This window comes from Vigna umbellata, chromosome 2 (genome assembly GCF_029865625.1).
Source record: "Vigna umbellata cultivar VRB3 chromosome 2, Vumbellata_1.0, whole genome shotgun sequence".
Lineage (NCBI taxonomy): Eukaryota > Viridiplantae > Streptophyta > Magnoliopsida > Fabales > Fabaceae > Vigna > Vigna umbellata.
Genome location: NC_142166.1, coordinates 49815537 through 50075219, shown reverse-complemented (window position 1 = coordinate 50075219; position 259683 = coordinate 49815537). Strand labels below are relative to the sequence as shown.

The 259683-nt window shown below is 31.7% G+C and overlaps 26 protein-coding genes, 2 long non-coding RNA genes and 6 pseudogenes across 40 annotated transcripts; 15 read left to right on the top strand and 19 right to left on the bottom strand.

The window, feature by feature from the left end:
- Positions 1-8363: 8363 nt before the first annotated feature.
- LOC148204213 (uncharacterized) lies at positions 8364-16925 on the top strand. The gene is made up of 17 exons (XM_088107319.1): positions 8364-8833; positions 9333-9683; positions 9801-9941; positions 10115-10247; positions 10340-10453; positions 10550-10623; positions 10706-10780; positions 11232-11324; positions 11427-11487; positions 11606-11938; positions 12223-12349; positions 12448-12547; positions 14222-14291; positions 14406-14558; positions 14719-14814; positions 15540-15859; positions 16387-16925. The coding sequence occupies exons 1-17, from the start codon at positions 8762-8764 to the stop codon at positions 16642-16644; spliced, it is 2571 nt and encodes an 856-aa protein (XP_087963445.1). The 5' UTR covers positions 8364-8761; the 3' UTR covers positions 16645-16925.
- A 2305-nt stretch (positions 16926-19230) lies between these two features.
- Positions 19231-20278, bottom strand: LOC148204212 (fatty acid elongase 3-like pseudogene; annotated as a pseudogene).
- A 3508-nt stretch (positions 20279-23786) lies between these two features.
- LOC124824496 (RING/U-box superfamily protein) lies at positions 23787-25509 on the top strand. Its single transcript, XM_047296922.2, has 2 exons — positions 23787-23938; positions 24407-25509. The coding sequence occupies exon 2, from the start codon at positions 24407-24409 to the stop codon at positions 25100-25102; it is 696 nt and encodes a 231-aa protein (XP_047152878.1). The 5' UTR covers positions 23787-23938; the 3' UTR covers positions 25103-25509.
- An 8407-nt stretch (positions 25510-33916) lies between these two features.
- On the top strand, positions 33917-35725 carry LOC124824497 (putative galacturonosyltransferase-like 1 pseudogene; annotated as a pseudogene).
- Positions 35726-45101: 9376 nt separating this feature from the next.
- Positions 45102-46055, top strand: LOC124824488 (putative calcium-binding protein CML41 pseudogene; annotated as a pseudogene).
- Positions 46056-47706: 1651 nt separating this feature from the next.
- Positions 47707-65819, top strand: LOC124824498 (exocyst complex component SEC3A-like). The gene is made up of 25 exons (XM_047296925.2): positions 47707-48078; positions 48852-48922; positions 49874-49954; positions 50134-50201; positions 50308-50410; positions 50752-50900; positions 52173-52290; positions 52649-52753; positions 54006-54107; positions 54194-54331; positions 54645-54773; positions 54862-54942; positions 55053-55127; positions 56672-56845; positions 56932-57031; positions 57144-57208; positions 57856-58026; positions 58117-58196; positions 62222-62303; positions 63628-63725; positions 63809-63917; positions 64016-64087; positions 64865-64930; positions 65010-65099; positions 65516-65819. Exons 1-25 carry the CDS (start codon positions 47907-47909, stop codon positions 65624-65626), a joined length of 2610 nt encoding a protein of 869 aa, XP_047152881.1. The 5' UTR covers positions 47707-47906; the 3' UTR covers positions 65627-65819.
- Positions 58613-60116, bottom strand: LOC148204211 (indole-3-acetic acid-induced protein ARG2 pseudogene; annotated as a pseudogene).
- Positions 65820-67193: 1374 nt separating the features above from the next.
- On the bottom strand, positions 67194-69534 carry LOC124824500 (tRNA-processing ribonuclease BN). The gene is made up of 5 exons (XM_047296927.2): positions 69375-69534; positions 69229-69301; positions 68699-69064; positions 67592-67932; positions 67194-67504 (listed from the first exon to the last, which is right to left on the bottom strand). Exons 1-5 carry the CDS (start codon positions 69441-69443, stop codon positions 67286-67288), a joined length of 1068 nt encoding a protein of 355 aa, XP_047152883.1. The 5' UTR covers positions 69444-69534; the 3' UTR covers positions 67194-67285.
- Positions 69535-76210: 6676 nt separating this feature from the next.
- Positions 76211-78052, top strand: LOC124824501 (allene oxide synthase 2, chloroplastic-like). The gene has a single exon (XM_047296928.2). The coding sequence runs from the start codon at positions 76350-76352 to the stop codon at positions 77895-77897; it is 1548 nt and encodes a 515-aa protein (XP_047152884.1). The 5' UTR covers positions 76211-76349; the 3' UTR covers positions 77898-78052.
- A 4910-nt stretch (positions 78053-82962) lies between these two features.
- LOC124824502 (wall-associated receptor kinase-like 14) lies at positions 82963-88065 on the bottom strand. The gene is made up of 4 exons (XM_047296929.2): positions 87077-88065; positions 84831-84905; positions 84109-84694; positions 82963-83890 (listed from the first exon to the last, which is right to left on the bottom strand). The coding sequence occupies exons 1-4, from the start codon at positions 87828-87830 to the stop codon at positions 83182-83184; spliced, it is 2124 nt and encodes a 707-aa protein (XP_047152885.2). The 5' UTR covers positions 87831-88065; the 3' UTR covers positions 82963-83181.
- Positions 88066-88233: 168 nt separating this feature from the next.
- LOC148204210 (uncharacterized) lies at positions 88234-89263 on the top strand. Its single transcript, XR_015784457.1, has 3 exons — positions 88234-88349; positions 88812-88987; positions 89132-89263. It is a non-coding gene; the product is annotated as an uncharacterized LOC148204210 (long non-coding RNA).
- Positions 89264-91421: 2158 nt separating this feature from the next.
- Positions 91422-93555, bottom strand: LOC124824504 (cytochrome P450 CYP82D47-like). The gene is made up of 2 exons (XM_088107317.1): positions 92511-93555; positions 91422-92193 (listed from the first exon to the last, which is right to left on the bottom strand). Exons 1-2 carry the CDS (start codon positions 93486-93488, stop codon positions 91588-91590), a joined length of 1584 nt encoding a protein of 527 aa, XP_087963443.1. The 5' UTR covers positions 93489-93555; the 3' UTR covers positions 91422-91587.
- An 8652-nt stretch (positions 93556-102207) lies between these two features.
- On the bottom strand, positions 102208-104391 carry LOC124824489 (strychnine-10-hydroxylase-like). The gene is made up of 2 exons (XM_047296915.2): positions 103325-104391; positions 102208-102932 (listed from the first exon to the last, which is right to left on the bottom strand). The coding sequence occupies exons 1-2, from the start codon at positions 104279-104281 to the stop codon at positions 102303-102305; spliced, it is 1587 nt and encodes a 528-aa protein (XP_047152871.2). The 5' UTR covers positions 104282-104391; the 3' UTR covers positions 102208-102302.
- A 1217-nt stretch (positions 104392-105608) lies between these two features.
- On the top strand, positions 105609-106536 carry LOC148204209 (uncharacterized). The gene is made up of 2 exons (XR_015784456.1): positions 105609-106012; positions 106119-106536. It is a non-coding gene; the product is annotated as an uncharacterized LOC148204209 (long non-coding RNA).
- A 256-nt stretch (positions 106537-106792) lies between these two features.
- LOC124824506 (cytochrome P450 CYP82D47-like) lies at positions 106793-109019 on the bottom strand. The gene is made up of 2 exons (XM_047296934.2): positions 107805-109019; positions 106793-107622 (listed from the first exon to the last, which is right to left on the bottom strand). The coding sequence occupies exons 1-2, from the start codon at positions 108756-108758 to the stop codon at positions 106993-106995; spliced, it is 1584 nt and encodes a 527-aa protein (XP_047152890.1). The 5' UTR covers positions 108759-109019; the 3' UTR covers positions 106793-106992.
- Positions 109020-120484: 11465 nt separating this feature from the next.
- On the bottom strand, positions 120485-123041 carry LOC124824505 (strychnine-10-hydroxylase-like). The gene is made up of 2 exons (XM_088107316.1): positions 121940-123041; positions 120485-121203 (listed from the first exon to the last, which is right to left on the bottom strand). Exons 1-2 carry the CDS (start codon positions 122903-122905, stop codon positions 120577-120579), a joined length of 1593 nt encoding a protein of 530 aa, XP_087963442.1. The 5' UTR covers positions 122906-123041; the 3' UTR covers positions 120485-120576.
- A 10441-nt stretch (positions 123042-133482) lies between these two features.
- Positions 133483-135789, bottom strand: LOC124824507 (cytochrome P450 CYP82D47-like). Its single transcript, XM_088107315.1, has 2 exons — positions 134404-135789; positions 133483-134256 (listed from the first exon to the last, which is right to left on the bottom strand). The coding sequence occupies exons 1-2, from the start codon at positions 135331-135333 to the stop codon at positions 133621-133623; spliced, it is 1566 nt and encodes a 521-aa protein (XP_087963441.1). The 5' UTR covers positions 135334-135789; the 3' UTR covers positions 133483-133620.
- A 1291-nt stretch (positions 135790-137080) lies between these two features.
- On the bottom strand, positions 137081-139006 carry LOC124824508 (cytochrome P450 CYP82D47-like). The gene is made up of 2 exons (XM_047296936.2): positions 138031-139006; positions 137081-137850 (listed from the first exon to the last, which is right to left on the bottom strand). Exons 1-2 carry the CDS (start codon positions 138943-138945, stop codon positions 137215-137217), a joined length of 1551 nt encoding a protein of 516 aa, XP_047152892.2. The 5' UTR covers positions 138946-139006; the 3' UTR covers positions 137081-137214.
- Positions 139007-141599: 2593 nt separating this feature from the next.
- LOC124824491 (xanthotoxin 5-hydroxylase CYP82C4-like) lies at positions 141600-143366 on the bottom strand. Its single transcript, XM_047296916.1, has 2 exons — positions 142404-143366; positions 141600-142223 (listed from the first exon to the last, which is right to left on the bottom strand). The coding sequence occupies exons 1-2, from the start codon at positions 143364-143366 to the stop codon at positions 141600-141602; spliced, it is 1587 nt and encodes a 528-aa protein (XP_047152872.1).
- A 4342-nt stretch (positions 143367-147708) lies between these two features.
- Positions 147709-152041, bottom strand: LOC124824509 (uncharacterized). The gene is made up of 6 exons (XM_088108050.1): positions 150988-152041; positions 150612-150688; positions 150338-150377; positions 149775-149880; positions 148381-148480; positions 147709-148263 (listed from the first exon to the last, which is right to left on the bottom strand). The coding sequence occupies exons 1-6, from the start codon at positions 151772-151774 to the stop codon at positions 148111-148113; spliced, it is 1263 nt and encodes a 420-aa protein (XP_087964176.1). The 5' UTR covers positions 151775-152041; the 3' UTR covers positions 147709-148110.
- A 12585-nt stretch (positions 152042-164626) lies between these two features.
- Positions 164627-168554, top strand: LOC124824511 (seven transmembrane domain protein). The gene is made up of 7 exons (XM_047296937.2): positions 164627-164847; positions 165228-165297; positions 165395-165454; positions 166952-167066; positions 167213-167328; positions 167571-167695; positions 168215-168554. Exons 1-7 carry the CDS (start codon positions 164771-164773, stop codon positions 168336-168338), a joined length of 687 nt encoding a protein of 228 aa, XP_047152893.1. The 5' UTR covers positions 164627-164770; the 3' UTR covers positions 168339-168554.
- Positions 168555-169473: 919 nt separating this feature from the next.
- Positions 169474-170153, bottom strand: LOC124824512 (uncharacterized). The gene has a single exon (XM_088107314.1). It carries the CDS (start codon positions 170038-170040, stop codon positions 169651-169653), a length of 390 nt encoding a protein of 129 aa, XP_087963440.1. The 5' UTR covers positions 170041-170153; the 3' UTR covers positions 169474-169650.
- Positions 170154-172518: 2365 nt separating this feature from the next.
- Positions 172519-174935, top strand: LOC124824492 (pollen-specific leucine-rich repeat extensin-like protein 1). The gene has a single exon (XM_047296917.2). It carries the CDS (start codon positions 172723-172725, stop codon positions 174763-174765), a length of 2043 nt encoding a protein of 680 aa, XP_047152873.2. The 5' UTR covers positions 172519-172722; the 3' UTR covers positions 174766-174935.
- A 4799-nt stretch (positions 174936-179734) lies between these two features.
- On the top strand, positions 179735-182276 carry LOC124824513 (putative thylakoidal processing peptidase 2, chloroplastic). Its single transcript, XM_047296939.2, has 6 exons — positions 179735-180687; positions 180790-180858; positions 180957-181025; positions 181120-181206; positions 181301-181368; positions 181600-182276. Exons 1-6 carry the CDS (start codon positions 180028-180030, stop codon positions 181724-181726), a joined length of 1080 nt encoding a protein of 359 aa, XP_047152895.1. The 5' UTR covers positions 179735-180027; the 3' UTR covers positions 181727-182276.
- Positions 182277-183624: 1348 nt separating this feature from the next.
- LOC124824514 (protein NRT1/ PTR FAMILY 4.5-like) lies at positions 183625-187455 on the bottom strand. Its single transcript, XM_047296941.2, has 6 exons — positions 187285-187455; positions 187047-187116; positions 186618-186835; positions 185012-185458; positions 184722-184846; positions 183625-184596 (listed from the first exon to the last, which is right to left on the bottom strand). Exons 1-6 carry the CDS (start codon positions 187285-187287, stop codon positions 183747-183749), a joined length of 1713 nt encoding a protein of 570 aa, XP_047152897.1. The 5' UTR covers positions 187288-187455; the 3' UTR covers positions 183625-183746.
- Positions 187456-194814: 7359 nt separating this feature from the next.
- On the top strand, positions 194815-197444 carry SERPIN1 (Serine protease inhibitor (SERPIN) family protein). Its single transcript, XM_047296942.2, has 2 exons — positions 194815-195293; positions 196516-197444. The coding sequence occupies exons 1-2, from the start codon at positions 194904-194906 to the stop codon at positions 197293-197295; spliced, it is 1170 nt and encodes a 389-aa protein (XP_047152898.1). The 5' UTR covers positions 194815-194903; the 3' UTR covers positions 197296-197444.
- A 6952-nt stretch (positions 197445-204396) lies between these two features.
- LOC124824517 (mitogen-activated protein kinase kinase kinase 5-like) lies at positions 204397-209731 on the top strand. 2 transcript variants are annotated; one of them, XM_088107312.1, is made up of 12 exons: positions 204397-204920; positions 205014-205144; positions 205619-206141; positions 206391-206478; positions 206561-206623; positions 206708-206871; positions 207299-207374; positions 207576-207635; positions 207722-207847; positions 208435-208656; positions 209008-209114; positions 209231-209731. In XM_088107312.1, the coding sequence occupies exons 1-12, from the start codon at positions 204625-204627 to the stop codon at positions 209400-209402; spliced, it is 2028 nt and encodes a 675-aa protein (XP_087963438.1). In that variant the 5' UTR covers positions 204397-204624; the 3' UTR covers positions 209403-209731. The 2 variants fall into 2 exon arrangements, with proteins under 2 accessions (XP_087963438.1, XP_047152902.1); XM_047296946.2 differs by having other exon boundaries at positions 205011-205144.
- Positions 209732-210341: 610 nt separating this feature from the next.
- On the top strand, positions 210342-217552 carry LOC124824518 (uncharacterized). Of its 2 annotated transcripts, XM_047296948.2 has the most exons (16): positions 210342-210678; positions 210804-211067; positions 211173-211270; positions 211506-211668; positions 211762-211872; positions 212235-213257; positions 213341-213490; positions 213569-213668; positions 213812-213906; positions 214693-214884; positions 214993-215049; positions 215199-215270; positions 215425-215523; positions 215823-215954; positions 216077-216250; positions 217043-217552. In XM_047296948.2, the coding sequence occupies exons 1-16, from the start codon at positions 210562-210564 to the stop codon at positions 217199-217201; spliced, it is 3006 nt and encodes a 1001-aa protein (XP_047152904.1). In that variant the 5' UTR covers positions 210342-210561; the 3' UTR covers positions 217202-217552. The 2 variants fall into 2 exon arrangements, with proteins under 2 accessions (XP_047152904.1, XP_047152906.1); XM_047296950.2 differs by lacking the exons at positions 210342-210678; positions 210804-211067 and having other exon boundaries at positions 211169-211270; positions 211506-211660.
- Positions 217553-219922: 2370 nt separating this feature from the next.
- Positions 219923-220666, top strand: LOC124824495 (early nodulin-like protein 4). The gene is made up of 2 exons (XM_047296921.2): positions 219923-220108; positions 220217-220666. Exons 1-2 carry the CDS (start codon positions 219925-219927, stop codon positions 220477-220479), a joined length of 447 nt encoding a protein of 148 aa, XP_047152877.1. The 5' UTR covers positions 219923-219924; the 3' UTR covers positions 220480-220666.
- Positions 220667-223974: 3308 nt separating this feature from the next.
- On the bottom strand, positions 223975-225054 carry LOC124824493 (transcription factor MYB77 pseudogene; annotated as a pseudogene).
- A 9392-nt stretch (positions 225055-234446) lies between these two features.
- On the bottom strand, positions 234447-235602 carry LOC124824521 (MIZU-KUSSEI-like protein (Protein of unknown function, DUF617)). The gene has a single exon (XM_047296952.2). The coding sequence runs from the start codon at positions 235396-235398 to the stop codon at positions 234703-234705; it is 696 nt and encodes a 231-aa protein (XP_047152908.1). The 5' UTR covers positions 235399-235602; the 3' UTR covers positions 234447-234702.
- A 4774-nt stretch (positions 235603-240376) lies between these two features.
- LOC124824522 (uncharacterized) lies at positions 240377-244303 on the bottom strand. 11 transcript variants are annotated; one of them, XM_088107308.1, is made up of 12 exons: positions 244174-244301; positions 243970-244063; positions 243399-243490; positions 243195-243303; positions 242476-242731; positions 242224-242378; positions 241761-242122; positions 241561-241660; positions 241372-241431; positions 241179-241262; positions 240962-241081; positions 240377-240785 (listed from the first exon to the last, which is right to left on the bottom strand). In XM_088107308.1, the coding sequence occupies exons 2-12, from the start codon at positions 244033-244035 to the stop codon at positions 240486-240488; spliced, it is 1704 nt and encodes a 567-aa protein (XP_087963434.1). In that variant the 5' UTR covers positions 244036-244063; positions 244174-244301; the 3' UTR covers positions 240377-240485. The 11 variants fall into 11 exon arrangements, with proteins under 11 accessions (XP_087963434.1, XP_087963432.1, XP_087963435.1 ...); XM_088107306.1 differs by having other exon boundaries at positions 243195-243311; positions 243399-243494; positions 244174-244299; XM_088107309.1 differs by having other exon boundaries at positions 243399-243494; positions 243970-244303.
- A 6972-nt stretch (positions 244304-251275) lies between these two features.
- On the bottom strand, positions 251276-252386 carry LOC148204208 (serpin-ZXA pseudogene; annotated as a pseudogene).
- Positions 252387-257372: 4986 nt separating this feature from the next.
- LOC124821310 (uncharacterized) lies at positions 257373-258879 on the bottom strand. Its single transcript, XM_047293178.2, has one exon. The coding sequence runs from the start codon at positions 258536-258538 to the stop codon at positions 257621-257623; it is 918 nt and encodes a 305-aa protein (XP_047149134.2). The 5' UTR covers positions 258539-258879; the 3' UTR covers positions 257373-257620.
- Between the last annotated feature and the right edge of the window lie 804 nt (positions 258880-259683).

The window sequence follows — 259683 nt, the reverse complement described above, 5'->3', positions numbered from 1 at the left end:
GTAAGTTGTGGTTTTAATGGACATATTATTTTAAGTTTGTACTATGAAAATATATAATTAACTTGAATAGTCCGAAATATTCTTTTGTTGTTGTTTGTTTTGTTTTGCTGGTATAAATAGCGATTGGTTGTAGTAGTTAGCTACTGGCACAATAGTCACTTTCTAGTATACATACGAACACGTGTATAGAGAACAAAAAATTGATCAACTTGTAGCTAAGCCATGACCCGCCATTTTTTATAGGTTTATATTTACAGATCTTTATCTATATGAATATATCATGCATTGTTCATGTTGTGACGTGCATTGAAAATGACAGCAGTGTAGCTTAGTCTGTAATCAAACAAATAGATGAAAACGGTGAGAGTTCAAAAACCCATGCAGCTCTACGGTATAACCGAGGCACTAACTCGTGTGATAAATATTTGTAAAATAAAATATGTAATGACTTCTTTTAGAAATTAAAATATTTTTTTAATCATTTCAGCTATTATAAAATAATCTAATATATATTTATAATTAAACTGATTATTTTGTTATTTTTTATATTTTTGTTGGGAATGAGTTTGTTTAAACAGAAGTGGTATGGACATTAGTGTCTGGCTGGAGGCCCACCAGCACGTGCCCTACCACCGAAAGGTCCACAGAGTGTAAAAAAGTAGTAACCTGATGCAACACTTGTAATTGGGTTGTTTTGAGAAGTTCCGATTATCAAAGGTCATGCAGCATTAAATTCGTTCACACTTACATTCTTTCTCTAGGAGAATGGATGAAAACATGTGCAAAGGATTTTATTGCTTGAATAGGAAGAGAATTTTAGGAACAAGTGGATAGATTTCAGAAAATAAAGAAAGAATTGTAGTTTTGTTTGAATTAAGAGGTGAATGAAAGAATTTGAAAGAAAAATTTATATTTTTTTTAAAAACCAAATAATTTTTTTAAAAAAATAAAATAAAAATCATATAAAAGAAAACATATTTATCAAATATTCAGTATTAGTATTTTTTACTTCTGTCAATTATTTAAAATTTATAATTATATAAATTTTAAATAAAAATAATAATTGACTAATAATAAAAGAATTGTATAAAATATTTCATAATTACACATAAATAAAATTTCATGACAACTAAAACATTTATTAATTTTTCAAACCATTAATAAAACCAAATTTATAAAGTTAAAAAGTATTTTTAAAAACTTATAAAAAATTATTTAAATCTAAACATATTTCATATTTTTTTACTTTTTCTTTAGGTTCTAAAAAACTTTTTGATAGAACAAATATTAAAGTAATAATAATTCAATTTTAAATATGTATTTCATTTTTGAAATTCAATATCTTTGAAGGGTGGATAAAATTTATGAAAAATATATTAAATTGTTATATTATAATAAATGAAACATTTTTATATAATTATAGCGATAAAATTACAATCACAAAAATAAATTATAAAATAAAAATAACTGTATAAAAATTTATCAAAAATAATATTTTATATGATAAAAATATATAATAAAATAAAATGGTAGAATGATCAAACATATGTTCCATAAATGATTTGATATATCTTTAAATAAAATCGCTTAAAGAAAAGAAAATGTATAATTGAATGCATAATAAGTTATAAAATAATATGAAAATGTGAGAAAACTTTTCAAATATCAAATATTCGAATAATTGAAAAGTAATTAAAATTGTTACAGTAGCTTTTTAAATAAAACAAAAGTTAATGATAGAAAAAAGAGAAAAAGGTTTATATTATCTATTAAATTAAATATTTATGCATACACTCGAAATTGAAATTAAATTATTACCGTATAAAAAAAGATAATCAATAAATAAAATATTAATAAGAAATATAAATAAATAAATTGAGACACGGAATTTATCATACTTAATTTTAAACAATGACTTGTTTAATACTGTATTTGGATTAGAAAAATTGTAAAAGTATAATTTATTTTTATAGAAATTTTAAAATTTTAAATATCACCAAAAAGAAATAAAATAGTTTTTCTTTTTTTACATTGATTGTTTTTCCTTTAGACTCGTTTAATGAGTTTGATAGGATCTATTTTAGTTGGATTAAGATTAAGATATTACTGGCTTGCTTTAAATTGGAATATAGTTGAATTTAATTAATGTAAGTTGTTAAACACTTTGTTTTTCTTTCATTTTAGTCTGACAAAAAACATTACATACTAAACTTGATTATAGTTATTTTTCAACAATATTGTTATAATTATTTTTTTCACCAATATAGTAATTATTTATTTATTATGTTATTTAATAGTGTTGTTTTTTATATCAATATATATTAAAAAAGTAAATGAAAATTAACCCTTATGAAGAATATTGAAAAAGTAATTTTACGTGATTTCAACCAAAACTATAATAACAAATATCAATCAAAACTAACTGAGTTTTACAAAATCATGATAAGGCTAAATAAATTTTTAGCAACCTTTGCTTGAAAAATAACTCATTTTTGTGTTTAGTAGTTATTTTAGCATGAAAAGTAAAATTTAATAATTATTTATTTTTATCCAAATAGAGAAAACTATTTGAACAGGAACCTAGATAAAATTTAATATATTTTAATTTATTGAAATCTGTCAAACTCTTATTGAAATATACCATAATAATACTGTAATCCCTCAATTTCACATTCGTGACGCTTTTATGACTAAAAATATCAAATTAAACGATTTTCTCACACTTTAATGACATAGGAAGGAAAAGGAGAGGTTTCTCAAATTTAAATGCAACCACTTCTTACCTTTAAACTACTAATTTCATTTCAAAACAAGTGTGTTTTTAATCTTTGAAAGACTTATGGTATATCATAAAATATAAATTACACTGATATTTTCAAAATAAAAAATAATATATTTAATAAAGAAAATAAAATTTATTTCCAAAATATTATTTACTTTTGTTTCTAACATTAATATACATAATCTGATAATCCAACATAGGGAATATAAATTATCGATCATAACATTAATGTCTTCTGAAGTGGAGAGCTGAAATTAGAGCATACAAATACTCTCAAAAGCTTGCAATTCCCAAAAGTTACCAGATCATACGTTATACCTATAGAAGACAACAACTTCCCTAACTATTAAAAATAGTTGGTATATCTATTCATTCACGTGTTTATTTAAGTATACGTGTATAAATCAATCACACGATACTTACTAAAAGATATTATATATTTTTCTTTCAACAAAAAAATTATTTTTTATAAGTTAGTATACAAAAATTACACATCGAATCAATTAAATCCATCATCAACGACTTTTTAGACTATTAATGTAAAAACAATAGTTTTGGTCATAAACAGACATTTATAATTAAATGAGGTCATAACAATCTATTATGAACAGAAAAAAAGAAGGTACTTGATTGAACTAAGAAATCCACAATAATATTAATTGTAATTTAATTCGAAACATTTCACAGATTATAATTCAAACTCAGTTATAATTATGTAGTAGAATGTATAAATGTTATATTTCTAATTAAATTTGACGTTAGATTAAGTAAAGCACCCATGTTATATAAAATTCGATTTATGAATATTGCATGTTAGATATTTCGAACGTCTAAAATAAAATAAAAACTGAAAATTTATGTGTGAATTTAAATGAAAATTCATCAATTGGTTATTTTAAAAAGTTATATGATTGGAATTTATTTTTTGGGTTTTAAGTTATGATTACGCATTCCCCAGTAGGCACCACTGCATGTGCCAGTTCGTCTTTTTCTGATATTAATAATGAAAAAGAAAGCATTTTATCTATTAGGATTTCTGGTGAAGGAAATGAAAGGTTTATGATAAGTGGCGTATATGGAGCTACCTAGGAGGAAGTTGTTACTGACATAAACACGAACAGTGTTGCAGTTGAAAACACATAAACTGCATTAGTGGTAGGCAACCTACTTGTTTATTCAATAGTTTCGTATATAAAACTTGAGATTCTTTTGCACCATTACGAGGATTTGTTGCCACCGAAGAAGCAGTACTCATGGATTAGTTGCAACCTTAAAATAATAATGATATTTTAATAATATTTTTTTAAGGATATTTTAACATTATTTACGTGTCCATGATGTTTATGATTATTATTATTGATTGTATAATAATTTTGGATCAATCATACACATAAATAATATTAAAATGTTATCAAGATTTGTCAAAATATTATTATCTTAAAAAATATCTGGTACACGCCAACAAACGAATAAAAAATAAAAAAATGGTGAAACCAAAAAGTTGTATCTCTTTGATTTCATGGAAGGACTCCTATGCTACTTTGAGGTCCACCTTCCATGCTATTATAATTGACGTAACGTATGAAGTTGTGATTGTGCTAGGAACAAGTTTTGTTTAACTTTTCCTCTTGCAAAATTTTAAAATTGTGATAGGTTGATTTGTAATTTACAAAAATTAGATTTTTTTTAGATTTAAAATAAGTGGTTATAATGATTTTTCATAAAAAAAAATTAAAAAAATAAGTCATCAAGACTTATATAACAATTTATCTTAAATATGTAAAAAAAAAATCAAACTATTTCATTTTTAAAAAGTATATATCAAATTATCCTAATTTTAAAAGTTTACCTTTTTCTTTTCTCTAAAGAAGATGTACAAAAAATTTACTTCTTATTTACAAATTGGATTCTGCTTAAACCTGGTTCTTCATTTATGTTATTGTAGTTAAAATGGAGAGTTAACCTTTAAGTTAAAAAATCTTGCGGTTTTGCATAATATTTGTGATTTAAATTGAATGCATGATCATGACATGATAAATTTGTTAGGATTGTTGAATGAAAATGTAAAATCATTAGAATTATCAAAACAAATAATAAATTATATATATTCTACGTATTTACTTTTTCAGATGAATGAACTTAGTTCAAATAAAAACTAAACATGATTATAAGTTAATGTATTTAAAAATTTAACACGAGATACCATTTCATTAAAGTTTATTTTTTCAACTGGAGAGCTACTACTCATTAAAAGGATATTTTCTGTTGTATGCTTCACTTTTTTTTTTAATAAAACTTATTATTCATGACACAATTTCATAATTTACGATTTTGTGAAATCTTTAATGTTCTAATCATAATCTCAAATTTAACCATCTTGTTTCGTATATTAATTAATGTTTCTTTATGACAAGTAACCTAATGAAGTGAGTGTTTGACCATCTACCCATAAGTTATGTGAAAGGAAAACTACACAAGTCTCAGAAAATATTATAGATGCATTGGTAAAACACTACTTTTATGACAGTATAACTTATAATTTTACATGAAATTAATTATATAAGAAGTGTGCAAAACTAAAACACGAAAATCATAGGAATTTTGATTTTGAACTATTGAAATTATGATGAAGAATTAGAGTGTAATTTTGATTTAATGACATTATTGGGATGGGAGAAATAAGAATGAAATGGGTGAGCTGTACTACAGTTCATAGTCAACTGTGGTTTAGCCAATGCATTAGATTTGCCAACTGTGATTAAACTCTACCGTTACCAAAATACCTAACCTCGTATGGTGAGGTCAAAAGCTGTTAAAAAGAAATAAATAAATAACTTATTTGATAACTTGTGTCTGTATCATTCAAATATCAGTAATATTTGAGGATCAAAATTGTAAAAAATGATTAAATTTTGTTGTGAGTAGGTGGGTAGTTAATAACTTTTTTTTTAACTAACATTTTGACAACTGGATATGTATCGTGATTTTATTAATCTACTTGAATTTAATTTTAAAAAAAATTTGAAACGGACCCACAATGTTAAAAAAATTTTAAAACAGATTTTGTTAAAAAAACTTTTTCTTTTTATTATATTATTATCACACAAAAACAAAGGAACAATAAACCTACTTCACATGACCCAATTCCATTGCCTCATCATTTATTTATTTAAAGATCCCAATTCCTATCTTTTAAAATGACAAAATGCATATATATATATATATATATATATATATATATATATATATATATATATATAATGCAAAGAATTTTACCTATTACTAACAAAAACGTTTTTTAAATAAAAAAATTGGTGTATTGACAACTAAAAACTTTTATTTGATAGAATTTTATTTTGGTAAAACACTTAGTTTTAGCTGTATAGCCATTGTCAAATAGAAAACTATAATTTATCAGTGTAAATATTATATTTTATGGAATGTATTATACTAATAACTAATTTTATTAACGAATAAATAATATATATACTACCAGTATTTTACACTGTGTTGAACTTGTTAGAATACATTTTCTGTCCCTCTCGATGTATTAAACTCTTAGGAATGGAACAAGTTTTTCTATAATTTTTTAAAATTATTTTATAATTTTTTTTTATAAACTCATGTAAAAGAAACTTTTTACATGGTTCTAGAAAAAATAATTAATGTTGAAAAATTATAATTGTTTTACATTCACTTTTAATGTGAATATATTATTTACCAAGGAGATTATTCTAATTTTATTATTAGTTATATTTAGATAGAAAAAAAATATCATATAGCGAATCCTGTAGAAAAAATTAGGTTTAATAAGTAATTAAAATAACGTTTGCCAAGTGTATAAGAGATAATAGTGTGACAAGTATTTATAAGGTGTAAATTCAAAATACTTGTGTATTGTTTTAGAAAGTATCTGAGAGGAGTATTAGTATTTTTAATATACACCTAATGATATTTGTAAATTTGAGTATTCTAGCATTAAATAATTACACACTTTAGTTAATATACATGTTATTTATTATATTATGTTAATATATGTATATTTTATTATGTGAACGTGGTATTAAAGTTTTTAAATTATTAATCTTTTCTTAAGACAAGATCATGATAAATACCATTATCAATTTTAAGTTAATATTTCAAAATGAATTGATCATTTATAGATTTTTTATAAAATCATATATAATATGGAAATTACACTAAACTTATATATAATAAATAAATATTATATATATAATTTTTCGATAGAGGTTAGAAGATTGGTTATCTTTCACATAAAACAACAATTTTTCTTTTCAAATTTATAATAATTACTTTGAAATTGATAAACTGAGTGACCATATAATTTTAGTTTATAAAAATGATATATTATCAATCCATTTATCATATTTGTTTAAAATTTTTAAGTTACTCAATTAATAACCTCAAATTTGAATATTTTCTAATGCACAATAAACTATTACTATAGCAGAATATGTGCACTCAATGCTCTCACGGTATTACCATTGTGTTTAATAATTAATAGGTTGTACAGGATATTATCCTCAAAAAATAAAAAATAGTAAACTACCTGATATTTAACATATGAATTAATTAATGCGAAACTCCTCTGTAAGTGTTTTTTTTTTAACTTAAGTTTTATATTTTGACCCTGAAGAGAAAAAAATGAAGGGTTAAACTATTGTAGTATCTTATAAATATTTTGAAATTTTAATTATACTTCTTGAACAAAATTGCTACCTCAATTGTGACCTATGTTTTCTATTTTTCCCCTTTGAGGTAGCATGTAGTTTTCTGATTGAATCTAATGTGGTAGGCCATTTTTCTGGGACGAAGGAATCACACCTTTTTATATTGCAATTTTTCTTGGATTAAGCAGCGTCATTCAGGATTTATGAGTAGCAGTTCCCATTACAAAAATATCATTACTTTAAGTGTCAGATTAATTTATAGTAAGCATGCAAGTTGAGGATTTTAAACTTTTATTATTTTATTTTTTATGAGATCCGATGGGACAAATAAGGAGAATAGAAAAAACACAATAACACTTTCGAAGTTGCAAATGGTATGAAATCCATCCAATTTCAAAGCAAGACACAGCACACACACTTTTTCCTTTTTTATTTTTTTAATGTAGCTGAATTTTATCCCAAACCCCCCAAAATGGTTAGAATAAAAGCTAATTAAATTAAACACTCATTTCATCATAATTATCAGAAAATAAGTAATTAATAAGTTAATATAATTAAAAATAAAAAATACATTAAAAATAAAACACATGAAAAACAATTAATTGAGGCAATAAAAAAAGATCACATTTACACACGTATTTAACTTAGCTATCTTGATAATTTACTACTTTTATTTCTTAAATAGGCTATCTTGATAATTACTACTTTTATTTCTTAAATAGGCGAACATGACTTGTAAGGTTGGGATACATGTGAAAACCATTGAAATAAAAATAAGACACAGTATTGGTTTTTTTTTTTTAGTTTTAATTTAATTTAATTTTCCATTTAACAGTATTTTAATTATTGGAAAAGCCAAAAATGGTTAAAAAAAAGGAAGATGTTCTCCACCCACTCCTCCACCCAATCTATTTGATTTCTTCTTCTTCTTTGTTCACTGTCAGTGTCTGTTCTCTCTTCGCCCATTTGCAGAGATCAGAAAGAGGAACCTATCAACGCCACTCAGAAGCTCTTCTTTCTTTTTTTCTCTGTCTCTCTCAATCTCCCCACGCGCCACTACCACGTGCCAATTCCACTGTCTTAGTTATCCTTATTAACTTCCAACATTGTTCCTTCGTTTCTCTCAAATCGGAGTCGTTGTTCGTCTTTCCTTTCTTCGAGCAGTTGGATGTCCAAAATGCATAGCAGACGGAGATTCTCCCGCGTTCCGAAGCCGATCGAAGATTTGAGGCCGATTTGATGGAATCTGGGAGGAATTTGTTTCAGTGCTCGCCTTATCATAGAGCTGATGGCTCGGTGCACCTCATGCGCGCTTTCCAGATTTCATTGCAAGCTTAGATTTGCTGTGGTTGTTTTCGTGGTAAAACTCTGCTAGTTTGCGAGTTTTTGTTCTTATTGTTACATTTCTTTTAATTCAAATTTGCTCTGTCGTGTAAGATGTATGACTTCGTGGAATAAATGTTCAACTGTGATTGGGCTCTAATTGGTCGGTGTAAGCAGTGAGAAAGTGAATATTTGAAATTGATGTGTTTTTAGTATTTTTCTTATTCTTGTCCTGAAACTGAACTGTGGAGGTTAGGGTTTTGTTGTCAGAGCAATGATTCATCTAGAGGTGCTGGATTAGTTCTTTTCCTAGTTTTTTTCTTTCTTTCAAAACTATATATTTTTCTGAATTAGAATTTTAAGGGAAGCTGGTCAACTAGCCTCTTTGGCGGCTGATTTCTTACAGGTTATTCATTGGTCTTTTTCGGTGATTCTTTGTCTGTGGTTTCACATTATTAGTTTTGAAATTCTACTGATCTGAGATTTGGCTCTCGTAAGAGAGGGAAGATTTCATAAGATTCTTCTTCGTGTTGCAGATTATATTGATATTGGCGTGGGTGGAGGCCCGCAACGCAAATCTCCACGAACACCAACTTCAGGGAGACTGGGAGAGGAATACTGAGAACATTGCCACCCATTCTTGCATACATGATCAGATTCTTGAACAGAGGAAGCGGCCTGGGCGAAAGGTGTATTTAGTTACCCCACAGGTTTATGAGCCCAGTCGCTTAAAACATCTTCAGCACAAAGGTAGGGCATTACTTGATGTGTCAACTTCTTCAGGTTCTCAAGAGGATGCAAAGAAGCCTATTAGGATATATCTAAATTATGATGCTGTTGGCCACTCCCCTGACAGGGATTGTCGAGCAGTTGGCGATATTGTTAAAGTGAGTGCTCAATATAAATGCAAAAGAAATATTTCGGATGGATTTTATCTACCTATAACTTTGGTATTATATTTCATGTATTTTATTGAAATTAAATCTTAAATTTTATGTTAACAGCTCGGGGAGCCTCCCATGACTTATCCTCCCGGTTTTCCTTCTTGTGATCCCCATGGCAATCCTCCAATATTTGGTGATTGTTGGTATAACTGCACTTCTGAAGATATCTCAGGAGAGGACAAAAAACGTCGCCTTCGTAAGGTCAATTATTTTATCCTTTTTAGTTTGCCTTAATTCATCTGGGTGGTAATCTTTTTTCTTGAGAAAATTACTTGGTGATATGTTAGTTATGTTGTTATGTCTCTTTGAGAAGTGTTGTTCTGAGGAACTATCATAAATGGATAGAGATATTTATCCTTCATAACCAATTTCAGGCATTAGGTCAGACAGCTGACTGGTTTAGGAGAGCATTGGCGGTTGAACCTGTCAAGGGGAACTTGCGTTTGAGTGGGTATTCTGCATGTGGACAAGATGGAGGCGTGCAGCTTCCTCGTGGATATATTGAGGGTAAATTTATTAAATTGCATTTCTTGTAAAAATTAGATGTCAGATTTGTACTTCTGAATTTAAGATATTACCTTTTTGTTCAACTTCTCCAGAGGGTGTCTCTGATGCTGACTTGGTTCTTTTGGTGACTACAAGACCTACAACTGGAAATACACTTGCCTGGGCAGTGGCATGTGAGCGAGATCAATGGGGTCGTGCGATAGCTGGTATATTATCCCATAAACATGTTGGTTTCAGTGGATTTTTTTGTCATCCCACATTTGGAATGCCTCAGAACTGAAAGTACTTCTGTTCTTCTGCAGGACATGTTAATGTTGCGCCTCGCCATTTGACTGCCGAGGCAGAGACTTTACTTTCCGCTACTCTTATACACGAGGTTTGTTGTATATTATCTCTGTGTGGATGCATGAGAAGCGTTATGCGTGGCATTGTTCGTCAAACTTGATTTTTTTTTTCAGGTTATGCATGTTCTTGGTTTTGATCCACATGCCTTTGCTCATTTTAGAGATGAAAGGAAAAGACGGCGTAATCAGGTATAAACTGCCTTTTTATGCTGCAAGTTCAACTCTGGTTTACTTTTATAATGTTGTACGTCTCACCAAGTATGTTTGAGTCATGATTCTTTATTGGTCATTTCTTATAAATGAGGCTTGATAGATGAAAGTCGAGTAAAATGTCTGCCTGTATTGTTAGAGACAAAAACATTCCTGCAACTGGTAATTGTATGCAATTTCTATGATTTGTCTTTAAAATAAATTTTATAATTGTATTGAATTTGAAAACATTTTAGGGGAAAAATAATGAATTAATGTACTTTTTTATCCCTTAATTGAGCACATATTTGTGTTTCTGATTTAATTTTTGGGCATATTTCTTTTTCTCCCAATAGGTGTATTAAAAAATTTCAGTTTCATAATTAATTTAGATTCCAGGTATTTTAATGACACATTTTATAATCTAATCAATACACTTTGATTTTTTAAGGTTACCAAACAAGTTATGGATGAAAAGCTTGGACGAGTGGTAACACGTGTGGTGCTTCCTCGCGTTGTCATGCATTCTCGATATCATTATGCGGTATTTTCTTGGGAGCTACCTATCCAGAATACTTCCATTTTCTTGTTTACTGTTTTCAGTTGTAAAAGGATCCAGCATATGACTGAAGTGACTTGTTGGCAGGCGTTCTCAGGGAATTTTTCTGGTTTGGAGCTGGAAGATGGTGGAGGACGTGGCACATCAGGTTTGTATCCCCTGATTGAGCATTAAAATTCAACTAAATTAAATTAATTTGATCCACTTTCCTCCGGGTAAGATTAATGAGATATACTATTAATCCAAGATTTGTGAATGACTTGCAGGATCTCACTGGGAAAAACGGCTTCTGATGAATGAAATTATGACTGGTTCTGTGGATACAAGATCTGTTGTTTCAAAAATGACATTAGCTCTATTAGAAGATAGTGGATGGTACAAAGCCAACTATAGTATGGCAGACCGTCTTGATTGGGGTCTCAACCAAGGTACCGAGTTTGTTACATCCCCTTGCAATCTTTGGAAGGGAGCCTATCGTTGCAACACAACACAGTTTTCCGGCTGTACATATAACAGGGAGGCAGAGGGATACTGCCCTATCCTAACTTATAGTGGAGATCTCCCCCAGTGGGCTCGGTATTTTCCGCAACCTAATAAGGGTATGTAGAATCATCTCTTCATTTTCAACATGCATGTCGATGCATATATATTTAATGTGTTAATGCCTCTTCTAGTTTCTTTTTTGCCATATCCTTTAGTATTATTCTGGATTGTCAAGACATTGTTAAACCTTTTATGCTATTGCATCGTGATTGATATGTAGTTTCTGATTTTATTTTTCTGTTTCTGTTACACATGATAGATTTTCTTGGCACTATTCATGGGTGGCTGACTTGTAAATATTTTGAACTCTGAATATTTGGCTGTTCACTGGTTGTTGCAGGCGGACAATCCTCATTGGCTGATTATTGCACTTATTTTGTTGCTTACTCTGATGGATCATGTACAGACACTAATAGTGCTCGAGCACCTGATAGAATGCTAGGTGAAGTCAGAGGAAGTAACTCTAGGTAAGATTTGTAACTTAATATTTATGCCCTGAGTCTTCTTTACATTTTGATTACACAGACTTGTGGAGTTGCTGACTATTTTTACCTTTCTGGTACAGGTGTATGGCTTCATCACTAGTACGGACTGGCTTTGTACGAGGTTCTATGACCCAGGGAAATGGTTGTTATCAGCACAGATGTATTAATAATTCTTTGGAGGTATGGTTTTGAGTATCAGTAGAGGTGAAATGATTACCCTTCTTATAGTGGTTTATTTTGTTAGATTTTGACCTGGAATGCTGATACTGCTTGATTCTCCAGACTTTTTAATGAAAAAATGAAAAATGATATTTGGCACCCTTTGTTTTGGATACAACTACTCGACAACCTTGTTAGAATAGTATTAATAATATAGCATTTAAACGTTACCTTGTTAATTCAAACATTCATATTATTAAATTATTATAACAAATTGTCAAGTAGTTCTATCCAAAATAAAGGGGGTCAAAATATCATCTTTCTAAAATATTTTAAGTGATTTCAGACGGACAAAACTTATATCTAGTTCCTTGTATTTTTGCCATCAAATTCTTCATTCTAATGATGACAAGTAGATGCTCTTTCTTATAATAAATAACTTCATTAAATATTTGTGTTAGAATATGTCTTATATAGGCTTTATTGAAAAGCTGTTTGTGCTGTACCTGTCTCTATACCTAGGACTCCAGATATGACTTTTCTTGTTTTTTTAACTCTTCCCTCTCTTCATTGTATGTGAGAACAGCCGCTGTTGATATAAATATGAGAACCTAAGAGAGGACAATTAAGCTCTCTAAATAATATTGTATCTTTTTATTTCTCCCAAGTATTTGTCAGAGTTTGAATAATGTATCCATCTGTTATCATTTAATTGGAAAATTTGATGGCCGGAAAAGTGTGTAAGAAAGTAAGGAACTTATATCGAAGTTGTGTTCTTCTTTCTTATATTTGCCATAAAGTTCTTCGTTCTAATGATTGCACATGAATGCTCTTTCCAATAATAAATAACTTCCATTTAATATCTGTTACAGCCTTTTAAATAATGTCTGTGTTATCATTTAGTTGGAGAACGTGATGTCTAGAAAAGAATGTAAGGAACTTGATCTTAGTTTTGTCCTTTGACCTCTTAGCACTGTTTACATACATTGTGTTAGGTTAAGTTGAGAGAAAGGCTTATAATCTGTTAAAATAGGTAGTTAATCTGTTTGCATAGAGGCTGAAAATGGCAAGGTAGTTTGGTTGAATCAGTTTTGGGCAGCAAAGCCCAGGTTCTCGAGTTTTTGGACTTCGATCAGTCATTCTTGTTTTGTTCTCTTGCCCCTCTACTAACGTACTGATACTAGTTGGGAATTAGGGATTTGATCATTAAAATGTCATTTTATTCTAGTCCAGTTTATTGCATTGCATCATTTGTTTCCTCCTCGAATTAATGCAATACATTTTTTAGTCCCTAGAATTAATCAATGTACATACATACATCGCATTAAATCCTGGAACTGGAAGGAAAGTTTTTTCGAAAGGTGTCCTAAATTTGTATTGGCAATTTGACATGGATTTGTGGGAATGATATTATAATTTTTTTCTTTCTTGTAATAGGGTGAACAGGGCATTGTTATTGATCTCATCTCTTTATTTATGTTGATAGATAACTTACATTTTGAAGAAATAATTATACATCTGATTGAGCAATCATATAGTGTTTGAGTTGTGCAATTTCTTCGTATAGGTTTGGGTAGCAATTCCTACTTTTTTGTTAGGTCTGGGTATATACATTGTATGTTTACCTCTCCTTTCCTTTTCCTTTATTACCAAATTCACTGAATGAAATTCTCTTTTCTTTCCACTTTTGTACAGGTTGCAGTGGATGGCATCTGGAAAGTGTGTCCTCAAACTGGTGGACCCATTCAGTTCCCGGGCTTTAATGGTTGATATTACTGCTTTTTTTTTTTTTACTTGTCTATGTTTAGTTGTTTACGCTGGGGTGTTAATTTGTCATTTATTGCAAAGACAATTTACTCTTTATTATATTTTTGTATAGGTGAATTAATCTGCCCTGCCTACCATGAGCTCTGTAACACTGACCCAATAGCTGTGTCTGGTCAATGCCCTAATTCATGTAATTTCAATGGAGATTGTGTTGATGGAAAGTGCCGATGCTTTCTTGGATTTCACGGGAATGATTGCAGTAGACGTGAGCTCTCATTTTTCACTTTTATTTTTATGTGATGATTTGTGCAATATTTGTACTTATACTGTTGTCAGTGTCAGTTAACTCGTGCTTCTACTCTAAGTTACCTTCAGCCTAGCAGCAGCGGGTTTTTCTCATTGTGCTTACTCTTAACTTCTTCCAGGTTCTTGCCCCAGCAAATGCAATGGCAATGGAATGTGCCTTTCCGATGGGATTTGTGAATGTAAACCTGGCTATACTGGCATTGATTGCTCCACTGGTACGTACCAAGATTTTAGACTAGATATTTGCTACAAGAGTATATCTTTGTATTAGAGATCTACATTTATGAGCCGTGGCAAGTTCTTTTTCACAGCTTGTGTATTTCCTTTTATTTTATTGGTTGAGGGTGGACAACATTATCCCTCGCTTATTTTAGGGGCTAAGTTCTCACCATCCTGTCTAAAAGAGTATACTATTTTGTTTCATACACTGTAAAATACATTCTTGAATATCACCAACCTCATGTTCGATTAATGAAAGCTTTACTCCCAAACAAACTCCAAAGCAATAAGATGTCCTAGGGATGAGCTTTTGAAAAGTGTACTATTCTATAGAAGATCAAGCAGCGATTATTGGTTATTTCCATGGCTCCTTTTGGATAATTAAGCTCACTCCCTTATATATAATTGAGGCTTTCAAGCATTTGTTTCATTAGAACAGATATAGACACTGGTAAGGTGGTTGAGTGTACTGATAAATGAACTGTGATACTGGAAGACAAATGAAGGTTTGAGACCTCAAGACATACTTCGTTGGATAAACTGAAGGTTAATTGTACCAATCGATTCCTAAAAGAATCTCAAGATACTCTAGGAAACCTGGAAAAGGGGAAAACAAGATTCAGTCAATCTTTTCCAACAATTGTTCGAGTGTGAAAAACATATATATAGATCTTAAAGAAACATGATTTGGTTATTAACCTTTTCCTCATACTTTGTGCAGCTGTGTGTGACGAGCAATGCAGCCTTCACGGCGGGGTTTGTGATAATGGAGTTTGTGAATTCCGCTGTTCAGACTATGCGGGTTATACATGCCAGAACAGCTCCATGCTCCTCTCTAGTCTTTCTGTGTGCAAAAATGTGCTGGGAAATGATGTTTCTGGGCAGCATTGTGCCCCCAGTGAGCCTAGCATTCTTCAACAGCTGGAAGAAGTAGTTGTCTTACCCAACTACCATCGATTATTCCCTGGAGGTGCTAGGAAACTATTTAATATATTTGGCAGCACCTACTGTGATGAGACTGCTAAACGTCTTGCCTGCTGGGTATGCCGTCTTTTTATACTAAAGTTATTCTTAAGCTTTTCCTGTTTCAGAATTGAAATATGGTTGGGTTTTTAGTTATTCGTAAATTTTTGTTTCGCAAGCTGATTTCTGTTGTTTTCATTCCTTCGTTCCTTTCCTAGTCAGTTCATATATAATTTAAGTTGCCGCATGTGACACTCATTCTGACAAAACCATGGTATAAGTTGAACGTAAGTTGTTCGATAGGTGTTTAATTACTTTCCAAGTTTCAATATCCCAATTCAAACACGAGTGATTTACTTTTTTAGAACGGTGAGAACGTGTGACTCTCTGGTTTTTATCCAATTGTACTAGAGATCAATATTTATCAGTCGTGACAATTTCTTTTTCTCAGTTGGTGTCTTCCATTTTGTTGTGGTTCGAAGGTGGGCTTTTGAAAAGCATAAAATTGTATAAAATATCAAGTACTGGTTATTTTAGATATTAGAGCATATGCATGGTTGGTTGTGTTACTTATCTGTCTGAAATGGTTGGCATTTAATTTTCAGATCTCGATCCAGAAGTGTGAGAAGGATGGAGATAATAGGCTTCGGGTATGCCATTCTGCATGCGAATCTTATAATCTGGCTTGTGGAGCTTCACTTGACTGCTCTGATCAGACCCTTTTCAGCCGTGACGGGGAAGGGGAGGGTCAATGCACTGGCTCTGGTGAGATGAAAATGTCATGGTTTAATCGTCTACGAAGCACATTTTCTTTGAGAAATAGTTCCTTGAAAGGAATATCTGTAAGATATAGGCAGCTTTAAGTCTTTTTTCTTCCTTTTCTTTATCTTTTTGGGATTTTGGGTTGTAATTTTTTAATCCTCAGAATTAGGGTTGCTTACTCATCCAAAATGTTTAGGAAAAATTGGATGAGGTTGCAGCATTGGCTTTCAAAGAGGAGAGCCTTTTGTAGAGAAAATTGGGAATTTAGGAATATAGATAATGTAGAGGGTAAAGGATAAAAAACGAAATGGTAATTGAAATGTTTGTCAGAGGTTGGGCCGAAGGCCTTGAAATGAAAAAAAAGAAGAAAATTCTACTCGTTCATGTCTGTGTTTGTGTGTGTGTGTATATATATATATATATATATATATATATATATATATATATATATATATATATATATATATATATATATATATATCACTTGTTCACTGAAAGTGTTACTTCCTTTTTGCCATTTATTTTATTACATTCTGATTTTCAATTTTACGCATTTCTTGTTACGCACCGTCTATTCACATATAATAGGAAAATCGAAAAATTCATATGTGCGGATTATCTCTAAAATGCTCCTGATTGGAAATAAATCTTCTCCAAGGATAACTGTAAATGCTGCGTGCAACCACCATTTACATTTAATGATATAAGAATGAGTGTGCTGGTTGTACATGTCAAAGTATTGCCTGTATCCTTTTCGTTTGGGTTCATGGGAATTAAGGTAAACTTGAGGAACGTAGAAGAGTGATAACGGAATTATATCTTCTCCTTATTACTAATATTAGATGTCGTGTTTAATAAACCTTAATTATTTATCATGTTCTATTACTTAATTTAGTGTTGAATATAAACATGGAAACTATAATAGAGGAAAGAAAAAGTAACTACTCAGAATCTGTACTCTCTTTGCATATTCAGAAGCGCAAGGTAGAAGCGGGGTTTAACGGGTTTTGCTAAATTATAAGTCGGTTTACATAGTCATTAGGTTCGTGTCGATTTTGGTTTGGGACAATGAAATTAGTGCAACTATTTCCCAATTAATTGAGGGGTTGAACCAACTGGACTGGTTTTATTTTTTCTTGCAGTTTCTCACCTTGTCAGTTCTTACAAACAAAATTAACCACATTTCTTCGTACTCTGAATTTGTATATAAAGACATAACCCTTATTTATTATTTAAAAGAATAAAAAGGATAGTAATATTTATATTTTAAAACATTTATATGTTTATATATTAAAATTAAAATTTTATATTTATTATTAAATTAAATATATTTGTAGTCTTTAAATTTTGATACAAAATTAAAATTTGTATTTTAAATTTTGATACATTTTAACTTTTAACTTAAAAATTAAATAAATATAGTCATTTTTAATCAAACCGTAACTTTTACTTACGTGTTAAATAGTGTTATAAACTGTAACTTCAATTGTCAGTCTAAAAGGATTTTTAACACATTACAAAACTTACATATTTAAATTAAAATCATTATATTTATTTATAAAGTTTAAAATCTAAATTATATTAAAATTTAAAAAATAGATGAATTTCAATTTTGCATCCAAATTAAACGTCTTCTCTTTCGTACGTTTAACATAGAAACCTAAAAAATCAATATTTATTAGGAGAGCACTTAGATGTAATTTTCCCTTGAAGATCAAATTTAGAGTTTTGTTTTAATAATTTATTAATTGATTTCTTATAAGATATTAACGATATTATTATAATAAAATTCAAAATTTGGTTGACAACAACGCCAACGCCAACGCCGACAATGGTAATACATCTAACTTTTATCCTATTTTTAATAAATGTGTGACGTTGGGTCCATTCTGATGTTAGCACTCACCTGACCATAAAATTAAGAAGACATATATCCAGAAAGTAATGCTTTTCACATGTCTATTCGCAGTTGCATGAATTTCAAAGCAAAAAAAACACAAGAAAAATGTTGAGGAAAACAAAGAAAAGTGAGAATGTTTGGTAATTTTTGACGAGTCAAGTGGAAACATCTCGTTCTGGAAGCCGATGCCAGTATTGATTGATATGTCTATCAAATTCATAAATGATTTCCAACCACAAGTTTGCGAAAGATTTTGATATGTATATGCTACCTTTACTAGATTAATGTAGTGTGCGTAAGTACATAGGCACACTTAATTCACGAAAAATAAGGTTAGAACTTGGCATGTTGACCATTTCTTGAATTGTATAAAAATGGTTAGGTTAGCAGCCCCTCAATTAATTTATTAACCCCATTAACTGTTTCTAGAATCCTCAAATCCAAGTAAGTCAAATAAATCTAATGTTTAAATATATTTACGAAACAATATTTGAGTTTTATATATCTGATAGATAACCGACATTTCAATCCACACCACTGGTATGTAATTTATTCTTGAAGGTTTTGCGTAGTATTCACCCATGAATCACTTGCTAATTATATTTAACTTGGAACATGACAACATAATGGTATATAAATAAAATCATCATCTTTATTTCCATCAAAATCCTTATTTTTTTTTATATTAATTATAACTCAACTCAAATACTGTATCACTCTTCACTCTACAAACACGAGTATGTGTATATTTAGAGTACTAGAGTGATGATACACAAATTACTTAATTTATTTTTATTTAGATTTTTGGTATTTTCTTAATACCAAAAATACATGAGTATATGTATTTCTTTAACTGTACAACTTGAATTCAAAAGTGGTGAATGAAAACTTTAGGAGTCATTAGATTTGATGACAAATCACAAAAACTTGAATAACCGCAGCGTTAGATTAAGCTATATTATGCAGAAGAAGAGGAAGCACTTTTCCTTTGCGAATGCGTTTTCACGTAGGATTTCAAGAACTGAACGAGAAAACCAGCGTTTAAGAGAGAGTTGAAAACCCAAGCTCCGATTCCGTTACACCCTCCTCTCAAGTAATGCAGCGAGACCACGCCAACGTGGCACGCCAAATTACAACCCAACAGTGCCAGCTGGCAATTCGCGGTGAGCCACAACGGCGTTTTGCTGGCCAACCCGAGTTCCGTCCAGAACCGGAACGCGCAAACCACGGAATAAGCCGACGTGTAAAACAGAATGGCCAGCACCTGAAGCGACTGCGAAAACTCCAGCCACAGAAACGACATCACCAGGAGTACGGAGTTGTTAAACAGTCGCAAAAACGACAACCTTCGCTCACGCAAAACCACGAAGAAGGTGCGCAGAAGGTGAAGAAAGCGTGACAAGGTAGAAAACGTACGACCAGAAGAAAACACGACCGGACGGACGAGTACCTAGAGGAAAACAGAGGAGCCACTCGAAAGAGGTGGTTCTGCTGCGCCGCCACAGCCAACGCGTGTCGCGGGCTTCCGCTTCGGCGGAGAAGAGCGTGCCGGTGAATATCGCGACGGAGATTAACGACATGATGAGGCTGTGGAGGGCGGGGATAGGTCCTAACGGAAACGATCGACGGCGACGGGAGAGTTTGAGGAGGAGGTGGAGGACGACGGCGGCGGTGATGTAAAATGAAATGGCGAAGACGAGGAAGGACCAGGTGGCGCTGTATAATTGGGTTGGAGTCCAGCGGAAGGAGACAACAGAAGGATGTTGTATTAGCCAATATTTGATGCTCTCCATGTGAACTTTGTCTTTGTTTGTGAGTCAAGTAATTCTAAATTTCTTGCAATGCAAACCTTAACGGAGAATTCTTTTAGTTGCTAATATGAAAATATGAATAAATATAATAAGAGAGTGGAATTTAGGATAGAATTTGGAACACCAAAGTTGAATCACTCCTAGGATTTGTTTATTCAGACTTTTGTGTTTATGTTTTTTCTTTGTTATTGAACCCTTGACCTTGACTAACGGTTTTCAGTGCGTGGTATTGTCGTCATCTAGAAGGATTCAGGTAAGGGTTTTTCTTAAAATTTTAATATGCACTTCAGAGTGTAATTACAACACATTCGAAACTTTTATCACACTTTGTTATTTTTTCTTTTGTTAGATAAGTTTAATTTGGAGGAAAATAACAAATTTAATAGTGATTTCGTCTATAAACCGAGGATTGAACTCTAAAAGTGTCAAACTACGAGTTGCACAAGTATCTCGGTTAAACAAGGTAGCCAATTTTTTATTGAATATTTGATAGATTTCAATACTAAAAAAATAGGTTGCTGATAATCTAACGATTTACAGTGATAATTTTCTAACATCATCGTTACTTAACCCAAAGGCAGAAAATGTTGTTATAGGTTCTTTTAAGAATGGAAAAATATTACATGCACTGTGTGTTTACATTTTTTTATTGATATTGTGTATGAAACATTTAAAACTAATAATTCAATTTTATTATGTGTTTAAACTTATTAACTTCAATTTTTGTGTGATGTATACGATTTGTACGAATACTTGAAATGTTCTTTGGGCTTTAGGATTGAGCTTATAAACTTGACCTAAAAAATTGGATAGGCTTTTCTTTCCTGCACCGCATGATTTTTAATAGCACCCCTTTAATTTTCAAAATGATATTTTACCTTTTATAAAAGTGACTTCCGAATTATTCATTTTGAGAAAAGGATTTTCAGAATAAATATTTCAAAGTATGATTTTCGGAAGACATGAAATGCGTTCTGAAACAAGTTTTTTGAAACATAATTTTCGTAATTAAGTTTTTCAGAACATATATATTTCTTTCTGGAATGATATTTTATAAAAGTAGTTTTTGGAACCCACATATGAAAAAAAAACTTTCCATGCAATGCGTTTTAGAAAGAATTTTCTATAATGAGTTTTTTTTTTTATCAAAATAAGTTCTCTTTCTCCTTTTCTCTCTTTTTCTTCTTACGTTGTGATGAAAAACAGAGGTGCAAATTGCAATGGTGATAATGTTATCAACAGCAATAACAGCAACAATGACATAGAGCAGTCAGAAGGTTTTTTGTTCTCCTATTCTTAAAAAGTAGATGCAGTTAGTAATACTAAAGGTGCAGAAAGAAAAGTTCCACGGGCTTTATGACTGGGCTATAGAAAGTTGAGTTTAAAAAATTAGATAAAAGCATGCGGATGTTACTCCCTTCACCACCACCACATTTTCTCCCTCCACCTCCCTAATTTTATTACATATTTTTTGAATTACAAAACTAACCTTTTATAATTACAAAAATAACCTTTTTACTCTTTAATCCTAATTATTTACTTTAATCCTAAAATATATCTTTCTACCCCTTCTCACCCACCTCCCAACCCTCTCAGATTCTCACCCAAACTCCATCACATCCTTTTCTCATCTTCCATCTTTCCTCCATATCCATTATTCAAAAATAATATATCAAAAAATAAAAATTATATTATTTAAATATCTTCAAAATTAATATAAAAAAAACTGTAAAATATAAACCGTATAATCTTTAAACGGATGTTGACATCCGTTGACGGATGCTCACGTCCGTTTAAAGATTATACGGTTTATATTTTAGGGTTTTATTACGCACCTTCACACCTCTGAACCTCTCACGCCTCTGAACCAGCACCTTGAAGCACCACCACACTCACGGCTGAAGATGAATTGCTTTCTCCACTTTCAATCTTACTAAACACAAAGTCCACCATACTCTCACGTCACAATTCTGTAAAAGAGAAGAAGAAGTGGAACATGAGAGACAATCCAAAGGTAGTAAAACGTAAGAGACAACCTGAAAAAATAATAAAGAGAAAGAGGAAAGAATGATAAAGAGAATGAATGTTCACGTGAGATTTTAAATAATATTAACCATAAAATTTTAATAAGGATAAAATAGGAATGAAAAAGTAAAAAAAAGGGTAAAAGGGGAATGGGGTAGTGGAGGAAGCAAGTGGTGGTGGAGGAAGTAATACCAAAGCATGCGTGTGAACTATGTGGTATAACCCTATGAACTAAAAATAACCTTTGGCAAAGGTGAAATACAAAATTTAATTTAATTTTAATATATTTTTAATGTAAATCTTTACATTCAATAATATTAAGCATTAATTTATAATCTATAAAGTGTGAGAACATATTCATTATGAAATAATTAAGAATTTGTAATTAAAAATTAAAGGTAATTGAGGTAGATAATTGGAAAGAAAATCATATGATACCGCCAGACTTGACGATAACGTTTTCTTCAAAGTTCTCGATTCTACAACTTTCATTTTTCCAATAAGAAATTAGGTGGGAAGTACTAGTGTAATAAATTAGTTATTTTTTACCAACTACCTTAAAAATTTCAATTAATTTTTTTAAAGTACATTATTATAAACTATTTAAAATGTATTTACAATTTAAAAATATTTTTTTTTAATTTTATAAATATTATTCTCATCTTGTCTTATTATATTGTTTTTAATGACATATCAGTTAATTGATTATTATCCATGTATTAAACTCATCAAATACTAAAATTTAAATATGCTTTAAATTTTGTAATTTGAGTTTAATGATGGAAATCAAATTGTATTATCTACTTTTATTTTCACAGTTAAAATAAAGGTAAATTAAATAAATAATTTAGTTTATTAAAATAGTATAAGAAGGTTGCATGTTTAATCCTTTATTTTAATTGAAAAACATTAAATGTTTAACATTCTTTTGAAAATAAAGCATTAATTGTCTGCTATATTTATACAAATAAAATATTTTTAATTTCGACTTTATGAATTTAACTTGTTCAAGTTTCCATTCTAAAATGCCTTTCGCGTACATTTAACAACCAGTCATCTTAATCAGTATGAATGAACGGTAGAATGACATAACACAAAAATTAATTGTTAAATTTCCTTATAAATATTTTATTACAATAGTACGTTTATTTATCAATAGGAGTTTACTTTAGATTTCATTACGTAAGAAATTAAGTTCAATGATTAAACTTTCAGTAATAAGATACGTATGATCAATAATAAGGAAATAATCTCAATCATATTAAAATTATCTTTCTTTTATTTCTATCTCTAAATTATACATTCATTAAAAAAATCTTATATTGCATTTAAAATTAGAGTATGAATGAAAAAAAAGTACTATTACGAATAAAAAAATGGTTGGAAAATTGTAAAAAAGAAAAAATGACAATTAGAAAAGAGATTGTAAACAATAGTAATAAGGTGATTAACATTGGGTTGAATAGTTAATCGTTGATTTGCAGGAACAGTAAAAGAAAAGAAGGTTACTGATTGGTTTGGATCTGTTGTCTGCAGATAAACCAAAATTGGAAGCAAAGAAGCACACGATATGAATATGATACTGCCCCATTTCTGCCCTTTTCACCATTGACTTCCACATTTCATCAATTCTTCTCTCAATTTTTTCCCTTTCTCCAGGTTTGTCATTTTCTATTGCGCTCTTCTTTCCTTTATCGTTTCGATTTATTCTTCTTCGCGCTGTCAATTCCCCCAATCTGTAAACCCTTCTAATATTCTTTGCAGCACTTCCCAATTTTGCATGTAAGAAAGACTTCAAAATTGACTAGTTTTTCTTTTTCTTCATCAATCGATATCTGGCTATTTTGTGACCTTCACGCATTCCTGTTTGTTTGATTTCCTCTGATTACCACATCTTTATCCCTTTCTTCGGATTTTCTTTGTTTTTGCATGTGACCTATTTTCTTTCAGTTCCTTTCAACAATTGGGCTTTGTGGTTTTTGCGTTGGTCTGCGTTTGAGAGCGTGTTTGCGATAGCTTTTTGGTTCACAGAAACCACATATAAAATACTGATTATTTTGGCCGTTGTTATATGTATTAGGGAGAACTGTTAAGTTGTGTTGGAATCTGAATGTTTGGATTTTGTAGATGGCAAGTGGGTTTGGGGAATCAACTGGGAGGTCACCCCCAAGCCCTTCTTACTTCAACAATAATAATAGCAATGATGCTGGCAATTTTGAGTGCAACATTTGCTTTGAATTAGCGCAAGACCCCATAATTACTTTGTGTGGTCATCTTTTCTGCTGGCCTTGTCTTTACAAATGGCTTCACTTTCACTCACAGTCACGAGAATGCCCGGTTTGCAAGGCCCTTGTGGAGGAGGAGAAGCTGGTTCCCTTGTATGGGAGAGGAAAGACCTCCACTGATCCGAGATCCAAGTCTATTCCGGGCATGAATATCCCACATCGTCCGGCCGGTCAGAGACCTGAAACTGCTCCTCTACCGGAAACAAATAATTTTCCTCCTCCTGGGTTTGGATTTATGGGTGGCCTGGGAGGATTTGCGCCACCGCCAATGGCATCAACGAGATTTGGGAATTTCGGATTGCCTGCAGCTTTTGGTGGCTTTATACCGTCCTTTTTCAACTTTCAGTTGCATGGGTTTCACGATGGGGCCTTGTATGGGGGAGCGTCTGGTTTTCCTCATGGGTTTTCTAATACATTTCATGGTGTCCATGCTCATGGATATCCTCTTCGCACTCATCAAGGTCAACAAGATTATTATTTGAAGAAGCTGCTTCTAGTTGTTGTTTTCTGTGTTCTTCTTGCTTTTATTTGGCAATAGATTGGGTACCATCTCAGGTTGCTAGCAGAACAAGACTTCTGCTATGATAGGTCTTCTGGTGCGCTTTGTTTTGTAACTGAGGAGTAAGGATAATGTTCATAGAATAATACTGTCTAATTACTCTTGTAGTCCTGTTCTTTCTGGCACCCAACTTCCATGGTATCCATGTTTTAAATTTAAAGCATGAAAGCAGAACACCCATTCTTAGTAATAAAGATACCAGTTGTATCACGCATAGATATTAATCTCATGGTCATTAAGTGTTTGAGACAACAAGACACCTGAAATAGTGAGGTTGTGCTCTTTGTTTTCTTGTGTTCTCATTTTTTCTAGTACATGTTAACAATACTAGCTGGTGTTATATCTAGAATATGTTGATGCATAGTACTTTTTGTACTTTTAACATTCTTGATTTAGGGGTTATACTTACTTTGTTATTATCAATTTCAACAGTCTTAGGCGTGGGTCTGTACATATTCTGTGATGTTTACACTCAGCTTGTTTTTGTGCTCTATGTTTTTGCTGTATGACAAGGGATGGTTTTTATATTACTTGGACAAGTAAGTACATAGAAATCTAAGTCTTTGATTGGAATGGTGGAAGGAGGTGGAATAAAATGGGATGGACTTAAATTCCGTTGTTTGGATATATAAAAAGAGGATGGAATAAGGTGCACTGGTATGGAACATATACCATTCTTTTGTTTCATTTTTCTTGCCTTTCCAATTGGGAGGAATGAGAGGGAAGAAAGATATTTTGTAATATTATAAATTACTTTTTCTCTCTTTTCCTTAATTCCTCTTGTTCAATATCTCTCACGACACAAAATGCAGCAGCCCCACAACATGGAGAGTTCCTTCATAGTTTCAATGTTCACAAAGAAAATCACCGCACCGCCCGAGGTAATTTCCCCCCTTCCTCTAGTTCTACACGGGCATTGTTGCTTTCTGTCACTTGTTGATTTTTGTTTTTAATCTTTTAATGGGAACGAACAGACTTTACTACATAACCTGAGGTTTGACTATTCTTGAATGAGAATGTTAGCAGCGCACTCTTTAATACACTTTTTTTATCACATTTTATACTATTTGTTGAAATTTATGGAAAATCATTAATTTTGGTGGGTTGTACTTCTCGTTTAGCAAGCCTTTTGTATTTTTCGGTAAATTTTAACCAATACTGTATACATGTCAGAAAGAGTGTGGTGGAGATAGTTTAGTCAACGCTTCTATTCAACTGTAATTTACACCTTGCATGTGCTACACAACGTGGGCATTCCTTGAATTTAGGAAAATTTAGTGAGAACAAAGTATATTTACCAAACGTCACACCAATGGTAATTCTCATTGATTGATAGTGTAGAATCTGTTGACTTCCTAGTATATCCATTAAACTCAGATTAATTGGCCAACATTTTTTACGTTTGGCAAACTCAATTCAAACTTTTAAAGTTTGAAGTGTTGTTGCCATGTACAAACCACGTAGCAAAGGAGTTTGATATCTAGTGATGACTTTCATGAAGTGGTACATGCGAACAACGTTCTTTTGATTACATTTTCTCCTACACACATTATGAAGTTACAAGCATTTTCTGGTTTTCTACTACTAAAGGAGGATGATTTGGGTGTGATATGCATATTCCCCTGAGATGTTAAGAACACGATCTATGTATTATTGAGTTACGAGAATTCATAGATCTAGTTTTTAACATCGAATTGATTTTGTGCCTTTGTCAAGTTCTGGTCAAAGGGATTGAAAGGAAATTCTTATGATGGTTAAATCCGATTTGTGGTATGAATGTGGGAGAAAGTGAAGCTTGCTTTTAATTTTTTTTCCACCTCGTGTTGAGTTGAATGGTATCGTTAGATGTTTTAAGCAACCCTGCTGTTCTATGCAAGTGTGTATGTTTATCTAACTATGGATTGGCACTTGTGTATGTTTCCAATTGCACCTTTTATCTTGCTAACAAAGAAAGTGATATTTTTCAGTAAGTCACAGATCCTTTTCTATCGAAATCATATATTACAGATAATATTTTCTTAGTAAAGGATAGAACATAAATTTATTTATTAATTTTGTTCTGCTTTTTCCTAACCCAAACAATGGAATGAGGATTTTGTTTCTCATCCCGTCGTAGTAATAATATATGCAAACAATGTAAAGAAAGTTTTATCTAGTTATGTTCTAGTCCAACCCATTCCATCTTCTCTTAACTCTTTCCATCAATCCATTCTGCTCATTACATCGAGCAAGTCCCTTATATAATGAACGGTGTTTGAATAAGAAATGTTCTTATTCTATGCTAAATGTTCTTATGACAAGGTTTTTAGGCCTTGTTCACTTGAGTGGATTTGAGCGAGAGTAATTGAGGGGATTTGGAAATAATTTTTGTTGTTGTTTATTTGAGTCAATTTGGAGGTAAGTGAGAATGAATTTGGAAGTAAAGTTTGTGAGAATTAATGTAGAATTTGATTGACGTGACAGATTAAAAAAATTTACTTCCAAATCCAATCTCATTTACCTCCAAATTCACTCAAATAATAAACAAAAAAATTTATTTTCAAATCTTCTCAAATCCCCTTAATTACTCTCCCTCAAATCCACTCAAGTGAACAAGGCGTTAAGACGCATCTTAGCTTTTACTAACATGCATAGCTGGATTTATTGATGGAGGGCAGTTTTAAATGAAAAAGAACATGATCATACTGAGACGCGTACAAAAGTTTTAAGCAGAATATTTATTTTTTGCATTCCCTTGCCTCCTAATTTTGTTTATACAAAAGTTTTTGTTTCCTTACCATTTATAGTATGTTTCTTCTTCCAACTCTTACCATCACGAACTGTTCCGTATCTTTTCTTGTACTTAGATTCATAGAATAAGACGTTTCTTTAGTCTCTATAATGCTAAAAATCTAGAGTATTTTTTGTAGAAGTGTATAAAATATTTCATATTTTCTCAATTTTCTAATGATAATATGAAATTGATTTCTTCGTTTACCTTATGTTAAATCAATTTTTATTAAAAGTCAATAAAGTTAATTTATAATATATATTTGAGTGTAAATCTCACTTTATAAATTAATTTTGTGAAATTGAATTAATAGATTTAAAAGTCTATTCAATAAAAAAATCAAAGATTTAAAAAATAAAAACATTTTTAAAAATTCAAAGTCAAGTGAATCTTTAATAAATTAAAAAATTTATCAAAGTTAATTTTTGTTTATAAAAAAAATCTTCTTTTTTCTTTTCTACCCAGCACGCTTAATTAAATTTCAACGAACAACTAATTATGAGGCAAGAACCGTGGTGAGGGAAGATGTCTTTTCACTTTTTATAGAACTGCATGTTACACGTGACAAAATTATTTAAGGAACAATCATACAAAATTAATTAATATATGTCCCCGCTCAATTTAATTTTTCCAGTGATGTTGTAGTAGTACTAGAATCTAATTGAAATGTATTCTCGTAACTATATTATAAAATTTGACGGCAGTGATAAAAATTTGTTTTTCTCTCAAATCCATTAAAAACATCCTAAACTTTTTTAAAATTTTATTCTTATAAAACATCCTAATATATTCATAGAAAAAAACATATTTAAACTATTTTTAATTTTAACTTATAAACAATATAAAAGTAATAAATATAATATATATAATCTCGTTCTTATATGATTATCTAAAATTTCTAGATCCAAATCCTATCCTTTGTTCTAAATTTACTCTATCTTTTGGTCGAAGAATTGTGTATGTTTGGATAGAGCATGTGTTAACTCTGAGGGGAGGGACAAACCCATACTTTTGTGTTTTGTAGCACGTGTCCATGTTTTGTCTCTATGGCTAATCAATGCAAAGAGCCCTAGACACTCTCATTATGGTGTAAATTCCTCTGTCACTTCTTAAAATTTGGACTTTACTTACAAATAAATAAATAATGATTTTAACTTCAATTATTTATTTAATGGAATCCAATTAAAATCTTCAATTCATTTGATAAAAAAAAGTTAAACTTAAACTTTATTATAATTAATTCATTTATAACTCTCTTTTTTTTCGTAAAATTCTCTTAAATTATTTTTTAAAATTGTGAATATACCGACTTATTATTTACCAAACTCTTATTTTCATCTAACCCAGGAAATATTATAAAAACAAATAAATAATAAATATTTTTCATAGAAAATTACAAGTAAAATATACGTAAAACTAGTTGCATGTAATATATGTATGCATATAAAAGTTATTTATGAACTCTTAATATAATTTTTTTACATTTAGACCGAATTCATTTAAATAATCAAATCCAATAGAAAAAATTGAGTGAAATTAAGTTTGTTTATTTAGCAAGAACAAATACATTAAAACAAATAGCAAATCAAACTTTAAATAGTTAAAAAATAACTTTGCTCATGTCCATCCCAACTGTCATATATTGCACATTCGTTTGCATTAAGGGTCACAATGCCATAAGGGAGCACATGACAAGAGTGTCTACTAAAAATATAAGCCATGCAATAGATAAATTCTTCTATGTCCACAAAAAATAATATTCTTAATATTGTAATACAAAAGTAAGCAAATTATATTGACATTTTAGATATGCTTTAATAATATTCTCCTTCTCTTGGTTTAAAATAAAAACAGTCATCGTCTTCAAAGTGAATATGAGTTATATTTCTACAGCTTCCAATTCATCGATTAATTTATAATATCGTATTATTATAGTTTAATAATAGAAGAATTATAAATACCTGTATTACATTCTTTAATTTTTCAATTAAATATTTATTTCATCTTTCATGATCAAACTCACCTTCCATAGTCAAAGAGCATATAATAAATAATTCATTATCGTAACTACGGGACGAGTTTTCATTATTTCATTTGTATATCTGAAATAAAAATTATATTCATTTTTATCTTCATACCTGATGAAACTTTTATTTCATATTCATTAATCGGATAACGGATATATCCTTATAATTTTTTTCTTATCGTTTTTAATATTAATTAATTATTTTTTATAAAACATTATGAAAATTTAAAATATAATATTATTAAATATTTAAGTTTAATAATATTTCAAATGTTTTTTATTTCCTTTCTTTAAATTATAATAATTTTATATACATTAATAAAGAGTATAATACACTACTTAAATGAAATCACACATAAAAAATATATTAAATTAATAATAATTTAAATTTAAACATAGATCTTGATCATATTAGTTTAATAATAATTTAAATTTAAATATGGATTTTTTGAATTTCATAACATAATATTAAATTATTATATTATAGTAAATGAGATTTTTATATAATTGTAACGATAAAATTACATTTATGAAAATCAGTTAAAAAATAATTATATTAAAATATCATTGAAACAATATTTTAGATGATAAAAACACAAAAAAAAAGTAAAAGTAATGAAGTGCATGTCATATAAACAATTTGATATACTATCAAACAAAATTAAATAAAAAAATAAAACAATAGAAAAAAATACTAAAATACTAAAAATAACCATTTGTGATACTTAAAACTACTTGATTTATTAACATTGATAATACATTATTTGAATATAAATACACAATAAAATATATGTAATGATCGTGATAAAAATTAAAATACGTTAGAGATATTTGTATTTTGTGGATATAGAATAAATCTAACAATTAGAGAAAAAAATATATAATAAAATAAAAATTACGAAAAAAAAAAAAGACAAGGATGAGTGTTTGGACATATATGAAAAGAAAGGCGAGATAAATATACACATACTCGTTCTCTCCTCAAACTCAATTAAAAAATTGGGATATTTATCATGTTGAGTCAATACATAAACTTTTAATCAAAATAAAAACCAATTCAAAAAATACACACTAAAACGTGTACGTTAAAAGTGAAACATTTTAAGAATGTATATGATATTGAATTAAAGAATCGTCTTTATCATTATAAAAAACAGATAATAAATATTTAAAATTTATCATCAATTAAAATAACTTGTATATATTATTTTAACGTTTTTGAGGAAAGAAAATATATGTAATTTTCTTTGTACTATATTCTTATAAAAAATGATATGGATGCTTTAACTAATATTCTATTACTGTCCTTTATTATAAAATAATTGAATCTCCTTCACAAAATTACAACCCTTTATATATATATATATATATATATATATATATATATATATATATATATATATATATATATATATATATATATATATATATATATAAAACAGATTTATATTTACCAACGACTAATTTATCTTATATTCGATACATCACCACTTAATAGAGTTCATTTTTAACGTTGAAACGCATTTTACTTAGGAAAACTCTAAGTTTAATACCATTCAAATTAACAACTTGATGAGTCATAAAACACATTATTGTTATCATAGAGTGTGATGAACATTTTAATATAAAGAAAATAAAATTGCATTGGCGATATTGAAAGAAAATAATTTAAAAAATCGTTTTGTGTTTTATAACAAACAAGTGTGAAGCAACATTAAATAACAGGAGAGTTTTGTCATTCGATAATATTACTGGTAGGATTCGCTTTCAAGAGAATGTATATGTGCTCTTTACCAATAATAGCGGTCCTAATTCAATTTCTTATGAAAATAATTATAAATTTTTGAGGAAAAAAGTTATTATTTCTTACCATTTTTTGAGGAAAATATTTAAAGTATCGTGTCTTATATGTCATTAGTTATTAAAAAAAATACTATATGCTATTAAAAGAGTATTTTATATTTGATTTTTTTTAATTAATTTTTGACAACTTAATACAGTTTTATATATAAGGTCAGAAGTTAATTATAAATGTTTTACCCAGTTCATATAACTAATACCAAGTGATTTGTTTTTCATTCCTTTCTTCTATGTGGATTTGTTAATTGCTTTTCTTATCTTTTTATCAGAGAACAACACCAGCAGCCGGCGAACCCCTCATTACCGTAGACTATAATATTAAACATTAATCATAATCTGATAATAATTAGGTAATAATAAGTAATAGGATAAATCTAACAAATGACATTACAATCATTTTTAAATGAAAATAATATTAATTTAAAAAATAAACTTTGAACTTAATAGTCTAGTAAAAATGAAAGGTTTGTATCCAATTTAAATGATGTATCATTATTAATTTACTTTGTGAGTTAATTATTATAAATCAGTTTAGCATAAATGGTGGTTTGTGTTATGATGAGAGTGTAAAACCATGTTATAGAATTGACGAACATTCCACGTGTGAAATGTGATGAATATTACGTAAAAGTAAGACGAGAGACATGAATATGAAATTGATTATTGAGAAATAAATGGGACATTCGTACGTCTGACATTTTGTAGCATGACTCTAACCAGTTTCTAAGTGGGCCCATTAACAGTGCAACCTCACCTAAACCCTTAATTCAATCATTCTTCACCGAATCTCTCTTAATTACTTAATTAACAATCCTTGATGAGAATGAAAATGGCTGTGGAAGATTCGGTTGCTGAGATATAGTTTTCCGATGAAGGTGTGATAGTTCAACATATGTACTGCAAGAAGAAAACAAAAAGGAGCAAAAATGGCTTGCTTGACCACAAACATCAACAACATTAATTCAGTATGTGTTGCTTAATTAGATGAATACATAGAAAGTCGTAAGAACAACGTTTGCTGCAACGAAGAACACAGCGAATACGAAGAAACACCACACACTCTTTACAAGTCCTCTGTCTTTGTCACTTTACCATCAAGTACTCTCCACCATTTTCAATTTCTCATCCAACTGTCAGGGATATTTCTATGTAATCTTTTTAGTCATAAATTTCACTATATTTCCTTCTTCTCTATCAAATTGTTATCATTAAAAACAATCTTATTCCATTCCAAATAAATATAAAATGTAAAACTTTGTCTAGGAAGAACAACCAAAAATCGCTAAACATATATATATATATATATATATATATATATATATATATATATATATATATATATATATATATATATATGTAGACTTTAATGCGGAAGGCATGTGAAATCATATCATGTCATGACAATTATTTAGGGTAAGGCCATAGAGAATTTTGTCGTGAACCCTAAAATTCAACGTGGATGGCCTGTTTTATGACAGACTAGCAAAATTAATTAATTTGGATAAGATGAATCAGTAATCACTTCAATATAATACTGGGGAAAGAAACTTAAAGTCAGTATTTGTATAGTTGTGAGTTCATACTCAATAAAATATTGGTTTAAACGTTAACATTACAAGAAAAAAGTAAACGAAAAAACTAAAACAAGTTTTATAATTTTTATATTTGGAAAGAAAGTAATTCCTACTTTTCTGTCAAAAGTTTTCTTGATAGTAAAAATTCAAGGATGCTTACAAAATGTTTAGTAAATAGAGTGAATCATGAATATAAATAAAAGGGCACACGCGGTTTAATTATTTTTTGATGAACACCACGTTCCTATCATATTTAATCAAAACAAAGTTAACGTTTGTAGAGTAGTTAATTACTTTATTTAATGAAATAAAATTTAAAAACATGAAGATCTGTTGTTGAAGTGTAAAGAATAGAATTTCATGAAGAAAGTATAGAGAATAATGAAATAAATAAAAAAGTATGCGAAGAATAAAACTTTATGACAAACATTGTACGTGGTAACGCGGGGAACTAGTTCTAAATTTAAAATAAAATAAAAAAATAAAATGAGAAGTAAAGATGATAAAGAAGGTATTTATTTATTTATTACTGGAAAAGTAAGTGGAGCCCGCCCTAGTTTTTTGTCTAGGAAATGGTTGAGTTCCTGAATGGGTTAAATTTGCGTGGAAGAAGAGAAGTAACTGAGACACGAAGGAAGTTCAGACTTTAAGAAAGAGGGACCCAATATCCTAAGCCTGAAAATGCTACAAAACCATCCACGACGTATGTGAACTCACCCACTATACCAAATTCCTCTCCTTATATTCTTCATTCGTTCTTCAACAATATTCATTCATCCCTTTCTCCAAACACAACTATGAAATTAAAGCCCAGAAGACCAAAATCAAATCAATCACCACTCCTATTCTTTCTCATTCTCTCCCTCTTCTCACTACCCAATGACGCCAAATCAACCACCACCCTCATCCATCAATTCAAAGAAGCCCCCGAATTCTACAACTCCCCAGACTGCGCCTCCATCACCGACACCCAAGACAACCTTAACAACCATCAAAACGCCGACACCTACATATGTTCCGAGGAAGCAGTCCACGTGGCAATGACACTCGACACAACATACATCCGGGGATCCATGGCGGCGATCCTTTCCGTCCTCCAACACTCCTCCTGCCCGCAAAACATTTTCTTCCACTTCGTCTGCTCCTCCAGCGCGTCCCTCCTACGCGCCGCCATATCCAACTCCTTCCCCTACCTCAACTTCCACCTCTACACCTTCGACGACTCCCAAGTCTCCGGACTCATCTCCACCTCCATTCGCTCAGCGCTCGATTGCCCCTTGAATTACGCACGCTCCTACTTGCCCAACCTCCTTCCGCTCTGCGTGCGGCGCGTGGTGTACTTGGACTCCGACCTTATTCTCGTCGACGACATTGCCAAACTGGCAGACACCCCGTTGGGGGACAAGGCGGTCCTTGCTGCCCCCGAATACTGCAACGCCAACTTCACCGCGTATTTCACCCCGACGTTCTGGTCCAACCCATCGCTCTCGCTCACCTTCGCTGATAGGAAGCCCTGCTACTTCAACACGGGGGTGATGGTCATCGATTTGGAGCGATGGCGAGAGGGAGATTACACCACCAAAATCGAGGAATGGATGGAGCTGCAGAAGAGGATGAGAATCTACGACTTGGGTTCTCTCCCTCCCTTCTTGCTTGTCTTTGCTGGCAACATCGCTTCCGTCGATCACAGGTGGAACCAGCACGGTCTCGGCGGTGATAACTTCCGTGGACTCTGCAGAGATCTCCACCCTGGCCCTGTTAGTCTCCTGCATTGGAGTGGCAAAGGTAAACCCTGGGTTCGATTGGACGCTAACAGACCCTGCCCTTTGGACGCGCTTTGGGCACCCTATGATCTGTTGAACACTCCCTTTTCTTTGGATTCTTGAACACCATTCTTCAGATTCATTCCTTCATACATAGGATCCAACGATCCATCATATATATATATATACACACAACTATACATACATATATTAATGTTAGAGTATATAGTTATATACAATACATACGGAGCTTAATTTCCGATTGGTTTAATGCAAGGGTGACAAGATTTTTGATGTAGATTGGTACAGATTTGAAGCGAACATAAATAAGGCGATGCTGATTCAAACTAGGAGGAGGAAAGGGTGAATTTTGAAGTGACAGGCAGTTGTCCTTGTAATTGTGCCTTTATTACTGTATCAACGATCGAATAACTGTGCATAGAAAGAGTTTCCATATGTTGGGTGGTGAATTCCTCAACTTTTTATTTCAACTTGATAATAAATTTCTGTGTATATGAAGTACCATTCATTGTTCTTCATTGGGATCCTCTTCTTTTTCCTTTTTCTGCCCCACTGTAATAATTCGAGGTCATTTTGGTTTTGATCCTATGTTCATGTGTTCATGCACGTGGAGGTTTACTTTAGTTTAATCTACAAGACTGAATCACTGGGTTGATATGATTTGATACCGTATTGATTCCTTACTGACATTATTATGCAGATCTAACCATGAAATGCTTTTAAGGTGAATAATAATAAAAAAAATTCATTAATTAAATACACATATATTTATTTTCCTTGCACGCAAAAAATGTATAATCTTTCATTGACTAATTATGATAACTTATCAAAAAGACTGAAACAGAAATAAATATCGAGTATTGATTATACGAGAAAATTTGTTTAACAATGGTAATTTGTTGCCTTAAAAAAATACACCACTGATTCTTTTGTTCTTTGACACTAGTTTAACCTTTTGACTGCACTTGAGTTGAAAAAGCATTTTATTATTTTACATTACAAAAAAAATCCATTTTCTTTACTCTTTTTTCAATTTTTAAATCTAACACGGGAAACAATAAAAAATATTCAAGGGTCGTAATATATATTTTACTTATTCTTATTAGTTCACAACACATAACAGCTATAGCTTCATTTTTTGCATAGAATCATGCAAGCCTTGTGATTCGTATGTTAACGTTAATTGATCTTATGTTTATTTTCTTTATTTCGCAACGGAAAGCAAAGTATTTTGTTTACTCATGTATTTAACTGAAAAATAAAGTATTATAACATCAATTTGAAAGAAAAAAAAAGAACCAGAGTGATGGAAATCGACAGAAGGTCAAAGTCAAATTTGCAATGAATAAATGATATAAATACTTGCCAACCATCATATAGAAACAAGTCTTGTATATATAAATATAAAAAAATTATGCAATTAATGACAAGTTTCTTTGAAAAATATCGTTATTTTGCATTTATAAATTCTGTTTTCTCTCAACTGTAGATTGCATGAAAAGGATAGTAGGTCAATGTCTGGTTACTAATACTATTATTAATTTATTGGTTAACCTGCGAATATTTTGTTAATATTCTTAATTTCCGTTTCAGCGTTTCTCATCCAATAATCCCGTTGTGATGACGAAAAAGCCCGTTTGAACCATAAACATAAAACAATTATCGTTGATCCTTTAACCTTAAAATTTAATTGAAAAAAAGAAAAAGAAAAAGGTGTGTCGGTAGACGAAGGAAAGAAACGTGCGAGAACGTCAAGATATCTGTAAAGATGAATGAACCTTTCCATAGTAACGCGTGGTTGCCAATAAGTGGTTCAAGATGATGTATGTCAGCATGACCAATATATTAATATTAAGTTTAATATTTCATTTTATCCTTAAGGGTTTGGTTTAAAGTAATCCTATTTTTTTTAAAAAGTTTAGTAAAATCTTATATTTTGTTAAAAAATATTTAATTCGGTATTTTTCGTTCACACCATGTCACTGTAGCATTTCATAAACACGTGGCACACATTAATAGGTGAACTTAAATAATTTTTTAATTTAAAAAAAATCTCTGTCGCATCATCACCATCTCCAGACAAACCCTAATTTCTCTCCAAGAAACCCTAACCGCCGTACCATCCAGCGCCGTCATTGCCATCCTCGCCGGTAGCCGTCCTCTCCAACGCATCACACGCCACCACCAAAGCTATGCGACGAGAACGCGAGAAATCCTAGGTCTCCACAGTTTGCTTGCAGGTCTGATTGTGGTTGCAAGTGGAGGCAAGCAGTGGCGCGATTAGTGGTGGAGAAGAGTGGCGATTCGCGATCTGCAGCAGTTGGAGATTTGGCTGGTGGTTAGTGGTGGAAGATTCTGTGGTGGAGATTGAACGGTAGTGCTGCTGGCGCGACGACGATTTGGCTGGTGCAAAGGTGAAAATTGTGAAGATTGGTGGTTGCGGCATAGCAAGGGATCGCGTTGGGTGCAACAGAAGGGAGAAGATGCTTTGGTGGTGGTGCGAGAACGAAGGTGAGATGCGAAGGTGATGAAGGTGCAACAGAAGGGAGAAGATGCTTTGGTGGTGGCGCGTGATGTGTTGGAGAGAACGGCTGCAGGCGAGGATGGCAGGTGACGACGCTGGATTATGCGGCGGCTAGGATTTCTTAAAGAGAAATTAGGGTTTGTCTGGAGATGGTAATGATGACGTGGCAGAGACTTTTTTAAAAATCATTTAAGTCTACCTATTAACATGTGCTACATGCTTATGAGATATCAGAATGACATTTGCATCATTATGTTTTTAAAGCTTTGAGTGGAAAGGATCGGATTGAATATTTTTTAAAAGGTATGATTACTTTGAATCAAATCCCTAAAATAGGGACCAAATGATGTATTAAACCTAATATTTAAAAATTGATATTACTTGTAATATTTATTATATGCAGTTACTTTTGTCTTTTATTTTGTATATCTCAAAATTAAAGAAAATATCTTTTTAGTGTTTATTTGAAGGAAAATAGAATAAAATTTCGAAATATAATATAGCTATTTATGAACTGTTGTCTTTTCACAAATCTGTATCCTTTTGATACATTCTTCCTTCCAATTAATACTTACACTCACTGCAAACGTCTCACTAGACATTTTAAATATAGTTGATCGGAATATTCAAAATTATATAAAATAAAAATACAAGATAAAAATGTGGATATGTAGTTGTGTTTGTTTCCTAAACTCAAATAACTTATATTATTTATATTTGTGTACGGTGAAGGTATATATGTTATTATTTGTTGTAATATACAAGTGTGATGGTATTCCATTTCCAATTTTTGTCTAATTTTATAAGGTTTTTTTACTAACATGTTATATTTGATTAGATGAGAACATTAAATAAATAATAATGAGATTTCAATATTTATCTCAAAATAATTAAATCATTTAATTAAGCGAATTAATATCATTTATAAATAACATTTTATGAATAAAGTATAATTTTAATGATTGCTTGGATTACATAATAATATTAATATATATAAAAACTTAGAATATTCATACTTATAGCGTATAATGATTTAAGAGGTGAGTGATTCGTAATCTATTTTCCGATTGCTTAAACTATTATTCTATCTAACTAAACTTGGTCTTAGTGGTAGATATTAGCCGAATTAGTTGCACTGTCTCACAGGGAAGAATTTTAGTGATGAATGACCCAACAATATTTAATTATTTTCATGCATTTATCCCTTAGACAAATTAATTGGCTTTACCCAACAAAGTCGTAGCTTTTTCAAACTAATGCATTAATTGTTTATTTTTATTTCACCATGATAAATGCATTTTAATTAAATTCATTGTATTTTTTATCACTCAGTTCATCATCTACTGCTTTCTCATTACTCGAAACACTGGTACAAGTTGTACATAGAATTACAATTTTATACAATGCCAATCTATTTAACATAATATACATTATCTTTTTTTTTCTAATGATCATTTTTTTATTTTAATATTTATTTTCAAATTTTAAGAACATAAAATGTTTTTTATCATTTAGAATTTTACTTTTTACCTGACATTTTATTAATTTATATACGGGTTTATTTATTGTGACAATATTTCATAAATTCTATCGAGATCATATACAAATTATTGTATTTTCTTTATTTTTCAAAAACAATATTAAAAAGACAGAAAGGGTGATAAAGGATTAAAAATTGAGTTAGGGGAGAATTGTAGCTTAAACAAAATTGTGACGTCAATTTGTAACTGAGACTATTTACATTGATTTAGTGGTTTAAACGTCCAGATAAACTTTTTTAAAATTAAGTTTGAATTAAAATGTAACTTTTATGAGACTTGAGCATAACTCTTGAACTTTTTTTTTACCTCTAGGTGACTTTCTTTGTTTACTCTATCAATTTTTTTTCAGCACCTCATTGTTTTGGAATTTATTTTCTGAAATACATTAAATTCTTCTTAAAATATTTTTTCGGAAAACACTCGCTCACTTTTCTGAGAAACATTCACTCACTCTTAATTAATGAAAAAGTAATCGAAAAGCTATGATGGTTGAAGAAAATTTATAGGATGCAAGAAGGAGTGTTTCTTCGTGTACTTCCAATTGTTTCTCTATACATCTCCAAATTTTCAAATAGTACCACACTGATTTTGGATTGAAATTTTGAAACCCTAGTCATGCCTGCACCCCTTGTCCTCTCCATGCTTTTTAGTGTAGAAGATAACATTTAAATGAATACAGTGTCAATGACATTCATCAAACTCAGTTCTATATCGTATTAACAATAGTTTGTGCATTACTCTTATATATCATAAATAATCTTCTAAGTCTTTTCAATGTCTAAGTAAAATTATTTTTCCATTCACTTGATAAAAATGCAAAAGTAGCTGAGAATGTCAACTTTGTAGATGTCACCCAAGTATCTAAAGCAATGGGAGCCAATATTTGTTGATTTTGTACGTCATATCTATTAAGAAAACGATATTAAATGCATTCAACGATTTCATTTCATTATATATGTGTCCAAAATAGGTCATTTACCATCTCATATTCGTCGACACATTTACTCTAATAGATGTATTTATCATGATCCAACATCATCATCAATTGAAAAGTAATCACTCGAACTAATTCAACTAAGTATCACGTGTGAGAAATATTTGATCATTTGTAAAATTATTTATATAATTTGCTTGACACACTTCATTGACGAAAGAAGAAAAACCTGATAAGAAACTCAAATTTACTTGTAAATCCTTCAAACCAAAAAGAGATCTTTTATCGTATAATATAAACATCTATAACATAATATATCCATCACTCAATACCTTACTTCATTTGGAATAAAACTACTAATAATAATACATCAACAAATTACCACAAAAAACAAATTATAAATAAAATTAAAAGCAAAAAACTTTAAAAAAAATTATAAAAACTGAAAATAGTAACCAGAATGACAAATTTGGTGAGAGCTTATCCGAATTTCTAAATCTAACAAAAATCTTAACTAGATTTTAAAATCTTATCCATAATCGAAATTCAAAATTTGGTGATTTTTTAACCGAATTTGAAATTCGATTAGTTATAAAATTCGTTGACTTTCTAATCGAATTTCACAATTCGACAAATTTTTTAATTGAAATAAACTTATATTTAAGAAGAAGATTAACAACACTGCAAACAATAAGACCATCCACAAAAACTCAATACCAGAGGACCACCAATAACACAAAAAGTGAACCATGAGAGCAAAGGGAAAGGAAACACCAAACAAGAGAGAAAGAATAATTAAAAAGAAAGAAATAAACGATAACAGAGAAACCGAACTTCGTCTTGCGGATGCAAGACTTCAGGAAATATAACTAAGAATTAAATTACATTTGGTAAACAGTAATTACTTTTTACTTATTTTTTCTTCATTTAATGAAGGATAAAAATGTCTACTTGGAGATGCATGGAAAAGTGTTGGAGATGCATAAAGAAACACTCTTCAAGAAGTAACAATTCCTCAAGGTTCAATAAGCTGGCCTGCCCTCTCTAGGTTGACAGTTACTTCTGCGCTCCTCCAATTTTTATGTACATCTATGAGGTATAGGTAGAAAATAATAGAGGTTCTCTTAGTTCCTAGACTTGAGGGAACAGTGTGAGGCCGGTTTCACAAAGGAAAATATCTTTTTAATAATTTTTTTTTGATAATTTTTGTATAATAATTTATGTAATAGTATGTGATCGGTCCATTTTAAATATATAGATTAATAAAATAATAACAGATAATCTATTATTAAAAAATTATTAAAAAAAGTGATTAAAATAGAATGGTCCTTCACAAAACCAACGATAACCTAGGCTTGCATAATATAAAATTTCCGGTCTAGCTTTAGCTGGAACATTTTTTTCCAATCTATTTAACTTTGAGGTACAAATGAATTTACACTGGACTGGTAGGTTTTTAAAACCAATTTCTCTGATTCAAAAATAAATTTAGCTTTAAAACAATTTAGAATAGTATTATTTTATTAAAAGTATATACTTTTTGGAATGTGAATGTTTCATTTTACTTTAATTTTAAATTATGTATTTCAATTTTCAATAGTTGACCAAACATAGTATTTTTAAGATCTAAACAATTTAGTAAAAATATAGATTATATCGTATATAGGTTCATTTGATTTATTTCGTCTGCCTAAATTGAGTCATTTATTTATGTCAATATGGCTTATAGGAATAATTTTTTTTAAAGTTTCTCTACGAACTTTACAAAAAAAAATAAAAATTGTGATGACAGTTATTTTAAGAAAGTTGGAACTGATGAGAGAGTAACAACTAAATTTTGCGAAAATTAGGTATCCACATACCAATAGATAATATTAAAACCAAAAATCACATAATACACGAGTTAATGGGTTTATATTGGTTTCATAATGATTTTTTAACATCCTAAAAGTACGCTATAAAACCATATACCAGAATCATCACATGTTAACAATATTACAGACCAGTTCTACGCTGAACGAGATACGACTATGGCCGAACGACCTTACACAATAACAGAGAATTTAAAAACATACACTAGCTACTACTAGACCGAACTGTGTACAAAATAAATTATACCGAACGGTCTTACAAAAGGTAAAGCTAACACCAGACCGAACACTCTCAAGGTTCGGCCTTCACTTCCGTTGCCTCTTCCAATACTTCTTCAAGCAGCTCTTCTCCTTCTGCTCACATCCACACGGATGATCATTGTAACAGGACAACGACCGGACGCACAACACAAACAAAAATTGATAAACAGGGTAAGCTTATGTAATTTAATTTATTCAATCACAACATACGACATTCATAACGAAACCAACAACGACCACATCATAATTCATACATTCAAAGCATGCAAAAACGACCACTTGACTCTAACTATCCGGACTGTATGAATCCTATGTAGCTACGACGTTCGTGCACCCGGGTGATGTAGTAACTGGGATACCCTCAACAGCTGCCACCCGAGGTTGATCCGTTCCGTCCAAGTTAATCTTATGGACTAGGACCTCCTGCCATTCCCACACGTGACTTACTCCTCCCTACATGAGAACGAGTAATCATGGAATATCAGGATGAACGCCCGCTAAGCTTTACCCATATTCATACTTTACCAATCAATAACCACTTTTTGAGATATTCCTCCCTGGAATACTCGTTCATAATCAACTATTTCATACACATCACATCTCAATTCTTCTCATACTTAATCATCCATACATTCAAATGAAAAGAGATCATACGCTCTTATCATAGACTAAGTTCGACTGGAATAACGCTTATTAGAAACTAACGAGACTGAGCGCTACTCATCTACTTCAATAAACAAACTCTTAAGAGTTCAATCGGACGTCACGAAGACTAGGCCGAGTACTAAGACTCTAGGCCGAACACCTTTTAAAGACCAACACTAATTTACACTAAATACTAATACTAATGAGAAACTATGGAGTAACGAACGCTATCTAGTTTGAATGAAGACTCTAATTCGAAGCACAATAATAATATATTAAAGAAAACAAGACCCAACGCTTGGTTTAAGACCGAGCCCTGTAGGAACCGAACACTATTGGACGAGCGCTGGTCCAAGACCAAATACTTATCAGGAACGAGCGCTACTGAGACTGAACGTTTGATCCAAGACCGATCACTAATAAACTCACATAAAGCTATTTAGGAAGTCTAAAGAAGGACTACACTTAAGCCGAACACTCATTATACATATCTATTATTATAACACGAACTCTACTAACGAAATTCCTTGTAGAAGAAGAACTTAATGTAGATGGACACTTAAAGAGGAACAAAATGGTTAATACGAACTCTCGGTAAAGTTTAACTAATCATATATAGTATTACAGGAAGACTCTTATACTCTATCCCCAAAACATGAGAACTCAGGTACGACCATGTACTCCCAAGAAAAACCGAATGCTCGCTAATGACGCTCGACCATACTATCACCTTTACTCAGACTACCACAGTTTGAATATCAATTCCTATCTCAACTCAATTCACAACATGCATCATTCATCCATCCACACGTTCAAACAAGCAGTACACACATATCTCATATTCATCAAATAATCAAATAATGTATCATGCAAACATGCCAACATTCAGACAAGAATTTAATCAAATTATATAAGTTTCCCTTACCTCGACACGTAACCGAATGCTCAACTATGCAGAATTAGAGCTCCCTACTACCAAAGATTAACGTCCGACGACCACGTTTTAGGAACACTGGACCACATAGAAAACCATAAACGCTCAGAATACTACTACCCACTCAGGCGACCAGAACTAGAGAGTTGCATGCGAGTCTAAACAAACGTGCTTAAAGAGAAAGAACTCACCAACTCAGAATCACAAACCGATCGGTTTAACTGGAAGCTCTTGAAGCCGGGAGTGTTCCAGCGGTGCCTGAGAGGTGATCGAAAGAAGAAATGGTAAGGTTTTCTTAGAGAGAAGGAGGAGATTTTCGAGAGAAGGAGGAGAAAAGAGCTTCAGCAGTTTGGAGAAGAAGAAAAACATGCAAAAAAGTGACACGTTATTTGAAATTTGGCCTTAAATACTGTCGTCACCCAAAACAAATGATCACTCTCATGCAGCCATCTGTTTTTCACTAACTGAAACGCTCACTCCCCTTCTTAACACTTGGATTCCACTTGGGGTTTTTGGATGCGTTTTAATGAGTTCTGAGAATTTTCTAAGCATATCTATAAAGGAACATAAGATCATTGTATAATACAGTAAATATGTGATGACAATCCATTTTTGGCATGTACAATATTTCATATATATATATATATATATATATATATATATATATATATATATATATATATATATATGTTTGTGTGAAGAGATAAATAATCTACAATTAAACTAAAATAGAACCGATATGTTTTTAGATTTTTAGTCAAAGATAAAAGAAAGAAATACACCATATTCTATGTTTTGCAATCAATAATTTGACCACAAGCAGGGTTTTAGATATTGTATTGTTAGTACCTGTGTAATACTTTGTAAGATATGTTAACTTTAAAATAGTCTAAATTAACCCATTTTATTCCAGTGAAATTTGGATAGTTTTTTTATCCTATATTTTAAATTCAAGTTTCTATTTATTTACATAATACTTTGTCCGAGGTTCAATATTTCTTTTAAAGAAATCAAGAAGTATAATTATTTTTTTTTTACTTTAGCAAAATATTTATAACTTTTTTACATTAGGTAAAAAGTAAAAGTCTAAACGATAAAAAATAATTAAATAAAAATAAAAATCTTCCAAAAGTAAGAGACAGTGAATTAAAAAAAGAAGATTTATAGTCAGCAGTTTGACATTTCAGTGAATCGACTTTCGTTCCCACTTTCTTGAACCCTTTCTTGGGTTCAGTTGGAAAATGCAAAGAAGTTAGAATTAATTAAAGAAGTTGCAGTGCAAGAAAGAAGTAAAGTGTCGTGGGCATAGCCAAAGGTCAGTCTCTTAGGCAATTTCCTTGCAATTACATCACCATTGTTCATTCCTTCGTACACTTCAAACTTCAAACTTCTTTTCCAATTTCACACCAGTTGCATCACCCAACTTGGGAGCCAATGCTCTTCGTATATAATCAATCAAACACCTCACAAACTCAACAAAACAAAACCCTTTGTAATCCTAATTCCAATAGCAAGAATCAAGAAGCTCAACGATCATGGCATCTCCCAAAGGGCTATTATTCTTCTACAAAAACTTGTTCAAGATGATAACCTTTCCATGTCTGACTACTCCCAGGCCCAAACCATTACCGGCACCTGCACCTCTTATTGGGCCTTCCGGCCCAAAAGACGATAAAGGGCTGAAAGACGTTTTCGATCACTTGGACGTTGACAAAGATGGGAAGATCTCCAGCAATGAACTAACGGATTACTTTGCGTCGGTTGGCGAGTCCGTGAGTCATAAAGTGGCGGAGAGAGTGATAAACGAGTTTGACTCGGACGGTGACGAGTTGCTGGATTTCGGTGACTTTGAAAAACTGATGAAGCAAGATGAGAGTAAGGAGGTGGAGGATGTTCTACGAAGCGCGTTCGAGATGTTCGAGGTTGAGAAAGGGTGTGGCTGCATAACGCCAAAGGGGTTGCAACAAATGTTGCGGCAACTGGGAGATGTCAAGTCGCATGATGAGTGCGTGGCCATGATTCGACCCTTCGATCTTGACGGCAATGGCTTCCTTGATTTTCACGAATTTCAGCAGATGATGTCCCCAACTTGATTCTCTTAGGATTGTTTTTACTCTCTCTCTTCAAACAATGTGTAAAATGAAAGTGAATGCTTTCTTGACGGAAGATAAAGAAAGAAACGCCGTTTCCTGTGTCGTTGTGCTACCACTTTGGTTGTTACGTTACTTCAACGACGATAATTTATTCCGTCCCAAATTAAATATAATATACTTATAATTAATTTATAACTTTTAATAAAATTAGGTAAGCCAATATACTTTGCTAATTAGTAGTGTCCTGAAGGATACAAATTAGCAGAACAAAACGTCGATAGAAACTTAGTTTATTGGAAATAATGATTTTTAATTTTATGCAAAAATGTTTTGCTAGGACACTTATTAACCGTTTGACTCATGAATTTGTAAGTTTATAATTTCATACTAAATTGAAATGACCGATATAATTTAGTGTCAAATTAGTTTCTAAATCTATAATTTAATATTTTTTTATAAATTTAAATTGTCTCCGATTTACATATTTAGATTCGTAATATTATTCATTCATAGTTATTTTTACTAAAAAGTATTTGCAAAATGAGTTCCAAAATATTGCTTTAGACATCTTGATAGAAAAACTAATTTTTAATTCTAAATATAATGATTAACATTTTTTATGTTTCTCTCACTATTAGATATTGAGAATTAGGCTACATAACTATAAATGACGATTGTATTTAAATATTTAAATTAATGGATATAAATTACGTGTCTCAAGTAATTTTCGTAATTCCTACCTATTAATTAACCTGTTTATATCTAATAATAGAGTAATTATTTTGAACAAATATATTTTTGTTACACTTTTTTAAGAACACTCGATTTTATACTTGTAATAACAATTCATTGTTTTGAGTGAAAAACAAAAAACAATACATTTTTATTCCTGTACATGTATGTTTAAGAATAAATAATCAGAACATGGTTTAACTTAACCTAATATATGTTTTTCCAACTTACTCGTTTTAACTTCTTTATACATAATCAGAAAAATAACATCTCTTCACTAACATGTATTAATTACAACCACGTAATTGTCATTACTTTTTCTATACGGTGTGGCTGTTTTCTTATTACGCAATATAAATGTGTACACACCACCTAACCAAAGTTGATGTTAGACAATTTGGATCATACATGCATTTTGCGAACGTATTTAATTTGTTTTCTTATACTATTTTCAATTAGCATCTACTATGATCAACAATTATAATTATAATTAAAAATACCATATTACTTTACTTTGTTTTTTGTTTTCAACCTTCTGCGAAGGATTTTAAAATAAATAAATGTTTCCATAATTAATTTCAAAATATTAAAAGAAACATAGTTAAAAAATTATTATATTTATAACTAAAAAGAAAATATAAAATTAATAATCAGACATAAAAGAAACTAAACATGTTGGTGTTTGGATTTTATCATTTTGTAACTAGGGATTACATCAGCAAAACGTCTTTGTCATTTTCAGTTCATTTATTTCAACACATATCCTTCTTTATATTTTACTAGTTTCAATGACTTATGTGTAAAGACTTATATAACCTACACTTCTTAAGTATTTAGATGCGAAATAACAATTCCTTTAATATTCTCTCTTCATAATTTGTACCCTCTAATTTAAAATAATAGGTTGTTTAACTTTATGAACATGTTTATTAAAATTATAGTTATGTTTATCTATTTATTTTTTTAACCTCAATTGTTGTATAAGGTGATGATCCCACGAGTAATTGAAAACGTGCAGAATTTTTAGGGAATGGACCACCACGAGTCGCATCGCCACGAATCGTTCGTAGCGCTTAAAAAGTGAAGCGACACGAGTCGCCACGGACGCAAGGAGAAAGCGCCAACGGAAAACCGTTTATGACATTTTGTTAGACTCAAAGCTAAAAATAATAACAGGCACACTCCCTCTTCGCACAAAGTTCTCACACGCTCCTGGTTTCAGATCGGAGAAGAAATGGCGAAATCGAGCGCCGACGATGCCGAGCTTCGGCGAGCGTGCCAGCTCGCAGTTGAGGGCACCAAGCACAAGGTCGTTCTCTGCATTCGGACCGTCAAGACTCACGGCACGTGGGCAAAATCTGCTAAGGTTCGCCAAATGGCTAAGCCTAGGGTTCTCGTTCTATGCAGTACGCGCTATTTCTCTCTCACTCTCTTCGCACTCTCTCTCTCTTTTCACATTTTTCGATCAACGCTGGAATAACTTTTCACACTCCTAGAACCTTCCTCACAACAAATACGTGAATCATTGAATCATGACGTGTGTTGCCAAGCGTGGTGTGTTTATGTTTCAAATTTAGCAGTTCTGCATTACGTGGCTGTCGCCAAAAACATTTAAAATGTAGTAGCTGGGCATTACGTGCTCGTTTCGTCTCGTTGATGATACCTCTCTAGATGTTTTTTTTTGGTTCTTATGTCTTATTGGCTGTTGTATTACAAGCCACTGAATATACTTTTTTACAAGTAACTATAAGAAAAAAAAAAAAAGGTTAAAATGAGTTGAGTTTGAAGGCTAAAATTAATTTATAGACTTAATTTTTGTAGAAACCTTTTCACCTAATTGTGTTAACTTATGGAGTACAGAATAATTTACTTCATAGGACTTCTTGTTTTGAATCCAGTTAGTTTGGCGGTTTCAGTTTCATGTTGACAGCAGGTGTGGATGTGATTAGAAACTAAAACTATGTATCCCTTTAGCAGGTGATTACTGACATTTTTACTTTTATAATGGCATAACTGGGAGGATTTAGCATTTTGAATACTTTAGCTCGTAGTGTATTCGTAACTGGTGATGTTATGGATAGGTGATTAATGTGGTCACTTCATCGTGTGTTACTGTGGTGATGGTTTGTTGAATTCTGTATTTGTTGCACTGTTGGTGACAAAATGTTAATTTTTTTAGCAAAAGCGAAAGGTCAGCGGACAAAAGCTTTTCTTCGAGTTTTAAAGTATTCAACAGGAGGGGTGCTTGAGGTAACGTCCTTTTCTCCCCAATTCTCTCCTTCACTGGTAGCTCAATAAGGTAAAAAGTCCTGCGTGTGGCTGACATTTTTGTTTTGGCCAAAATTTTATTTTTTTATGACCTAACTGAAATGATTTTTCCATCTTTTGCCATTTCTTCTACTTTCAACTGTAATGTATAAATCGTACCCTTGTTTAGTTTCATTCACCCTTGCTGCATCGGTTAGTTATCCCTTTCTTTATGTGTCAAATAATTGCACAACCTTAGTATAAACTAGTATGCCTCTTCAATCAGAAAAAGGTTGACGCTAACAGACCAACTACTTAGTATAGTCAGGACTTTTTGTTGGATATAGGGTGTGAACCTCATCTTATTAATCAGCTTTGTTAGGTTGAGACTGAAAGTTCACTTCTTAAGATGGTATGAGAGCCATTTGAAGCTTATCCTGACAAGATTTGTTGTTTGTTGAACCTATTGTTCCATCTACTATATGAAGATTTGTTGTTTGTTGAACCTATTGTTCCATCTACTATATGAAGATTTGTTGTTTGTTAGGCCTACAATGTGATTCTCTATAGGACCGTTATTGGATCAGTCATTAAAATTATAATTCCACGCTCGAGATGTATATGTTTTGGTATGAGGAGGATGTATTAAGATAAGATAGATTCACCGTATATACCATCTCATGATATTAGTACAAAAACATGATTTTATCTCTGTTCCCTAATGCATAAAAAACAATGTGATGTAGCATATTTATATTTAGCTACTCTTAAAATATAATCATTATTAATATGTGGAAAATTTCCACCTTTCCTTTGTTGGTAGAAAAAATAGATAAACTGAAGCCGACTAACTGCACAGTAAATGTTAGCACAGTCTCTTTCTTCCACCTTGAATTTGCCTTAACTGGAGGTTTAAACATATTTCTATTGACTACGAAACTTCTCGTGTTGCAGCCTGCTAAGTTATACAAGCTGAAGCACCTCTCAAAAATGGAAGTTGTAACAAATGACCCCAGTGGATGTACATTTACACTGGTAATATCCCATTCTTTCTTGCGGTCGTATCTTTCTGGTTCTGAATACAATGTTCCCAGTTTGTGGAACATAACCAAATCGGGATGCAGCCAGTTTGTATTATGAAGCTTCTTTCTAAATGCCTTTTGTATCTCTCTGTTATGTCTCTTTTTATTTGCTAATGCATATATTTCTTATAGGGGTTTGATAACCTTAGAAGCCAGAGCGTTGCTCCTGCACAGTGGACAATGCGCAATACGGATGACAGGTTATACCGTTAAATGTATAATTTAGGCATGTAGAGTTTGATCCTTTATCATTTTTCTGTCAGGAGAGTGATTTTTGGCTCACTACATCTGTTGCTCGTCTTATAGAAATCGCCTCCTCCTTTGTATCTTAAATATCTGCAAAGATGTCCTAGGTCGCTTACCGAAGGTTGTTGGTATTGATGTTGTGGAGATGGCTCTTTGGGCTAAGGTGAATAATGGTCTTCTATTCACTTAGTTCAAAGTTGATTTACTGCCTATACTGTCACGCTGCAATCATTATTTTGTATTAGATTATTCTTTACTTTATTTTGTATTAGATAATTACGTTACTTTATTTTGTATTAGATAATTACTTTACTTTTTAAACTAGTATAATTACTCTGTATTTATATTTACGGATAGAGTGCCCTGTCTCATCGGTGATCTATAAGTCCTTGATTTTAAGCTGATGGTGTAAACTTCGAAAAATAGTTACTCGGTGACTGATTTCTGTTAATTGTTACACACTATTGGTTTATCCGTTTATTTATTTCAAAAAATGTGAAATAGGAAAATACACCTGCAGTTTCCGCTCAAAGTAACCAACTCGATGGTGCTTCTATTGCATCTTCTGTGACTGAATCAGAATTGAAAGTCTATGTTGAAAAGGAACTTGTCTCCCAGGCAGAGGAAGAGGACATAGAGGCTCTTCTGGGAACGTAGGTGCTATCATTTTCTGTCTTAATTTGTATACGAGGTTAAATATCTTTGATGAATAACGATATAGTTCATGTCTTCTCTCTGCAAAGGGCTATTGCAATGTCATAGAAAGTATCTCTCTCTCTCTCTCTCTCTCTCTCTCTCTCTCTCTCTCTCTCTCTCTCTCTCTTCCCTTGCAAACTTATGTCCATATTTTGTGATTAATATTGATACAGGGAATTAATGTACTAGTAACAGCAAGATGAGACTTAGTTGGAAAACTTAGCTCTATGTATCTCACTTTACCTGCAGTGCAGGGTTTCAAAACCCACTAGAAGCACATTTTTGGCTAGGGCAAATTCAACACCCTGGCGGGATTAGTTTTCATAAAAGTTTAGGACAATCCTTGTGATGTTTACCCCCCAAGAAAATACCAAAGTACTAACATGATTGTTACATGTTAAAAAGTTCAAATGAAAGTATTTATTATGTTAGTGGGTACAAAGATACTTAGGTTATTCTTTTAGGAAAAGTGCTTTTGTTGGATGATATTTTCTTTTTTTATAAAAAGAAAAAAAAAAGAAAATTTCTTAAAATGCCAAGTACGTAACTCTCACCATACCAAAATATAAAAAGAGTTAAAAGGAGGCCTGTATGAAATTTGTACAAAAAAGGTAAGATATGATATTTGTCTTGCATAAAATGCCAAAATTTAGAGAGATAAAAGAAAACTAACACAAATACAATTTTTATTATTAAGCAGATTGCACCACATTACTTTGCACAAGAGATCCCTTGTTGTGAGGGAAGCCAAGAAAGGAGAAGGGCAAAACAAATCAAATTAAAGTGAGAAAAATACATATTGATCATTTATTAAAAAACAAAGATCACAGTAGTTTTTCAAAAAAGTTTTATAACTTTTAAGTGCTCAAATATTCACCATCTATATATAAATGCAACTTATTGTCAAATAAAAAGGATTCTCACAATATATCCTCAGACATATATATGCAATTTTGAAAAAGTTGGAGGAGAGGCATCGGTCTCCTTTGTCAAGATCTGCCCCTGGATGGACAGACCTACTTGTGTCAAAATGGGGGGCACGTGCCCCTACTTATTTCATTCTTTTAATATTATCAGTGTTAAGTTTTTATTTTAGCCTCATCAGTCACATTGCCCCTGTCATGTTAATCTGTATCAAACTTCTTTTGTTGAGTAAAATATGATATGTTTATCTTGTCTTCGCTATCCAAAATTTCTTGGTACGCAACATGTAGTCTTTGAATGTGCAGTTATATCATGGGTGTTGGTGAAGCAGAGGCATTTTCTGAAAGGTTAAAAAGAGAGCTCCAGGCTCTGGAAGCAGCAAATGTGCATGCCATTTTAGAAAGTGAACCTTTGATAGATGAGGTATAACTGTTCTTTAAGTTTATTTTTTTTTTTGCTGGTATAACCTTTAAATTATAGACTAAATAAACCATTTGTGTTACATCGAGCTATGATTACAATTATTTGAGACACCATACACTTTTGTTGTCTTCTTTATCGGGTAAATTAATTTGCTTAATTTTATCGCCCTCTTCGAACTTTAAAAACCTCGTTTTGATATTTTAAGCTCTTGTATTGTCACTTCAATCATTATAGTTGTTGTGATACACGGAAACGTCTGCTTAGTTCTACAAATCTTCATGTTGCTTAACATTATGAAGTAAAGATTATTTTAATATTTTTTATGAAGTTGTTCGCACTGATAATCTATGCTTTGCAGGTATTGCACGGGCTTGAGTCAGCAACAAATAGTCTGGAAGACATGAATGAATGGTTAGCCATGTTCAACGTAAAACTTCGACACATGAGGGAAGATATTGAATCAGTAAGTGCTCGTTCAAGCTGGGAGAATAATTTGCTTTGCAATTTACTTTGTGGTATTTATGTCAGTGTATTTACTGGAAACCATGTTTATCAAGCTATGTAACACAAATAGTGACATGGACATCGGACACAACATGAACAGAGACATTTTGACACGTGTAGTTTCCAGAACATAGGACATGAGAACACAAATCTATATACTAGATCATTATGAATTATTTAATTTAATAACCAATATTTATATATTCAAAATTATCTATAAACTGTCAAATATAATTATCTAAACATATTGTTACCTTATACAAAAATGAATATTCGACTACATTTTTCTCTATCTTGTTCTTTAACCTTCGAGGAGGCACGTAACATCTTCCCTGTAGTTAGGTCATGAAAGGTACAATGAGAAAAATGTTGGTGAACAATTCAAATCTTTTCTAAGCATGTGAATAGAAATAAGGATATTAGCCAAGCTATAGCATAGCTCAAGGAGTTACTGAAATATTATGAATGAAAATAATACTTTGACAACCCCATAATTAATTATGAAGATTCTATTAAGCTATTTGTGACAGCCCTTAAGGCATTGCCTACAATGACAGGAAAAAACACAAAAAAAAATGCCGCTTTATTGAGGAAAAGTTGGAGAGTGGACTCAAAACTACAATACGTGCCCCTTCAAAATCCTAGTCGAATCAAAGGGACTTCTTCCCACATAATGCTTTCAATATATTTCGAGCAAGTGGGACATGATACATCATTTGCCAGCTTAGTGCTCATAACTTAATAATGTGACTAGGATTACTTTCTAATTACTGTCTTACTATTATTATGTACAAATTTGTGGCCTAAAATCTCTTTGCTAGCATTTATTTTTCATATGCGTATTGTATCTACTGGCGTAAGTTAATAGAAAATAGAAAATAATATACAATTTCAGTTCTCTGTTCAAGTCAATGAAGTCCAACCTTTGGTGTGGTTGGAGCATCATTCTCACTTCTTTATGGAGATGTCTTTGAATGTGAAACTTATTTGGGATAAACACTAGGCATTTGGCTTCTGTTTGGTGTTAAATTTGTGGTTTTTTTAGGGTTTCTCTTAGAAATAGGCCGAGATTGGGCAACTTTGCTTCATTGATATTTCTGTTTGTATGAAGGGTCTCTTATCCACCCAACCTTTAGTAGCATCTCCATTTTGACTTAAAGAATTTCAATGAGCTTTTCTTATTTTGTCTCAATCCTTTTATGGTATCCCAGATTGAAACCCGCAATAACAAGTTGGAAATGCAAAATGTAAATAACAGATCTCTTATTGAAGAGCTTGATAAGCTTCTTGAGCAATTGAGTATCCCTTCAGAGGTATGGCTTACAGTGGTGAATTCCCATATTTTGAGTTTGATGAACTTTTAATGGCTTGGTAATCAATGATGTTTCGTTGGTTGTAGTATTCAGCATGTTTGACAGGAGATTCATTTGATGAAGCACAAATGCAGCAAAACATAGAAGCATGTGAGTGGTTGACAACTGCCATGCGTGGTCTAGAAGTGCCTAACATAGATCCTACTTATGCAAAAATGAGAGGAGTATGTTCCTTGCCTTACTTTTAATAATATTAAAGCAAGTTTTAATTATTTAGAAATAGGAAGTTCAGGCCCATGCCTTCATATTGTTTTGTTAATGTTAAATTAAATGAAGAAAATATATTGAAGGTGACAATTTTTATTTGCATTCATTAGTTGCTTCCATTTTGATTGGTATGGAAATTGTTTATTTTCAATGGTATGAGTTTTGGGCCTCAGTGAGAAAATAGGTATTTGCCATGGCCTGTTTGGAAAACATGTATAAGATCTAAAACTCATTTGGTTTAATGATTGTTTCTTTCTGCTATTTGTACAGGTTAAAGAGAAGCGAGGAGAACTTCAAATAATAAAGTCTACTTTTGTTGGGAAAGCTTCTGAGTACATGAGAAATTACTTTGCTACTTTTGTGGACTTTATGTTGAATGATAAAAATTACTTCTCTCAGGTATTTTCTGCATAAATTCATGATAAACTTTTGAAGTATTAGAAATTAGAATCATTCATTTGTCACTTTATTTGCATACTCTAATCAGCGAGGGCAGTTGAAAAGGCCAGATCATGCTGACTTGAGGTTCAAGTGTAGGACATATGCGCGCCTTCTTAAGCATTTAAAGGTTTAATAATGAATGATTTACACTTTCTGCTTGAAGTTCTCTTTTGTGTGTATATATTTACCAAGTTAATTTCTTTGTTTCTTCCTTATTAGTTTCCTGTAAACCTGCAGATTCTTGATAAGAATTGTTTGGGACCACTGAGAAAAGCCTATTGCAGTTCTCTAAACTTGCTTCTTCGAAAGGAGGTTTGAGATAACAACCTATTCACACTATATTGGTGTTATTTTTTTTTATTTCTTGGTCATCTGGTGGTAATATTATTGCCGTTACCAGGTCTTTTTGAATTGGGAAACAGTCATTATAGTTGAAATAAGGGAAAAACTGAAATGTATTTCTTGATAAAAATATATAAGTGCTGCTGTCATTATACAGGCTGAACCTAATAAAATCATGATTTTAAAATACTGGCAATAAGTGTCTCTCAACAATTGAAGGGGTCACTGCAAATATTGTTATATTTTGGAATAGTGCTGGTTGTATATTTACTCAAAGAATCTCAATCATTCTTGTTTTTTCAAGATCTGAAAACCACTATGTGGGAAGCTCCTTGATGAATACTTCAGCCAATTGAATTCTTGAAGGGAATCATGTAGGCAGTAGTTATAGGACCACTGTTTAGTTTCTCCTTGATGAAGTGTTGGTTTATCTTTATGTGTCTGGTTTTATTATCAATTGGCTTGTCTGTTTCCTCTTTAAGTTATATGTTGTTTTCCAGTACCTCATTTTTTCTTTCATGGCTCAATTCCAATTCTCATATTTTCTAAGGTTTCTCAACTTAAGAATTGTAGTAAATGTCAAAACCATGATTGTTCCATATGAACTTTAGGAAGTTTTATATTAACCTTGCTATATTTTTGTTCTGTATGCTTACACTATCTTGATATTAATACAAGGATTGTATATGTAGAAACAATCACATAATCAATGGAATTGGTCCCCTAGAATAAGTTTTATCTATTTTCTAAAATTGTCAACAGGTTGTTCACATATAAATCTTATGTATTTCATAAAATAATATATCATATATTATTCCTACACTTGAGAATAAAATCTATCAAATTTGACTGAATATTTCACATCATCCAGAGAAACCCATTTAATACGTAATATTAGGAAGCTTTCCCTATAGCTATACAAGGAAACTGTCTAATACACGAACATTCATTTAATATATTAGAACTATTCAAATCTGTCAATTAATGAAATAAAACACTTATTAATGGTTTTTCAGGTTGAAATAAAAGTCCTAACACAAAATTGTAAGACTTTTATTGCATCAATCGGAGGTATTAATGGTTATATTTTTTGGGTCCATCTCAGCAACTGTCTCAAAAACATATGCAAAGGACATGGTGGTTTTACCTTTATCATTACTTAACCTGATGCAGAGACGTGATGTCTTGGAATTATTCTGCAAATAATTGAACAGAACATCCTTAATTTTGATGTTGCTTCATCTTTGTTGTGACTCTTTTGGCCTTCACTTAAAGGAATTTTATGATCTGCAACAATTGTAAAATAAAATTGTTAAACTATGATTTGAATAGCATATCCTTGAACTTGAAGTGGCTTCATCTTTATCATGACTCTTTTGGATGTTCATGACCTGCTACAATTGACAAACTTTTGTTATAATTATTTTTTGATTTTTGGTTTATATATTCTGGTTTGTTATGCTTTGGTAAAATAGTGGGCATATGGAGCCTGAAGTTTTAAGATTCTTCTATAGGCCCGGGAATTTGCTAATGAACTTCGTGCTGGTGTGAAAACTTCTAAAACCCCCTCTGTTTGGCTTGAAGTCTTCACGGGATCCGGTCAAAATGTAAATCCTGCTGACACTGCAACAGTTTCTGAAGCATATGCAAAGATGCTCACGATTTTTATCCCACTCTTGGTGGATGAGGTGAAAGTTCTTAGGATTCTCCCTTCCACCGAACTTGTTAATATTTCATGTTTCAGATGTATAAATATTCATGGCCTGTGTTTTAGAGCTTGTTTTTTGCACACTTTATGTGCTTTGAAGTTCCTTCAGCTGTTGATGGTAATAAAACTACACACAATGATGAGGATGATGATGGTATTGCATCTGGTACATGTCTCACCTTTTTGAAGCATCCTTTCTGTTTTTCATAAACTACTATGATTTATTTTACTACGAGGTGATCAATTGTTCCATAATTTGGACATTTCTTCTGCCTCAGGTAAAATTGCTGTGGATCTTGCAGCTTTAAATGAATCACTTCAGGATTTGCTTGATGGAATTCAAGTACGTATGTAATAGAAAGAAATTCTTTCTTTGTTTTTTGTAATGAAAATTTAATTGTCTTGTTTTGTATCTTGTTTCTCTCTTAGTATAACTGTTAACTCATGTCAGAGGATCCAAATTCAAGAGAAAGTGGTGCAGCTTTTATGAAGTGGTAGACATTTTAGTCCCTATGCTAATCAAGGGTTAGTAAATTTAGTCTTGAAAGAAAGAAATTGTTCTCAAGGTTATTGAATATTCAACCGTCCTTATGCAACATGAGTTAGCTCTATTCGAAATGTTGATTGTGGCACAAGAAATACTACATAAGATGTATGGATGAGAATAGATGGTAGAAGAAGAGGACTATCTTTCTAGAACCTAAAAGAAGCTGCGTCTGCATCTTGTGAGACATCAATTAATAACCCATGGATTGAAAACTAAACTTCAGGAGCAATTTCTTTCAGGACAAAAGTGGTTGATGGCTAATTTTTCAGAGACCAAAACAATTACTCACAGTTGCAGCATTTGATATTTTATCTCTTATAAGCTGAACATTGCATATATCATATTATGTCTATAATTGATAAATATATGGTTCCATATAATTGAACAATTTGTAAAGAGTTTCCAGAATTGCTCTAAAGATGCTATAATTTCTCTGATTTTAGGAAGACTTCGGTTCTGTTGTGGACTGGGCATACAAGATTGATCCTTTGTGCTGCATATCAATGCATGGAACTACAGAGCGCTATCTCTCGGGTCAGAAAGCTGATGCAGCAGGATATGTACGGGTTTTGCTTGATGACTTAGAGGCTCGCATATCCTTTCAGTTCGGTCGAGTATGTGACTAGATTAATAAAGAGTTGCCACTGCATTTAGACGATTGAGATGCTAACCCAATTCATACAATTGGATTTTTTTTTTTCCAGTTTGTGGACGATGCTTGCCATCAAATTGAAAGAAATGAGCGCAATGCTCGCCAAACAGGTGTCCTACCATACATTCCTAGGTGAGAGGACCTTTGGTGTTAACTTTTTCTCTCATCTCTTAAGACAATCGAAATTTTTCTTTTTCTAGAATAAAGCCTGCATATTTTGTCCTTTATCACTTTTTTTTCCTCACTTTTTCTGCATTGGGCCTGACTACAATTACTTTTACAAAATTGGTAGTCATCATTTTCTTTAGAAAAATGTTTGGGAGTTACTCTCTCCACCACCACACACTACTCCCTGCACCTCTCCATTCCTATTTTGCCCTTTAATAAACGGATGTCAACATCCATGAACGGATAACGACATCCGCCGTTTTTCCTTCTATGAATGTTGACATCCGTTATATTAACACTTATATTGAAAAGAAATAATTCTTGAGGGCTTAATTGATCCTCTCATAATCTTCTATTTATAAAAATAAATTGATACAAGAGTACATGATAATTAGGGTAACTTAGACACAATATAATCATGATAAATAGGGTAACCTAGACACAATATAATCATGATAAATAGGGTAACCTAGACACAATATAATCATGATATATAGGGTAACCCTAGACACAATATAATTATGATAAATAGGATAAATATTCTAATATTAACATCCGTGTAACCACATGTAGTGCCGCAGCCCATACGTGCCCCAGCCCACGGACATACGCCGCTTGAAAGAGAAAGCAGTCTGAAAAATATAAAATGATATAAGATTACAAAATATTTCAATTCTAATAAACTCCTGTTATTAGTGATTATGAGGATTTCTAAAACTAAAACTAACAAAAACACTTGATCGAACTGAAAATCTACGTAGAAGAAAAAAAACATAAAAAATTTAGAGATTACGCAGATGGTTTGTTGGACTTTTTTGGCAAAAACTTAGCACGCAATTCAGCAGCGTCAATGTCATTGATGTTAAGGGGTATGTAGAAGCCAGTTAGAGGATCTGGAATCCACTAGTTGTTCTCATTCGACACTTTCTCTTCTTCCTCTGACTTTGGTCGCATTTTGCTGTTACTCATGGAATCTGCAACTTTTGATACAATAGCGTAACCATGTCTGATGGTGATGTAGTTTGAAATTTCTGCCATAGCAAAAGAAGAGAAAAGTTTAACAGTGGTGAAAGATGGAGCCATTGATGGTGTTGAAAAATCTTCAACGTGAAAGTAAATCTCCCACGATATATTATCGCAACAGAGGAACAAGGAACAAAAAGCTCTCTCTCTAATTTGTACACAAGAAGATTTCAAAAGTTTACCAGTTGATAACAGATCTATTAAGGGAATGGTGAAAAATTCTAGTTAACAATATCACAAGCTATTTGTCAACAAAGAAGAACAACAATCTTTCATTACACTCGTAGTTGTGTACATGATCCAAACTTTCGGTGCCAATAAAATTGTTTTCCAAAACAAGGTCATATAATTACAATGATGGTTGCAAAGCAGAGAAGCAAATCAAGTACCCAACTCTGGCATTCAACTCAAACGGGTCAAATTTCAAGTTCTGTTCCCATCATCAACCGACGCCGTAAACAACTCGTTTTAAAGACTCAATTTTTTCACCATGTACTCAGAAAATTCTTCAACCCAACCTTAATCACGCACAGAGAGAACTCGTTTCGTTCTTGAACCAGACCCTCCACTTTCCCACACCCCTTCTTGTGATTCCTCCTGTGCTCGAGTGTGGTAAAAGCCATAACGTGATGCCGAGGTGCCCACAAGGGAAAATTCGAAATTTTGATACCTGCATAGCTTAAAGTGAAGCATCTAATCGGAGATAGCATGGTCGTGCCAGAGGAGCATGGCTATGCAGCGTCCGGTCGCGGCGGTGAACGTTCATGTGGCCACCGAGAGCTTGGGCGGAGCGGAACTTCCCTCTGCAATATGTGCATATGTAGGAACGTGGAGGTGTAGGGGTAGGGGTGTAGAGAGATTTATGGTTTTAAACGAGTGAACAAAATTAAATTGACGTAGGGTATTTTTGGAATAAAAAAATAATGGAAAGGTGTAGAGAGCATTTGGAGTGGTGAAGGGAGCAACTCTCAAAATGTTTTTAGATTGTAGAATTTACAAGAATGAAAAGTTTTTTTATATAAGAGTACAATAAGTAATTATGGAGGTGCAGGAAGAAATTGTTTTGTCCAACTTATTTGTATATGGTGAGAGTTGCTCCCTCCACCACCCCAAGTACTTCCTACACCTTCCTATAATTTCTTTTATTCAAAAAATATCCTTTGTTAATTTAACTTTATTTATCTTTTTTAAAACCTTAAATCTCTCTGAATCCCTGCACCTCCACACGCTCTTACATCTGCACATACTACATGAAGTTCTGCTACCCCTTGTTGGACGGATGTCAACATCCGTGACGACATCCATGACGGATGTCAACATCCATGACGGATGTCAACATCCATGACGGATGTCAACATCCATGACGGATGTCAACATCCATGACGGATGTCAACATCCGTGGGCTGCAAAACTACCCATCCAATCGTGTGTAATAATCATAGACTTTCATTTGTATGATAGGTGGGGAAGTGCTACCTAAAGTTGTGTGTGTGTTTGCAAAAGGTTCATATGGCTGTAAATGTGTCTACAGATTAGAAACACTGTTTCACAGTGCTTAGGCCATTCAAACTTTAAGATGGAGAGATTTTTAATTTCAAAATTTAATTACTAAATTTTAGTTTTTTGATTCAAAAAGCTTATTAAGAAGCTCTGGAAATTTGAGATTTAATAATATGTTAAGACATATTATTATTAACCATAGAATTGCATCATTAGAGTTCTATGTGGACTGCAGACTATACTACAACAAAATTTCTCTTCCTTTGTTGCATTACACGTACAAACCTTAATTACTTTCTTTTCTATATGCTAATCATATTCCTGTTTCTTTTCTATGTCCCATCAATCTAATCTAGCTCTATAATTAAACTTTTATGCTCCTGTACAAATTAACTACTTAATTATTTGTTAGTAGTTATCTACACACATGCATATGCTTCACCAGAAAAGCACAAAATGGGTGGCTTCTCACTCTCATACCTGTAATTCTGTCATCAGAGAAAAGCAAGAACTCCCTTCAACTTTGAGATGGGTAGTTTTGCAGCCTATAGATGTTAACATCCGTCCAACAAGCGAAAGTGTAGGGATGAAGGGAGATTTAGATTTTAAAAAAAAAAAAAATTAATATAGGATAATTTTGAAATAAAAAAATTTGTGGAGAGGTGTAGGGAACATTTGAGGTGGTGGAGGAAGCAACTCTCGTATATGGTGGCCATGATAAAGTTGGTGAAAGTAGACACATCAGCTTTAGGAGTCGCCATCGGTTAGCCACGAAGTGAAAAACAGTCAAACAATGTGGAAAATAGTCAAACAGAGGGCAACCAGCCAAACAGTGTAAGAATGGAAGAAGGTCCAAAAGTCCAAAACCAACTCAACAGGCCGAGTCTGGTTGCAAAGACATTTGCTGGAAAGCTCATTAGAAGTCATCGACAATGAAGAGTATTATCGGAGGTGAACAATAGTGACGACGAGCAAAGAAACAAACAGAAAAAAAAGTACAGTTTCTGAAAAATTTACACCTATTAGCAGTGGGTCCACCGGGAAAAGCATGGATTGGGGTTCCCTTCTCGTAGGCTCTTGATACCATGTTCAAAAGAGAGAAATCGAGAAGACATGACGAATTCCGTATGTTTAGACCACAACGTAGCTATTCAATTTATACAGGGGAGAAAACAAATTATAGAATATTCAGTTACCCTATTTAAGACTAATAACATAATTGGAGAATCAATCTAATTGATCCCGATATCATAAGTTTATATACATAGAATTCTAACATGTCTTCAAGATTCTAACAAGGTTCTCTAAATTGCATGATGTTTCAAAAGAATGTTTTTGAAATTTTTAAGGTGACTCCGATTCTAGTTTGGTGTATGGCCTCACTGTTTACTTTTCAGTCTGTGTTTAAAATATCATGTCTATCTTCATGTCTAGTGTTTAGTAATGTGTCGCTTGTTTGCATATAGATTTGCAGCCCTTGCAACACGGATGGAACAGTTTGTTGCAGGACAGTCGAGGGATTTGGTTGACCAAGCATACACAAAATTTGTAAGTGATTCTTTTTCAGAACTGTTTTGTTTTGTGTTGTCTCATCCCATATTTGGTTGGCTGTCTCCAAATTCATAATACTTGTAAAAAACATGATTTGTCAAGGCTGAGTGTAGCAAGTAACAACTTTCTCCTTCAAAGGTCTCTTCTTCATGTTGCTTCATCTGAGTTAGAGTAGGAGTAACTCTTAAAGGTGGACTTTCTGGTCATGATCCAGAAAACTCCCATTTCATTTCTTTTATGGTAGGATTAACTCAATGTGGAACTTTCTGGTCTTGATCCAGATTCACTCATAAGCCATTGAGTTCACACATGATCTGATTTAAACGATCATACACAACAAATTTCCCAGAAAAATTAGGTATAGAATAGGCATTGCTTCTTGAAGCCATCTGATCACTGACTAGGGTTTACATTCAATTTTTTTCAAACCTACAGCTTATAAGGACACAACTCTAGACACCAATGTTAAAGGAACACAACCTAAATCAGTGTTATCAAAATCGGACAGGTCATACACTCAGTTGGGTTATTAGATCGATGGTTTAGTGGTTGAACAAGTGGATCACTGTTTGAATCAAATGAACATATTTATATTTAGATATTAAATTATGTAAAAATGTATATTTAAGTTAAAATTTTCAATATAAACTAAAATCTTGCTTTAGTCTAGTGGTTTTTCTTCCTATATCTTCTTCGAAACGGTAGCTGGTAGTGTCAGATGTCCAACAACATCAAATAAAACCTAGTTTATTTGATCCAATTAACTTTGATTTACGTCAGTTGATGTTATTACTGGTTAAGCATAGTTTAATAACATTTGCCTAAACCATTAACAATTACAACAATTTTTATTTCTGCTGCAAAATCCATACTGTACATTATACTTCTCATTTATATGCATGTGAAATATAAAGGGAATCACAGCCATACATGCTATCAGAAAAAAGGACATGTACACGTTGATTTCAGATGTACAAATTACCAATTAAAATAAGCAAACATATTACATCAGTAAAGAAGTATTTTAGAAAAGTTTTACAGGTTTAACATTACCTTGCCTAGACAGCCAATAATTTTGTTTTTCTGTGCATATATTCATGATTTTCTTTAAACAATGATGCATCCCAGTGAATGGAGAATTGATAGTCTTAGGTCATCTGCCTATGTTGATGGATACTACTGTGATTTCAATTGTCTACTGCTTAGCCCTTTTGTTTGCTATCCAAGTATTAAATCATAATTTTTTTGTATTTCATCTTGTCTTTTTTTTTCAACATGTGACCAATATTGTCATGTTTACTGGGGAATTGTTGCTTGACAGGTCAGCATAATGTTTGTAACTTTAGAAAAAAATGCACAAGCAGATCCGAAGTATGCAGATATTTTTCTCATAGAAAACTATGCCGCATTTCAGAATAGGTAACGTTTATGCATCACCCTGCTAAATAGAGGCTGTTTCAATCGTCCATATTTCGACTTATGATTTTGTTCCTTTTTCTCAGTTTGTATGACCTTGCAAATGTTGTGCCCACTTTAGCGAAGTTTTATCATCAAGCTAGTGAAGCCTACGAGCAAGCTTGTACACGCCATATTAGTGTGATTATCTACTATGTAAGTATTTTATTCTCTATTTGTCTTTTTTATCAACCGTACTTGAACTAATAGGCTATATAAGATCTTTACTCATTATGCTTTTCTGCCTTGGACAGCAATTTGAACGCCTTTTCCAGTTTGCTCGAAAGATCGAGGACTTAATATTGAATAATGTTGCACCTGAAGAGGTCTGTTTCGGTATAATTAAGTTTGTTAATGTTCATACACTCTTGCCTTACAGAAATTCGTATAATTCGATTTATTTTACTGAACTATTGATTGCAACATATCTCCACATTGATTGAACTAAACACTGCAGATCTAGTCTAAAATTCTTTTCTTGGCATCATATGTTATAAGCTATAACCAACACAAGATGTATAGATTTTTATTTTGGATTTCCTTACAGTTTTAATGGCATGAAATAGTTTTTGTGAGAGCACAAGAAAGTAATATTCTATATTCTCCCTCATTCATTCTCTCTCATCTCTTCCTACACATCTGGGTTCTTCAAAACCTGATCGTTTGTAACACTTCTCACGGAAATATTATACAAAATAGCATTGTTGATCTTACAACTTATATCAGTCTAAAATTGTGATAGAGTCAGCAGTACAGACACATTTATAGAGCTATTAATGACACGATAATTCTAATTTCTAATTTGTTCAACCAAAATTAGGTACTCTAATTATATACAATGACTGGCTATGATCTCTATTCCTAATATATATACAGTAGACAATTAAGAAACAATATAGCAATGAATGCCATTTAATCCTAGTTCTTGTATGTGCAATTTTTTTATGGAAAGAAAAATACACGATGAGACTTTCTAATAAATACATTTTGTGTAATAAATAGAATTAACTTTGTGAGAATTGTTGTCATTGTAAGCATAATGTTTGGGACATTTGAATTTGGTTTTCAAAGAGCATTTCTAACATTAAGAATTTGGCTGTCAGATTCCTTTCCAAGTTGGGCTGTCAAAAGCGGATCTACGGAAGACGTTAAAGTCTAGTTTATCCGGGGTAAGGGTGTGTGCCTTTTTTTTCTTTGAATACTTTCGTAAGCGACATAATTACATCATGGATTGTGTTGGGTTTATAGGTGGACAAGTCCATTGCTGCCATGTATAAGAAATTGCAGAAAAACTTGACTTCCGAGGAACTCTTACCTTCCTTATGGGATAAATGCAAGGTACGCTGTACTCAACCTTTGAAAATGAGCATAAGGATTACAGAATCTTTTTTGTATTGAATGTTCAGACCTTTAACTGCTTCAGCTCCAACATACTCTGTCTTTAGTAAAATAGTCTTTAACGATGTCTTTAGTAAGTTTTGGCATTATGCTATAGTAACGGTATAGTCTTAAAATTTCACTAACGCGGCTTATAAGTTTTTAAGAATGATTTTTATGTTATTTACTTCTGCAGTGGATAAACTGTTAAAAATTAGTTAAAATAGATAGTGGCTGACTTTGTATAACAGTATGTTGCATTATTATTTTTTATAAGCTGTATTTTATTAGTCCAAACTATTGTGGAAGGGAGGTCGGAGTAGTAACGCAAATGCTTAGGACAAATTCTGATTATTGTTTCCCCAAAACTATGACAGAAGGACTTTCTTGATAAGTACGAAACTTTTGTCCAACTTGTTGCCAAGATATACCCAGCTGAGTCAGTCCCTTCTGTGGGGGAGTTGCGAGACCTTCTAGCTTCCATGTAAATCTTTATTTATACACATTCTATCATTTTTCCATTTTTTTTTTGGCCTGTAATCACATAATTGGATTTACTTGACCATAATGCATCCTGAAAGGAATGCGGTCAATATTTAGCTCATGTTTAATTTTCATATTTTTATTACTGTTGTTATGTCATGAACTGCATAATTTTAAAATGTTTATAATAAGTTTTTACAATAACCATTTCCAAAATTATACTATTTAAGATTATTTCAGAGAATTCACAGTAGGTAAACAAGTGACCTAGAAACACTGTTTAAGAAATTTAAAAGGATATTTTATGCATAAAAGTACATTTTTTTATATTTTTTTAAGATGCTTAAATAAAAAATATAGCTTGTGGAACTTTTCAATGAATTATATTTAGTCATGTTCTTCATTAATGTGTTCCAAGTTGCCACATCAATTCGGCGCCATGAAAATCCAAAACCACCTTTTGATGCTTACAATAGCAGTGTCTTCTCGAGTTTAAATAGTTGAGCGGTGCACTGAAATGCTCTTCTACTAATTTAGGTTTTTTTAGTCGTTCAATTTTTATTTCAGTTCGTGAAAATTGAGTTTTTTTTTTTCATAGATCTTAAGAATACTTGTAAACAAGACCCAACAGATTAACAAAACCCATTATAGTATATTAAAATTGATTTAATTCATTATGGTCAGTTGTTGAAAGTATGATTCTTTCCAATCATGTCTTGGATAGTTGAGTACCAAATTCTGTGAGAAACCAATCACCATGAACTAGTATGTTTTCATTAAATAGCATTTATTACATGAGGTTGAAACGTTTTATTTGAAATTTATATTTAAATAAATTTCTCTATAGGCAATTTTACAAACAATAATTACAATAAAATTAGCTTATAAATAAAATTAAAAATTGTTTTTTAATTAAGTTACATCAAATAATCTCTACATTATATATAAATTAATTTTAGTTTATTCAGAAACTGATTTCTTTTAAAAATACTCATACAAAATTTATCAAATTTCCAAACTTATCTTTTTGTTAAAAACCTGTGAACTTGTACCTTTAAATAGATTTAAGAATTCTGCAAAAAAAATAATTAAAAGTAGTATCCTTAACAAATTGAAAAAATAATTCTATAATTTAGTATTATTAAAATGAATTTTTAACATGTGAGTAAAAAATGGAAAAGATGTTGAACAATCAAGTGGATAAATTTGATTGAAAAAAGAAAACAGTTAATTCGATGGAGATTTATTATTCGAATTTTGTGGATTAGTAATCACAGGATGAAAAGCTGGATCATAATCAATTAATAACTTTGAGACTATTGTTGAGGATCTGTCTCAAACTTGCAAGAAAAGTCGTAATTGTTGGATGGAGTACAACTTTTTATCCTTACTAATATCAGATGAACTCTTTTCGTTTCTTCTCTTTTCAAATTCTTTTTTAAGCCAATTCAGGCCTTTTGTCTTGAAAGTGCTAAATTTGATTCGGTAATTTTCGAGTTCTTATTGATAGGAAAACCTGAGAAATAAAAAATGAAAGATTAAGCGAGAAGATTTTCTTAATGAAGAGCCTCCTGCACTAAAAGTTCATCAAATAATAATGTAGCCGAGTCTTTCAAATACATTACGCAAATATATACAACACTCTTCCATTATCCAAGCTAAACTCAGTAATGATCTGCTACAGGTCTAGAGGGAAATAGCCTCAAAAGAAACGTCATCAATGACCAAAGGCACACAAGCCCCAGTAATTGAAAAGAGATCATCAATGCGAACAAACCTCCAGTTTGTTCTATCAATTCTGGGCTCGCAGGAAGCTCCTTCAAAGATAACAACAACTTCTCAGCAAAATTAGCAGCTTTTGTAAGCTGATGCAGTCTGTATACCTGGCAAAACCATTCAGAATGTCATAAAACTAATTAGAAGTAAAGCAGCATTAAGATCTTAAATAATCTGAAAGAAAGAAGAAAAACCTCAAATATAGCAGGAACTAGTGGCCAGCAAGCTGACCCACGATTGTCCAAAACTTTCTCAAATGCAAATTGTACAACAGAGCCAAATAAAAAAGGAGTTACAGCAACAATTCCTGCCATGCGAAGTGATGACCAGGTTGCAAACAGAAGAACAACAGGAACAATAATCCTCAAACCCATTGTTAAAAAGGCGGAGAATAAGTATCCTCTGAGGCCGGTGATAAGACCCCATCTTTTGGAGCTGTACTGCAAATAAGGCCTCTGGACACGATCAGTCACATACAAAAATGTCGCTAGTCCAACGTAGAACAGGGCATCGTGGGTGAACAAACTCACAGCATCTGCATTTTATTGGTAATAGAAATGTTGATAAGAGATGCATCTCCTCCGCATTTACAAGGTTCTTACAAACAATATTATGAGAATTACAAAATTCCATCCAGACTTTTTAATAGTAAATCCAACTTCGTAGTCCAAAGATAATGCTCAGCAGTACACCGTTCATTAGAACTGAATTTGTTGACCTTTTGAAAGAAGATGTTTAAACAGATCTTGACAAAGTTAATGAGATTTTGAAGTTTGGACATAATAAAGCAAGAAACCTTAGCAATGCAACATAATGCAGCAAGAAACCTTAGCAATGCAACATAATGCAGCAAGAAACCTTAGCAATGCAACATAATGCAGCAAGAAACCTTAGCAATGCAACATAATGCACCGAGAAACCTTAGCAATGCAACATAATGCACCGAGAAACCTTAGCAATGCAACATAATGCAGCAAGAAACCTTAGCAATGCAACATAATGCAGCAAGAAACCTTAGCAATGCAACATAATGCAGCAAGAAACCTTACAATGCAACATAATGCAGCAAGAAACCTTAGCAATGCAACATAATGAAGCAAGAAACCTTAGCAATGCAACATAATGCAGGCAAAGTAGACGGGTCGTATAGCAAGTATAAACAACAACAGCCATCCTATTTTTTGGTAGTTTTCAAGCAGTTTGGCTAATATGGTGCAAAGAACACATCCCATTTCAAAAAACAAGCGGTAAAAGGTCAAAATCCAAAGACAGTGAGAGAAAGCACAAAGTTCTACCAATACCTATTAAAATCGTATCATTAAGAAAAGCCTCCACCACATTGTCAACGAAGAACTGTGGCATAATCAAAGATGCTATGAACGCCGCAGGAGCTAAGACCCATAAGTAAGAGCCACCCTTTTCTTCGAAGGGGGCAGATTCCGATTTCCCTTCTTCTACCGATTGGTGTGTCAACCCACAAAAAGAGACAGAACCTGGTTTACCATGAAACGGTTCTACCCCGTTAAACGTACTAACGGGCACACTAGAACTTTTGTTTGGATGAACTTCCAAGCCTCCATTTAAACTGGAATCAGAAGCATGAACAAGAAGTCTCTGGAATTTGTTCAATCCCAATGCTGGAGGTTCCCTAATCACCCATTTCAAACCTGAAATAAAAATTTGAAATTGTTCATATGTTTTGGTGTCAAAAGAGACCCAATATACTACAACCAACAAATTCAATCTTTTTTTTTTCTTTTCTAATTTCTAGTGTTATTCAGAACCCACAGACACAGTACACACACAATGAGTGGGGGCAGAAAAAACGTACATTTTGAACCATTTCCAAACCGAAATGTTTGCCTTTGATTAGAGAATGAAGCGTGGGTTGCGAACGGTGGTGACTGCGAGTGACATAGAAGAATTAGAACGGTAACATAGAAATTGATTGGGATGAATAGGTTTAGGTTTACTCACAGATAGTGTCCGATGATTGGAATGAATGGGTTGATAAGGAAGAGCGCAACAAAGGGTTTGAAGTTCCATTCTTAGGGTTTTAGAGCAGTGGGCTAACCATGTTATCCTCTGTTTCCAAAACCCGTTATCATTCTATTCCCTCAGCTACACACTTTTTTTGTATATACCAAACAGCACTCACATTTTAATTTTAGAAATGTAAATATAATCATGTTTTTAAATTTCAAATAATCTATACAAATATTTTATATTTGTACAGACTTATTGAAAAAATATATCTTTGTAATTTTAAAAACACTTAAGAAGTGTTAATGAAATTTACTCAATTTTAAACCAGTAGGATGCGCACTTTCTTCTTCTTCTTCTATCTGACGTATTAAGGAAATTTATTTAATATCACATTAATCATTTCTCATTTGGAGAATTTATTCAGAATAAAACAATATACACGTAAACTGAAATTGAAAATCTAACTTACAAATTTTAAATACGAAATCACTTTTCTTAAGAAATAAATAATTTATGCTAACCACTTAAATTAAATTAATTGTAACTAAGATAAAAGAAATTTGTATTTTTTTTATTTTGAATCCTTATTAGACTTTATAATTGGTTTTTTAACACATTGGATTGAAATTTATATTTGTTTTGTATAATTTTTTTAACACATTTGGATTCCACTTTATATTTATATTTATTAATATTTGAACACACAAGAATTAATCATTTCGAAATCTAAATATTTTGTTCAATGAGAATTCTTCTCCCATTATTCGTTAGAATTTTTATATTTTGTATTTGAATTTTCAATACAAAAAGGTAAATTTTCTCCTCTTGATCGATCTTATTTAAATGCCATCAAGATAAATTGAAGCTTTTTCTAGTGTTTTTTTTCTCTCTTTTGCATATCTTCTTATTATCATTTTTGTGATAGAAATTATGGGAATTATCATATACAATGTTTCATTATTTAGTAATGAGTTAATTTTATTCTTATTCTTTTGTATAATTTGATTCCAAAACTTTAAAAATAAATAGATATAGTTTTTTTAATCTAATTGAGTTAAATTTTTAACGTATCAAATATTGTTTTAGATTATCATTTAAGTTATTTACCTTCTTATTTGAGTTATTTACGTTATTTAACATGTAAAAATAATTTATATTATTTGGTTAAACGAACTATATTCATTAATTTGTTTATGTGTCAAACATTATTTTATACTGCTATTTACAGTATTTAATATGTTTAAGCTTAAATATAACATAATTTAACATGTTACATCAATTTATTTTTAAAGTTTGGAAACTAAAATATATCAAATTTTGACAAAATATAGATTAAAAAACATATTTAACATTTAGTAATTAAAGTTTAGATTTCAACATTTTAACCGTTAGTTTTGGATTTTTCACAGTATTAAAAAAGGTTGTACCAGCACTATTAAAAAAACGATATTAATAACTATTAAAATTTGTTACTAATGTTTGAAATTCGTTAAAAAGAAAAAATCAAAATTACCGATAAACCGATCAATAGTGAAATTTTAATTGATATATTTTATCGATAAATAAATTTTTTCTAAGTAATTACCAACAACCTTAAACATATCAGTAATAATCAGACGGTAATTACTAATGGTAAAAATCCAATGATAAACATTTATAATTTATCAATGAATACTTTTGTCAAAAAATATTATTGTGATTTGTTTATTTTTCATTATCTTTCTTTTATTATTCTTTCATTTATTTTTCATTTTCTTATTCATCTTCTTCGTCCTTTATTCCTCTTCGTCCTCTAACTCAATTATCACAGTCACGGGCTCCTTTTCCTCCTCCCATTGTTTCTTTTTCTTTTTGTTGTTATCACCGCAATTATTACTGTCATTATTTTGCTGCTAGATTGCTGCTAGATTGCTCACTCATATTCTTCTTTTCTTCCTCCTCGTTCTTCTCATAGTCTTTTATTTCTCACTCGCTACTAATTAATTTATAAATACATTTCTTTATATTTGATAGAAAATTTAACCCCAAATTTACCAACAAATTTAATAATATATATATATATATAATAAAAAATTTAGATTACCAAGATGTTAAATCAGTTACTAAATTTTTTTACCACGAAAAGGTAAAGCTAAAAGCGAATATTTTAGTATAATTTTATCAGTGCAATTTATTAATATAAATTTCGTTGTCGATAAAAAATTAAATTATCAACAGTATTTACTTACGAATGTTGACTGACAAATATTTTCGTTTGTTGCTCAAATTCTAATTTATTGATGAACTTTACTTATATTTATTTTTAATTGTAAAATTTGTTAATAGATTATGTTTTATCGATAATTATTTTTTATCGATGTCGATAATTAGAGAATTTTTTGTAGTGCATTGTAATTAGAATTTTTTATTTTTCTATTCTCTCTAACTTGAATGATGATTTTTGTTTAATATTTATTGAAAATGTTTCATTTGCATAAGAAAATGCCATATCACGGATGAAATTTTTTAACAAAAATAAATTTATCTGTAAAGTATAATTTAGTAATGAATTTTACGGATTTTAGTGACTAATAAAATTATTTCAGTAAAATTCATAGCAACTCATAATTTTAATTATCAGCAAATATTTTTGTCAATATATTTCATATTGCATTTTGTAGCTTCCTTTCTTATTTTCAACATAAAAATTTCCCCCTCAAAATAATATTTTATAGATTGATCACTTTGATACATATTTTATAAAAGATATTTTTCACCATTTCTAACATAATCTTGAGATCTTATGTTTGCGGTTTTTGTTTTCCTTGTATATTACTAAATTGTTTTATTTTTTATTCAGTGGGTAACTTTCAACATATATTTGAATTCTTAATCTAATTCCTCACAAGTGAGTTAATTTATCACAAATTTCTACAACAAAATCAGAAATTTGTTTCATTCATTTACCTCAACAAACAATAAGACATTTATTTTATCAATTCATCTCAACACATTTTTCATTAATTTTAACTCCAGTTAAATCTTACCACAACAGAACATTGTCTAAGTTGAAAACCAAGATAAATAATTTGATGTTGTTGAATTTTTTCTTATTAAAATAGGATATCACCCTTAAAATAAAGATCACTTCTAAAATAAAACTTTATATTTATAAGTTTTATTTTTCTTGTATAGCATTCTTTATATTTATAAAACTTTTTCATTCTTACTTAAGTCTTTTATGTCATACTTATATTCTTACCATAAGCTTTTAAAATTCTGCATAATCCTACCTTCTTCCACTTCCGTCGGTTCTTCCACCACACTCTAAAATATATCTTTTGGAGCCCATTCACCTATATAAGTATGACTGACACGTGGCTTAAACAGTGACTGACACGTGGCTACAAATATCTTCCTTACCGGGGCCCAGCAATAGATTTGAACCTGCTACAAAGGACATCTGAGTTAGCTATGCATAAATTTGTCTCAGTCCACGTACACCATATTAATACATATATATTTGTTTTTCAAAATCCCCTCTCCACCCTTTAAAACTATATTTAATGAATATGTTAATCGTATCTCATTTTAATTAATCAAAACTCTTCGGAAATGCTACTTAATAAAAGAAAGAAGCATGCAAGTAAAAATGTAATAGGTATCACTTTTACATTACATTGGAAAGAAAAAGTAGCATTTTTACTTCTTTTTTTTCATAACACTGTCGAAAATATATAAACACATTTTACTGTATTACGCCAAATAATTGATTTTATAACAAATATTTAATTAACGTTTATTTATATTTATATTACATTATACAAATTTTACTAATACTTTTATATCTTTTATATAATAATAAATACATTTGAAATATTAAAATAATCACAATAGATAAAATGATTAATATTAAATAAATCTATTTTACTTTTATTTAATTTCATTTTTCCTTTTCTGTAATATTTTTATTATCTCAACTTCTATAATTCCAACCAAGCAATGGCATAACGATAAAAGGCACGACAAGTTGAAATATGACTAGATTTAAAATAGAACTGTCAACGCGGGACCACCGCCTGCATTATTTAAAGGTGGGACCACTACCTCCATTATTTTACGATTTATTTTGCTTTTTTACTATTTTCTTAATTATTTTTATTTCCTTAAGGAGAAAAATAGCTCTTTTATTTTCAGAATTTAGCTTCTGTTTTAATTAGAGAATGAATTTGAAGGGTGAAAAGTGAACGAATTTAAGATAAAAAAAAGAGAAATAAAATTTTTTTGATCAAGAAAAAAATAGAGAAAGGTAAAAGAAGTGAAAATTAATTATTATTATTTATATAATAATTCTAATTTTATTATTATTTGATTTATTATATTTTATTTTGATTTTATCAAATAGATTTGTTTGTTTGATCAATTATGAAAATAATTTTTAAGTATAAGTTATTATAAAAGTTTAAAAAAACACTTTTCTTTGCTTACTATTTTTCACATACATACGGGAAAATTGAATGAAGAAATTTGTGTCGATTCCATAATTTATTGTCTCTTTTTTAAATTTCATTACATTTATCTGCTTGGAAGATTTGGACATATGGGAAAGAAGCACAACATTAGGGTTTTGACATTTATCAATGAATAAGGAAATGTTCTAGAAACTTACTCGATTGCATTTTCAATGAACTGAGACACTAGGGTTTTGGAACGAGACACTAGCCGCATTCACATTTTTTAATAGTTGGGATTATAGTAGTCGGTCAACATTTATATCTAATAAAATTAAAAAGAATGTAATGACAAAAATTGAAAAAATGTAATTATTGAAGACGGAACAGCCTACAACCCATTTCTCTTGCAAATTATATTGAATTTATTTCAACCTCATTTATATTGTAATAATTTTGTAAAATACTGTTTTAATTATCAAGTATCAACTAATTTACGATTATTTTAGGTATCTAATTTTTAAAAAATGATTTTTTAAGAATTGAAACTCATATTTAAATATTTTATAATATGTAGTTTCTATTTAATTTTTAATAAAAGAGCACTTTTATCATTATTGTGAATAGACTTATTACTCTTAATTTATGTTTTATATTAATGAAATAAATAGTTAAGATAAAAAATGAAAAGTAATTTAAATAAAAACTTATTTTAAATTTTGTGACGAATTATCATTATTTTCTACTAAAATTTTATGATTCTTTTTTCAATTTAATTTATAATATATTTTAACTTTATTTTATACTTCTAATCATTATTTTTTTATATGGGACCTGTACTAAATAATCAATGATTATTTTATAAATAGGTATTTGAGTTGTAACTAAAGAGATTAATTAACTATGATGAATATATTTAAATATTTGTTAACATTTAATTATATAAAATAATAATTTAATTAGTTTTTAAATGTATTAATTTTAAAAGATAGCACGTCAACCCAACTCCAACCAAATGTATTAATTTGAAAAAGAAAAATATTCTTTATACACCAACTTATATATAAACCAATAAAAACACCTTTACTGTCAAAATGTTTGTTAAAAAAAGTTAGGTTTAATTGCTTCCTTTGTCCCCAGTTTGGTTGAATTGTGTCAAATTCATCCTCATTTTTAAAAAAGTTTCATTGTCGTCCTCACGTGGTGTAAAAGTTTCATTGTCGTCCTCACGTGGTGTAAAAGTGTCAATTGAATCCAAACATAGAAAAAATTTGTGTCAAAGTAGTCATTTTTCCTATATCTCTGTGTCTTCCTTTCATACAATCAAGTACAGATATTCATTTTACCTTATCCAATTTAAGGCTTTTCATAGCTCCAGAGAAGTGACATATGAAAGGAAGACACAGATATATACGAAAAATGACTACTTTGACACAAATTTTTTCTATGTTTGGATTCAATTGACACTTTTATACCACGTGAGGACGACAATGAAACTTTTTTAAAAATGAGGATGAATTTGACACAATTCAACCAAACTGGGGACAAAGGAAGCAATTAAACCAAAAAGTTATTAACCTGTCTTAATGCCTTCATTTCTCTTTTAACTTCTAGTCGTTCACCCAACTCCAACCACCTTATTGTCCACCAGCTTTTTCTTTTATCCTTTTCTTCTTCCATTCCCTATCCTTCCAGATTGTAATTATACACAAAGAAGATTACTGCTATTCTGCATGAAGCATGACACCAGCAAACACACGAATACATTGATATGAACTAAAAATTTATATATAGATTATAAAAAATTTACGTGAATATTGAGTAGATAATGAAACGGTAACAAAATAATTTTTTTTAGACAAAATTATTATTGACTTTTATCACTAGCTTTAACACGTAGCCTGCATGAAACGAACAGTCATTATCCTCAAAATCCAGCTCATCTCTTTGTACTCCTGCCTTCGTGCCAAGTTAGTGCATTCCAGACAAACTAAAATTCCTCTTTTCTACAACTCTTTAACATCACCATTTATCTCCACAAACTATTTTCTCACGTTTTCATGCGTTTATGTTTTTGTACATAGGTCAGTCGGCTGTGGATAAGTATGTTTAAATACAAAATAGATTCAATTTCGTTTAACATAGCTGAATAATTTTACATATAACTTTTTATTTAAGTATTAATTACTTTGCGACTTAAGGTTGTAAAATTCATTAATTATTCAATCATAATGTTTTAGAATTAAAATCTTAAAATCATTTTTAGATTAATTAAATTATAATACATAAATAATATAATATAATATAATAGTGTATATAATTATATAGTAACCCGTTTTGACACGAATTATTAAAAGATTCCAAGAAAAGAAAAAAGAGTGTCAAACATTAACACATTGAAAATGCAGGGAAGTACCTCACGTATCATTTAACGTCCATAAATATGAGGCCAAAAAGTTGATAGTAGTCATTCCCAGCACTACAATTCTCATATTAAAACCCTTCTTAACAAGTTTTCTGCATTTTGAAGTGTAAAATGGCATCAAGTTTAACGGTATCTCCTCTATTGGTGCACCTACGATCCTCCTCATGCAAGTGGAAGACCTCTTCCTCCGTGCGTCCTTTTACAACCAAAGCTTCAGTCTCTGAAACGACGTCGTTACCAGCGTCGGAAACGGCCAAGCTCCCGCTGCGCGAAATCCCGGGAGACTACGGTCTCCCTTTCATAGGACCCATCAGCGACCGCCTCGATTTTTTCTACAACCAAGGCCGTGACGTTTTCTTCCAATCCCGCGTCCAGAAGTACAACTCCACCGTCTTTCGCGTCAACATGCCACCTGGCCCCTTCATCAGCTCCGACCCAAAAGTCATCGTTTTGCTTGATGCCAAAAGCTTCCCCGTCCTCTTCGACGTGACAAAAGTAGAAAAACGTGACCTCTTCACCGGCACCTACATGCCTTCCCTCGAACTAACCGGCGGTTACCGAATCCTCTCCTACCTCGACCCCTCCGAACCTAAACACGACAAACTAAAACGCCTCCTCTTCTTCCTTCTCAAACACCGAAGCAGTCACGTCATTCCCGAGTTCCATTCAACCTACACAACCCTCTTCGAAACCCTCGAGAAAGAGCTGGCAGACAAAGGAAAAGCTGCTTTTCAAGACCCCAGTGACCAAGCAGCGTTTAACTTCCTGGCTCGCGCGCTTTTTGGCGCCAACCCCTCCGACACAAAACTCGGAAGCGACGGCCCAGGTATAATCCAAATATGGGTTCTGCTCCAGCTTGGCCCTATTTTGACATTGGGCCTTCCCAAATTCATTGAAGATCCCATCCTCCACACCTTCCCCATCCCTCCTTTTCTGATAAAGAGCGACTACCAGAGGCTCTACGATTTCTTCTACGAGTCCGCTGGGGCTGTATTTGACGAAGCGTCGCGTCTTGGTATCTCCAAAGAAGAAGCGTGCCACAACCTGTTATTCGCCACGTGCTTTAACTCGTTTGGCGGAATGAAAATTTTATTCCCCAGCATGCTGAAGTGGATTGCAGGTGCGGGCTTGAAACTTCAAGCTCAGCTGGCGGAGGAGGTGAGGGCCGCCGTTAAGGCTAACGGCGGGAAGGTGACGATGGCGGCGTTGGAAGCGATGCCGCTGGTGAAGTCGGTGGTGTACGAGGCGTTTCGCATTGAACCGCCGGTGCCACTGCAGTACGGGAGGGCGAAGAGGGACTTGGTGATCGAGAGTCACGACAATTCGTTTTCGGTGAAGAAAGGGGAGATGCTGTTTGGGTTTCAGCCGTTTGCGACTAAGGATCCGAAGATATTTGAGAATGCAGAGAAGTACGTGGCTGATAGGTTCGTGGGGGAGGGAGAGAAGCTGCTGAAATACGTGCTCTGGTCGAACGGTCCTGAGACCGAAAACCCCAGCCTTGGAAACAAACAGTGTGCTGGGAAGGATTTTGTGGTACTGTTTTCTCGGCTTCTGGTTGTGGAGCTATTTCTTCGTTATGATTCTTTTGAAGTTGGGGTTGGAACCTCGCCGTTGGGTGCTTCCCTTAACATAACCTCCCTCAAGAAAGCAACCTCTTAGGGCTCTTCATTTCTAGACACTATTCATCTGTTCATTTCGTTATCCCTCTCCTTTTTCACATTACTTAATAAAAGCAGGATTGTACTTGTCATCTGAAGTTATTTAGTATCATTGTAACATGTTTTAACAAATTACACACTTGTTTTTCATCGATCTTTCCTTTTTTGGATTGCACTGGTGAATGGTGTTATTTTAAAACACTTTGACCAATGAGGGTTGTCTAGCCTTATCTTAACTATCATCTGAAGTTAAATACTTGTAAGTACATGGATTTATTTCTTAGGAAATAAGGCTAAAAAATATCAAAATTATATTCTAGAGTACTTATGTAAATTTTTTAAATAATGTAGGATGATAATGAATATGAATCTCTTTTACTATCTTTGAATATTTCGTTATGCGAATAATGTTTGGAGGACGTTATTTACACGAGGTGAGAAGATTTGACATGTAAGTAGGATTTCTTTAAAGTTTAATAGCGGGGTATAAAAATATTTCTAAATTATTTAGTGAGAAAGTAATATTTTGAATGTTGTACGGATATGATTAAATAAGTTTTTGAAATATTGTGGAAATATCTATAAGAAGAGTGATGCACCAATGAAAATGCATGGAAGGAGGAAGTCCATAACCTGGTGACACGTGTCTGATAGTGTAATTGTGATAAGGTATGGACGACTTAATGAAAAAAATTATTTTAAGACAATTTTTTAAATAATATTTTAAAATAATATATGTCATTTTCTTATTAATTTATTTATTACTATATTACTGTATTGTAATTCTAATAAAAAAATGAGTGCCAATCATAAAAGTGGGTAGAGAGAATCTCATGTGACAAGTCGTGCCTGCCAATGAGGCGCTGATATTTCAGTACTTAAAAAAAGCACATGTACTTAACCACTGATTTGATTTGACACTTTGCTTGTTCTTTTGATTGGAGTTGAGAAAGTGGATTCGAGGGATTTAAGATGAATTTGAAAATAATTTTTTTTGTTATTTTTTTGAGCGAATTTGGAGGTAAATAAGAGTGAATTTGAAAATAATTTTTTTTAATTTATCACGTCAATACAATTCTATACTAATTCTCACAAATTTTATTTTTAAATTCACTCTTATTTTAAATTTCCTCAAATCCACTCTCTTAAATCCACTCAAAACAACGCCTTTATGATAAACCAAAATCCAGCATTAATAATATATATATATATATATATGAAAGTTTTAAATTCAAAATTAAAATATTATTATTTTAATATAAAAAACATATTTTTTATGTTAAAATAGTAACACCCATTTATTTTGTTGAAAATAAATTGAAACTTTAAAAAAGAAAAATAAGGACATTCTAACGTAATTTAAAAGCTTTTAAAAACGACATTCTAGCATTGGAAATATGTTATAGTTATAAAAGTAACAAACCCAAACTAGCAGACAATAACATTTTTTTAGTCTAAATTATCGTAAGAAATAATCTAAAACTCGTTTATTTTAGATTGAGGAAACAATAAAGAAAAGGGAAAAAAGAAGAAGAAAGAAGTTGAAAAATAGAATTATTTTCTGAGGTAAAGAGAGTTTAATGTAAAAAAAATAATGAAAAGTTTGTACTTGAGTGATGTATTAAATAATATTCTTTTATGTAATAATGCATTTAAAAAATATCTTTAAAATGAAATTGTAAAATAATTTGATATAAAATATAGCTGTTAAAATATTAATTAATTTTAAAATAAATTCTAAATGAAAATAAAAGAAATATTCTAAAATATATCAAATAAAAACCTATATTTAAAAATAAAAAATTAAAATAAATGAACTAACAAAATATAAATATTTAAATTAATTAATTTTATTTATTATTTCAATTTTTTATTTTAATTATTTATCTTATTATAATATAAATTGTTACTATTGATTAAATATTAAAATATTTTATTGTATTACGTATTTTTATTTTTCTATAGTGTAAAAATGAATAGGCTTAATACCCTATTTTGTCCCCAGTTTCGCTCGAAAATGTCAAATTAGTCCATCCTTTAAAAAATGCGTTACGTCCTCACTTAATAAAATTTGCATCAATGAAATTACTTTCGTTAAATCCGTACAAACGACGTTAATTGAGGAAGTAGAAGAAAGAGAAAAATAATTAATGCCGTTTGTACGGATTTAAGGGAAGAGATTTCATTCATGCAAATTTTATTAAATGAGAACGTAATTGACGCATTTTTTAAAAGATGGACTAATTTGACATTTTCGAGCGAAACTGGACACAAAATAAGGTATTAATCCAAATGAATATAAATAAAATATCGATCCAATTTATTTACTCTTTTTTTTCGTTTTAATTCATTATACTATTATAATATTAAAAAATTAATATTAATAAAATACTAATAATATAGTTACTACAAATTACTAATGTTTATGTACCGATTCTGTAAACGTAAATATAAATAAAATATTTACAAATTATCATTTATAAATGTACTTTTTTATTTATATTATTATAAGAATTAATACCATTTGTCTTAAGGAAATTAAAATTGAATTACATATAAAAAGGAAATTAATGTGAGGAACAATTGGATTTTAATAAAGTATAAATATGAGGGATAGTTTAAGGGATAGGGGTTATCCAAAGTGATAATGCAGAGAATATTTTGACCACATATGTCTTTTTAACTTACACGAGATTTCCTAATATTATGGGAAGCTTAGTTATTTTTGTAATTTCTCCTTGTAACGTCTTCTAATTGGTATTGCATTAATCCAACTTTTTAAATTCATGACTACACGTACTGGTTATACGAAATTCACAAGCATATCTAATCGAGTCACATAACCTCATCTTTGACTGATCTCATGTAATGTTTTGTTATAATCAAACTATAATATATTAATTTAATCCTCAAGTATTTTCCAGAAATTCGTGAATAAAAAAATAAAGGTTATTTTAGCCGAGATATTCTGAATTTAATTTATTTATTTTCTGAAAGTTTAGAGGTTCAAATTTCCAATTTCTTAGCATGAAATCAGTTAACATCAAAATAGCTTGCAATTAGCTTATATCATATTGTATTAACGATTTTATCGTGGAATATATTTTCTTAAACAAAATTATTTGCATATTATTTACCTTTTCTTTTATAATCTATTATTGTTGTTTTTTAATATTATAGATATTTTATATTTTTGCAAAACACGGAGACAGTAAAGATATATAGTACAAAATAAATAGTTTTAAGACAATTATTTCGATTTATGTATTTTTCTTTTATTTTATTGTGTTAAGTAATTATCAAGATATATACAAAAATATAAATAAATAAATTAAATATAAATAAATAGTGATAAATTATAAATATAATTTCAAACATTTTGAAAATCTCGTCAATAAAAAAAATAACAAATAATATTTTCAATATTGATTTCAACAACACTTTTATTGATTTCTTTTACTAATATTTATTTTACGATTAATAATTTCTAGCAAAATGATTATAACAATTCTGATTAGCTAAAACACTCAATTTTCGATGTTGCTTAGACTCCCTTTTCTTTCTTACCTTCAAATCACCAAAATCCTACGCACACGAGATTTCAAAAATCCCCAATTAACTATTTTTTATTGTTTTAAATGTTTTTCCTTTATTACTCGACTATTAATGTTTTATCATTACAAACTCTGAACAGATATTACCACCAAAACCATTACTAATTTAATAAACCTTAATACTACTTAATTTACTTAATTAACATTAAATCTAACATTATATAACCCCTTTAACCTTAAATTGTAAAACGTAAGACTAAAATTCTTCAAATAAAACAAATAACACGTTCAACACTTGAATTTGGTACTTGTTGACCCAATCGACACCACAATTATACTTAATATCAAAACTACTTCATGCATGAAGATACAAAAATTATAATCAACAAAATATTCTTATTCTACAATAGCTAGTATTCTTGGGATATATGTGGTTGGACCTTGTCAAAAGCTTTACTTTTATACCGTCGACAAGCATTTCTTCAGGTTACGCAACTTCCAAAACGTGTTCATTACCATCTCTTGCACTTTAAAAGTGATTCCAATTTTAGTGACGACTGATATCCCAAGCAAAAAAGTCTTATTCCGCCATTGGATGCACACGGCTATTTTGTGTTTGGTTTTTAGTCGGGATATTTGTAAGAAGAGTTGACGCTAATAAATAATAACTATTTTTTATTTAAATATTATTTATTTTACTCTTTTTATCCAATATAATAATTTTAATTCATCTTTAATTTCTAAGCTTTCGAAACTTGTAACAGGAAAAACCAATGTTACTCAGGCTTGATAAGCATAATAGGTTTACGGTACAGAGAAGGCGAAATGATAAATGGCTATCTCAAAATATTTTAAAAATTACTATCACACAAAGAACATATAAAGCACAAAATTCTCCCTCAAGATTTTGTATTAAGTGAGTCTATGAGTCTTAAGTAAATTTAAATTTTTAAAACTTGGTTATCCGAGAACTTTTGGTTGAACTGAAGGAATTTAAAACTAAATGAAAATTATCAACCAGTTTTAATTTATTTTTGAAGTGTCTATTCTGAATTTTAATTTTTAACTACCTTTTAAGTGAAGAAAAGAGAGATTTAGATCAATCCTAACCTTATTTTATGTTGCTTCCCATTCTTCATGCAAGTTAAACTAATAATTTGAAAATAAGTTATTTCCTATTCTTAAAAATTAAACATTTGCAACAAGAAACTAAAAATTAATTTTTACTTGTTAATTTCTTGCCAATTTTTTGAGGCAGTTTTTACGCCAAAAAAACTGAAAAGGAGGAAAAAAAATATTAAAAGAATTTTTATTTTATTTGCATTTCTTTAAAAAAAATCCTTTTTAATACTCACAATTAAAAGGTCACCACCGATGCTTTCTAAACACAAGGCTTGTATCTCCTGCACCCAATGAAATTCAGGGCTAGATAGAAGTCTAACTTCGATTAGGCTACATTTTGGGTTATAGGTTGTGCTACTTCCAAGTTGGGACTCAAGTAGAGATTGGAGGTGTAAAAAATAGGATTTGATTAATTTCTTGCATAAACTATACTTATCCTAAAACATCGTTTCATAACGCAAAGATTTTATCCCTGGAAAAAAACATGTCCTTCCCACCTTAGTGAGACATGAATTCATCATTGTTTAACTTTGTTTGCATCATTTGAGGTAATTCTAAAATGATATACAAGCAAACTATTGGATGAAATAAAGAACCATAGATCTTGTCTCAATCAAATGACTTGCTTGGAAAACTATTTGATGAAGGAGAACTCTGTTCACTCAACCATAACTCTTGGTCTTGCACCGAGACTGGTGAATTAATATTAGGCCTTTGTAATGATTTCAAAGTAATAGGCCTAGTTTGAATATTAAGGTACCCTTTACCCTTTTCTCCAACGTTCTTCGTTGTGGTACTCAGTGGTTTCTCACTTTCATTGGATGAGGAAGAGCAAGAGGACAACTCCGTTGAGGTTGCACAATTGTTGTCTCCCAATGTTGTCCATTGACTCAACCTAAGTTGCTCCAACTCACAAGCCACTTCCGTCATCGAAGGCCTCATGTCCCTGTGGAACGCTAGGCATCTAAATGCCAACTCAGCCACCTTGTGTATGGAGGAAAGGGTCCGAGCGTCACTTCTTGTTTCGGGTTCAAGGAATGGGTCTATAATCTCATCCAAAAGCCCTTTTCCAATCCTATCTGCAGCAAGAGAAGCCAAGTTCACTTCATTAGGACAACGTGAAAAGTCTACCACTTTTAGTCCCGTTATGATCTCAACTAGAACAACACCAAAACTATAAACATCGCTCTTGTCAGAGAGGTGAAAATCTTGATGATATTGTGGATCCACATAGCCAGGAGTTCCCTGTGGGGCAGTTGAAATGTGAGATATTTCAGTCATTCCAAGTCTAGAAAGACCAAAGTCTGCCACTTTTGACCTGAGACAAAAATATCAATGAACTTGAGCTAATATAATTAAGCACTTCAGTGATCTGAAAGACTGAAATCAAACGTTTTATTTATGAACAAAAATTAGTAACAACCCATCATTATATGCATAGATTACTTGGGATGTTGGTGGTCGAGAATTATGCATATGATGTAACAAGAAAAGAGAGACAGAAAAAAATAGGGGGTGTTAGCATGGTGTTAGTACCTGAAATTGTGGTCTAAAAGTATATTGCTGGATTTGATGTCTCGGTGGTAAATGGGGGGATTAATGGCTGAATGAAGATGCGCGATGGCTTGTGCCGTTTCAGTGGCAATGGTGAGTCGAACGGACCAAGGAAGACCTTGTCCTCTCTCCTTCTGCAAGTGCTGACTTAGTGTTCCATTGGGCATGAACTCGTACACCAGGATTTGTTCTCCGTATTCAATGGAGCAACCCAACAAGCGAACTAAATTGGTGTGGCTCACAGAGGACAGGAGCTTGATCTCGTTCATTACCTGTTCAATACTGTCAGTGTCTCTGTGTTTTATTCTTTTGATGGCAACCCATTCATCGCTGTACAATTTCCCTGCATAAACTGTGCCGTACGCCCCAGTTCCCAACCGTTGGTTCTCTGAGAAACTATTCGTGGCTCTCTCAATGTCTTTGTAGGGATAGATAGGAACACCATTGTTTCCGGTGGCTTCGGTTAATCGTCTTTTTGTGCTCTTTGTGACTCTCAGTTTGGTGCGCCGGCGGAAGAAACAGCATAGTGAAGCCGCAGTGATAATCAGTGAAACGGCGATAACAAACCCTGCAAAATAAGCTCCGTGCAATGTTTCGGTCAATGATTAAGTATAAGTTAATTTGCTTCTGAAGCTAATACGTGCGTGGTTGATCATAGTTCCTGATCCTAAACATTTTCGAAACGTGGAATAAGGTGAGGTTACCTCCGATTAAGACAATGAATCTGGTTGTTCCTCCACATCGGCCAGATAAGTACTTCGCTGGGTTGCATGACGAGGCTGTTCAAATACCCAAATTCACATGAACGAATGCCAGCTAGGTAAATGCGAAATGCTAAGAAAATAGAATTAAATAGAATAAAATGAATGCCATTCAAAGGGAATGCAAAGAAAATTATGAATTATTAGGATTTGCAGCAATAAATTTATCTTGATGGCGTAAAATCTGGATTTTCGGCTCAATAATTGGCAAGTCTATGTCTGCCGTGCTAATGTCAAACTTCAAACTTCCTATTTATTTTTTATTTATAATTTTTGAAAGAGAAACATCGGAGTAATATAAAAAGTTAAAAAGTTTAATCGTAAGTATTTCTTGCTGCGCTTTTTTTAATTACTTTTGACAACTATATTTTATTGCAATCATTAATTCATGACTTGTTCGACTACGGTCACGCGGCGAGATTATCGGAAAGTTTTATCAATCATAGTTGGAACGATTCGTGCCCGCTGAGTGAAAGCAATGTATGATTTCAAAATATTTTTATCTACAAAGAAAGCACTCAATATTTTCCATTTCTTTTAACATTTTCTGTTTACTTCTTTACTTATTAGATTAAAATATAAAATATTTGTTAATATTTTAATGCATTAAATTAAATATGTTTACCTTTTTATATATTCTGTATGAAATATACAGAAAATTTAGTATTACTGTAAAATTAAGCCTCTTTCCTTCTAGAAGAAAGAATATTAGTCCGCAATAAGTTAGTGTATAAAATAAAACTATAGCATATTCAAAGAAGCTATTTTCCTTTATTAAAATATACTACTACTATTTAGGCGAATAATTGAAAAGTACAAATAATCTATCTGAAAAGACAGATTTTAGGAGAAATTTCCTTTTCTTGCACCACGGGACTCTTCCAATTTTCATATAAAGATAAAAATGAAATATAAAAGGTATGAAAATCTCATAAAATAGAAGTAATTTACATAATTTATAATTTCTGTCGTGTTATATTTTAATAAAAAAATTGAAAATCTAAATAACTTACGACTCTATATTCTTAATTTAATATAATAACCTTTATTATTTTCTCAGATGAAACAATGTTTTTATATTATTAAAACTCTTCAAAATTTGACCATGGCCTCCTTGATTAGTCTAGTTGACTTAAATTTCCCGTAATCATAGCTGCTCCAATAAATTAAGTGACACGCATGTTTCAGCTCCACTATTTATTTCCCTCTTTTCTTTATCAAAAATTGGGTCCTACTTCCTTTATGTCTATCTTTTCCAGGGGTAATCTCGTCATTAGCAGTTTACAGTTATTGTCTTAATTCATGTCATCTTTTCGCACTTTCTTTTTGTATTTACTAATATCGTATATTTTGATGTTTATATACGCAACCGGACTTCAAATTCTTCCCTTATCACCATGTGACATTATACCAACTCAGAAAATAACGTGACAATCATAGTTTTATTTTAGTATTTCTATACAATAAAGTAGTATAAAATAATATTTTTGTTAGAAAAATGAATTTATCATTGACAACTACTTGATGATTAATATATATTTCAAAATTTGCAAATATGGCCCCGCAAAATCGTAATTTTAAGATACGACGCTATATTCCTGGTCAATATTTTTTACTCTCAATAAAATTCCCTAAGTATGTTTATTTAAAAAAGAAATTATTAAACCTCATGCAAAGTATTCATAATAAAGTATTAGTGAGATAGAGAAAGAGCGAGACACACAGCATAGAATAAAATTACAAAACAGGTCATTTTCATCACGGAGTTATTTCCAGCAAACAGAAACGAGAGTCCGTGATCGCTTTATGTCAGCGTAAGAGTAAAGAGCAGAAAAGAATTTAAATATTAAAGCTTGAGTGAAAATTCAAAGGACAAAAATAAAAAGTTAGCTTAAATTAAACCTCTGTTCTAAGCATTGTTTTTTTTTTTGTTTTATTGGAGGTGAAGCATTAACTTACTAATCACGATTATTATTCTAGTCCGAAAAAGAATGTTGTTATTATTTGGTGAGTGCCACGCTATATTTGTTTTCAATTTTGATCATGACGCCATCTTATACGAAGAGGATGAGTACAGAGCAAGTTTGAATCATAAATACCTAATCTAACGGATTAATCTATAGTAGAAGCTGAAACAGGCTAACGGGGAATTATGGATGTAAAACAAAAATAAGGAAAACAGAACTAACCTTTCTGGCAACCTGTTCCGGCCAAAAACCCGTCACCGACGAAGCCGTCGCGGCAGGCACAGCGGAAACCGGGCTTTCCGTCCACCGGGGATTGAAGCTTGGTACAATTGGCGTGATCGGAACACAGACATCGATCTCCCTGGACCCACCATCCAAGTTCGATTGTATTTACTTCCAAAGACAGAGGCTCACCGGAGACGTCTGTAACATCTGGGAATGAAAGAGATGACATGAAGTACTTGCACCCGGAAGACTCCAATTCTCGGCGATTCACGAAACCGCTTGTTTTGTTCTCGAAGTAGCAAGTCAAATTGTCCGATACTGTGCCGTTGCATCCCACGGATTCGAAGCGGGTCCGAACCAGATTCCCCGAAATGGAGCAGGGAAAGGGCAAGGGAGTTCCGGTACAGTTCTCCAACAGAATCACGTTTCGCAAAGTGGGCGCGTATTTGTGGCTGAAGAGTTGGCCAAAACTATCGAACGGACGACTGCACTGAGCTTCGATGTTGACGATTATGCTGTATGTGCTCACCTTTTCGAGGGGGAATTCTCCGACGGAGGCTCTTCCGGCGGTGCAATTCAAACGGATTATGCATCCGGAGGAGAATCCGAAAGGGTAAGGGAAAGGATCGGAGGAACCGCATGTTTGGCGGCACTCGTGATGCTGCAATTGGGTACTGGTTAATGGAATGAAAAATATGAATTCAGCCGCTAAGTAGAACCAGAAAAGCGGGTATTTTTGTGTAGTGATCATAGCAAAATAAATATAAAGGTAGGGTATTTTTCACTTGGGAAAAGTGGAAAAAAGATAGAAAATAGACATGGTTTTGTGTTTGATGAGTGAGTGGTGAGTTTTGTGGACGATTGGGAAGGGAAAAAGATGAGATTTTGTAGATAGGAGTGGGTGTATTTTGATTGAAAAATGGTAAGAAATGGCTAAAGAGACTTGACTTAAGAGGGTGGTGGGGGAGTTTGTTGTTTCCACGCCTAGGTTTCTCTCTCTGTTGTAGTGTCTTCTGTTCACATTCCTAAGGTGGCATAGTTAGTTTATTGGAAGGCGTAAAATAATGGCGATAGATGGAAAAAGAAGGAACGCGATAATGACACAAGAATATTTTAACGAACCGTTTCCAACAACATGTTTTGAATAATGCGGGTGGGAGCTGAACTGCTGGTGCAGCTTCCTCACGGGTGGTCAAGTCAACGTTCCAGATAGGACAAGGGATCAAGCACACCAAGGAAGGATTTAGTAGAAATTCCGCCACATTAATTGGTTCGTTGCCTCTTACACTAACTATACAACTCAATTTCCTATCAATTATTTTATATCGTTTATTTATGCAGTTTATACTCTATGAGGATGTATTTTATTCAGACTTTAAAAGCTTATTCTACTATTTATTTTCATTATGATATTCAGCTCAGATTTTTAAAAGTTAAACAAATTATATTCTCCAATATAAATTTTGAGAATTTCTTTGAGAAAACAATAAAATCTGATATTCAATTTGGGATTTCGGAATATTAATACAAACCATATATCATTAGATTGTTTTATTGATTAAAATTTTACGAATTTTGTGTAACTTTTTACTTAAATGTATAATTACTATTTTAGTTAAAAATTTCAACTATGATTTTTCATTTTTTCAATCTCAACAAAAATAAAGTTTGATACGGTTAATTTATGTGTTATGCTATTATATTAAACTAATATGTGGTTATTGTACCGTAGGGCCGGACGGTCCTGGAGAATAATGTGTATCATAGGAGCCGAACGATCCTGAAAGATAAGTAACAACTAAACAACTTAAAGACAAATAGACACTAGGACTCCAACAAACAAGACGAACGACCCCGACTATATTGGACGACCTTACTCAACAAATAGTCTTCTCCACAAAGATTAAGGTAAATAGTGATTAAGAGCAATGGACCAAAATTAAGGTGTCACTAATCTCATGTTCATCTCAAAAACTATAAATAAAGGTCAAATGTAAGAGGTGGGGATCACTTTACTGTGCATTTAATACCATTGTTTTGACTCTCGTACAGATTATTTGCTGACTTTGGCAAGTATCCCTCTAGATGGTTGAGGTGAAGGTGAAGGTGCAGGTGAAGGCAGTACGAGGACTTAATACCTGAAAGACTTTGAAGAGAAAATTGTGAAAGTGTTAGAAGTTACTTGACTCAATATCCGAAATAGATATGAAGTTACTTTATTGGTTATCTAAAGTAGTTTTACATTGTAGATTGTAGAATCAAGAGTATATAATATATTTGGATTCATAATATTTTCTCTCGTAAGAGTAATTACTTATGAGACATAAATTACCTATTTCAGACTACTTTTTACATAAAATTTTATAGTTTTTATAGGTTTAAATACTATTTTAGTTCATATTTTCATTTAATTTATTTAATATGGTTTTAATTTTTAAATTTAATTAGGTTTTTATTTTGGTTAATTTGATCATTTTCTCATGACGACGTTTAAATAGTTAATGAAGTAGTGTCTAAAGTAAAAACATTTGCATGACTTGTGTTCTTTTTGCTTAAGTGAATCGTTATGTACTGTGTGAGTTGTAATTTCTTTTTAATTGAAGCTTAGTTGAACTCATCCTTACCAAACCATAATATAAATAATTAATCGTTGGATTTAGTTCAATAGGTTTCATTTCAAAGTATTTAAGAGACTAACATCTCCTTCCTAAACATTCATACTAGTTATGACTCGTATCGATGTCCGTTTTTCTTTTGCCTACAATTTATTTAGTGATTTTGATCACCACCAAAAATCCACTCACTTCTAGCCTCACAGTTTTGTCATCAATTCTACTGTAGAAGGAAAATTACTTCAATTGAATACAATAGCATATATAAAAAAACTCCAAAAAATTGAGTACCTTATAATATCAAAATTTTCGCTCAACAAACGCAATGTAACAGTAAATACACAAAAACACAACATCCTCAACAGTTGTAAATTAAGATTCGAAACTTATCTGGAATCGATCAGAAAAACACCACGAATAGCAACACACCACACCATGACAACTTTAGAAGTATTAAAATCCATCACACCACGCAAGGAAGCTTCAACGTAATCCACTAGACCACGAGTGCGACCCACCACACCACTACAACACAAAAACACAACCAAGAAACCTTCTCAAGGAAGGAGCAAAGGCAAGGAGAAAACTAGGTGCAACAATAACCAACCAACGAGAAAACACCAACAACTATCCACCACAAAAATTGGCATAGTTGCTCCAACCAGTAACGACAATAAATACAAACCATAGTGACACTAACCACAATAACGAAAAAGACGAACCACAACGATACTAACCACCACAACGACAAAGACGATAATAACCAATGACGACACTAGTGCAAAGAAAACAAATGGAAGCGCAGAGAACGAGAACGATTGACAGCTCAACACAAAGAGAACGAGAAGGAATGGAAGCATAGAGAGAATAAGGAAACAACATAAGCTCATAGATTTCGTGAAAGTGAAGCACAAAAGGAAGGAGGAGATGAATATTAAATATTCTATACAAGTTATACTCATTAAACGACATAGAAAACAACTTTATGTACCAATTCTAAGAATTATAACTGATTTCTAAAACTCCGTTATCAATAATAGGTTTTGAACTTATTTACAAGTTTGCCACCACTTTTCATATTATAACTGATTTTCAAAACTACGTTATGTCTTAAACCTATTTACAAGTTTGCCACCGTGTTTCATATTATAACTGATTTTCAAAACTATGTTATAATATGTCTTAAACTTATTTACAAGTTTGCCACCGCATTTCATATTATAACTGATTTACAAAACTATGTTATAATATCTCCCTATGATGGATAATTTTTATCCATTATAATAGGTTCGTTATAAAATGTCATTTTTCCACTAGTGAATTGACATAGAGAAGTTAGTCCAATATTATAATTTTTCCAAAAAAACTTCAATTTCTATACTGATTCTAAGTCTAACCGGTATAGAAAAACAACTTTCTATATCAATTATATATGCAACTAGTGTAAAAAAGTTTATAATTTATTAGAATTTTGGTCAGTGTCACTCTCTATGCCGATTCTAAGTCTATCCAGTATAATTGGTATAGGAAAACAATTTTCTATACTAATTATGTGCTCAATGGATATAAAATAGTTGGTAATTTATTGGAGTTTTGGCTCCATGCCATTTTTTATACTGATTCTCGATTTAATGGTATAGAAACTTTATAAATTTACGATACTGGCACGTGACTTTCTATATTTTGGATTTCAATCCATATAAAAATCACTGTTTCTACATTAGTGAAAGTTAATAAAGAAAACTCAAAAACCAATTATATTAAAGTTTTGATTATACACGCTTTGCACGATTAAAATCAACCCCTTTCACACTTTTACTATCATAATATGCTTGTAAAGCTTATTATTCTTACATGACATATTATATTCTACCAATCTCCAACATCATTTAGCGTTTATATTTGATCATAAATATGAGAACTTAGACGCGGAGAAAGAATGACTTGGAGGGGAGAGTCTCCAACCATATCAACAGGTCCTCCATCATTAGTTTCAACATCAAACCCATGCAATAAGGTAGCAAGTGTGAGTTGCATCGCTTGGAGACCGAAAGATATCCCAGGACACATTCTTCTACCTGCACCGAATGGAATCAACTCAAAATGTTGACCCTTCACGTCCACTTCCTTGTGTGTTGTTAAGAATCTTTCTGGACAAAATTCAAGGGGATTTGGATATAAAGATGGATCTCTCTGAAGTTTTGAAAGATTAGTCAAAAGACGTGTGCCGGATGCTACATCATACCCACCCACTGTGCAATTTTCCATGGACTCGTGTGGCAAATTAAGCGGTGCAGGTGGATATAAACGTAGTGTTTCCTTGATAATAGATTCAAGATACTTCAGTTTCTTCAAATCTGATACCTCTACCATCCTTCTACTTCCAATTTCTGTATCTAATTCTTTAATGGCTTCTTGTAGAATTTCACGATTATTGAGAAGTAAAGACAGAGCCCATGCCAATGTTCTTGTTGTGGTATCTGAACCAGCCATAATTAAAGACTGCAAAATACAAAAGTGAGAAAACCTTTTACATTTATCTACGTTGATAAACCAATAATGAGAAAAGAAAGAAACTGTTTGTAACTTTAATAGAAAAAAAAATGTTCATTTAAAATTTTAATATATTTAATGTTATATTGCTATCATAGTTGTATACGATATTAATTTTTAAATAATCTAAATATGTATGTATTATGTTGGATGACGAAAACGGAAAACTAGACAACCATCCTATTCTGTCGGTATCAAAGATTTATTATAATTTTTCGTGACAAATAAGGAAGAGAGATTGTAACAATGTAAAAGTTGAGACGTACCAGGCACATAGCTTTGATTGTGGTGTCAGAGTCATTACCATCAAACTCTTCACCCTCTTCAACAAGTCCAAGAAGCACGTCCATCAGGTCCTGGCTCTGTTTCCGTTCACCTGAACCACAATCTCGGTTGCGTTTGTGTTCTTCAAGCCAAATCTGGATAAACCCATCTATCTCTTTCGCCGTTCTCTTCATTTTTTTCTCTTTACCATCCAAATCCAACCATCTCAAATAGGGCAGACAATCAGACACAGCGAGTGAACTGCTCAGATCAAACAACTCCCTGAATGCTTTTCGGAGCCCTTCGTTCTCTTCGTTCACGTCGCCGTCACTAAAAAAACGTTTTCCTACCACAGTTTGGAACATAATGTCCAAGGCTATGTTCCCAAACCACCTATTCATTTCGGAAAAGCCGTTTTTCTTCTTCAACCACAAATTATAACTCTCTCTCATCGCTGCTTTCACTTCGGCTTCCATCACGGGCTTCAGCGTGTCTATGCGGCGAGAACAGAGGAGCTCCAGCATGGAGATTTTACGCATCTGACGCCAGTAAGAACCGTAAGGGATGAACCCAATCAAGGAGGAGTTGTAGCCCAACACTTCAAAACTCATAGACTTTGGACGGTTAGCGAACACTCTGTCGTTGACGGTAAAGCACTGTTTGGCCATTTCCCAATCGCTCACAACCAGCGTTTTGTGAGCTCCCAGACGCAAGGAGAAGATGGGACCGTATTTGTCCGCCATGCTGCCCAACGTATCTTGTGGCGGTTTGGACCCCCGTAAGAGGTGGAGGTGACCAATCAAAGGCCATGCGCCACTTACTTCTGGCGGTGCTTTTCTTGTTGCAGCTATCTGGTTTTTGAGCTTTCTAGAAATGGACGAAAGAATAAAGAGAAATAACAACAGGCAGAATAATGAGATGGTAAGTGGTATTGTGTTCTTGGCGAGAGAGTTTTCGTGGTACAACATGTTGTTGAACATTTTATGGGTTAATGTCTGATTATGGGACTATGGTGTGGGCTTAACGTCAGTGTATGAATACTGAAACCATAAAAAGGAAATTAAATTAAATTATAAATCAAAGTATCACTTTTAAAATCATGTGGTTGAGTGCGTTCAATTGCCAAAATATCTTTCTGACATCCTATGTCATTTATCTTTTTAATTACTACGATATTAGAACCAAGTATCTACACATTTAATTGCAGTAAAAGAACTGATGAACAACTTCTTCTAAAATAAATGGCATTCAAAGGGAAAGTAAAGAAAATTATTAGTCATTAGGATTTGCAGCTATAAATTTATCTTGTGGCGCACTATCAGGATTTCAGTCCGTCTCAATTTTCAGTAAGGCAGGGATAATAAACTTAATTACACTAAATTATAGATTATTTATGTTATATTATATTTGTACCATTTTAAAAATTAAACCTTGGTTTAATGTCTCGGTAGGTCCCTATTTTCGGCGTGAATCTCAAATAGGTCCCTTTTCTTTTCGGCGTCTCAATTGGGTCCCCATTTTTGTAAAATTGTAACAATTAGGGGTCTGCCGTCAAATTGGACGAACGACCGTTTAATTGTTTCTTACGTGTCAGATGGGAATCATGCCACGTGTCATTACTGAAAACACTGTTCATGCCACGTAAGAAACAATTAAACGGCCGTTTGTCCAATTTGACGGCAGACCCCTAATTGTTACAATTTTACAAAAATGGGGACCCAATTGAGACGCCGAAAAGAAAAGGGACCTATTTGAGATTCACGCCGAAAATAGGGACCTACCGAGACATTAAACCTTAAACCTTTTGTATTAGTAGCCAGTTAACTGTTTGAAGTGTGTTTTATTTTATGTTTTTATTAACCGTGCTTTACTACTCATCACATTTATTTTTCAAGATTAATTCATCCATTGATAAATGTCTTTAAAGATCACGAGACTCTGGAGTATTTTTGGACTAATTACGTAATGACACGTAAATGATGTTAAAATGTTGTTAAAAAGATGTTGTCAAAGTATCGTTATCTTTTTTAATTGTCATCGTGGAAGGCCTTCCCCAATCGTGAGGTGATCTCTATATCTTGTTTGGAACGTCCAAACCCAAAATGTGAAACATTTTTGGACTAATCACATAATGACACGTAAATGGTGTTAAAATATTGTTAAAAAATATTGTCAAAGTATCGTTATCTTTTTCAATTGTCATCGTAGAAGGCCTTCCCCAATTGAGAGGTGATCTCTATGTCTTGTTCGGAACGTCCAAACCAAAAATGTGGATATGGAAAAGCGAGAAACAAGCTGCAACCATGAACCAACCAAGTTCTGTATTTCTTTAACACAGCACCCTCGTTTTCTTTGTGCAAAAGGGTCACAACCAACCCTTTGTGTTTTGCCTTTTGCTTTGGAAAGATAATGTCGGTAGAAAGAGAGAGAGAAAAATCAAAGGATTCTTCAACAGAACCAATGGATCACTAGGGAACCACCTCTTGCATTTGCTCGAGGATGTACGAAATGATGGGTTACTGGTAAGTTATACAAACATCAATAACATCTGAGTTAAGGATCAATATCATTTTTTATCCAAAATTTTAAGACAATGAATTAATGGATTTTTTCCCTTTATATATTATTATATTTTCTTATTTTTATCCAACGTGAGAGTTAGACTCACGCTTCTGATTCCCTCCATAAAATGCTGGCCAAGAGGCATAATTGAGCTGTACCCAACAATTCAGTACCTTTATAATGAGTGTCAGCAACCTCTTCAAGCCTCATCCATTCAACTAACTCATTGATCAATCTGCATCAATGCTTCTTTCACGATCAATGCCTATGAAGCACTGCTGAATGGCTAGTTGAAGAAATCATCTTTTATGAAAATCACTCTCTGATGATTAACAACTGTTCTGTTACTGCTCATGCTCTCATCACATTCAAAAACACTTCTTTTTAGTCATTAGAAAGGTGTCACTTTGACATTCAGAAAATTTTCTAAGTGAAAGTATCAGAGACAAGACTCCAATTTACAATTGACATCTTCAAATGTTCAATTTGACTGTAAACTTCAGCAGTCAAATTTAGATATTTGTCCTGAGAGATGAGTATTGATGTACTGTGTGAATTGTACAAGAGAGTGACTTGAGGGAGGGTTGAACAACTTTTTCTCAAGATGCTTCTCTACAATCAGAAGTTGATTAGCAGCAAGAAACCCTTTCTTACACTTGAATGAAAATTAATACAAGCAAATACAGTAATTCTAAATGTTGATACACAACTTAGAGGAGTGGTTTGAAAAAGGTTAGTTTCTGGTACACATCAGAAACTGATGCTTCTCTTATAATAGTTCTACTCTGCATCTGAATTATGAGAAAAGTTTTTTCAATTATTAGTAGTTAGTACAATTTCAAAGTAATGTTTTTAAAACAGAGAATTTGTAATGAGCAACAAATCAGACCAGTGCGTTAATTGATTGTAATTGTAACGGGCTCCTTAAAAAAATGGATTATGTAATATGGTATTCCTTAGTTATATTTATCTGAACTTTGGTTTATTGCTCAATTTGTGTTGTAACATATTGTTGCCCTATTTTTACTTTCATTTTAGAAAATACATTATGTCAAAATTCATTTTCATATAAAAAGGGACATTGCATGGTTAGATTTAAAGTTATAATCTAACTTTTTTAGTTTATTAATTAAAAAAGTTCGATTGAAAATTAGTATACTTCAGTTAAATAGTGTTTAATTCAAAAATTAGTATACTTCAGTTGAAAAATAGTACAGTTCAATTTAAAAATAGTGTTTAATTCAAAATTAGTACAAAATAAGTTAAAATATATAAAAATTCAGTTGATATTATAATTTGATAAAAATAAATAATTCAATTCAAGACAAATTGTTTTTTGATATAAGTTTTCAAGGTTCAACACACTTTAGTTAATTTTGTTTATCATTAATTAACGAGTTTTTCTTCATTGTCCTTGAAACTTCTATCTCATTTTTTATTTATAACTTTTGAAAAAGAAACATGGGAGAAATAAAAAGTTAAAACGTTTAATTGTGAGTCACTTAATTGCAATGGTTTTTTCCTATTACTTTTTGACAACTGAATGCCACCGGAGATGGTAACAATACACAACTGCAGGTTACTCCAAATCTCTTTCTTGTAGTCTTTTCTTTATCTGGTCCCAATCGTGATATCATGGAGTATAGTCAAATAAGCTTTTTTTAATTTTTTTTATTATAAAGTGGTCTACATTTATATCTATTTGGTACTATGATTATTATTTATCATTATATTATTATTTATTATATATCTCAATTAATTCCAATAAAAATATAGATTTATGGTTTATATTGATCATATAAATACTTTCAAGAAATACTTACTTAAAAAATTATTTATACTCACTATAAATATCTTAATTTTCTTATTAATTTAAACGTAAGAAAGTTTTTATAGGTAGATTTCCCCCACCCACAAATCCATGTTTAAGACCTTCACTGTTGATGAAAAAAAAGTATAAATTTTTTGAGAGTACAAGAAGAAAAAATGGTGGTGCAGAAACAATGACCTCCGGTTCGAATCATAAAAGCCCATTCCGGTTTTGCTTTGAGTTTTATGTACTTCTGGGTCGGTATTATTTGTCCAGTGAGGTTTTTTTTTTAACTTTTCTTGTTTTCTACTATTGACACCCTGCTTTTACTAAATGTACTCCTATACACTGTATTTTTTTATCTACAATGTCTTTTTTTTTTTCTTTTCAAAACACTCTTCAAAATATCATGTGGATATCACATACTACCTTTTATGTTTCTTTAGAAATACTTTTCGAAACACATTTTTGTGTTTATTATCAGTCTGTACGAAACATCGTCAATTTTCATGTTTTTGGAAAGTATTATTCAAAGTACTAGGAAAACAAAATTATGCTTTTGAAAATACATTAAAAGATGTAAAAATAAAAAAAAAGAAGACTTTGAAATATATATTATTTAAGTGGGTTGTCTAGTAGAAATATATATGTGGAAGTATTTTTTTTAACGGGTGTGAATACAATATGTTTCTTAGTAAAATTGGGAGTATAAATAATTGGAACGATCTTTCTGTATCATAAGTATTTATGTTCATCAATTCAAGGCCATTCAATGAAGAAGAGGGTACATAAAAAATATTCTCCCGGTGAAGATAAAAAGGCTAGGCCCATTAGACATTAGTGCCGAACGAAGTTATATACAATGAAGACCTTCTAACAGAAATAGAAGAATCTAAGAAAGCTGCTTAAGGTTGCTACAATTTCCCAGTAAAACACACATGTATACGAAGCCCCAAAGAAAGAATAACCAAGAACTGAATCCATGGGACATTAAGCTATTGTGAAGTAAGAAACTTTGGTACAGAAAATAAAGACAAGGTTAAGATTAATTTACAAGGCAGCAAAAGCATCATCCACCCACTTCTTTCCCTGAGCAGCTGCATCGCTTGTGGTGGTGGAGAACAGGAACCCTCCCACCGCGGATCTGATCTTATTCATCCGCTTCCGGTGACGAATCCGCCGCAGAACCACTTCCTTATCGAGTTTCTCTGAGTTGTGAGTCGGTTTTATGCACAACTGTCTCGTCACAGACAAAGAGTCTTTTTTCTCCAACCCTCCCAATAACTCGTCTTCCTCGGTGCCCCTCTCGCTGCTTACAGTTTCCATTTCCTTGCCGTTTGACACTGGGATTTGCCGTTTCTGCGTCGTGGAGGTGGAAGACATATTTTGATCGTCAACTGCTTCCGACTGTAGTGTTGTGGTGGAGTTGGAATGGAGTATATAATATGAGAGCTGATGGCATGGCAGAATATCTCGTTTTAGACACCATTCCTTTATTTAAGATTTTATTATTGAAACAGAAAAAAGACGGTGGGGGTGCGATATTCGAGGTGTGGCTGACACCGACAATGGAGAATCAGACATTAGTAATATTCTGTCTTTAGTGGCTGGTGCTATGGCGGTTGGTCGGTTTTTTTGGCCTTCTTACGGTGTTTTCCACTGTACGAAGTTTTTGCACACTTAACGTTCACGCGTCATAAGAATCAGATTTCACACACTTTCTCATTTATTCTCAGGTATCTGGGTCTTATCCGACATGAATAATCTACCAAGTTATAATAAAGTTATCACCACCTATCAGTTTAAGATTAATTTACGACATAAATTATTTTCCTTACTTTTTTTTTGTATTTTATTTTATTTAAGTTATTTTTCAACGATTTATATTTTATTTCATTGGCTATTTTATATTTCGTACTTATAAAACAAAATATTTTTCCATTATTAGTTATCAAACTCGCGATTCAACTCCCGTCCGAATTTACTTTTCCACACCCATCTCTCGAGTTAACTCGGTAGTAATTGGGGCAAACTCGTTGTAAACTCGACTAAACTCGCGATTCGGCAAATAAATTGGTGAGTTCATCTGATTTTTCTTCAAATCCAAAAAACAATAGAAATTATAAACTTCCGATGTGAATCAGCTCGACATTCTTCTCCTCCTTTGTTTCGCGATAAGGGTTCTAAGCTCTCGACGTTGTTACTCTTGCGACTCATCATGTGATTATTGATGGAGTATAATTTTATCCTCGTTGTTCTAAGCTCTTTTGTTGGTAGCATGCTATCACGGTCAATGTTGTGCCGTTATCTTACTCATGCTGCTTAGATATGGATAGGATTAGAGTTTGGTGAGACTTAGGGTTTTTTTTTTTTGTGAGATTTAGGGTTTCTTTTTTCTGTAATGAGCTTTTGGACCTCACTCCAGTACCATCTCATATAAAGTATAATATATGTTATATAAAATGTTGTAACTAATTAAACTTATTACAAAATAAAATTATATTAGAAAAATATAAAAAATACTAAAATATAATATAATAATCTAATAATAATAGTAATATTTTATTAAAAAAAAATTTAAAAATCATTTATAAAACCATATAACAATAAAAATAGGTTTAATGTCTCAATAGGTCCCTATTTTTGTTCATAATTTGAAATAGGTCCCTTTATTTTTTGGCGTCTCAATTGGGTCCTTATTTTTGTTAATTTGATGCAAATAAATCCTTTCCGTCAAAAAATAAAGGGACCTATTTCAAATTTTGAACAAAAATAGAGACCTATTGAGACATTAAACCATAAAAATATTATGTTAATTATAAACATTTTAATATTCTTAAGTAAATTTTACTATCAAGTCTACTGAATTTACTATATACTTTCACGACTTTAAGTAAATTCTCGAGTTTAACAACCTTATTTTAACCATATCACATATTATACTTTTTAATTCAACTTTTTACGAGAAAGAAAAAAACTGTGAGATGTTTCATTTCTTATATCATTATAAGAAAAAGTATAATCTTTTCTTAATTTTGTTATGTTTATTTTTTGAACTTGAATTAATTTTGGCGTCAAACTTCTACGTGATGTAAGAATATTTTATATATCTGAACAGGTATAACTGAGGGTTAAAGAAAATGGGAAAATAAGGATTTGTTTTTTGACCCTCATTTTCGCCCCTACATATATGATGGTTCAAACTTTATATCCGATGATTAAATTATATTCAAAATATTATTTACTTAACTTTATTTTCAAAAGGTATCCCATAAGAAGAAAAATATATTTAAATTTTCATTGACACGAACTCATAAACAATAGATTAAATGTATCACAACAATTGTAATCCTCTTGATGAACTGGTAAACAATAGATTAAAACAATTGTACACCTTCTTGATGAATTTTTTTTAGTTGTGATACTAATTTAATCATGATTATGGATAATTTGTCAAGAACAAATATGTTATTATTAGTTACGAAAATAATAGTTAAATAAATATTTTAAAAACTCCTTTTGAAAGTTTTATTTAATATATTATTGTCTGTTTTTTGTCATTGTTTTTAGATACCTATATACATTAATGCAACAGAGATATAACTATAACTATTCTCGGCAGTTAATGAACTATAATATATCTAGGTATAATAAATAATAGTAAATTATATAGGTTACGGTTTAGTACATAATAGATTACAATTTATGAAAAAAATTCACAATTTATTAATAATTATAGGTCATGGTTTTGAAAGGAATCATAATCCATATATAATTATATGCTACGGTTATTAAAGAAATCGTAATATATAATAATGAATAAGTTATATATTTTACATCTAGCCATTGTCTATTATAGATTTTTTCAAAAAAAAAATGTTTATTATAGTAAATACATAATTTTCACTTGTCAGACTTATTGCTTGGCTCTATCCACAGTTTGAATATGTTTAAGAAAATTATTTTATGAAGAATTAAATCTTCTGCAGGAATAATACTTTTAGAAAAATCATATCTAATACTTTTCTTAAATAACTAAATGATAATCTCTTTCTAATAATAGAATATTAAATCAGAAATATAAAGTGGTTGCATATAATGGGTATGATTGTCGAGATATCCTTTTTCATGTTATACTTGAAAGTCGTCACTGTATATCTCCTTCAACGATGAAATTCACCCTCAAAAAGTAGACTTTAATTTCCGCTCAAGAAAACGCTCCATAATTTAACCTTTTTTTTCAAGGTCAAAAGCTCATTGCAAACGCACCAATAGACTTTTCTACACGGAAGTGTTGAATATCGTAACTGACACATGCAATTATTAATGAATATGGACGGAATTATTTATTGAGTGATTATGACAGAGGGGACCATAAATTAAATATTTTATAGATTTTTCTCAGACAAGTAGATTTCGCGATGACGATGAAAGAGATATTATTAAGACTTTTGATAGGTAGGAGTATGGACCATTCGAAGATAAAAGAAGAAATCAAAAGCTGTTATTGGCTTATGCTGAACCTTCACTGTGGCATGACATGCTGTTCTTGTTTGCATATGTTGTTTTCCTGTACCGCATGGTGTGGTGTTGAAAACATCCCTACCACTAAAACTTTGAATTCAGATATAAGCAGAGATAAAAACACCATGTTTTGTTTATATTTCTGTGTGTCCATCTTTCACCGCTCTTCTTGCTTCTTCTCAATGATAAAATAAAAGCACGATCATATGTATTTATTTTTCTTCTCATTTAAACATGGTTCATGGTTATTCTTTTCGGGAGAGTACAAACATAATAAGAGAAAAGAGAAATTAATTATAAGGTAGAAACTTCACCATACGTTATAAAGTGGGTTGGTCATTAATAAATACTCTCAATTATCTATTATTTCAAGCGTTAGACTAATTAAATGCAATTATTTATTTATTTTTATCTCAAATTTATATTTATAATCTTTGAAATGAATATAAATTTTTGAAATGAATTTTAGATTAACTGTAGTCTAAATATGATTCTGATAATTATATTTTACCATAAACTAATTAGTGTTATAATAATAATTTTGGGATATTCGAACGGTTAGTAATAAATGATTATCTAATTTATTATATAAATTTTACGTATGATCATACGATTCACCTATAATGATTATCTAATTTATTATATAAATTTTACTGTATGATCATACGATACACCTATAGTATAAATGTTAAGAGATTAATATTAATAGTATTTGAAAAAAAGAATTCATTAAAAATAACATAAATTTTGGTAAAATATGATTCTATATTAAGAAAAGAATTTCAAACTTAACTCCATGTAAGTAAGACTTGGGAGATAAAGTTCATATTCAATAATTATATATTTTAAATTCACTTTATTTCTTTGATGTTAATACAGGATTCCTATAAATAAGTTTTTAAATTTGATGATAAATATGGGAGGAGAGACGTGGTGTAAGAATGAGTTGAAGAGGAGAAGCCTTGATGTTGGTTAGTCCAACTCGTTCGAGCATGTCGACAGGTTTTCCATCAGGAGTTGCGATGTGAAATACATGCAACAGAGTTGCAAGTGTTAACTGCATTACCTGAAAACCGAAATACAAACCAGGACACATTCTTCTACCGGCACCAAATGGAATGAGTTCAAAATGTTGACCCTTCATGTCGACGTCCTTGTGTGTTGTTAAGAATCTCTCTGGACGAAACTCCGATGGATGAGGATATATGAAGGGATCTCGTTGAAGTTTTGAAATATTAGTCAACAGACGTGTGCCTTTTGCCACGTGATATCCACCCACGCTGCACTCTTCCATGGACTCGTGTATCAAATTAAGGGGTGCAGGTGGATACAAACGCAGGCTTTCCGTTATGATACACTGCATGTACTCTAACTTCTTCAAATCTGATATATCTACCATTTTCCCCATTCCAATTTCTCTGTCCAATTCTTCAGTTGCCTTGTTTAAGATTTCAGGGTTGTTCACGAGTAACGCCAGAGCCCAAGTCAATGTTCCCGTACTAGTGTCTGTCGCAGCCAATATTAAGCCCTACAAATTACATAATTGAATGCTTCTCATGTTTCTATACTACGTAAGTGGTCATTTTATTTTTATTTTTTATCTTTTATTTTAAAAATTTTAATTTTAAATTCATTATTAACAACTTTCCAAAAAACCATCCCTTATCTATAGTTTATTAACCAAATAATCTTTGGTCTATCATTTTTTATTAAATTTTAAGAAGTATTTCAAATAGATTAGAAATAATCATATTTATGTTTCTATATTTGTTTAAAAAAATCAACTGCACATATATAATGTTGAAAATAAAGAAAGAAAAGAAGGAAAAGCTAAAACACGAACGACAAAAAATATATTCTTAGGTACGAGGTTAAAATGAAGGCCCAGATACGAAAGAGATGAAGGCAGATTATGCATACCAGGACTGTCGCTTTGATTGTGATGTCGGCGTCACGACCTTCAAACTCTTCACCCTCCTCAACAAGCCTAAGAAGCACGTCCATGAAATCCCCGTTACCCGAATCACTTTTCCTGTTGCTTTTGTGTTGTTCCAGCCAAACTTGAGCCAACCCATCTAACTCTTTTATCGTCTTCTTCATTTTCTGTTCTTCTCCATCCAAATCCAACCATCTCAAATATGGCAAGGCATCAGACACGGTGAATGACCCAGCCAGATGAATGTAGTCATTCAGTATCTTTTGGATCCGTTCGTTCTCACTATCATTTTCACCAACAAAACGTTTTCCTACCATCGCTCTGAACACGATGTTTAACGTTATGTCCCCGAACCATCTCTTCATCTCAGTTGTTGCTTTTTCGGAACCATTAATTTTCCTCTTTTGCCAAATATCGTAATTTTCTTTCATAGTTACCTTCAGCTCTGATTCCATCACGTGCTTGAGCTCGTCAACCCTTTGCGTGGAGAGGAGCTCCTGCGTGAGAATCTTTCGTATGTGACGCCAATAAGAACAGTAGGGGCTGAACCCCACCATGGAAAAGTTGTAGCCCAATACTTCAAAGGCTAAAGTTTTAGGACGGTTAGCAAACGCTTTGTCGTTAACGGTAAAACACTGTTGGGCCATTTCCCAATTGCTCACAATAAGGTTTCTGTGAACACCAAGGCGCAAGGTGAAGATGGGTCCATATTTGTCTGCCATGTTTCCCAACGTGATGTGAGGTGCTTTTGACCCACTTAGAAGGTGAAGATGCCCAATCAATGGCCAGGCACCACTTACTTCTGGCGGTGCTTCTCTAGTTTCACCTGTGCCGGTTCTGCGCCTTCTCAACATGGATGAAAGAAGAAACAGAAATAAGAGGAGGCCGAGGTAGATGGTAAATAACCCTGTTAACACGGAGAATGGATTTTCCATGTCCATGGTATGAAGGATGTTCTTGTTTTCAATGGTGGATTATGAGGGATATAACAGGAACCGATGTTCCTGTTTTCTTGATTTGATAAAAAAAATAATGATATTTTAACCATTTTTTTAAGAACTTTTATACAACTTTTTTACAATACAGTATCTATTACTATGATACTATTTTACTTATATGTATATTATTTGAAACACATTAATCAGAAACTATCGTATAGATTGGTGTAAAAAAGTTATAAAAAAATTGATAAAAAAATATTTTCTTAAAAAGAAATACAATTCAAAATATTGAAGAGAGACGAGTTAGTGAAGTAATTTGACAAATTTATTAGTGAAAAGATAGTTAGATAACTTTTGAGATGTTTTTTTCTGAAGTATATACTTAGAAGTTTTGTTTCCAACTTTGATTTTATTTAAACTCATTAATAAATTGTATAGTTAGATGTATTTATTCTTTAACAAAGAATAAGAGATTTCAATTACATAATAAAATTAAAATACATGTTAAAAGAAAGTTTGTGAAATTAATTTTTTTATATTATAATTTTTTTTCTTTTCTTTTATTGAAATGATAATTTTTTTGTTACATTTTAAAAAAAAATTATTTATATTTATTATTATTGTTTGAGTCTAATGTTTTACTAAAATTAGTTGTCATATAATTGTTTAAGAAAATATGGCTTTCAAAAATTTAACTTGTCTACTAACAATTAATTAAAAATTATTTTTTTAGTATTTTATTTTAATATTTATAAAATTATCAAATATTTTTAAATTTGATATTTAAAAAAATTTAGTGTATACTCTTTTGTGTTAACAATTTTGATAATATCAAATAAAACAAAAAAATTATATCTAATAAATATAAAAATTTAGTAAATATAAATTTTTATTTAAAAATATAGATAATTTTAAGCAATCCAGTTCCGACAGCACAGGTCAGTGCTTTGACTCGTTCCTATCATGCGGATAGGGAAAATTGGGTCCTGCGTGTCCTATTGGCAGGTCTTCACGTGATTAGTCATGGAGTTATAGATGGCCCCACAATAGACACACACAACAATAATTGTGTTATTTCGACTACTTCAGGAAAATATCTTTTTGGGAAATATTTTTTTAATAAATTTTTTTATAATTTTTTTACAACAAACTCAAGTTTGTAATTGATTTATTTCAAATATATCGTTATAGAAACAAAAACAATGATACATAAATATTGTTAAAAAAATTATTAAAATATTATTATCCTTTCTTAATACAACTTATGAAAAATAACTTTAAAATAAATTTCTTCTAAATTAAACTTTATTTTGAGACCAGAGAAAATATCAGTTATATATATTATATGTTAGGGTCACATTTTTAAAATGTACTTGATTTATTTGTTCTTATAATTATTAGTCACTTTATTGTATGTTCGATTACCAACGCAACAAAAAATAAACCAATAATAGAAACAAGTTTATCTTGCACCTTTTAATTTTGTTTTAATTTCAACTGTACTTCTATTCCTAACTCTACTTCTGTTATGTGCATTGATTTTCTAAAAATGTTGACTCATTCACTCATAAAATTAAAACTTTTCCTTAGCTCCATCTCGCTTTAAACCGTACACCCCGTGCTTCTTTCTCCTCTTTGCTGCATCTCATGTGAAACCCTACCTTTGAGTCTTTCTTCTTTCTCCTCTCTACTTTTCTGCCCTCTTCCCTCCTTTTTCACAATTTTTTGAACGTGAGTGCTCTTCCTTTCCTCTGTTCAGTTTTTTGTTCACTGTTTTTCGTGTTGGTGCCTTAGTTCTCGTCCCTCGTTTCTTCAATCATTGGTGCCATGGTTGCAGGATGTCTTCTTCTCGTACATCAACGTCCATTATTTTATCTTGATTTGTGGTTGTTCTTTAGTATATGCGGTGGGGAAAAATGATAGAATGTTTGTGCTTATATCTGCTTTGATCTGGGCGGGAGTTGCAGGCCAAACCGCACATGGAACTGCGGTTAATGGCGGCCGCACTTAGAAGTGCGGATATGGTTGCGCCGCGGTTGGATCTGCGTGAGACAGTAACTGCAGGTGGATTTGCGGTTAGTCTCTGGAGGTGCATGGCTGCTGGAGCACTTGGAAGTGCGGATCTGGGTTTTCCGCAGTTCGAACTACAGCTAAGGCCAACCATAGTTCGATTTGCGGCTGTATTTTTCGATTTAGGGTCTCTAGTCCTGGACTGTGTTATTTTGTTATTAAGTTATTATATTTTATTTTAAGAATTTTTTGTTTTGTTTGTAAAATTTGATTTTTTTTGTTAGGTTTTAATCTTAAATGAAGAAGAGAAGAAAACAATATAACAAAGCATGAAGAACTGAAGGAGTGAAAAATGAAAGTCAGAGAAATAAAAGTGAAGGGGGTGCATGTAGAATAATAATGATATTTAGGGTTTATACCATTTAGGCTGTTGAAGGTTAGAAAGATTGCTTGTGATTGAGAAATATTAAGTAAATGAGAACACAAGTGTAAAATGGCATATGCAGGAAGGAAAGGAGGTGAGGTTTCAAAATAAAACTCAAACAAACTTACAAATAAACTCCCTAAATTTAAGTTTGTACAACATGCTCTGTACGACTAAAATTAACCCTTTTCACACTTTTACTAGCATGATGTGCTTGTAAAGCTTATTATTCTTACATGCATATTATATTCTACCACTCTCCAACATCATTTAGCGTTTAGATTTGATCATAAATATGAGAAGTAAGACGCGGAGAAAGAATGACTTGGAGGGGAGAAGCTCTAATGCTGGTAAAGCCAATCTGTTCAGCCATATCAACAGGTCCTCCATCAATAGTTACAATATCAAACCCATGCAATAAGGTAGCAAGTGTGAGTTGCGTCGCTTGGAGACTGAAAGATATCCCAGGACACATTCTTCTACCTGCACCGAATGGAATCAGCTCAAAATGTTGACCCTTCACGTCCACTTCCTTGTGTGTTGTTAAGAATCTTTCTGGACAAAATTCAAGGGGATTTGGATATAAAGATGGATCTCTCTGAAGTTTTGAAAGATTAGTCAAAAGACGTGTGCCGGATGCTACATCATATCCACCCACTGTGCAATTTTCCATGGACTCGTGTACCAGACTAAGTGGTCCAGCTGGGTATAAACGTAGTGTTTCCTTGATAATAGATTCAAGATACTTTAGTTTCTTCAAATCTGAAACATCTACCATCCTTTTACTCCCAATTTCTGCATCTAATTCGTCAGTGGCCTTTTTTAGAATTTCACGATTATTGAGAAGTAAAGACAGAGCCCATGCCAATGTTCCTGCTGTGCTATCTGAACCAGCCATAATTAAAGTCTACAAAATACAAAAGTGAAAAAACCTTTTATATTTGTCTACCAATAATGAGAAAAGAAAGATATTGTTTCTAACTTTAATAGACAACCATCGTATTCTGTTTGAATCAAAGATTAATTATCATTTTTCTTGTGAGAAATAAGGAAGAGAGGAAGTAACAAATTAAAAGTTGAGACGTATACCATGCACAGAGCTTTGATTGAGGTGTCAGAGTCATGACCATCAAACTCTTCACCCTTTTCAACAAGTCCAAGAAGCACGTCCATCAGGTCATGGCTATGTTTCCGTTCACCTGAACTACAATCCCGGTTGCGTTTGTGTTCTTCAAGCCAAATCTGAGCAAACCCATCTATCTCTTTCGCCGTTCTCTTCATTTTCTTCTCTATACCATCCAAATCTAACCATCTCAAATAGGGCATACAGTCAGACACAGCGAATGAACCGCCCAGATCAAAGAAATCCCTGAATACCTTTCGGAGTCGTTCGTTCTCTTCGTTCACGCCGCCGTTACTTACAAAACGTTTTCCTACCACCGTTTGGAACATAATGTTCAACGCTATGTTTCCAAACCACCTCTTCATTTCGGAAAAGCCGTTTTTCTTCTTCAACCACAAATTATAACTCTCTCTCATCGCTGCTTTCACTTCGGCTTTCATCACATGCTTCAGCGTGTCTATGCGGTGAGAAGAGAGGAGCTCAAGCGTGGCGATTTTGCGCATCTGGCGCCAGTAAGATCCGTAGGGGATGAACCCAATCATGGAGGAGTTGTAGCCCAACACTTCAAAGGTCATGGATTTTGGACGGTTAGCGAACGTTCTGTCGTTGACGGTAAAGCACTCTTTGGCCATTTCCCAATCGCTCACAACCAGCGTTTTGTGAGCTCCCAGGCGTAAGGAGAAGATGGGGCCGTATTTGTCCGCCATGTGGCCCAACGTAACGTGTGGCGGTTTGGACCCCCCTAAGAGGTGGAGGTGACCAATTAAAGGCCATGCGCCACTTGCTTCTGGCGGTGCTTTTCTTGTTGCAGCACTGTGGTTTTTGAGCTTTCTGGAAATGGACAAAAGAATAAAGAGAAATAACAACAGGCAGATTGTAAGTGGAACTGTGTAGTTGGAGAGAGGGTTTTCGTGGTACATGTTAACAATTTTTTGGTTGATGTCTGATTATGGGACTATGGTGTCCACTTCACTTTCAAAATCATTTGGTTGAGTGCTTCAATTCTCTTATAGTTGGGGAGATGTTCTTCTTGATCCGATTGATTCTGATAAAAACAGATGAGCACGAAAACTGGAAATAACATCTTGATAACGACACCTGTGGACGAGGATGCTTCTTTACACAACCCATATATGTATCTCCTTTTTTGCTATTCTCCTTCGAAGTAAACCTAATATCCGAACTCCTCTTCTAGACCCATTGAGTCGACAACTTATTCCGGCGAGAAGATTTTTAGAAAAATTATTAAAATAGGTCAACTTTTTATAAACAATACGATTAGAAAACTATACGTTTCGAAATGTGGTTTTATTTTCATTATAAACCATATTTTAATTATTAATTTCAACTTTAAAAAATGTGAACTGAAACATGTTGAAATTGTAAATTAAAATACGACTTTTTAATTTATTTTGGAAGTCTATTTTCGTATGCTTTTTGATTAAATTCTAAATATTGTTAAAAATATTGACCTAAATCTGTTGGTATTTGACTCATCGTTTTAAACTTTGATCTTTTAAGTTTTTTGAGAAAAAATATTTTAAGAATAAACAAAAAATATTTAATTCAGGAGATTTTATAAAAAGAAATTATATTATATTCTATTACAATTATAAAAAGATTGTGTACATAATTTCAGCTTTTGCTTAGAATTGATTAAAGGAAAATTTCCTTTTTAACAATTTTTTTCACAACTTTTTTATAACAATATGTAATTGATCGATCTCAAATATACATATCAATAAAATAGTGACACGTAATTTATTGTCAAAAAATTGTTAAAAGAAGTTATTAAAATATCATCAGTGTAATGAAAAAATTTTTATTTTTATATTATATTTTCAAATTTTTAGACACACTATAATATTCAAATGAAATATCATTTTCCAAATGAAAGTACTTCTAATAATAATAAAAATGTTGAAATGAAAGAATATTCTATTTGTGATTTTATAATTTTAATCTTCCAACCTACTCACCTTATTTAGTACTTTTTTATTTTTATTTAATTTAATATTCAAATTCAATTTGAAATTCTTAAAAATGTTTTTCTCAAGTGTTAGTCTGGTACATTCTATTTTTTCTGTTTTTAACAGATGCATTGGTGATCTACTTATTCTTAGAAGTTATAAAGGAATATATACAATGAGTACTTTTAACAACAATAAAAATGTTGAAATGAACTAATCTTGTATTTATGATTACATAATCTTAATTTTCCAACCTACCCACCCATCTTATTTATTATGGGATAGTTGAATTCCAAGTTTTTTTAATTTCCACATTATTTTAACAATATCACAAAATTCTACTTTTCTAATTAATTATTTAATGAAAAAGGTAAAAAAAACTTGAGCAGTAACATAATGCTGTTTCATTTCTTGTAATTTAGTATCATTATAAAATAGAGATAACTTTTTGTAATTTCTTTTATGTTTTTTTTTCTAAGTCGAAATTAATTTTGATAATAACTTCTAATCAATGTAATAATATTTAATATTTTCGAATAAGTTTATCAAATTGGAGTTAAGAAAACTTCTAGAATTAGAGTTAAAAAACTTCTAGAAGATCATTTTTCTTTGAAATTTTATTTTATTTCCATAAGTCAATGTTCAAACCTTAAGTTTGATAAAATAATGTTATTAATAATTTATTTAAGAATAAACAAAATTTATTTAATTATAGAGATTTTGTAAAAAGAAATTGTACTATATAGACCGACTAGTCTACAACTCACCGGTCGATCGATTACAAAAAATCAACTTCATGAATAAATCGTAGTTGAGTCGATCGGTTAAACATAAATATTGAAACCATTTGATCCGATGAAACTAAAAGTTTGATTAATAAGATTTGGGTCAGTTCTAATTAAAAGTCCACTTAAAAATCTATAAATACATAGGTAAGATGGAGAGGTAGTTGTTTGTTTTATTGGACATTTAAGACTTAAATGTAATAATATCAATCGGTAATCAAAAACTAACTTCACTCTTTTAGCATATACCCCACTCATATTTGAAAGGTTTAATACCCTATTTTGTCCCCAGTTTCACTAGAAAATGTCAAATTAGTCCATCATTTAAAAAGTGCGTCAATTACGTCCTTACTTAATAAAATTTATATCAATGAAATCCCTTCCAGCAAATTTTTTTCTCTCTTTTACTATACTATTCTTCTTATCTCTCTTCTACCAATTTTCTTAGTGATTTAATTTTATATAAAATCATTGACCTGGTTCCTCTCACAAATAAAATTGGTCTTTTATTCCTTTAATTTTCAATTGTTAATCTGTTAATATAACACACGGTATACATTGGTACGTAGATTAAATTATTTATTATGTCAATAAAATAATTTGCAAAGAAAAAGAAATGAGCAAAAAAACAAAACTAAAATAAACCTGACATAATTGATGGCATTGAAATTACTAAACACGGTACATTAATAATTGGTAGCAAAATGACACACCAAACACAACATAAAAAAGAGAACTAGGTTGCTCTTAATTAAGCAACAAGACAAAGAGATCATGATACAACAAAGCTAAAAAAAGGTACAAATGAAAAAAAAAAACATAAACAGCAAACAAGGAAAGATGAAAGAGTTATTGAGCAGGTATTGGGTTCTAACGCTTATATACTTCCCAGATAGAGCAAAGTGTTTGAACAAAAGAGAGAACAAGAAGAACAATTGCAGCAATTGTAGCAGCGGTTTGCCATGGACCTTTACAATAATCACGTTTCAAAGTTGACATCAATTTATGACAGGGATTTCTACAGAAAGCATTCAAGTCTTCGTAGAGATGAAAGTAATGGCAACTAAAATTTTTCCGCAGTACATTTTTACAAAGACCATTAATCATTTTAGCCGCAGAATCGTTGTCTCCTTAAAAGTTCACCAGTATTCCCTTACGAACCAGTAGATCCACGTCATGGCTTGTGTTTACTAGAACGTCCAGAACTACAATATAATCAGTAATGTAGGATTTATAAGGATAATGACACTGCTCTAAAGCTACCATGTTGCGAAACACAAGTTCAGAAGTATCCTGTACAAGCAATTGCGAGATTTCAAGAACCGATTTTGTAAATTTGAAATCCAGTAAACATTTACCTGATGGTGAATGTGCATGTTCAAGCTCATGGTGCAGTATTTGGTATTGTGACCTGATAATGCCATTGCTGGTTTGGTCTGGAGGTGTAGCTTGAGATAATTATTTGATTTTGTTATAAAATTAAATCACTAACAAAATTGGTAGAAGAGAGAGAAAAAGAATAATAGAAGTGTGAAAAAAAGCGGCTGCATTGCACAGAAAAAGTAGAAGATAGAAAAATAATTAACTATTTATACGGATTTAACGGAAGAGATTTCATTGATATAAATTTTATTAAGTAAAAACGTAATTGACAGACTCTTTAAAAGATGGACTAATTTGACATTTTCGAACGAAACTGAAGACAAAATAAGGTATTAAACCTATTTGAAATATACAAAAGGAAAGTCGTCAAACTCAAAGAAGAGAAAATACCAAATTAAAACAAAATACAAGATTAAATTGTGGAAGTGTGATTCTCTACCATAAAAAAAACACAAATTATATTATATTCTATTACAATTGTATAAAAAAAATTGTATTCTATTCTATTACAATTATAAAAAGATTGTGTTGAAAGACAAACAAATTTCAGCTTCTGCTAAGAGTTAACTGAAGCGGTCTGTCAGTGTAATAAAAAAATCTTATTTTTATATTATATTTTCTAAAAGTTTAGACACCCTATAATATTTAAAGAAATACCATTTCCCAAATGAAAGTACTTTTAACAATAATAAAAAAGTTGAAAAGAACAACCTATCTATTTATGATTGCATAATCTTAATTTTCAAACCTACTCACCTTTTTACTATTTTTTCTAATTTTTATTTAATGTAATATTCAAACTCAATTTGAGATTCTTAGGAATTTTTATCTTTAGTGTGACTCTCTTGGTACATGCTATTTTTAACATATGCATTCATCTACTTATTTTTAGAAATTATATAGGGATATGTTAAATGAAAACAATAATAAAAATGTTGAAATGAATGAAGTTTATTTTTATGATTACATAATCTTAATTTTCCAACCTATTCCAACTTATTTACTATTGTTAGCATAAAGATAAAAAGCTGCAATTTTCTATATTAAGACTTTTATAGTTTAGTAGATTTATGTATAGGATATAGTTTATATTTGATTCTATGTATTATTTGCTTTAGGTTGTATTAAAATTTATTTTGAATCAGAAAACATCATTTTATTTTCAAGATAATTTATTATTAATTTATAATAATTGATTATGAGTAATCAATTAATTGATTATAATTTACCATTGTGGATTCATTAAATGCATAACTAATTATCATAATTGGATAATTGATTATCACACATTAATTAGTTCACAATGGATTTTTGGGGTGTATCTTTGACTGAGATCTCTATAAATCAGATTTGAAACTCTCATTCTAAAATAAGAAAATACAAAATACGACAAAATAAGTGTATTTTGAAAAATCTTATCTGCACTGTGCGGTGATAACTGTTTATCTTGATTTGAGATAAGCAACTGGATATAAGACGAACTATGATAAAATTATTTGTGCAAATTTCTCTCAACCTTACTTTCTTTATTTGTTATTATTGTTTGTTTGGTAAGTTTAATTGAGTAGAAATTAAAAAACACACGTTTGTATTAAAAACTCTCTTAGTTTGTTATTCCACGCTAATCATTCTGCTGCAGCTACTCTGACAACTATTAGATAGTTGAATTCCCAATTTTTTTATTTTTATTTAATGAAATATTTAAACTCAATTTGAGGTATTTAGGAATTTTTATTTTAAGTACAAGTCTTTCTATGTTGATACTTATATCATCCTTTATAAATTATAAAGAAATATGTTAATCTAAAACTTTTAAGGAAGACTTTTGATAAAAGATTACTCTTTAACATATTCACTTTGATTGGTCTCATGAAGATAAATTATCCTTTGATACTATTATTATTAAGTCATTTTAGGAAGGATTAGTTGGGGATATTAAAAAACATTGAGTTTCGAGTAGAACTTATATAAGAGATATATATACGTGATACTACCACTTAAAAAAACTTTTTGTGAGTTTGTGAATTTTCTTTCTTTCAATTTTCTTATGTTTAGAGATATTGGATATTGTCAATTTTCAGGTTATTTGTTTGCACTTTTTTTTTAACCCTCACATTGTGTTTCTATCATTAATAAAAAAGAAGAGAAAGAAAGTAGAAAAAAAGTAAGAGGTTTTGTTTAATTGAAATGGAGGGGTATGTTAAGAAAGTGAAACGAGGAATTTGAATCTTTTGCTGAAATTTTTATGTGTTATCTCCATGTGTTTTCAAAATATTTTGATGTTTTAAAATATATTAAAAAAATTAATATATGTTTGAATTTTTTAATTATATTAATCAAACTTGTTTTCTATTTCTTTGGAGTTGGGTTAACATTTAGTTGAATTTTGTTGTTCTGTGATGCTTTTATTCCTTAAGTTTTGCATTGTGTATGTATGGGGTATTACTTTTAAATAGAACAATTCCATTCTGGTAAATGATTATATATTTAAATGTGCTTTGTATGTTTCTTTACTTGGCAACTTTGTCTCTGTGTTTCCTATACTTTTAATCAGAGTAGGCTCCTTCGAGATCAACAATTATAAAATTATATATTTTATGGTTAAATATGTTTTTCATCCCTTAACTTTTAGTGGAATTTGGAATTAGTCCCACTTTCAAATTTTGGCCTAATTTAGTCTCCAAATTTTAAAAATGTGTGAATTTAGTCCTTTGAACTAAATTTTGTTAGGTTTATTTGATGTTTCAAGTGCGTTTCATGATATCATTTGAGTTATTTATACCATTTGACACATTTTTGCTTCAATGTTAACTGAGAAATGTGTTTGAAACATAAAATTAACAAAATTTGGTTAAAAGGACTAAATTCACACATTTCTAAAGTTTGGAGGGAGTTCAAAGTTTTGAAGAGGGACTAATTTTAATTTTCACTAAAAATTAAGGGATCAAAAACATATTTAACCCTATATTTTACTATTTGTCACCTATTATCACCAATAAAGATTTAAGAAACTATCCCAGTATTATATGTACACTTCTTATCTCTGGTGCAGATGGGTAACTATAATTAGTTAAAATATTTCCTTCATTTTTCTGCTTGTTAACATTTTTTAACTTAAATATTAACTTAAAACATTATTTTATATATAAAAATAATATTAATAATATTGATTTAGTAAAATTATATTAGTTTATTTTCAAAACTTGAAGACTAATATATTTAAATTTGAAATATAAATAAATTCGAATTTTGTGTTTAAATTTAAATATTACAAAAATATTTTTTAAAAAGAATATTCTCTGTAATGATAAGTAACTCTTCTCCCATGACAGTGTTTTCAAGGACCGTGCTGATAGAGAAATGACATTTTAAGATTTTTCCTGATAATTAAATGATAATAACTCTGAAATATTAAATTAAGATAAGTTATTTTTATTTGAAATAAAATAAATAGCTCTACATGTATTCATAAATATTCATTAAATTTTAAAATATTCACAAATATTTGTTAAATAAATATGTAACATCCCAAAATTATACAGTCATCAACTATATACTTAGAATAATCACATTAATTAATATGGCAAAACAGTCTTAATAATAATGAAGCAGAAAATTCATAAATGGCCGAACGGCCTTTCATGTATAAAATAACGAGCGTTTACAAAATGAATGAGGACGAACGGTTTACAAAACATGACCGAACGTCCAAATATGTACAGCAACAAAAGAGCGCTCGCTCACAGCCGCTCGCTATTCTAACTACACTAAACCGAACGCCTCTACTGTTTTGCCTTCACTTCAACTTCAACTAAGTTTTCTTCAGCAATGATTTCCTCCTCAAGTGTTTGCTCCAAAGATGCATCTCCCTCTGCTCACATCCACACGGATGATCATTGCATTTGACAAGACGGATATACATAGACAAGACAACACAATGGAAATGCAAGGGTAAGCTTATTGAATTTAATTCAAGTCAAACATACAGTTCATACTTATTAATTTCAGCAAGTACTTTCACAACATACACATACAATTCATACATTAATTCCATCCAAAATCCTGATACTAGACCGACCGTCCGGACTGTATGAAACCTGTGTAGCTAAGGCGTCCGTGCACCCAGGTGGGGTAACTGGAATGCTCATCAGTAGCCACCTGAGGTTAGTCTTTTTGTCCAAGTTACAGTTATGGACTAGACCTCCTGCCATTCCCACACATGACATACTCATCTCTACCTGAGAATGAGCACTCACGGAATATCAGGATGAACCACCATCTAAGCTTACCACGTTCATACTAACAAATCTCAATTTCCATTCAAGAGTCGTTCCTCCCTGGAACGCTCGTTCAAAAACCATAATCACAATTTCAACTCTTATAGTGTTCGCACATATTAATTCTTCCTCTTAAATACATTTTCATTCTATGTTCCACTTGCATAAAAAGACGAACGTTCACTCCCCTTCATAACGAGGACGAACGTTCAGAGTGAGACCGAGAAAAGACTCCTTTGAATCAGTTAGATTGACTAACTCTAGTACGATCCAAATAATACTTATAAAAATTTTAGTTCAATAACTCTGAACCGAATCCAATGGATAGACATATCTCAAACTTGTTTAGATAAATAAATCGAACACGAGTTAATTCATAAGACAAATCGCTAGTCAATGACCGAGCGCAAAATCAGGTATTTAAAGGAAGTTTGGACGAACGTCACTGAAGTCTTGGACGAACATCAATAGAACTATTGGACGAACGCTAATTAAATTTATGGACGAACGCTATTTCAATTTGGTACGAACGCTATTACCGCTTGTTGATAATTACAGAAGGAACGAACGTTCGGTAAAGGACCGAACGCTACTTATCATTTACACTGTTGGGACGAGCGTTCGGTATAAGACCGAGCGCCACTTAGGACGTACGTTCTTAGGTTAAGGCTCTTAGCTGAATTCAAATTCATAGAAAATTGGGATTTATATAAGATGAGATATTTAAAGTTTATGTTTTAATAATTTGACTAAGAGTTCAAAGGATTATTATCAGGCTTCTCAATTCTCTACCAACACTCGTGATGTTTACGTCTGGCCGAACGCACAACGTAAAGCTATATAAGAGGGCGTTCGTCCTCGAGGATAATCCTTTCCAAATGAAAGGGTTCGACCCATTAAAAGAATTTACTACGAATACCGAACGGTCAAAGACCATTTCGATAACGAACGTGCATTTTCATAGGATTCTCATATTTAAATTCCACATACAGTAATCATATTTTCCAGCAAAACTTTCATGCATTAATTCACTCCTATCATAGTACAATCAAACATTTTCATTGCATCATCTCCTCATGCAGTTCATATTTCCAATAAATCAACCATAGCATATTTCCTCATCAAAATCATATAGTACAATCTGATATCATAATTCATACTCAATACTATTTACAGACATACATTTAACACAGTGCAACATCACGGATCGTTCATACAACACAGCATAACGCAAGAATTAAATTTCATAAGCTCCCCTTACCCGGATTCAGTAGTGAACGTTCTAAGATGAGTGGTTTCTACTCGTCCAAGGTGACTTCTATTCTCAACGTTCCTCTTAAACTCTTCAACTAAAATTTACAAAAGAAAACGAAAGAACTGAGTTCACGCCCATGCATGCAGATGAGTACGGTTTGCAGAAATTCCAGAGACGAGCGTTCAAGTGAAACTTACCAGAACTGGAAATGGTTCGGTTCAAGGTGAAGCTCACGATGCAGGGAACGTTTCTGTGGTCTCTGAAACGTAATCGGAGAAGAAGAAAGTGAGTTATGGTAGAGAGAAGGTGGAGGTTCTAGAGAGAAGGCAGAGAATCTGGAAATCAAAAGTTTGAGGAAGAAGATGAAGCGTGCAGAGAAATGTGAAGAGTGTTTTTCAGAAAATCAAATCTTTCCCCACACAGGACGATCGTCCAACCGCCTGCTGCCACTTGGAGTCCATTAACGTTTTAGAACGTTCCAAAGTAACACTTGTCAGCATGCATGCAGTGTGAGGGTGAGTGCGTTTTAATGGGATGGTGTGTGTGTCACGGTGCATTTATGGGAGCACAGTGGTGACTCAGCGGAGTAATTATTGGGGCGTGACAAAATATCAATAAATAAAAAATAATAATAAATAATTTTTTTATTATATATTATATATGAGTTAGACACTATCCTTGATGTATCCTGGCCATCCTAGGAGGGAATGTTATACTCTCCTTGAACGATGGAATTCAGCCTCCCAAGTAGACTTCATCTTCCGTGCAAGAAAATGCTCCATAATTTAAGCATTTTTATTGGAGTATGAATCATTTTACTATAAAAGATGAAAGATAATGATACTTTGATAACATTTTAATATCATCTATGTATTATTCTGTAATTAATTCAAAATTACTCTACAATCAATAATAATAATCATAAATATCAATACAGATCAATCACACAATAATACATAAACGATATTAAAATGTTATAAAAAATATTTAATAAAAATTTAAAAAGCCGTCCTTTCTGAACTTTCATATGGCGTCACATGATGCTGTTCTTGTTCGCATGTGTCGTTTTCTAATACCGCATGGTGTGGTGGTGAAAACACCCGTACAACACAAACTTTCATTCCAAATAATAATAGGTACAGAAAGATTAATTGTTCTTTTCATATAAATTCACAATATTATATAAGTTCATTTTTAAGGATTAAACCAGATTTAAAGTTCATATATGTATTAAACTTTATTTTATTATTAAATTATTTATTAATATTTAATTTTACACACATAATATATATATATATATATATATATATATATATATATATATATAAGTATATATTGATGTTAAAAATTTCACATCAGTTAATAAAATCTCTTAATTTTATAAAATTAAATTAAATTTAAAATTTGATATTAGACTAATAAGAAATAATTAATAAAATTTTCAGGTATTAATCCTGATAATAAAGACATCATCTAAATTGAGGTTCTGGTAATACTTAATTGCATAATAAATTTGTTCTAAAATTGTGGAATTTTCAGTTTATTATCCTTCGTATTTCCTTTAATTATATATTGTTTTTGTCTAAACGCCCGTTAGAAAGTCATCCATCAACTACTCACTAATTATCTATTCAATTCCAAATGGGAAGTGGTGTAGCTAACTATACTTCCAATATCTAATTAAAATTCTGTTAAGCACCAAACAGTATAATATCTATTTAACAAAATAAAGTACTTATTATGATCTTTGCTTAACAAAAAGAAAAAATCTATTATAGATCACATTTTGGTCCAACTTAGATTTAGTTGAAGATAAGTCACAGGGGTTTGGTCAAAAAAGTGAAAAATAAATTATTCCGAACACTAAATTCAGCAAGACCATCCGCTCAAACATGAGTTTTTTTTAATGTGAGTCAATTTTCAATCCAACTCATTAAAACACGACTCACTGGGTTAAACCTATGGCCAGTTGGATTGACTCATCAATCCACTTTAATTTAATTATTTATTATTTTATGTTTTAATATTATTAGTTAACATTTTTTTATTGTATTATAAATGAAAACAATGAAAAAGATGTTTCAAAGAGAGCAAAATATTATAAATTTATTCATCCAAGACTCTAATGTTATAAATAGATAAGTAACCTAAAAATTATCAATATTATAAACTTATTTATTCGTTTTTTGAGTTTGCTTTTGGATTATATTTGAGTTGTATGTTAATTTTTTTTTATTTTAAATTGTCTTTGAAAGTGATAAGTGAGTCGGGTTGGATTGACTCATTAAGTGACCTGTTTTGACATGACTAGCTATATGAAAGTCATCAACTAAATAAGTTGAATCAAAAAAATATTTAATAAAATTATTCAATGTATCATACTTTTTTATTTTTCAAAAGTCAAACTAAATTATTCCTATATAAAAATGTCATTATTAATTTTAAACTATATTATAAAAATTTAATTTTAAGTGCCATGGACATATGTTATTTTAATTTTTATATATTTTTACTTTTAATTATCAAAAATATTTTATTAAACGATCAAAGTCGAATTATTTAACATTTAATAAAAAATATTTTTAAGATATAATTTATATTCCATTTATATATTATAATTTAATAAAATTGAAATCTCTATCATACATTTTCACATTTAGAAAATCAAAGATAAAAATAGAAAGAATTCTAATAATAGATCCAATAATCTCACTAAAATAGGATAAATGAAACAATGAAAAACAAACACTTTATTAATTATATTTTATGATTGAATTTTGATTGAAAAAGAAATCAACTAAAATATTTGAAGCGAATGAGAATTCATATAAAATATGTGACCATGTCACCACTAATTTTTTTCTTATTTATTTTCACTCAAGGAGAAACTCTCTACTCTATAATTAATTTGTTCACATTTATAATTATAAACTTCTTACTGATGTAAATACTGAGGATACTGATGGGAGAAGAACATGAAAAGATCTAAAACGTAAGTAAATAATTAAATATCAAAGTAGTTAAAACAGTGATGATTATTTAAATATATAGATAGATATGGTAAAAGCTTATTGTTCATAAATATGAGAAGATAGACGGGGAGTAAGAATGACTTGGAGGGGAGAAGCTTTGACGTTGGTTAAGCCAATCTGTTCAACCATATCAACAAGCCCTCCATCAATGGTTGCAATATCAAACCCATGCAATAAGGTAGCAAGTGCGAGTGGCAGCACTTGGAGACCAAAAGATATCCCAGGACACATTCTTCTACCTGCGCCGAACGGAATCAACTCAAAATGTTGACCCCTCACATCCACTTCCTTATGGCTTGTCAGGAATCTCTCTGGAAGAAATTCAGAGGGATTTCGATATACAGAGGGATCTCTCTGAAGTTTTGAAAGATTAGTCAAAAGACGTGTTCCAGATGCTACATCATATCCACCCACTGTGCAATTTTCCATAGACTCGTGTGGCAAACTAAGAGGGGCTGGTGGGTATAAACGCAGTGTTTCTTTGATGATAGCATCAAGATACTTTAGCTTCTTCAAATCTGAGATCTCTACCATCCTTTCTCTCCCAACTTCTGTATCTAATTCATGGATCGCTTTTTTCAGAATTTCAGGATTATTCAGAAGTAACGAGAGACCCCATACCAATGTTCCTGTTGTAGTATCTGAACCAGCCAAAATTAAAGCCTACAAAGTACAAAAGTGAGAAAAAGGAAAAAAATATTGTTTTTCAATTTGTTTATTTAAAATTTTAAGAAAATATCTATTGCTATTTTCTTTTATCATACTTGTATATGTTATTAACGTTTAAATAATTTAAATATGTATGTATTATATTAGATAAAATAATGGAAAATTACACGACCATACACTCTTCTACCTTTACCGTGCAAAACAGATTATAAATGTATATTATAAATATTTTTGAAGCAACGGTGGGATGATTCATTTACATGTGACACACAGAGTAAAATATTATAAAAAAGTAATTTTTTATATTTTTAAGAACAGAAATAATACTTTAATACATAAAGTTTATATATTCAGTTGATATTATTATTTTTCTTTATTCTTTTTCTTTTTACAAGTATTAAAATTTATTTTTTAATGACTATTTTAATTTTATAATGTGTAATAAATAAATATAAACATGTATCGGTCTATTATAATTTTTTTAAAGAAAAAAGTAAAAAGAAAAAATTATATCAAATTAATATAAAAAACAATAATATGTTAATTCAAAAATTTTAACAATATTTTAACATAACACATTTATTAAATTTAAAATATAAATAATAAATCAATAAATAATTAATATATTAAAATATCGTAAAAATTTTGTTTCAAAATATTTTATCATTGAAAAAATTTGTGAGCCATGTACGAAATAAAGAAGAACACGTAATAACAAGTTGACACGTACCAGACACGTGGCTTTAATTGTGGTGTCAGGGTCATGACCGTCAAACTCTTCACCCTGTTCGGCAAGCCCAAGAAGCACGTGCATGAGGTCCTGGTTATGTTTCCATTCACCTAAATCACAACCTCTGTTGCGTTTGTGTTCTTCAAGCCAATTCTGAACAAACCCATCTAACTCTTTTGCCGTTCTCTTCATTTTCTTCTCGATACCATCCAAATCCAACCATCTCAGATACGGCAGAGAGTCAGAAACTTCGAAGGAACCGCTCAGATCAAACCACTCCCTCAATGCCTTTCGGAGTCGTTCGTTCTCTTCATTCACACCGCCGTCACTAGCAAAACGTTTTCCTACCACCGTTCGGAACATAATGTTCAATGTTATGTCCCCAAACCACCTCTTCATTTCGGAACCTCCGTCTTTCTTCTTCAACCACAAATTGTAACTGTCCTTCATTGCTGCTTTCACTTCGGCATCCATCACGTGCTTCAGAGTGTCTATGCGATGCGAAGAGAGGAGCTCCAGCGTGGCGATTTTGCGCACATGGCGCCAGTAAGAACCATAGGGGCTGAACCCAACCATGGAAAAGTTGTAGCCCAACAACTCAAAAGCCATGGATTTGGGACGGCTAGCGAAAGCTCTGTCGTTGACGGTAAAGCACTCTTTAGCCATTTTCCAATCGCTCACAACCAGCGTTTTGTGAGCTCCCAAACGCAAGGTGAAGATGGGACCGTATTTGTCGGCCATGTGGCCCAAAGTAACGTGTGGCGGTTTGGACCCCCCTAAGAGGTGGAGGTGGCCAATCAAAGGCCACGTGCCACTTGCTTCTGGTGGTGCTTTTCTCGTTGCTGCGCTGTGGTTTTTTGGCTTTCTGGACAGAGATGAAAAAACGAAGAGAAATAAGAACAGGCAGAAGAATGAGATGGTAAGTGGTACTGTGTACTGCGTGAGAGGGTTTTCGTGGAAAGCCATCGTATTCAAGAATGTTTTCTATTAGATGGTTGATTCTGGGACTCTATGGTGTGGGCTTCTCGTTTGTGTATAAATACTGAAACCAAAAGGAATTTGGTTGGGTGCGTTCAATTGACTTATTGTAGCTGGGCAAACTTTTTATCTTGATTGTAAAAATATCATATGAACAGGCACTACGAAATAATATCACATCAGGATGCTTCTTTCACACAAACCAATTTTTTTTAAAAGATAACGATATTTGACAATATTTTTTTATAGGCTTAAATGCTTACTTTGTTTCCAAGGGGTGAATTTCTGTTTAGTACCCGATTTTAAAAATGAAGATATTGGATCTCTATGTTATGAAAAATATATGAATAAGGTCCACAAAGAAAGAACAAGTTCAACAAATCATCAAAGAAAAAACTGAACAAGAGAGAGAAAAAGTTGGACAGCAGAAGAGAAAAGAGAAAAAGTACGACCACATCAACATGAACTTAACGCTGTTGCTGTCAACTTAACGAACATGACCTTATTCATACACTTTTCATAACATAGGGACCCAATGTCTTCATTTTTAAAATCGGGTACTAAACATAAATTCACCTCTTACCATGAGGACGAAGTGTCATATGTGATTGGTCATGTTGTGTTTTTGTCAAAAAATATCGTGAAAATATCATTATTTTTTTAAATACCTTAATGAAAAATTGAGATATTTAATTAAATTATATAGTAAATTATTCAATAAAAAATAATAAATAAATGAGAAAACTCTTACCTCTGACTCCTCCAAGCAAACCTAATATCCAAACTCATGTCCTTGCCAGATTTAAGTTAAAAACAATAAGGACTTTTTACCTGACTGATTATTTAAAAAAATATATTAAAATTGATCAATTTTAGAAACAAAAATATACTAATTGATATAGCTTATTTCTCAAAGACAACTTCAAACATGAAAAGTTCATTTCAAAATGTGTTTTTATTTTCATTAAAATCATATTTTAATTATTGTTAACTGAACCATGTTGAAATTATGAAGTAAAATACGACTTTTATACTATTTGTTGGAAGTCAGATCTTGATATTTTATTAATTAAATTATATATATTGTTAAATATAATGGGCTAAATCTGTCGGCATTTTGATTACTCGTGTTATACTTTGATCTTTTAATTTTTTTTAATAAAGATTACTCTGTGAAGAAGCAAAGATGTTTTAATTCTAGAAATTTTATAAAAATAAATTATATTTTATTTTATTACAATCATAAATAATAGCGTTGAGAGTAAAATATAATTGCATCTTTTATAAAAAAATTACATTATATTTTAAAAAAAAATTAGATATATTATTTTAAAAGTAAAACTATTAATTTTTAATGATTATAAAAAAATTGAATAAATGAACCTTCTATGTATTTAATAACATTATTTTAATTTCCATCCAACCCAGCTTATCTATATATTATGTCCATTGTGTTTTCTTCAAATCATTCACAATCTCCACCCATTTCTTTGGAAAAAGTTAGTTTGACACCGATTAAAAAAACATTGACACTACTTTTAATAATATAAGAAAATATATTATATTTTAATTTAAAAAATAATATAATTATAATGAAAATATTATTGTTTGACTGTGTGAATTGGACGTAATTTGTGGTTTTGCTGTGTCAAGAAGGAATCACTGTTCCATTTCTTTTGTTCTTTTATTATTTAAAATCTTCCCCCTTGGGAAAGTTTAAACACTCTAAAACTTAGAGGACAAATTGTTTAATATAAGTTGAAGAGGCGTGTCAAAGTACAACTTGACCTAAACTAATTAATTGAGCAGGCACATGGGTTGTAATATCGTCATTCCCATGTGTAAAAAGATGTGTATGTCTTCCTGTTGTGGCAATTGTTGTACATTCTTAGTTTTATTATTAGAATGGGTAACATTTGAAAAAATTCAAGGATATGTGCAAGTCAAAAAATAAGTCATGTCGACTAAAATCTTGCAAGAAGAAAGCAATTTTAATTTTCCTGTCTGATTAACACACACGCACGCACACACAACACGTGTATATATATATATATATATATATATATATCAACTCTAATAAGATGTATTGGATAACTAATAGCTGGTTAAGAAGTAATTTGATTTCAAATATCGAAATAATAAAAATAGTAACAAAATAATTTTATAAAATAAAGTTTTTACTCCAATACTCTCCTATAGTGCATATTCTTAATTTTTTGTATATTTAAAATTAACGTTACCTTTATTATCAAATAAGTTATATACTCAATAATATTAAAAATAATACTTTTTAAATTAAAAATAACTATAAAATAAATTTGAATTTGAACATAAAATAAATAATTTTCAAAATCAGAAAAATCTAATTATCAAATAAATTCAAACTCGGTATAATAATTCATAATTTAAATGTTTTATATAAACAATAAGATAACCAAATTATTCAATGAGACTAAACTTTTAAAGAACAATTTTTTTCATATTTTTATTCATTCATGTGTCTATTTTTTGTATTCATTGATCGTAATGGCAATTAAGGTTGCATGTTTACTCTAATTTTTAAATGTTTATCCACTTTAACACACTCTATTTTTGTAAGTCATAAATAGAGAAATAGGTATTAAATTTAAAAGGTACACTTATTTATGGAAATTGGAGAATAAATAGTCAATTTTATTATGTAAAGAATATATGGATTAAGGAAAAACTACTGAAAATATCAACATTGTAATTGTTACATTAGAAGACCTTATTTATAACTTAGCCAAACTTACAAGTGAAAATATTTCTTTTTTTCTTATAAATCTCCAAACTTTCTGTAAGAACATTCCGATATGTTTTATATACTTCTTATAAAAATTTTAGAGCATGTAAATAATCTAATAAAACCATAAGTTTGAACATAGCGAGTGTTTCTTATAAATAAAAGTTAGATTTTTTATTTTTTTTTCAAATAATACTTTAAAAAAATTTAAATATACTTTTAATCTTGAATTCACATTTGGGTTATTAAGAAATTTAACTTCACTTGTTATTTATGTTAATAACCAGTGTAGTTAAAATAGATTAAAATTTGTTATTCAATCCGACCTATTATAACTTCTACACTTAGTTCAAAATTAAATTTAGTCTAAAAATCATTTAGTCAACACATTTAATCTATATTTATTAATAAATAAATCGGATTGAATTAATTAACTAAGTGATTAATCTATATATTCAATCAGTAAGATCAAATCAAATTATATGATTTGACAACACTATTAATAACCACCACAATTATTAATAAACGTGCGTCTAAAATAGGTCATATATAATACCAAACTTTTTATTTATAAATTTTTATAGAATTTCTGATGTCAACGTAGGAAAAGGAAATACAAATTTGTTTCCTCTTATTAATAAAAAAATAGGAGAAAGAGGGCGGAATTCCTCGTTAGGTGGTTTATGAAGAAAATTGATTTGACGAGAGAGGAAGTAATAAGGTTATATGTTTTCGTCAACACTGCGCCTCCGTCAGGGAAAGGGAATTCTAGGTTTGAAAAAAGAGACCAACATAGTTTTTATTTTTATTTAACTTTTTTGTCATGTATCTCTCTCCAATTTCGCAACAGTAGACAATTGTGAGTTTAACTTTTGAAAAATATTATTGTCTTACTCCAGTTTAAATATCAACGTGAAAACGAGATTTCCCCTTGTCTCATTTTTTTTCAAATCTTGTTCTCTTTTTCTCCCATGTATCTCTCTCCAATTTCTTATCTTACTCTATTCCTCGGATTTCTTTTTACTGTTTTCCTCTTTCCAATATATTGCTTTGTCGGCTCTAGACAACAACAGCAGCCATGTTGATCATAACTACGAAAATGACTTCTGTGACAACGTATGGTTATAACTCTACTACAACATTCAAGGACACTTTCCTTCACACCCTCACCTCAAACAACAGCTGTCAACAAATAAAATAAAATCAAATAAAAAATAAAGATAAACCGAGACAAAATTTCAACCACAAACCATCACTTCAAACAACAACTGTCAAAATTATAAATCAAAGTATCACTTTTAAATTCATGTGGTTGAGTGCGTTCAATTGCCAAAATATCTTTCTGACATCCTATGCCATTTATCTTTTTAATTACTACGATATTAGAACCAAGTATCTACACATTTAATTGCAGTAAAAGAACTGATGAACAAGTACTTCTTCTAAAATAAATGGCATTCAAAGGGAAAGTAAAGAAAATTATTAGTCATTAGGATTTGCAGCTACAAATTTATCTTGTGGCGCACTATCAGGATTTCAGTCCGTCTCAATTTTCAGTAAGGCAGGGATAATAAACTTAATTACACTAAGTTATAGATTATTTATGTTATATTATATTTGTACCATTTTAAAAATTAAACCTTTTGTATTAGTAGCCAGTTAACTGTTTGAAGTGTGTTTTATTTTATGTTTTTATTAACCGTGCTTTACTACTCATCACATTTATTTTTCAAGATTAATTCATCCATTGAAAAATGTCTTTAAAGATAACGAGACTCTGAAATATTTTTGGACTAATCACATAATGATATGTTAAAATGTTGTTAAAATAATGTTGTCAAAGTATCACTATCTTTTTCAATTTCATCGTGGAAGGCCTTCCCCAATCGTGAGGTGATCTCTATATCTTGTTCGGAACGTCCAAATCCAAAATGTGAAGTATTTTTGGACTAATCACATAATGATATGTAAATAGTGTTAAAATGTTTTTATAAAATGTTATGAAAATATCGTTATCTTTTTCAATTGTCATCGTGAAAGGTCTTCCCCAATTGTGAGGTGATCTCTATGTCTTGTTCGTGACGTCCAAACCAAAAATGTGGATATGGAAAAGCGAGAAACAAGCTGCAACCATGAACCAACCAAGTTCTGTATTTCTTTAACACAGCACCCTCGTTTTTTTTGTGCAAAAGGGTCACAACCAACCCTTTGTGTTTTGCCTTTTGCTTTGGAAAGATAATGTCGGTAGAAAGAGAGAGAGAAAAATCAAAGGATTCTTCAACAGAACCAATGGATCACTAGGGAACCACCTCTTGCATCTCAGTCAAGGATTAATACATTTTTTATTCAAAATTTTAAGATAATGAATTAGTAAATTTTTCACTTTTATATATTATTCTACTTTTTCATTTTTATCCAACGTGAGAGTTAGACTCACGGTTTCGATTCCCTCCATAAAATGCTGGCCAAGAGGCATAATTGAGCTCTACCCAACAATTCAGTACCTTTATAATGAGTGTCAGCAACCTCTTCAAGCCTCATCCATTCAACTAACTCATTGATCAATCTGCATCAATGCTTCTTTCACGATGCTACGTACCAATTAACTGATGAATATATTTACTAGCCAAAATATTTTGATGCTCAATAAAAGAAATATAAGACACACTTTTATGATATATTTAACAAAATATAAGCTATTGTGTATCATTATTATTTAATTTGGGACACTAAATGTTATATTTTCCTTAAGTATTTATTGAGAGACTTGTTTCGGTTAGTACATTTATCTCGTTTATAAGAAGCTATTTTAATTAATTTAGAAACAAAACATAATTTAATTCTAAATCTTTTTTAAGAACAAAACTGTTATAGGAATTTCATACTCAAAGTGGACAGTATGATTAACTCAATGCTATCTCAATGTCCTGACACAAAAACTTTCATAGTCCTCCATTAAAAGATAAACTCTCAATTTTCTTAAACATCGATGGGGAGACTTTTTTAAGTACATCCAATAAACGCATCTTACTTATTCAATACTATCTTAATCAACTTGAAAACAAAACACAATTGAATTTTTTTCCATTAATATAATACATAAATAAATGTAATAATTATTTAAAAAAAGAAGTATATTTAGTATAATATATATTAAAATTAAAATATAAATAAATTTAACAATCATTTAGCAAATAATGAAACGTTATTTATTTAAATGTAATAAATATTAGAAATAAAAATGTAAAAAGAATGTAATAATTAGTCTAAAAAATAATAATTAGTAATGCGAAAGTAAATGAAATAATTTTGATTTCTTTTACTTCTGGGAATTCATCCTAATTGAATTTTATAATAATTTAAATAAGTTGCAGTGAATTATAATTCAGTAAATTAAACTAATTTGAAACGGGTATAAATTGAATTAGTATGTTAATATAAAATTATTTTATTTGTTGATTAAATTATACGTTTGTTAATCATATAATATATCATATAATAAAAATTTCTTAATTTATTATGAGTAAAATATTATACAAATTTACTATCTGTATATAACAATATATTAATGAAAAATCATATAATGAATTCGATTTTTTAATTTGATATCAAAACTTTGAATTATATTTTTTATGAATCATTACTTTTAAAATCAATTGTAGTAGTAGTTCAATTTGAAGGTGTATTTAATATGGACATTATTTTATATGAATCTAATAATGATGTGTATAGTTACAATAGTGAAACATAGTATATATGTGAAAAAGTGAAATCTCCAATAAAAGAAGATAGAAATAAAAATAATGATACCTGAAAACCAAATAGTAAAAGGATGATTATTGATGTTCATTTAGTCCGGAATCATGAAAATGTATTTTCGTTCGTCTACTGTCCTTATATTTGGAATGCTATGTTAAAAGCATTCTATGATAAAAATAATGACTTACAAAACAAAAACAGCGTTAAATATGTTTTTCGTCTCGTAAGTATCACACGATTTTGGGTTTAGTCCCTACTCGAAACTTTGATGGTTTTTAGTCATCGTAGTTTTAAAACTCTTACTATTAGTCCTTAAAATTGGACGACGTTAACTTTTAGTAGATGTGGCAAACGGCGAGACCATATCTTATGCCAGCTTGTTTCTTCACTCTCTGCCACATTGCTTGTGTCGTTCGTCTTCTCCGGCAGAGCAGAGCCTCTATCGGACCAGCCGCCGTGTCGGACCTTCCGCTCAGTCCAAGCCGTCGTCGGCACACAATCGCCACCGGGACCATTGTCGACCGCGGTGTCGATTTCTCCCTCTTTGCCTTTTCTCTGCGCGCAAGAGAGAAACTCTCTTGTTCCTCCACCAATCGCCGCCTGAGAGAGCCCAACCTCCGCGAGCCACAAACCAGGATGAAAGTAAACTGCTACTAATCTGAAAACAAGAAACTGAATAGCCACATTAGAATTAAAAGCAGTAACAAACTTGCTACTTACTCATGTTCTACATTCCTAAAAACAGTAAATAAAATGAAAAACAATCAAAGCAGAGAAATCCTTAATCTATGCAGCAAAAAAAAAGGTTGAACACAGAAATTTAAAATTGCAAACACTGAGAAAATAGGCAGAAAAGCAAAAATTTGAACCCTCCCCCTACACTTGAATTACACATTGTCCTCAATGTGCAAAGGGAGTAAACCACAAGTGAAAAACAGAACTAAAACTAGTGCTAAATTTGAGATCAAAATTTAAAAACAGTAAAGAAAAGCTACAGATGAAAACAATTTATGAAATGGAATGTATATATGAACTAGTGCAAACTGGTGGTAGAACTAGACAACTAAAGCTAAATCTAAAACACAATTGAAAAGAAAAGAATCTCAGCAATAAAACCAGCAACCATAAAATGAAAATGAACAGTGGTTAGCAAAAGAAATAAAAAATGTAATGCATGTAAACTGAACAGCAGTGACAGCAAAAAAGGAAAGAAATTATGAATGGTTATTGAAATTAAAATGCAATAGAAATGCAAAACTGAAACTGGCTTTAACTAAAAACAGTGATATATAAAACATAAAATGGAGTGAAAGATGCAATGACTGAAACTGTGAAATGCAAAAGTAAACTTGAAGATGCTAAGCTAAACTAAACTAATGCAAAAGGAAAATAATCAATGCAGTGACTTACCTAAAACTAAAAACAGCTTGGCCTAACTCAAATTGACCACAAGCCAGTTTATTCTCTTTATTTTGATATAATATATAACTCACCTTTTATACTGTTCATGGTGTTATTCTCTGCCAGGCAGCCAAGCCAGCATGGTAATACACTGTTTTGATCTTGCATTTCTCATTTAAAAATTTAGAGACCTCAACACATTCACTTTTTGAAAGGGAGTAAACAATTTCACACTGATTCTAGAAGCGATCAATTAGTAGCTGTCTGAGCTTCTTTAGTGGTTCCTTTGTCTTGCCAATTACTTCATACTTCAAATTTGGTCTGTCAAAGCTTCTTTCAAGAACGAGTGCACGGGGAATTCTTAGAGCATTTAATATGTCCTGAAAAATAAAAATTATTTAAAGGTGAAAAAGGGGCGAAAAAACTCAATAGAAATGCTCATCATAGTGACTTGATACTCTGACCGGTTGTCGAGGACGGCGTCGGCGGTGACCATCCTCGTTTGTGGCTCGCGGACGCTGGGCTCTCTCAGGCGGCGATTGGCGGAGGAACGAGAGAACTTCTCTCTCGCGCGCGGAGAATAGGCAAGGAGGGAGAAATCGACGCCGCGACCGGCAATGGTCCCGGTGGTGATTGGTGTCGTCGGTGACGGCTTGGACTTAGCGGAAGGTCCGACACGGCGGCTGGTCCGATGGAGGCTCTACTCTGCCGGAGAAGACGAACGACACAAGCAACGTGACAGAGAGTGAAGAGGCAAGCTAGCATAAGACGTGGGATCGCCGTTTGCCACATCTACTAAAAGTTAACGCCATCCAATTTCAAGGACTATAGTAAAAGTTTTAAAACTACGAGGATTAAAAACCATTAAAGTTTCGAGTAGGGACTAAACCCAAAATCATGTGATACTTAAGAGACGAAAAACATATTTAACCCAAATAAATAATAAAACTTTAACTAAATATCATGAAAAAATTGACTAATATTTTTAGAAAATTGTAAGATCGTAAAAATTTAAATAAAATTTTAATTTTGTTTTTTAAACATAAATTAAATCAACATTAGTATTCAATGCTTTAATTAATCACAAAACTAGTTAATTATTTTCTAAGATAATTATTACATTACTTTTATATTATTTGTAACATTTATTTAAATAAATAAATTTCAATTATTTTTTAAATATATTATATTACAATCAATATGTTTATTCTTTTAAATAATTATTGTATCCATTATAGTGTTTATTATATTTCATATGCAGTATAAGAAAATTTTTAAATATTAATTTATTCTAGTGACCAAAAATATGTTTAGTGACTAATTTAGATTAATTTTCTAATATGAGACTATTTTATTCTGTAGTCAAAACTTTTGGTAACTAATATTAATAATCAATTTAAACACTAATTTATAATATAATTCACTTTAATTATCAATTTTAAAACTAATTATAATTTTTTATTTATAATAAAAATTATTTTTTTATTAATAATTTTTAGTTTGTATAAATTAAGATTTAACTTAGTTACTATAATGATGAATTATTCTTAATCATTAAAATTGATTACTATTTATTCCTTATGGTAATATAAATGAAAAAAAAATATAAAAATTACCATTCCGACTAGTTTATAGTACTAAAAAGTAAATTTAACAGTTAAAATTCTATTTCCAAGAAACTAAACTAACAATAAATAAACCACGTTAATTCTTTAATTAAAAGGCACTGTTAGATACTATTAAAAATAAAAAATAAAACCGTAGCAGCAGCGGCGTTCGTAATATGTATCTATACTTTAAAGTTAAGTTTATTGTACATATGTTTGCTGAATAGTATTGAATTTATTTTAGACTTATATGTTTACTTAACTTTATTTTAATATTTTTAGACTTTTTTTCCTTCGAATATCTTTATCATATACTCAATCTCTATATAATATATCATTGATAATTTTTTATTAGTCTACATTTGTATTGACTAAAGTTAGATTCCCAAAAATGGTCGGACATTAATATATTTTACTTTTATTAAATTTAAAGAATACATTCATAATTTGAGCTATTTTTAAAAATAATAATCGACACAAGATATTTTAAATTGGTTTCTTACAAAATGACTATATAGCAATCTTGTGACAGAGAATTCAATTTTCCTAAACAAAATTTTAGTATAGAAAGATATGTAAGGTTTTTTTATCAACAATAACAAATATGAATTAAAAGAGGGACAACAAGTTGTCCAACCCTTATCTAAAAAATAAGAAGAGAAGAAAGAATAAGAATTTAGAGAATAATACCTTCATTTATAAGAGCAAATCTAGACAACTATTCTTACATCTTTTACAGACCCAAATAGATTTTTGACAATCACGAAAGAAACCAAAACGAATAGCTTAACGAAGTAATCAGGAATTTCACATCGACATTTCTAATGTATGAACCTTCAAGGCTGAACCATTGAGAACATGATTGCTAGATAAATGTTTCATTTTCTGGGTTAAAGTATACTCAAAGTTTTAAGAAATATAACAAGAGAGCAACTCCCTCCACCACCCCAATTGTTAGATTTGAAAAAATATTATATATATTTATTTATTTACCGATAAGATGAGACTCATTTGATTCACTTTTCTCGTCATAGTTATAGAAAGGAATTTGTATAAGGAATAAAATTGAAGTAAGATGTAGTTACATACACGATCTTTAATCATACAATCAACTAAACAGTTTCAGAATAGATGAATAACGTTGTAGACGTTGGTTAATACAATGGATTTTGCTAAACATGATCACCAAAGAGTAGGTGATGTGATAAAGCGGGTCTGACTAAAACCTGCAGAGGGGTGGTTTTCATATTTGTGAGTCCAAACGTGGCACTCATATCAACTTGAGCATTGGATGGTGTGGTGATTTCAAATGCCTGCAAAAGAGAAGCTAATGCCAAGTGTGTCATTTGAAGGCCAAATGATATGCCAGGGCACAACCTCCTTCCACCACCAAAGGGAAGCAGTTCAAAATGCTGACCCTTCAGATCGACACTTTTGTGGCTGCTCAAGAACCTTTCTGGTTCAAACTCCAATGGATTTGACCATATTCGTGGATCTCTGTGTAATTTCCAAATGTTCAATATAAATCGGGTACCCGCTTTGATGTTGAAGCCACCCAGTGTACAATTTTCTGTGAATTCGCGTGGACCAGAGAATGGCCCAGATGGATACAATCGCAGTGTCTCTTTAACCACAGCTTGAAGATAAACTAATTTGTTTATATCCGATTCATTCACTAATCTTTCTTTTCCCACGTGCTCATCCAATTCATCTTGTACTTTCTTCAATGCGTCCCGATTATTTAGCAACAACGACAGCGCCCATGTCATGGTAACTGCTGTGGTATCAGTTGCTCCGGCAATCAGCATCTGCAAGATTCAACAATAAAGCCACCAACCATTTCAATTTTTGAATGTAAACCAACACAAAAGGAAAAACATTTTTAGTTTTTAATCAATAACGCATAAATGAAAGAGAAGAAATGAGATGGCAATCAATAACGCAGTGGTGCGTACCGTGCAGGTGGCTTTTATGACAGTGTCGACATCGTAACCGGCAAGGTCGACTCCTTTAAGGACCGACAACAAAACATCAACGAAGTCCTGCTCTGTTTTGCTCTCATCAATGTCTCTTTTCTGGCGATGTTCTTCTAACCATTCAGAAACTATGGTATCCATTTCCATGGCCGTTTTTTTCATCTCCTTTACTTCACCTCCCAAATCAAGCCACCCCAGAAACGGAATGGCGTCTCCAACCACAAACAACCCTGTCAAACGGAAGAACTCTCTGAAAACCTTCCGAATCCGCCGCACCTGTTGCTCGTCTTCACTTCTGGTAGAGTATTGCTTTCCCGAAATCATCCGCAGAATGACGTTGAGATTGACGTCTCCGAACCACTGCTTCATCTCCACCGACAAATAATGTGACCCATCTCCTTTGTCCGCCCATGATCTGTACAATTCTTTGAAGGAGCTCTTCACCTCGGAGTGTCTAATATCCTTAAGAAGTTCGAAGCGGGTGGTGGAGAGCAATTCTGAAGCCGTAATCTTGCGCATCTCACGCCAGAATTCTCCGTAAGGGGAAAACCCAAAGTTAGCATAGTTGTAGCCCAAGAGTTTAGCGGCGGTGTATTTTGGGCGAGAAGAGACAACGACGTCGAGAGTGGTGAAACACTCCTTGGCTAACTCCCAAGAGCTCACCACCACAGCTGGATGCACACCAATTCGGATGCTGAATATTGGGCCATACTTGTCTGCTAAGGATCCTAAGGTTACGTGAGGAGGCTCAGTGGAACCACCCAAGAGGTGAAGATGACCGATCAAAGGCCACCCACCGGCTGCTTCCGGTGGCTTGCGGGTGGAACCTGGTGTACCCCTTTTGATGAGGAAAGAAATGAAGAGTACGGCTGTAACTGCTGCGACCAGATATTGAATCGTAAGATCCATCGGATTCAGCTACTATATCAGAATTTCTATTTCACAAGAACCACATCTTACACAGGCACAATTCTCTTACTCTCACCCAATCAAATTCTGAATGTATACTAACAAATGTGTAAAATAATCGGAATGATTTCAAAGTCCCAATGCATAATACAACAGAATGACAATGTCTTCATTGGTCCCCCGAATGCAAACTGATAGTCAACAGTGTAATCCAGAAGTTGAAGTCATCGTGCCTCATCTTCTTTAATTTTTTACATTTTTTGGTTGACTAACGCCATAGCTTTCTTCTTCACGCCACTGATTTTTTGGCCTTATCCTAACTTTTTCTTACCCTCAACCTTTGATCAGCATGAAATAAAAAAGCACTCAGCCGCATCTTTTGACTCGTAGAAGTAGATAGCTCCCATTTCCTTTTCATCAAGAAATACGGTTGCGAAACTGAAGTTGTTTTCAGTTCTAATAATCTCACATCGGTAAGTCAAGAATAAGGATAATGTGGTGATAGACTCGTCATTTGTGTGGTACGATTGGTTTTTATTAGATCAAATATCTAGGAGTATGATAGATTTTTTCCCATCAGAAGTCATGTTAAGGAACTAGAATACAATGAAATGACAAAAAGACACTACTAGGAAAAGAGAATTAAATAACTTTAACAAGAATTAAAAGAGGAAGAAAGTTGGAAAAACGTGAACACAAAAGGGTCTAAGCAAAAATATAAAAGAGAACCAATAAAAAAAGGAAAAAAGACAAACAATATTAATAGTGTTTTGATCAAAAAATATACTTTCTTGTTAATCATACTTAATTATAAATACACCCATAATGTGTTCAAAACACTTGTTTTAGTAGGTGCATTCACCCATCTTGTTTTATTTTTTTTAAGAAAATTGTTTTCAGTGAGAATGAATGGGTAATGCATTAAAAAAATGTTTAATTCACTTCATAATAATTTTAATATCTAATTATTCCTTAATATCTTTTGTTTGACGTATTTAATGTATATAGAGAGAGAAGGGTTCATGAAAAAAAATACATCTATGTATTTGTTATAATATTTTTCATGCTAAAAAAATAGTGTCTAAAATATTTTTAAAGGGTAATAGGCATTCATTTATTTTTAATTGTATTCTATTTTATTTTATGGTAAGTTAACCTTTATTTTATACATTAAAATGTATAGATGAATGAATTAATATGAAAATTGCATATAGACGAATCATGATTAATAATTTTGGAGGGACAAAAATAATACCCTCAAAATTTATACACTTAATCAAGGTCATTAATACAATAAAAAAAAGTATATAACAGATACTTATATACTTACAAAGAAATGAAATGTGAGAATTAATAGATTGTACATTTGAAAATAAACTTGTAAACTTGTAGAATTAATAGATTGTACATTTGAAAAGAAACTAGTAGAATGTTAATTGATTTATACAGTGAAATTTGACGTAGATGGTAAAATTGGGATATTCAAAGTTAGATCTGTGACAAATAGATATATAAAAGCATATGGAATAGATTATAACGAAGGGTTTTATTTTTATATAAAAATATATTTTTAAAAATTTGATTAATGATTTTTTAATTTTTATATAATTTTTTAATTTTGATATGTTTTCTTAATAATTTCATTAACGAATTAAGATTAAAAAAATCCCTTTTTAACTGATTTAATTGTGCGCCCGAATTTTAACTATGGTTTCAAGTTTATACATTACTTTATTTGTGTGCAACATTTAACTCATAATAATTGTAATTAGTCTGAACACAATATTGAGCTCATAAAATCGTACAGAGACAAGTCTGATCATTCTACATATATATACATATAGGTACCAATTGAAGGTGCTGCTAAGGAGAATGACGTAATTAGTATACATTATTAAGGAGACGTTGATGTGGTAAACGAGGTTGGATTAAAACCTGAAGCGGGGTGGCTTTGATGAATGTGAGTCCAAATACGGGACTCATGTCAACTGGTTCATTGTTCAGTGTTGTGACCTTAAATGCTTGCAAAAAAGCTGCTAAAGCTAAGTGTGTCATTTGAAGGGCAAATGACATGCCAGGGCACGACCTTCTTCCGCCACCAAAGGGAAGTAGCTCAAAATGTTGACCCTTCACATCCACACCCTTGTGGCTTGTGAGGAACCTTTCTGGCTCAAACTCCAATGGATTTTCCCATACACGTGGATCTCTCTGCATCTTCCAAATGTTCAAAATCAATCTCGTACCTGCTTGGATATGGTAGCCACCTAAAGTACAATCGCTTGTGAATTCACGCGGACCAGGTAGTGGTGCAGCTGCATACAATCTCATTGACTCTTTAACGACAGCTTGAAGGTAAACTAATTTGTTTATGTCAGATTCATTCACCGCTTTTTCCATCCCCACATGCTCATCCAATTCATCTTGAACTTTCTTCAAGGCATCGCGATTATTCAACAATACCGATAATGCCCAAGTCATAGTAACTGTTGTAGTATCCGTTGCTGCAGCTATTAATGTCTGTAAGATGCAACAAGCCCATTAGCAGTTCTAAATTTCCAATAAAATCTCCATTATTCAACTAGCCTAATTCGATCTTAACCATGATTAATTTTCCTTTTTCCTACTTTTTCTTCTTATCTAAACAAATATACTATGTATGTTGAACTCAATAAGAACTTTACTTAGGAGACAGCTTACCAGACATGTGGCTTTAATGACAGTGTCGGCATCGTGACCAGCAAGGTCGACCCCGTCAAGAGCAGACAGCAACACATCAATGAAGTCTTCCTCTCTTTTCTTCCCATCTGAGTCTCTTCGTTGGCGATGTTCTTCTAACCATTCAGAAAAGAAGCTATCCATTTCTACAGCCGTTTTCCTCATCTCCTTCACTTCACCTCCCAAATCAAGCCAACCAAGAAATGGAATCGCATCCCCAATCACAACCACCCCCATCAAATTAAAGAATTCTCTCAGTGCCCTCCGAACCCTCATCCGTTCCTCATCTCCATTCCCCACACAGTATCGCTTTCCCGCAACCGTCCTCAGAATCACGTTCAGATTCATGTTCCCGAACCACTCCTTCATCTCCACCAACAAATCACCCTTTTTCTCCACCCACGTTCCGTATAGTTCTTTCAACGAACTCTGCACCTCCGAATATCTAATTCCTCGAAGCTGTTCAGCACGTCGGGTAGAAAATAGCTCCGAAACCGTAATCTTATGCATGTCGCGCCAGAATTCTCCGTAAGGGGAAAACGCAAAACTAGCATAGTCGTATGTCAAGATTTTGGCGGCGCTGAATTTGGGACGAGATGAGACAACAACGTCCAGAGTGGTAAAACACTCCTTCGCTAACTCCCAAGAGCTCACCACTACCGCCTGATGCACACCGATTCGGATGCTGAATATTGGGCCATACTTGTCTGCTAAGCCTCCTAGCGTTTCGTATAGAGGCTGACCGGCGGAGCGACCAAAGAGGCGAAGGTGGCCGATTAAAGGCCAGCCACCGGCTGCTTCCGGTGGCTTCTTGCGAGCAGAACCTGCTGTAGCCCATTTGATGAAGTAACTAAGTAATAGAAAGACAGCTACTCCAGCAAGCGCTGCTGCTTCCATGACAAGTTTCGCGCTTTGGATAAACTTGTATAGTTTTGTTTATTTATGTTAATATAATGTGCTGAGAGTAGTTCTTATAGTTTTTTTTAAGGAATTTTTGTTTTTATGTATACCACTTAATTTTTCTACGTAACTTCAACATCTAATAAAAAATATTATTTTTACTTTTATAGTGGATTCATTTTAAATGATTTTATATTTTAAAATAAAAATATGATTTTATTGATATTATTAGATAAGTGGAATAAAAAATAGGATATTTTTGCTGGTACTATTACTTTTTTTTAGAAAAATGAAAAATAATAATTTACGATTAAATGATAATATATTTTTTTAATATACATTAATATTTTAAATTAAAAGGACATGTTAAATTTAATATATTGATTCTAATGAATTTAGAATACACATTATTTACCAAATAATTTAAAATAATATATTTCTAATTATATTTATTTTATTTTATCTTAAATTTTAAACATATGTTCATTATATCATTAAAAGAGTTGTCAATGTGCTGTTGTTTTTAGAGTAGTGAGTTGCGTTATATTTTCCAATGTTAATATCTTAGTTATGTTTCTCGCTTCAGTTCTATGAGAGCAATGTCTCTGACTTTAACGGTCACGAGGAAGAAAATTAGGAAAATGTTAGTGACGTGCACGAACAGCTCAAAGGAAAACAACGATGGCCACGAAAATGACTTTTGTTAAATAATTGAATGTGAAATTCAGGACCTCATTTGGATGTATTATATTTTCATATCCTTAGCCATACTTTTTTTTAATAATTCTAATATTTATACAATATATTTGGAAACACGTGCGTATCCATTCTTATAATAAAAAATTAAAATTAATAATTATTAGATAGATTATGTGGATTAAAAATAATTATAAAATATAACGGATAAAATAATAAAATAATATATTAATAAAAATAAAATTGATAATAAAAAGTATATACTAAAATAAAAATAGTTAGTTAATAAGATTAAAAAAAAATTAAGGAAATACCATTTTCAAATTGAATCTTAATTCTATTATAAAAAAATTTAGAAAAAATAAAAAATAAAGGTTTAATGTGTTTTTATTTTTGTTCAGAATCTCAAATAGGACCCTTTCTTTTTTAGCATCTCAATAATTGGTCCTTATTTTTGTGTAATTGCATCAAATAGAACCTTTCCGTCAAATTGATCAACGTTAAATAGGACATGTTGACTTGTAGTTTAGGACATGTTGACTGTGTAGTTTTTTTGTTACATGACATTAAAAAGTGATTGAACTTTTTTTTTAATTTTTAAATTAAAAAATAGAGTTTAAAGTGAGGGCAAAGTTGGGAAAGCCCCATTTAGGAATTTAGGTCTTTTTATTTATAATTGAAAAAAAGAAATTGATTAGGGATACAAACTTTTTTAAGGTAGAATTAATTAAATTCAATTACAGAAAGTCTCTCTCTGCTACGACGAGAAATCTAACCCAAAACAATCCAGAAATGCTCTACCCATACGCAGAAACAATACGCAAATCACCAATTCAATTCGAATAAAAAATCAATTACACCAGAAATCTCTAATTTTTCAATTTCAGCAAACCCTAATCCCAAAATCAGAGAACAACAGGAACCCTAAACCCAAACTCAATATGCTTTCGCCAAATCACTGTGAACCAATTGTAATTAGGTGACTGGCGCATAAAATTTGCAGAAAAACTGGCTCATGAAAATACTTACGCATAATAATTGGGCCAAAATACTTATACATAAAAACCGGCTCATAAAAAAATACAAACACTGAGGAAAAACTATGCATATTTTTACCTTTAGAAAAAAAATTGACAGTGAAGTGTTGAGAATCGATTATGGATGTAGTGGAACCAATTTCATGAAGGGTTAAAGGCAAGAGAATCGATTTTGGGATTTGTGGAATCAATTCCATGAATATCCATATGTGTGTGTTCTTAATTATATATCCTCTTGTAATTCTTGATCCATTTACCATATTTAGTAGCCTTCGAGAGTAATAGCCTTGCTGCATATGTGAAAAATATTGAAGATTATGGTTACATTTTTCATTTTGGTATTTTCTTTCACTTTTTTTATACAAAAATTGGGATGTATTCTTTAAAATTTATCATTATCAATTTTTTTTTTCAAAATTATTGAATAACAGTTCTTTAAAAAAATAATTTTAATTCATCTAGAAAATATTTCATTTTACTTATAATATAAAACAATTTGATAGTTTTTATTTACTATCTATTAAATCTTTTTCTTTTATTTATTACATGAGTTAAATTATTCACAAATTTCGTTTCTAATCCATTTCCTTTCATTCCCAAATTCTTTAGAAAAACACAAAATTTATTTTCAAATCCATCTATCTATTGTCTTTTAAATTATCTTGACAAAATAAGACACCATCACTTCACTCCATTAGTATATCATACGATGAAATGCATATCATGAAGTATAAAATGAGATTATTATTTCATCTCTTCCGTAATACTTTAATGGAAAATATAAGGATATCATATAACACTGACTTTTTACTGTAACGGCCTCATGTCATGTGATGGCCTAACATCAAGAAGTGGAATTTCATGAAGTTAATTTCGAAGAATAAGGTAAAAGGTTTTATTAGAAGATGCATGCTTAATTTAGTAGGCATATAAATGGTGTGGAAGGCGAGGAGTGAGAAGAAGCTCCAAGGGAGTTGCCTTAGGAATTGTTAAACCGGGACTCTCCGTCATGTCAACCGGTTCATCTGATGGAGTTGCAAATTCAAATGCATGAAGCAGGCGAGCCAATGTCAGGTGAAGAACTTGGAGTGCAAAAGACATGCCGGGACAAGACCTTCTACCAGACCCAAAGGGAATGAGTTCAAAGTTTTGGCCTCGAACATCAACAGCATCACTTGTCAGAAACCTCTCTGGTCTGAAAGCAGAAGGCTCTTCCCACACCCTTGGATCCCTATGAATCTTCCACAGGTTAACCACCAACCGTGTTCCAGCAGGGACATCATAACCTCCGACATTGCAATCTTCTTGGGCTTCCCTTGGTCCTAGGAGAGGCCCAGCTGGGTATAGCCTCAAGGTTTCCTTGATAATGGCTTGAAGATATGCAAGGTTTCTGATGTCCGACTCCTCAACTTGCCTACCCATGCCAACATTCAGGTCCAATTCTTCTTGGGCCTTTTTCAATGCTTGCCGATTGTTCAGGAGTAATGAGATGGCCCAAGTAAGCGTTCCGGCCGAGGTATCACTGCCACCGAGTATAATAGCCTGCATATATTCCCACACAAAAATTCAGTAATTTCTACCTTGCAAAGCTTTTGCTATAAAGTACTGTCAGAAAGAATAACTTCAGAATTTTGGTGCTTACATATGCATAAAGAGAGACAAAAGCTGATTAAGGAAACATAAAGTAAGTTATTAAGGAATAAATTAGGTTGTTGAGTTTACGAGACATGTGGATTTGATGCTGGTGTCGGAATCATATTGGAAATTTGAAAGCTGACCACTCTTCTGAAGAGACAACATGACATCTATGAAATCAAGTTCGCCCTCAGCTTTAACTTCACCATCAACTCTTTGCATACGATGTTCATGTAGCCACCCTTCAAGTATGGCATCCAACTCCATGGCAGTTTTCTTCATTGCCTTCTCGTGCCCCTGCACATCAAACCAACGCAGAAACGGGAGCGCATCTGAAACCACAAAAATCCCAATGAGATGAAAGAACTGATTAATAGCCTTCTGGCACCGCCTTGCTTCATCATCATCACACGTTGCAGAGGCACCGAAGTAGCGTTTCCCTGCCACCATTCTAACCACCATGTTCAGAGTCAAATCCTCCAACCACCGGTTCAGTTCCACAACCACAGGCCGAGACCTGTTTTGGACCCAAGAGTTGTATAAATCCCTTATGCCCATGCTGAGTTCCGACACTCTCACATGCTTCAGCATTTCGAGCCTGCGGTTGGAAAGAAGTTCAAGAGTTGCAATCTTTCTCATCTCACGCCAAAAGGGACTGTAAGGGGCAAAACCAAACACTGCGTAGTTGTATCCCATAATCTTTGCGGCTACGGTTGTGGGGCGTGAGGCAAGTGCCTTGTCATTGGTTGTGAAACATTCTTTAGCCACTTCCCAGCTGCTAACTACAAATGCTCTGCGAGTACCGAGCCAGATGTTAAACGCTGGTCCATATTGATCAGCCATTGTTCCTAGTGTTCGGTAGAGAAGTTGGTCTTGGCCACCCAGAAGGTGTAGGTGACCAATGAGTGGCCATGCACCAACTGGGACAGGAGCCTCTTTTTTATTGTTCTCACCTCCTTTGTTTCTCTTCTTCCTGAGAAAAGCATGCCAGAGAAAGACTGACATGGCTACCAAAATGGCTACAATAGTTAATTTCAAGGAGGAATCCATGTTTTTGAAAAAGATTGTGCAAAAATGGAGATGGTGTTCAATCAATTTATATTGCAAATAGTACTGAATTTAGTAGCCTGAAGCATGCCTCATCTTTAATAACCGTTGCATAATAAACAAATTCTTACATTTTGTTGAAAAATGATGATGCTATAACATTTTAATTAATTAAATAGCATCATATATTGAATTCCGAAAAAGTATAGAATTAGAGTGAAATGATTTTCCCCTCAAGCTGAAGCTGATAACTCCTTTCCCAAATTTTTCCAAGATGCCTTACTCTGCCTTATTAATATAACAATTTCTTTTTTCTTAACCATGAGTTGGATTCTTCCAGAATGACTTTTTATTTTATTTTAAAACCAAAAAAATATTTACGTATTCTATTTTTAAATTATAACATAATTAAATTTATTTATAATAAAATTATTGTTTTGTGTTTCGTGCTTTTGTTGTTCTGATATTTTAAAATAAACTTTCATTTCTTAATTTGTATGGTGATTTATTAAAATTGAACAGTTATATAAAAAATTGTAAAAATAATCATAGCTGAACATCATAAAATAAAATCTGTTTACATTTATAACTTCTTCTTCTTCTTCTTCTTTTTTAAAAAAAAATCCCTAGGTTTCATTCATTATTTATCAATATACACTCATTGCTGATAAATGGGTCCAAAATTTATTAAAAAATATAAAAGTATAAAAATATCATCAAAAGGGACAAAACAATAATTTTACTATTAATTATATTTAAAAGTATAATGCATAAACGATTATTATAGTTCATTATTTTCAAAATTAAGTGCTTTAAAATTAAAAAATCGATGACAAATAATTTATTATATTATATTATAACATTAATGATATGTAATATATATATATATATATATATATATATATATATATATATATATATAGTTGTATTTAATATAAATATATCATACGTATGCGGATTGATATAACAGTATCTAATATGTATATGTTTTGAGTACAGTTTACCTTCTCTAACTGTAATAAAATGTTAGCAGTTCTAAATTTCCTGAAGTGTCTTTCAACCTTTCTATTTAGTTCCATATTACTCGTATCCAATACATTCTAAGTATTCAACTTATTCACTTTTCTAAATTTTAATTTTAAATTAAACATATTTTTATTCTTGATAAAATTAGCTAAAGTTATTTTTAAAACATTTTCTAAACCACCAACTACTAAAGATGAGCACATCATTATCCATGCCTCTGTCTCTTAATGTTAATAATAATATCCTATTCTATTTATGCTATCATCTGCCAATACTGTAGGTGGGGAATGACAAATTATTACAACTAATACATACGCTTGAGATGGTCCTATAAACTTCACAAAATTTTCTCATTTACAAGAAAAAAATGTTAACAAAATTTTCTTACGAGTCTAGGTTAATGGGGACGCGTAAATTTGGATTAGATAATAATTTCTTATAAACATTGTAAAATGCTAAATTATATATTGTTTTCTTCCAGTTACTTTAGTTAAAAATAATCTATGAACATCTAACACTTTATATAGTAAAGAGAGAGGTTTTAGATATAAAAAATAATAATAGGTGTTAAAAGAGTGTTAATTATATTCTTCTATAACATCATTTAATAAGTTTATGGTTGTTGTTATTATTATTTGATTACATTAATCCCATTCAAAAATATTTTCTTCATTGAAGTTTGGTATTTGAATAAAAAAGGTCATTTAAAACACACATTGGTACAAGTATGGTCTGATTCACACACTCTTAATAAGAGAGAAGATAACGTTATTGTTTCATGCTTAGATGAGATATTGATCGTGTCATTATATATATATTATTGGCAAATATTAGAAGTTGACTATAAATAAAAATAATTTAAAATATATATATTAGTTTAATATTTTATAAATTAATTTTGTAAAGTTACGTTAAGTTTAAAATATATTTTTTAATATAATATTGGAATTATAATTTAAAATTTATTTTAACAAAATTTATTGTTTGTTGAATATATAAACTGTTAAACTATCATTACTATTTAGTTTAGATTTTAACAAAACTCCAAAATAAAAAACATCGTTTGGATGATAGATAGAGTAAATGATAAGATGATGACATGAGGAGGAACGGGTCAGAGAATAATTGTTGAGTTAGTGTTAATGCCAAACATCCATTAGTCAACTGATTAATCTAACTTTAAAACGTCACTGGATTAAGAATTCATTATTTATCCATGTCAGTCAACGAGAATGAAACACGGCAATAAATTGGTGAATTTTAGATTAAAGTTCAGTAGAAATAAAACATTTCTATTCCTAAAGTAACATTTTTTTATTTATTTTTGTGTTTGAAATTCTGAAATACGTATTACACTTCAAGATTTCATCCTCAATTTCTACGTATTACACTTCAAGATTTCATCCTCAATTTCTTCTTTCTAGAATAAGAATTTACTAAGAAAGTAGTTCATCAACTGATATTTTAATTTATTAGTTAAAAATCTATATTTTGAAATTATTGAATAAATTTTGAAAGTTACTTGTCAAATTTGTTAAGTATTTTAAGGAGATATATTTATTAAATAACGATAATGAATTCATAGTTTTATTTTTTTATTTCAACTTACACTAGAATTTCTAACCAAAGTTTGTTATATCAAATTTACAATATCTAGGTTTACATGAAAATGAGTTTATAATAATAATAATAGAAGACATATTGACGAATTAAGATTTATTTAGTAAATTTTTTAAAATTAGTTTATAAGGGTAATATTTTAGAAGACAGTAAATTTATTTCTCTGTCTAGATTGAATTTGACATGTTACTGGCTTGGTTTTGAAATAAAAATTATTTAATCAATTTAACTTGTAAAGTTGAAAGTTAAGAGTTTTAAATAGAAGAAAATCAATAAGAAATTAGTATAAAATTTTAATTTAGTAAATAGGAACTAGAGTGAGATTAAATTACTTGGGGTTGGTATTCAATGTCATCTATATGGGGAAGGGGGAAGGGCGGCGCTGAGTCTTAATGGATTCTGTTGTTATCAAAGAAGAGGTTTACGTCGTATTGTGGAGGAGTTCGACGTTCATTATAGTATAAATTATTTCTTTGGGAAAACAACTGACCGTTTATTATTTATTGTGCATTCAAGTTTGACGTCAAACTTGGGATGGTATTCGATGTCATCTATCCATGGGAAGGATGGATGTTATTGTTACTAATGAAGAGGTTGTGTAGGAGTTTGACGTCCAACATAGTAGAGATTTTTGTTATTGGAGGAAGTAAATGACTATTCAATATTTATTTATTTTTGGATTGGAGGTATGGTGTTTCTTATGCTGATGTTATATATTGAATTTATTTACAGCAATTTTATCGGTCATTGTTAAAATAATAAAATAAATGTTTAAAATTACTTTAAAGATGTCCGTTGAACTAATTAATACATTAAGAAGAATTCAAAACTTTATCCTCCCACTTTTCTATTAAGAATAGTGTTATTGAGTAAAATCATTAGATAACATTGCTCTTTTTACAACACAACGGTAGTTCCATATTTTACTAGTATTAAATGATATAGAATCTTATCTGTAAGGAGGTCATGATTAAGAATAAATTGTGAAGGCATAATTAACATATTGAGATTAATAAGGTCGACTATAATCCATAGATAGTTTATTGTTTAAATATTGAGATCTATAAGGTCTACTAATCGATAAAGAATTCATGGTTTATCATAAAAATAGAAAAAATATTTTCTAATAAGGACAAAGATTGTTTAAATATTGTTTTATCATCTCAGGATTTGATCTCTAATCAATAGAAGATTTTAGGAGAATTAAAACCTATTTGTATATATTTTACTGCATGCCTAAACTATAATTAATTTTAATTATCTATTGAAAAGTATCTTTGGGGTAACAAATTTTAATGACTTAAATTTTATTTGCGTTTTTTTAGATTCAGCAGGGCAATGAACTCCTATTTTTAAACTTCCGATATAAACGAAATTGCAACTAATTTTCAAAATAAAAAAACATTTTTTCAATTAAGTTGAAACAGAAAAGAAATTTAAATTATTTTAATTTTTATAAATATAAATTCATTTTTACATAATCTTAAAAATGTGTGTGTTCGAGGGAAAAAGAAAAATGTTCAGAATTAAAAGGAGAGTAAGAGACAAACAGAAAGCAAAAAATAGTATAAAAATATTTTTATTGATTAAATAAATTTTCAAAATGAAAAAATTAAAATAAATTATCTTTTCGATTAATTATAAAAACTGTAAATAAAAATAGAAATAAAAATTAATACCAAATAAATTACGAAGAAACTTTGAAATCTAAACTCTGATATAATATGAAGCTGAGAATGATGTCATGACAGTGGCATAAATCTTGACCCACCAGTTCAAGATGGGTCCTCTTCTGAACGATTACAACATGTGTGGTCCATTGTCTGAGAGAACTATTATATTTCTTCTACTCTTTGCACTGAAAATGACATTAAAGACATATTCTGAATTCTTTGGACAGAAGCAAATGTTTCCTAGCAAAGATTTATCCTCTTCTCTCATCTCTTTTTGTAGCTGGACAAAACTCATAAATATATGTATCATGGAAAAAGAAACCGATTCTTACGGATATAAAGTTCCTCTTCTCTCAGTTATAGTATAAGTTGGGGCATGCTTAAATGAGAAAAGAAAGGGTTCCAATGTGTTCAACAATAGAGAAGAGTTAATTCTGTTGTTTCTGCGTGATCTCTTTGCAAGTAGTGGGCCTTCCAAGGGTAAATTCTAGGTCTAGCGTCATATCGGAACGTGACAAAGTGCAAGATTCCAATTTCTCCTCCATGCAATTCGACAGGCCTCCATAATGCTGTCCACCCACCTGTTTAAATATTACTGTTACTCCAGTGTAATTAATTATTTTCAAGATATATGCAGTACATGCAAACTGCACTGAAACTAGTGAAAGCAATGTTTGAATCTATGGGTTCCAACTTACCATGGTTTGGTTTTCTCTCATATCAGAACACATTGAATTTATAATGGGGCTCTGTACGTAATTTATTGAATTTGTCTCCATCGATGATCGCCATGGCGTCCTGAGTGTAAAAAGTATGTGAAGAAATTAGTTAGGTAAATAAGGTACGCAAACATGTCAAAGCAACATAGTTAAGCTTATTTTTTTGGATAGAGGCAAGCAAAATGTTAGATCAATCCAAATACCCTTTTATGATCATTGGCTTTTGATGGTAAAGCTCATAGCAATTAACTTGGAGTGAGAAGTGAAAAGGAAAAGGAAATTCTAGGTTAATTACGTCGTGATACTGCTATATATATATATATATCAGTTTTGCAAAGCTGAACTTGAACTTAATCAGCTTGTTCTGGTGATAACTTAATTAAGATCAGAGCCAAAGAAGCAGTTAAGTTTCTACATTTCATAGTTGTGTCTGCCAAAGTTAAATCACTTGTCCCTAGATAATGACTTTTACGTACTTTACATTTTACTTGTACCTCTTTGTAGATGACTTAACATAAAAATTTGACGATGGAATATTACAGAAGAAAAAGACAGTGCACAGCAGTATTGTGAATCACTGCTATGCAATTATACTCACTAAGTGTGTATAATTATAAGGAGAGTGAAAACTATAATGGATTATAAATACAATGTGGAAGGAACAGATAGATTAAAGGGGGAATGTGAGATATATTAAGGTATAAGTATGCTGTTGTACCGAATAAATGACATGGCGTAAACCTATAGAAACATCTAGGTTTTGTTCTAGTGACTTTTAACCACTAGCTACAATCAATTTCTCTGGTCATATATATGCATGCTTCAATATTAAATATGTCTGTGATTAACTTCAACACATCAAAAACTATATTCAACAGTTCAAGATCAATTTTTTTAGGTTCAGTTCTATTTCACTTTAAAACAGATTACCACACCGCAACACTATATTTGTTAATAAAAATGTACAAAAGAAAAATATTGATATCATATTCATGTAAAAAGTATATACAAGAACTTGTAATATTCCTTTTTCTTTGCATCTATCTTAAACATTATCTCTTAAAATCGGATAAGGGAAAATATAGATGATATATATATAAGAAATAATAAAAAATAATTAAATGTTAATGAAAGGAATTACAAATATAACATAATATAAAAAACATGTCACAATTTTATATAGAAGGTAAAATGAGAATAAAAATATATAAATAAAAAATAAATATTCTTATTGGTATAAATGTTGTTTACATTCTCCCGTCAAGAAATTAATTAGGTTGAGATTATTGATGCTGAGAAAAGAAAGAATTAATATTTGCAGAGAAAAAAACTGAAATTATAGGAGAGAGGACGTGGAATAGTGCAATGAATACCTGTGGGATTTTATCAGCGGCTGTGGCAAATTTGGTCTCTCACAAGCTCCATGCAGATTGACAATCCCTGGCTTTCGGCTCAACCCTATACTTGTCTGCCCATAACCTGTAATTTCACCACCGGCGGTAGAGCCATTATTCTTGCTTTATCAGACACCACCTTAATAATTCACATGTAAACTTTAAAGTTATAGTCCTATCCCAACCAGTTATGTATATATAATGTTCTTTCAGAACACAATTTTTTATATTTTTTTCTTTCCTTTTAATTACCATATCTCTTATTCTACCTCATAACTAGTCTTCTCTTCTTCTTTTTCTTTTAGACTGTTCAAACTCTTTTATTTATCGGTTCAGTTCCAAAAAACATTAAACTTTGGGGAAGATCACAGCAAAAGTCAGAGGAAAAGTTTTAGGAATATAATTTCTCAGATTTTTAATTGAAAACAGTACTAGAACAAATCATGGGCTGCCACACTCGAATCACCAAGGATTTCAAACAAAGAGAATAACAATAATAGAAGAAACGAAAATGGGGTCCTTGAGAGGGAACATCCAACTACCTGCGCTGCTTTTGTCAGAGCTCTTCACTGTTCTATACATCTGCATGAACATCCCGCATGAAATAAAATGAGAAGAAAAGTCCACAACGCTAAGATTAGCATCTAGATACCTCTTTGTCCTTAGTCTTTGTTCTAGCTTCCCCACTACGGGAGGCAATGACTAAGGAACTTTATATGTTTGTTTTGTCAAGTCAGAAAATAAAAAGAAAATTTCATTAATTACCACGAAAAAGGAACCAGGGAGAATGCAGAGAGATAGAAACAGTAACCCCACCTGCAAGTGACTCTTCACGTGAGCTAGAGTTAGATCCTTCACGTTCATTAACTCTAACACCGACTTCGGAGTTGCCCCTGCCACCAACAAAACATGCAACCAAAGGAAATTAACGAGAGTAATATGATATCAAACTTTCATAATGGAATAACGATCAAACTAATAATTCAAGGTTTAAAAAATGGTCTGCAGTCACGATTTCCGCCTCGACATCATGGTTTTCAGGGTTTCTTCCACCACAACTAGAACTTGCATTTGTCTGCAATTCCACACAACGTCAAACATCGCAAGAAACAGTGACCGCGTTTACAACCACTGTTTAAATCCTGAATCATAGCATGCAAACTATGCTTAGATAGTTGAGTTGATGATTTACTTTCATGTCCACCAAGAAGCTGAACCACATGAACAAAGTGAGCGTGGAGGGTAGTGGTCCATCGCATTCTAGGAGCTCTGGAGCTTCTTTTCACACCCTGAATGCCTCTAGCATTTCGTTTGAAATCAGCGGTGTTCGTCTGAGGTTGGTAGTTGTGGAGGTGATTGAAGTTTCTCGACACAGCTCCTTGTATAGGATAAGGATTCAAATTTTCCCTTCCGGAGCCTAAGCTCAATGTCGGTGGTTCACGATGAACAAGGTTGTAGACAGTGTGGCGAAAACCATTTTCGTGGCTTAAATCGCTTCCACTGCTACCAGAATCCGAGGTTGAGCACAGATCGGTGTAAAGCGTTTTGGTGGTTAATGTGAATCCGCTGCAGGTTGTTTCCAGTTGTTTAGCGTCAGGATCTGAAGTGAATGGAGGGCTGATGTTTAAGGAGAGATCTGGCTCTGGCAAGGGTGCAAAGGTTGGCATTACTGCGTGCGGAGTGGTGCACATAGGGATTGTAGAGATCTGGAATATCAGATACAGAAGTGGGCAGTGAGGTAGTACAATTACATAAGAAAGGAAAAGAATGTGGAAATGACACAGTGAATCAAATATAGTAAAACATAGAAAGTAGGAGGAGGTGTTGAGAGGGAAACATGAAGAAGAGAATAGAGTGAATGATTGAAGGAGGTAATTAAAAAAACGAAAGGTAGAGAGTAACCGAGTAACACTCACTGGTGTACCGTTGTTCCAATTTAAAAGTGGTTTTGAGTACGAGCTCATGACGTACAATTGCATTAAATAGTCAAAAGAGTAGTATCCGGTTCAAACAGAAGTGTTTATTGTAAAGAATGGTTGAAGTGTCTATAAATAAGCAAAAAGATTTGTGTTTTATAATGGATGTGTTTATGCTATTGCATTGGTTTGGTGAGAGGTGATGGTGGGCTTTTTAAGTAGCATCCCAGTAGGGATGAAGGACGACACGGAAAGTTGTAATCAAAGCAGTGACGAAACAATGTTTAATATTGCAGAGACTAGTTGCCACCAGCAGGGAAAGAGAATTGATGGGAGTTGTTTGTTGTTTGAACGAAAAGGTAGCGAAAAAGGAGTAGTTATTTATGGAAGCTGGGGATTAGTCATCAATATGAAAGGACTGTGTATGCAGAGAGTAAGAGAAGGAAATAGAGAAGCAGGTACGTGCAGTGCAGTGCAGTGCAGCAGTAAAATGTTTTTCTTTTTCTTTTTACTTAATGAGGTTGGGGTGATATAATTGTGGTTTTGTCAGGAATGGTTGGAATTGAAGAAAAACAAAATGAGTACTATTCAAGGGAATATTGGAATGGGAATTGGAGTCTCCCTATAACGTTGATGGATTGCGACGACCCATTAAAATTCCCTGCTCTTTTTGTTTCAAAATCGAGGTTTAGTTTATCTCTTTTTAATACCATTTTCTTTAATAGGAATATTCTCGTTTTATCAAACCCTGACATGCACTCCAAAATGTAGCTGCTTAAACTTATCCTTATCCTCACCTTGATGCATTCTTCAATGGCTGCCTAATGCAGATCCATCTTTGCCGCGTTAAACCTCTTCACCTTCTATTATTATCCATCACATCTCTCTTTATGTTCAACTCACCCTAAAAGTAACCCACTTTACTTACTTATTTTCTGATCCATCAAACACGCAAGATGACACAAATATGGAGTAGAGAGAAACCATACCAAGACTGTTTTTTTCACATGAAGATGTTGGGAGAAATTATGGTGTTCCAATTTTCAAGTAGGAAAACTCTCTACTTTGTTACAAAAATGTGTGTTCTATACATAAATGTGATACTAAAATATATCAGTAATATTAATCACAGAACAGATATGGTTTCAAAATTCTTTATGCTCGATCTAACTCAAACCACTGCCAGCTATATATGATTTGTGATAATCATTTTGCTTAAGCTGATCTTCCAAAGCTCAGATCTGTACAGTTATTAATTGGTCAAACCATTAATTTCGTGTACTTCACTTATTTGATATATATATATATATATATATATATATATATATATATATATATATATATATTAACTAACAAATTGATTTAAAGTCATCAAAATAAAAATAAATTATATATTAATGAAAAAATCATAGATTTTTTTTGCATAAAAAATTAATAGCAAAAAAGCTAAATAATAGCAATTCGTGTGTAAATTTAACTGCGAAACCGTGTACTTAGAGAAAGGTACTGTTGAAAAAAATTTAAATTATTTTTTAAACAAAAAAGTTGACTCATGTAGATTTGTCTTGTTTTGATCAGTTTTTTTTCTTCAATATGTTTTGGGTTGTGCAACCCGTGTCTTAATCTGTTTACCAATTATTTGTGAACGGATAATGTGGTCTGATTTTTCCACATGATTTTCAGACTAAATTTTTGGCTTTGTTCGAAAAATGGGATAAAGCCATAACATTATAATAACAACAAAACATAGTTCTATATGATATCAAAATCGATAATTCGCGGGCTTCTAATTCCACAGACTATTTGTTCAAGAAATGAGATTCAATCCATCTTTAAGTTAATGTAATGAAGATAACCAGCACATTTTCATAGCAGTGTCATGTATTAGAATGGTTTAGTAAATTGATTTGTATTTATAAGAATTTTTTGAATAATTTAGTAAATGGGAACTTGTAATATGTAAGAACTTTCTTTGTAGTGTTTTTATTTCTATTTTATTTTTATAATTTAGTTTGTTTGAAAATTAATCTTACATAGTAAGGTATATTGTTTGGCATGTAGTGGTACCGTCTTCAAGGTTGTAGTCTAACTCAATTATTTTCCATAAATATCTTTTTACATGATTCATTGGCTAGATTTGATTATAAGGCTAACTTTTTTATTGGTTCCAACTTTATGCGGGTAAGAAATTGGTGAGAAATTCTTTGTATTTAATATCTTATATTTTTTTTTATGATTTTTTATCATTCTGTTGAGTCTCGTAGATGAGTGTTTCGAAGAAAGATCAAAGAGGAAATACAATATTATATGTAAATATTACTTATAAATCCCGATTACTTTCCTACTGTTTGTAAAATCCCAATTACTTCTAACAATATGTATTTCTAGCATCTTGAAACCTTCGTAATGCCAATAATTTGATTTTAGTGTTTTTTTTGGGGGTTTTCAAATCCCCATTAATTTTTTTACTTTGTTGCATTAAATTTTTTTATTAATGTACGTAAATCCCAAAAAAACAAAAAATTATAAACAATAAAGATTTTAAAATTTTGATATTTATAATTTGCATCTAACATTAATAAAAGAAACAAAAAAAAAAACCTCCGAAACTTCAAAATCAAATAATATAAAACAAGATGTATATATAAGTTAAAACTAAAGCTAATCCTTATCATTTGTTATCGGTCCTAAAATTATTAGAAAAATAATAAAAATAAGTAATAATAATAGTTGTATAAGAATAAAACAAAAATATAAAAATAGAGTATTCATCAAGTCAAACATAATAAAATAAATATGATACAATTATAATTGAAAAAAGGAATAAAAATAGTTTTGGTTGAGACACTCAGAGTGTTGTTCTTAAACTGAAAACGCATCGAGTGCACAAGGCAAAACAAAAATTATATGTGTTTTTCTCTTAAACATAACAATTCATTAGATAGATCGAGTCAACGAATGATTTTTGCATCTTATGAACACAAATATCTTAAAAAGACAATATAGAACAGAAGACAATGTTTTGTAAGAGGTTATGGGTTTGTTATGTATTTTCTCTATGAACACCAATATATTAAAAGACAATATAAAGGAGAAGACACTTTGTAAGAATTTATGAGTTTGTTGTGTATTTTTTATATGCAAATAAGTGGTATTTATAATTAGAAGAGAGAAACTTAAGAGTCAATTATAACAAATTTGATTTTAAACTACAATAATTTAACTTAGTTCTTTTTAATATATATATATATATATATATATATATATATATATATATATATATATATATATATATATGAAAAAAAGAAAGCAAAATAAGTTACTTTAATTCAATAATTTAAAATTATCTTCTCTAGTTGAACTTTGTACAATAGACTCTCCTTTGGGATTGAGTGCCACCTAGATTAGGTTGTCTATCCACGTCCATCTGGACCGACATCCTCCTTCAAGGATGAGCTGCTTTGTGCTGAGTTTCTCTAGACAATGCTTAGTATGACCTAATAGTATGCTCAGATTATTAGTAATAATGACTCATTAAGCCTCTAATGTAAATTAAGAGGTGATTGAGTTGTCATTTGGTCAGAAAAAAAATGTACATAAAACATTACTTGTGTTAACTGAGCGTCAAAGTGTCTTTGACATATAGCCACCCGTTCTCCAATATATATAATAAATTCTAAAAAAGACCAAGTCATCCATAAACAATCACCGTTTGCTTTTACTGAAAATGCAGAAACACACATTGAAAATTAATTTATGTACTTCAAATTTTATAAAAAAAATCATTAATTTTTTTAAAAACTTAACTTAGTTGATGTTTCGATAACATTTGTCTGAGGGTCGGTCAACTTTCATTGCTATGCTCCGATCGGCCAACTCTTCAAGTAATCCTTTCCGATTAGTGGTTGACCTACAGAAGACACCCTGACGCTTAAATCAGATATGTTTCATAAAGAGATATATATTTTATTAGGATAGAAGAAGATGATTGTACCTGACATCAGTTGTATTATTTATAGAGTTTGTGGCAGTCAAGTCCATTTATTACAGTTGACTGTATATACTTATATTATTTTTGACTTGTAAACGTGAAAAATAATTTTTTTTCTGCTGAGAAGCTCACTTGTTTTTGCAGATATCATGCGTTTATTGTTGTACCCAGCTAAGTTGGTGAGGACCGCAGTAGGTTGGCAGCATAAACAGTAAACAGTTATGGAAGATAACGGTGATTATTAAGAAAATAAGGATAACATGATGTTAATGCCAATAATCTACACTACTGAAGAAGAATATCAGCATATATTCGTATATATAATGCGTTCAGTACGACGAGTTGTTTTGCTGTTTCATCCAAAACTTCAAAAGCTTTAGCCATTTTGTCAAGCATGGCAGCTTTTAGGCAAGCAGGCAGGTACGCAAATGGCACATTGTCATTATAAGTTAGTCGTTGGTGCCATAATAATGCAGTGATGAGCGAAAACGAGGGTCAAAAGCTTCCTCCATTTTCAAACATGATTCAACCTGCTAAGCCATAACTCATCAGTAGAATAGGTTCTTTTTCTTTCACATATATATATCTCAGATTATCAGTCACACCTATTCGCCTAAGAGGCTAAGAGCGATTGTAAGACCCAAAAGGACATGGATAGCTGTTGGTCGCAGAGCTGGACAAGGTCAAATACAGTACTAAACAAAGGGAGAATGCAATCAGACCATACGTAAACCTAAATTTACACGTACTATTTAATATTCTTGTTATGTACGTCACAAATACATCACACCAACTTTAATATTCTAAAATGTTTTTGACAAATTTTTATTATTTAATTCATAATACTATCATTTAACAATATCGTATGAAGAATTATTTCTTGCAATATTCTTTTTAAAGAATTTAAGGTGGGTTAAAGTTTTATATTGAATAAAAATAAATAATATATAAGTAAAAGAAGTCATAAATTTATTGACTTTTTATGTTTTTGTATGAATCTGTTCACAACTTATTAATACTAATTTCTCCTGTGTTTCTTCTCAAAAAAAAATTAATCGTGATATCAAAATGTTAAGGTGAATTGAAAGTTTCATATTTAATAAAATAAAAAATAAGATGATCAATACATAAAAAAAATCCATAATCTTGTTATATTAGTTTTGAATTAAAATTGATTTCTAATATCACTGTCCTACTCCCTTCATTTTAGATTAATTGATGTTCTAGTATTTACAAAATTTATATTTTTACTGTGAAATGAAGTACTAAATCTCTCTTCTGTAAGTTTGTCTTCTCATTGATATTATTATCTTAAAATACTTCACATACTCTATTTATCTAATTCAAGAAAGAAAATAACGATATTTTAATGAAATGGACTCGTGATAGATATTTTGCTTTAGTAATTACTTTTAAATTTACGAGAGAAAAAAAACAGTCTTAAACAACAACAATAAAAATATGGAATAAATAACAAACTGGAAATCATGTTTGAACAAGGACCATAGACTCTGAATCTATAAATGATAATAAATGCTAGTACGTACTGGCAAGTGATTGTGCAATAGTACTGTTTTTATGCATGGGAATAGAATTATCCTTAGTAATTTATGTGTGTTTGGAGTAATTTGGTTATAGTTTGTAGGTATTTATGAATAATTATCTGAGAAACGAAAGGAAGGAGAGAAGTGAAAAGAAAAGAGAAGTTGGTAGAGAGATTGATTTGTGGTGGGAATCTTTGGCAGGTGAAAGAGGTTTAATTTGAGGGTATAGGCAGAGATAAGTGGTTGAAGAAGGTGTAGGTAAGTGATGAGGTAGCTGAAAATACGTAGTGGATGCAGTATGCAGGGGTCCACTCTGTTGCAGAAAAATCATGTGCCTGTAATCAGTTCTGTTCGGCATAGCCAAAAGCTTATCTTCTTCTTCTCAACTCCAAATTCCCCATTAAATATCACACTCACCTTACGTCTCAGGGAACCATATCCCTCCATTCCAACAACTGCTTTACCACACTTCATTTCAAACTTCTTCTCAATAAAACAAACTAAAACTAAATAAGGACTTCATTACAAATGTTTTCATGAATAAATTTTTTATTTTTATTTTTTAAAAAAAACTATCAAACTAAAACCTAGGTCGACCACTTTATTGTTTATGTTCGGAATTCGGATTGTTATATAAGTCAATTTTAGCCTTCTTCAATGCCATTCCGATCATATGGAAGACTGACGTGATTTTTCAATTTTTTACTATTATATATGTATAGTATAATTGTCTAATGAGTCTAATAGTTGGATGATCGATCAACTTAAGATTTTATAAGAATTGGGTCGTTAATCACCTTAGGATTTTATATGAATCGGTTAGAAAACTGAATGGTCGAATTAACGATTATTATTGTTTGAATCGTATTTACATCCCTTAATAAGAATATCTCAAAATCAATAAATAGAATTAAAGTAATTAGTTACATTAATCATCTCTAACACTTTCAAACATTCAATAATTTTAACATATCTTATATATAGGCATGACAAAAAAATCCGCACTCACGGATATCCACGGATAAAATCTACAAAGAATAGTTGGTACCGGCGAATATTTATTACCCGCGTGTTGCGGGTAGCGGGTTTTTTAATACCCGTTTATAAACGGGCCGGCGCAGGTATTATTATATTATCCGTACCCATAGATATCCGCTACCTTCAAAAAATAAAAAAAAATCATATTTTATTAAGTTAAATTTAATTAAAATTAACATTAATTTATATTTTATAAGGTTAAATATAATTAAAATTAAATTTTAATTTATATTTAATTTAATTTAATATATATTATATTTTATATATTTTTTGTAATTTTATTTAAGTTTTATTATAATATTTTATAAAAGTATATTTTTTTAAATATTTGCAGGTATTCGCTGGTATCCACTGATATCTACGGGTTTTAAAATATTCACAGATATTTTTTAATCGGGTATCCATGCGGGTAGCGGACGAATTTTTTTTTGTCGGATCGAATTGCGGGTAGACACTGCCCGTGCCCGATCCGAACCGTTGTCATCCCTACTTATACATATAGCACTCCGGTTAGACCAAATAATATTTAACATGAAATGAAAGAAGAACGTTTACCTAAACTTAGAGTTTGGAGATCATTTTGAGAAATAAATTTAACCTTGATCCCTTAAACCAAAACAATACATAATTATAATTAATTATTTAGTTTTTATATTTTTTTATATCATATACAATCAAATATTGTGACATCCCCAAAATATACGGCGTGTATATATAATAAAAACGTCACCAGATTATAATAATAGAAAGCAGTTGGAAACATATATCTGAATATTAAGATTACAGTCATCCTTAAAATACTAAGAAGCGAAGCAAATGTACTCAAGTCTGCCCACATACCATGGGTTCTATATATTACAGTTTTTAAAATGCAAAATTTAAAGTAAAGAGATCCTAATGGTACTAGGATTAAGCGTCATCTTCCTCCAATGCTTGCTCCAGGGACACCTCCTCGTCATCTGCTCCCATCCAAGTGGATGATCATCACAAGAGGAAACATACCCAAACATAGCACAAACACAACAAGCAAGGGTGAGCTAATTATATAAAAAAACATATAATATGACAATATGCATGCAAGAGTTAACTTCAATCAAGCAAGATAAACACACATCCTAACATGTTGAATACTAGACTTGACTTGTCCGGACTTTAGAATCATAGTCGAGCTATGGCGGGTCTTGCGCTCGTGGTGGCTTATGAAACTTGGGTTCCCCCACCCTACCACACTCACGAGGTTAGCCTGTTCCAAGCCCTGAGGCATACTGGAAGCCCCCAAGACTAAGACCTCCTGCTGCTCCTCCCCACATGGTTCAATCCTTTCTACGTGAGAAGAAAGACCATTGAAGTTTTAGGATAACCCCCAAGACTGAGCTCCTACTTTCATTATAAACAACTAAGGCACCACCATGGATCTTCTCCTTGAAGATAATGGAATTACGTCCATCAACCATACTTTTTAAAACCACATACTTTGAATCACCAATCATACCATTGAATCACACACACTTTCACTTTAACAGTATACAACATGTTTGAATCCCATCATACGATATAATTTGCTCCAACACATACTTCACAAACCATACAACATTCAACTCTAAGTGAAACAATATAAAAGAGAAAATAGAAAATAAAACCCCGAACGTTTCGCACAGCGCACCACCCTAGCAAGGCGAAACTGGCGTTATTCGCATAGCGCACCCTCCCAGCTCGCCTTGCGAATTAAGTCTGAATAAGTGTCAGACTTTGGGTCCCTCGCATAGCGCACCCAGGTCGCTATGCGAGAACCCAGACAGAGACCAACTCCCCTAAAACTCTCGCTATGCGTCCCACTCGCCTTTCGAATTAAATGAGCAGTGGTTCCAGACCACCACCAGTCGCATAGCGACAGGATTTGCCAGGCGAATCCACAAACAGAGAGCAACACCCTCTGGTCATTCGCACAGCGCACCAGCTCGCACAACGAATGACTCAGACAATGAGCACTTTCTACAGGGTCTCGCTATGCGAGACAGCTCGCATAGCGACTCTGCATCATCTGCATAACGCAAATTCTGCAGAATCACACACTCACACCAGACCTTACCATTTCTAGTTATTTTCTCCAACTTCTAACACTCTTAATTCGTGTTTTATACTTACTTAAACTCATCTAGATGATTATAAACATTCCCACTCCAATTCTAAAGTAATTAAGACTCAATTCCTACTCTAGAACACCAATTTTTCACAACTTAGGGACTCAAATCCACCTTTACCATTTTTAGCATGTTCTAAACCAATTTTATGTTCCTAGCATGTTCCATTGGACCTAATCAAACTGTGTTAACCCTCCAAACACACTCTAAACTTCTGATGCTCAGAATCCTTACCCTACTTTCTCTCCAATGACCTAAAATACTTCCTAAGTGTTAAGCTGTCTATCTAAATATTACTACAACCGAAATCCTACCCAGAAACACTTCATACAAACTCAATTAACAGTAACTAAGTTCATCCACACACCATCCATCACAGTTTCATCACGCCCAAATGCTTAAAATCAAGAATGCAGTCCAAGCATCACACCAGTTTAGAATTCAACATGCATACATATTTATAAAACAGATTCAACCAAAACAAAATTTAAAAGTTATAACTAGCTCCCCTTACCTTGGTGGTTATAAGCACAGTACTACTCAGAATAGTAGCAAAACCCAAACAGTGCCTTACACAGCCAGCACACAGTAAGACCCTACAATCCACTAAAGTGGAGACAGAAACAGTTCTCAGAGCTATAATAGGCAGAGAATTAAAAGGGGAAGACTACCAGCTACATGCAACCAGTAAAGTTGCATGCCCTAGGTTCAAGAGAGATGGAGAAACTGACTTACACGTCCAAAACGGAAACTAATCGGATGGATAGGAAACTCTCAACTCCGTGAACGAAAGGATACCACCTATTTGACAATGCAACGGTTGTAATTTGTGAATGGGTAGAGAAAAGGTAGAGCAAGAAGAAGAAGACAGAGTTTAGAGAGAGAAGGAGAATTTGACTAATGAACTCAGATTGAAAAAAATCCCTTTTAAGGTCATGGTGTCCTTAGTTTTACGGGCCTGTCTGTCTCAACATAAGGCCCAAAAGTCCCATATTTTTTAGGCCTTACAAATACCACATTATTATTTTTCTTTCGTTTAGTTTGTTAGCATCTTTTACCGGTATATATCATTATCATAACTTATTTACTTACTTTCAGCAAAAGTGGTTTTTTCTAATTCATTCCAATAATTTTTTATTTTATATCATAGATGAAAACTCTAGCGTATCATGATCGACTACGGTTAGTGGTATGATTATGTTTATTATAGATGCTAGTCATTCTTTTACGGTTTAATTTTTTTCAATTATTTTTATTCACCATTTGTTTAAAAGTAAATAGATCATTAATTCAAGTGTCAATACTCATGCTACTTATTTTTTGTCATGTTTTCAATACTAATCCATATTAGTTCTTTACCCAATACATATGAACTTCAAGATCCAAAAAACTAGCACTGTATATGAACCCAACAACTCACATCACAAATTGGTTCCTTGTTCAATTAGTCTTATTTAATTCCTCAATAACATCCATACATAACTCTTGAGTACGTAAGGCCTCCGTCATAACCAACTCACTATCAATCATAACAAACATTCTTTTTAACTTCTAATGACCTCATCAGAATTATTTATCATAGATATTGGAACAATAACTTCATACTCAAATTCATATATTATATTATTAAATATACATTCACTTTATTTACAATTTATATTAATAATCACTAATATAAAATAATATTAATTAATTTTAAATTTATATTTATTTATTTATCTATGTTTAACCAGAATTTTATTGCTATTATATGAAACTATTTATATGGCTCTTATTTCATTAATCAATAATATATTGTTACTTTTAGTAGTATGTTTTATATACTTCTTTAAATTACTTTAAACAGTGTATTTAAATACCTAGTACTTTCATTTTACATTATTTAATATAGTTTTTTTTTTAATTTCTTAGTTAGTTTCCATATATTAAATTGTTTCATTTTATTATTTCAATTATTTTTAATTTAATTTATTACTTGAAAATCCAATAAATAACATAAAAATAGAAAAAAATTATATTTTTTATTAATTTTTAGTCAATTATTATTTTCTTATTTGTTGCATTATAGAATAGAAAACTAAGATAATATCAGTTTCCAAATATTAAATTTTGACTTGTTTTCAAGGCGGTTGGGGCAAACAAATATTACAATCAGGCCTCTTGAAAACTACAAATGAATTCCTTAATAAATAAAATACAACTGACTTTAGTTTGAATTTTTTTTAAGAATTTATTTGAGAAAAAAAAATTGAATTAAATGATATTACATAGTGGAAAAAAATGATCTTAAAAATGACCTATTACATTTTAAATTTTAACATAATAACTCATAGTTTTGAATTCTTTTATAAACCAGTATTTTCTAGTTTTTATTATTAATTATAGTTCACTTAACAATTAAAATGAATTAATAGTACTTATTTTAATAAAATACTAAGTAATGTATTTATTATTCAATATAAATAATATAATTATGCTATATATATATATATATATATATATATATATATATATATATATCTTTTACCTTTATATTCAATAAATTGTTTTTTAGTATTATATTTTTATTAAAAAAGTTATTTGTTTTTTTCAATTTATAATTTTGTGTGTGTGTGTGTGTATATATATATATATATATATATATATATATATATTGACTTTCAAATTATGATATTAGATCATTATAAAATAATGTTTTGAATAAACAGGAATATTTTCCAAAAAAAGTCGAATATATTTTTTACGTTTAGAACTACTAATAAAAAATATATTAAAACTATATGTAATATAAAATAATGATTATTGTTTTTATTTTCTATTTTTCTATATAATTACATATATAGAAATACACTTTTTCTTTGTTTATATTTATATTTTTTAAATTTTATCCTTAATAATATATTTTTTAACTTATTTATTAATGACAATTACATGAGACTGTCACCAGTTTCAATTTTATTTTTTTATCCATTTATTTAAATAATTTTTATTTTTTCATCATATTTATTACTTTTTATCCTCGCTTATATAATTACTATTTTTATTGTATTTGTTATTTTTTAAGTTATTTTTCATTTTTTCTTTAGTTTTTATATTTCATTTTTTTATTATTGTTCTCTAAGTAAGTCAAAAACATGAAAAGAATACCCATAGAAAAAGACAAAAAAGTGAAAACCAAAATTGAAAGTGAAATTGAACATTAGCATAATTTAGAAGGATTTAAAAGTCATAAATCGTCAAATTAAATTACAGTGAAATGCATGCTAAATAATATCCAAATACAAAGATTGTAAACACAAGAACATAAATGATAGATTAAAAGTTCACTATAGAAATCATTGTAAGATCCATAACCAAAAGACAAATTATGAAAAAAAAAAACAAAAAATATTGATTTGTTCTACTTTCAAATTTGAATTGAAATTTTTACTAAAACATTACTTATATTTTATTTAGTAATATTTTGAAGTTTGCTGTAATTTAGATTAAAAATTTAACTAAAAATTTATATTTTATTTGGTAATACTCTCCTAACTCACATTTCTTTTTTATCTTTATAATTTAGTTATTTTTTCTAATTTAAAAATTTTAACCTAGATTTCCTATTGTACCCTATTTTATGTAATCATAATTTTTTAGCTCTAAAAATTGGTATTTTTTCTAATAATTTCATTAATTAATCCTTTTTTTAAACATTTTTAGTATGTCATTTTATCTTTTATAAATCAAATTAACTAAATTAAAAAATTACAATAATAAAATATTTAAAAATATATACACATAGACTATATTTATGTTAATACCATTTAAAACAAATATAAAACGCTTTATTTAAATATATTTTAAGTTAATATAGATATAATATTTTTAGTCTTTTATTTTAAAATATCTTTAGTAATTTTTAATCCTTATTATCAATTACAACTATTTTAGTATTAAGCATATTAAATATAAATTAAATTATTTCTAGTGCATAATTCAGTTAAGTTAAATATTTAATATTTTTAATAAATAAAAAAATGTGCAATTATTTTTTTATATCGCAATTTACATAATTTAATAAATATTTCGAATGAAAAATATAACTTGTGTGTTTGAGTTACACGGAAGTAAACATTTAGTCTGTTGTAAATAAGGGTGAAATCCTAGGTTTTAAGATTAAAAGGAACAGGTTTCTTGAAACCCAAATCAAAATTTAAGATTAACTGGGAAGTAGTCCCAAATATTACGTCATAAGTAGTAAATCGGAGTGGATAGAGGACAGAACAAGGAGAAGAAGGTGAAGTCGAAGAAGTGAGCGTGTTTCAGTGTTTTCTTCTCGTTTGGATCTGCAGAGAGAAGAGCCATGACCGTCTTTCACTTCTTTAACTGCGCGATTCTCACCTTCGGTCCCCACGCCGTCTACTATTCCGCCACGCCCTTGTAACTCTCTCTTCTCTCCGTTTCTCTTTTATTCACAACTCGCGCATCAGATCTATATACGTTTCTCGGCTTCATTTAAACTTCAATTGCTTAAACAATTAGCCCTTAACTTATCTATTTTATACTCAATTAACTTCGCTTGCTTCAATTGGTATAAAAAACTTTGTTTTCATACGTATTGCCGATAACTTGTTTATGTAATGTTCTTTCAATTCATAGATGTAATCAATAGACTATCGGGAACCCTGTTCATTTTTCGATGAACTATAAATCTTGTGTGTCTGTTGAATTTTTGAATTTCCCCCTTTTTACTGCGATGTCAAAACTAGGTCTTGTACGTTGTTTAATGTGTTACTTAAGTAAGTAGTTTCAAAATGCAGATCTGAGTATGATACACTCGGCACCTCTATCAAAGCCGCTGTAGTTTATCTTGCGACGGCGTTGGTGAAGGTTGGTGAATACATTGATTTGTTAACTATTGTTGTGTCGTTGCTCAAAGTAAGGTGACAATCTGACTCTTTTTTTGTCTGACTCTCTGGCTGTGCAGCTTATTTGTTTAGCTACCTTTCTCAAGGTATCGGAGAGTGATAGCTTTGATCCGTATCAGGTATGTATGCGAATTGTCCCTTATGACTATGCTTGATTTGATTTATGTATACTGTCCATGTAGGGAGGCTGAATAACAAATTTTAATCTTTAAATGAAGACCGAACATTTACGTTTTTATAGTATACCTGAGAGCTATTACAAATTCACAGACACTTAAAGTAGTTATGTCGAACACTGCATTGACATTTAGAAGCTATAATACTTTTTAGTTGTACTTCTGTGATTTTCCTTTTTAACCTTTATACCGATGTAAATTGAAATACCATAAGAATTAGATAAACCTGATCATCTACAATGACATGTGTCTCTTGTAAAACTTGATTTCTATCTTGTAATTTAAGATTTTTAATTTACAGTAATTTCAAAGAGTTAATTATAGCTGTTTGTTTCATATCTTATGATGTTTAACATTTGCTATGCCCCTATGTTCACGTCGTATCTGAGTTCCCAAGCTAACAACACAACACAATTATTATTGTGTCAAGTTTTGCTCAATTCATAGTTTTATCTTAAATTATAAGGTTTAGATTGTAGAGACAGTGAAGTTTGATATCATACTCGCCATTGGGAATTTCCTATTACTTGTTAGAAAAACAGCCAAATTTTATAGGTGAACTGTTTTTCGCAAAAATTAAATGAATAAATCAATGCTCAGTATCATCATATCATGCTTGCATTCTGTTTTCTATTCTTTGATATCTTTATTGAACTCTCCTTCACCATAATACTAGTATGCTAACCACTGAGATGCAGTGTGTGTATTGGCTACATGAACGTAAAGGGTACTTGTTAAAGTTGCATATATAGACACTGAAAGTGAAGAGTATGCCATGCCAAAATGAGAAGTAGGCAGGTGTTTTTAATAGTCATACTGATTTATCAGAATGAGAGCTGAGTGGAGAGGAATGATTCTCCCCCTTTCTAGTATTTGGTTTGCTGAAGATTGCAAATTGCAATTGTGTTTATGACTTTTAATCCCTTCCCATATGCTTTTAATATATGCTTGGAATCGGCATAAAATGAAACACAAATCACAACTGAAATTAATAATATAAACAAGGTAATAAAACAAGAACCCAATACCTTTCAGCGTAGAGTGTAGTGAATAGGCTACTTGTCTGTGAATGCCCAGAAAGAAATCACCGTTTCATTTCCTACCAAATTAAGGACTCTTCATTCATGCATAATAGAGATGGGAATAAAATAATCATTTTTGCTTATGAAGTATCCTCCAAGATAGATACCCTTATATTTCAAGAATTTGTTGTGCTGCCTATGTTTGAGGAATTATGAAGCACTCTGGTGTAAGGAACTAATCTCCATATTTTTTTTAGAATAATCCAAATTTCTGTTGGACAACAAATTGAAGGCACATAACTTAACAATAGATGGCTGTCAATTTATAATTTGAAACCCCAGATACTCTCAATGTCTATTTAGAGTCATTGTTATTAAGATTTTGTCTCGAATGGTAACAAAGGCCTTTATTCTTCAGGAGTTTTTGAAGGCATTAATAGGTTTTATAGATGTTGCTGGGCTTTATTTTGCCTTGACCCAGTTGACTCACAGGAATATCTCGCAGAATCATAAATTTCAAGCAGTTGGACTTGGTATGTGTGACAAGCTATACCATTTTGTACAATTTATTTATGTATATCTTAAAGTGATATTCTTCTTCTAGGGTCAACCATTTATGTTTCTTGTGTCACTTTGCTTCTCTTATATCTGGGTCTTGGTGGCACTTTTCTTGTGACAGGCTGGGCGTTTGCTGACTCTGTACTGCATCGGTTGGCTCCTCTTTGGGTTGGTGCCAGAGGATTAGAATTTACTTGGGATTACATTCTCCAGGGCCTTGAGGCTAATGCGAATTTGGTATGTCCTTTCGTTCAGAGTCTTTTATTTTTTAGTTTTCTTTCTAATACTGAAATACAGTCCTCATCAGTATTATTTTCCTGGAATTTGGAACTTCTTTTAATTCTACATTCATTTAAATGATGAGATTGTTTGTCTACGTTGGTAAGTGTTATTAGTGAAAACACGACTTAATTCATGTGCAGTTTGTAGCATATGTATTATGTGTAACTTTAAATGTTTCTGCCCTTGCCTCTTTACAGGTGTTGAGTATATCCCTTGCTGCACTTGGATCTTTGATGTGGCTTCGAAAAAATAAGCCAAAGACCCTCATCCCTATTATTTATTTGAGTGCCGGGATTGTAGCAACCATGCCATCTATCACAAGGTCTTTCCCTGATTCATTACAGTTACTGTTATGATATGTAAAGGATAATGATACTTTAACAATATTTTTTTGACAACATTTTAACATCGTCTACGTGTCATTCTATGATTGGTCCAAAATTACTCTACAATCAATAATAATAATCATAAACACCAACATGGACTAATCACAGAATAACACGTAAATGATGTTAAAATGTTGTCAAAAAAATATTGTCAAAGTATCATTATCCGTTGTAAATGTGTAATTTCATATTCATATTAAAAAATTTCTACTATTTTTTTCCTATGCAATACAAGTCTTTGGATTGAGAACCAAGCATAACATAAGTCTTGAGCTTACCTCATCTCGCTGTGCAAATGATTCCATTACGATCAGATTACCCATCATATGCTGTTGTACTAGTATTAGATATTTTACTTGGGTATATGGTAGTGTAATTATTTAGTCAGCCATTAAAAAATCATTTTATATGTCATTTACTGAAGTGTGATATTTGATGAACAATGTCTTCTGCAGCTATCTGAGGCGTGGATTGGGGTGGCACTTTCCTAAAGTGGTAGGCTTTGAGCTGTTCACATCTCTGGTGATGGCTTTTATTAGCTGGCAACTGTTTGCTGCGTGTCAGAGACCCTCGGTGTGAGAAAGCTGTTTGCACAATGATAGAATCCTGGTTAACTATTTTCTGGCTGGAGTTTTGGTCCAGAGTCATCTGCTTCTTTTTGGCAGCCGCAATGATTTTAGTTTCATAAATGTTTTATCAATTGTAGTTTCTTAATAGTGTGATTAAATTTAACACGCTTATTTATCTTCTTGAGGTAGAATGTTGACTGCTGCAATTCATTAGAAATTTTTGTCATCGTCTGGGATAACAGGTTGCAAACACTTTATGTTTGAAACTCCGTAGGATTTCCCATTTTTAACCCACGCCCTATCCATTATTGACCCACCCATGCCTTGTCTATCCCAAACTCCAGTTTTTAGAATGATGGCTGCAAACAAATCATTGTGAAACAACTTACGAAATCTTATATTAACAGGGGTTCGGTTGCTGGCCATGCCCACCCACGTCGCACAAATTCACCTAACGAGTGAGTCAAGACTAAATGTTTCGCTGGTTGTGGTAGCGTGGGACATTTTCTATGTATCATTCAGCATGTATGTGGTTTTGCCGGCTTGTTGTAACTGGTCTCACTAAGTTTCTACACATACCTATGATTTTATATCCTTAATTTGAGATGCGATTTGAGAGAATGTGTTTAGCATCAAAACATTTTCTGCTGACATAATAGTATATTTTGAGCGGAGCACCAGCCTCGTGTGTTAATGAAACTGAAGCGGAAGGTGGCAATATACCAAGATATAAATTTGTCCGCAGTCTTAAAATTCAAAAGTTCCATTTAAGAACATCTGAAAAATTATATTATTTTCTTTTTTATTTACACACCATTAGCACTGTGATGAGTAAAACACTCGAAGCAATCTGTAATTTGATGTGAGACGATTCAAAGAAATTGCGAGCGCGGTTAAATTAAATCTTTAAAATTCATATCAATCTGTGAAAATACCAAGATTATGTTTAATCGTTTTAAAAAAAATGCAATATTGACGTGTTTGCCTTTATTTTTAAAAATTGTTAAGCACAAAGATAACTGGAAATGCTTAATTGCACCTAAGGTGTGCCCAATTTAAGAGTAATTTTAAAAAATAATTGGGTGGTATGCAGTCCAGAGGCCGAAACTTCCCAGGTTGGAAGGAGAGGTTTGGGAATGCAGCAGTTGAAGGCAATAAATTATTGAAGAGAGATCATCCAATTACGAAGGAAACAAGAAAACGATGAAAGTTCAGAAATAGATATACAAGTCATAATGAAAAGAAGAACAGACGAAGCATGAAATATAGAAGGAACATATAGTGTGGATATTAATTAATTACTTGGTTATCTGATTCAACTTTCACTCTACCTCAGACTCCTCGACCCACGCTTCAACTCGCAGGAGCACAAAGCCAACAGCAACCCCCACAAGAACAAGGCCATTGATGATAGCAGCAATTGTGAATATCTCACCGGCGGCATTGCAAGTGGATGAAAGCGCCCCTCCTCGCTTTCCTTTTCCATTGGATGCTGCAGCTTTCACCGAGCTCATAATCTTGGCGAAACCCTTCTCAGTGCTCAAGGGAAGCCCCAAGGCCACAACATCATTGCTAGCCTTGAGTCCCCCAAATGAATTAAGGCCTCTTATGTGTACCACTCTGTTCATTCTCTTCTTGGTCTTGGCAGGTGAGCTGACGACGGCTCCGCCGGTGATGTTCTGAGGACATACGACAGCTGTTGCCATTGCCATTTGATCCTCACTGCTACCCACCAAATAATATTTTATCAAGCAAAGCTGCAAATGGCTCGCGTATCACTCACTTCAGCTGTGGATAGGAAGGGTTGTTTTGAACTAGGAAGATCAAAAAAGAGGGTATTTATTTGGATAAGGAGCTCCCAGACTGATTGGCTGATAGGCCACGGATGAGGACTTCAGATTAGATGCTTATGAATAAAAGGAATGGTGGGTCACAACTCCACCCCGTCACCACTTCTCAATTCACTCCTACCAACTCAAATTTTTATTTCCAAATTATCAAATACCATTTTTAAATTTTAGAAAATTAAATACCAGTTTATTTCTCTAAAAGTTTACCAGTTTTTTTGAAGGTCGGACAAACTAAATGCACATTTTAAAAAAAAATTATGATCAAATTCATTGATATAAAACATAAAGAAATTTGACATTTACGATCAGATATAGAAACTGAAAATACATTTTTTTGTTTATTTATTTTGTCTAACTAAATACTCTTAATATATAAATTTATTTTCATGATAAATATTTTATATTTTATATAAAATCATTTTAATAAATGATATTCTTTTAAAGTATCCAAATTTAATTTAAAAAGTAAAAAATTATGAAAGATAGTGATGCCCAATTGTCCAAGTAAACACAGGTTTAGTGATAACGCAAAGGAACATGCACCATCTAGGTTTGCCTTTGTATTTTTTCTGCTTCCTTTTAAAAGTAACTGTTGAAGATTCCATTTCTATTATTTATTTGGAAAAATCATAATAAAATGTTTATTTTACAAATTAATTTATTTCAGATTTAACACGTTTATCAAGCTTGTAAAGTGAGGTATGCATCCACTTATATGAATTGGCCTTATCTCTAGTCGATTTGGGACTTCCAACACATCCCCTCACGCCGAGGTATATACATCTCGAGCGTGAGATTAAACATTTTTAATAGGTGGTCCGATAGCGGTCCGATAGCCGGTGGAACAATATGTCCAACAAACAACAAGTATCATTAGGATATGCTCTAATCATGATTCTGATACTATGTTAGAAGTGGACTTTAAACCTAACTCAACCCCACAAAACCAGTTTGTAGAGTAAAATTTACACCAACTTATAAACTATTAATTGATCTTATGTCTAATCAATGTCATATATTGAATTCTCAGTTAGGAGCATGATTACATAATTTGTTGTTTCTTCGTCCTCTCAATTTGTAAATAATTTTTTAAGGTAAGCTCTGCCGTATTGATGGATAATGTGGTTCCTCAAGCCACATAATTATCTTACAGTGCGTGTTGCTTTGCCTAGGAATAGACAATTTTTCAGATAAAGTGTGGTGGCTCTAGCTCAAGAATTATCCATTTATCAAACTCCATTCTATGTGCAAACACGAGGAAGGATGCAAGCTCAACAAGAATGACTGATGATGACAGTTGTTTTATACAGTGATGATGTTTTTGTAAGAGCAAATATATATAGTAATTAGTACTTCACATATTCCCTCACTTTTATGTCAAGATGTTTTAAATTTTCATCTCTTTATAAGGAAAAGAATGAATTGTAAAGGACATTTTGGTGTTCAAATCCTTAAATGCATTATTGGTAATAAATATTGTAATAATATAATATAATTTATTTATTCTATATACTGTGTTTATAGATCTTTTATTTGAATAATTCTGATCACATTATCGTAATTAACTTTATTTAATACTGTTTTCATGTCCTTTAGTAATTACCTCAACTTAATAATAGTTTGGTATTAATAGAATCATGATATTTTAACAATTTTTTAATTATTTTTTAATAATAAATTATGTGTTATTATTTTATTGGTTTGTTTATTTAAAATATATCAATCACAAGTTTTGTTGTAAAATAATTGTCAAAAAATATTGTTAAAAATATATTTTCCTTCCAAAAAATACATATAGTAAAGATCCCATCAAGTGAGGGTTTTTCTTGGTTTCTATTAAAGAAATTTGATGTCTTAAAAAAATAAAATTTATTAATATTTTTTGTCATTAAATCCTAATCCTGAACTAAAGTAATATTTAAAAATAATAATTTTATTGTACATTTTTCAAATGAATAAAATAATTTTTAAATCATTAATTGAAAAAATATATGTACAAAAATAAATAATTGAAATATCTAAAAATATAAGTTAAAGATCAAACGATATTTTGAATCAAATACATAAATATTAACCTTATTATGCAATAATTATTATGAATTAAGCTTAAATAATAAGAAAATTTTGCATATATATATATATATATATATATATATATATATATATAAACTATGAGAATACACAAAAAGAATGAAAGGTGAAACGTTAAAGAAGAGAAGGCATGCAGTGGATGGATATTAACCAGCCATAACTGTTGACTTTGGTCTATGCAGAGGACATAGAAGAAACATAAATTTAGGTAAGTAGCTAATAAATCTATGGTTTTGAAACAAAAATACATCTAAAAGGAAAAACAGTGGAAGGAAGAAGAGGTTAAGAATAAGGAGAAAATAGAAAGAAAGAAGATTATCTATTTTTGTGGCCTGGAATTGAGAAATCACAGCAGAGCCTCTCGTATGGCTTGTAACTTAACCTTCTCTTCTCCTCCTACGTACCTCTATAAGCACTCTTCCCCTTCCAACCTAATGCATCATCTCTCTCAGAATGGCCTCCAGCTTCTTTCTCTTACTCTCCCTATTCCTCTTCTCATCACTATCATCTTTCTCCCATGCACTTTCCGATGTCGAAGCCTCTTTCATTGCTCGTCGCCAAATGATGCATTTGGAGGAGAATCAGGACTTGCCCGACAACTACGTAAGTAACTACAAAACAAACCTAAAATTCGCTCACACCAGGCTAAAAGCTGCATACATTGCACTCGAGGCGTGGAAAAAAGCTATCTACTCAGACCCCTCAAATTTCACATCAAATTGGTCGGGCCAAGACGTTTGCTCCTACAATGGAGTTTTTTGTGCACAGGCTCTTGATGACAAAAATATCCAAGTTGTGGCTGGGATTGATCTTAACCATGCAGACATCGCAGGTTACCTTCCCCCAGAAGTTGGTCTGTTAACTGACCTTGCACTTTTGCATATAAACTCCAACAGGTTTTGCGGGATCATCCCACACAGCTTTTCCAACCTTCGGATTCTCTATGAGCTAGACATCAGCAACAACCGCTTTGTTGGGCGGTTCCCTGAACACGTGCTTGAAATTTCAGAACTCAGATACATTGACATCAGGTTCAATGACTTTGAAGGGGAATTGCCTCCTAAGCTTTTCAAACAAAGTTTCGACGCTATATTTGTGAACAACAACCGCTTCTCGTCCAATATTCCTGAGAACATAGGATCAACTCCAGCCACGGTTGTGGTTATTGCCAATAACAATTTCTCAGGATGCGTGCCTTCCAGCGTCGGCGAAATGAAGTCGCTAAACGAGTTTGTTTTGGTCAACAACAACCTCACCGGTTGCTTGCCAGAAGAAATTGGAAAACTCGAAAAAGTTACGGTGTTTGACATAAGCTACAACAACTTCGTTGGCGTGTTGCCGAGGAACTTCAATGGGCTTAAGAACGTTGAGTACTTGTCCATTTCACATAACAAGTTTACAGGTTTTGTCCCTCGTAATGTTTGCAGCTTGCCCCATTTGGTGAACTTCACATTCGCCGATAACTATTTCAACGGAGAGGAAGAAGGTTGCGTACCTCAAAAGAAAGAGCCTCTGTTGGAGGATGAGAATAATTGCATACCAGATAGGCCAAAGCAAAAACAGTCAAACGTTTGTAACGAGGTGATAAGCAAGCCTGTGGATTGTAGCAAAAACAAGTGTGGCCATGGGGGCTCTCCATCTTCCGGTTCTCCATCAACGCCGTCTAAGTCACCCTCGCCACCTAAAAGTGAGAAACAGACACCATCACCACAGCCCAAATCTCCACCCACCCCTTCACAACAGCAACAGCCCAGCTCTCCCCCTCCGACACCTAAGCCACAGCCACCACCTACCCCAACTCCACAACAACAACAACCCACTCCCCCCACGCCTCAACAACCCACACCCTCACCACCACCACAGGATGATACCCACAGCGAATCACCCAAGAATCGTGAAAGAACTCCACCACCTGTCCACTCTCCTCCACCACCTGTCTACTCTCCTCCACCACCTGTCCACTCCCCACCACCCCCTGTTCAATCTCCACCCCCACCGGTTCACTCTCCTCCACCACCGGTTCACTCTCCTCCACCACCGGTTCACTCTCCTCCTCCACCGGTTCACTCTCCTCCACCACCGGTTCACTCCCCTCCCCCCCCAGTGCATTCTCCACCACCACCCGTCCAATCTCCTCCCCCACCCGTTCACTCTCCTCCCCCACCCGTCCATTCTCCTCCTCCACCCGTCTTCTCTCCTCCTCCCCCAGTTTACTCTCCACCTCCACCTGTTCACTCTCCTCCTCCCCCAGTTCACTCTCCACCTCCACCTGTTCAATCTCCTCCTCCACCAGTTTACTCTCCTCCGCCGCCTGTTCACTCTCCACCACCTCCAGTGTACTCTCCACCACCTCCAGTGTACTCTCCACCGCCACCAGTGCAGTCTCCACCACCTCCTACACCAACTCCTTCGCCTCCTATGGAAGACGTCGTCCTTCCCCCTCACTTCGGCTCTTCTTATGCTTCACCCCCTCCACCTACCATTGCCGGCTACTAGACGGGGTGCACATCTTTCTATCATTTCTACTAGTTCCTAGACATAAAGTTGCACTGTAAACATATAAACACAAAAGATTTTTTTTTTCTTTAATGTAAATGTTATCCAATCTAGCCGAATGAGCTGATTGAAGATTATTTTATCCATGAAACGTTATGAAAGATAGAATAGTATTTATTATTTGATAATCTCTTTGTTTTCCCCTTCATCTTTAAAATAATAATATTGTAAACAATTAATTGAATCAAATAATTGTTTGTATAACTAATATTTAATTTAACTATATTAGTAAATGATTAATCAAGATCCATGTAACATCTCAAAATATATCATAACAATATATCATACATTAATCACATATAATAATAAGATAGAAGAGTTCATCAAGAGTTAGTAGAGTATTTAACATTTCAGTTATACAAAATAATCATAAAACTAAAAATTTTACAAAATAACAAAAGTTTGATAAAAATATCTTGTATAAATCGATCGATTTACAAAAGAGAAGTTAAACCTATTGACCGAACGATCAAATCTAAAACCATACACAACTAATGACTGAGCGGTCTTAACCTAAGCAACAGGATCATCGCTTTCCAATGCTTGCTCCACCGAACACTCATCACCTTCTGCTCACATTCCCAGGATGATCATTGCAAAAGAAAAGATAATCGGACGGACATAACAAGACAAAACAAGAAAGTAGGGTAAACTGATGTAATTTAATTATAGGCACATAAATACAATTCATGCAAGTTCAATACGTATGAAACCGAAACGGTACATCATGCAAACACTGAATACAATTAATCACAGACAGACCGAACACCACCGTTCTTATATGTATATAAACCAAACACTATAACTTGACCATCCGGATTGTATGAGTATGTAGCTACAGTCGTCCTTGCACTTATGGTAGTGTAACTACCCAAAGTTAATCCCATAATACCTACCTCGGCACCCTGAGGTGGTAGAACCTCCTGCTATTCTCACAAATGATATACCTCTCTCTATGTGAGAATGATACTCAGAATTTCAGGATGAACACCAGCTTATCATATCCATATTCATACTTTACAAATCAATAACCATACATGAGACATTTTGCCCTGAAATTCTCTTTCACAGTATTCAAAAGTTCAACATTCTCATATTTACCATAATCTATCATTCGTCATTTATATTTTCATTCACAGAATAAAGAGAACATGTGAACGTTGGAGACCAAACACATTCACACTACCCAATTGAGAGTACCGAACGGTTCATAAGAGACAAAACAGAAGAAACTGACCGAACGCTATTATTGATTGACCACCATAGAAAATAACTACTAGGCACTTAGCCCAACCCAAAGAGTTTAAACCACACACTCATAACTTACACTGAAACTCTTAAAAACTTATACCTAATATTATACTAGACCAAGTACTTAGAGGTTATTAGATACTCTATCCAGACTGAACACTAGTTTAATATTAGAACACTGTGATTAGACCGAACAGTCATAAATAGATAATACTGCTAATAGACTGAACCCAGTTAATGATTGAGAACGTAACACAGTTGAATGGTCAACAAAATAAATCTCTGAATAACACTTCTTAAACCAAAACAAGATATTTTTCTTAATTTCTAACCCTCTAAACGTGATTTCTAAGTTATTTTAAACCTATTCCATTGAACCTATTAAACACTGCTCACCACTCACATTTTCACACATTTTCTTCTCCCACCCAGACTGACCGAACGTTCTACAACAGGAACTCCAATCCAGTTCACATGTCTCGGTCAAACACAAAATTTGAATACAATTCAATCAAACATACCATCATTCATACATGCAAACATTCACACTCAATTCCAAACACAGGAAAATATAATTAAATCACTAGCTTCCCTTACCTTGAATAAACTAGGAATTTCCTAAGCCTCCACCACTTTGAATAACCAGCAATCACTTCTAAAGCAACCCACTACAATTCCGATCGGTGAAAAGGGATCAACCAAAGGATCAAAACAGAAACAGGTTCAGAGAGAGATGGATGAGAACACATGCAAGCAGAACAATGCTTGCATGTATCAGAAATTACAGAAACTTTAACGAACGAGAGAAATTACTTACCCACTTCACACAACAGTTGGATTGATGGAAAAGAAACTCTTGCCACCAAGAAAGAATTCAAACATGGCCTAGATGATGATCAGCAGAAGAAGAAAGTGAGGATTTTTAGAGAGAATGAGGAGAATTGTAGAGAGAAGGAGGAGAAACTCAAAAATTTGGAGAGAAGAGGTGCGCAAAAGTGGCTCAACATTTGAAAATTTTACATATATACTATCGTCAAAAACCGATCGGCCAACCAGCTACACACATTTGTCTTTCACTTTCTGAATTTTCCAAACCCTTATACCTACACCTGGCTTCCACTAAAAGTTGAATTTAATGGTTCCGACAACTCTGAAAAGCTTAATTTATTAGATAGTAATATTATTTTATAAGGACAATTATATATATTATCTATTGTTTTTATTAATTATCTCAGAATAAGAAACTATAACTTTTATAAAAAAAATTAACACACTTTCAATTTCTATTTATTCTAAAAATGTATAGCTACAAAAAAAGGAAGCTTCTGTGTTTCCTTGAGCACAACTTCAAAGTTGACATGTATGTTGTTCCTCTCATTAAAGATAAAAATAATGTGTCATTTTTTGTGGTAATTTTTTAACCTCCACTAGATACGATGTAATGTTGTTTTACTTTCTCTAAATAACACCGTCCTTGTGTCTTCCTGCGATTTAAAATCTTACATTTGCTTTGAGATATCATTAGTACCATTCTTTTTCTTTTTTAAATCATTATATTTGTTTGTGTTTATTCTTTTAACTTTATTGCTTGTTTATTGAAAAATATTGAATACATATTAAAAAGAAGTACAAAATAAAGTAATGCAAACTGTTACTATGGGTTCATAGCCGACTGATCGGTAAAGATGACATAGGACCTTGAGGAACTTAACGGTTAGCATGCAGGATAAAGCTTCTTAGTCGTTCGTTCCCGACAACTATTGGACAAAGTTAATGCATAAATAAATGTGGTAACGACTAGACAGTTAATATTTGCATTGATGACCATTAAGAGGTAAATTAATTGGTCAGATTCATTTAAACTCTATAAATAGGGTTTAGGTTTGAGGTAAACACACGTTCAACTCATACTCCAGTACACCTTACTTACGTCCGATCAAGACTTAAATATTTAACAGTAACAAACAATGCCTTTTGCATCCCTTTTTGCACGAGGGTGACCGATCAGTCTATACTGGAAGCATATAAGCGAAGCACACAAGTCAAAGGTTAGTGTCTCACAAAATCTCTACTGAAACACTAGGAAAATAAAGTATTTGATACAATTTGATAATTTTTATTAAAATAAAATGGTTTTATTAAAATTTAACTTTTTTATTTTTAAAAGAAAGAGAAAATAAAGAATGGTAATAAATAATATCCAATAAAAAAAAATATGTTGCTAAAAACATGTTCTCAGTTCCTACTTGTTTCCATTTTCACTTTCGTCTCAGTCAAACAAAAACCCGCCGTCAACTTTACTCTGACAGTTGGGGAACGGACTTGTCAGCTTCCTAATTAGAATTATTTTAAGTTTTCGGTACATAAATATTATTTTAATTTATGATTCCCTTTGACTTGTACCCTTCAACTTTTTATCTATACAATTTCATTAAATTATTAAATGACAGATGCACATACGTCACGTATGACGCAGCAGGAGTTCCTAAGGATTTCGCGTCGTTATTTTATTGGCTACTGTGTTAACATAAAATAGATCAATCAAATACTAAATAACTTTTAAATTCTTTATTAACCTAATTTATTTTAGAAGAAACCATCAACCAAAGAAATAAATTTAGTAAAACTTAAAACTTACGAAAAATTATTGAAGGAAATAAGTTTTATTTTTGACGCTGATTTCTATGGACGGGAACACGTGCATTTGAAAAGAACAGTGAACAAACCATGCAGTTTCAAACCAGTTTTTTTATATATATATAATTTGATGTATAAATCAAATAGTATATATATTTGTTTATAATTTAATGATTAAATTCATTTTAAAATGCAGTTGAAAATTCAAGTGCAAAGAACCTGATCCCGTTCCCAATTTCTCATCCCTCGTTTCCGTTGAACCAGTTGAAAACGGAATAACGTGACTGTAATTTTTAGTGTCTCGTCATTAACTACAGCAAGTTATCCAATTATTATGTGAAGAGAAAATATTTCATAATAATAACTTACATTTCATAATAATAATAATAATAATAATAATAATTTTATTTAAACTAGTCACTCACTAATAATTTATTTGAATTTAAATTTCCCTCGGTTTTATTTTATTTCAATATAATTTTATAATTTTAAAATTTTTATTTTAATTAATAACTCACATTTCATGTTAACATAACTTACATTGATTTTATTTTATTTTAACTTTTACGATTAATAATAAAATAATAATATTCTAATTTTAATAATATTTTTCACATTATTAAACTAATTTCATCATATACAAATTTTCATAATCTTTTTCTCAGATATTTTTACTTTTTATCATCATTTCCTTAATCCGAACATTTCTATATTTTTTTATTCAAAATCTAGTTATATTCACCCTCTCAGGTTCTTTTTTAAAGACAATACACCTAGAGCACAACATGGAGACTAAGTTGAAATATTTTTTATCCATCAAGTGGAAGATAGATATGAAAAAGGAGAAAAAGGTTATAAAAAAATAAAAATGAAATGAAGTCAAAGACTTAACATTAGATGCGCTGAGGGATAGATAGGTAATATCGTAAATAAAGAATTAAGCAAAGTTTGATAATTCTGAGGCTTAAAGTGTGGGAGCCGCCGTATATAAAATCCATTTCCAAACGTAGTTCGTGTTTCATTTTTTTTGGTTTTCTTCCTTCTCACACTTCTTCTCTGCACCCAACCAAACTCTCTCTCTCTCTCTCTCTACCTCTCCCTCGCTCCTTCTTCCGGTGTTCAGGGGATCGCGTCGGCGGCGGTTCCCTACCCTGTTTGCCCCCCCGCCTTTCAATTCGACTATCTCGCTTTCGCTTTTCTGATTCCCTCTTTGAAAATGCTTCCCGTCGCTTGCTAGGGTTTCCCAACTGTCAAATCCGCTTCCCCGAAAGCACCCTGTACCTTTTCTTTCTGCGATTAATCAACTTCGTAGTTATGGCGATTCGAGTTACCTTCTCCTTCTCTGGCTACGTAGCCCAGAATCTCGTCTCCTCCGCCGGCGTCCGCGTCGCCAATTCGCGATGCGTCCAAGAATGCTGGATCCGCACGCGCCTCTTCGGCGCCACCCAGAAAACGGAACTAGATTCTTCCGCCGGCGGAGTCCGAAATTTCTCCAGGTCCAACTGTTGGGCCCAGTCCACTTACTCCACCCTCGCCGGTGAGTTTCTCGGCGACGGCTGCAAGAGTCCAATCATCTTGGGCCTGATTTCAATTATGAAGTCAACGGCGGGTGTGTCTGGGTCATCCGCGGCGGCTGCGGGTATTTTCGGTATTTCTCCCTTCAAAACAAATTCCATTATTCCCTTCTTGCCCGGTTCGAAGTGGCTTCCTTGCAACGAGTCCATTCCCGACCCCACCACGTGGGAGGTCGATAAAGGTGGCACGAAACACACCGTTCCGAGTGATGTTCCCGGTTTTGGAAAGACTAGTTGGCTTTCGCGGCTTTTGAACGTGTCTTCTGAAGATGCGAAGGCTGCGTTCACTGCCATTACCGTCAGTTTGCTGTTTAAATCGTCTTTGGCTGAACCTAGATCCATTCCCTCCGCTTCTATGTATCCTACTCTTGAAGTGGGTGACCGCGTTTTAACCGAGAAGGTTAGTTATTAGTTCTGTTTGACTAAATTGTTTTTGTCATTATGTCGCTTTTTTATTGTTTTGCTTCTTTGGAACTAATTAGGTTGTTAATGTCTGATACAGGTTTCGTTCCTCTTCAGGAAGCCTGATGTTTCGGATATAGTGATTTTTAAAGCGCCTCCCTGTTTGGAGGTATGATTCGAAGACATTTGTTTTTTTTGTTGAATGTTTTAAGGTGGTGTTGACTTGTTAATTGTGATGTTTATTGATTGGTTTCTGTTGTTATGTAGGAGTATGGTTTTACTTCGTCTGATGTATTTATAAAGAGGATTGTGGCTAAGGCAGGGGATTGTGTTGAGGTATGCTTTTATATTTTGATTAAGTTAATTGATCTAGTGTTGTGCCTTGTTCTTTTAAGTTATAGTCTTATGCATGCTTGGGTTTTTGTTGTAGGTTCGAGATGGGAAACTACTGGTAAATGGTGTGGCTGAAGAACAGGAATTTCTATTAGAACCTCTAGCTTATGAGATGGATCCAATGGTAATGTTTGCAAACTGAAGCTGTAGTAGTGTTTGATTGAATTATTGTGGGGCTTGACTGCATGATTAATAGTGGTTTTGTGTTTTTATCGCAGGTTGTGCCAGAAGGATATGTGTTTGTAATGGGAGATAATCGGAATAACAGCCTTGATTCTCACAACTGGTAATTTCTCAGCCCTTTTCGAACTTACTTTTTCTTGTTTATGCTGAAAGATATTTTAGTATAGGTCGACGACAGATTTTGGCCCATTTGTTGATGCTGTTCTTCTCAAAACAATCTAACTTATGTAAAAATTTGTTATCAGATCTCAGAACTTTGAAACATGTGATTGTTCACATATCGGATTAATGATGTCTGAGTTAACTTTTATTTGCTGTTTTTTGTGTCTATCAGGGGCCCCCTCCCAATCGAGAACATTGTTGGTAGATCCATGTTTAGGTACTGGCCTCCACCCAAGGTGTCTGACTCTGACACCCTTCGTAAACTGCCTCCTAGGAACAAATCTGTGGCAATTTCTTGACATGAATCCAGCTGCTTTCTGATCTGAGGGTGATGAAGGTTTCCAGATACTTTCATATGTTCTAAATTGATAGCTTCTCCTGTTTTTGCCCAGGATTGAGCTTTCAATTCAAAGATTCTCTAAGAAGAGCCTGCGTGAGCTAGCTCTGCATACAGTTTGGGATGAATATCTTATTCGTTGATACAAATTTGTCAATGACCTAATAATACCATTATGCGTTCTTTATGCCATCCAAGTCAAATGTGTTTCTCTTTGCTGAAGTACGGGGGAGAAAAAAAAAGAATTACAAATGCATGGTATGATTTTACCCCATATAATTTAACATGATGATTGATTTGTTTTGTATTCTTTCATGTATGTATACTATCTGAAAGCTAGAATCTCGAGGTTAGATTTGTCATTGAGCTACTTGGGCTCCTTGTTAGTTTCATAATCAAGCCTCCTCGTAATTTGATTCTGTAACGCCATTCAGTCGTACATGAAATTGTATTGCACAATTATGGTTGCCTATTTTAAAATCAAGTAACAGTGCAATTTCGCATTCTTTCCACTCTTTGTATTTTTTCTTTTCAATTTATCTTGTGCCGTAAGAGTTGTGGAGTACAAAGGGTCGGTTAACTTGATCCACCTGGATCAACAAAACACTAGACATGTACGGCCCTGGTTATCTGACCTGACTACGTGGCTGAATATTTTTCTTTGCACTTTGTTTCGATAGCAGATGAAAAATGGAAAATAGAGTAAATAAATTGGATGGAATTTAGAGTAAAAATTTGTACCATTTGGATTGATGGAGTCGAAAGGGCTAGAAAGACAATTAATTTCTTTTTAAATTGTTTAATTGGATTAAAACTGCAATGGATTAAGTGATAAAATTACATTTTATTATTTTAATTTTTATTATAATTAATTATGAAACATACGCTTGTTAAACAAATTAATTATTAAGATAAATTTATTAAAAAATGTTTCTAAAATATTGTTGAAGTTATAAAAATATGTATAGAAAGCATTACAAAAGTAGTTTTTTTAGTTATTGATTTTATAATGTTATTATAATATTATAGAAGTATTTGTAATTTTTTTATCAAAATGAAAAGTAAAATTAAACCATCGAAGTAATTATAACATTTTTTAATTTTTATTGATTACTATAATTATTCAAGAAAATCATTTTTAACTATAATAAGTAGTTTTTAAAATAGTAGAAAACTAAAATTTTAATTAATAAATAAGAAATACAAAGATAAAAGAAATTAAAGAATCTGTATATTAAAAACATTCAGATAAATTAAGTCATGCGAACTAAGTATAGTAACTAATCAGATATAGATAACGTCTATTTTCCAGTATTTTTAATTATTCCTCAGTACTTTTAAATTCGCATATTTAGGAAAAATGTTTAAACTTTGAAATGTGATGTACATTCTCTTTCCTCACCATTTTTGTGCGTAGACATTCTATACTTTAAATTACACAAATTAAAATCATATTTCAAGGTATACTTCAATAATTATTAATGAAAATTATTTATAATCATGAATGACAAAATGTATAATGATAAAATTAATGATAATTTTGAAAAAAAAAATAGTATTATCACATTTTTGTACGATGATTTAATTTATAAGACATTTCTATTTATATGACTTTTTTTTTTTCATCGATTCAACTTCTATGCTTTTACTCTAAATTTAGATTTGATTCCTGAATCAACGTAAATTTTTACTAATTCATCATCGAAGCAGTTCACTTTATAATCCAGTCGCTGTAAACACAGGCAAATCGACAACAGCTCTTTGACGTTCATCCTCTAGCCTATGTTTCAGAACTAAATTTGGCACCAAATCCAAGCAATGCTTTTTTGGTTTATCTGTTGAGCTTTTGATAAGTTGCTATTGATCAAACACTGTTCTGCAATTTCCATTGGTTGTTTGACTATCAAGGGACTTCATGGAGGTTTCTAATATTTATAACAGATAACAGAGCTACTTAAAAATTATATTGCGGGTCTAATAATCTAAACCTTGGTGATGTCCACATTATCTTTTGAATCATCTTGCTGGACTTCCACGGTTTTGTATGTATACCAAGAAGCACAAAGTAAGTAAAATCCAAAGTTCACAACACTTATGACGGACAACATCCAGTAGAAGTAGTTGAGCTTGTCCCTATTCAAGTTGTTGCTAGCCAACCACCCTCCACTCACTTTGTTAACCACCTCAACGACCACTGTGCTTGTAAAGTATCCAAATGCCACAGAACACCAGGAAATTGCAGTGCCAAGTGACTTCATTCCGGCTGAACTTTCTGCGTAGAAAAACTCCAATAGTCCTATCAGTGAAAACATGTCCGCAGCTCCAAAAATACCATATTGGAACCCCAGCCAGAACACACTCATCGGCAAAGCCTCTGTGCTGTCCACCATGTTGTGTTCGATGGCTACAGACTTGCGGCGTGTTTCCACAAAACCTGCCACTGCCATGGAAGCAGCAGACAGAACCAAACCGATGCCAATCCTCTGAAGGTGTCGAATTCCGGTCGGAATCCCTGTGATTCTTCGAGCAACCGGGACAAAAACACGGTCGTATAAGGGGATTAGGATAAACATGAACAACAAAGGGATGACTGGGAGAGAGGCTCCTGGCACTTTAAAGCCCCCTATTTTGGCGTTCATGGTGGTGCTTTGTTGTACTGTGAAGGTCTGAAGTTGAGCCAAACAAGTGTTCATGAAGATGGTGCTGAGTATTATCGGTAGCATGCGGATTAGGATTTTTGTTTCTTCCACTTGGGTCACTGTGCACAGTCTCCAGTGTTCGGAGGTTGAGGTACCTGTGCTGCTTTCAACAACTGCTGCTCGGTCTAAGAATCTGAGTTTATTGTTCCAAGAAAACCAAATCAGGAACTGATAAACAAAACTTTGAAGTCAAAGAATAATAATCAGCCGGCACTGGAGTTAACTGCATTCAATCATTTTTTCCGTTAATTTCGTTACCTGAACTGTCCTGTCCTTTTAAGAATTTCAACATTGTCCCCTCTTTGCTTTTCATGAATCTCATGCAGTTCGTCTGTGTTATCTGGAATCTGAACTTTTCTGTTTCTGAAGGCTACCACGAACACCTAACAGTACAACAAAACTGTGAGAAATTTTTGAAATATCGAATACTCACCACTATAATCTCTGAAGTTCATAGATAACATTTTTTAATTTGTAAGAGATTACTCAACATGATTTGAATAGTGACTGGTTTTTATTAACTTAGGAGGCAGTTATAGTGACAGTACCTGTAGGATTCGAAGTAGAGGACTTCCCTTTGGAACATTGTTTCGGTATAATGAGTTTCCCATGCATATGAAGAGAATTGAGAAAAGAATTGCTATGGTGCATATGATAAAGCTCCAATCCCATCCCTGGTTGGCACCGATCCAAACAATGAAAGTAACACCAATTATTGATCCTATGGTAAGACTGAACAAGAACCAGTTGAAAAAGCTCGATAGTTGAGATGCCTCCTTCGGATCTTTTTCATCAAACTGGTCAGCCCCCAAGGCAGGTAAAGCAGCCTTAATTCCACCAGTTCCTAAAGCAACAAGGTATAGCCCACTATAAAGCATTGCAATTTGGCCCCCTGTGGCAACCTTACATTCACTCATCTGGGTTACTGCTAAATCTTTGCAGGGGATGGGTCTTAATTTCTGGGACTTTGCTTGAACTGCTAGAATACCAAATCCCTGTAAATAGTTTATATATCATATTTAACATTCACATTTAAACAACAAAAATAGTAACATAAAAAATTTTCTATTCTACAGTGTTGGATGTTTAAACAGAAAATTAATGAGAAGTCTCACGTAAGATGAGAAATCCTTTTGTTATTTATTTTAATTTTTTTAGGAGAGAATTTCCCTATCCCATTTTTTTGTTTTTTCGTTAATATTATCGGGTTCAGAGACAGAATATTGAATTACAAAAAAAAACATATATTAAATTCAATTCAAATTATTTTGTTTTGCAAATACTTTATTGACATGAAATAAGTTTAATTTTTTTTTCTATTTAGACGAAGTGTTTCAATTATTATCAGACACGAAATTTTATTTTAATAATTAATAATTTAAAAATATTAGTTGATGATATTCTTTTTTATAATTTTCACTTAAATTTGGTCATATTTTCCAACTCGTGTTAACAATTTTATTTTTTCAAATTAACATTGAGGTTGTCTTTTATCTGACTCTTAATTATTTTGGTTGAAATTAGTTAATAAGGCAACTCTTTTAACATTAGAAATACTTTTTCTTACTTTTCCATCCATGCCAACTTAAAAAAAATTCTTGATCGATTTGCAAAAACAATTCTGGTCAAGTTTGTCTAAAAATCATGAAGGATTTTAAACATATATGTATATATATTGATGAACGGACGTCGAGAGAACCTTTTTTATATATATCATGATATGTTTGTTTAGATGGATTATGGACCATTAAAGAGTTAGATGAGAAAAAGTCGTCACATACTTTTTATTTTAATCAAACATGTCCTTATCATGTTTTATAAGTAGGCTTTATCTTTTTCTTTCTGTCACTCTGTCATTCAAAAAAGTTGTATAAAACAAATGTAATAATACAGTTTCTCTTCGAGTAAAGACAAGGTACGATGTTGGAGTGAATTAAACTACTCTTTCATGGAAGATTGAGAGACGTGTTCAGTCATGCCAGTCAAGAAACAACCAGAGCTTCAATAATTCAACACTACAGTTATAACGGTTGACTAAAGTTTTCAGTAAGAGATGTTCATTCACAAGATTGTTCCAAAATGATAGTTCTAACAAAAACTCATGTCGTGATGCGGGAAAACAATACACTCGTGAGAGAAATTGGTTAAACTTACCAGCAATTCCATGCACGCAAACAGAACACAAGTCTTGAATCTAGAGAGATAGGCATCGCTGATTATTCCACCAAACAGTGGTAGTAAAAAGGCAGTTCCCAAAAAGTTGGTCAGGGTTGTGGCAGACTTTGTTATGCCGAAGTTCATGTACCCAAAGAAGTAAGTTACTAGGCTCACAGCATTGGAAACGAAAGCCATGCTCTCTAGCCCTTCCATAGCTGCATACACAAAGTGGAATATTTCATGTTTCTTAGAACAAATTGTGTGTGGTTGACCGACGATCATGTTCTTTGAGTATTTGGTAAGAATGAAAGAACATCTATTAGGAGATGCAAACTCTTCAAATGAATCAAGAAATTAGTTTTTAGTTCTAGACTATATGATATATTGGTTTACAAACAGAAAAGTTTAAAGGGTTGAAGCTGTTACCGTATACAAAAAGTGCAGCTCTGTTTCCTCCTAGCCTTCTTTGTTGCCTTGGCATGTTTCTGCAGATTCCCTGAGAGTTATGAAAGCAAAATTCAATAAACCAAGGCAAGTTCAAAGGAGAGATAGAGAGAGATGACACTAAAATACACAAGATTGATCTTAAACATGTTTGAGAAACTGATTCACTTTTCCTTATCTGTTCAATTTGATGAACATTCAAAAGGAAAGAGTTGATTACCATTGTCAGTGCCTTCTTTGGTACAGAATGTGCCTTTCTTTAAGAATCAGTGCTTCATTCGCCATGAATTTAAATGAAAACCATGTTGCAGTTGAAGTAAACTTTAAAAAATCCTATGCAACTTGACATTAGAAAAATAGTTTTTGTCACATTTTGTAAGCTACGTTCCTGTTCTCCTCTCCAACCCCCATAATGTAGGTGTTTTGAACTTATTAGTTGACGTAATCGCTTTTTTTTTTATCAGAGAACGAATTAATAAGTGTTGGTAGGGTTGAATATACCACGTTAGTTTGTAGAATTGATTGGCATCTTTCAACTACTTTGTTCATGCATGTAAAAGATAAATTTCAAATTTAACTTAATCTAATTAATAAAGTGAAGTATGATGTAGACATTTTGTATAATAAAACAGTTTAATAATGAAATTTGAGTAAAAGAGTATTTAAATTTGGACGAGTTATGTAGTAATTTGGTTTTGCGATTGATGCTACATTCGTAAAGTTATTCCTTGGTTTGGGCAAGGGACAAAACAATGTTTCTTATATCCTAACGTTCTCTTCCTGTTTGGATTGTGCCTTTGTCTCTTGTAATGTTTGATGCTGTTTATGTAACCATCCTTTGTAAATTACATGTCAGACAAGAAAACTACCTCAGATAGAGCTAAATGCATACTTTTGGATAAATAATATCCAAAATATAAATGATTCCTTAAACTTCAACGGTTTAGTAATAATGTCTGTAACTTAAAAATGACAACAAAAAATGTCATTATATATATATATATATATATATATATATATATATATATATATATATATATATATATAAACATGCACATTTAATATATTATTTTAATACACTTCAAATATATATTCAAACGATGAAATGTTTATACCAAAATAGCATATCACGTTGCGGTGTTGTGACAAAATTATAATTATAATTTCGTGAATACTCTTTGTTAAAAAAATGAAAAAAAAAAGTCAACAAACCATATGTGTATATTAGGAGATTTCAATTTATATATGTGAACAAATTGAGATGTAATTAGTTTATAAAATAAAGACGTGGTATGATGATTGTGGTGGCTGCAAAAAAAGGTATCTCATTTTGACAATAGAATTAAATATGTTGACAAATGGATGAGCAGCATCACAGCTCAACATATTCCAAATCCAGCCTTTTTGTTTTCTTGCCGGGAGGTCACTAACGGTTAGAGCTAATTATGATAAACAGTTTTAACTCGTGACTAATTAAACTTAATTTACTAATCAATAAGATAGTTAAGGAACACCGGTAGAACGTTTACTTAGACTTTTTAACGTTGTTTATTTTAATAATAAATTATATTAGTTATGTAATTGATGTTGAAATTGAAAAAATTTATACATTAATTATCAATTAACTAAGTATGGTATATATAATATCAATATTCTGTATATTGATTGTGAAAGTATTATACATTTTTTATGGTGATAACAAAGAGAACATTATTGTAGTAAAGAAAAACTTTATATATATATATATATATATATATATATATATATATATATATATATATATATATATATATTATTTTTATTTAAATTATAAATATTATTTGATAATTTTTCAAAAAATTAAGGACCAATTTCAAGAAGATAAAAAAGTCACGACATGTAACATTTTATTTCTTAAATACATTAAAATTAAAATCGAAAATGTCAAGAATTATTCTTAACTTTTGTATTTGTAGTATTTTACACGGCAACTAAACATTATAGATAAATGGATGTTGAATGATAAAAGATTTTGAACAAATGCTAATAAACCAAACTTTAACTGAAATTCTAATAAAAGAATTTAGAAAGAATATCCTTAAATAACAATTATTATTTTACTTTAAGATATACTAAAATTAAATGTAAAATAAAGTCAAAACACAAGAAGTCAAGTTTACCTATGATTTTAAGATCTCATTCGTAAGATAAAACTATAATTGTACAAGATAAAATGGAGATATCAAACGATAAATAAAGTATTGGGAACCTTTTTATGTCCAGACATATGCTTGATTATTAGTGTTTATTATTTGTTAACCACTTCTCTAATAATTGTACGATTGAGATTAGATGTTTTCTCTTCAGATTGTCAATATAACATTTGAGGGTCTAATTATTGCATCAGCTTATTGAGTTACTAAACAAATATGTGTAATACAAACATTTTCTTAACTCCTATAGTATTATTAATTAAGATGGGATAAGTAAATCCCTATTATCTTAACTTTATACTTTATAATAACTAGTTATATTTAATTTATGGGTAAATCATTAACGCAGTTATACGAGATCTATATCGAGACTTTGGATTAAGACATCGGTAACGATTCTAATGCTAAAGTTAATTTGCCAAAAGAGAGATTACAGATTAGATATATTTCTTCTTTAAAAAAAATAAAAATTACATAGAACTTGTATAGGAAAAAGAAATATAAAAGTTAATCTGTTTGCTAAATTAGAAAAAAAAAAAAGCCAATTTTCACCTGGCTTGAGGGTGTGAAAATACAAAATATACAGATAAGAAGAGTCCTTGCATCTTCATGTTGCACAAATTTATTATTATATATATAATGTTACATTAGACAAGTTATCTTGAAAGTTTATATTTTACGATGTGACCTCAGATATTTAATCACAAAATTAAGTAAGTTAAACTTATATTACAAATAACTATTGATTTATGGAATACAGTACAAAAAAAATGTGATCATAACAATCATAATAACAAGTTGGTGATTCATTTATGAGTATCGTACAATTATAATGTGAATAATAATAATAATAATTTAAATAAAGAAGGTTATCAAGCAAATTATGAATGAGCTGACTTACAAGAGTCTTGAATGTTCATGTCAGGGCGGTTGAATACAAGTGAATGTCATTGTCCCTGTCTTCTTGTAATTTCTGCAAACGGATTCGCATATGCAGATGCTGCCAAATTAAAACAACTTGAAGAACCCAAAAAAAAATATTTGTTAAAATTGGTTTCTATCACATTAGATCATTCCTAATCAACTCTCATTCGGCTTAATACAATTAGATTTAAAAAAATCTGAGTTTTGTCATATTGGGAATTTGGTTTCCTTCATTTCTTCTTTGGAACTGGGCCATGTACTACGTTATTTTTGTTTCCAATCTTTAGTTTGTATTGTGCAATTGTGTGATCTTAATGTAGCAAATTGGAGTCCAAAGAAAGGTATATCACTTAGGATTATGGGTTTATTTTGTAAACTTCAATTAAGATCCATATATTAGATAAAATTGGATTTTTAATATAGTTTAAATTAAATTTGTATACTAATTTAAATTAAATGTAGTTTTATATTTAAATTTACTTTAATTTATCTTATTAGTCTCAATCTAATATAAAATTGGTTACATCATATTTCATTTAATATAAAAGTTTGGTATAATCATATTTCGTTTAACAAAAGGTATGATTAAACTTATCTTAAGTTAGATGTAATTAAATAAAATTAAGCTTAATTTGAGTTAGGCGATTCAACCCATTCCGGTATAGGTTTGATCCAATCGAATCTAACATAAGTTTAGTTTACTCATATTAACATTAACTAAAAATTTAGTTTTAATATAATTTAGACTCAACCTAAGCTAACTTGTGTGGGTCTAGTTCGATCCAATCGAATTTGGATTAATTGGTTAAATTAAACTTTATATGACTTTGACCTAACTCAATAATTTGTGATTTAAATTTAAATCAACTTGACTTGATATAAATCAAATTCAATCCAACTTGACTTAGTGTAAACTTCAATGACTATACACAATGTAAACTTAACTTAACCTGAAATCCTTTCACATCAGTTCAACCTTAATCTCTTTCATTTGAATCCTCAACCTTATCTAACACAAATCTATTTAGACTTCGACTACACTATACTTTACCTATATTACCATTGTTTAAATAAAAATAAAATAAATCTAAACCATGTCTTTATCATGCATAAGACATTCGTTAACTTTAAAAAGTTAATAAAGTATATTAAAATAACTTTCTCATGTGGATAATTTTTCAAATTCTACTATTTTAATCATTAATAAATTTTACATAAATATGTACAAATTTCATTAATTTATAATATTTATACTACAAAGAAATATTAATATGCATTTTTGTAAGTACATTATATATTATATATTGATGTATCCTTACACACCATAACAATGATGGAAAAAACAATTTATTTAGTAGAACTTTTTACGTAGTATTTATTTTGAAGCAGATTTTATTTGCACATTTATCTTAAAACAATTTCAGTTTCAAATCCATATATTTCTATATTTGAATTATATATAAAATAAATCATTTTTTTTAACTTTAAAAATCTAAAATCAAATTAAATTCAAGTTTGTAAAACATATTTAATTGAATCGAATTAATCTAAGATATAATTGGGTTAAACTTAAGTTTAGATTAAGTTAGATAAGATTGAGTTAAATTCAATTCAATACATAATGATCATGACAAAGTCAAGTTATACTCAAATTAGTTTGGGCCGAACAAAATTTAACCTTAAGTCAAAGTTGACTGGTGTTTCACCCTGTACTTCCGAGGGTTTCACCCTGCACCGAACAAGATAGTGTTTTTTTATTTGAATACATATTTTAGAATTTGAATTATAGTTTTATATATACTCTGGAACATTTATAATAATAATAAAATCCATGGATGAGTGGATTTTTTAAATTGGCTTTCAAATGTAGTTCAATATTTATTAAATTTTAATAATTTATTAAGTATTTGAATTTATAAATTTTTTTATTGATTTGATAGTATTAGTTTTTAATCTTTTTATACAAAATTATTGACATGGCTTTTCAAATTTTTAATTTAATATTTATTAAATTTTAAAAGCTTTCAAATAAATTATAAGGCTTAAACATGGCTTTCGAACTTTTTAGTTTAATATTTAAGAAAGTTTAATGATTTATTAAGTCTTTCAAATTATAAAAAATTTTAATTGATTTTTTAAATGATTTATTAAGTTTCATTGTTTTTTACATTCATAATTCATTAATATATTATTACAAATAAAAAACTTTTAAATTCTATAAAATTTAAAAAATATATTAAATATTTACAAACTAAATTATTTAATTCAAAATAGATACGATTAATTTAAATATTTATATAAATAATTAATTAATAAAAATAAAAAAAATAATTAAAATCAAAAAGAAAAACTTATAAAACAAATAAAACATAAAATAATTCAAAACAACACAATCTAATCAAAATATAAATAATTAATTAATTAAAATAAATATATACAGAGAAAGAAGAAAGGACATAATAAGATCCTAAAGAGAAAGAGTCTCCAAAACTGTTAAAAAAATTTAGTCAAAATATTTTTTTTGTTTTATTAAAAATTAATAACATTTTAATTGATTTTAATTGGGAACATAATTGTGATTTTTGAAAAATTTGGAAGTACATGATGAGGAGGTGCACCCAAGTTGATTAGAAGGTCATCCTAAAACCACTTAAGGCCTAACCAATAAGTGCCCACTTCAGATTGAATTATCCTACCTTTATCAATTCAGACCACATTTTCAACCTCTCTACATTTTCCAACACTTTGATGAATAATCCTATACGACCTCAATCACCAATCTTAAGCAATGACTGCCTTTTGCCTTCATTGGTTGATAAAACCACAATACCTCACACAATCACAGAATTATATTTGTAATGCGCCATTTTCACAATTTGATTTGGGGTAATTCTCTCTGCACCCACGTTTTTCTTCCTGCACCCAAAAATTATAAAATTCCCACTTTAACCCTGTATTAAAATATATGAAAAAACCCCAGTTTGAGAGGTGGAGGTGTGAAACTCTTCATCCTAGCGCCGCTTTGACATCTTCCGTTATTGAAATATATATATTTCAAATTAAGTGTTCCAAAAAACATTTCTTTAGATTTGGAAACAGTAAAGAAGTGTAGAAGTTTTTATTATATTTATAATAAAAAATAGTTTGGGGAGTATACTTTTGTGAGAAATAATCGTACTTTGACATAATTTTTTTCATAATATTTTTTACGTATAACGTGATTTGTTCATGTTAGTGTTTATGATTATTGATTGTAAAGTAATTTTGAATCAATCATAAAATTATATATTAAAATATTATAAAAAATATATTATAAAAGTATCATTATATTTTTATTGAATTATAGAAAAAAGTGAAGGAAGAAAAACTTATCCTTTATCTGTAATAAAATTCCTTTTTCCACCCCTTTCAGTCTCACTGCTTCATTTTTGGTAAACATTTTCTCTTTTACAAAGGATTTCTTATGTTTTATTGTCTTTTTCAAGTTTTAATTTTCTCATAACTAAAATGTAATAATACTTTTTCCAAGTGAGTTTTCACGTATCTGTTTCTTTAATTGTCTCAAGATTTTACAAGAAAACTTATTTCTCTCACGAACATATTTGTAACCAAAATAAATATAAATTGTTTCTTTTATTTTTTTTAATCTATAATATTGGTCTTCCAATTTTAAATAAAATATATAATCCTTTTTATTTCTTATATTTTAATTAATTAAATCATTTTATGATATTTGTTCTGATAAAAAATTTGGTGTCTCTTATCGAACAAAAAATCATCAAAATCTCTTTGTGTTTGTTTAATGTTTTTGAAAAATTTGAATAGTAAGTTATGTTAGAAGCGTATAGCAAAAATCAAGAAAAGATCATTCAACAAAAAAGTAAGTTACTTTAATATAATCAATAAATAATTAAAGAAAGTAGAGACGGAGAAAATTACATAATATACTTTTATACAGGTTTATATTAAAATATCCTACTTAATCACTCTTAAAAAAAACACCAATAAAATAGGAGTTTAAAACTATTTTTTTTTCTATATCAAACTTAATAAAAGTTTAAGACTGGCCCATTCTCGTCAACTAAAAGGTTTTTGGTCTACCAAACATTCGTCCAATCCTTATTTCTCTTTTCTTGTGTAGTGCTTTGTGTTCTCAGTGTAAGTTGCAGGTAAAATGACACTAATATTTAGTTTTTGTCTTACAATTTTAAAATAAAATGTTTAATCCTTTTTTATTTTTTTAATTAATTAAATCATTTTATGATATTTCAATAAATAAGTTATATTTACTATTCAATTGAAAAAATAAAATTAAACAATGTGTAAAATTGAGGATTGGATCAAATTTCTATTTTTAAAATAGGAGAGAACAAGTATCTCTATTTTAAAAACACCTATAGATTCTGTTTTATAAAAAATATTTAATATTTTAGTTTCAGTTTAGTAATGCATTTGAGAACACCTTTAGCTTTAATTATATAGACTCTCGAAACAAAATTCTACACTTGTCCACTCCAAACTTAATCACTAAGCATACGTGTAGCCACGTGGAGAGAGGACGGAAGTGTCAAAGCAAGAGCTCGACACGGTTCCTGAACTGGCGTCAGAAAATATATAAAGGAAATTAGGTTCGTTAATTTAGTGTTCAAAGTGTTGAAATATCCAAAAATCGGGATTCTAAAATTAGCGTCACCGCGAGCTTCATTTCTTTCCAGAATCGAAAATGGACCTGCGTGAATCGATCAGCAACCAAACCGATGTTGCCCTGAGCATGACAAAGCTGTTGGTGTCGAAGGAAGCTCGGGACAAGAACTTCGTGTATTCGCCGCTATCGTTGCACGTTGTTCTCAGCATCATCGCTGCTGGCTCCAAGGGTCCCACACTCGATCAGCTTCTCTCCTTCCTCCGATCCAAGTCCACCGACCATCTCAACTCCTTCGCCTCTCAGCTCGTCACCGTCGTACTCTCCGATGCCTATCCCGCCGGCGGGCCTCGACTCTCCTTCGCGGACGGCGTCTGGGTTGAGCAAACCCTTTCTCTTCTTCCTTCCTTCAAACAGCTTGTCAACACTGATTACAAGGCAACTTTGGCTTCGGTTGATTTCCAGACCAAGGTAACTTTCCCTCTTTTTCACTGCGCCCAATCCTCCATCCCCCTGTCGTGTTAGCATTCGATGTTTTGTTTTAGAGGCTAACCCTTTATTGTAGGCATTTAATAATTTGTAAAAGCTTTTTGGAAGATACCTGAAAACACTTTTGTTCCAGTGTAGAGAGTAGGCTCTTCCTTTAAAGAATGAATTATGTGATAAAAGTGACATCATTATAGTGCCTTAATCCAATGGTTTTCAACATAGTAGGTTGATGACTTAGAACTTCTATAGCCTTCTATTATCAAATGATTTTGTTTTAGCAGAATAAAATTTTCCATAAAAAGTTTGGATATACTAATCTACAAGTAAAAAATGAGAAGAAAAAGGAAGAAGTTCCTCTGAGATCTTATGCATAAAAGCTAATGTGCAGAAGTTTTCCCATATTAGGTTCTCCGAAAACTAGCCAAAACACTTTTATATGAAGAAAACAAGGAAAGAGAAATAAGCGCAAGCTAAAATTAGCTTCCATATCTGGATAGGATAAATGATTTAATGTACTCCAAAAGCATAAATTAGTTTATGCATATACCTAATTTTATGTTGGTAGAGAAACTTATTTTATTTATTTGTTTTCTTATTTTCCTCTCAAACAAGTCTTCATCTAAACATTGAAATTAGACTATGATCAATGCCACCTTCAAACCAAAATATTTAGTACAAATTTCAATAGCATTGTGTGTGACAGTGTGGATGCTTTTTCATCCTTTTGAAAGCTTTAGCTATTTATAAGTATGAAATGCTTCTTATTCTGTTGATACAACCTTGCCACTGCCCATAAAATATGGAAAACATCCAATTGCCGTTTTTGTAGTCATTACCAATTTAAAATTGAACCAAGCATCTTCATTTAATCACAGGACTTGCTAGTCTTTTCGAGTTTGTGACCAATCAAAGTGTGTAAAAATGTGCCAACCAGTGCTGCAATAACTTAACGAACCTCTGGTCTTTTGCTCCCGTAATGTAGTACTAGATAGAACACAAATCTCTCGATCCATCATCAAGTTGATTGTAGAGCACCACGACTGTCAACTTTCCTTGGAATTGTTCCCTTATCGACTTCGTATTTATGTGGGAATTTTTTTTTTCCAAAAACTTAAACACTTTTATTGAAATGCATGAGATAAAAGGGGCACCTGTCCATTTATACAATTGATTTTAAATTTGATAATAATTTTTAATTTCTAAGGCTGTTGAAGTGGCCAATGAAGTTAATTCTTGGGCCGAAAAGGAGACAAATGGCCTTGTAAAAGAACTTCTTCCTGCTGGATCTGTTGACAGTACAACCAGACTCATCTTTGCAAATGCACTGTACTTCAAAGGAGCGTGGAATGAGAAGTTTGATGCTTCAATTACAAAAGACCATGATTTCCACCTTCTTGATGGCAAATCAGTCAAGGTTCCCTTCATGACTAGCAAGAAGAAGCAGTTCATAAGGCCTTTTGAGGGTTTTAAAGTCCTTGGTCTTCCCTACAAGCAAGGCGAAGATAAACGCCAATTCACCATGTACTTTTTCCTTCCAGATGCAAAAGATGGGCTGCCAGCTTTGGTTGAGAAGTTGGCTTCTGAATCTGAGTTCTTGGAACGCAAGCTTCCTAATCACCAATTGGAAGTAGGGGATTTCAGGATCCCAAGATTCAAAGTTTCTTTTGGGTTTGAAGCCTCTGATGTGCTGAAGGAACTTGGAGTGGTTTTACCTTTCACTGTTGGAGGTTTGACAGAAATGGTGGAGTCTCCTGTGGGTCAAAAGCTGTGTGTTTCTGATATATTTCACAAGTCTTTTATTGAAGTAAACGAAGAAGGTACTGAAGCTGCAGCGGCTACTGCTGCAACTATACTGTTGAGGAGTGCTCTGTCTTCGTCTAAAATAGACTTCGTAGCTGACCACCCTTTCTTGTTCCTCATCAGAGAAGATTTAACTGGAACAGTACTCTTTATGGGCCAGGTGCTCGATCCTCGTGCTGGATGATATTAGCGACCACATAAAATTAGTACAAAAACTCGCTCCCTTGTTCTGTTCTCTTTATTTACTTATGATCAGATGATCCAAAACTTGTTAATGTTTGAGGTGTGACTTTGAAAGAAAGCAAAAAAGGTACAAATGGATCACCTTTTATATTTATTGTTGCCAACACTTATTAGTTTATATCGCGTGAATAACCAAACCTTCATGCTTTAGTGGGAGAGTAAAATTTTAATGGAGTTAATGGTGTGATTGAGACAGGGGAAGTTCCTAAAATTTTGCTAATTCGTTTCGTGAAATTTCTTTAAAGAAATTATTTTTTTGCTTCACAGGATTGACTTCATAACTTGTAAAGAGATGGTTGCCTTGTTGTGGTATTGGTAATCTATGACTTCAATGCCATGTAGATGTAGTATTTGTGTTTATACAAAATGCATGTTGCAATTTCTTATAATTTATTGAATGTCATTGGTGAAATTCTTGATATACAAGAATAATAACATTAGTCAAGACGATGTTGGAGATGGATTCTATATTGAGTATTAGTGAGTTGTGAACAACAATATCATGAAAGTTGTTAACAATTAGTTTGATATGTAAGACGGTAAAAAAACGGAAGATAGTAAATTATTGTTATCGTTAATGAATTTATGCATATTATTAGTGGCATGATTTAAGTAATTTTGTTGGTAGCATGACAAATGTTTGAATCAAAACATGTGAAATCTCTCCATTTGATAATTTTGATAAAGAAAGAATGTATTAGTTTTCAATTAGATATTCACTAAAGTTCCATATTAACTAATGTGAATAAAGAAAAATAAATAAAAAACTACTAAGTAAAATGATGGTTTAAATGATTTCAACCAAATAAATTCCTTGAGTGTGTAAGAGTTGGGATAGTTGTCTATTAGAAGAGTTTGTAATTTTTTCTTAAGGACCAAAAAATGTATTTTATGGATTAAATTTTCAAGTGTTAAATCATTTTACTTTTTGTATGCTTTTATTTAAATTTTATACTCTTATTTATGACGTGTTCCACTCGTAAAGATTTTTTTATTTGTAATTCTAATAAATATCATATAAATTAAATCATATAATTATATATATATATATATATATATATATATTAATCTTTTAAATACTAAATATTTAATTTTACATTCTATCCATCGATCTTTATTTAATATTTATTTCTATTTCTGAAAGAAAAAAGTATATATGAAATGAAATTGTGCAATAAAATATGAACGAAGTTTAAGATAGCATATAGTATTAACTATTTTTTAAGAAAAACAAAACTAATATTTATTATTTATTACAAAGAAGTTATTCAATAAATATGTTTTCTTTAAATAAGTCGTTCACTTCCCTTTTTATTAAATAATTTTTTTGAAGTCTATTAATAAATCTAAGCTTATACTTACTTAATAAAATTCACATAAAAATAATTAATAATAAAAACATATAAAAAAAAGGAAAAAGAAAAGAACCGATGTTCTGGAAAGAATGTCTGAGCCGATGTTGTTGGTGGTGAGGAACAAGTCTTAGGCACCTAGAAGACTGTGGTGTTGAACTATTCAAGTCATCCCACACAACATTCAATAATGTGAAAAACTGAACCCATGGAGATGGATGGACGGGTTTTTATATCATTTAAAAAAACACATTTTAATTATTTTTATTTGGGATTTCCAAAAGAAAAAATTGAAAAAAGTTAATTTGACTGGATAATAATTGAATCTCTTTTATATTTGTTGAACCTTTTATATATTGGTGACTGTTGGATTAGCCTCAATATTCCTTTTTGTTATCATAAACTGTAAAAAAAATGTTTTTAACTATAAGACACATTTTTCTATACTAAATTTTAATTCATATTTGTTGATAGTATTAAACAACTTTTTTAAATATGTTGTGTGAGGGTTTGTTTATATTGATTATCATATTATCAACTTATTTTTATTTTTTTTACATTTCAACTTATTTTAATATTTAAGTAGTAATATTTTAACACATAAATTTTTTATATTCATTTAATATTATCTTTTTTATTTTATAAATACAAATATTTACTTTTTTTATTACTATTTTATCTTTACAATATGTTTTAAAATAATGTTAATATGTATTATCATACCATTATTCTTAATATCATGTGTATAATCTTGAAAAGTTATCTTCACAATTTTCATTACTTGATAACAAAAATAGAGTGTTTTTGTCATAACACATTATTTTGCCTTCATCACTAAACAATTGATATTGGAAATAAGTTAAGAATCTCTTAAATACATGTCAAGAAAATCCACACACATTCACTATTTTTTATTTAAGAGTTTTTAGGTGTATAATTTTAACATCAATAAATTCCGTGCATAAATAATTATAAAGGTAGATAACTTAAGGTGTACTCAATGCATTACTCTTGTACTCTATTATACTATGTTACATAAGAAAATGAAATAAAGTATGTTTTTTTCTACTTTTACCTTGTTCCAAGTAATGCCTATTGGGATCTTAAAGAAGAAAACTACCCAAAATTTATTTTTTCTAGATATTTATTGGATCGTAGTTTTTAAGGATATATTGGAGTTTATATCCTTATACTTCGACAATATTATTTTATTTGTTTAAGATTTTATTTTAGAATTGTTTGAGTCACATTCGCTCACTGATTTGTACTAACGTAAATCATTCATGGTTGATATAATGTACGTTTTTAGAATGAGATATCCATCATTCTCTTGTTAAACAGTGGTTAATATGACTGTTTTAGAAATATCTAATATCATGCATGTGATTATTTATAATATATTTCTTTTAAAAGTATAGTAGCGAAAATAATAAATAAAATAAAATATATTTGAAATATATTATGTTTCATCTAGTAAAACACCTAATTTATTATAATAGTTCTTATGATTTTTTTTTCTATTTTAGCAAGTGGAATGTTGAACTTGTATTGTCCAAATTCTTAAAATAGTTTTCTACCACAAGAATGCTTTGAAACATTCATTAAAGAATGACGAAATAAAATGACCAGAAATAAACTTAATTTAACCATAAATCATAATTCTTAAAGTAACCATGAAAAATATATAAATAATTCGTAAGATGGATAATTTAATACATTTTAAAACAACCAACGTATAATTTATATATAAATATTATAGATAAACTTTTATGTATAAATGAATGCATAATTTATTAAAAATTTACAATAGTATTAAACTTAAATTCAATATTTATAAAGACTGAGATTACTTTCAACAAAAAATTTTAAAACATTGAATTTATGAGTTTTTATATAAGGTTCTCAATTTTGTTGTATTTATCTAACGTGAAACTTAAATTTACATATGTAAATTTTATAAACAAATTGAAAAAATTGTCAATAACTACTAACAATCAAAATCTATTTATAAATATTATTTGATAATTACTAATAAATATTGATCATTAGTAAATAAATATCGTGATTTAGTTTTTTCATCTCTTTTTCATGTACTACTAACTCTTTATTTTTTTCCACATTATTGTTATTATCATTACTGTCTTTAACATTGATATCTTAGTCTCCTCCTCTTTTTCCTTTCTTATATTTTTCTCACTCATATCTAATTATTTATAACAAATATTTCATATAATTTTGTTAGGAATTTTGACACTAATTTTACTTATAACTTTTGTTGATAATTTAAAAAAATTTAAAGTACCAATAGATTTACAACATATTTTAATTACTGACAATTTTCAAAAAATTAAAAAACAAATGCATTTAAAAATACATTACAGACGTATTTAAAAAAAAATTACCAATAAATTTATGAATGAATTTTAAATAAATTAAATTACCAATGAATTTATTAATGAATTTAATTACAGACGAATTTATCAGAGGATTAAAAAAATTAATTATTGACAGCTTTACTCATTTTACTAATGAAATTTGTTGATAAATATTTTCTTTATAATAAACATTTAGATTATCAATGCATTTTAAAGGCATTATTGATATTCCTTTGATAATAAATTTTTTTATTCACAGACAGATATTAACAACTAATTTTATCATTGATAATAGATTTGTAGATAATTAAAATTCTATAATCCTATAGTAAAATATTTTCAATAAATTTGATTTTAGCAATGATTTTTTTTTTGGTAAAATTTCATATGTCATTTAACATTTTTTTTTTGTAGTGTTAGTATAGTAAAAACTTTCATATTCAATCTAGCTTTCATGTACAAGTTTTCACAAAATACACTAGTTGCTTTATTTTCACTCTTTCTTAGTGACTTATTTTCTTTTATCACCAAGACACTAAAAGTTTATGTCTTGCTATCCCCTCTAACAACCTTGATGCTAGTGATTGCATTCTTTTAAGTTGCATAATGAGCTGTTAACCCATGAAGAAAAACATTTTTTTTTCTTAATTAAGTTAATGCGGAGGCTATAAACTGGTGACCATTTGACAAATCTCTTCCCCCAATTAATTGGAGTCATAATAAATCAAATTAATTTTTTTCTTGTTGATAATAAATTTTTCACTAATCATTATGAATTATATCTGAGTTATTTTTGTTAGTACGAATTTTCTTTAATGATAATTATTTCGTCTCTGTTGCATCTATATCTAATAATACCATACTTGATTATGCTTTGGTTTTGAATAAAAGATTAAGTTCTATGGGGTTGCATTTTAATTACCGCAATCTAAATCATTTTTTTTTATGATAATTGTTACTCGGATGTTGCTCCCTCCACCATCATTCCTTTCTCTCTCCACCTTCCCTCAATCCTTTACAAAAAAATTTTAAGGTTTAATAGTCAATTTAGTCCCCACATTGGTTGAAAAATCTCAATTTAGTCCCTCGTTATAAAAGTGTTTTACATTAGTCCTAACTTTTAAAATAGTGGGTCAGATTGGTCCCTTTCGTTAAATATAAGTTAACGAAATTAATGGATGATGATGTGACACAGCTTAAAGCTGATGTGTTAGATTGGTCCCTCGTTAGCTTTAAGTTGTGTCACATCATCATCCATTAATTTTGTTAACTTATATTTAACAGAAAGGACCAATCTGACCCACTATTTTAAAAGTTAGGACTAATTCAAAACACTTTTATAACGAGGGACTAAATTGAGATTTTTCAACCAAAGTGAGGACTAAATTGGCTATTAAACCAAATTTTAATTACAAAAGTAACATCTTTTACTTTTAACCCTATTTATTTACTTTATTATGAAACTCTAAATTTCTATCTATTTTTACTCACCCATTTTCACTGCCCTACTCCCTCTATCCCCAAGTCTTATTTTCTCTCTTTTCAGATTCTCACCCCCTCCAACTCTCATCGCCGTTTCTTCTCATCTCCCAATTTTTACTTCTCTTCTCCATATCTGTTTGGTTTCGTGGTGCGGTGGTATGACTTTTCATGGTGCGGCGATGCAGGGTGTTTGCGGTGGTCATTCGGCGGTGCAGCGGTTCCAAACGAAAATAAATTTTTTATGACTAACAATAATGAATATTTTTTGACCAACATCATAAAAAAATAATTTTATTGACATTGATAAAAAAATTCTAAATGACATCAATGGAAATATATATCGTTAATGTTGGTAAAAAAAATGATTGCAAAATGAATATGGAAATTAACCACAATTGATTGTTAACATGAGAGAAATATTCATTATTGTTAATAAAATGTGTTTGTTAAAGTATCTGTATCTCAATTTCAAAACCATAACGGAATAAAAAAAATGAAAAATGTATACATGAATTAATTAAAAAAATTTCAAAAGTTCAAAATTCTTACTATTTAATTATAATTTAAAATTTTCTAAATTTAAATGATCAAATTCCTCTCTTAAAGTTTTAAAATTTCAATATTTTAATTTTTATTTAAATGATTATATAAAATGTTTCAACCTTTTTACAAAATTAACTATCCTCCACAATATTTTTTTTGACACATTGCGACATATATATCTGTATCAACATTTTTTTATGTGAGATTGCATAACTCTTCGTACGTTGGTGTGGGTAAGATAAAATCAGAAAGTTCAAAAGATACAACAATGAAAAGAAGCATAAAAAACAAAGAGACAAAAGAAAATGAAACATAAAAACATGAGTCCACCATTAAAATGATTGTGTTGTTTGGTGATCAAATGGAAGAGAAAAAGAAATAACATAACTGCCAATAACAAATACTTGTTGGTTAAGCATAAGCGAGACCATCGCATAGGGGATTTGAGTGGGTAGAAGTTAAAAAATATTAATCCTAAAAATAAAATTGTACTGAAAGGTAAAACAAGAATAAGAAAGTGGAGGGAGGGATAAAACAGGAAGGTGAAAGGAGCATGAAATGGTGGTGGAGTGAGCAACACCCTTCTTACTCTTGTTGAAAATTCTACACCAGCAATACTTCTTTAGTAATTTCTACAAGAGGAATATATTTTGCCTAATATATTTCAATACATAAAAAAAATATTTTAAGTATTAGATTAAACCCAATAAAAATGCAAAAACGTGCTTTTATTGCCCCCTGTGTTTCGTTAGCTTTAATATAATAAAAATAGTTTAAGAAACTAAAATAAAATTATAAGACTAAAAAGGCAAAAAATAAAATAAAATCAGATGAGAAAATAGAAGTTAAATTTTAACAAACTAAAACTTTCAACAAGTTGAAAAGTATTGTCAAATACGTTTCATAAAAGATATACTCATTTGAATTTATGCTTGTCACCATTAGAGAACGAAAAGATAAATACAATGAAATCACGTGAATAAAAAAAAGAGAGTATAAACTAAAGCACTCAAAGGGCTAAAAATAAAAATAAAAATAAAAATAAAAATGAAAATGCATGTGATTAATATGTAATGAGAGAAAAAACATTTAAAGGGTGGATATTTGGATCTGAAATTAGAAAACGTGAGCCAAGTGCGTTTGCTTGGCGGTTTCTAAGGGTTCGAATGGAGATAAGTTTTGAAAGGTGTGGTGTTTGAGTTTAGTTTAGACGTGAAAGCCCAAGTCAAGAGGCAAGACACGACTCACTCGCGTTGCTCTCTTCAATTTCCTTTATTTTGTTTAACAGACAAAACCATTAATTTAATCCAAAGTCAGAAGTGTTGACCAAAATATTCGCCATTCAACTGAAGAGCCAATTTGAATTGGAAAATAGGGCAAGCAAAGAAGCAGCGTAGGTGTTTCCTTCCACGGGCGCTTCTTCTCGCTTTGCTTTTTTGCACACCAACTTACCAAAACGCTAAACGCAAAAGCACCACTCTCACATGACGACCTTCTTCTTCTTTTTCTTCTCAAACAATGAGCAACGCCAACTGTAACAAGCCTTCTTCTCCCCAACCTACGATTAAACAACGTAGGCTCACTCGGCAGGGGAGGCTCCGATACCTCAGTGACAAAGACGCTGGTCTGCATTCCACCACTTCTCTACCCGCTTCTCCTCTTCCCTCTTTCAAGTCCGGTTCAGCTTCTGACCACTGGTCTTCCTCTGCGGTTCCGCAACCGCTTCCGCGTCCCGACTCCCCGTTGACTCGTCGATACGATCATCATCAACTCGGATCGCCCCCTTTCGAACAGCCTGGCTTCGCTTTTCGCAGGTAAACCATCGCTGCTGTTCCTACTACGGGGTCAAACGTCTTGTGTTGGATTCTGAATCGTTTGCGATTGATTTTTTTGTTTTGTTTCAGAAGGTCGGTGGATCATGATGCGGTGAGAAGTATAAGGTCTACCAGCAATTTGGGTAGACCTTCTTTTGATCCAGTGGCTTCAAATGCCAAACACGATTTAAGAGTGAACATTCCACCTGCAAGAGTGTTGGCAGGTGAATTCTCCGTTCTTCATGGATAAGACGAAATTAATTGCTAGGAATTCACTCTCTGGTGAAACTTATTGACTTACTATATAGTTGGAATTCCTATTTGATCTTGAACTATATAATATTTCATCTATTAATACACTTTATATATATATATATATATATATATATATATATATATATATATATATATATATATATTTCTATTATCGACTTAAGTTTATAAATAATTGTTCAACGTTGTGTCTCATTTTTAATAAATTTTAAATTTTAATTATAGAGAATGTATTAAAGAATATGAATAACAACCTTCTCATGTATGATCGAGGAGCAACATATGTCCGTGTTTTTGGTTTTGTGTTATGTAAAGATTAATCAGGGCTGTGTACACACGGTGGTTCTAAATGTCACCCAGGATTAAGTATTAAATGTAGGAGATGTTTTAGTTTTTACACTTCTCGTTTTCTGTTGTTGTGGCAGGCAATACCAGTTCATGTAAAGATCACATAGAACGCTCTCAAGATAATGACTCTGAAAATGTTTCCGACTTCAGATTGCATTTTTCGGCCAAGAGTGCCCCCAACAGCATATTCTCCAGCCCTGTTACTAGTCCACGTAGATCCAGCAATGTAGATTTCTATGATCCTTCCATCATTTTTCATCAAGATTTTAATGACATTTTGAGAGTGTCACCGGTTAAAACTGCTCAGAGTCCAGACCGGACTCCTCTGCGCAGCTCAGGGAACCTCCTCAATCCAGAGGGAAGTCAGAGTCAGCTTCATAAACATAGCTCAAGAGTGTTGCCTGAAAATAATCATGTTGATGCACATCCACTGCCCCTTCCTCCTAGAGCGTCACCACCACCAGCACAGTCATCTCCCCAGCATCAACCAAGTATCGTGCACCTCACCGTAGATAATTCGCCTTCAATGAAAGGTCAATGGCAGAAAGGAAAACTTATAGGGCGGGGATCATATGGATCTGTTTATCACGCAACCAACTTGTATGTCCTTCATCTTTACTTTCGTTGCCTTCATGGGAGCTTTTAAATTGTCGTCAGGATAAAATCATGATTTCATCTGTTATGGAAAATTGCTGATAAATGCAATGAAAGAGGCTGCAACTGCGGTCACAGAAACCCCAAAAGCCTCGATTTTTGTATGACTGTGGACTGTATTTTAAAACCTTGCTGTTATCTGGTTTACACTTTACCTTCCCGTAGATACTCACGTGCATTCCTGTTGCGTCACAGAGAGACTGGAGCCTCGTGTGCAATGAAGGAGGTGGAAATGTTCCCTGATGATCCTAAATCTGCTGACTGCATAAAGCAACTCGAACAGGTTCTCCCCCAACGTGTTTTAATTATACATTTTCAAATAGGCTGGTGTTGAGCCTGTTGTTCTGAATGGTCTCATGTTTCAGGAAATTAGAATTCTCCGTCAATTACACCATCCCAACATTGTGCAGTACTATGGAAGTGAATTAGTGAGTTACTATTGCCTCTTGTTTTAACTTTTTAACTTTGTTGCTGCCAATAACATGAAATTTGTGAAATATCTTGGTTTTCAGGATGGCGATCGACTGTACATATATATGGAGTATGTTCATCCTGGATCACTTGATAAGTTTATGCATGACCATTGTGGAGCTATGACAGAATCTGTAGTTCGCAACTTCACAAGACATATTCTCTCTGGATTGGCATACTTGCATAGTACCAAGACTATTCACAGGTAACAACTTTTGGTGACGAATTATTTTACCTCGTTCTAGTTCTCTAAATGTTGTATCTCTATGTACTATATACCAACAACATCTGATGAACTAGTTGATTCCAGCTAAAATCGTATCTCACACAAAAAAAAAAGTTCTTATGGAATTTGTTCTTGATATGGTAAAAGTTTATTTTCTTAATTTTTATTTTCTTAATTTTATTTTTGGTGTTTATACTGATGATCAACTTAATTAAGTACTTATTTAATAAACTTTTCTCACATGAGGTCATATACCATATAGTGGTGAAACTTACTGGAATAAGCAAAAAATTTAATAAATTAACCCCAAGAAACTAATTAAAGTAAGTTAAAAAGAACTTATGCGGGTCTTACATAAGTTTAGATAAGCTCTTCCTGATTGCTATTGCCGTTCTTGATTCTGTAGGGATATCAAAGGTGCAAACTTGTTGGTCGATGCAACGGGCATGGTTAAACTTGCGGATTTCGGGGTTTCAAAAATTGTGAGTTTTGAAATTTTGATCTTCTGTTACTTTTATTTAAGTATAGACTATTCGTGTGTATCATCTGATTATTTTCTCATTTACAAGTGTTAACGTGACACAATGAGTTTATCAGTTATCTTTGATGGCAGTAATACTTATTTTGTTTTATTAGTTTCCTTTTCTGCTGGTCTAGTAATTTGAACAATCTGCTCCTTTCAGCTGACAGAGAAATCATATGAACTTTCATTGAAGGGTAGTCCCTACTGGATGGCTCCCGAGGTAATTTATTACTTATATTATCTATGGAGATTTAGATGGGTAATGAGTAATGACATGCCACTTTTTTTTGTAATTTGTTGATAAAGCTCATGAAGGCTGCCATAAAGAAAGAATCCAGTCCTGACGTTGCCATGGCCATTGATATATGGAGCTTAGGGTGCACTATCATCGAAATGCTGACAGGAAAACCTCCTTGGAGGGAATACGAAGGGGTTAGCACCTTATATGAACTCATTTTAGAGGATTGCACATGTTAATTTGTTGTTTAATTTACGAAGATCAATAATCCCTCTATACCCCTTATTCAAAAGAAATACTAATGCTATGCACTACATTCTGCTTGGATTTTTTTTGTCCTTTTTGCAGGGGAGTTCTTTTTCGATTTTCGGAATCTTAAAATCACAAGTTTAAAATGATCTTTTCAAAATACATTCTCTGGAAACTAACATTCACACCAACTATTTTAATAACGTTTCTCATTAAAATATGTCCATGGTGGAGGGAAAATTCATGATACGCGTATGTGAAAGTTTTAGGCATATGAAACATTGCCTATCTCTTCGAGAGATATTTTAGGCATGCCAAAATCACCTATAGCTTTCCTAGACCAGGAAAACCTGATTCCTAAGTACCCCTTTAAATTGAACCATGTACCGTTTCTGTTGTTCTAAGTGTTAATTTATGGCTAAGCAAAGCATTTGAATATCCTGGCATTCTTGATATTCCTATTCATGGCATTGGTATACTTGTGTTTGGTTACCATGAGAATTTAGTGACCTGGTTATTTTCTGTGCACTAGCCGCAAGCCATGTTCAAGGTACTGCACAAATCCCCAAAAATACCAGAAAATTTGTCATCAGATGGACAGGATTTCCTTCAGCAGTGCTTCAGAAGGAATCCGGCAGATCGACCATCGGCAGCACTGCTTCTTACTCATGCCTTTGTACAAAATTTGCACGATCAAGATGCTCTTCTTCATTCACAAGGCCAAAGCTGTCCCAGAGGAGACCCTGGATCTGGAGTAAGTGCTAATTATATCCGAACTCCCTAATAATCTACCTATGTCAAGGTCGTCCAAGGAGATCGATCGATCATTATGAATTATAAACCAACCACTTCTTTGAGTTTCTAGGGGTTGAGCTGCCGATATGGTAGAATAGATTTTGGTACGATCTAGAATCTCAGTGGTTCTACCCAATATTTGCATAAGATGCAGTTGGATTTTTCAATTACCAAAAAGAAAGTTAATAAACAAAACAGTTATAAAGAGATTTATCCGGACTGAAATCATTATAGTCTCATATCATATAATAACTTTTCCGATCTAAGACATGGTTTGCTTATTAGTTGGCCTAATGTTTTTTCTCTGCAGGATGATTCAAGTAGACATAGTCCCGCTAACAGTTCAAGAAGTAATAACCGGGGAGTGCCAGCCTCCATTGGCGCACGGTTTTTGCATAAAATTCAAAATTTAATAGGGTATGTTTTTGGTAATATGCTCTTGGTATTTGACAGTATGATAAATGTTAAATTTGGTAAAATGCTCCCTGATACCTCTTTGGCATAATTCTCTTTGTTGTTTTTGTATTTGACAGTGACACTTCGAAAAAATATGACAGCGAGGAATCTGATCATGTCACTTCTTCTCGTAACTCTCCCTGCTCAATGACAGAAATAAACAGTCCTCAATCTAGTGCCCTCAATTACATGGCCAATTCCAGCAACATACCCCTCACCACCGTTATGAGAATCATCAGGCACATTTGAAGCCTGTCACAGCTAAGATTTGATTGAAAGTTAGAAGGACAACTATTATATATATATATATATATATATATATATATATATATATATATATATATATATATATATATATATATATATATATATATAATTAGAAGCTAGGGGTCCTCTGTGATATTGAAAACATATCAAGCAGGTTTGGTAAAAGCAATGGGAAGTTCACATTCCTTGGAAGTTGCTATTGTGTATATAATGACTAGATTAGGTTAGTTGAACCAATTCCCACGCGTGAAATTCATATGTAAATTTAATTTATTAATAATATTTCCGGAATAACTCTTTTTTTGGTTTTACATTTAAGAACAATTTGCTTTAAATACTTCCCAGACCTTTATCATTGCTTGTACATGTGAGTACTGTTTTATTATTAAAAGTTCTTTGTTTTATTATTAAAAGCGCTCTATGTTAGACGCTAATTTTCTTAAATTTGTACACAAATCTTTCTTTTATTTTTAAAAAATTATTTGTAACATTTTAACATTACAAATGCACTCTGTTCAATTTAAAATATTAAACTTACATCCGTTAATAAGGTGATTGTTATAATGATAAAATAGTATAAGCGTAATTTGAGAACATAATCTAACAGTAATATCTTTCTTTATAAGATTTTTTTAACTAATTTATACCTTTCAAGAAAATTAGTTAAAAATAATAAATTCATTTTAAAATTATTCTTACACATTTAAAGCTAAAGTGCGAAGTTCTTGATAAAATTTTAGTTTTATATTCTCAAATTCGATTAAAAGAATTTTTTATTTTAAATATTTAATTAAAGATATTTCAAAAAATAGTTAATACATTATTCAATTATGAAAAGTCTCGTCAAGAAAGAAAAACAATTTTCTGAAAAGGGTTTTATGAATACTCAAGATTCATATGGACTGAAGATTTACTCTACATTGGCCCATTGGTAACGCAAACCCAATTGATACCCGTGTTCTCCCCGGCGTTAGTCACGTCCGCCATTATCATTTGAAATCTATGTTTGATTTCGATCTCCACACTCTTCACTTTCCTTTCTTTCTTTCATTTTCTTCTTTTATTGTTCTTCTTCTTGCTGCCCACCAATCGGAGCAAAGTGAGTGCCCATGAAAGTTGGCCACTGATTCAACAGATAAAAATGGGTGCAGAGTCACAAATTCCACGAAGCTTAATCCACAGAATCTACGCTCCCTTGGCTAACGAATTTCATTTTGCACCACCGGTCTCTTCATCCAGAACAAATGAACTCGAACTTGTATGTTTCTCTCTTTCTCTCTTATAGTCATCCTCGATTCCACTCTTGAATTCAATTTGCATCCTCATTTAATAAATGCGGCAATTCAACTATGTTTCTGCATCTAATTGTTAAATTGACGAAAGGTTCGAGGTGTTCTACGAATGCTGCAAGGGTTTTCTGGTCCCCTGTTCTCTTGGGATAAAAGTGCAAACAGTTTCCGTGCAAAGAGCGGTGTTTACGTCAGCCATCTCTCACAGAAAAGTCTCCTCTCTATTCTCAACCAGTTTATCCACGCCGCTACGTGTCTCCAATCCGTGGCGATTACACTCGATAAAATTGAATCTGCAGTGCCAAAGTCTCCCCCTACTCTGAACGCGTTCGCGTCCTCTGCTTCAGCGTGCCTTCAGGTTTCTTTCTATTGCTTATAGGATATGATCCAACTTTGTACGCGCTATTCTCTCTAGAATTTTCTCTGCTCTGTTTTTAAATCAGGTTTGCTTGGTGTTGCGTAGCGGTTACGAAATCTTGCCTTGAAGGAGGAAACGTCCTCGAGCAATGCAGAGGGAATAACCACTCCAACCTTGTTAGGATTGACCAATTCCTTATCGAGGTTTTTGCTTTCTTTAAAATCTAAACTACAGCAGAGTTATGATTATGTTTGTATGCAGACTAGTTGGTTTCCAACTATTCGTGTATTGGCTTGTTAGAATTTGATTTTAGGAAAGTCAGTTTTTACATTTGGAATTTTCTCAAATTGTTCTTTTTGAAATGCATCTCTTGAAATGTAGGTTGTTTTGGTCATTGTGAGTTTGTGATAGTATCTAATGGTCCTTTGCTGAATTCAGTCTTTGCTCAGGGGCTGAATTTCTATTTCAGGTAGTGCATGAGGCCATTCCTGCTGTATACTTTGAGTTTGGTGTGTCTGTACCAGCAGCAGAACTCACTGTTCACGTGCTTGACTATCTTCATAAGAAGCTTGATGAAATGTGTCTGGTACAAGGTGGTGAGGTCGTGACTAATGTTTTGTGCTGTACATCATGTATTTTCTGAACATTGTTCTTGGTTCAGGATGATAAACTTTAGAATCTATCCTAATCACAGGAGGAAGCTAACCAGATGATGCTTTATATGTATGTTGGAAGCTTGTTGCCGTATATTGAGGGTCTTGATTCCTGGCTTTTTGAAGGAATTCTTGATGATCCTTTTGGTGAGGTAATGGTTATTGAAATTCTCATTCTTCTGGGAGAAAGAAGTTCTTTCTAATGTTGTGCCAAAGAGTGTTATGGAAATAACTCATGTTATCTTGTTTATCTTTAACTTAGAAATACAATGAGTTTTCCGTTGGTGCAAGAATTGCTAATGAATGTCTTTCTGTCCTCTTGCACTCTTCAAGTCATCAAGTGGTTATGATGGATTTTCTTTGCCTGTCACTCACTTAATCTTTAGGCACAAAAAGAAAAAATCAGCCTAAAGCTCCCTCCTGATTGCACTATTGCAAGCTTTTCCAAGTATGAAATAAGTTAATCTAAACATATACTAAAATATTGCATTGATTGTGCCATTTCCCTTTTCAGATGTTCTTTTTCACTAATAAAGAAGTCTCAGTTGATGAGGCTGAGTTCTGGGAGAAGAGTTATTTATTAAGAATACTACAGCATAGCAAGTTAAGTTCAGAATTCTCTTCCACAAATTATGGCAATGATTCAACCACAGCATCAGATGACAAGGAAATGGACAGGAGGGATTCCATCTCTTTGTCTGGTACAATCAAAGGAAAAGAACCAAACATTAGAGACCGTCCAGCTTGTCCCTTTTTTATTAACGACTTAGCCAAATCAATAATTTCTGCTGGAAAATCTTTGCAGCTTATGCGCTATGTACCTAATTCCTCAGTGAATTGTAGCAAAGAAAGTAATTATGAGGTTGAAAGTGCCAAATGTTTAAACTATGGTTTATATCCTACTCAGAGAATGGCTGGGCTAACCTTGCCGGAAATTTTTTCTGTATCACTAGTTGGACTTCTTGGTCATGGTGACCATGTCTGTAAGTACTTTTGGCAAGAGAACTGGTACGATATTGTAACTGTTTCTTTGCATGCATCGTATGTAAATGAGGAAAAAATAGATAACGACAATAGTGACAAATTAACTGCTCCACCTTATTCAGAGAAGACTTGGTATAAGTTCTTGATTGATACATTATTTCAGAAAAGATCAGCTGACTTAAAGCTAAAATATGAACACATAAATAATGACACATTAGAGCTGAGAGGGGCTAAAGTTATTGAAGATGAAGTGCTTCTCTTGGGGTCATACATGGAAAATCCAGTTATAACAGTATGTCGAGAAAATCTCGGAAAGAATGGGAATGCCTTGAAAGCATTGAATTTATCTCGAAAATTCAGCTTGCCTTCATTAAATGATGAGAGTTTAAGAAGAGCTATATTTGGTGCAGAAAGTACTGGATTTTCTGATAGTGAAGGAACAAACTATACTTTTGGCTTTCACTTTGGTGAATCTGAATACCTTCATTCACAGGATGACAGAAAGCTGTTAGAAATGTTATTTCCTTTTCCCACTATTTTACCTCCATTTCAGGTATTTATACTCGGTAGTCTGAGTAGCTTTAGATTAGGATGCAGTACTTTGGTATATTGAACAGATATTTGATTTGAAAACAGGACGAGGTTCCTGTGTCAGAGCTCTTACCTTTCCAGAAAAACAGCAGTCTTATTTCTAGAGTTCTTCGATGGATGCAAAGTGACCTAAGAACTACTCCGCTTCCTCTTGTTATTATGCAGTACTGTCTAACCGTCTACATTCAGAAACAGGTGGATTGAATTAAATCATTTGTCATTCAAGATTTAAGAGTATAACAATATATAATTGCTATATTTTTAATAGGACAGGTGGATTATATTGGAGTGAATATGCTGTTAAAGTTGATGAATGAATGGAGATTGATGGATGAGCTCGCAGTGTTGAGAGCTATATATTTGTTAGGTTCAGGTATTTGCGTATCATTTAAATTGTTCTCATACTTTTTTTATATAATATATTGTTCTTGAATTTGTATTTTATCACATTAAGCAGGATTGGTGTGGAGTCACCTAGGTTTCTTTGTTTCCTGTGCTGATTTGTTTCTTGAGCAGGTGATTTGCTGCAACACTTTTTGACCGTAATTTTCAATAAGTTAGACAAGGGCGAAGCATGGGATGATGATTTTGAATTAAACACAATATTGCAGGTAAATTTACTTGATTTTATTAAATTTAGAGTTCATCTAACTTGCCGCGATCTATTATTAAAGTTAGACTAGGATATTGGTTAGATTCTAATTTATTACATTAATTTATGTTTTGAATTTGTGGAATGGGTTTTCATTTAAATGCTTGATAAGTGACAGAATTTGTAAGATCTCTGGCTAATTCATTCTACAAAGAGGACCTTAGCACCCTATCTATGTGTGACTAATTTCATGATATGGGGTTTTTTAATGACTGTATCTGTTCCTCAAGCATTGTTTATTTGTCTATAGATATAAATCAGAAATTCTTCTGATTTTTTGACTTTATTTGTTATAACCATATAAACTTCCTTGCATGGTATCTACTGGTTTCGAATTTATTGCAGTGCCATCATTTCTAATTCTAGATTCCAATTCTACCTACCATACAGGAATTGAACCACTGTAAAAACCATTCTCATCTGTAATGGTTTTATTGTGGAGTTTTTGTATAAAGCCCATTTTGTTATTGGTATTTTTGAGGTATATTGAATCAATGGAAAAATGATTGGACATGAAGTTGTCTCACAAAACATCAAACTAAATGCTTTGAACAAAAATGGTCGGGCTGTTAAATCATGACTTCTACCTCCTATATTGGTTTGGCAAATTGGTAGTGAATAAAGGATAGAGTTCATGAGATATGGCTATTGTATATACATGCCATGATAAATTAAGGAATCTTTATATGGCTTCTTTTTTTATACTATTTTTTGTTCATAATCTATCTATGCTTATCAACTACAGGAATCAATCAGAAATTCTTCTGATTGTATGCTGTTAAGTGCTCCAGATTCATTGGTAGTGACGATAACCAAAAATAGTGTTGACAATGATGAGCAAGCTAGTACAAGTGGTGCTGCTTTGAACGCTCCTCGTCAAAGTCATGTCAATAGCTTTGGAATTAATGGCCTTGATATGCTCAAATTCACGTATAAGGTCCGTCTTAGTCAGTTGATTTTCCCTTTTTGATTGAATTCCTATTTAAGAATATGTGGTTCCTTACAAAAGAAAATAAAAGGTATATTGTAAATTTGGAATTGGCAGGTCCCTTGGCCTCTTGAACTCATTGCAAATACAGAGGCAATTAAGAAGTACAACCAGGTGTCGAGCTTGCTTTTGGGAGTTTTTATCATTTTTCCTTTTGCCCTTTTAATTATTTTCATCGTTCAGATTATGATTTATTTTCCTAATATCTGGTTGGTCTTTTGTACTAACGTTTTCTACTTTTAATTTAAATAAATGTCTGGTAGGTAATGCGGTTCTTGTTAAAGGTCAAGCGTGCAAAATTCGTATTAGATAAAGTGCGGAGATGGATGTGGAAGGTACTTCCATACGTTATTCCCCGTTTCTCATCAGAGGAGCATGTCCTCCCTCGACTATATCTTTCTTGGAATAAACTTCGCTATCTAGTTTTGTATTTTGTTAAATTCTAGACATTTACCGAAAGGTTTTCGAAACTTCAATCACCACCTGCAGGGTAGGGGATCTGCTACAAACTACAGAAAGCATCATTGGTTAGTGGAGCAGAAACTCCTTCATTTTGTGGATGCTTTTCACCAATATGTGATGGATCGGGTAAGCACACTGCACTAAGATAATTATAAAAGTAATTGCTGCGAGAAGATTTTCCTGCAAAACGTACTATGTGCATAGGACATTATTAATTGGCAATTTGGCATTGAACACAAATAATGGTAGGGCCTGCTAGCCTACGAATAGAATGGCTCGATTAATTGCTTTTAATGCCTTCTAATTTCTTTTATGATAATAACACAATGTGATCTTCCCATCCAGTATACACTCTTTCTTGCATGGTTCTGCATCTTGTGAAGGTAACCTGAGCATTTTTATCTGTCACCACAATTTCTATGCAGGTATATCACAGTGCATGGCGTGAACTATGTGAGGGTATGGGTGCAGCAAAATCTCTGGATGAAGTCATTGAAGTCCATGAGACTTACATGTTATCAATTCAACGGCAATGCTTTGTGGTTCCTGATAAGCTGGTGATTTATCATATCTCTTAATTTTAGTGTTTTTGTTCTCTTTTCATTATGTTCTGACTAGAGTATTTATAAATTACTATGGAGCGAGCTTCAATAGTCTTTGCATTCGATCTTGCATTCAGGGGGCTCTTATTGCTAGCCGCATCAACAGCATCCTTGGCCTAGCTTTAGACTTTTATAACATACAGCAGACATTAAGTGGTGGTGGAGCTGCTTCTGCCATCAAAGCAAGGTGTGAGATGGAAGTGGACCGGATAGAGAAACAGTTTGATGATTGCATTGCTTTCTTACTTCGGGTATTCTTCTAAAGTACTTATTTTAACTCTGCCGCTACTGAGTGACTGCCAGTTCTATTTGGCCATGCTGAAAATAATTGGTTCTTTATACTATGACTAAAATATATATAGCCAGCATTTTTTTACTCATGCAGGTGTTTATGCAAATATTAAAGAGAAACTAGGCACATAAGAAGTATATAAATCTATGATATGCGTATTGGTTTAAAAAAAGTATAAAACATAATAGATATTCAATTGCAATTGTGCAAATCCAAATTGAAATCATATATTTTTTACGTTGTCGAAGTAAAACTATAAATAATTGTCATCATAAATTACTTTCTATAATTACGTATAGAAATAACACTATCAATCAATTTCTCTGTTTGGTTTACAAAGAGACAATATGTCTATATTACACATACTTGTATATTTCTTTAGTTTTATTGGATATAAATGCTTGAAAATATTGGACACTTCACCAACATGTATGGGTGAAGTATTCAAAACTGTGGTATCTGATACGTGAAACAACTAAGAGTATCTGTACATTGTATGTTTGAATACTTTATAGACACGTATCATAGAAATATTTTAGAGTATTGATATCAGATACATGAAGCAAATTGAAGTATTGGTGCTTCATAACAAAATGCTTACTCAGTTGTGTGCTTGCTATTGAGTGTCACAACAAAGTTGCAATGATATTATAATCTATGATATGCTCTATAACTAACAGGCAGTTAAGAAAAGAAAAGAAAAGGTGAATATCTTTGAGTACTTATATAACTCGTACCCTGGATTTTTCAGGTTTTATCATTCAAATTAAATGTGGGGCACTTCCCTCATCTGGCTGATTTGGTGACCAGAATCAACTACAACTATTTCTACATGTCTGCTAATGGAAATTTGATGACTGCCTCCAGTTCTGGAAATGTTACTTCAAGGTTGGGGAAGCCTCCTGGGTAGAACTTTTTGATCTTAAGGTGGATTGTCAACTTTTATCTGAATATGAGAAAAATTCTGCGTCTGCTTTCATGTTGTAAGTATTTTTAGAATATCCTCCATTTGCTAGATCTTTGTGCTTAGTGACGGGGGAATTGAAAGCTGCTGTAACCCGTGATGCCTGTAATTGCAGAGGCACTTGTCTGGCAACCTGCATGAGTGTACATAGGAAGATATAATTTCTGTCGTTGTTGTTTGTCAGTCACGTAGGATCAACTACTTTTTTGTGTAAGCCTAAGTTGGGTGGGTTATGAAGTTCTCGATAGTGAAAATGTTATTGGCCATTATAATCTTCAACGCATACTTTGTGCCCTAGATAGGTCTCTCAATTCTTTCCAACGCATGTCTCACCATTCTTTTGCCTTCTCCATCGGCCCAATGTCCTTCTCTAATTATCTTTATCTTGCCCCAAGCTAACACTAAGGTCCTTTTCTAATTTTCTGTCTTTTTATTTCTGCATTACACTTATTTGTTATTTATTTTTTAACTGCTTCACTAATTTAACAATCCAACCATATTGGTGGTCAAAATGTCTATGCCAATGTATCAACAAGACCAACTTCTACTGAGTCATACGCTACAATCACCTAATCACCTTCTAGTGCTGTTAATTGCGTTCGACGTAATTATGGATAAATGATTTTTATAATAATTAAATTATTATATATAAATTGTAAAGCATATAATAATCCTTAAAAATAAATTACTTTAAAATGCATAAAAAATAATTTATATATTATTTTAAAAGTATATGTTTTTAAATAATTATGTATTATTGGTCTGGCTTAAAGGCGAAAAATTTTGTATATTTTAATTCTGGAAAGTGGACTCAAGGTCCACTTGGGGAAAGAAAGATCCTCTATTTCCTTAAGCGAGGATAATAATTATTTCTAGGTCTACAAATATAACTTATCACTAACATTAAGAAAATAATATTGAATGTTTTTAGCTTAATCTTCTTTTCTCTAGTTTTTCTAGAATAATCTATTATGAAATAAAATTGAGTCTAATTCAACAAAAATAAATTTATAAGGTAAGATTTATATTATATATATATATATATATATATATATATATATATATATATATATATATAACTTTATCTCCAATAAATATGTGATATTTAATACATAGAAATACCACAAATTTAAAAAAAAATGTTGATTAAAGTGGATCTATAAAATTCCATGTCGAGTGTTGTAAAAAAGTAACTAGTTAATTTTTTTTTTAGTAAAAACTAATCATCAAGCTACCAAATGTGAGGACCAACTAATGCAATGTGTTCTTATTAAATAAATTATTTGGCTTCAAGTCCTTAAAATATAATTAGATTAAATACTTTGAGAAAGTTGTTACATTCTTTTTTATTTCAAATACAATTATCTTTCATAGAAAACACATGCTTTATATGTGTGTCCATACTTTTATAATAAAAATAATAAAATTATTAGTATTATAATTATAAAAGTATATATAAATAATTTTTATAATTTATTGTATATATTTTTATTCATTTTGCAGGTAAATTTTTATTATAAATAGTTATTTTAGTTTAAAAAATAATAAATTTAAAAAAACAATCAAATATAAAAGGTAAAATTGATAATGTGATTATTTGAATTTGAAAATTTGTTATTTAGAGGATAAAATGACAAAAAAGAATGCAGAGAGAAAAATTCCTTATATAATGATGCATATAAAAGGGATACTTCTACCTATAATACGATAATAAAACAAGGAAACAAATATTTTTGTTTGAAGATACTTTATATAAAAGGACGAAAGGTTAATCATCCAAGTTTTACAAACATGTTATTTTTCGTTATAGTTTACTATCCAAGTCTTCTTTTCTGCATAATTTACCATCACTTTTAAAAAAAATACACATTTTACTCTTATACTGACAACAGATTAATATTTTTTAGAAATTAATGATAAAAGAAAGTAGTTTTTAGTTACACGTTAATACTTTGTTACATATTTAAAAGTTAATAAATATGCAAGAATTGAAAAACTATGATTATGAAAGGTGTGAAAAAATTAAAATAATACTATTTATAAAATAATAATAATATTAAAAGTGATAAAATATCCTTGTAAGACAAAATGGAGATGTTGTTTGACCTTTGAGGTTGTAACTGATACACGGTTACCAACCATTCCAAATAGAAGTGTCAAAAGAAAACAAAAAGTCCAAGACAAAGGGTGAGAAAAGACTGCTTTTGTAGTTTGTGCAATTTTGCCAAACTACTGATCAAAGTACACTCTTCTAGACGCCCCTTCACCTCATAACCAAAATCTATTTCTACATCTGTTTCTTCTTGCTGCTGATTTTTATGCTACTCTTTTTACCTAACACCAGTAATATAAAACGTTTGCAGGTATCTCTTCTCATTAATTCAGATCTTTTAAACTTTAATAATCAATAAAAAAAAAAAGAGTAATTGAGCAGAGTCAATTATGGTACGTGGACTTCGAATTCCAAGTATGAAAATGCACGAGATTCCAACATTTTCAGCTCCCTGTACATTCTCTTGAACAAACATTTCAACTCACACTTATCGAGTGCGTAACTACCAGAACTCAATTGAAATCGGAAGCCAACACTGGTTGATTAATGTGGAATGGTGTTATATAAACCATGGGTGAGTTAGTACCACCGAATCACATCAGACACAGAAAAGAACATGGATTTCAGCAGCACTAGAATGTTGGCACAAGGTCTATTTGTCTTCCTTATGCTTTCGACCATGGCAGAGGCGACAAAGCCCAGAACCATTTTGGTCGGAGACTCCCAAGGTTGGCGTGCGGGCACTAACTACACGCAATGGGCCATTCAAAATAGCCCCTTCCACATAAATGATACACTGGGTAAGTCAAAACCTAAAAATCCAATCTTTTAGTTAACCGTATAATATCTGTGTAAGCATAGTTACGTTATAGATTGATTGATGAGTTGAACTTTTTTGGGAGGTGAAGTGTTCAAGTATCCCCCACCAGGAAATTCGACGGTTACGCAGAGCGTGTACTTGCTCCCGAACTTGTGGAGCTACATAACGTGCGAATTCCGAGGAGCAAAGTTGTTGGGGAACGCAAGTGAAGGAGATGACGAAGGGTTTAAGGTTGCACTGAACGAGTCGAAGCCATATTACTTTGCCTCCGCAGAAGGCAACTCTTATGACTGCCTTGCTGGTCTCACCAAGTTCATCGCTGTTCCATCAACACGCTCCACCACCCCTTAATGTTTCCGTTTCTTCTATCATTTCACATTTCGTCTTCTGTTTCTGTTTTCTTTTCTTAATCAAATAAAACTGCATTTCTGGGTTTACACTCGGTTGCGTTCAGAAAGCCCGTGACAGTTTCCTTCGGCCCATTCTTGTTTGTATGGCCCGACGCTGGCCCAAATAACAATATTTTTCTTATTCTTTACTTTTTCTTATGTTTAACTTTTTCACGTTTATATTAAAAATAGGTTTTCATTTTTGTATAAAATATTATGCATGTTTTTTATATTTTCTTTCAGAACATCGAGTAAAGCACAGGTGGAAATAAAATATTGACTTTCGATTGCCGCACAATTCTATGTATTGTTTTATATTAACAATGCCAAAAACACGTTATCGGCCAAGTCAATTTCACGTAAATATACACAATTGATGCCAACATTTTACGTAAACATAGTATTTTACGAACCCTACACCATGAATCCTAGAAAATCTATTATATGAATATATTTCAAATACATAAAAGTGAAACAAAATAGTGAGTCACTTTTATTTTTGAAACATTTTACATTGCAGCATGCATTGCTTTTTATTTATCGAATATAATTTGAACTGAAATTAATATGTAAAAGTAAGGTTATAGAAAAGGAAAGTTATAGTTGGGCAGTGAAAGAGGCGATAAGTATCCCTGCTCTGTGACTGTTCCTTGAAAGCAGCGCAACGCTTGGTTTCATGATGACACTGACGCGTTATGAAGAAGATTAATATTTGATGGTGGATTCCTCATCATAATTATGTTGATGACTCTATCTAGTTTAGGAATATCATATATTAGATAAGGGAGGCAAGTTCGTGACATGTGAATTAATCGAAAGTCCCAGAAAAGGAATAAAAATTTATGTAGTTAAAAGTGAATAAAGCGTAATATAATCATATTGTATGTATATTAACGTTTTATGATAATACAATAAAAACTTAAATACTTATTTCATCTAATAAATAAATTTTTATTTAGTATGTAATTTTAAAAATGAATATATTAGGTTTTTATGTTATGAAAAGTGTATGAACAAGGTCATATCTATTAAGTTGATAATAACGGCGTTAAATTCATGGTGATGTGATCGTACTTTTTCTCTTATTTCTTTTATTGTCTGTTTTTTTCTCTTTTGTTTAACTTTTTCTTTGATTATTTGTTTAATTTATTTTTTCTTTGTAGATCTTATTCATATATTTTTTATAACATAAAGATTCAATCTCTTCACTTCTAAAATCGGATACTAATTCATATATTTTTTATAACATAAAGATTCAATCTCTTCACTTCTAAAATCGGATATAAAGACAAATTCATTTTTGTTAAATCTATAATAAAATATGAGTGCAGAGCATGTGACATGGATATTAAAGCATGTGTGAGGCAGTGAAAAAGGAAGCTGAATTGGATAAGTCTTCTGCTGCTGCGTTTTAAACGCTTTTCCCAAGTTTTTCTATTTTTCTTACAATTCATTGTAAAGATCAAAAGAAGTCAACTTCGGAAGTTCGGTATAGGTACTCTTTACTGTATTCATTGTGTCTAAATAATTTTGTTTCATTACTTATTAGCTTTTTTGTAAAAAGGTCTGTATATATTTTTTTATACTCGAGGATATTTATGAACGTTTTTATATATTTTCTAAAATTTTTAATAAAATTATTTTTAAAAAATAAATATGAATTTAGATAAAAATTATTTTGAAGTATAATTTAAATTAAATTGTTCATTTAATATTAATGCAAATAAATTTGTTAAAAAATATATAAATTTAAACCATCGATGAATAACAATTGAATTTTTTTATCTGCGAGTATTTTAAGTATTTTTAAACAATCCATGAATAACAATTGAATTTTTTTTATTACGAATCAAATAATAAATAGACATTATTTATGTTTGACTCAACACGTTGTCAGTTTTTCTCCGTTTATCATTTACTAATCTTCCTAATGCACCTGCAGATATCGCAAGATGCTTGTGTATTTCTTTTTCATACAAAGGGCTACCTCGGCTTGGTTACCAGGTGACGCCCAAAAACAATGACTTTGATATTTAAATAAAAAAAATTATTTTTTTATCATCATTTAAAAAAAGAACTTTGTTACCTATTAACGATATCTGCAATTTAAAAATTTGTGGCACTCAGTTGAAAAATGTCTTTCATTTAAAAAACGAAGGATGTTATAACCAACAATTAAATAAGAGCAAAAGTGTAGTATTATTTTTATTTCAATTTAATACTTTAAATCGTGCGCAAATATGAAGTGAAAGAGGTAGTAAAATATTCATGGCTTGTTTAGTCATCCGAGTTTCTTTTTTCTTTTTTAAATGCCAAGAACTCACTATTCATTATAAGCTAAAATCTATCAAAAACTTTAAAATTATGGAAGCAGCTTACAAAACATAAAGTAAGACGTATAAAACTTTGATATTTTCAGTGCATCAGGTGTGTTGTCTTGTTTTTACGTGTGTAGAATAAAAATTGAACGAATTGACACTTTCGTTCACCAAAACCAAAATTAGAATAGAAAAAGTTGGACACAAAAAAAATGAAATTATTTTGAATAATATTTTAATCGCCATTAAGTTATTAAATCTTGAATCAGTTTCTCAATAAAGATAGTGATGATTTAAATCTATTGATTTGGAATATTTAATACTTTTATTTTACTTTATACGTTATGAATTATATGGCATTGTGAGTACTGGGTCTGTATCTAAAAATAGGAAGTAGGATATTTGGTTTGCGGAAATTGTAGGAACTTTGTATGCATCATCATCCGATTCTCTGGATTTTCTATTTATAATTGTCTGTAACAAACTCGTAAATGATACCCAGCACAATGCCATGAGTAGCTTGCGTTCAGAATGTTAGTAAAAGACGAGCCTTTTCATTAATTTCAATAGGAACAAGGAGAATTACGAGTTATGAAAATGGAAAGCGTGTATCGATAACGACAAATTCAGATTCTGCAACTTTTATATTTTATTCTGGGACAATACACGCATTTGCCTTTCATTTCTCATTTATGAGAGTTACCTCCCCCGTGAAGTGGATTTCCTTTAAAACATTTGTGTACCAGTGTCTGAATGAGACTAAATGTATATCAATTATCAAACAAAAAAAGGTATGTCGTTAACAAATTTACAATTAACACAACGTTAATATCCATATTATCATATGTACTTGTTGTTTTTATTCGTCCAAGGTTGGACTCTGTAGCTGATTCCTCTACCAAAAACAAATGCAACTAAGGTTTTTGGCCACCAAGTTGCGTTTTATCACCTATGCACCTCACCGGTTACCACCTTCTACCGTCGGTATTAATTCATCCTTAGACATTCCACCCAATAAGCCAAATTCACATACAAATACGTTAGATTTTCCCCCAACCATAACAAAATACCGAAATGCCTGTCGGAGAGGTGTTTCTGATGTAAAAGTATATACTTTAAAGCGGAAGAGAAAACTGCCGTTAAGCCGAAGCCAGAAGGGTTTTAATTTAATTCCCTGATCCGTAAAATCAAACAGCTCTCAATAATATATTCCAAAGAGAAAGAGACAAAAACAATTATGATTCATTTAATGAAAGTTCGAGTTATCAGAAAAATTGGAAGACACATATTCCTTCACTTCCCTCGCGATCACATCTCTCATCATATCCCAAAACCCCGCCGGCGCACTCTCGGGAGAGACCCGGTGATCCAGTACGGTGTCCTCGGCCACGGCGGCGCCAGAGAGACCGGGGGGAGCGAGAGTCAACGCGGTCAACGGGTCGTCCTCGAAGGAACGAGAAGGAGCAGAAGAAGTGGCTGCTTCGTTGTTGGCGTTGTTGACATTGATGTCAAGAAAAGCCTTGGCTCTGCGCTTGAGCGTGGAGTTCCAGTGGTTCTTAACGGCGTTATCGGTTCGACCCGGCAGCAAACGGGCAATGGTGGCCCACCTGTTTCCGTACTGGGCGTGGGCGGCGATGATGGTCTCGTCCTCTTGGGGAGAGAAGGGCCGGTGCTGGACGGTGGGGCTGAGCTGGTTGCACCACCGTAGGCGGCAGGACTTGCCAGACCTGCCTTTAATGTAGCGGCTGATGAGGGACCAGTTGCGGGGTCCGTAGCGGTCGACGAGGCTGGTGAGGATCCGATCCTCCTCGGCGCTCCAGGGACCTTTGATTCTGTGGGGGTTGGAGTCGGAAGAGGAAGAGTCGGAGGAAGAAGAAGCGGTGGAGGAGGTTCTGTTGATAGCCTCCATGGGAGAAATGAGGGAGTGTTGTTGTAGGGGTTGGTGGTGTTTATATAGGGAGAAGAAGAGAGTGAAGTGAAAAGGTGCATGCGGCAGCGTGAGTTATAACATAACGGGTAAGGGAGGAAGATGTAAAGGAAGGGTACTTCCAGGAAAGTGGGGTTTTGTATAGTTGGTGGGTGTGGAGGTCTAACTTGTATGACTCTTCGAGATGCGATTTGTTTTCATATCTATACTAATACCATTACTATTATCACTGCTTCTGAAAAACGAGCTTTCTCGCTGTCACACTTTCTCTTCCTTACTTTCTTTGACCATTTTCTCCCCTTTGAAATTTCTCACCACCTTCATTTTCCATTTCTTTATTACTGCTACTACTACTACTCTCTCATCAATCATATAATAATATGCTATTCTACTTTTTAATTATTCTGTCAACTTCTCCTTACTATTTTGGCGCTTTCTTATTCATAACAGTTAGCCTCTATTTAGGCATCCTCAGGTTAGAATAACAAACATATTCTATATTCCATTTCACACGTACGATAAACACTCCAAATATACTCGCCTTTGCAAAACCCCACCCTATCAAACAGCTGTAGAGAGACACCACTTCATTTATTATCCCTCTTCTTTACATTTTATCATCCATACATAAATAAATACAATACCTTCCTTTTCCTATCTTTTTCTTATATATATTCTTTGTTAAGATGAGCTTACCAGACAAAACAAAGATAACAAATCATCTCCCTTCCTTAACACAGGCGGAAAATCATTAAAAATAAATGGGATCACATGTTTAGCCTTCTTTCTAAAACCGGAAAGGAAAAACTAAACAAAATGTATTGTCCATTTGTTTTTTACTTTTGTATTTTCATTTCAATCACAACCATTTTTTTTATTTTCTTTCCTAAACCAAATATATCATTAAGTATTTATCAAATCATGTAGCTAATTGCATTAATGTTAAAATATTAGGTTATTTATTTATTTGTATTTGTGTGTTTGTTCCCTTCCCTTCCTCGAGTGCGGGTTTGTGGAGGGTAGGCACAGTGAAAAAAAAGATAAAAAGAGGGGTTGAATTTAAAAGCGATTATGGTACTGAAAAATTGAAGGTGGATAGAATATTAGGTTTAGGGGTGGAAAGTGGTCGTTAATTGGCGTTTAGGGGTAGAAGTAGTTGTTAATTGGTGTTTTGTTGGGTGCGTTTAAAACATGAGATGACAGGAAAAGTTGAGCTGTTTAGCACACAAGAAACGTTTATTTTATTTTATTTTTAATTTAAAGAGTAGAATAGAAAGATTACTAAAAAGGAGAGAGCAAGTGGGGTCGAAAGGGTTTTTGACTAGTTATTGTTTGGCTGAGGGACATAGAGATACAGCTGTAATGTAAAACAGAAATTCATCTCTGCTCTATCTATAACCAACCAAGTAAATTAGTGAAAGTGGTCTGAAGCAATCAGTGCTGCAAAACCAAAATCTTCGTTTTCATATTTTTAACCAAAATCATATCAAATCAAACACTTCAACTTCCTCCACGTAGGAAGGTCCCACTCCAGCCTGTAAGAATCTCACGTGATTCAAATTCAATCCTTTTGACTTTTTAGCCTCTCACCCCACCTTTTCCTCGCCTCTCTCACCGCCTTCTATCAACCCACGGTTAATCCAGTTCCACAACACACTTCCATTATATATAAATCACCAACAAATTATTATTACTTCAAAAAAAATTATATAACCATCGTTTCGTATTTCTATTTATCCTTACTTTTTTTCACTTTGCTCGGTAAGTTCCGATATACAGTTTGCTACTTTTAGATATAATTGGTATTTCTTTTATTTTATCTCATTAACGGTCTCCCAGTTCACGTCATAGAGTTATCTAAACGTAAAAATATAGATCAATTAATATTTTTATGTACAAAAAAAAGAACACCGAGAAGGTGGACGAAGTGAATTTTAAAATAAATGAAAAATTGCAGCATTAATCTTTTTGTAAGTTTAAATAGATATACTCCCTTGTTAAAAGTAACTATTGCATGACGTTTTGAACAAATCATTAAAAAAATAATTAGTTTGTACGTTCCATACTAGAGGTGTCAAAATGGGTCATTCGGTTCAGTTCATCATGGGTTGGTCATTTAGTGAGCCAACTCAACCCGGCTTATTTATTAGCGAGCCAGAAAAATTCAAATCCGATCCGATCCACTACGGATTAGTGGATAAACGGGTTGGCTCACTGACTCACTTAATTACAAATTTTTTAAAATAAAAAAATTACAAACTTTCTATAATTTAAATCTAAACAAATTTCACTCCCAAAATGGGTGTTTAATTAATTTTAAAAATAAGGAACTTAAATAATTTTTTCAAGCAAAACCAAAATAATAAATATTTTTTTATAAAATTAAAATTAAATTTTAATAAAATAAAATTAGGTAGGTGGATTGATGGGTCAACCCGGTCCACCACGAGTCAATCGGCATCAGCCGGATTGAAATCTGACCCACATAAAAAATACAATTTTTTAAAACTTAACTCGGCTCAAATATGTGATGAATCGGATTGATCCGTGCATTATGATCCATTTGACAGTTTTATTTAATACTGTAAATGTTTTTAATAAAGTTGAAGTTGTTTTTGTAAATAGACTAGAAAAATATAAAGCTTATATTAAAAAAGATGGGCGAAAGTTTTCGATGAATAAAAAAAGAGAAAAAATTGAGTAAAGCGAGTGCTTAAAGGTAGAGTTATTTTTGGAGGAAGGAAGGAATGATGACACAGTAGCCGCCCACGTGGCATAAATAAATTGGCTTTGGAGCGTTGTCATCCTAAACAAGGGAAGCAGTTGGGCAGTTGATAAAAACAGCTGGCACCAAACTCTAAGGCACCGACTTCTTCCTGTTCCGTTACATTCTAATTATAACTAAAAAAGGACCACATTAATAAAAAACACTCTTATCCATACTATCTCCTTTACCCTGTCTTTCGTTTAGGAGTACAACTCACAAATAAAACCAACTGAATAAATAATATATATTTTAAGCTGTTGTGTAGGAAAGTTAAAAGAAAACGAAGCTTTAAAGTGTAATTATACATGTATATGCGTAAATGACGTAAATACCTTAAAAAAAAGAAAGACACACGTGATAACGAAAAGTCAAGATTTTTATATTACGGAAAGTCTTTTTTTTGCTCATGTTTTTTCCGTCCAGTTTTGGAGATAGCCAAGATTATGACGGGACAAAAATCTCTCTTCCCATGTTGTCAATTATGCTTTGTTTGACCTTGGGAGAAAGATTAAAAAAGTGAGAAAAATTAAAAACATAATTACAAATTGAATGACGATGTAAAATGTAAATAAAAAAAAACATATAGAATGACACAATTATGTTAATAATATATATTATTAGTAAAGGAAACGTTAGTTTTATTCATTGTAATTTATCTTAAGGTTTAGGAATTTGAATGGTGTTGACTTATGATTGGTTTAGACGGGTCGGGGCGGGTCGGGTGAGGTGGAAGGATAATAGTGTTAGGTAGGGTACATGAACGGATAGAGAGGCAGTTACTGAGTGGGGCCTGAAATTAGCATGAATGTTTGATGCAGATTTAAATGGGTCCGGGTGTGTCCCCTTCCAACCCATTTGCCGGTAGAACTGGGCCCACTGCTAATCCAAATTGCAATTGTCCTCTTCTCTATTCTCGTAGCTCCACTTTTATTATTATTATTCTTCTAACATTATATTTACTCTCCAAATCGATTTATTTTCTACTTTTCATTACATATTAGGTATAAATATTTACCTCAACTTCTTCTTTTACTTTTAAACTATGAATATAATTAATCCAAATCACAACATTTGTATGTTAAGAACAAGATGTGCTTTACAGCTTTAATACTTTAATATATATTTATATTTATATATGTTTGATCTTGCTATGAAATTTTGGCCATCTAAGAATTGACTAGGTTGAACTAAATCTACTGTGTATTGAGTTGATTCACTCGCACCGAGAATTCAACACGACCCGCATGCCACTCCTACCACTTCCACATTATCACATACCCATTCATTTAAAAAATATAAGAAAATGTTTTTTAAAATATTTTATTTGGCCAATTCTGTTCAACGTATCAATTTGCCTTAAGCCAAGTTGGATAAACTAATTTAATATAAAGTGGTAATGTAAATCAATCGAGAACTGAGTTTTAAATGGCTTTACACTATATTTCTTGTATTTTTAATTTTTAAGTTCACTTTGATGAAATAGTTTCTAACAATTTTACAAAGCAAAAAACGTGTAGTGTGTAAAAATCGTAAAACATGTGTTGATACGCCATATTTTTGTATTTATGTTTGTTCCACTAAATTAAAATTGAGAAACTGAAGGTGATATTGGATAGGAAAAGCTAAATACAATGGCATGAAATTAGAGAGATTAAACTTTATCAAATAATTGTTCAAGGACTAAATATAACCAAATATTATTATTTTTTCTTTATTTCATTATCAATTTCAATTAAATAATTGTTTCATGTTTATCTTCCTTCCTACGCAAATACAATGTAATCTTGATAACAAATTATCAACAATTCTTCATATTTTCCGTGCTTAATTACAAATCCTGTGAGATATTATTATTATTATCATCATCATCATCTTTGTTATTATTATCATTCAAAATTATTATAAGATTATTTTTGAAGTTTCTGCTATATTTTTATCATAAAATATAGTTTCAATAGATTAAAATTTTGTCATAAATTATGTTTAATTTTGACTCATAAATATTATGATTTTTGTACTATACTTGGCAATCGATCGACTGTCAGACAAACTGATTGGGAAAGATAAATATCATTAATGGTCAATTAATACGTTTAATGGCCATATTAAGGACGAATATACGATATTTATGAGTGATCGGCATGTTACATTCCCAAACAGCTAAATATATACAATTGGTATCCAGGTACAGTATCTTAATAAAATATAAACTTCTTTATATGAAACATATCTGACTTGAGAACGACTCACCCTCGAACCAAATCAACCGAAACAATTCTTTTAAAACATTGAAAAAAAATATAAATTACTTAAAATTCTCATTGTTTTTGTTTAACAATTAAGTTCCATAATAACTTATATAAACTTTTATTTCACAACTAATTGAAACAATGATTGATATTTTTTTTCTAATACTTGAGTATTGTAGATATTGTGTTTAATTATATATATATATATATATATATATATATATATATATATATATATATATATATATATATATATATGAATGTATGTATGTATGTTATATTATGTAATGTACCATATATATGTAGTGTAATTTGAAATAATAAATATATAATTTAATAGATTTTATTTTGTTTTTCTATTCTTTAATTTTTGTTCGTAATTGTGGGAGAACGAAAAATATATTGTATTTTTGTCGTGGCATTTCTTTGAAAATCAATTAATAAATTACCTCTTCTTTAAAGTCTAATATTTTTATGATTAGTTTGGGCGTCTTATGATAATAAAACTGAAGTAAAAATCTTGTTTTGTAGTGAGATACTTAAAATATTAGAATTGAGTTTATTATAAATCAATAGCATTGACTAAAATAAAATATCATATAAGAAATTGATGGATTTCACCATGCTTTCAAAAATTCAGTATTTTGTGCAAAAGTAATTTACGAATTCTTTATCCAAACTTTTTTCTCGTTTTGGAATAAAACATAAATGTTATGTGAAGAATAACAAAGCTCGATTGGACCCAATTTCATACCCATTAAGTTTCGGCCCTGGTAGTGTGGGCTTTAAATATTGGCCGTCTTTTGTCGTCTCGGCCCATACACTGGAACAAATGCAAAGTCGAAATTTCCGAGGGTGTTGCTCCCTCCACCACCACAGCCTTCTCCCTCCACCTCCCCTCTACTATTTTGCCCCTCAGTAAAATTTTATTTTTAAAATTATTGTTTTTTAATTTTACTCATTTATAACATATCTCACTTATAACCTACGTAGTTCCTTGTATGAGTAAAATATTTTTCTGCAAAACTCAATGATCGTGAAAAGAATTATCAAGCAATCTTCCTCTTGCTTGCTTTCGGTGCAGTACGTGGTGCACAACGGATGTCAACATCCGTTTAAGGCAAAACGGATGTCGACATCCGTTTGGCCTTAAACGGATGTTGACATCCGTTTCGCCTTAAACGGATGTTGACATCCGTTGAAGGATGTCATCCAGCTTTTCCAAATAGAGTGCGTCGCAGTCGCTTTTCCAAATACTAATATATTTATCTATCATAATTTCGTTTCATTTTTCTTGCCTTTGTTTATTTGATTGTGCCACCCAAGATTTCAATACTAATTATTTGTTTTTCAGAATTCCATCGGAACCGAGTTTAAAGCAGACATTCTGAAGGTTCGGCATGAGTCTGTAATTAATGGCTTGTATGGTGATCTCCCTAGACAATGCAGAAGTTGTGGGCTGAGATTCAGAAGCCAAGAGGAACACAGAAGTCACATGGATTGGCATGTGACCAAGAATAGGAAGCAGAGAATCTGTCGTGAATGGTTTGTGAGGGAGAGGATGTGGCTTAGTGGTGCAGAGGCAGTGGGAACGAAGTCAGTAGCAGCTTTTTTTCCGACAGAAAGAAAAGAAGAAACGAAAGATGAACAAGAGTTGGCGGTGGTAGCAGAAGAGGAGCAGAAAAGATGTGCATTGTGTGAAGAGGCTTTTGAGGAGTTTTACAGTGATGAAATGGAGGAGTGGATGTATAGAGGAGCTGCGTACCTGTATCAACCCACAGAAAAATTAGCAACAAGCATGGAGAGGTCACAGTTAGGTCCCATAATTCATGCTAAATGCAGATCAGATCCTAAAATGCCTCTCTCCCGACATCTTCCAGAGGTATATTTTAGAATGCTACTAGTAACATATTCTCTTTCAGTATATTAGTTTATATTTAAATATTAAAATAATAAAATAATAAAAATAAAAAATTTTAACTTTAAGGATATAATTGGAATTAAAGATAATTGGGGAGGTGGAGGGAGAAGGCTGTGGAGGTGGAGGGAGCAACACCCAATTTCCGAAGCATACCTTTTCTCTTTTATTTCTTTAGGCTTTTAAAATGACAATGATTTTTTTGCATGCATGATTTGGACGTTGTTAAATGGGCCTAAAAGGGGATCGTGTCTAGTAGTATAATATTTTGATTACTCTTCCACTCAAAGCTGAAATTAAATTGTTAAAGTAACATATTTTCCCACAATTAATATTAGTGTAATCTTACTCCTGTTTTTGATTGGATGTGTGAAGAAAAAGCGAATTAAATGTTATCTGTATCATGTTTAAATTATTGTCATTATATTCAAGATTGTTATCAGAGTGTATTCATACGGATATTGACCATATTTATACTAAGAAGTCTTCGTAATAAATACATTTGTTTCGAAATTCAAAATTTAACGTCCACCTTAACAACGTTGTACACTCAACAATCAACATGTTCTTGGTATACATAACTTGTGTTAGGTATCACTTTGAAATTATGAAGCATAGCACCATGGTTAGAGGTGTTTCATATGAATTAAACTCACCACGTGAAGAGAAAATAAAAGAAAATATGATATTATAATCGATTCAAATACAGTGAAAAGAATTAGTTTTCGCAACATAGTTCATTAATAGAAACGTTATGATTTATATTGTGTATAATGTTCACGTTAGTAAAATTATCACAATGCACTAAAGTATTTTAAATTGTAGTAATATATTTATTTAATTTTTCCTAACATGAATATTTACTTACTCATTTTCAGTTTTTTTTTTCAATTCCTCCTTCATTAAAAAAACACTTTTTTTATTCCTTTCGCTGCTTTATAGTTATCAGTTTTTTAATGAAAATATTGTTTGTTTATATTTATCATTTTTTGTAATTTCAATATTTTTTTTTGAATTATGCTCTTATTTTAATTAATATGGAGGAGAGTCAAGATTAATTATGATGATAACATATAAAAAAATACAATAAATAATGGACTCGTGCTATACGCGTGTTAATTATTCACATTTTTCTGAAGATTTATTTTTCCAGAAAGTTTTTAAGTTCAATCCATATGTAAATAATAAGTCTTGTCTCCTGCTGTTACAGATAATTTTTCAAAACTAACAATTACTTACTTTTAACATCGATACATTTAATTAAACAAGATCTACATAGGAAAAAATAAATTAAAATTTCTAGTCTGAAAAAGAAAAAGAAAAACAGTGGGTTAATGTGATCCCTGCTAATATTATTACTCTTCATCCATCCAAACAAAGTCTGCCTCTATTTTGTCAATACTGTGTGATTGTTGGATTCCGAGTAAACATCAAATACCTCATACCTACCTTTGTCCCCATCAATAATGACTCTTGTTGAGTTGTAAGACAATGACATCATTCATTCATTCTATATATCTATTTCTTTTCTATATTTTCCAACATATTTCAAACCACATTTCCTATCTTAAATCACAACTATCACTCTAATAACACAAAACTAGGATAATTCTACCAATCTTATGTTAAACAAAATGTGATTGAAACTTTAGATGTGACCTATATATGTTTTCATGTGGAGTACTCAAATTGTGTTGGAATCTATACCTAGGGTACATCATGGGTTCAATAAATGAAAAAAAGAACAATTCAGGAAAACATAATTATAACGCTTTTCTACTCAATTTTGTTCAAATTGTGAAAGCGCAAAAGTAATTTTTTGATCGACCATTTAATATATAAGGTATATTAGTTTCAATGATAGCAGAAGAAGATAATAATTATAGTAATTTTTTAAAATTAAACAAAAACTTAATATAATAAAGTAAGATTAAAAGTTTTTAATTATATATTAGTTTCGCCTCTAAGTAAGCGGGGAAAAAGACAGGCTGCTGCTGACAAATATCTAAGTTAGCAACTGTCAGTCATGACCTACAAATCTTATAAAATCTATATTATTAAAGAAACTTTTTTAACACATATTTAGCGTAATTTTTTTAGTTCCGATATATAATAGCAACAACTATTTGAGAAATCATATAAAATGTTTTAACAATCAAAGCGTAAGAGTCTCGGAAGAAATAATCCCAAGATTAAAACAGACGAAAATTAACGATGCAGAAACAAAGATAATATCAGTTATAATCTGTAAAAAGAATAAAATACAAAAATATAAAAAGAAATCTATTAGATGAAGTGATTTGCTTTTTATAGATCATGGGCCTCGCAAAAAATTAATATTGAAAAAAATAATCGGTGCAACTTCTCTTAGATTCTATGAAACTACATGAACAAACTACCGCAATGATACCATATTTATTACTATATTCATTGCTGGATAACTTTATTGAATAAGAGACAAAATGGAAAACAGAATGCAAAAGTGACCAAAAGTAAAAATGTTAAAAAATAACTGCACGTGTATATTTATTACTTGGTATGTTGTATATTCTTGTGAGTGGGCATGCATTATTATTATTATTTTTCTGAAAAATGTTTAGCAGAAAGTAAGTTTTCTTATTTCGTCCCAGGCAAAAAGCGACCTATTTTTTTCTCTCCAGTACAGACATTTTTTGGGCGCCCAAATCCTTTGAAGCTCTTCTAATCTACTAATGGACAAGTAAAGACATTCACAGAAGAAACATACAGTCCAGAGATAACTCGAAATATATAAACGGTTCGAAATCTGTGATTAATGAGTGGTATATATATGTATGTTTATTATTCGTTTTGAAAAGAATTACTGATAACCGGGGAATGGAAGGTTAAGAATGATGAGAAGAAGAAGGGAATGGAATGGGAGTTTTTGAAAGAGGTGGAGCTTACAGTAGGAATGATAGATAAAGATATGATATGGTATATACGGATATGATATGATGATGATGATGATAATTGATTTGATGAAATCTAGTGAGGTCTAACAAAGAAGATACTCAATTCGGGGCCTTGAGCCCCATCTGGGTTTATCATGTACAAAGCCTCGGAATCCTTAGACCCAACCACCCTCTCAAACCTTGCCCTCATGTACGTCATTTCTCCGTCGGAATCTTTATGATCCGATGCGGTGGGGAGCACCCCTGCTCCCATGGACACCCCTCTCAAATGCTGCATCACGTGGAGCTCATCGTCGCTCATCTGTTTCCGCCTGATGGAGTAACCCACCTTTCTCCCATTGCAATACACCGCCCACACGAACTCTTCCATCAGCTTCTTCTTGCTGCTCTTCGTCTCGCTCTCCAACGCAATCCTCATGATGTCCGACGCCATTTCCTTGTTCAAAGCACTGGCCAGCATCGGCAGCTCGATCAGAAAAATGGGCATTTGACGCGTGTCCTCTTGTATGGCCAAACTCACCCTCCCCTTGCGGTAACCGAAGATGGTCCCGGTCGTCGCGCTGTCCTTTAGCATTTTCCGAGGTCTTCCCAAGAGAGCCACCATTTTGCATCCAGAAGTCAACATGGGAAACAACTTGAACATTTTCAAAAGCCCTCCTCCGCTGGAGAATTTGCTGCTACGCTTACTCTCCCCCGTCGTGTGACGGAGTAAAGATGCCAAAGCCGGGTTTTCCATCGGGTAACACGGACTAGAATGCACCGATGGCATTATAGCATGCTATTTTGTAAAGAATGACAGCGATTATTTTGTAAAGGATAGGATGTGTGTGTATGTGTTGGAGTTTAGAGGTTATTATGAATGGATGAGACGTATAGGATGATATAGAGAAGAAAGGGTGAAGGAAAGAAGGTATTGGTTGGGTGTACCAAGCTAATAAGGTGTTAAAGAGGGTTAGGTCATGGAATCTTTATAGTGGGAAGTGAGGGGGTCGGTTACTTTGGACTTGGTTGAGTGAGGGAAAAACCGAGTGAGATTAAAGGTTGATGTGACAAAGTTTGTGAATTGATAGGGGGTTGAAGGTGATAAGATAAGGGGAGGGTGGACCACGGGGGTGGGGTGGGGTTAATCGGGAAGAAAAAGCTCTAAAAAATAAAAAAGAAGAAGAGAGGGTTGTGTTGTGTTGTGGTAATGTTGGAGTGGCATGTGCCTCTCTGATCATTACACGGAGTATCAACGTCAATTGCCTTTTTTGCTTTCTGAAACCTTGAGTAGTAATTATTGAGACGAAGAGCGTCCTTTCCCTAACATTTTTGCTGTGCGTACATGAAAATTTGCTTTTGCTTCTTAGTGACTCTCTCTTTCTTTCCACCCTTTTTTATTTTAATGTGTCAGACCATAGGTCATATTCGACAAAGGCGTGTTAGGCAGTAGAAATTATCAACAGGCCCGGTTGTACCATAACCACTCTTTTCTTTCTTTTCCTTTCATGCCTTTATCAATTCCTATTATTTCCATCCCACGCTCATACTTTTTGCACACATGGTCCGGGATCACTGTATGTATTTCCATTCTCTCTCTCTCTCTCTCTCTCTCTCTCTCTCTCTCCATTTTACGTTTTGGTTCAATGTAATACCACGAATTCTACCTTCATGTGTATTTGCATGTCATGTTTTAAAGTGATATGAAAAAGGGAAAGAGAAAGATTGGACACAAATCGGGTAAGGAGCAAGATGGAGAAGAAAGTGGCGCATAAAAAACATTAATGTTAATGTTAAAAACGAACAAAATGGGGTTAGCGTGGAAGGTGGGGACCTTCCACGCGAGTAATGAAAAAAGAAGAAGCAACGTCGGTATCAGGCTGGTACCATGAGAGGTTGACAAAGTATGCATTAAAGTTCCTTTTACGTATGCCGCATTGCTTTGTGATTTCGGCATTCCTAATTTTTCTGCTCCTCATGTGCTTCTGTTTCATTGCATTCCTAATCATAATAAATACAACACCACACAAATAAATAAGTAAAATGTTAATTGAGTTCGCATATCTTATCAGGATTGAGAAAGGGTGTATCAAGTGGATTTCGAATGTGTCCAAGAAAGAATTGAAGCCAGCTATAGCATGGAATTGATAGTGTTTGATTGAATGGACCTACAACACTGCAAATTTTTGTTGTAAACTGTTTGAGAGCAGTGACTGATTACCAGCCACATTGTTGTAACTATGTCCTTACTTGGACCAAACAACGCAATGTTTATTCTCTGCCTTGCACTTCCGTCCCTATAAACGATGCTTTTGATTTTTCTTTCCAAGTGAAACATCCCGTTAGGCTAAACTTTGACATTATTATCAACGCCACTTCCGAATCACTCAACGGATTACCCTAAAATAAATTATTCTCAAATCACACTCCAATCATCATTGTTTTCGAATTATTGGGCTGCTGATGGGATTGATGATTGTACACAACTCTCTTTCTTTTTTATTTTATTTTTTTAATTTCTGGTTTGTATTATCTGAGATTGAATTGCCTGTTTTTCATTGGGGAAGGTAGACATAACACTAACATTTTACCAGAAAATACACTTTCTGGAGAAAGCGAGAAGCTTTGGTGGGAAATGCTGCATCTCGGATTTGACTGTAACAGCTTGCCAAAAAACCAGTCACAATCACGTATCGGGCACAGTTTCTTCAAGATCCAAATTAAACTCTCCTTTCAATGTTTTCAATGCAAAAATTTGATGTACAAAAATGTAAAAGGGTTCACATTTCAACGACACTGAGAATAGTGCACCAAATTAAGGATGAGTTAATCTTACAAAAATAATTTTCTTCTTTCTATTTCTCATTCCCAATCAACAACGCTTTTTTTTACCATATAATTCATTATTTATACTTATTTCGAATGCCTTTGTATTTGAATAAACAGGAATAACTGAATATCATTTTGTCTTGGGATATAAATCTTCCTCAAATAAACATTTCTTTTACAAAATCTTCCACAAATGTAAATTAGGATTTTAGCACGATTGTCAAATTCCAATTTTAATATTTTAAACCAAACAAAATATCAACCTAAAATATTGTTAATTTTCTTTTTTATTCTATATCTATTAAGTTAACATTAAATATTGATGTGTGTTGTTTAAAATTTTAAATATGATATATATAAATATATATATTACATCTTAAGAATATATAAATTTATATTTTAGTTTAGTTTTTAGTATCATGAAATTATGATGTTATATTTTTAAAAATTATTTTGCATGTGTTTAATTGTTATAATAATTTAACTAACGATCGTTAACCTTGGAAACGTGTCTTAACTGGTTCAATAACAAATAGTTTTAAAATTATGGAATTTTAATACACGTATAATACATGATAAATATTTCTTTTTATGTAATAGATATTTTCTAAAAGAAAATGGTATATGCAATGATGGGTCCAATAATTTTACGCTGATTGATTATAAATAATAATGTATAGTGATTTGATTGACTCTTTTATCACATGTACTCGAAAAAAGTCATGCTTAACATATATATTGGTGGAGATCATAAAATCTCTTTACACAATCATAAAAGATTTAAACTTTACTTTTAATAAATAAATATATTTTAATATAAATTTATATTAAATATATAAATTATATTTAAGTATTCAGTGATGAACTTTAATCTGTGACAGGAGACAATTATTTTTAATTTATATAAATTAATATATAATTAAAAATATTATTTTAAGAGTTTAATATATTATATATATATTGGATATTTCAAAAATTTGTATACATTTATATAAAGATTTTGGTACTCTACCATTGAAGATTAAATACACAAATAATGATAAAATTGTGTAGTTTTAGACAGTCCAAAAAATTGTTTTCTGACAGACTGAAGCATAGAAGAGAATTGCACACATAAAAAATACAAAAGAAAGTATATTGACAATATTTAATTGAGAGTGTAGAGACTCGAGACTGAAAGCATCACTCTCAAAATTTAAACTTTAATTATGGTATGAGAATAGACCAATTGTCTTTATTTTTTAATTGCTTTCTTTGGAACTCATTGTTTTGCATTTTAATATATTTTCAATTAAATGATTCCTTAAAAGCAACTTATCTTTAACAAATTATGAACATTTTTTTATAGAAAAGGTGAGTAATGTAAAGGAAAGCCACGTTATTGTGTCACTTATAGATCAAGATGGAACGTAATTAATTATATCACAATAAAAATATGTATGGAGTTTAATTATTCTAGTTTTTAACTTTATTTTTTATTTTTATTTCTTTTTTACTCTCTCTTACTTTCTTTATATATTATTTAAATAAAACATTAAATACTAGTACGGTTAGTGGTTACTAGTTTTAAATATTTATTTGAACTTATGATAATAAAAGTAAGGTGTACAGATAAAGTCTCAAAAAAATTGATTACAATCATACAATTCATTATATATTTGAAAGTCATAACATTAACAGTGAGAGTTAGATTAAGAAAGAAAAAGAAAAAGAATGAGAACGACAGTCGTATAGAGTAAAACTACGTCTAAGAAGCATATCTATAATGGCTTACCACCTCCATGAGATATATTACTATTAAATGTTAAATATCATTTCATAAAAAGAAAATACAGTGAATTTAAATTAAATAATAATTAACTTACATTTCTTCGAAAATTGAAGGATGTAATTTGCCTTAAAGCACCCCTCCGGTGAGTCTTCCCTTCCTTGTAGAATTGATAGTTAACTTATAGTTCAAACTCATTTGTTGTTTCCGACGTTCTTTTCCACCTCATTGATTTGGGCTTTTACTGGTTCACTTCACAATTTAAACGAGGTTCTTCACCTCCGATCATTTCATTATATATTTTCAAATTTTTAAAAATTCTAAAATTATCTTCTACAATTTAAAAACCCTATATTTCACATTTTGTGCTTAGTTAGATTTCAAAATTCAATAAATGATTTTTTTATTAGATTTCAAAATTTGATAAAAGATATTTTATTTCTTTTATCGGATTTTAAAATTTGATAAAAAAAATTGTAATTCTGAGATTATTTTTGAAAACTGAAAGTGCAAAATGAAATTTTTTGGAAGTGTAAGCTAAAGTAAACTTAAATGGGGTCTTGTGGAGACTTTGAGTTCCTTTCTGTACCGTTTTTTAAAATATTTTTGACTTTGAGTTCCTTTCTCTACCCTTTTTTAAAATATTTTTGACTGTTGCTTCCTCCACCTATCACATTTCTTCATCCATCCCATAAAGAAAGCTACCGAAAATTCCGTAATAGGAGGGAAGATTGCTGTCCAGAAAAAAATAATTGTGTTCCAGAACTGTTTTTGTGTTCCGAAAAATAAATTCCGAAGTGTAAGGGCAAAGGAAGAAAAACGATAGGGTGCAGGAAGCAATTTCCAATATTTTTTTGGCATATCAGACGTGTCAGCCCACTTACCTTTCGGCCGAACTACCAAATATTTGCAATCCATTTTGAAATGATGGACCAATCTAGTTCTCGTTTTTAACTTGACTTTCCACTTCTATCTTTTATTTGAAATAAATATTTACATATTACCATTAAAATACAATGTAATCATTATATGGATAGTCTAAATTATATTTTAACATAACACATGAATTAAATTAAATTTTAATTATAAGATACAAGAAACTATCTTAACTTTTAATTTAATTATTTAGAGCCTTACCTAATAAGAAGGCATTTAAGAAAATCTTTCCAAGTGAGAAAATAACAAATGGCATTTACATTATTCTCACATGTATGATCTAGAGCTGTTTACTAATTGTATCCACAGAAGCAATAAAACCTTACAGAAAACATAAGCAAAAACTATGTACACAGCAAGTATCTAAAATTGAACTCGTGTGGCATAATCTGTACAAATTGTGAGAGGGGCTCGGTTTTTCTTTCCTCAAGGAACTTAATGGCTTCTTTCCCCACATCACTTGGTAATTGGAGGCAAATCCAATCCAGCAATGATTCCAAGTCTTTTGCAAAGTCCAGTAAATACCAATCCAGCAGCTTCGGGATAAGGAACTTTGATTTCGAAATTCCAACTGCAGCCTGTAAGTATTCCTTTTTGGCCATCTCAAGTTCGTTCTCAACCTGAGATGCTGTGTAAATTCTCACCTACAATTGAGAAAATCAGCAACAAGACAGTGCAAATCAGGAAATTATTGAATTTATTGAGTGCAATAAAAGAAGAAGTTTAAAATCAAGCAAATTGACAAAAGTAACGGGATTTATCATTATGCACTGCTTATAGGAGATGAGAAATATTCAATGTGAAGTAGGTATCAACTTACAGCAGGAGAGGACCAAGTACCACAGGATAGAGCAAATGTCACCAGGGGTTCTGACAATTCTAGTCCATAAGTTTCATGATTTTTCCCTCCCTTTGAAAATGTTGTCTGTTTAGAATTTAGCTGTAAGAAGCTTGGTGATTTCCAAAATTCCCACCCAAGGAAAGCTAGACTTGAAATGAAAAGAACTCTAAATAATAATTAAAATGAACATGCTTACAAATTTGTAGTGATAAGGAAGTCTTAAAATGCCATGTTCTATAGTTGTTGCACTTAGCAAGTGTCCACCCACATTTATTGTGGCCTGAGTAACAAGAAAACATTATAAATTCTTGAACCTGACAATGCTATTTACATGTACCCAGGGAACAAAAAATACATTGCGATCCAAGCCACAAGAAAAACTTTCATACCTTCTGCATCAGCGCAACAACCATTTCAGGACTCTCTGGTATGCCATTTTCTATGTATGCCTGAAGTAAAGCAGAACTTAAATAAGCTGTTACCCACTTTAAAAACTTGTTTGGATAAAGAAAAGGTTCCGTCAACAAAAGCCATTTCAGATGAAACTACGCGTTGTTCTAATGGTATGATTGACTTACATTCATCATACATGAGTTATAGATGTTGATCCAGAATGCAAGCTTCTCCTGGTGGTTGAGATTATCAAAGTTGACACAGGCTAGTTTTCTCAGAAGAAGTCTGCAAATTTTCCAAATTTAGAGTAATATAACATCTCCATGACACGATTGATAAGTATCGAGGAAAAAAATAATAATAATTTGAAAAGAATATAACATACTTCAACCGGTGCAGTAAAAACAAAGATTTTGCAGTTCGTTTTGGATCGAATGATTTGGCTTCAATTACACATAATTGCTTGTATGGACCAATATCCCTCTTTCCCAATTCAAAACATATACCATAAGGATCCCAAAACTCACTTCCTCCAACGCAGTTTTTACTAGATTTTGGACTCCATGAGTGTGTTACATTACCTGCAGAATCCAAATTCTTCGCAGTACTCATTCTCAAGAGAATGCTTGATAAACACTTCAGAATAATTTCGGAGATTATATTTGGACTTTCCCCCCCTTTTGGTTTGTCGTGTAGACTATGGTTTCTCACTTCTGCAATTGGCAGGTCTTTTACCCTTAGTTCTTGCTGCATAATTGGAAAGCTCACATTTATTGACTTCAAAAACTCAAGTTTTTTCACTAGTACTCCTATCGAAGCACTTAAAACTATCTTAACACACGACACACCTGCTTTTTTGGAGGATCCCAACGTTTCTGTGGTGATTTATTGTCGATGGGGAGTTTCTTAATCGGCGATTTGGTTGTCTGGCCTTTGCATATGGACTGCTTGCTACTCTTGGAAGAATTAGTACATGTTTGGTTCTCTTTTCCATGTCTATCCTCTGGAGAGACAAACAAGAGAATGAACTTAATGAAATGCATTCTGAATAATGAAACAACTTAACCTCAGTTGGTGGCACAAAATGGTCAGTTCCTCACTTGGAAGTGCTGTTATAGGCATAGTTTCAGATCTTGCAGCATTTTCCAGTGTCTGGGAAAGGGACTCCTCTTTAACCGGTTTGGGACTACTCTGTGGACTTAAATTGCTCACACCGGCTGATTGCTCAAGTTTCATCTTAGAGGATGACATGTACACAGCTTCCTGGTACAAGTCCTGCCTGAAATGCACAACCTGTTCCTCAAGCCTAACAATTTCTTCTTCCAGTACTGCCACCTCAGCAAGAAGTCCTAGTGTCTAGAAATTTCAGATTAAATACATAAGCCAAATGGTCATGTTTCTTGAACACGATAACCTCTTCCTAAAACACGTCAAAATTTAGTTCAAATGAGTTAATTTCGCTTTTAAGCTCTTTTTAGTTTAAATGATTTATTTCATCAGAAATTAGTACTGGTTAATAAAAGAGAAAATAGTCTATCTACTTTACAGTTTACACTCATAACCAAAAATAAATAAGGCACATCGGTAAGTTTGAACATAATTATTCATTTCTATAGTGATATAGACTTTTTATCTTTCCATCGATCCTTATATTTAGAACTGTCCATTTTAATATATGTATTTATAATTTTGAATCTGTATTACTCTCTATCATCTAAGTTCATAGGAATTAAATGAATAAAATTACAATTACAGTCCATAAGTAAATTGTTTATAAAGAAAAAAAAACTGACAATGAAAAGGAAGAGAGAATACTAACGTAGGGAGGGAGATACGGAGGAAGACGAGGCAGAGCTCCCAAAGGCCTGTTGAAAGCTCTCTCCAATGCTCTGTGTATGTTCTCTTCACGCCTAAGCTTTTTCTTCAACCTGTCAACCTGAAAATAAGTTGGAGAATCCATCTCGGTTGGCAATTAAGAAAATGAAACCCATATAACAAATTGGAGAAGAAACTATGCCATTACATCTTTCTGTAAAGCCAGTTTTCTATCTTTGCTCGATGTTTTTCCACCCTTAACTGAAACATTCGCTCTCCCTCGCGAGCTTTGCCGCATCTCTGCCTTTTCATTCGAGGTTTCAGAGGTTAGAATTTAAGTAAGCAACTAGGATCAGTTTGAATTGAAAGTGCGCGTATGTCTCAGCGTGCCAGATTCACAAGTAAAAAGCAAGAAAAAGAAAAAGAAAAAAAGGTTTGAAACCTTGAGGTTTATAGAACCCAATTCGATCAAGAATAACGAAAAATAAGGGTATCTTTTCTTTTCCTCAATTCATATGGTGCGGTACTTTGTCAATAAAAAAAATGCGGACTTTTCAGAATGTCTGGGATCATTGATTGTTAAAACTGAAGCCATAGTTTTGGATAAGAACTGTTACGCTATCATAATCATAATTAATAATAACGATGAGAATCGTAATTTAATAGCAATAATACTAATAAATGAACTTGATGTACTGTAGCAACCGTTTTTCAAAAATAAACACAGGACATAAAATGAACCGGGTTTTGAGTTGGAACTTTAGAGCAAATTTAGTTACCCTTTCATGTGACAGCGTGATGGGAGGTTTCTTATGGTGCAGCTTGGGCTTGATGCTGGTGTTCATGTTTTCAAATTCTTCTATAAGTCTGCAACTGCATGCATATGTTGAGCACCATCAAGTTGAGTGAAACGGTGATCAAAGTGGTGAGGAAGTACCCACAAGATGAGCAGAAAGAAACAAAGATGGTTTCGTGAAGCTCACGAGAGAAGACAATGAGAGTGGTACGGTAAAATTCCACCACCTCCACTACCAGGCTTTAAGGCTTTAACCGCTTCAGGACATGAAAACGGTACTTAAAGACGCTTCTGTTAACAAAGCCACATGTTCAAGACTAAAAAAAAACTGAACAAAACAAAACTTATACAATAATTATCAATAAAGAAGAAGCTTGGAGTTATGATAAATCATGAATAATTAATATAAAAATAATGACGTGAGTAATGAATGATTTTTTTAAGGAATATATAATTTATTTATATTGTAATTAAGTTTTAAAAAAGTGATTCTCCTTTTGCTGTAAAATACAAAATAAACCCTAAAACGAAAGGGGCCAAGGCGCATGCCATGATGAAGCACAGTGCAGTTTCCATTTAAGTTCCTTCAAGTGTTCATTTTAACCCAAACAAAACGCTCCTCTCTCAACCCTTTTTGTCTTACTTTCTTATCCTTCTACTGTTTTTATTTTCTAGTTTGATGTGCGTTGGTGGGTGGCTTTTACTGCTGAATTACTGCTTGCTTAAATTAAATTAAACTAAATTAAATTAAATCAAATCAAACCAAAGCCAACTAAACCATTTTATTTTCTCCTTTTCGGACAAATTAAGAAAACTAATGAATTCAACCGTATTCTAAATGCTTACAATAATTGGTGGTATAAATTATGTGGCAGGTGAAACATCATAAACTCTGTTTTTTTAATATCTGGCAATTAGCAACCTTCCATTTATGACTGATACAAAATAAGAGAGGAATGTTAAATCTAATAAAGAGAAGAAGGATGAGCATTGGAGTGTATTGTTGTCATACCTTACGAGTCTTTGTCACGTACTTGTTAAATAAATGTTGTATTTGACATGCTAACCAGTACTAAACAAAAAACTTAGCTGACAAAAAGGAAAATGCTTTTTTTTGGCATTAAACTAAAATATTTTTGATTGAGAAAAAAGTAGTGGTAATAGAAATGGAATCGCAGATGAAACGGCAAATAGGATGATGATATGGAAAGAAGGTAAAGCTTGTGTTTAAAACAATGGATCCATCAAAAACCACGTGACGCTGACTCCAAATCACAAGCTATCTTTATTTTTAATTCTCTTAAAAAGGAGATTATATTCGCTAATTGTCAATGTAATTTAGCATCTAATATCTAATCTAATATTCGTAGAAGGTGCATGTCAATAACTTGAAAGCACCCTTGTCTTTTCGTAATGTAATTTATAGCTTTTTGGGTTGTCATGCTTCTTTTCCACAGACTACATTGGATTAGTGAGCCAACTTTATTCGCAATAATTTTGTCCAACACTATTTTATTTTATTATTTATACTTTTTATCTCAATTATGTCAATTAAATACTACTAGTATACATTTTTCAAAAATTCATTCAATTCGTAAGTCTCCAACCAATATAATGTATTATATAGTTTAATTGTTTGAAATAATACTATATATATATATATATATATATATATATATATATATATATATTTGAGGAGAATTAAATTGACGATTAAAGATTATATGTGCTGTGAAATCTATTGTAATTGAATTCGAAACTTCAACCATCAAATCCCTCTCTAGTTAATTTATCGAATAAGTCAGAGTTTTAAAAATGGACATGATTTTGTTGGATAATTGTTTTTCATACATACGTGTGAAAAGAAGAAAAAATTATAAATTGTATATACACTTTTTTTTTAAAACTATATTTAAAAATTTTTCATTTTATTTAAATATAACATGAAATCGATATTATAAATCAAACCGTAAACTCTTTCTAACTATATCTATAGGAGTAAATGCGTAAGGCACGTTCAAGTTTTTTTTTTTTTTCAAATTTAAGAATGTTCCATTCTAACCTCTATAGTTACTTTAAAATAGGTAGGACAATAGGGTAGTGCCGAGGTTGTCCTTTAGGGAGAGTCAAAGAGTTTACTCAGAGAGATTCCAAGACTCGATTATTGTTGTGTTTAATAATGGCTAATATGTGTTAAAGGAACATATCTTTAAAGGTGACTATACTTGTATTTATACGTGAGAATGGGTGAGAGTGCTAGACTTTTTTTTTTCTTATTTAGCAATATATATTAAATGTAAGCTTGATTTTTTTCTTAAATATAAATTTTAATGAATAAAAAGTAAAAAAGTTCTATAAATAGTTTTTTTTTTTTTTACTTCGTGTAAATTTTATCATTATATAGACAATTTTATTTATAATATTCTAAATTATCTCTAAGATTACGATTCCTGAAATTTTATGTTTTCATAACAAATTATACCCTATAAGAGGTGATAGATGATAAATTAAGATGAATATAATATTATTTTATTAGAGTAATTCTTTTTGTCTTTTTTGTAGTTTAAGCATTTTCTTCTTCCTTTCTTTTGAAGTCTAATTAAGAAGTGATGTTGGTGTTTTGAGGTTGAACTTTGACAATTTTAATAGTATATATCGTCTGTATTTTTGGAAGTACATGATAATAGTTTGCTTGTAGGCACATAACCCCGAAGGAATGAGAGTTAAATAACTACAATTATTGATGGATGAATAATATTGCTGTTCAAGTAGTGTGGTTGTTAGAGTATAAATAAATTTATTTGGAATTGTTAAGGGAATGGAACATTAATATGAAGTGTAAAAGGGAATTATAACTCTAAGTGTGTACAATAGATGTTATAACTACTTAAATTAAGGTATAAATTGATAGTATTGATATTGTACGGTAAAACATGCAATTCTATGGTTTTGGATTACTACACTTTACTAAAAATAGACATATATATCTTAATGTTGTTTAAGTGTCAACAAGGATAGTCATGTAGTTGAGTATAAAATCAAGTTACGATTCAAGATAAACTTGATCGAGACAATTTTCTTTCATAAAAAATAAAGTAATTATTTAAGGATTAAAGTTACAATAGTGCCTACCGTTTATGGAACTCGTTGGAATGTCATTAATGTTATAATAAATAAATATTTTTTGTTGTAAAAAAGTATCTTCTAAAATGATGTAATGAAGTATTTTTATTTATTTTATATAATATACTGCGGTATATTTGATAAAAAAATAATTAATTTAATGATCATAAATTTCTTACTTATAAACAAAATATAATTATGCTAAAAATTATTCTTAATGTCAATGTCAATGAATCTAAAGGGGAAATGAGGATTTGGTTTAAATAGGGAAAAAGAAAGTTATTGTTGTTAACTGATTACCTAACTTAGGGTTTATTTGGTATTATAAAGTATTTTATTTATATTTTATCAATAACTTGGCATCAAATTATTTGACCTGCGCGAACATTATTATTTAATCAATTATTTCAATTAGTCGGAGAGAAAATTAATATTTATATATTAACCCTTATTACTTTGTCAATAAATATAATTTTTATATAATTTCATATATCAAATAAAAAAAATCGTTTATTTGTTAACAATAAAAACACTTCCCACTGAACACAAGCTAGTATATTTCCTTCTTTTTTCATAATCAAACACAAAAATCTTAACTAGAAGTCTAGTAGCCAGTTTTTGTAATAGACATAAGACGTGCAGGAAAACAAAAATATGACATTAAAGTAACTAGTAGTAATCATATGTTGTTTTCCTTTCAGTTTACGCGACATTAGATATTCCCTCTTTTTCCATTACTAATGAGAAGCGATTAACCCAAATATCGTAATCATATCACAAACGTGGGGACAGAAAACAATGTAATATCTCGTAGAAAACATTTGCAAGAACAAGCAAAGTCATGCCTGTGAATCATGTCATCTTGTGTACATAGAAAATACATTTTTCTAGTAAATTAATTAATATATCTATAGAAGCTCTATCTTTCAACTTTTATTCTGTAACATACTAGCATATGTACTCACCAAAAGAAAATGTTTCAGCTTTTATTGTGATGAAAAAGCTCCATGGCCCTCTCCTTTTTTCAAAATAATAGCAGTGTTTTGCGTTTCTTTTTTGTAAACAACTAAGATATTTGGTCAAGCACCACAATCAAATTAGATTCGGTTCATATATTTCAGTATCAATTTGAAACGAAAGACAGGTTATTATTGAGTAAAGTTTTCTAGATGACAATTATGCAGCTTCTTTTTTTGCTACAAAACAAAGTCAGTGATGGTGTTTCACAACAATCCATAAGACATTAGCTAAATACCATAAACTAAAATACATCAATGTGCTAATTATGTCACTGTCCCTTTCGATTACCCTACCTCTTTTACTTTTACACAAAGATCAATTAGATGCATTAAAACCACTGTATTATGCATAATTATGCAAGTAACATCTCTTTTTCTGGTATAATATTTTTGGGTTAATTGGTTTCAGTAGGTGATGATTTGCAAAATTGACAGTAGTACTCAGGTTTGTGTTTGAATGTGTTTATTCTAAAATTATGACTGTTATACTCAGGTTATACTCAAGTTAACTAGTGTAATTTCAATAAGATTTTAAAATACCTTATGGTGAATCTGAAAGACAGTTAGAAGGGTTGCAGGAAATTAAGGTTATGCCCTGTGAAATGGAGGGGACATAATGATGTATTGGAAATACAAGTGTGATTGTGCAGAAGGTAATAATTTAGTAGCAGTGTTATTTACGACAGATTCACGAACACTCGGAAAGTTTCCACTTCATGCTGGAAAGCATAAACAGAGTCCACACACAGTAGCAATGTCCTTCTGTTATTTCCTTACACGAATGGTACGCATATTCAGACCCACTAACATCTCCGCTTTATTTCAACTTTCTGGAGCCTCAGAGACAGCATAACCGACAGGTGTCTAATTAGGTAACATTACTTCAGAATGCATCAACAAGTAGCAATTTTGAAATATAATCACCGGGTCATTCATGTAATCCTTTTAAGAACATTCAAGTAATGTTAAATGAAGCAACTTCAGATCTTAAGTTTAACTGCATTCTTAAATTGGACCACAATCTCAGTTCTAAGGAAAGCAGTTAAAGATGCCCTTGAGATGTAACCCGATGTGTCTAAATATATAGATATATTTAGCAAGAGTCCGAATGGTTTTTCATCCACAAATGGAGTGAATCATTTCACCTTTTACGTTTGAAGCTTTTGAGTATGAAGACATGTTTGATGATGCAATGGAATTGGACTGTGCTGGATTCGAATGTGTTGTTATGATCACTCTTATCCACGGTTGTCATGTCACCTTCTCACAGCTTTTGTATTATTATTAATTATTGCAGTCTTAAGTTATACGCCTTTTCCGTTTTATAACGAAATCAGAAGTCTGTGTGTAGCAGTTTGTTTAGCTGAATATCACATGCACACATCCATTGAGAAATGATCCTCACTTGATCACATGGTGGTGGGGATTATCGCTGTAAATATAAGTGATGGATGGTCCTAGCCCCCAAGAAATCCATAAAATTTGCTTTTGCCTTACTTCCCAATTAGATAGAAGACCAAAAGGGTGGAGAGGGGTCCAACTTGTCGTACCTTTTGTACGTGTCAAATGTCATAAGTTTCTGGAGTCTCACTTTAGATTTTTATGACAGTCTGATAAGGAAAACAGAAAAACGTTGGAAATTTTCTGCAACCACTGATAAAAGGTGAAAAAGCAGTCATTTCCTAGAAACACTATCTTTTCTCCTTTCTTACTTTTTTACTTTGTGGATATGCAATAAGCTTTGTCTTGCCCACTAACAAAACAAATCAAATATGAAATTTCCATGACTACTATTGTGATCCTTTTGGTGATTAGGCAAGCGAATAGCAATAGCAGCAAGCAATGAGAATAAGTTTTCGTTTTGGTTTCTTAAGTATTGGTAATGGGCATTGAATGGACACTCTTCTGGCTTTCTCAGCACACAAATTTGGTCATCAAATTTGTCTCCAATGTCTTGTAATTACAAGGCATGACATGGCTTGAATGTAGTTGAAGATAACGTAAGAGACAGAGACAGGTTACCTTACATTTGCTACAGAAACAGAAGAAATGTAGGATAGGGGTTGAGAAAAGGTAGAACCAAAAATAGTGGACCTTGCATGAGTTCTAATAAAAAAAACAACCCAACAAACCCCATAACACGGAAGTTGCATCCACCATAGATCAATAATAATGGTGTTGAGTGATAGTCAAAAATGGTTGAGGTGAATACTGTTAATGAGACATGGTCACAGATTAAACGGGAAGCAACTTGGTAGCATTGTTTGTCAGCATTATGTATGTTAGTCTGTATGTCTTTACGTTCCATTTTGCCTTTGCTTTGGGGAAAGGAGGACAAAATTAAACAAAAGACATAAGTTTGATATAATTTATTTTCTTAAAATGCTAATTCCGGGATTTTTTTTTCAAACTTCTGTCTACATCTAACCAATGGACTAGGTGGTGGTGGGGAGTTGGACCAAGAAGCCCATTCCAAGATTTCTGTGTTCTTATTGGGTTTCAACTTTGAAGCCTTTTATGTTTAGCATTTAATTGATTATATTAAAGATGAGTGATACTATAGGAAAGTTCTCTTGATGGTATTCTTACTTTCAGAAATGATTTGATCTAAAAAATTTTAGGAAAAAGGATGTGGAATCAGTTTATCCCTCCTTCTAAATCTTCATTATTTGGGGACTTGTGCATAATCTGTTTGTCAGTGTGGATAATCATTTTAAAACAAGTTATTATGTGGTTTCTCCTTGTGATCATGGAGAAAATAATATTGAAACAGGTAAATTCTAATCTCCGCTTGAGTTTTCATATTGATCATGAAGAAATTACTTTACTTATAAAGATCATGGATAGTAGTTGAAATCAACCTTTTAAAACTGCTATAGAAGGAGTTATTTGCTATATTATAGAAGTTATTTTGTTTCAACAACACCAGGATTTCATACATGAAGTTTAAAAATCATATTTTTATTGGTGTTTGTCCAGTTGGGTAGCCTGTGCAAGTACCAAATGGACTCAGACGTGTAAGAATTCCAAATCTTTAACACTTTCTATCTTCCTGACTTGGTTGCCTCATCTTTGACTATGTAAGAATTCCAAATCTTTAACACTTTCTATCTTCCTAACTTGGTTGCCTTATCTTTGACTATAGATTAAATGCAATCTGGCTGGTATTGCAAGAGGTCAACTGGGTCTTGCAGTTTGTGGAGGTATCTCTCGAAATTTCATTGTTGCTTTTATTAGCTGTTTTTTTCATATATATTTCTTCATATGCATTTTTCTTCATTGCTTCTGAAAAGGGTGATAGAGGTTGTGGATTGAGAGTGATTCCATCTCTGTGTTTCATGATTAAAGCATTGTTCCTTGGTGATTAAGAATGAGATGACAAAATATGACGTATATAACACATAATATGAACTTCCATATCTCTCATATATGTATAAAGAGCAATCACTGAACAAATAAACTGAAAAAACACTAAATCTACATGGCGGTCGAGCACCTGGCCCATAAAGACTACTGTTCCAGTTAAATCTTCTCTGATGAGGAACAAGAAAGGGTGGTCAGCTACGAAATCTATTTTAGACGAAGACAGAGCACTCCTCAACAGTATGGTTGCAGCAGTAGCCGCTGCAGCTTCAGTACCTTCAAAATTTACATCAATAAAAGACTTGTGAAATATATCAGAAAAACACAGGTTTTGACCCACAGGAGACTCCACCATTTCTGTCAAACCTCCAACACTGAAAGGTAAAACCACTCCAAGTTCCTTCAGCACATGGCTTCAAACCCAAAAGAAATTTTGAATCTTGGGATCCTGAAATCCCCTACTTCCAATTGGTGATTAGGAAGCTTGCGTTCCAAGAACTCAGATTCAGAAGCCAACTTCTCAACCAAAGCTGGCAGCCCATCTTTTGCATCTGGAAGGAAAAAGTACACGGTGAATTGGCGTTTATCTTCGCCTTGTTTGTAGGGAAGACCAAGGACTTTAAAACCCTCAAAAGGCCTTATGAACTGCTTCTTCTTGCTAGTCATGAAGGGAACCTTGACTGATTTGCCATCAAGAAGGTGGAAATCATGGTCTTTTTGTAATTGAAGCATCAAACTTCTCATGCCATGCTCCTTGGAAGTCCCAACTCAGAAGTCAAAAATAACATACAGGTGGACCATGTTAACGGATAACAAGTTTTATCATTCTTTATTAATTGTTATTTGCTACGTTGGTTGCATCCAAACTTGGAAAAAATGTGCCTCGTTCAAACATTATGATGTCTCTCTGCGTGGCTATGTGTATGATTGGAGATTTGGTAAGTGTTATTTTTTAAAAATTAAATTAAATAATCTATTTAATTAAAGCTAAAGGTGTTCAAGGTGTTCAAATGCACTACAAAATGAAACTAAAATATTAAATATGTTTAGAAAACAGAATCCTCAGCTATTTCTAAAATAGAGATTCTTGTTCTCCTATTTTAAAAATCTACAATTTTGATCCACTCCTCAATTTTACATATATTTTTTCTAATTTTATTTTTGTTCAAATGAATAGTAAATCTAACTTATTTATTTAAAATGTCATAAAATGATTTAATTAATTGAAATATAAGAAATAAAAAGGACTAATATTTTATTTTAAAATTGGGAGACCAAAATTATAGATTAAACAAAATAAAAGGAACAAATTATATTTATTTTGATTACAAATATGTTCGTGAGAGAAATCAATTTTGTTGTAAAATCTTGAGACAATTAAAGAAATAGACATCGAGGTATGAAAACTCAACACGAAAAGATATTATTTTGTAGTTATGAGAAAACTAAATTAGTGATTTAGTTACATAATTGGTTTGTTTCATTTTGTTATCTTATTATCTTTCGGTTTAATTTAATTCTTGAATTTTCTTAAAAATTTAATTTTTTTTATTAAGTTGATGTTAAGGTTAACATTGAGTTTATATATATATATATATATATATATATATATATATATATATATATATATATATATATATATCAAATTTTAATTAAATAAAACATAAATTGTTACGTGTTCAATTTAGTCTCTTTATTTAAAATTTTGATTTAATTTATTTTTAAAATTTTTTAAAACAATTTAATTCTATCTTTTCTAGTTTGAGATCAAATTAATAATTAAATTTAATTATAACTTATATATAGATATTAAAATAATTTTACATCTTATATATTTAAATTATTTTATTTTTTACAAGTGTTAAAAAATTTAAAATGTAAAAATTCGCAAGTAAAAAAATGTAAAAAGTTAAATAATTTAGTATTTAAATAAAGTAATTTGTTATATAAATTCTAAAAAATTATTTTAACAATGTATATAAGTTGTAATGAACCTTAATTATTAATTTGGTGAGAACAAATTTAAATTATTTTAAAAACTAAAAAGATTAAATTGAATCAAAATTTTAAATAGATTAAATTGAAAATAACTCGTGTCATAACCTTGATCAGTTTATGTATTTTTCTATTAAAAAGTTTTAAAAACTAAAATAATTTTCTTTAAAAATTTAAAATTTTATTATTTGACACGTGACATGTATTACACAAAAATAAGGTAAATTTAAAACAAAAGACTAAATTAAAACTTTTTAAAAAATTAGAAGATTAAATTGAAAAAAAAAATAAGAGAACAAAATGAACCAAACCAATAAATTAGAAAACAAAATAATTAATTAAGCTTAGGAGAAAATAAAAACAGGAAAAGACAATAGAACATAAAAACCGAATTTTTGTAAAAGAGTAAATGTTTACGAAAAGAAAGGAGTGGGACTCAAAGGAGTGTTGCAGAGAGAATGGGAGGGGATGAATAAGGTGTGAAAAAAATGAATGGACTTGTTGTCAGTAATAAGATCAGGCCGATGTTCAACAAACCGAATTCTGAAGAATGGCCCATTACCGATATAATTTGGGTGCTTCTCCTTACATCTCCAAGTTCACATTTCTGCTCTTCAATAAAAATGTTAAAAAAAAATTAGGTAAGTAGTAATTACTCTTCTTCTCTCACTAACGACTCTGTGTGGTAATGGGTTTCATTGCTACGTGATGACTTTCATCTTCTTCTTCCTTTCTTCTCATCCAGGTATAAGAATTTTTTTTTTTAATTTTATATTTCTTTCCTTTGATATAGTTATTTCTGCCATTCACTCGATTTTAAATTGGATAGGAAACAAATCGGATTTTAAAATTCGATCTAATAAGTTACTACCTTTCAAAATATGGTTTATGGATTTTGAAATTCAATTAATAAATTCACAAGATTTTGAAGTTAATCGAATTCTAAAATCTAGTTTAAAAAGTCACCAAATTTAAAATCTAGTTAAAGTATTAACCAAATTTCAAAATCTAATTTAAGATATCATCGAAGTTTTGCTAAGTCATTTGATTTCAAAATCTAACTATTGTAATCATCGAATTTCGAAATTCGAATTCGGTTAAGGAGCCGTCAAATTTTGAAATTCGAGTAGAGATACCGTTGGATTTCGAAATCTGATTAAAAAAGTTACCAAATTTCAGAATTCGGTCAAGGTGGTCACCGAATTTTAAAATTTGATTAAGTCATTAACAGGATTTGAATACTCAATGATACCTTTTCAAATTTCAAAATCCGATGACTTTCTAAAAATATTATAATTTTTTAATTTTAATTTGTTTATCTTATTTTTTTAATAATTTCTTGAAGTATTATTATTATTATTATTGATATTATTATTATTGAATAAGTGAGGTATTCCATAGTGGTAATGTTATGTTATAAGTGGATATATTGTAAGATGGAAAATTATCCTTTTAATTTGATGGATTCACAAGTAAATTCGAGTTTTGTGTCATATTTATCTCCTTCCAGTTTGTAAGGTGGAAGAATACTCATGTTAGATCAGTTTCATCCTATTTGTTACTCTTACATTGTCAATGTTATTGATTGTTATTATGGTTGTAGATGCATTGTTGATTTGTTAGGATGGGTTAAGAGTCATAACCATTTATCCGACAAGACCTCTTTAAAGAACTTCACGTCATGAATATCCAATACTAGTGAGAAACTATGATCGATTGGAATAACTAAGAAAGTTTTTGGTAGTAACTCCCGGTCAACTGTATGAGTTTTTATAGGTTTTATAGGATAAAAAAAATTACCCTTATTAGAAGGGTACTTTTGTGATTAATGAAAATTTTGAAAATGTAATGAGAAGAAAGGCATTTTTGTGAATAATGAAAATTTTGGAAATGCAAGGAGAAGGCTTAGAGGTGCATGGAGAAGCACCCTATAATTTTGTGACTAGGCGAGGTCTAGTGGTTTTATCAACCAATGAAGGCAAAGTCCAGTCCTTGCTTAAGATCGGTGAGTGAGGGTTTCACAAACATGACAACGCGAGTTAATACAACAATTTCTTAGTTATTTTATGCTAGAGTCGTATAAGCTTATTCATCAAAGTGTTGGAAAATGCAGAGAGATTGAAAATGTAGTCAACTTGGTCTGAATTGATCACAATCAAATTACGTGAGTTTATTCTGATTCTGAGTTTGTCCCAATTCAGTCTAGTATGGAACCCGGGTGTCTCATTTCAAGCTAGGTCTGTAATAGACTCCCCATGTTCCTACATTGTCTAACTTGTTTATCAGCATACGTATAAAATAAATTAGTAAATATAAGAAATACATTGTAGGACGCAATTCTGTGCTTTTGTAGCCTTTTCTCCAAACTGCATAATGGGGCACATGCACAAAATACGTTAAGGTAAAGTCATTCCCCAAACAATCATGAAATAGGTAATTTACCATCAATAAGCATCATACTTAAACCGTTTAATCTAACGAATATGTGTACAATACATAGACCAAGAATAAGACCAAGATCATTATGCACTAAATAACCAACGTCATCCCCACATGTATTTTTATCACTAATATAACAAGCTAAGGTTTAAAGTATGATCTTCTAAGTAGTATCGTTTTTACAAAGCAATGAGATTTCTCATGTTTTGCAGAAGCAGGATAGAGAACGATGCATTCATTTTCCAGTATTAGGAAGCTCAATAGCCATAACCTTTCATGTTGCTACAAATAATAAAAAACCATAATAAGTTTCATTCTAAGAACACATACTTTGACACGCTGTTTAGCAAAAGGCTGGCTTCAATTCAATCTCTCTACTATTTAGCTAAAACCTACGGAAGAAATGCTAAACATCTTCTCCAGCATCTAGATAATCTTGGAACTATTAAGGTTAAACTATTCATCTAGTCGATACTAAATGTTCACCCAAATCATAAAAAATTGCAGCGTACACAAGCAAAAAAAGTACTGAGAAGAACAGAACACAAATGCTTAGTTATTTATTTACGTAATGCTTTGTATCATTGCATCTAACCAAGAATAAAAGTTATCAACACAATAGACCAAAACAATAAACAACTATCTTTGAATAATTTGCATTTTCTTCTTTGACAGCTCATGCATAATACAGATAATAGAGCTCAGATAACAGGATAACATTCTGCATAATAAAAGATATTTCAAGTACTCTTCCCATAGGTCAACCAAGGGAAGTATTAAAAAATTATTGAAATGGAATAAAATTTTAATTAAAAAAAAGTGCAAATAAATCAAGTCAATTTAGAAAGTAAATTGTGAAATTTAGCAGAAACATTAGTATACCCCATAATCTACATTGTGGCTGTCAATAGTCAACAGCTACTAAGTATATATTTGGCTTGCACTCCACATCAACCGAAAATTGATCTTGGAGGACAGAAGGATGTGCTGATAAATTTTCAAAATCATTTGGAAGTGACTGAAGATTACTTCTGCCGAAATGTTTTTCTTCTGTTCAAAATAAGTAGTATAAAATAGAACCTATTTAAGAGCAAATTTTCACAAATTACCCAGAAGAAAGCTCTATTTCCTGACCTCCATGCCTCTAGAAAGACAGAACCTGCCTCAGGATATGTTATGAGAAACCGATCAAATGCATTGTCTGCATGTATCAAGGATGATGGAATGACTTGACAACATGACAGATCTTGTCATGTGTATCAGAAAAGATAACTGAGATATTACAAACGATTTTTAAGTTATCACACATTCATAAACATAAACGAGCCACATCAGTACATTAGGCCGAATTACCTGGTCTGTTTACATAAATATTTTTCACATTAGTTGGACCAGTTGAAACCAATTTGACATTGAATAATGCGATCGTGATACGCAACTCTCGAGGGCCCGCAAATCACAAACAAATCCATGATAATCAGAGAAAATGTTACACACAATGCTAGCAGTGAAAAATTGTGCTAAGCAGTGAAAATGTTCCCCGTGATTTGAGCAAACAAAGGAAAGTAAAAGCAAAAAGTGATTGTATCTGCAACCGAAAGAAAACAAAAAAGCTATATTAAAATTAAACAAAAGAATACAATTTGTTCACGCAACCAAAAAAAACCCAAAAGGAATCGTTTGGTAGCTGTGTAATCATCTCGATCCGAAGCCAGCCAGCCTGCCCAAGATTCCCTGTTTGTACGGCAAATACGTTCTCTTTTTCAAATCCTCAGTTTCCGCTTTCTTTCTCGCATAGTGCAATTCATGGGCGGAAAGGGGTTCCTTTCTTCTGGGTCTTGGGCCTGGGCTCGGGCTTGGGATGGAAGTCTTGGGGTCTTGAGGCTTTTTGTAGAAAGCGGGAAACTTTCTCAAGGGGTCCTTGCTGGAACCTCTCCCTTCAGAGGCACTGCGGAAAAGCAAAAAGTCTCTGAGTCTCCATTTCCTTGAACTCTTTGAAGTCGACGAAAGCGAAACTGCGTCGGAAACCGAACCCTCTTTGTTCTCCTGCGCTTGGTTGGATTCCTCGTCCCAAATATAGTGAGATACTCTGTTACAAGGAGAGAGCGAGCGCGTGACTCTGCTGCGATTTGAACTCGAACAAACACTCCTATCCCTCCCTCTTCTATCTTCCTCCTCTTCCTCTTCTCCCTCTTTCTTCTTCCCTTGGGCTTTGGAAGATCTTCTGGGCTGGGCCGGAGGAAGAAGCGGGCTTTTAACGGAGTCCAACAAATCGTCCTCGATGAGCGGCTTGATTTTGCCGCCGTCGAAAAGTTCTTCCGCAGATCGAGGGCTCTTGGATTCCCCATCAACAAAAAAGGCAAACCCATCATCATCCTCGGCCTCGGTCTTATCATTATGATCAGCACCGTGTCCATGTCGGTGTTCCAAATCATAAAGAGAATCGAATTGGGCGAAAAACCTGGAGGGGCTAGAGGGGGCGCTTAGGCAAAAATATTCCCCGAAGCGCTTGGGCGAAGAAGGAGCGCTGAGATAGGGCGAAATCCTTGCACGGTTGAAATCGAAAGGATCCCTGGAGGGACTTGCGCTGGGACTATGCGTGACCACTTCCATGGTGAAGCAATTGGGTTGGGAATACTGGTAGGAAGAGATATGTGTTGGTTATATATGCAGAGAAGGAGATGACGATGAGGATGAGAAAAGGGATTAGATTGTTTTGTTGACCAGTGACAGACAAGGGCACGTTTGGGTCCTAACCTAGCCGCCTTTTAATACCGGTGGTTTAAATTATGTGTGACTTAGGTGGGAATAGAATGATGTAACAGTAATAGGAGTCCCTTTCTTACTGGACCACATGCTATGGATCATTTTGAACGTGTTGTTTGGTGACCGGCTACGTAATAATTTATAGCTTTAAGGTTGTAGCTCAGACCACCCACCCACGTTTGCATTTAACGTCCCACACCTTCTTAATTACTTACAATTATCTCTCTTTTTACGCGTATCCGTATTTAATGTCTCAATCCCACGCCTTTATTTCCTTTTTCGATTTTCATTTCCTAACCAAAATTAGTATAATATAATAAGTTTTTACTTTATATGTCACTCCATTTTATGTTATTTACAAATTTACTTAAAGTGTTGTCTATTGATTAAATCAAGAAACTGTATGTATATTGCCTTGGTTATTTATGTTTATTTCAAAATGTAATTACATCAATTTTAATGTATTATGGTCAATATATAAAGTATTTTTTGGGTTGAAGAAAAGTTTAGCATTAAATTATCCATTTCCGTTTCTCTGTGCAGTGTGTATGTGTAATGGCAAACAATGAAGCATGACCGCATAAACTCCATTAAATTATGCACGATGCCTTGCGTTTAGCTTCGTAATAGTCAAACAGAAGCTGCTATTAAAATAAGCAAACCTTGATAGTCCTCCATTTCGGTGGCGGTAAGAAAAGGATGAACTTGAATTCTAGAAGAGAGTGACATTTTCATTATAATAATATATATACAAATTAATCTACACTCACCACATCACGTTTCTTTTAATGAAAACATGCATCTGGACGATGCAACTGTGTTGTAAAATTCTTATTATATTATAATAACTATAAAATTTTAGGTACATCTTAGTTTTTTTTTTTTATAAGGTTGTAGTTTAGGTATTAAAAGAATTGAAATTTATGCACTTTAACTTATATTATATAGAAATAGATTTAATTTCTTCATTTGTTAGGTAACGATTAAATCAA

Bases quoted from the DNA above. Each gene is read 5' to 3' on its own strand.
- LOC124824521 (XM_047296952.2), bottom strand. From the start codon at position 235,398: ATGCCATCGGTGCATTCTAGTCCGTGTTACCCGATGGAAAACCCGGCT.
- LOC124824500 (XM_047296927.2), bottom strand. From the start codon at position 69,443: ATGGAACTTCAAACCCTTTGTTGCGCTCTTCCTTATCAACCCATTCAT. The intron at 69,302-69,374 runs GTGAGTAAACCT...TGTCACTCGCAG, and splicing joins CCAATCATCGGACACTATCT to TCACCACCGTTCGCAACCCA. The intron at 67,505-67,591 runs GTTTTTCTTCTT...TGGTTTTGCCAG, and splicing joins TAGTTCCTGCTATATTTGAG to GTATACAGACTGCATCAGCT.
- LOC124824514 (XM_047296941.2), bottom strand. The intron at 186,836-187,046 runs GTAACAGCTTCA...TTGTGTATGCAG, and splicing joins AGCTGCACTTTTTGTATACG to CTATGGAAGGGCTAGAGAGC. The intron at 185,459-186,617 runs GTAAGTTTAACC...AACTATTTACAG, and splicing joins TTGCGTGCATGGAATTGCTG to GGATTTGGTATTCTAGCAGT.
- LOC124824509 (XM_088108050.1), bottom strand. From the start codon at position 151,774: ATGCAATTGTACGTCATGAGCTCGTACTCAAAACCACTTTTAAATTGG. The intron at 150,378-150,611 runs GTGGGGTTACTG...ATGTTCATGCAG, and splicing joins ACGTGAAGAGTCACTTGCAG to ATGTATAGAACAGTGAAGAG. The intron at 148,264-148,380 runs GTAAGTTGGAAC...ATATTTAAACAG, and splicing joins TGAGAGAAAACCAAACCATG to GTGGGTGGACAGCATTATGG.
- LOC124824496 (XM_047296922.2), top strand. From the start codon at position 24,407: ATGGCAAGTGGGTTTGGGGAATCAACTGGGAGGTCACCCCCAAGCCCT.
- LOC124824518 (XM_047296948.2), top strand. From the start codon at position 210,562: ATGGGTGCAGAGTCACAAATTCCACGAAGCTTAATCCACAGAATCTAC. The intron at 211,669-211,761 runs GTCGTGACTAAT...TCCTAATCACAG, and splicing joins GTCTGGTACAAGGTGGTGAG to GAGGAAGCTAACCAGATGAT. The intron at 215,955-216,076 runs GTGATTTATCAT...TCTTGCATTCAG, and splicing joins TTGTGGTTCCTGATAAGCTG to GGGGCTCTTATTGCTAGCCG.
- LOC124824511 (XM_047296937.2), top strand. From the start codon at position 164,771: ATGACCGTCTTTCACTTCTTTAACTGCGCGATTCTCACCTTCGGTCCC. The intron at 167,329-167,570 runs GTATGTCCTTTC...GCCTCTTTACAG, and splicing joins TTGAGGCTAATGCGAATTTG to GTGTTGAGTATATCCCTTGC. The intron at 167,696-168,214 runs GTCTTTCCCTGA...TGTCTTCTGCAG, and splicing joins ACCATGCCATCTATCACAAG to CTATCTGAGGCGTGGATTGG.
- LOC124824489 (XM_047296915.2), bottom strand. From the start codon at position 104,281: ATGGACATGGAAAATCCATTCTCCGTGTTAACAGGGTTATTTACCATC. The intron at 102,933-103,324 runs GTATGCATAATC...TGTAATTTGTAG, and splicing joins CAATCAAAGCGACAGTCCTG to GGCTTAATATTGGCTGCGAC.
- LOC124824504 (XM_088107317.1), bottom strand. From the start codon at position 93,488: ATGTTCAACAACATGTTGTACCACGAAAACTCTCTCGCCAAGAACACA. The intron at 92,194-92,510 runs GTACGTCTCAAC...TGTATTTTGCAG, and splicing joins CAATCAAAGCTATGTGCCTG to TCTTTAATTATGGCTGGTTC.
- LOC124821310 (XM_047293178.2), bottom strand. From the start codon at position 258,538: ATGGAAGTGGTCACGCATAGTCCCAGCGCAAGTCCCTCCAGGGATCCT.
- LOC124824522 (XM_047296954.2), bottom strand. From the start codon at position 244,035: ATGAACACCAGCATCAAGCCCAAGCTGCACCATAAGAAACCTCCCATC. The intron at 243,495-243,969 runs GTAACTAAATTT...TCGAATGAAAAG, and splicing joins TCACGCTGTCACATGAAAGG to GCAGAGATGCGGCAAAGCTC. The intron at 242,123-242,223 runs GTGTGTCGTGTG...CCAATTATGCAG, and splicing joins GGGATCCTCCAAAAAAGCAG to CAAGAACTAAGGGTAAAAGA.
- LOC124824513 (XM_047296939.2), top strand. From the start codon at position 180,028: ATGGCGATTCGAGTTACCTTCTCCTTCTCTGGCTACGTAGCCCAGAAT. The intron at 180,859-180,956 runs GTATGATTCGAA...GTTGTTATGTAG, and splicing joins AAGCGCCTCCCTGTTTGGAG to GAGTATGGTTTTACTTCGTC. The intron at 181,369-181,599 runs GTAATTTCTCAG...TGTGTCTATCAG, and splicing joins AGCCTTGATTCTCACAACTG to GGGCCCCCTCCCAATCGAGA.
- LOC124824501 (XM_047296928.2), top strand. From the start codon at position 76,350: ATGGCATCAAGTTTAACGGTATCTCCTCTATTGGTGCACCTACGATCC.
- SERPIN1 (XM_047296942.2), top strand. From the start codon at position 194,904: ATGGACCTGCGTGAATCGATCAGCAACCAAACCGATGTTGCCCTGAGC. The intron at 195,294-196,515 runs GTAACTTTCCCT...TTAATTTCTAAG, and splicing joins CGGTTGATTTCCAGACCAAG to GCTGTTGAAGTGGCCAATGA.
- LOC124824502 (XM_047296929.2), bottom strand. From the start codon at position 87,830: ATGATCACTACACAAAAATACCCGCTTTTCTGGTTCTACTTAGCGGCT. The intron at 84,906-87,076 runs GTTAGTTCTGTT...GTATTTGAACAG, and splicing joins CGGAACAGGTTGCCAGAAAG to CCTCGTCATGCAACCCAGCG. The intron at 84,695-84,830 runs GTAACCTCACCT...CTTATTTTGCAG, and splicing joins ATTCATTGTCTTAATCGGAG to GGTTTGTTATCGCCGTTTCA.
- LOC124824492 (XM_047296917.2), top strand. From the start codon at position 172,723: ATGGCCTCCAGCTTCTTTCTCTTACTCTCCCTATTCCTCTTCTCATCA.
- LOC124824507 (XM_088107315.1), bottom strand. From the start codon at position 135,333: ATGGATCTTACGATTCAATATCTGGTCGCAGCAGTTACAGCCGTACTC. The intron at 134,257-134,403 runs GTACGCACCACT...TGAATCTTGCAG, and splicing joins TCATAAAAGCCACCTGCACG to ATGCTGATTGCCGGAGCAAC.
- LOC124824491 (XM_047296916.1), bottom strand. From the start codon at position 143,366: ATGGATTCCTCCTTGAAATTAACTATTGTAGCCATTTTGGTAGCCATG. The intron at 142,224-142,403 runs GTAAACTCAACA...GAATATATGCAG, and splicing joins GCATCAAATCCACATGTCTC to GCTATTATACTCGGTGGCAG.
- LOC124824498 (XM_047296925.2), top strand. From the start codon at position 47,907: ATGGCGAAATCGAGCGCCGACGATGCCGAGCTTCGGCGAGCGTGCCAG. The intron at 63,918-64,015 runs GTAAGTATTTTA...TGCCTTGGACAG, and splicing joins TTAGTGTGATTATCTACTAT to CAATTTGAACGCCTTTTCCA. The intron at 65,100-65,515 runs GTACGCTGTACT...AAACTATGACAG, and splicing joins CCTTATGGGATAAATGCAAG to AAGGACTTTCTTGATAAGTA.
- LOC124824512 (XM_088107314.1), bottom strand. From the start codon at position 170,040: ATGGCAATGGCAACAGCTGTCGTATGTCCTCAGAACATCACCGGCGGA.
- LOC148204213 (XM_088107319.1), top strand. From the start codon at position 8,762: ATGGCTCGGTGCACCTCATGCGCGCTTTCCAGATTTCATTGCAAGCTT. The intron at 9,684-9,800 runs GTGAGTGCTCAA...TTATGTTAACAG, and splicing joins CAGTTGGCGATATTGTTAAA to CTCGGGGAGCCTCCCATGAC. The intron at 14,815-15,539 runs GTACGTACCAAG...TACTTTGTGCAG, and splicing joins TGGCATTGATTGCTCCACTG to CTGTGTGTGACGAGCAATGC.
- LOC124824517 (XM_047296946.2), top strand. From the start codon at position 204,625: ATGAGCAACGCCAACTGTAACAAGCCTTCTTCTCCCCAACCTACGATT. The intron at 207,636-207,721 runs GTAATTTATTAC...TTGTTGATAAAG, and splicing joins CCTACTGGATGGCTCCCGAG to CTCATGAAGGCTGCCATAAA. The intron at 208,657-209,007 runs GTAAGTGCTAAT...TTTTCTCTGCAG, and splicing joins GAGGAGACCCTGGATCTGGA to GATGATTCAAGTAGACATAG.
- LOC124824506 (XM_047296934.2), bottom strand. From the start codon at position 108,758: ATGTACCACGAAAACCCTCTCTCCAACTACACAGTTCCACTTACAATC. The intron at 107,623-107,804 runs GTATACGTCTCA...TGTATTTTGTAG, and splicing joins CAATCAAAGCTCTGTGCATG to ACTTTAATTATGGCTGGTTC.
- LOC124824505 (XM_088107316.1), bottom strand. From the start codon at position 122,905: ATGGCTTTCCACGAAAACCCTCTCACGCAGTACACAGTACCACTTACC. The intron at 121,204-121,939 runs GTACGTGTCAAC...TGTACTTTGTAG, and splicing joins CAATTAAAGCCACGTGTCTG to GCTTTAATTTTGGCTGGTTC.
- LOC124824508 (XM_047296936.2), bottom strand. From the start codon at position 138,945: ATGGAAGCAGCAGCGCTTGCTGGAGTAGCTGTCTTTCTATTACTTAGT. The intron at 137,851-138,030 runs GTAAGCTGTCTC...TGCATCTTACAG, and splicing joins TCATTAAAGCCACATGTCTG to ACATTAATAGCTGCAGCAAC.
- LOC124824495 (XM_047296921.2), top strand. From the start codon at position 219,925: ATGGATTTCAGCAGCACTAGAATGTTGGCACAAGGTCTATTTGTCTTC. The intron at 220,109-220,216 runs GTAAGTCAAAAC...TGGGAGGTGAAG, and splicing joins CCACATAAATGATACACTGG to TGTTCAAGTATCCCCCACCA.